Below are 258126 nucleotides of genomic sequence, written 5' to 3' on the forward strand. Positions count from 1 at the left end.
AGCACTGCTGAGGTGCCCATGAACAAGGCACCAAACCCCCTCCACCAGCTCAGGAGCGCTAAGCATGTTGAAAAACAGAGTGTAAAATTGAATTTCACCTTGCTTGGACGGAGTTTACCTTCTTCAAGAGTGAGCTCTACAAAAAATAAAGAGTATAAAAACAGGAGAGAAATTTAAAAGATAAGAGAGCAGGAAAATAAATCAAACAAGCACATAAGAAATATACACTGTGAAATTAAATAAAGATACAAGAAGTAGAAAAACAACAAACTCTATTCATAAAGTCTATGAGTACATCTTAAAGCTGCTGTGATCAATCCGTCCTGCTGCAGACAGTTTGTGCTGCAGGGACACAGCACACCTGTGCACAGAGAACAGAGGTGTTCCAGTCTCTGCTGCCGAATCTGATCCTCGGTTAACTGAGGCGACAGTTGGTGTCTGACGTCTGCAGACCGTTCTGTCAGAGCTGACAGCCCCGCTGCACCCCACTGCTAGCTCTCCACAACTCATAACCTCCAGCTGTCCCTTACTGGACAGGACAGAGTCACACACTAACCATAAGTCATCCCATCAAGATGAAGGATATCAGCAGCTTCTTACACAGTGGAGCTGGAATAAGGTCATGAATCACCTTTTCTGCATGTCTGGAACAAGCAAATATCCACTTATCCACAACAGTACGTACATGTGCCGTGCTGGTGCACATGCTTTGTGGTGTGTTAACTGTTTTATAAAGCCACCTCCAAGATAACACATTTTTTTATGTACCCACTTGTTTTTTATAACACAGATGTTTTGCATATAGTGACCAACTTGGGCGAACAGTTCAAACAATAAATAAATACCAGAAATGGGATACCATAATGCAAAAATAAATATATAACTATATGTACCAGATTTTTTTGCAGGTAGTTAAAGTTTGGATATTTAATTAATTTTGATGTGTAATGATCAATTTTGAATTTGCACTACATCAATTAAAAAAGGTTTTATATATTCAAAACACACTTCAGCATGTTTTTCTAACACTAACATGTGTCTCTAGTCTGTCTACAAACCCCCCAATCATGAGAAAAGTCCATCCTCTCCGTCTTCTGCCTGCTCCACTTTTCAGAAAATGTGTGCTCAAACAGGCTGTTTGGAGATTTTCCCTTCATGACATCACAAAGGGCAGTAGCCCCTTCCCCAGGTGGGTGACACTCCCACAGCTAGGTGTTTGTTCTGCCCTCTGAGTCTGCCTTCTCACCGTAAACAATAGGACATGGAGAGGGAAAGCTCGAGCTATACCCTACAGTATGTCCTTCCAGTTGGGGTGTGGTCAGACACACAGCGCTTACTTATTAAAACAACCAAATGACGTTTTTTACTTTGACCCAAACAAATAACCTGGTGACAAGCTTTTGTCAGTCAGCTCCAAAGCTGATCTGAGCCAGGCTGGGGAGGTGATTGTTAGCCAGGAGGAGGCTAACTCTAACAGCTGATCCCACACACATCTATGGATATTATTAAATAACATCTGTGAAGGGCCCAGTGGTCTCTGTGGACCGGCACACAGTGAACGTTAAGGAACAATAACATCAGGCTTAATGGATGGAAATTAGATAAACACCTCCTTTAATTAGTTTTGAACAGTGTCTTTATACGTTTCCCAGAGTCAGCTTCCTGCTTTTTAAGATTAGAGTGCAGTTCTTCACGCAGACGAAAGATGGCGCTCCAGTGTTGAGCTATAACCCAAACACATGTTAGACCTCAAACAGCTGTTTGTCACTGAAGACACACAACTCAGCAAACGTCAGCAGGACTTTTCCTGCTGGATACACAAATGACATTAAGATGTTTTTATTAGCCTATAAAATTATAATTATATTTCATCAGAAACGTAACTGTAAAAGTATCACAATAAAAGTGAAGCTGGGCAGCTTCTGTAACTCTATTGAGACTCTGTAAAACCTTCTAGACTTCATTAATTCTGTTGAACATCTTTTAAAAATACTTCTGAACTCGTTGCTTTACATTATATCAAAAAATATCCAAAGAAATCAAAACATTTAACACGATAACGCCTGCCCCGCCCATCTCCCTTTCTCTGCTGTGTTCTGATTGGACGATGCCATGTCCGTCAAAGTACAGGGCCCGCTGTGCGCACTTCACGTGATACTAGAAAGCTCTGAAATCCGGATTACCTTACAAAAAGTTAAGAAAGATAAATCTGGTTCGCAAAAGATGATTATATATTGTGTCACAAGATGTTTTTCTTTTCTTTTTTTACCGTACTTAGACTTCGTTATAATCGCAACAGTTTTTGTTTTTTTTAATTAAACAACAAAAAAAGATGTAAAATGATGCTAATTGAAAACACAAATAGGATGAAAAGGCAGGTAATTAGAGGTCTGTAATATTTACTGAAATTAGCCTAAATAAGAACAAAAACAATAATCTTTTCTTCCTTTTTTGCTAAAACATAAGTTTCCCAACTTCAGCCAGATATGTCTACGCATTTTCTTGCTGGCCTTCCTACATTATTATGACGGTTCGTAGAGTTTGAAACACTGATTATGATTTTTCCGACAGTCCTCGAAGGCAGCAGCGGTTTCATTGTGGGCCCTGCAGAGCTGCTAACGCCATCATCATCATCATCACACGCACACACACACAGCGGCCACGACGAGCAGCACGGCTACACCAGGGCACCGCTCCCGTTCCTCCCGTCAGATCATTCACACAGGACGGACATGGATTACAGAGCTGAGGATTATTAGACGCGTTCAAACTGGTAAGAGACGCTGCTTTTTTTAAATTTCTATCCATCCTCCAGCCCGGCTGTGTTTCTGCAGCCGAATGAATCACTTTGATTTCTCTTGGTGTTTTTGTTTTTATCATCATTTTTTTTTTCTTCCTGAACCTAAAGGTGTTTAGGTGGCCTGTTAGCTGACTAGTCCTCCTTTATGTGAAAACGGTTGCTATGGTGAGGCGTCGGCTTCCTTTCTGTCTTTGATAACGGTATCCTGTGTGCATCGGTTCACTTAAATAGCCTGCACACAGCTGCAGCATGCATGTAGCCCAGTTGATGAAGAAACAGCACCTAAAGCTAATTAAACAAGTAGGTTACCCACGCTACGCTGTGTTTATTATCCCACAGGAGGGTTTAGCCCCAAATGCATCTTGACGCATTGGTTTTTTAGACCCTCTGCTCGGTTGTTTACCTCCTCCCTCCCTCCCTCTCTCTCTCTCTCTCTCCCCCATCACCGTCACCATCATCAGCATCACCTATTGATGCTCAGTGGAGTCAGATGAAGGACACCACGTCACATGACTATCAGGGGGCTCTCTCTCTCTCTCTCTCTCTCTCTCTCTCTCTCTCTCTCGGGGTCGTTTTGCATGCATCAGCTGAAGCCAGTGAACTTTAAAGGAGCAGGTTGCATTCCTCCACACGGAGGAAGGGTTGCAGGTGAAGCATGTTGGCGGTCACTTGAATGCAATCTGTCTGCAAGATGTTGGCTGTGATTCCTGTTGAGTTCATCACTTGTTTATCCTCACATTGAAGGAGGGAAAGCCCCCCCCCCCCCCCCATCATTAACTGGAGTGAGATGGGATTCCCTCCATCCTTTTCCTTCAGCCCATTAAAAGTGAAACTGCTCACATTTGTTACACCTATTGTGCATCGGGATAAGGCTCTCTCTCTCTCTCTCTCTCTCTCTCTCTCTCTTTCTCTCTCTTTCACCCCTCTCTGCTTATTACAACATGTGACAGACAGTGAGACGTGCCAACTGTTGTGCTTTTATTTTAGGTTGGCTTTCAAGGGAAGGCTCAAAGTGAAACTTTTACTGTGATGTGTGATTTAACACACTTTCTCGTGCTTCAGAAGTTCTTTAAAAGCTGATCTCTTCGACCTATAATTGTAAGATTTCTGCATCAGAGAGACAAACACTGTTTGTTTTACCACCGTGTGAAGTGTCAGTGTGCTGCATTCAGGAGCACGGTGTGTTGTAACGCTCTGTGGATAGATCCCTGTTACATTGAAGCCTGATGCTAAAATCATCTAAATGAATGTTTTCTCACATCCATCTTTACTCAATAATGAAAAAGCGGAAAACATCATTTTTAGAATCTTTTTTACTAATTTATTCAAAAGGAAAAACTGAAATATGACATCAACATCAGTATTCTGACTTGTTGTTATGACACTGAAAATCTAGCTCAGGTGTCTGTCACTTCTCCTGATTATCTTTGACATGTTCCTCCACCTGTACTGGAGTCCACCTGTGGTCAATTAGATTGTTATGGACATGATTCAGAAAGGCACACAGTTGTCTATGTGAGGTCTCACAGATGACAAAGAATATCAGAGGAAAAAACATACCATGTGGTGGAAGGAAGGTAAAGATTTTAAGTGAAGGAAGTGGTTTGAATACTTCTGAATGACCTGTAGACTCATCAATGTAGAGAAAATAATTGTTATACAGGAAGTAACTGTCTATTTTTATTTGTAGCCAGATGGAAAGTGATACCTATGAAAGAGACGTCTATGTTTGGGTCAGAGCAGGCGAATATGCAGTGAAGTATTTCAGATGTCCTCGTCTGACTCCTGGCTCCTTACAGGGAGAACAACACGTCTCTCGTCAGGATGAGTTATTGGTCAGGAGCTTCTCCTTTTTATTCTCACTGCTAAACACAAAGGAGGAGGCGTGCCCGCTTTCACTGATCAAAGTCCCCTGTGTTCAGGCCGACAGCTTTAAGCAGCTTCTCATTCTGTTAGCGTTCACTGTGGTGCAAAAAGAGTTGCTCATCACAGCAGGAGGACAGGAGGGACCTGATCAGGCTCACAGAGGTGAGGATGGAAGGAAAGCAGCACACAGAGAATGTAATGAGGGAGACAAAGTGGAAGGAAGGTTCCACAGATAGTCCCTTAGGTGGCCTTCACATACAATGTCTGGTGGACTTGATTGAGGTTGCATTTTTCATTTGGTCCCCCCCCCCCCCCCCCCCCTCTGGTCAGTGGCTGCTGCCATCCGGCCTAATGCTGCACTGTGTGTTGTTAGCAATGCTAACGTCAGCCACGTAGCCAGAATACTGATGTTCAACCCACAATGCACTGCTTTTTGGTTCAATTCCCTTGTTTGGTCTGGATCGCGTTCTCACCTACAGCAAACTGAACTCTGAAGCACTTAAACCAGGTGTTTCAATTCTTATTCAACCAGCAAAACAATAATCAATAATATATATAAAATTAAATTACTCCCAAGAAATGTATTTGAACTTTGTCCCTTCACATACAAACAGGAAGCAGCAACAACTGTCAGGGTTTTCAAAATAAATATTTTAAACTGAGAGTAAGAGGAGCTGTTCTGATCTCGTCTGAAAGTCGTCATGGTGACGATTTGTGAGCGCTTCTTACAGTTCAGTCTGTTCGTCTTCAAAGACGAGAACGTTTAAAGTACCCAGCGGTGATGCTATCTGTTAGCTGTGCTTGTTTATATCCTGGTAGTAGAGCAGAGAGAGCTACAACCAGTCTGTGGCTGCAGCCCCGGCTAGTGGCAGGTGGCTGTATTACAGTTTGATCACAGCAGTTCACCGTCAAGTATTCATAAATCAGGATGAAGAATATTTTCTACTGAATAAATAAACACTGTACAGCCGTGCTTAAGGACTTTATTTATGATGAACAACATCTCTGGACACAACCTGCAAAACACCTGCTGCTGGATTTTGCACAGACTCACCTGATGTGAACCTCATTCATCCTTTTTTTATTCATTTGCAGCCTGCTGCTGCTGGACTGTCCTGCACACAGAGCTCCTCTAGAGCAGGTGTGAAGTGTGCTCACAGTGACATCACATCACCCCTCATGGCACTGTGGCTCCTGTCACTGCCTGTTTGTTGTGTGGCACATATTTGGACCCGGTCCTTGAATCAGAGCCAGCGCAGAGGGCTGGCAGAAGTCGAGGTGAAGCTGTAATCTTCGTCCGTTTGCAACTTTATGTAACCTCTAATCTCTGTTACTTCAGAAGTGCTCACTTTCCAAACAGGAAGCTGTCATCTGGGAGCATTTAGAGAGACACAAAGACAAGACAGTCCAACGAGCAAATATTCAGCATAATGACTGAAAATATCAGTGAATTGACATCAAGAGGTCATGTTGAACCTTTGGGGAACGAATGAGGACCATCAGTCCAAAACTCAAATTAATATTAATTGAGCTTGTTTATTTCTTTTCTGACTACTCAAAGCTCACCTACACATTCACACACTGATGGTAGAGACTTTAACTCATCCATTCACAAACATTCATACACTGCTCTGACGAAGCAGCGGGAGCAACTTGGGGTTAAGTGTCTTACCCAAGGACACATCAAACATGTAGCTGCAGGAGCTGGGGATCGATGGTCATGGATGGAGATATCAGGGGAGGGGAGGGGATTTTTTTTTTTACCAGAATCCCACTGTGACATCACAAGGAGAGCAAATTTGAAACGGAGCATTTTGTCTCTGCAGACCACAAACAAACTGGATGGATTTATTTCACATTTTGTGGGTCAGTATACACTCAGGTTACCCAAATATATGTTCAAAAACACTGTGGAAGTGGATTTTTCATAATATGTCCCCTTTAACCTGCAGTGTATTGATTTGGACTGCAGATCATTTCCATGTTAATTGAAAACAGATAGACTCATCACAGAGAGATCATGCAAACTCAACACCGACAGGCCCAGTCCGATGGGGAATTTGAACCAGGAACCAGGTGGATCTCGGTCCAAAAGAAAAAGCGGGCCGAGACCCAGAAGTGGTCTCTGTATGGCTGGTTGGTCCGCACTGGGGTTAGATTGACAGCTTTCACACCAGCACAAACAAACTGATATTAAATCATCACAGTAGAAATGTAGCCCCCCCCACTCCCCCTCCTTCTCTTTAGCTCAAGTTTGAGGAAAAACAAGCATGAGAGTGCAGTCCAGGAGTTGATGTCATCAGATTGAGCTCGCGGTGGGTTAGAGGGCTCCGCCTCCTGTGCTGACGTCCGCAGTCAGCTGCTCGTTTGCGCCGAGCGTCACGCTCAGAAACCTCGGGGGTCAGAACGTCACCACAACACTGTTGTCCTTTGTGTCACGCTGCTGAGTGGAGAGAGGCCTGAAATGTGTGTCTCTCTCTCTCTCCTCTCCCTGCAGTCGTGACATACTTCTCAGGCTCAAATGAACTTATTGTTACAGATGAGTAAATGTTGAAGCATGGGTGAATGCAGCGCCTGGGGGGGGGGGGGGGGGGAGGGGGGGGGGTTGACATGTGAGAGCAGAAACACAGATCATATGATCACCTCTGAACTCCTGCAGACCCTCCAGCCTCTCAACATCACCCGTGCATGTTCTGTTTCCCTCGCTGTTTTTTTAAGCTCACACACGATCGATCAGCGTCGTTTACGTTTGTTTACGAGCCGTGCATGTGCTGCTGCGATATGAAGGGAGGAAATGATGTGTCAAAAGCATAAAAGCTTGTCAAAGCGGGTCAGTGGAGATGTCTGTCTGCGGGGGCGTTTCTTCAAAGGAATTCAATTAAGCCGAGTTGTTTGTTTGCTTCGAGGAGCATCGCAGATACCATCTCACATAATCCCCTATCGGCCCTCCACTTCCACCTGCCGCAGCCCGTCTTTGTGTGTGTGTGTGTGTGTGTGTGTGTGTTTACTCCTAATGTGCAGTCAGTGGACGCTGAGTGTGGCTTCATTTCCCCCCTGAAAAGAAACCTCATTTGCATCTGGAGCACAGGCGAGGCGTGAGCGTGGCGGTCTCTTATATCCTGCTCAACGTTTTCCGTTTTTAATCTGTCTCCTTTTTTTTTTTTTGTTATCCTAATCTCTCCAATTCCGTTGAGCTCTCGAGTCCATTTAGCCTTTATTCAGAGGTTCAATAGTGCACTGGAGCGTCTCTCTCTAGATTTAAAACCTGACTGCTGAATAGAAGTCAAGCAGAGATCTTTGAGTTCTGCCAGCCTCGAACAGGTTTCCTCCATATGTGTGACACCTCGCTCTGGGCTTTCTAAAAGTTAGTCAGAGAACAGTTACTCGTCCAGTTTAGATGATGAAACAGCATCTTTATCCAGCCGTGTTTTACATTTCATTTTCCAAACGATACTGTTGAGTTGTAATTTGAAATGTGTCGATCAGTTTGCCTAAGTTTCTTCCTCTTTCCATTATCCTCTACTTGTTCTGTTGGGGGTCTTGAGGTGGATCCCAGCTGTCACACATCACAGAGCTGACATGTAGAGATAGAGACTCTCACTCTTACGCTGCTTACTCGGATGGTCCCGGTTTCCGAGTTGGGAAGTCGTTGTTCTGACTTCAGTGTGTTCATGTGATTTCAGTTCAGAAAGTTTGAATAATATGTAAAAAGTATTTTAACAATAAAATAAACATATTTTGTCCGCCATGTGATGACGAATATGACATGAGTTGATGTTCTGACCTGAGGGAGGAAGTCGGAGGGAGTTGCAAACTCCACACAGAAAGGGCCAACGAGGGATTTGAATGAGGAACCTTCCTGGTGAGAGGCGACAGCGCTAACCACTGCACCACCGTGCAGCCGTAGTTTATTTCTTCTTTCTTTACAAGCAAACTGTATTCTGATATTTTACTTCAGGGACAATCAAAGTCACAAAGGTGGTTTCTTTTTAACAAACGAGGTTGACTTTCAATATCAGCTAACTGATATAAAGATCTAAATATAGATACATAAATCAATCCTCGAGAATGATATATTGCTGCTTGTTAAAGGACCGGTATGTAACTCTGATACCTAGTGTTTAAAATGGGTACTGCAGTCCATATTCAAACATTGTAGAGAGCTGTCTCCCCCCCTCCTCTCGAAGTCGATGCTCACGCAGGTCACCATGTGGTGGACTCTGTAGCTTCAGTGTTTATCCAGCTCTGCATGGGTCTGTAAACCTTTCTGTGTTCTAACCTCTCTCCATTTTTCAAAATCATCTCCAATATTGATCCTAGTTTGAGCACGTTTCTGCTCGTGGAGCTTATTAGAAACATGCAGAGGCTTTTTAGGTCGGGTACAATCACTTCTATCTGAACCACTTCTCTTGACCGCTTCCATCGCTGCAACACCTGTTGACCTGATAACTGCTCTCATATCTGGTAAACTGAGGGGCGTCCTAAACGGCCGTGTGGGGGTGTCTTAAAAGTGCCTACCTTCTCTGGTCCAAACAAATCCAGAGCATTCAGGAGCAGAATCTAAAGTTAGAAGGAGGACATACTGGCTGCTGCATTGTTGTCAGAGAACTCAACACTTCAACATAGCATGTTTCATTAATGTCTTATCATGTAGTAAGATACCATTATCATTTCAGTCACTAGATATCTTACTGATAGCTCATTTAAACTTCCTCTCCTCCACTCTAGACTACAGGATGTTAAAAAGTTGATCACAGTTTTTTGTTATCTCTGAACATCCTCTTGGTCTCTCTAAATCTGATCAGAGAGTTACGGCTCTGTGTCTGAAATCAGGTCGTGGCCCGGCTCGGTGTGTTTTTATGTGTCGTAGGTTTTCTTTAAACGTGAACACTGGAGCGTCTTCAGGCTCTCCGCATGCCAGACACGACTCACAATCCTGTGGGTGTTCTCCCCCGCTGAATGACGAGCAGCACAGACAAAGCATCTCACCACGCTTTATTATATATTAATGATATGTTTACCATGCGGGCGGGCACGCTCATGACGACTGTTTGTATTCTGAGGTGAACACAAAGTGCTCTCTGTATGTTAATGTCTCATACATGATTTAGCTGCTGTTATTTTTCCAGCTGTGTCTAATGTCATGTGTGGGTAACAAAGGATATCTTCTGTCCCAACAAAGCCCGCCTGTGCAGCATGTGAACGCTGCCGTTAGAAAAATCTGCATTGCAAAGCAGCCATTAAGGTCTCTATGAATTTCAATGCTGTTTCTGATTCTGCCTCATGCAGACACATTTCCACGCAGAGCCCCGTGGTTAGAGTGGCTGTTTCATACCTAGAACTCGTCTCATCTCAGGTGGTTAGTATGTGCCAGACTCCACGCCCAGAGCCTCCATTAGGGCCAATTTCCACTGCAGTACAACGTCTCCTGAACCCTGCTGCCTGTCTGCCCTCCGTGCTCCGCTCCGCTCCGTGCAGCGTCATTCCTCTGCATTGCTGATGCAGGCAGCGAGATGCTGACAGAGGAGATGATTGCTCATCCTGGCAGAGCGGGCGTCACGCTGGCACGCCAGACCTGGGCCTGCACCGTCACACAGCTTTATCCTCAGAGTGATCTGTCACTTATTTAATTTAATAAGCCCCCCCCAGAGCCAGACATTCCTAGAGACATTAAACATTTCTATTATGATAATAGTTTGAGAACTTTTGAATCGTTGCCATGGTTACTGAATCCATTTGCCTTTGTGCACAGGTTGCATTGTTTGATTATCAGGCAGAACTATTCTTCCAAATAGTAGAAGTGCTTTACTTTTTCACTACAGGGTGTTTATCAGCCATATTCCCCTCTCTTCTCTCCTTTCTTACCATTTGTGCTAAGCTAACCTTTCAGCCACCTCCAAACTTACAACAACTTACCGTAAAGTCTGGTGTGTAAGAAGTTTTCAAAGGAACGGCATATTGCCAGTTTACACGACGACGCCCTCAGTTTGCAATCAGGAACCTGTTTTTAAAACTTTTCAGGTGTTTTCAGGCCCACAGAATGCTGTTGTCATGTTAACGAACACCTAAACTCGACAAAAGGTTTCAGTTTTTGGCTGAAATCGTTGTCTTGTAAAATAGTGCTGGGGCGCTGGTGGCACAGTGGTTGGTGCATGCGCCCCATGTATGGAGGCCATGGTTCAGATTCACTGATTTCTGGCTCTATCCACTATCCTATCTCAACATTAAAGGCACAAAAAGCCACCAATTTAGTTTACATAATTCATCCGATTATGATGAACATCATAACATGTTGTATTACACAGCACCTAATCTTACAACAAGCATCACAAATGTACAAGTGGTTTCTGTATCTCAGATGATCCATATGAGTAGTACTCGAAATTTGTCTCGGCCTCGCCCTAATACTCCATGAGCAAACTGGAACAATATGTGGTTTCACACACCTGATGCCATCTTCTGCTGTCAGTCATTCAGGGGTTCACCCACCTGTGTTGTTCAGGAAGTTCATGAGAATATTTCTGAATATTTCAGTTTAACACATTCAGCTTCCCAGTGTTTTCTGAAGTTTTCACTCTGTGTTAAAAAAAACAAACACTTATACTTCCTCTTGCTAATGCTTTAATCACCTGGCAAATCCCTCTCTCATGTGGTGTGGATCCAGAGAGCCGGTGCAGATGCACCCTAATGTGCACAGTGAGGATAATTGTCCATTTTTTAATCCACTCTTCCTCCTCAGCAGTGTGTGTCAGTCAGCCTTCTCAGCGAGGCCGCTCAGCCCCCGCTGGCAGTCCTGACCTGTCAATCACAGCTCATCCGTCAGGACTCATGGGAACGGGGATTGAAAGAGTTTGGATTGAATTAGTGTTGCAGGATGTCACATCTTTACCATGAACTCCATGACAATGTTTGAGGGAAAAGCCCGGGCGGCCGAGTGTATTATCACTACTGAAGTAACCCACAGTCTGCAAGGTTGCTCTAAATCCATGTAAAGGCTGTAGCCTGCAGCTGTAAGCTTTGCAAATGCAGCTATTATTGAAGTGGCAAAGTGCCCTACTTACCCTTCAGAGACTAGCCCTGAAATGAACCACGAGTGGGTGGCTGACGGCGACTTTATGTTAAACTGTGTGAGGCACGTCGTGTATGAGCAGCACGGAGGGAAAGAAAGCAGTCGCCCACCACTAGAGACCTGGGTTCATTTCCCAGCAGGAAAACCTCTAGGCCCCCCCTAATGTTATGACTGGGCTTAATACTTGAGGTTAACACGTGTTTATTCTACCAAGAAGTGACTTAAAGTAACTCGGTGAGTTCTCCTTTGCTTCCTGTTTACGTGTATATGAATTTTAAAGATTTAAACCATGGCAACAAAAAAGTGCTCGTCCTTAACCGTAAGAGACTTGAACAGAACTCCTGTCAATGTTTCATAACCGTTCAAATGGCTCACCAAGCCACAGGTTGTGTTTTTAGGGCACAGAAGAAGATAACATCAAGCTGGCTACACACCAGATGATTTAAGGCCCGATTTGCCCCTCCCCCAACGATCGTGGCCTGTATGCAATTTTTTTTTTCTCCAAAGAATCCTCGAGTATCAAATGTGTTTGATGTGACTCAGCTCATTTGTGTGCATGAAGGTGGAGAAAGACAGTTTTATAAGTACCTGTGTTTAGCAGGAAGTTGTTTTCAGTTTTTTGCGTGTTGAAGGTGGAGTCAGTAGCTTTGTTTTTTTGCAGCTTGTTACCACAACATTCAACCTGCTCCCCTCCTCCTCTACCTGTAAGCTGATGCTGATAGGGTCACATTTCCTGATGTGATTCTTTCATAATAGATGCTTTTAAACTACATGATAAGCGGTATTTTATCGCTTTGCCGCATCACTAATAGACACCTATGTGAGTAAACCTGGTGGTAAATAGGCGTCAATTACATCCAAATAAAAACAGACCCTGATTATCTTCTTGAACTTTGGCTGAACAGCTCAGTGCATGCAGTGCCAGCCTTCCTTCCCACTGACCCCCCCCCCCCCCCCCCCCCGATCAGTACAATGAGAGCTGAGGTCTTCTGCGTGGATCCTGCCGGCCCGTTCAGCAGACCCACTCATCTGTCCCAGCAGTGAGCAGCAGAATGACTGAGCCCGTTGTGCCTGCTCTGGTCATGTGACAGCTTTGTGTGTCTCAATGACTTTCCCCCCGCAGCCTCTGTGCCATTATGTTTTATCGGAGGAGGGCTGCTGATGAAAAGAGAAAGTCAGCTCTGCCTCCGGGGGCCAGGGGGCTCCACAGACTCACTGCAGAGCATGCTGGGAGTCCGTCGCCATGGCTGCATCCGGCGGCGGAGAGGAAGGAGGCCGCAGAGCTGAGGCAGACATGTCGAGCAGCCAAATGGCAATTTTCTGCTGGTGGAGAAGACTTAAATCACATGTTAGAGTCACACACTGAGGTCGGCGCGAGTATTTTGGGAAGCCCTCACAATTCCTCTGCACAGACATCAGAAATAACTGAGCTCCAACCTGTGATTGAAAAAAGCTCTGGAGAGTCTGAACATCTGAATACTGCTGGTTGTTTACTCACTGTAGTAAAAAATGTTTTCAAAGGACAAGAAGAAGGTCAAACCACATCTCTCATCTCATCCTGTTGTCTTCATTACCTGGCCTCTCTCTCTTTGTCTCTCTCTCTCACTTCCTCTCTGTCGCTTCTTCTCTTTCAGTCCGCTGTTATCTGCAGAGAGAATGAAAAATGGCCAAAGTGTTCAATGCATTTGTTTCATTTCTAGCGTCATACAGCCAGCTCACAAGTACCTCCACTTCTCCAACCCCCTACGACCCCCCCCCCCCCCCCCCCCCCCCCCAACGAGAAAGAGCATTGTAGAAAATGGATGGATAAAGAGTTTTTGTGTGTGTGTGTGTGTGTGTGTGTGTGTGTGTGTGTGTGTGTGTGTGTGTGTGTGTGTGTGTGTGTGTGTGTGTGTGTGTGTGTGTGTGTGTGTGTGTGTGTGTGTGTGTGTGTGTGTGTGTGATAATATCTGCTATATGAGCTTTTTTTTTGTCTGCACTGACAATCTGCACGCAAAGTACCACATGTCTTTCAGGCTGTTTCCCATCATGCAGTGCTTCATGTGTATTGATTGTGCTGCTCACTTTTAACACTCAGAACATTAAATCTGTTGAGGTCTAGTTTAACTAACAACAGGAAGTCATCACATAACAGACCCTGCATCAGAAACCCCCTGCAGCAGCAGCCGGAGCAGCAGCAGCAGCAGCTGCAGCAGGTTGCTATGTGTTTGTTGCTGCAAACAGTTTCATCACATTGAAGAAGAAGCCTGCATGCAGCTTCTTCTTCCTCGCTCTGCTCCAGCATCAGGCAAGCCACAGAGACAGATTAGATTAGATTAGCAAGGCTGAGTTTTAGAGTCAAATCAGCAGCTAATAGGTTGTGAACATGTTTGGCAGCAGTGACAGTGTGTCTCTTGTAAATAAAGGGCAGTGAGGAGGCGTGCTGTGCAGTTCACCCCGGCCCTCCTGCACACACACACAATGACTGCACTGTGTACCTCCACTGTCAGTCTCAGAGCTGGCAGAGTAGACACTGTGAAGTTTATCCACTGGGTGTTTGCTGGAGATTTATCTGGATCATATAAAGTGTCACTGTTTCTGCTGCGTGGGGTTCTCTTCACTTTCTCCGTGTCAGAGTCGTGTTGTTGAAGAGCGTGAGCAGCAGCTATAGGAGCTCCAATATGCTGAAGCAGAATGTCTCTTTTTCTTTTTTTTAGGATGACATCTTTCATCAAAGTGAGGCCGTCTGGAGGTTGAAACAGGGACGTGCTGTACTTTAATCTCCTTTCTTCAGGAATATTATAACCTGACATTCAGCACATGTTTCACAGGCTGTCCCTTTATTTTACATTTAACAACTTACCTGTGAAGCTTAAGACATGTTGAAATAATTCTCTGTGTAAATCGACTCTGGTGGTTCTGAAGAAAGTCATGCAATCTTTATTTCTGAATCTATTGGAGCATCCTCTGTTACCGCTTCATCATTTAGACCCCCAATAGAGGGGGGGGGGGGGGGACAGGATGTAAAAAGAATGCTGCAGAAGCTGCAGATGAAGTAACAGAATCCTCTCTACGATGCTATAATAAAGAAGATTTGCCTTTACAATATGAACTGAAGAGTGGAGAAGAACAAACTGGAGAACAGGAAACATAACACAGCAGGTTCATATCGTGCACTGAGATCGTAGCAGTCGTGTGCAGACAGTCTGTGGTCGTGCATGAATCACAGTATATAAACGTCACCTCCCCCTCTTCACTGGCTCCAGGTGAATTCTCCTGATTAAATCCTGCTGCGTTCTCACATCAGCTCACTCAGACTTCATTTGGTATACTCGGGGTCTGGACGTAGAAACTCCTGCATTCACACCATTGACTGTATATAATCAATGAAGTCGAGTGACGTCGCCCATCTGTTCCTGCAGGGGGCTTTGGAGTCCCATCGATGGTGGTCTCCATGCTGGAAATCCTTTCTCAGTCTAACTTTCAGTCAACCTAACAACAGACTGAGAGCTGGAGCTGAGGCGGGTTTTAAACCTCCTGACAAACTCTTACACCTCGCCCACCTGTTAATCATGAACGTGTGTGTACTTGACTTCTGGGGCTTCTGGAGCCTCAAGTGGACACTCGAGGAACTGCAGAATTTTGGCCTTCCTCGTCGTCTTAATTTTTCAACCGGATTGTTAAGAACCTGCAGCTCACTTGAAAACTTAAGGCTTTTTTCAGGAGTTTTGTGTAAAGTATGCTCAGGTCTAATTGTCAAACTTGTGTTGGAGTCTTACACCGAGACATGAGGTTTGTAAGACATGCTCCAGAGGAATTAGAGGAGGGACCAACAGGACTAATCTCAAAGCTCATTTGAAAAACAGACCCAACGACATGTGAAGAAGTTCAAATAAATATTGGTTTTGAATGGGCTGCAATTTTATTCGAAACACCTGTATCAGTATTGACCCTGATTTTTTACACTGTGCTTCTCCTCGTGTGATGGAGTCTTCAAACATTGCTCAGGTGGTGTTTACTCGGAGGAGTAATCTACTTCTTTTACAATGAGCCACACGGGCATGAATACATCCCAGTCTTTTGTTCTTCCTCGTCAAGCAGCAGAAACCCTTTTCAAAACGAGTCACTGTGTGAAAGAAAAGAAAAGTGTTGGCACTGAGAGAAGTCGTTCTTCATGTTGTGATGCCACACACTTAACAGCATGTCATCACTCACACCTGAGAGGTGAATAGATGCTGGCCCTGCTGGACAGGCCCAACAAACTACAGAGCCAATCAAGCAGCTGGCAGCTCCTGTGCTCTTGACACCCCCCTGGTGTTTACTCTCAGAGTTACAGTCACACCTGTCTGCTCCAGGTGAGGAGGTCTTTGTCTTTCTAAGTGGATTTGACCTCTTCCTCCCTCGTTCATGTTTATTAATCACCATGAGAAGAGGTCACAGAAGCTACTGGTGCTAACACAGGCACCACTCTCCCAAAGCATTGTGGGAAAAATGAGCAAGTAGACGCTTGTGAATGACAGCGCCGGCACACGCAGCCGACGTTCATGTTTTAAATGAAATGTCTGGATGAATAATGTAGCGTCTCTTGTGTCCCTGCAGGGCCTCTGTTTTGGCGGCGCACAAAGCAATGTGGAGGAAATAAAACTTGTGACACGCTGAAAACAAGAGGTAAGACTCTCACACCGACGCTCTCACACACTCTCGCTGTCATCTGTAACTACATGAGAAAGTAACACATTACTTCAGGGCTGACTGCAGGTGTTTGGACTTCATCACACGCTCATTCTGGAGTCATTCCAGTGCAGGGTGTAACCCTGCCTCTCGCTCAATGACAGCTGGGATCGACTCCCTGCCTGTCGCTGAACCAGAAAAGCAGGATAGATGATGTACGGATGATGAAAAAAAGTTTCTGATGTTCTTTATAGTTGTTTATGAATGAAATCTTCGATGCCCCTTGGAGAATTTATCCTGCACTGAGAGCATGATAACATGACAGAGACGAGACACATCAACCAGACTGCACTGAACAGAATACCATCAACACAAATCACTCAAATGCATCATTAGAGTCTCACATGATCACCTGTAAGAGGCTTCTAGGAGCAGGTTCAGTAAAGTCCAGAGTGCCAAGTTAATCCTCATCCTGGTCTCTCTGCACCCTGAAGTCAAGAGTTCATACTCAGACCTAAGAGGGGGGGCAGAGGGTCCGCTGTGATCTTGTTCGCTAGGAGCAGTGTGTACTGGTCTGTCGGGTCAGAAATGCAGCACCCAGTTATCTAGTTTTAGTATTTCTGTTGCAGGATTATTTTAAGTGTGTCAAAAGGATAAAAAACAACCACACGCACACATTAACCACGTACAGATACACACACACACACATTAAAGCACGTACAGATACACACACACACACATTAAAGCACGTACAGATACACACACACACACATTAAAGCATGTACAGATACACACACACACACATTAAAGCACGTACAGATACACACACACACACATTAAAGCACGTACAGATACACACACACACACATTAAAGCACGTACAGATACACACACACACACATTAAAGCACGTACAGATACACACACACACACACATTAAAGCACGTACAGATACATACACACACACACATTAAAGCACGTACAGATACACACACACACACATTAAAGCACGTACAGATACACACACACTAAAGCACGCACAGATACACACACACACACACACATTAAAGCACGCACAGATACACACACACACACACACACACACACACACACACACACATTAAAGCACGTACAGATACACACACGCACACACATTAAAGCACGTACAGATACACACACACTAAAGCACGCACAGATACACACACACACACACACACACATTAAAGCACGCACAGATACACACACACACACACACATTAAAGCACGCACAGATACACACACACACACACACACACACACACACACACACACACACATTAAAGCACGCACAGATACACACACAGCTGGCCACCACTTGTTGAGATCCTGTGCCAGAGGCAGGCCTGCTGTCCCACACACACACACACACACACACACACACACACACACACACACACACACACACACACACACCTGTGCACAGTGTGTGTGTGTACCGGTGCACCATGGAGCAGAATGTGGCCTCTTGTTGTTGCAGGTTGACCCACAGGGCTGCAGATTCAACCAGCTAAAAGCTAAAGTGATGTTTTCCTCTCTCTATCCTCACGTAGTGCACGACCCGAGCCAGCTGTCTGCTCCTGCTGCTGCCATCTTTAATCCACAGACACGGCAGCAGTCACACACATCCCTGCAGGGGTTAATGACCGTCATGTATTCCCCCGCCCCCCTCCCCCCCGATCTGTATGAGTGTTTTTATTTTTTCTTATCCCATGTAACATATTGCATGAGATGAGGCTGCAGATGAAAGATGTTTCAGTTGCTTCCTAATCCAAGTGTTAGCATGCTGGGTCCCTGCTAGGTTTGAGTGGAACACGATGGCTCTGATGTCAGATTAACGCTGGCAGCAGCAGCAGCAGCAGCAGCAGCAGCGTGTGCTTTGCCTCTTCACAGAACAGCTCACCCTGTACCTTAGCTCCAGAACAGTTTGTAAAAACTTTGTGATTCTATCAAATGAGCAAATTTTTACATCATAAAGGATAATGCATTTAGACTCAATACATGGACATCTATTATCTCACTTTCAACATCTATAGAGTAAGTTTTCATGATCTGCACCTCCTTAATAATCTGATACTGGCGTCAGTAAAATCCCTCATCTCAAACACTTCATGCAGCATGGTAGGTTGTAAATGTAAACGTGACAAAAGGCATCTGAAAGTTATGTACAGAAGTCTCCAGAGATCAAATCCAGAAGCAGATCCAGTGAATAAACCAGAAAATAACTGTGATGAGTGAGGATCTGCATCGGCTGCAGGTTCGACTGCATTGTCTACAACTCTCTCTCTTTTGATCTGTGCCAACAATAAGGACAAAAAAAGGCCTAAAGGTAGGAAAATGATTGTCTGGCAACGTTTTAACGTTCTGCGTGGTCAGACACAGCTCATTTACATATTTAAAGGTACAGACACAGAAACAGCCTGTTCTGAGCAGGGCTGAAATAGAGAGGTTTATAGACATGATCAAATACAGGATCAGAGTGGATTTAGAACAAGAAACTTCACACATGTTTTGAGGAGCTCTGAGACTTATTTAAACTGGTTGAAGAGGAGGAGGATATGTGACCTTTAAGATTAGAGCAGTGGAGTAGGCGCCTCACATGCAGAGGAAAGTTCTTGATGAAATGATCATCAGTTTGAGTCGGCCTTTCAGTGCATGTCATCCCCGCCCTCTCTCCTCCATGTTTCCTGTCAGCTGTCCCATCAATAAGGGCAAAGGGCAAAAAAGAAAGAAAGCGAGAATTGAAACCCTCATTAAGGCCTTTCTTACAGAATAAGTGAAGCTTTTGTTCTACACCGCAGCATTTTGTCAGCCTCTCTTGTTAGTCGTCCATTAGTGGAGTGGAGATATTTCAGTCTGGAGCTTCCTCCTCTATTTGACAGTGAGTGGGGCTTCTGACATCTTGAACTTAGGTCTTCTCACAAAGGAGACACATTGTTACTGACGCAGCCGAGCGCCCGACAAACAGCTATAAACGGAGAGGATGCTAGGCTACAAATCACGCGTTTGTGGAAATATGCTGAACAAGGGAATCTTCCAGGAAACCAGAGTCAGCTGAGCATCCGACACTCATAGCGATGTGTGTTCATTATGCAGGCTCAGTCATCGCTGAACTAATAGCTCCTTTATTATGTGTGCTCCACTTTCCTATTCGGCAGTGTCTCGCTGCTCGGAGAAGGAGCCAGCAATCAACCCCCGGCTTGATGCGGGGGGGGGGTTAGAGTCACACTTTTTTTTGCTTGTGACTCAGCAGAGATTCTTCTGGGGCGTTGAGGTGGCGGTGACATGGAAGATATGCCCGCCACAGAAGAAGCAGCTCTGCAGAGAGAGAACATCAAGAGGCACCTCACTGTGGGAACATGGAGCAGATGTGTCTGTTAGTGTGTGTGTGTGTGTGTGTATGTTAGTGTGTGTGTGTGTGTGTGTGTGTGTGTGTGTGTGTGTGTGTGTGTGTGTGTGTGTGCTCTCGCTGGGTGGGTGGTATTGTAGGCTGGTGAGAAACAGAAGAATGAGTCACTGATTCCAATCATGTTTTCATGCCTCCACTTCTCTCTGAGAGTCGCTGCTTGGTGCAGAAAGAAGAGCTAAACGGCACAGTGGTGATCATCACCCTCACATCGTCCCAGACACTGCTGTTCTGCAGCCATGGGACTCGAACCCAAACTGGTGTGCCTCGATCTTAACGCTGGATTTGGTAACAATCGATTTGGATAGATTTACACAGCTGAAAGACATGCAACAACAGACATGTTTATTGGAGAGTCCGGGCAGTGTGTAGAGTCAAAAGTCGAAGAGAGAGAGAGTAGGGAATGACATGCGGGAAAGGAGCGTCAGGTGGGATTTGAACCCCGGCCGTACGCCTTGAGGACTACAGCCTCTGTACATGGAGTGTGCAAACTTTCCACTCAGTCATCGATGCCCCAGTTTGTCTTTTCAGTTTCAAATCAGGAATCAAAACATTTACAGACATTTTATTTCTTTTTTCATGTAATTCACCTTCCTCCTTTTTTTAGTGCTGTTATAGTAGCAGTAGTAAAGCTGTCTCTTACAACAAGGAGAAGACAACTTAATACACCGGTGACAGAATCTTAAGTTCTCTGAAACCTGAGCTAAACTATCTTCAGCAGAAGCCGGGAACCTCAACGTAGAGATAAAGTGTGAGTGTGACTGCTTCATTCTGTGTTTTCCTGTTTTAATAACTCGGCCTGTTGGTCTCAGAGAGGACGAGACCTCTGTGGATGACTGAGCTCCTGGTGGAAACCTCATGAACGATAAAGACTGAAAAGATGATAACCTGAAAACTTAGCTTACAGGAGATGCTAATCTTGTGGTAGCTTAGCGAACAGTCTCTCAAATTCTCTGAAATTCAGAAACCTCCTTATTTATCTGGTAGTGGCATCAGTAAAAACCCTCTATTCAACCTCTGCCTGAAACAGTTTGTTTGAGCCTCTGTCTCTTTAAGGCTCCCCATGTGCTCACTTTCTTCTGATTGGTCAGCTCTCTGAATGCCTCTGAACACTGCAGGGCTGCCAGGTGAGGTCTGCTCTCCAGTGCTGGGAGAAGAGTCCCTATGAACGAGGTTTCACCGCCTTACGTAGAGGCTTGAAGTCGTCTGCTTAAAATTCTTGGTTTCATATCTCCGGGAGGAGCTGGAAAACGTTTCTGGGGAGGGGGAAGTATGGGTTGACTTACTTACTGCTCCTGCTGCCAAAGCGACACGACCTCAGATAAGCGGAAGAAAAAAGAAAATGAACGTTTACCTCATGATCTGAAACTTAGGTCAACTTCAAAAAGTAGATTACAGATGAATGTGCGATACAGAATCAAATAGTTTTCTGAGCCCTGCAGCATTATCAACCTATACTGTGTGATAAATACTGATCAATATGGAAACAACATATTGTGATCATATTATTCCCTGAGTCCTGTTTGCTCTGTGGTCCCCCCCCCCTCAGCTTGTTACTTCCTCAGTAATGGCTGCACCAGTGTGGGCTGAGGCTCCACTGTGGATGGTAGAAGAAGCAGTCTGTGGGTAGAAGTGGTGCAGCTAATGAACCTAGTTAAGCTCCACTCCATTATACGGACACATCTGGTGGCTTTTTTTCTGTTGCTGTTCTTGTCCACATGCTCTTCTTCCTCCTCCGGCTAATGAAGAGATGTGCTGAGGATGTGGACCACATACTGACGTCTAACCACCACCAACCAGCTGTCACAGGATGTTCTGTACTGTATGTACTCGACTTCATACAGAGACTTAAAGAAACCTTAGTGTGACATTTGACGATCCTCCTCTGCTCTTGTTAAGTCCTTTTAGTATCAGTAAATCAGATTTTGGAGTATTTTTAATCTTTGCCTAAAAGGTTCAGTAGATTAGTAGGACTTGATAATGATGACAAACATGTGTCATAAATTTTAAAAATACAAACAAATGGGCTTTTTGCCTCCAGTGGGTTTAGCAGGAGAGAGAGAGAGAGATGGGGGATTGCTCGTCCCTTTGGGAGTGACCCATCCGCTTGGCCAGAGGTTTCAACTTTACCAAATAAGAACAGATTTACCTTTTTAGGTACCAACAAAGAAACTTTGAACCCCCCCAGAGGCCACATGTAAAAGTGATTCATTGCTTTCAAAAATCTAAGACAGGACAGTGGATGGAGTTGGAAATAACTTTGAATTGTTTTCATTGATAAAAAAAATCTCTAAATGTGCCTTCACAGCTTCAGAGCAGAAGGAGCCCGCTCTGTTCAATTTGAAAATGATTTTGCAGAAAATGATATCCCCCATCCAGATCTGGGTAAAACACACTGTCGTCCAACTGGTTTCTTGTTCTCTTCTTTGTCAATGTGGCTGTTTGCTTTATAAAGACATGATGTCAACAGGCCTTATCTTCAAAAGGGTCTGTAGGGCTCATTTCTGTAAAGACAACTTGAATAACTTGAAGGGTTCCCACTTGACAACCCCAGTGATGTCCATCAGTATATACGGTTGAACTGTTGGGACCAACAGGGGCCATGTGGTAGGTAGGTAGGTAGTGTTAGTGTAGTCATATCTGGAGCTCACATGAACACAGCGGGGTGTCTGTTGATGGTGGTACTTCACTGACTGATTATCCTTTCATCAGGGCACATGTACTTTGTGTTTATTTCAAAAAGCTTTGAGATACTGAAATACTCTTTTAAAGGAAGATTGTGCAACATTTAACACATAAATATATCAGAAATCAAGTCTATCCTGTGTCCTCATGACTGTCTACAATGAGTGAGAAGCTTGAGTCCCGCTGGCTGTGTTGTTGTCAGAGCTGTGTTTACATGGACGTACGGCCAGCCTTTGTATAAAAGCTGTTTTAGTCGAGGACTTTTGTGCAAAAAAAAAGCATAAACATCCCCTTTATTTACGTTTAAAGATTCATCCATATAAATCAATCATTGTTTGTATAGCGTGTGTAGTGTAATCTGGAGACGCTCTACAAAAGAGCATATTTGATTCCTGGCGTTCCTGCTGTCCACACGTCCTCACTGCAGAGCTGGAGGTCGGAGCAGGCCGTGCATCAATTAAGACGGTGGTGGTTGTGAGGATAACACAGTCTGATGGTAGTGGCTGGTCGTTAGGGACAATGGGTGGTAGTGCCTGATCACCTCGCTGAAGGCTGTGGGAGCTCCGTCTACTTGAGAGCCTGGCTTATAAAGTTCAAGTTTAATCGACTTTTTCCTTCATATCCAAAAAAAGCAGTTGGAAAACGTCCTGAAACCACATGAACCTGCTACATTCAGATGAGTCCTGTGGTTTCTGTATTTTATTCTGGTGTTGATGGTATGTTTGGATCGTGTGTAACAGATCTCTGCCATGTATGATCGGAGAACAATGTGCTTGAAATATCTCCTCATAAAGATAAACACATAAAGTGCAGGAAAAGCCCCAAAATGCAGGTTTGTGTGCCAGTTCCAGCTTTCTTTAGTTTTTTCACTGCAGTCTGCCGTGCACTGAAGGAACCATGTTTTAACTTCATGTTCTCTGCGATGCCCTGCCTTTGCCCTTCTTCTCCTCTAAATCTAGTTTGATGTAGGTGGAGAGCAAGGGATGATTGACCACCTGCTCGGAGTGGTTTTAATCTACACCTCGACTGAAAGTTCTTTTGATGCCCCCCCCCCCCTCTTCTCCGCCCCTCATCCAGCCGCTTTACGTCACATAAAAGAGGGCAGGATGGGCGTATAGGAAACTCGGGGGCTGGAGGGTTTGACCACAGCTTTTTAATGATGGCTCACTTCACCCCCCCGTCTGTCTACCGTTGCCTGTAATAGAGGTTTTTTCTGGGTGGGTGGAGGCCACGTGCAGGGGGGGCTGACGTTTGGCTCAGTAGGTCCTCGGATATTTATGCAGCGTGTTGTCTGTTTGTTCTGATTTCTGTCTTGTTTGTTTGACCGGAGAGTCACATGTCTCAGAGTTTATGAACTGTCTATGTTCTGCACAGACAGCTGGCTGCGCACAGGATGTGTGTGTGTGTGTGTGTGTGTGTGTGTGTGTGTGTGTGTGTGTGTGTGTGTGTGTGTGTGTGTGTGTGTGTGTGTGTGTGTGTGTGTGTGTGTGTGTGTGTGTGTGTGTGTGTGTGTGGGGGGGGGAGTATGAGCTTGGTTGTGTAAGCGAGAGCAAGCCTCCCGTGCAGATGGCAGCACCAGAACCTCTTCCTGTTTTACCGACTCGACACATCTGCTGCGGCTCACTAATAACTGATGTTGAACTAAACAGATTTGAAGTCTTTACAAATATTTCTGCTCCACTTCCTGTTTGTTACATTCTTATTTTTTCTGTAAAGTGGATTTTAAATAGTGAGTTTTGGAGTTTTAAAACCTTTTTATTTTTTATCTTAAGGCCTTAATGATACCTAATATCTACACAAAGTTTTTAGTTTTTACTGTAGATTGGATCAGTCGTCAGGCGTGGGACTGAAAAGGTGGGCACAAAATGTGTCCACTGAACAGGGGTGTGTCCAGAGGCCCACCTTGAAATCTGATTGGCCACCCCAAAAATCCTAATCTATGGTTGGCCATTTGCCCTGTCAGAGGCAGGATTTATGTTAAAGCGCTATAGGCTAATAGTAGTTTTCTTTACAGATCAAGGGAGCATATTTACTTTTATTTGAACTTTAAATTGAAAACAAGTATTTTGCACATCTGTTTTATAAGAGCGGTAGATGTGTAATGGACATTTCTGTAAACAAGAGTATGTTTGAATAAAAGATCTTGAGTCAAGTAGCAGTCCCTGCTGAGTTTAATTCTCTTGCAAAACTAAAGAGTGTAAGGACAGTCTGAAGTTCAAAGAAGACAAAGAGAAAACACATATCAGTATCAGGGTATCAGTAACCCCTGTTGTTGGGCAGATTGAAGAGTTTAATGCTTGACATAGTCAAGCCGCTGAGACAGTGTTTGTATCTTAGTTGGAAGAAGGGCAGAAGGTCATACAGAGGTTTTCTTGTAAAAAAGGAAGTTCATGTAGAGGTAAAGCTCTTCTCCTCTGAAGAACAGAACCTGCGGGGGTGAGGTGTGACTTGAACAGCAGACAAGTTGATTTTTAGAAAATCAGCAATAATGATATTTCCATGACAATTGCACGCTGTATTACCCTTCTTACACTAACCCTTACCCAATTCCCAAGTTATGTATTTGGTGCAATTTTGGGTTGGAACCCGTTTTCAACATGGGGGATAATCACTCAAAATAAACACTTCTCTTTTCTTGTCCTTAGAGGTTTCACTTGCTGTGGTGGACCTCAAGTGCTCTGAAGGGCTAGCCGCCACCAATCCCAACGATTGGGAGGAAAACAGACCTTGTTGGTCCTAATCCACCTGGGAACCAGAGCATGCTGGACAGCGTTATGGCTGCTAGAGGGACAATCTGAACCAGAATTTAGAATCTATTCCAGGAACACACAAAACGAACAGCCAAAACCCAACAAAAGGTTACCAATTCTGACCTAAACTGTTGCCGCTGAAACAGGGCCCTAGTAACGTAACATATCAACACCTCTGTGTAAGCATCAAAATGAGTCGTTTTGACAATGTAGGTGTTGGCTTTGAAGAATATGAGTTACAGGATTAAAAATACTGAAGTTCTCTTTTCGATATTCTTCAACGTAGCAGAAATGCATTAAACACGAGGTGATCCCCACTTGTTTGCATGCGTATTAAGTCCGAGGCCGCCATATGGCCCCGAAAGAAGAGAATGGACACTGCTTTTTATTGGCTGGTTTGATAAAGCCAGAGTTGGGACACTATGAACAACAGCAGCTGTAGCTCCTCATTGACAAGCTTTAGACGTTCTGCTCGGCCCCGCTGAGCACTGTGACAGGTATACTGTCACCGGCGCTGTGAGGAGGATCTGGGTGAACACGGCCTTCTAACGGCCTCACACTCGGACGGGCTTGTTACTGACAAACGGGCTAACAATGGAGTCTTTCACTTGGTCATTGCAATGCTGAAAACATCTTTTCTGTTGGGCCAATTAGACTTATCTTAACCCAACCAGGCAAGATGACCATCGAGCCCACAAAAAGAAAACCTTGGGGCCATAAATCCCCTCAGGTTCGGAGGTCACAACACAGAGCAGCAGTTCACTCTTTGATTCCTCAAAGCCCTCACAGCATCCTGCTCCTGTCATTATTTCTGGTTTACTTTAGTGCTGGCTGCGGTCTGTCGAGTGGCTCGGCGCCGTTAAACGATGCCAACGCACTTCTGATGTTGCGCTGGTTTCCTCTGCTCAGGGCGGTGTTGTGGACGGTCAATAATTGTTCTGCAGTTTCCATCCACGCTCCACATGTTGGAGGTTTAGCTGTGACGTGGTTTTAATTATGAAAGGGGGAGGGGGGCTGCAGCCATATGCCGGCCCCCGGGTCCCCAGGGACTAAGCAAGCAGCTTAATGAGCAGCCTCATGGGAATTAGTGCTACTTTAACCTCCGTGTTTTGACTGCTGGGAGGGAACCTGCTGCCAGCTGATTTACAGCGGCTGATTGGTGGAGGAGGAGGAGCAGCTATAGGAGGCTTGGACATCGTTCTGAATTGCTTGCAGACATGTTGAGAAGTTCTTCACATGTTGTAGGACACAGCTTTAACACAGAGTGACCCAGTTTGTTTCCCCTCAGCCTGAAAGCCATCAGGAAGACATAAAAGTAACATATTCATCATATTCTACCTGTAAGAAGCATGTTGATGTGAGTGACACCTGTCATCTGGAAATTAAAGATCACATTTGATCGTCCTTTTCAACAAGTTTAAATAAGTCTCAGAGCTCCTCAAAACATGTGTGAAGTTTCTTGTTCTGAATCCACTCTGATCCTGTATTTGATCATGTCTATAAACCCCTCTATTTCAGCCCTGCTCAGAACAGGCTGTTTCTGTGTCTGTACCTTTAAATATGTAAATGAGCTGTGTCTGACCACGCCCCCTCTCTGGAAGGGCTTGGGTGTCTCGGTCTTTCTTGCTCCATGTCCTATTGTTTACGGGGAGAAGTCAGCCTCAGAGGGCAGAACAAACACCTAGCTGTGGAAGTGTCACCCACCTGGGGGAGGGGCTACTGCCCTTTGTGATGTCATGAAAGGAAAATCTCCAAACGGTCTGTTTGAGCACACATTTTCTGAAAGGTGGAGCAGGCAGAAGACAGAGAGGATGGACTTTTCACATGATTGGGACACATATTAGTGTTTGAAAAACATGGTGTGGTGTATTTTGCATAATATGTTACCTTTAACACAAATGCAGCGTTTTGCAATTACTTTGAAGGATTTTAGACTACAAATGAGGTAAAGGTAGTCTCAGCTCAGCTTGCAGCCCAAGAGCATGAAAGAAACACAGATTTTATTTGAATGATGTAAAAACTTCTTTATTCAGTGTTTAAACCTGTTCAAAGTGTAGGAGTGTTCTGCAGATAATTTGTCTCGGGGACAAAAGTCACAATAAGAAATTGACAGAGTCTTAAAACATAAAACCAAAAGGGAAAAAAGCGTGGCTTACTTTGTAATAGTCCAGGGAAAACATGTCAATCACATACCCAACATAACAATCTTTCAAAAACAGTGGAAAAGTCCAGAGAAAGACGGTGATGTAACACATAGGACATGAACACTGCATGGTAACATGAACTGACACAGGAGGGAGGGAAGTGCAAACCAAAATCACAAAGAGTGAAACACTTTTTCAAAGCTTGAGACAAATTAACATTTTTGAAAACACATTTACAGGAAGTGACGAGAGCTGAGACAAATTTAGAAGTGGCAGAACTACAGATGATGTTTTGTCTGTTAAAGATGGTAAACAGGATTTTTCTTTTCATCTGGACGGTCTCTGGAATTTTAAAAGGACACAGACTAGATAAGGGGACCGAGGACGCCTTCCAGACCATCCATCTCATCTGTGTCCTCCCAGAGACCGTCCAGACGCGAAGCCAAATCGCATGAACTGTCTCAGGTGGGTTCGACAAAACAATCATTCTGTCACCATAAACATCAGTATAACACATTTCCGCCCAAACAAACTAATTGACCACTCGCTCAATCACTGCCCGCTCACTTCTGGTATTTGGTACTTTCCCTTTACGGTAAGATTCTGTCGTTTGTAAATGTGTTTTGGGACTGGTTAAAGCGTTTTGTGGACTGTAAATTTGCCTCAGCGCTCTTAAAGTGTTTTGCATCATGGTGTTTGGTGAGACTAATGACACAGATGGAGTCCCTCAGGGTAGGGCACACAATGGCTGAATTCAAAAGTACCTTCTATACATGTAGTATGTCCTGACTCTGATAAAACGCTGTATGCATTATACATAAGTACACAACCTTACCCATGCTGCAGCTGTTTGAACACCTGCTTAGAGGTATGTGAGTGTCCTGAAATTATCTGCAGAGAAGAACTGAAAGATGGTGTAGCTGCAGTGAAAGACTTTCTAATCCGCCTTGGATTTAAAAATCTCTTCATTTCAAGACTTTAGTCCCCACAAGCTTGAATCCTGGCTGCAGCTTAGCTCACAAATATTAAGAACATGGATAGAGAATTTAGGGAGAGGGGGGGGGGACGGACGCAGGAAGTGATCCAGACTCTGTTCTTACTGAGTCTCTCAAACTCTCTGACTCTGTTGTCTTTGGTGTGTGTGGCTGATGTTTACAGCGCTCTCACTCTCTCCGGTCACTCTGTTAGTGCTGCAGCAGCATCTTCAAAACATTATCTGTTGATTGAGCTTAATGGAGTGATGGTGAGTCTTATCAGATGATAAGTTTTTGACCTCTGGTGATTCTACAGGTTCACCATTTCTTTGGACCAGCACATTCAACATTGAAGGAGAGTTAGTAAAGTCAAAACGTTTAATTTGGGCAGTCATCATTAGTGACAGCACGCGTTAATCACAAGGCCATCACATTCATTTTGATTTTACTTTGAGGTTCATTTTTATTGTAGAGACAGGTCAGTGGATAAAGAGTTGGATATCAGGGAGAGAGGGGAGAGGACGTGCAGGAAAGGAGCCACATGTCAGATTCCAAGAGGCCCGCCTCTTGGAGGATTACAGCCTCTGTACACGGGGCGCACTAACAAACCAGTCCACCACCGGCCCCCAAGAATCAAATGATTAAGGTGCTAGTTTGTCTGTTTCCACCGCAGTGTCTCCCTGTAGTCACAGTGATTGAAAAGTACGAACCTGCGCTTTAAATGTTTCATTTCACTTGAGAAATATCCAAACAGGAAGTAAATACTCTCAGTTTAAGGCAGTACCAACATTCAAACTAAAACCATAAAAAATCTGGTTTAAATGCAAAACAAAATGCATTACAATTCTGTGATTAATCCCAGCCCCACGTTGAATGCATGTTATTGATGTGTGCATGATTTATGAAGAAACAGACTGATAACTTATCAAAGCATGTCCATTCAAAGAGGTGAAAGAGACAATGCTCGTTCAGAAGCAGATTAAAAAAACTATAATCAGCGTCCCCACGCAGTGATCTGTCTCTCCATCCCGTTGCTAGGTTACCACAATCCTGAGCACCACAGGTCCTCGCTCTGTTGGCAAAAACCAGGCTGGCAAGAGCATGGGGAGTCTCCCCTTTCAGATCCTGTGAAAGACCCTGAGACGACCCGACGCGGTTTGGGAGGCAGATTAGGCGCTGTGATGTCACTCCATCTTTGTAGAAATGTCTCTGGATGGAAAAAAAACTTTGTATCTCTGTTTGTGAGTGTGTGTGTGTGTGGCCTGGCTCGGTAGGTACAGCACGTTCCTGCACACGGAGGAGCAGTGTCTAGACAGCAGCCACGATCAGAGACACCACCCCCCCCCCTTCTCCCCCTCATCCCCCCCAGCATCACCTCCAAAGAGGATTGTGTTCCGGCTGGGGATAATCTTTAAGGCTCATCATTCTTTGTCTTCACGGAGCTTGTATGCATGGATGTACACACACACAACAACACCAACATACACAGAGGATGCAGAGGAAATGGAAATTTCACAATAAAAGAAGGTTTTACATATTTTCAGCGTTAAAAATCTAACTTCATTTCCATGAAACGTAATAATGTTTCACATCCTAAATGTTCTTCACTGTCATCTTTACTCATCACTCCAATAATGATAAAACAAACAGATAAACCTGGACTACCTGTTTATGTAGAACATGCTTTAAACAATCTGAGACCAACAGTCTGTCATATAAAAGCTTCTTCATCATTTCAACAAGAGTATTTTTTTACCCCCCCCCCTTCAGGGATGTCAACTTTACAAATTATAAAACGAATCTCTCTGTGAACAACACGTCTGCTGCGATCTACAGAAACATGTTCTTATCAGCTTTGACAGTGACGAACATGTCACTATACACATGGTTCATTTAGCTGTGTGTGTGTGTGTGTGTGTGTGTGTGTGTGTGTGTGTGTGTGTGTGTGTGTGTGTGTGTGTGTGTGTGTGTGTGTGTGTGTGTGTGTGTGTGTGTGTGTGTGTGTCAGACACGTTCACATACTCATGACATCATGCGCATACACTGTAAATATTAATGTGACGTCAGTCATCTGTGACAGCATGGGGCTTTTTTTGCCTGTTGTGTGTGTCACTTCCTGTGCTTCTGGAGTCAGCCTCAAGTGGACACTTCACAAACTGCAGGATTTTGCGCTTCCGCAAGGTTGCTGCTTGATCCTGCTGTCGTTTGGAGCGTTGGTCGTGCACTTCCTCAGAAGTATCTTCGAGATACAATATAGATATAACCACTAGGGGCAGTGTAGGGTTGTATGCTGAAGAGACCGGTGGAGACACCAGAGTGCGGCTACAACAATGACTCAAAGTTTAGGAGACAAAATGAATGACTAGATGAAGTCCAAGTGATCTGAGGATTTACGTAAAGGATAAACTTCCTCGAGTGTCGCCATGTTTGCTTACATCCCACCATGTAAACACAGAACCTCTACTTCAGTGTTATACAGTACACGGTCTGATTTATGTGGTGCCGCCTCTTGAGCAGTGATACTCAACCCGAGGCTCATTTGGGACTAGTCGTGGCTCATTTAGGTCCTACTTGGAGAAGAAAAATCCAAAGTAATTAATTTCAAAAAGGGAAACATTGTCAACAGAAATGATTCTTTGCAAGTCATGTCACTGTGTTTCCACACACATATTTAAGGAAACAAAGAGGTTTTTTGATTGTGGCTCTTGCAGAAATATTTTTGGTCAATGTGGCTTTTAAGTCTATCAAGGCTGAGTACCACTGCTCCAAAAGGATCCTTCAGTAACACGCGTTGTACATCGGCAAGTATATGAACATTTACACTCACGACGCAGCAGGTAGTCTACACATTTGTGTGTTTAAGTGAGTATATTTGAGCCTGAACACAGAGCTCTGTAAGTGAGTTTGTTTGGCTAAGCTTTCAGCGACAGACTTCAACAGGTTGTTATCTGACTACTGATGACATGTCTGATTGTTGCCCCCGGTAACCACCAGCTGATACCTGCATGATAAACACAGACATGCTGTGGGACATGTCCAAGCTGCGTTTAAAACAAAGTTAACTAGTCAATGAAATATGAAAACTTTATGTTTCTGTGTAAGAGTCCACAAATTAACTCCCATAAATGTATTTTTTTAGAAAACTGAATTTACTTCCTCTATGTACAGCTGATCAATGCGGCCCGAACAGTGGGGAGTGATCTGACCACTACGTTTTAGTACATGTACTTTGATTGGGCACAAAATCTGATGATGCAGACATCATTGGCGGGCTGAGAGTTACCAGATCTTTGGGGGGATGATTCTCACCTTTTGAATCTATTTTGTATTTAACACCTGCTTGTTACAAATATCCCCCAGGCTTAAAGTAACATAAATTCACGTTTACGCTGTATAAGGCAGGACAGACAGAGCGAGGTCTGCTGCAGCGACATCCTTTCATCTGCAAGAGGAAGTTACCTCAACGGCGTGCAGAGTGGCATCCGACTAATTTTTTCCCCCTTGTCTGTTCAGGCCATGGAGGATGCATAGGGCTGCTGCACACACATGTAATAAAACATGCATCAGCTCAGTGAGAGTGAGTGCATAATAGCATGTGGACGTCAATATGCTTCAGAGTAAAGCTCTGTGTGTTCCTGCTGCTGTTGGAGGATGAACAGAAAAGAGTGGAGCAGCCTTGATTGACTCCAGGTCTTCGGGTTCGCTGAAGTGAAACTTTAAAAAATGAAACGCTGTGAGCTGGAGCACGACACGCAGGCCTCCTGGCTCTATTTATAGAATGATTGGTCGACTTGGCCTAAGACACTTCATCAGCGCTGCTGCCTCCCTGCGAATGGAAGGAGTGGGTGTGTTTTTTGTGAGTGTTTTGGGGATGAGCCATCACGTTACAGACACCAAAGAGAATGGAAACTTTACACCCTGCTTAGGTGTCTTTAAGGCTTTAAACCACATCCTGCAGCCAGTCATATAATGATGAGGCTCAGTTGCTGTCTTGAGGCTTTTTGAGTGCTGCACCTCCTTTTTTCATATCTGCACGTTACGTCTGCAAGAAGATGCAGTACCCACAACCTGAGACGCTCACTCGTTACAGCGTCTGTTTAACCGTTCAGCAGATTTTCTTTTTTAAATGTGGGTATTTCCTTTTAGTGTTTTGCACCTCTACTGTTGTAGCTGCAAAGCTGTGGCATAAGTCCCAGTTTAGAAGAAGCACCTCAATCTATTCTGATCCATTACAACATGTGACTGCTCGTCATTCTAGGTTGTTGATGTACACCAAACAGTTCCAGGTCCATGAGGATCCTCTGTCGGCCCTGCCAACTCAGCTAAACCAGAACCTGATTTTAATTTTTTTATTCTACTTGGGAGTTTTTAAAGAGGACATAGTATAGCCCTTCTCCACCTTTTCAAACAGTCCCCTGTGGTCTAAATGAAACATCTGTGCTGTGCTTTGGTAAAAATATAACATGAATCAAGCATGTATAAACCAGCTCTCTCAGAACGCTCCGTTTTGGTGTGTGTGTCTCTTTAAATGTAATGACCCCCCCCCTGAGTTTTCTCTGTAGACATCTCTCCTCTGTAGCGAGAATAAAAATGGCCGACCTGCGCAAACGTTTTGTTCTAGACTGGGGGTGGAGTCCATGGGTGGAGATATCGGGGGAGAGGAGGGGATTTTTTTTACCAGAATCCCACTGTGACATCACAAGGAGAGCTAATTTGAAACAGAGCATTTTTCTCTGTGTTGTAAGACTTATGCAGACCACATACAAAGGACTGGATGGATTTATTTCACATTTTGTTGGTGTTGTTGTTGTGTCAGCAGCGTTTCCTCCTGTGATGTGCCAGGTGACCTCACTGACCCCACAGCATGAAGTGAACCAGGGCTGCCTCCAGAGGGTCTGAGTCTGTACATCAGTCTAGAAGCTTTATTTAATATCCTGAAGGATAGAAATAGAATTTAGTTAGTATGAAGACACTAAGGTTACCCAGATAAATGTTCAAACCCACTGTACAAGTGGATTTTTCATAATATGTCCCCTTTAACTCTTTAAAACGGGTCGAAAAAAAAACTTTGGACAGTGGCTCCAAATAATAAAACAGGCTCTCTTCATTGTTAAATTTCAAATCTGAAGGACATACAAGAAACATCCTGTTCTCTCCCCCTACTGTGACAAGTGGCTGCTGACAACAAATGAGCGCCTGAAAATGTCAAGCCATCCCTCTAAGGGTGCTTCAAAGGAGACTCTGAAGGTGTCTCCTCTATTCTGTGCTCATGTGCTACTTTGTGTCTGAGCCAAAGCCCAGCGGTGCTGAACGCCACACTGATCACCGTCTCACTTCCACACCGCCTCAGCTGGTGCAGAGAAGGACTCGTGCACACAGTAAATTCATAAATACTGTATTTTTAATGACCTTGTATGCTTACACAGACGGGCATGAGTTATCCAGATGTCTGAGCACTGACTGTAACTGCTCTAAAATTGAAACTACAGTTGAAACTAAATATAGAGCGTTGGGTTTCCTGCCTGGTTCTGTTGAAGGGAAGCACTTCAGTGAAATTTAAAGATAATTGATGGTTTCCTGGATGTTTCGATGGGGAGAGCAGAAGCAGCATCATCTTGTATTTGGTGTTGATTCATCACGGAGCTGCAGGGGAAGGAAGGAGTGTGTGGGGGGTGGGGGGCTGTCGGGTCAAGTCCTGGACACAGCTGCATTATTAACAGAAGGTCAGCTGTCAGCACACGTCTGCAGGCCTCACATCAGGCAGCTCACTCAGTTTTGCGCCCCTGGGCTGACAAGTTTCTAACCTTGTAGGCCATTTAATGAAGGTTCACGAGCCCTCTCTTCCAGCTTGACTGTTTTTTTTTTTTCTTCTCTTGTTCCAATAAAAGAGAGCCAGAGCCACGAGGAGAACATAACACACAGAGGCTCTGAAACTACTTTTATGACCATGCCGTAAAAAGATGTATGATGAGATTTATTATGGGAGAGTGGAGTGCCGGCACATGTTGACCACAAGGACTTATATGGCTGCAAAAGAAAAGAGCTAATCTATACATCGATTGGCACATTTCTTAGTACTTAGGTTAATTAGCTTTGGAGAAAGTTTGCTGATATTTTAAAGCAGGAGTTCAATAAATGCATCCCTCCCCTCAGGGCTTCTTCAGGAGCTTTGCTTCCAGAATGAATGGACACACATTGTCAGGAAAGAGCTGGTCTTATGTTTACGTCTCATCAGGACTTCTAGATTTGAACTGGTTTAATGCTACATTAGCTGTCGACTATCTGAACCTAATGTATTATGAAATATGTTACAGCTGTGGCTCAGTGGTAGAGTCAGCCGTCTCTCAACAGAAAGGTCAGGGGTTTGATCCCCAGCTCCTGCAGCCACATGGCGATGTGTCCTTTGGCAAGACTCTAACTGTACCCCCAATGTCCATTTTCCATTTCCCATTCCATGTTATGAATGAAATATATCCTGGTGTGCCTCCAGATTATAACTATTTGTTAGGATCTTGAGGAAGTATGACTACAACAGTTTATCAGATTCTCTACATTCATACAACTTAAAACTTGCATCACAGCAGCAGTAGGACATTATAATCCACTTGTTTCCAACTCTGTGCATGACGTCAGATGAAACTGGCTGCAGTGTGAATAAGATGAACAACCCCATTGAAGGTTCTTTTTCGGCCCACTTGATGTCCTTTGCAGAAACTTGGCTCAAGCTGTCATCAGTTCATTTTTTATTGATTGACGAATCGGTGGTACTTTTCGTCCCATCAGTTATACTCTGGTTGGAGGACGGTCTCATTATTATTATGGGATGATCCAGCAGAGTCGTTGGTCGTCTGGTCTTGGAGGCTTGGTGCAGAGCGATCTCTCTCTCTCCACCTTGGTAGATCATAAGGTGTCACTCTCCCTCATCTTCCACTAGCACTACTGCTGCTGACACTGAGCCGCCCTGACACAATGGTGTCACTGCTTGCCCCACCCAGCTTGAATTTGAGTGACAGGAGCAGGCAGGACAGAGGCTAGGCCTCCGTCTCTGCAGTACTGTATGAAGAACGCTGGGCGAGAGAGAAGAGACGATCATGGTGGGCAGAAATGGTGGTAGCCTGTGTTGTTGTGATCGGAGCTCCGCCTGCAGGAAGAGATGTAGACAAGCATGTGGCCTCTGCGCTTTCCCCCAGCAGAACCACAGACGAGCTGGAGGAAGCCTTGTTCCAGTCTTGACAGCTCGACACAGCATTTTATTTAAAAAAAACTTAAACTTGACCGTCTCCTCTCTTCTTCTTCTGCTTTGGGCAGTTTGGAGGCTGACGTTCTGCACAAAGGCCTCCATCAAGTCTCTGCAGTTGGGAGTGCGACCTGCACAATCCGAGGAGCTCCCACTGAGAGGCATAAAGGCAGGATGGAGTGCATGATTTTTAATGAAGGGGGGGTTGGGGCATCCTCAGGCAGACCCCCGCTGGGACACGTGTTGTAAAAAAAGAGAGCTGTGAAAACAAGATAATCTAGACCAGATCCCCGGCTTTATAGACTCTACTCCACCCTGGCCTCTTTGAAATAAACTGAAACCTTGCAGAGCACGAGCTGGCCTTTGAAATGCAGGAATGCTTACCTAAGGCCAAAACAGAGAGGATATTAACTCTTTAATGTTGACCTTGAGGAAGGCCGGTAGCGACTAAACCAAGTCTGGTGAACACAAGGTAGTGCTGGTGTAAGTCCTTCCTTATTGTCCTCCTTTACTGACACCCAAAGGTCACATGTAACCGAGCGGTATGAAAGTTTTTTACACCATCTAAAAATAGCCAAGTCCAAGTTTTCCTTCGTTTCCATCCCAGCTGGCTGATTCCTAGAAAAGCGTCTCTGGTCAGCTGTGTGTGTTTTCCTTTCACTGGCCACAGACGAGCCTGGCTCACTGGAAGAGGAGAGGCAGGCCTCTCTTTTTGTGTCATCGTAGGGTAGGCAGGTCTGGAGAGGGGAGGGATCACAGCTGCTGCTGCTGCTGCAGCAGTGTTGTTGTTGTGTCGGCAGCGTTTCCTCCTGTGATGTGCCAGGTGACCTCACTGACCCCACAGCATGAAGTCCAGACCCGCTGAACCAGGGCTGCCTCCAGAGGGTCTGAGTCTGTACATCAGTCTAGAAGCTTTATTTAATATCCTGAAGGATAGAAATAGAATTTAGTTAGTATGAAGCATGATGCAAAATGTACATTAATGTGTGTTTAGTAAGATTAGTCTTCTTTATCATACGATAGATCACAGTGTTACAAAGAAAAGCAGGCGGTTTCTATAGACCCGGTTCTTATCACAGACTCTGGAGGACTCACTATACTCATATCGATACTCGGAGAAGAAGTCCAGCATGCATTGCAATCTTTCTTTCAGCATATGATGGAATAAAAGACTCAGCAGTAGTGAGGGAGTGTTCCATGTTTGTGTGGGTACATCCCTCCGCCTGACTGTGTGTTGCGTGTGTGGGGGGTTAACCTTGACTGTCACCAGCCTCCACCCTCAGCGGGACGCCGCATGGCACTGGCAGGACGGCATGCTGGGAGTGCGAAAGACAGGGCCTTCCCCTGGCAGAGGAGGCAGCTCAGCATGTGACACCCGGAGCCCCATCATTAGCCTGCTCACTTTGTCAAGTGTCTGTCCCCTGCCCGTCTTCTTCCATCCTTTTCAGTGCTCTCTCTCTATTCCTCTCTCTCTCTCTCTCTCTCTCTCTCTCTCTCTCTCTCTCTCTCTCTCTCTCTGTCTGTCTCTGTGTGTATATTTTGGTTCTCCTCCTGAAGAAGGTCACAGCCTGAGGACAGTGTGAGTTGAATAATTATTTCATGATGTGTTGTCTGTATTATAGCAGGGTGAGAAGCAGCCGGCGTGGTTGTGTTATCAGCAGCCAAGCTGTTGAATGAGGGTAAAGAGGGCCGCTCAAGAAAGAAGGAGACGTCGTTGTTTTGTGACATTCGGTCTGTGGTCAGTGGCACAGTTATAATTTCTTCCTCCAGTTTTGGATTTCCTGGTTCTGTGTGTTCCTGCAAAGGTCAGCACTTTATGAGAGATCAGCAGGAAATGTTGGACTGGGCTGTTTGGACTGAGCCGTACTTTTACCATCGTAACGGGCTACAGCGACGTTCATGTCATCATGCACTTTGGCACATCTACTTACACGGATGTTTGTGTAACGATGTGAACAGAGGGAGGAAAAATAAATGTTAGGAGTTCATGGAAAACTGTGAAGTTTCTTATATCACAGTCAGACACATAACAATTATAGACAAATCAAGCTAAATACCAGCTGTCAGGTATGAAAAGGTCTGGTCGACAACCCTTGGATGAGTTTTCATCGTAGACCTTAAATATTAATGGATGAAGCCTGAATGAGGTCACCCATCTGTTCCTGCAGGGGGCTTTGGAGTCCCATCCATGGCGGTCTCCATGCTGGAAATCCTTTCTCAGTCTAACTTTCAGCCAATCTAACGACAGACTGAGAGCTGGAGCTGAGGCGGGTTTTGAACCTCATGAAAAACTGTTACATCACGCCCACCTGTCAATCAGGTCAGCTACATGCCTTATTGTGAATAACTCTTATCCTTCATCAAATCAAAACTGATGAGTCATCAAAAAAGTCACCCACCTACAGTGTGTGCCGATCAAACTAATCAGACATAATTTTGTTTTTTCACCAGGCTGTTATTCTCTGCTGTAAAAACAGTTTTTTTGAATGGGTGTGTATGTGACTTCCTGTGCTTCTGCAGTCACCCTCTAGTGGACACTTGAGGAACTGCAGGATATTTGCACTTCTGTATCGGCTTCATTTTTCAACATCGGAGGTTGTCACCTGGTTGAACATCAGTAGCTGAAGGTGTAGATTTTATTAATGTCACTTTTTATAAAGAAAAAAAACCTCAAGTGGTCACTCAAGGAACTGCAGTGTTTTTAGTCTTGCGCATTGGCTTTAATCTTTGATACAATCTCTGTTTTAAGGGTTTGCACCAAATATCACTCAAACGTTTTCATATTTCCATTCATGAATATTTGTCATACCAAATACAACCCCCTTAAACACTTTAAGATTATGGAACATTTTGTGTCTCCCCCTCTGTTCTAATTGTCAGTGGTGACATGATGACATGTGGAATAGTTGAGGGAGGGGGGAATACTCATGTGAGTCTCTCTCCAGCAACACGGCTTTAAAAGGTGAAGAGCTGCATTATATTAAATGTGTCCTTGTGAAGGATATATGTATACATTCTCTCCAATGCATGTTCCAATCTGTGTGAACAAATTAGTAGTCAACCTCCACCCCCCCCCCCCCGTTTTCCACGCTGCTGGAGTCGGAGGTGTATTCATTCAGACAGACATGATCCCACTGGGCTCGACCTCGGCCCCTCAATGACCAAAGAGATGGAAAAAAAACTTCCCTGAGGAGTTTATACATCCTCCACCTCCCTTCACCAAGCACCCACAGACCCCCCACCCCCCCCCACCCCCCGCTTCTAATGAACCCCGCCCCCCTCCACATCAAATATGAATGCAGCATCTCCCTCGATGACTGCCCCCTCCACTGGAATACCATGACATACCTTCAGCTCTGCACATTCATCCCATAAATTATTCACTCCACGTGGCACGTGGACTCGGGGCGTGCCACTGGCAGACCCCCCCCCCCCCCCCCCCCCATCACCATCTTCTAGATCCCTCTTTTCTACCACCATTTTCATCCATTTTCATCCCATTTCCTCCTTTAATGGCTCTTTACATGTCCAGGTTCAGTCTTTGCACTCAATGAATTTGGTCCATTCACTGTTATATGAATAGCCTTTCACTAATTATGGATCGGACTCCACTGCTGGTCATGCCCTGTAATTGGATTTTCCCTGAGGCGTCATTGATTTTAATGTTGAAAGTGGCTGAAATATGTGAGGGGGGGGGGGGGGGGGGGGTCGCTCTGTCTGTTATGAATCAGGAGAGGATCCCAAAAGCAAGCCGACAAAGGCAGAATTATTCATGTTCCCTTCTATTAAAAAGTGTTGCTGCGATGGTTCATTTCCATGAACCACGGCTCGGTTTCTCTATTGCAACGCTTCCTGTAGCCCTGTGGGATGAAGAGAGGGAGACTGGAGGAGTAAACAGCAACACACACACACACACACACACACACACACACACACACACAAAAGGCCCCCACGGCAAGCAGGTGGCGGCTTTTTTTCCGCGAAGGAGGAATAATTAATCTGCAGAGAGAGGCTGCGTGAAAAGGAGGGAAGGAAGGGGGGAAAGAAAAGAGATGAAAGAGGCTTCAGTTCAAAGTGTGCAGTCAGTGATGAGCCTGCTCCTTCACTGGAGGAAGGAGTCAGATCTGTCACTGCTGTCGATGGAACAACATTATTGTTCTTATTGATAAGAAAAACTCTGATTTAAATACAGAATCTGCTTTTTGTTGGATTGTTTGAAGAAAGATTTAAATGGAGATGTCAAACACAAACACGGTTTAAATAAGTGTTAAATGATGATGATGTCCTGAAGGCTCGCTGAAGAGCCGTTCACACCCTGATGGTAGAGGCTGCTGTGTAAAGTGATCATCAGAATTCACTCATCCATTCATTCATATTCACCAAGCAGCGGGAGAGGCGGTCTGGAGACCACTTTATGAAGGTCTGGGTCTCATCTCTGAATTAAAAGCATTTTTACTCGGTCTTGTCTCGGTCTCATTCTGGACGGACTCTGGATTTTAGATCAATACCAATCAAGACCACCACTGATAGGCCACTTTCCACGTCATTATTGTGACAAAAAAGAATGGCCCTTTCTAAAAGCAGAAATAACTTCAATTAATTTATAGTTTCATTTGTATCCCCCGGTTGTGGCCGCAACCTTCCCGGTGTTACGGTCTAAGTGAGACCCCCATGCTACACGCTAACGAGAGTTGATGATTTAACTTATATTTATGTTCTTGGTCTTGGTCTTGGTCTTGGTCTTGGTCTTGGTCTTGGTCGTGACTCTGTCTCAATCCCTAAATGTCTTGGTCTTGGAGTACTCTGGTCTCGGGTACGTCTTGTTCTTGGTCTTGGTTTGTGTGGTTTGACTACATTACTATTATTGATCTTACAGGGCTGATCATTCTTTATTGAATGGGAGGAAACTGCCTTCCAGACATTTGTATCTGAGATGGTGGTGTGTCTAAAAGTCTGATAGCAAAATGTGTTAATTAGTGTTAAGTCTTCTTTTTAGTGTTTTCCTTGTTTTCAGGTCTGAAAACTCGACCGCAGATTTAAATAAAAACAGTCTTTCCTTAAAGCGGACATCAAACTGTGCTACAGAGAGCACTGATGAGAGGTACTGTTTGTGTGTCCATGTTTGTTTTTGTTGCCATCTTCTATGATCTGTTCCTAATCAGAGCCATAAATCCAACATCCAGCGTCATATGATCCGCTGTACTGATAAGTCATATCTCTGCCTGCCGTGGATTAAATCCATATTCAAAGACAGCTTTCCATCCGGCTCAGAAGGATCAATACATTTGTTCAGTCTGTCTGTACCAGTCAGTGCAGAGCGCTGTGTGGTGTCAGTCAGCGCTGCCGTCTGCTGTGAGCACACACCATTAGAGATGCTCTGCAGTCTTGCACTGAGCGTGTAGCATTTGTGCCTCTGTTGCTGCCCGGCCCCCTGCCTGCCTGCCTGCTCAGCGGCCTGTCGCACAGGATTACATCGCCTTGCTGACAGAGTCGTCGTTGGCCGCGTGCTGCTTCAGCGGGGGCTCCATGTGTGAGCCCAACATTTAACTCTGCCCGCTCGGTGTGAAGCCGGGTCGCTGACACGGGTCACACAAAGTTGATAACAGGGAGCACCGAGGTTATTCTGCACTCATCCTTTAACGTATACTTAAAGCAGCTGTCAGCACTGTGTCTTAAGACATACTGCTCCTTTATGATCTGAGTTTTAATGCAGGGTTTAAGTAAATGTCATCCTGCATTTTAAAGTTCATTCAATCCAACACCTTATTTACTTTTCATTAAAGGCAGTGTGCTTGAAGTTTCCCATATCAGGCGATATCTTAAATTAAAAACAGGAATAGTAATAAACAGAGGACTCAGTTTGAAAGAATCATCCTGAACCCGTTCTCCTGTTTGCACACAAATAATACGGTAAGATCACTCGGCTTCCAACACCCCCCCATCTCCTCTGACAACCTCTGATTGTGCTGACGGGCGCTTCGGCCTCTGTCTGCGCCCGCGTGCCCTGTGAGGGATCCGTCTGTAATTATGCTGAAAGAGAGTGGTCACGGTGTGTCAGTCAGTGCCAGGCTGCTCTCTCTTAATTGGTTGGCTCTCTCAGTGGCTGCATCAACAAAGAGCGAAGCCTCGACAGGGGCAGAGCGGTGAAAACGTCCTAAATGCTGTAATCTGTAACACTGAAATCTGCTCTGAATGTTAACAGAGCTTTCAGGTTAACACAGCAGTGTTCACATACTTAACCAATGATGTTTATCTGGTTAGAAAAATGGTCATACGTTTTGCATTTTGTGTTAGGATTTATGACCACTATGATACACAGTCATTATATCTTGTTCAACAAGGTTGAGTGGTTTTATCTCACACAAAGACGTGATATACATCGGTATCTTTTTAAAGCTATCAGAGGAAAATAAACATCATACTTAACAGACTCGTACATCTTCGGGCTGGGCAGAAACGTTCCTCAAAGCAGTTACTGTTCAATGTTCCTCGAGTCAGATCAGAACTGGAAATATCTGCTTTTTTCTAATTCAACACCGGATTCTTAGAATAAGTTACAACATCTGCTTGAGGGAAATTAACTTTTCGGCATTTTAGAAACCTAAATTTGAAACGTCCCAACCTCCGTTTGTTTCACCTGTTCATCTGGACTATGGTCAACTTGGAGTTTGTTTTCATCGGGGGAGGGGAGTAGCAGAGAGAATCAGTCCCATGATTCACCGCCAGCCTCAACTTAATCTTTTGTTATTATTTTCATTGAGAGCCCCCTGGTGGTGGAATTTAAATACTGTGCGTTTATACAAATTATTAATGTTTTGGCCTTCAATGTTGCTCAAATGTTGAGCTCAAACTGCAACACAAGCAGATCGCCACTAACTGCTTTCCCTGCTCTACTACCTGGATGTAAACGAGCACAGTGAATGGATATCATCAATCTAGAAAAATGGAAGATAAAGGTTAAGATCAGGTTAAACTGGCATAGCGACCAGAGCGATGTGTAACCACATTCAGCTCGGGCATGTTAAGCTGCAGGGACGACTGAAGGCTGGCGATGCTAGAGATGCTAATGTTAGCAACACTTAGCAAACCAATTTATTGTTCACCTGCTGACAACTTTGTATAAATTGTGGGCGATTTTGAGTATTTCCTGAGTTTTTTTTCATACCTTTAGATGAAACAGGAATTACATTTCCATTTAGCCAGACTGGGAAAAGAGTCGTCTGGGAACATCTGTAGATCTTTTCAGTTACATTTTTGTCATTTTGGATTCGAGATGAGACCAAACTTAAGGTTCAAGTATTAGGGATCATTTTCCGGGCAACATGAATTTCCACGGCAGAAGATCTCCACATGAGTGTTTGTTTATCAGATGTAAGTCACTTTGTTTCTCTCCATCTCTTCAGCTCTTTCTCTTTCCTCTCATTATAAGGTTGGTGTTGATTATCTCACTTCACAGTGGTTACAGTTACTCAGTGACTCTGTAAATGAGTACAGGCGTGCGGTTTCTTTCTGTGATCCTCTTCATGTTTACCCAAGCCCAAACCCCTCCTTCATTCTTCCTCAGTGTGTCCTCACAGTGTGTCAGCAGTGAATACATTTACTGCCTCCGCTGCAGTCAGATGAGGTGACTCAGCCTGGAGACAAAGAAACGCAGGGGAGAGGGAGACGGGCAGCGGAGAGTGAAATATGTATTCTGACTGAGGACAGACCCCCGAGCTGAAGGCCGGACCAGACACTTTGTCTTCAGAGCAGAGGCTGGATTTATCGCCTGTTGTGTCTGCGCTGAGAAACAGAAAAGAAACTGAGAAACTGCGGAGAGACAAATTAGACGGTGTTTATTCCTCTGGGAGTAAACTAAAGTGTTCCTGGGTAATCTTGTTGTCCCTGCTGTGGTGTGGCTGCTGCCATTTTTCAAATCTTTGCGTTTAATTCTGCAGAGGAGGGGCGATGCTAGCTGTTGAGGATGTACTTGGAGATGTTTTTAGACTTCAGTCTTGAGCTTTGTTTAGGTTTTTCAGGACAAGGCAGGAACGTGCTTACAACATGGCTAAGGGTGGTTTCACATTAGGGACCCGGATCCGAGTACACTTGACCTTAAAGTCCAGTTCATTTGATCATTGTGAACAGAAACCGTCCTCGGGTAATGTGCCCATGTCTGCTTGGGAATGATTCATGTGTACTCGAGTACGCTGCACGCTACATGTGGAAGTAGGAAGAGGGTTGTTGTTTGGCGTCTCAGAAATAACACAAACATCCACAGTTAGCAGGATGGACTCAGCCAGCGAGTGGTTGCCATGGTTGCATTTTTGACAGCCAGCTCTCCTTTGATCACCACGTCACCCATCTCAGAAGAACTGCCTTCTTTCACCTTAAAAACAAAGCCAGTCTGCGTCCATTACTCTCTTTCTATGCTGAGGAAACACTTATCTATGCATTCTCCATAGCCGCCCCCTCCCTCTGGAACTTATTCCCCACACATAGTCAACACTACCTTCAAATCATCCCTCGAGACTCTCCTTTTCAAACAAACAAAGTGTGTGATTGTGCTGTGTGTTCTTTTAATGTGTGTGGTTTGTATGATCCTCTTCTGAGTCCGCGTAGCGCTCCTTTCTACATTTTTTGAAACAACACGTGTTAAAACAGTGACTCCCACTGCAGTAGTAGATTTTGTAATCAGAGGATTATAGGAAATTATTTATCTGTAGCCTGCACAGTAAAAAGAAGCGCTGCTTTGCTAGAGTCCAACATGTGGACGACAGGTGAAGATTTGTCTCCTGGCTGCTTAGACTGACTTTGATTGTTTGGCTCCATGATAAAAAAAAAAAAAAAACCCTTCATCCAGTAGCCAACACTCTGTCCGCCCACTGTTCTCCATTAAGATCAACGGGGTGATGGTGACGGCAGAGCTCCACGTCTCCCCTTCTGTCTGACCGGCCTCGTCGATGTTCCTCCTGAAAGAGACATATTATTTGTGTGAGTCATCCAGAGAGCAAACTGTGTGTCAGCCTTTAAAAGAAACAAATATCCTGCCTCCCAGAGCCGAGTGCGTATCAGTGGAGGGATGTTGTCTGTAGAGAGAGCAGTGTGACGGGGGGAAACCTTGAAGGGACTGATGAATCGTCTTGTTTCTTCTTCCAGACACAACGTTTTATCTTATTAACCAACAGTCAAGCATTTGTTTCAAGTATTAAGACGGCTTTAGTCATAGTTTTAATTTCCCCTCTCAGTATCAGGATGTATTTCATAGTTTTGATGTATTCCACCTCGTATCACATTCAGTTAAAGATGGGGGGGTATGCCAGGGGGCGCCAGATAGCCAGGGGGCGCCAGATAGCCTTTATATCGTGCTCCCCATGTACAGAGGCCATAGTCCTCGTCAGAGAGAGCTGTCCCCCCCCGCCCCCTCCTCTCTAGAGTCGTTGCTCACGCAGGTTGCCATGTGGTGGACACTGCAGCTTCAGTGTTTATCCAGCTCTGCATGGGTCTGTAAACCTTTCTGTGTTCTAACCTCTCTCCATTTTTCTAAATCATCTCCAACATTGATCCTAGTTTGAGCACGTTTCTGCTCGTGGAGCTTATTAGAAACATGCAGAGGCTTTTTAGGTCGGGTACAATCACTTCTATCTGAACCACTTCTCTTGTCCGCTTCCATCACTGCAACACCTGTTGACCTGATAACTGCTCTCATATCTGGTAAACTGAGGGGCGTCCAAAACGGCCGTGTGGGGGTGCCTTAAAAGCGCCTACCTTCTCTGGTCCAAACAAATCCAGAGCATTCAGGAGCAGAATCTAAAGTTAGAAGGAGGACATACTGGCTGCTGCATTGTTGTCAGAGAAGCCAGCACTTCAACATAGCATGTTTCATTAATGTCTGATCATATAGTGAGATACCTTTATCATTTCATTCAATAGATATCAAATTGTTCTTTTGTCAATGTGACCAATCAGTGGCTAAAACAATAACTTTAAAGATATATATACTTATCAACTGGGGACTTATTTCAGCCTGTTATTGTTCTATTTGTCATTTACACCTGAAATATGTCAAACTTGACTTGTAATGACGGTCATTTCATTTCTCACTCATGTGTCATCTTCACCGACCTGATGTCATTTGCTTCCTCGTGTCGTTCCACAGATTATAGATAATGGGCTGTGTGCAATGCAAGGATAAGGAAGCAACCAAACTCACAGACGACAGAGACGCCAGCATCTCCCAGGGAGCCGGGTACCGCTATGGCGCCGACCCCACGCCGCAGCACTACCCCAGCTTCGGGGTCACCGCCATCCCCAACTACAACAACTTCCACGCCCCCGTTGGACAGGGGATGACTGTCTTCGGGGGGGTCAGCACTTCCTCTCACACGGGGACCCTAAGGACTCGCGGTGGGACGGGTAAGGGACAGTTCATGATCTCAGGTTGAGGACTTTTCCTGTCCTGTTTGCATTTGTATCCGTTTGAACATATGGTTGTAAAATGTGGTGGTGCTGAACTGTTCTAGGAGCTAGAACACACAAAGAACACACTTTTCTTTGATCACAGCCTTTTCTCATTAGCTGCACGTTGAAAAGGTCAATGCCAGAAAAATAAGTCAGAGTTTGCACTGACTGAACTTTAAAGGTCACATATGCAAAACACACTTCAGCATGTTTTTCTAACACGAATGTAGTCTGTCTGAGAAAGTTCCATCCTCGTCTTTTACCTGCTCCACTTTTCAGAAAATGTGTGTTCAAACAGGCCGTTTGGAGATTTTCCCCTCATGACATCACAAAGGGCAGTAGCCCCTCCCCCAGGTGGGTGACACTCCCACAGCTAGGTGTTTGAGTCTGCCTTCAAACCGTAAACAATAGGACATGGAGCGATGTTGTCTCTAAATCATGAAATCCCTAGAATATGTAGAAAAAGAACCCAGGTTTTCTTTTTGCGGGGCGCTGGTGGGACAGTGGTTAGTGCGTGCGTCCCATGTGTGGAGGCTATAGTCCTCCAAGCGGGCGGCCCAGGTTCGAATCCCACCTGTGGCTCCTTTCCTGCATGTCAATCCACTCTCTCTCCCTGATTTCAGACTCTATCCACTATCCTATCTCTCTCCTTTAAAGGCACAAAAAGCCCAAAAATAAATCTTAAAAAAAAAGTGAGGTTTGCATTCAAGAGAAATAATCCAATTGTTGCAAAAAAATGTGCAAAAATGGTTTGATGCCAGCCACGTGCTCAATCGCAGCTCACTGGAAGATTACATCTGTGTGAGCAAAGAGAAACAGCTGCACGTCGGCTCAGTCTGCGGCCGCTCTGGCCAGCTTCCAGGTGAAGTGTGTGTGGGACTAAGAGAAGGTTCACTGCAGTGGAAGTCCCCTGATCAAAGTGAAACAAATGACTGCAGGAGTGAAAACACGGATCAGCTCCTCAGTCACACAGAATGACAAGCGAGAGTAAGGGAAGGATGTCTACTGGAGCAGAAGTTGTTGGGTGTTTTGCAGAGAACAAAGAGGCAGGAAATAATTCATTTGAAGGGTTCTTCATGGAGAGAGATGTGTCTTTGTTGTTCGTCAGATGAGGAGGACGAATCTTCAACACATACTGGAGTGTGAAGGTTTTTTTTCTTTTGACTTCATTCCCACACAGATAGAGGCTTCCCAGTACGCACACAGCGTTCACAGCTCACCCACACACACTGTATCCAAACTCTCAGGGATGCTCTGCACAGTTAATGACTTCCTATAGCATCCAAAAATCCTGACAGTCCTGACCCCTCTGAGCCCCCCCGCACCCTGACAGCTCCACGGCTGACCTCGCCCGGCCCCCTGTCAGGAACGTCCGGCTGGCATTAGCACGGGGCTTTGTGCTCGGGGGGCTCTTTGTTTGGGTAGGGAATATTCCCACTCAGGATATCCTTTATGTCTGACTGAGCCGGGGCCGCTCTGCAGAGGAACTCAGCGTTTCCACTCAATTTAGCAGGAGTCCACTCTCCCTCAAAAAAAAAAAAAGTGTGGATTATTTTTTTCTGCGCTGCATAATCGAAATCCACACAGTGGCAGAGGAGCAGAGAGGGGGTTTAGCTTTTTAATTTTCTCCTGGTGGGGAGAAATTTGGACATAAGCCGTCTCTCTCTCAAACCTCGTTATAACACAGCTGCACCCCCCTCACTCTCGCCTGGAGGAACCCAAATTGCAATTGGCAGCAGAAGTTTTATTGATTATCAGTTGATCTTTTCCAGCTTATGTCATTCCCCCACATGGAAATATTCACAGCTTGTCCTCTGACCTTATGCAACTCATCGAGCAGGATCCCACCAGATGAATCCATACTCTGCACCCACCTCTGCTGAGCTAATGGAACATTCAAAACAACCACAGCTGTGATGCATTCAGGGTCCTCGTTATGCAGCGAAGGTTAGGAAACTGCACGTGTTTCTATCAGACGGTCTGCTCTCCTTTTCTCTTCTGTCACATGAAAAGCAGCAGGTTCGTCTCCTATCTGCAGTCCCCATCAACCTCACACAGCCTCTCCATATCAGCGCTGTTTCCCAGAAAGCCTTGGCCTGCTGAGAGAGTCTGAAGTGAAAATGACTTGAATAAATGCGATCAAGAGGGTTTAAGTGGACTTTGAAGAAGTGCCTGTTCAACTTCCATTTGTCAAACACTCCAAAGGCATGAAACAGCCTAACAGCTGCAGTCAGCTCAGACCTGAACAAAACACTCAGAGAGCTGCTTTTTGTCTCTTCTCCAGAACGCAAACCAAACTCATCAAAGACTGTTGTGAAGTGCAGAGATCTGAACCTTTTACTAACACGCTCAAATGAAGCCCGACAAACACGACGATCACACGGGGTGCAACACCAAAGATTAGTCAAACTCACCTGAAAGGACGAAGAACTCTGAAGGATCAAAGATTTTACTAAACGTGTTTCTGTAAACACACTTTTCCCGACTCACTTCCAGCTTTCTCTCCTCGTTACCATCATCTGGATCTACTGCTGTCTGAACGAGACTTGCCTTTTGTTCTTGAAACAGTAGTTTGAATTTTTTTTGTCAAAAGGTCTGATGCTTTTATGAAACCAGAATCAACGGTGACATCTCTCTGAAAAGCAGCCAGCCTTGATTTACGACAACAACAGTTTCAGCGTGCAGAGCATGTGAGGTGGTGTAATACAACGGGCTCCATCTGTTCCCTTTTTTTTTTTTATCGGTTTGTGTTTGAAACAAACAAATTAAAAATAAAGTCATACAAAAAGAAGACAGCAGTGCTCTAGGTGAAAGACCTGAGTGTAAAACCTCTGATTGGGTTCAGTTTAGCTCTCACCAGCTGGTTAAAGAAGCATCTTGATTTGCCTTGCTATCAGCCTTTGGGACTTTCCAAAACAACATCACAGTCGAGGGTAATCAAACATCTACTTAAAACAAAGCCTCTTTTTAGAAGAACCAAGCGCGATGCTGCACCTGCAGCTAAGAACCAATAACAGACAGCATCTCTGGGGCGAGTCGAGCAAAGGACTTAGTGTATGTAGCATCGCTCTCCATCATTTCTCATCATCTGTCCTAATGCACAAATATGAACTTATGAAAAAGAGGTAAATGGACTTGAGCTTGTTTCGCACTTTTCTAGTCTTCTGACTACTCAAAGCGATTTAAAAGGTCTCACCTTCACATTCACACACTGATGGTAGAGGCTGCTCTATAAAGAATCCATCAGTATTAACTCATCCATTCATACACATTCACATGCAGCTGATGAAGCAGCAGGCAAACTTGAGGTTAAGTGTCTTTCCCAAGGAAACATTGTACATGTTGCTGCAGGAGTTGGGGACTGAACCCCTGACCTTCTGCTTGGGAGATGACCGCCTCTACCAACTGAGCCACAGCCGCCCCAGAAAGATGGTTATTATGATTTTTTTCTGATAAGGATTAGCAGGTAGAGGTTGAAGGGATGTTGAATATGGCACCCAAATCAGAACCTGTGCTTAGGTTAGTCACCACCGGGTGGCTGCTTTAACAAACAAGGACACACTTGATCCGTCCAAATTCAGGGGAAGCGTCCTTAGAAGTATGTGTAGGTTGTAGCGAGCGGATTCAAATCCACGGCCGCTGCAAAGAGAACTATAGCCTCTGTGGTCCATGTGTAGCATCTCTGAATGTTTATAAGGCTCCACTTTCAGTTCAGGCTTTTCATAAGCCACAGAGTGTTTCACTTTGAGAGTTAGATCTGACTTTTTTGGTTAAGTTAATTTAAAGCGACCCAGACTTTGACCCCAGGATCCCACAACATTGTTACTAAAGCCCCGTTTCCACCAAGCGGTCTGGTTCAGTTCGGTTCAGTCTGGTACGCATTTATTGGCGTTTCCACCGACAGAAGTTTGGATTGGTACCAAAATAACCAATCTCTTTGTTCTACGTTTGTGCTACACTTCTGTTGGGGTGCCAAGCGTACCGATTGGCCACTGAAGGGTGAAGCTAAACACACTGCAGTCCATTGATTGGTTTAGAGAATTGTCACTTCCTGTGCGACAGTGAACAAACACAAATTACTCTCTTGGATTTTGAGAGTCATTTCAAGTCTGTTTTTGTTTTTTATAACTCAGGTGCAGACCTCTACTGGACGTCCTCCATTTTTGCCATTTGTTGACTGTGTCCAGTTCTTCTTCTTCGTTGAACTTATTGGTTGGCTACACTGTGCTGCTATGATGTCACGCTGTAACCTAACCACGTGGCTTATAAGGATACTGTTGGCTGTGGAAACATAAGCTAGATCAGGGTTTACTGTACCAGATTGTACCATATTGTACTGAACCAAACCAGACGGCTTGGTGGAAACAGGACATAAAAGTCTGTGTTTTCATGTCTCCATATATTCAGTTTATATCATGTCCTACCATCCTCACCTAAAGGCTATTTTAACAGCTTGAGTTTTTCTCTGCATCATAATTCCTTTTGCTTTGTTAACCTCCCGCTGTGATCTGTTAACACATCCTACAATGAGCCTTAATTCCCTTTTCACACTTGCCACAAGCCGCAGCAATAAGCAGAAGTGTCAGGGTGAAAAAAATGTTCCTGTGAGAGACAAAAGTGCTGCCGGGAGCTATTAAAACCAGAGCTGCTGTTCCTTCTTCTCCTGTGACGAGGGTGACTTCATTAGGATTAGAGGAGGGAGAGGGGATAAGACTCAGGGGGGAAAGAAGGTGACTTTAGGTACTTTGTGGGAGGAATTTAGATTCTGCAAAGGTTTTTTCCTGCCGTTATCGAAGCCGATTGTACGGAGGGGAAGGAAGCTGAAGGTAAAAGAATTACAGTGAGCAAAGGTTAACGATGCTGCAAGAGAAGACGCTGCTATGATGGAAACTAAACAGCCCACAAGATGTGATGTCTGACCACATGAAACTATTAACCACTGTTACATCGCCTCGTGGTTTAGAGCCTCACAGGTTCAACATGGAGCTGCACTCCTCTGTATATGAGGAATGGTTGCTGTGATTCTTCTCCTAAACGATAAGAAGGTAGAGGTTAAAGGGATGTCGATAATGGCATCCAAGTAAGACCCTGTGCAAAGTTAGTGGACACTGTGTGGCTGCTTTAACAAAGAAGGACACACTTGATCTGTCAAAATTCAGAAATAGCATCCTTAGAAGGATCCAGCCTTCGTAGGCTACATGGACTGCTCAGGCTGAATTGAAATGAGATGTTCTGGTCTACAGAAGACTTCCTGTTTACACCCTTACCCAGTGGTTACTAAGCATTGCTCCTGTTGCCTAGCAACCTTTACAACTGCATCCTAACTAGCCTTTGTGGTCACAACTATTTTAAGGGTATTTTCAAGTTTCAAGGCCCCTTTTCAAGGCCCCTTTTTCCTCAAGTTGAAACCACTTACTCACTTAACTTTTAAAAAGTCATCGTTGGCCACTTGAAAGTCCGCTACCTCGTTTGACTTTGGGTGAGAGGAATCTCGGTACATGTCGGGCCACCAAGGGTTCATTGGATAGATTCTTCATGGCCCGGGGGAACGTTAGGACGCATTTTAAGGAGCAAACGAATTGGGACCGCCTTAACTCACCACTGTGACGCAATTTATCTTCAAATTCTCCCTCCGAAGGATGCGGTCCTGAAATAAGACACAGCTGACGTCTGCAACTGAGACGTTTGCCTCAGTACACTTAAACCAAATGTGCAAAATGTACGCAGGAAATGACATATGACTGTTGGGTTTCACAAAATGTTTTTGAGTTTCATGAGAGCTTTTTACGTTTGTCTGTCGTTTCTGCATTTCATGAAACGGTGTTGTGTTTCAGGAAATGTTTTTGCATTATGAAATGGTTTCATGTTTCATGAAATGGTTGATTGGAATTACAAACTTATATAACTGCTTTTTTAAAAAAGAAAAAACAAGCAAGCTGCATCTGAAATATGTTCTTGGGAAGCATGATTGGTTAGGATTAGCAGCACCAAAGCTTCATTAACTGGAGGTGGCTTTTGACGCCTTTGCATGAATTTTCTCTTTTTAATATATCCATTAAATCCAACATGTCAGACTCTCATTCAGACCACAGATCGACCTCTCTTCACTCAGCGTGCTGCAGCTGCCAGCACGTCCTCACTCAAACACCATCCTGAGCTTCATTTTCTCTCACTAATCTGCCGAGTGCTGACGCTGTGTTTCCATCCGTCCTGCAGGAGTCACCCTCTTTGTGGCACTTTATGACTACGAGGCGCGGACAGAAGACGACCTCAGCTTCAGGAAAGGAGAAAGGTTCCAGATTATCAACAGCACGTAAGTCTCTCACAGCTGCTTATCTGACCCGCCCACACTCAGGAGGAAAGCTAGTTTCCCATTTTATCAGTGCACTGAAGGGGCTGGAGCTGCTGGGAGAAGAGCAGGCACAGTGTTGTATTTCAGCGGAGGTAAAAGTGGCAGCTCGTATAGGGTAAAGAAGTGTTTTAGTTTCACAATCTGGTGCAAGCTTCAGCTCAGAATAAGTCGGCTTTACTGCAGCTTTGGGAGACTCTGACAATACCTACAAAAAGAAACCTAAATATAGAATCGGCATCTGCTTTTTATGCACGCAGAATTAAAGAGTGCCAAGCATTTCAGTGAGGTGAAAGTGGTGGCTTCAACATGTAATTTGACGATAAGCAGTAAACACAGTTTATTTAGGATTTACAGAGGGTGGAGCCGAGTCTGCAGCACGCAGGGATGAGTGCGACGCTCCTTCAAGACTTCCCTCCGAGCCTGGACAGGAAGTGCCCCGTTACACCCTCAGAGATGTTTGCTAGTCTTTCAGTCTTCTAGTAGAGCAGTGTGTGTGTGTGTGTGTGTGTGTGTGTGTGTGTGTGTGTGTGTGTGTGTGTGTGTGTGTGTGTGTGTGTGTGTGTAGCAGCTCGATCGTGTCTTTAACCATCCTGGCCTCAGCTTGCGGATGGTTTTCATTTTCTCTGCTTCCTCTCTGTTTTGGGTTCCTGCAGTGGTGCAGTGACATTTGAGGAGGCGGGGGGGGGAGCGCTGAGTCTGTGCTCTGACTCTGTTCTGCTTAAGACTTCACTGTAATGAGGCTGCAGAGGTACTGCTCTGCATGCTGTGACCCCATTGTTTCATAATAAAGCTGATTATCTCTATCCTAGCTGTCAGGAAACAATATGTTGTGGACCTGCTCCAACAGGCTGCTCCTTTATATCAAAGCTATGTGTAGTTCAACAGAATGACAACATCAACAAAAGAGTGGAGAACAACTTACTGATGAACTGAAATCATAAAGCAGCTGTTTAATTACATGCACTCTATGCACCTTGCAGCAGTCACAGGATATAAACATCACTCCCCCCTCCTATTGGCTCGAGGTGAATTCTCCTGATAATATCCTGCTGTGTTCTCACATCAGCTCACTCGGACTTGTTGCAGAAAAAATACTAAGGGGTCTGTCAGGAGAACCTCTGGGTGAAGTCAGAGGGAAACATTCAGCTGTTTTGAGTTCACACAGCTCCTCCCTGAAATGTCAGGAGTTTTTCAGGAGATTTCTGCAAGTGTGAAAGCCCTAAAAGTGTGCATGCTCTATGGGCCCAGTAACTTGGAACACACACCGGGGAACACATGGAAGTCAGACTTTTTAGCCTTATGTGCCACTGAGCAGCTTTCATAGGAATGAAATGATCCATTCTGTAATTCTGTAATGCATCCATGGAACAGAGGTTACTGTACAGTCCTCGTCTCAGAAGTGGTGTGTTTGAATCTGACTTCGGACCTTTGCTGCATCATGCCCCCCTGCCATTTCTGTTTTTAAAAAGAGGAATGTTCTAAAACTAAAAGATATATATAACAAAAAGGAATACTCAGTCTATAGGAGAGAAAAAAGAAACAGGAATAAAGAGGAAGAGGAGTAAGCATCGTGGCACTGTCAGACATTATGGTGATGAATGCTGGTTGGAGGGCCCCAAATATATTTTTTGCAGAGGGCCCCAGCAGACTCAAGAATTACCACTGAGGCCGACGGCCCCGGTACCAATCAGACCTGTGGCTCCTTTCCTGCATGTCAGTCCCCACTCTCTCTCTCTCTCTCTCTCTCTCTCTCTCTCTATTCTCCCTGTCTGTATCCACTGTCCCATCTCTAAAAAGAAAAGCCTGAAAAATAAACCTTTAAAAGATATAACAATATGTCTGTCAGTGGAAAAAACAAACAGTTTGTACATGATGTTTTTGACAGATAATTACAGCTTGTTTTGTGGCTGCAGGCTGAAGAATTCTCAAACCTTACTATGTATAAAACAAACAAACAGAGCTCAGGTCTAAAAACATTCATGCAGTTTTAGAACCAGTCAAAATGTTGAAATGAATGCAGTTACTTTATTGATACTTTTCCTTCACACACACATGCAGTCTCTCTGATATGAAATGTTAATGTGCCATATGGGCACTTCTCCTGATGAATTATGTAAACTCTTTACTGTACATGTCCGCCTCATCACCTCGGCCTTTGGCCCAACAAGGTCGTTCTTCCTCCTCACCACACCCAGTTAGCATCCTGTCCCCGCCAGCGTGCTGCACATTCCTCCACACACACACACACACACACACACACACCTCGGTCTCTGCTGGGCCTCAGCCACAGCAGGAAGACCCTGTCATTAGAGCGCAGACTCTTCTCCTCTTCCTCCTCCTTCTCCTCCTCCTCCTCAGCAGGGGCATCTTCCACCCTCTCTGCTCTCCTCCATGCCCCTCTCATACCCTCCCCACCCCTCCTTGTCCTCCCACGCCTCACTGCTTCAAATATGTTCTGAGCTTCTTCCACACTGACCCCTGCTGGACATGAGGAGATAAAAGCCCTAAATCCTCTGCTGCTTTTGCCTGTCAGAGCTGGCAGGAAGTGACTGACAGATGCCAGAGTAGGGGGGGTATGAGCCACCAGAGATCCCAGCACCATCACCCAGTCTGAGCCTTATTTTGTTTGGTGATGGTCTTCCGCTCTCAGAGTTGTTACTGTGAAGCTTCATCAGACATAATCAGGAAGCAGCACCTGTTTTACTCAAAGAGCCTGCGCTGTTAGTAAACTAAAGTGTTCTCTGACTAAGCTGCGTTCATGAATACACACACTGTGGTGGTATGAATGGTATGTACTGTACGACTCTCGTTTACAAAAGAGATGTTCCAAAAGCTGTTTTCTGCATTATACCAATTACAAAGCCTAAGTCAGCAGATGAATGAATGAAACCTTTATTGTAACTCGGGGAATTTGCCTTGCACCAAGAGCAAAGAAAAAGAGAAAAATGACAAACAAGTTGCAACCTCCGGTGTTGAAAAAAGTAGTCAGATGCAGAAGTGCAAATATCCTGCAGTTCCCAGAGTGTCCACTAGAGACAGGCTGCAGATGCACCGGAAGTCACATACACACCCATTCAAAAAAGACAGTTTTTACAGCAGAAATTAACATGTTTACAGCCTGGTTCAAAAAAACAAATAGGTCTGATTAGTTCATATCTGTAGGGGGGTGAATGTTTTGATGACTCATCAGTTTTGATTTGATGAAGGATAAGAGTTATTCACAATAAGGCGTGTAGCTGACTTGATTGACAGGTGGGCACGATGTAACAGTTTGTCAGGAGACTTAAAACCCGCCTCAGCTCCAGCTCTCAGTCTGTTGTTAGGTTGACTGAAAGTTAGGATGAGATAGGATTTCCAGCATGGAGACCGCCATTGATGGGACTCCAGCGCCCCCTGCAGGAACAGCAGTAGCACCACACTGTTGTTGTTTTACGATGTCATTCTTTTAAACACTTTCCGCCCTTAAACAGTCGTTTGCTGTGGTAACCGTATGGGCCGTTTTTCACATTGAAGGTTGGATGTTGGAGCTGGTAACGACATCCCACCCAAGCAAGAAACATTGAAGGACCTTTGTTTTGTTAGCTAATATTTTGCATTAACAACAAACTATGTGACAGCATTTTTTAAATACTATCGGTGTGATTGATTCCAATAAACACTATAATGTACAGCTTATAGCTTATGTACAGCCTCAGCCACAGCAGGAAGACCCTGTCATTAGAGCGCAGACTCTTCTCCTCCTCCTCCTCCTCCTCAGCAGGGGCATCTTCCACCCTCTACCATTTTTTAAATACTATCGGTGTGATTGATTCCAATAAACACTATAATGTACAGCTTAAACTTTACTGTTGATGAATGTAGCAGCCATGTTGGATTTTAACTCGGGTTACTGAAGTTCTGCAGAGTTTTCAAGTCAGATTCCTGACTTTAGGGGGCTTTAGGGGGCGTGGAAACTCAGAATTTCCGACTTCTCAGATCAAAAGGAACGCACCAACAATTCATCCATGGCAGCAGCAAAGATTGGAGGTGTCAGTGTTGGATGAAGAGGTGTTGCCTGTCAGTATCGGCAAGGTTTGAGCAACTGCTAGGGGCCCCCTGGCTAGTAGGGGGACCCTGAGGGCTGACAGATTTTAAACCACAGCAGTGACCCAAAATGTGCAAAGTTTGCAATGACAGTAGGAAACCCCCCTAAGAGGTCCCCATCAGACAGAACAAACTCTTGTTGCACCGCGTGTCTTATTACTGTGAAAAAGTTTGTCAATGAAAGACAGTGATGGAAAATAATTTTTTACAGAGGGTCCCAACAGACTCTAGAATCATCACTGCTCAGGCCTCTGGTTTGAAGTGGAGGAAAAAATAACAGATTTCTGAATGAACAAGTAGATATTTTAGGGCTAATTCATTTCTGGGTCATCTCTTGCTCGGAGTAGGTTTGTTTCCTTCAGTTCAGGCTTTATCCAAAGATCGTCTGTGAGTGGTATCAAAATTTGAACACTGACTCTAATCAGGCAGAGAGGATTTACATTCATATTGTGTCAGGGGGGAGGTTCTTTGTTTACTCTTCTTGTTGTTTTCTGTCTTTTTGCGGCAGTTGATTTAAGGTGGGGGTTGTTGTTGGGGGGGGGGGGGTTCTGGAGACAAAGAAGGGGGACGGTCTGGGACCCACCCCGCTCTGTCTGTTTATGTCTCTGCAGCTCCACATACACACACATCTCACACCACACAAACACATCCTCTCCCTCTCCTGCATACTTTTCTCTCTCAGAAGGCAGATTGTTGAGACCCCCCCCCCCCCCCCCCCCCCCTCCCTCCTGAGGGATCTCCATGTGTCTCTGACATCCCTGCAGGCGATCCCCCCTCATGGCTTTATTCAGCACAAATGAAGGACTAACAACGCCCCTCCTCTCCTCCTCCTTCTTCCTCTCCTCTCACTCTGTCTTTAGCATCCTTCTCACACACACACACACACACACACACACACACACACACACACACACACACACACACACATTCCCTCCCGGTGTATGAAGGATAATGATAGAAACCAGCTCGGGGGGGTACAGCGTGTCAGAGAGACATTGTCAGTGTGATGAGGGACATGTTTGTGTGATTGTGTGTTCATGTGAATGCGTCGGTGATGATGGTAAACCACGACTGCTCGCTGTCCCTTAAGGAAGTCAGATATTGATTTGTGTTAAGAAGACAGTGGAGGAATGAAGCAGAGGAGGAGGGAAGTGGTGTAGACGTGCAGGGTGAAGAGTAAAACATGTCTGCTGGTTAAGAAGAAATAAAAACTACAGCCCTGATCCTGAGACAGTTTCTTCTTCTCCAACGTTACAGAGTTCATGGAAGTGCAGTGAATAATTCATCTATTCACTCTTCTTCTATGGATTTCTGCGCTTTTGTTGTTGAAAAATGGCGAGATTAGTGGCATAAGCGCTTCCTCTGATTCTTTGATGAACATACGTGAACCTGATGTTTACATGTGTACAGATGAATAAAGCCTCATTTCCACCAAGCGGTCCGGTTTGGTTCAGTACGGTTTGGTACGTTAAACCCTGATTGTGCTTCCATTTCCACAGCCAACCGTACCTTAGTGGGGTAGTAAGCCAGGTGGAGATAGCTGTGTAAGCTATGTAATAGTGTGACATCATAGCAGCGCAGCAGAAGAACGGGACGAATTAAACAGAGGGCAACAATGGAGGATGTCCAACAGAGGTCTGCACCTCCGAGGTGGGCCACGGGGTGGAGCTGACTTTAGTCGCAAAAAACAGCCTTGAAATGACTCTCTCAAAATTAGACAAAGTAGTGGGTGTTTGTTCTTTATTGCCGCTGTTGCACAGGAAGTGACAATTCTTTCGACCAATCAACAGACAGCAGTATGTCTGGCTCCGCCCTATAGGGTTGGATCGGTACGCTTGGCACCCCGACAGAAGGGGGGCAAAGAAAGTAGGACGGTACTGATCGGTTATTTTGGTACCATTCCAAAGTTTTGACAGTTAAACACCAATGAATGCGTACCGAACCAAACCAAACCGAATTGAACCAGACCGCTTGGTGGAGGCGAGGCTTAAAAGAAGTACTCATGTTTGGACCAACAGAGACTCTCTAGGTTCCTTTTGCACCTGCTATTGGGGGTTGTTGTACTTCTTGATTGCAGTGTGAGTAGAAAAGGATGGACACCCAGGTTGGACATTTCTCAGTTGAAATAGTTTATTCGGGCCGGCACAAAAAACCTGGCTCTTCTGTCATTGTTTCTGCAAAGTGCAAACAACTTAAGATTGCCTACCACCACCGACTGCACAAGAGTGCACCAGAATCAAACATCTCAGAACCGCCACAGTTTAGTGTCTCATTCTGATGTTTATGGTGCAGAAACCGTCAAAGTACCTGAAATAATTGTGTCCAAACTAAAGTGAGTCCATCTTTTTGAAGTATAAAGATATCAGGAAGGAGGAGGTGAAAATTCATTTCGAAGTGAGAATATGTAGGGTAGACGATGAGTGTCTGAGAGAAGAGAGGTATGAAAGAGCTCGCGGTGCAGCGAGGACGAACAGGCTGAAGAGATCAGGCTGTTAGTGAAGAAGAGATGCACACAGGACAGGAGAGTATTACACTAATGGCTGTGTGGGCGTGCAGGCTGAGAGGACTTTAAGGAGCCTCTCCTCCTCTGACCTCTTTTTTCTTCTCACACATTTATTAGACACAATCTTTGAAAAGCTGCTAAACTTCAGTCACACATCAGCAGTCGAGTGTAGACATAGAAAGCACGGAGAAGAGAAGAAAGGAAAAAGGAGTAACATTTTTATGAAATATTGTTCATGATGTTTAAAACCCGGATGAAACGTGTGCCTCTGTCACTGTCAAATAAAGGCTGATGATGAGAGATAAAGGCAAAGAAACACAAAGTTTTTTATAGATATAAATTCATATTTTGTCACATTTCATGGTTGCGATCGTGTGTTCACCGATCCTCAGTTGATCCTTTATGTTTTCCACATGGACAATACAGTGTTAAGAGATGAAGCCGATGCTGAAGTTTAAAATCCTGCAGTTCCCAGAGTGTCCACTAGAGGCTGGTGGCAGAAGCACAGGAAGTGACATACACACCCTTTCTGAAAAGCCTGTTTTTACAGCAGAAATGAACATGTTTACAGCCTGGTTCTAAAAAGAACAAAAATAGGTCTGATTAATTCATGTCTTGATCGGCACACACTGCACGAGGGGGGGGGGGGTATTTTTTGAAAACTCATCATTTTGATTTTATGAAGGATAAAAGTTATTCACAACAAGGCTCGTAGCTGACCTGGTTGACAGACTGGATAGTCAAGAGGCATAAAACCCGCCTCAGCTCCAACTCCAGCGCCCCCTGCAGGAACAGATGGGTGACGTCACTCAGGCTTCATCCATTCATATTTAGTCTATTTTCAAACTGAAGCTGTTCTTTAAAGTGTTTCAGTGTCACTGAGCAGGTCAGCGCATATGAAATAAAGTGTACTAATGAGTATCTTCTCTCGTCCTTTTGTCTCCATCCTCTCTCTCTCTCTCTCTCTCTCTCTCTCTCTCTCTCTCTCTCTCTCTCTCTCTCTCTCTCTCTCTCTCTTCACAGTGAAGGGGACTGGTGGGACGCTCGCTCGCTCACCTCCGGTGGCAGCGGCTACATTCCCAGTAATTACGTGGCTCCAGTGGATTCCATCCAGGCCGAGGAGTAAGTCCTCGTGTTTCTGTGTGTGTGTGTGTGTGTGTGTGTGTGAGTACGCTGGTTCAGGACTTTGATCCAGAGCTCACTCTGAAGCAGAGAGATTAGAGAACGCCGGGCAGCAAACTGACAGCAGCACATGTGCAAACTTCTAAAGGAAAGAGGAAGAAAAAGTCGCCGTCATCCCTCAGTTTGTACTTTCTCTCCAGTGCAGATGATTTAACAGATAAAACGTTTGTGTGACACTTTAAAGGAATGGATTCAGTATTTAAAATACCATCCAGACGCTGGGTGAGAGGTGGGGTTTAACAGAGAGCACATTCTTTGTTATTGTTTTGATAGAGAGCCCCCTGGTGGTGAAATCTACATACTGTGTGTTTAACTACACTTGATTATAGACAATAACTGTTTGTCTGAACTTGAAACCAATAAGTTCAAACCATACATTTAATGAGGTTTTGAGTCTTGCCCACTTTTCTCTTGAGATTAGCTGTAGAAGAGTTTGCAGAGATGGCTGCTCTCTCATTTTTATGTGACAACTGTTTTGAGTGGGTGGTCCAAAAAGTCTAAAGGTCTACATTAGTCAGAATGAAGTAGGAGTAGGAACATGTAAAATGTACAGTCATGTTTTGTTGCCATTAGAGGAAGACAAGGTAGGTGGGGAACACAAACAAAACAACAGCTTATTAGAAACATGCAGAGGCTTTTTAGGTCGGGTACAATCACTTCTATCTGAACCACTTCTCTTGACCGCTTCCATCACTGCAACACCTGTTGACCTGATAACTGCTCTCATATCTGACAAACTGAGGGACGTCCAAAACGGCCGCCTACCTTCTCTGGTCCAAACAAATAAAGGTCATCCAGGACCAGAATCTAAACGTAGAAGGAGGACATACTGGCTGCTCTAATTCATAACAAATGTTATCTCTAGACTAACAGACTGATCAGTCTAATATTAACATTAACAACTGTAATGGTGATGAAACAGGGAGGACTGAGTCTGTTAATTATAGAGGTTGAAGTTGAGCAACTCTCAGATGCACTTCAACGTTTCTAATAATGATAATAGATGTAAGGCTGAGACTTCTGTAGGGATGGTCTGGAGACATTACGCAGGGCAAGGATGTGCTTTTTTTTTTACCACATTGCTCTTGCTTGCTCCATTCAGTAAAGGAAAAAAAAACCTGAAACGATACCCCTCCCCTCCAAATGCATCATTTTTATGTTGACAAATCTGAGCTCCATCAGCATGAGCACTCATCTCCATGAAGAGTGAAGGTGCAGACCGCTTCTCTCCACATTCAGACCAAAACCCAGAGCAAACTGCATGGAGCAGAACAATTATGGATGTGTTTGTGTATCATGAAGAGTGTCTGCTTTGTAAATTAGACTTTAAGACGGAGCAGAAAGCCGGAGCAAATGATGAGCATCTTAAGGCAGCTATAAGGGTTGTAATTCATCCTTAGTGAATCAGGCCCTCAGTGTAAAGCTGCACTAGCAGTCCCTAGTGGCTGCAATGCTTCTCACATCTGGCATTTTAAAGGATTAAAAACAGTGTCCTGAAATGTTGCTCTTCTCCAAGCCTGCACCATCATGTGGTTAAAAAGATTTTTTTCTCAGCATGTCACTGATAAAAATAACAAACGAATCTGCTCAGTGAAGGTCACAGCAGCCTGTCAAATACATGATATCATCTTTTGTAAGTACATGCATTTCTTGGCCAGTGGACATTTTGACTTTCTTATCACTAATGGAAAAAGATGGGAGGTCAATATGAAGACTGAACATCCAACATCGACATCCAGAGTCTGACTCCTGGCCAGTGTGAGAAAATCAGAAAAACAATCAGAAAAACAATCTGCTAGATTTGTCCCGGATTGAACCAGAGATTCTCAAACTGTTAGTATTTTATGTCAGCCTGGCTGCTGATGTGTTGTGGGAACCTCAGATGCACATCTGGACTCAGCTTTTATTGTGAACACATTTTCTCAGCATCTTCAGGTAATTATTTTTTTTTTAAGGATCAATCAGTAAGATCTGTAGTGAGTGAAATGATAAATTGATCTTACTATAAGGTCAGACATTAAGGAAACATGCTATGTTGAAGTGCTGGCTTCTCTGACAACAATGCAGCAGCCAGTATGTCCTCCTTCTAACTTTAGATTCTGGTCCTGAATGCTCTGGATTTGTTTGGACCAGAGAAGGGAGGCGGTTTTAAGGCACCCCTACACGGCCGTTTTGGACGCCCCTCAGTTTGCCAGATATGAGAGCAGTTATCAGGTCAACAGGTGTTGCAGCGATGGAAGCGGGCAAGAGAAGTGGTTCAGATAGAAGTGATTGTACCCGACCTGAAAAGCCTCTGCATGTTTCTAATAAGCTCCACGAGCAGAAACGTGCTCAAACTAGGATCAATATTGGAGATGCTTTTGAAAAATGGAGAGAGGTTAGAACACAGAAAGGTTTACAGACCCATGCAGAGCTGGATAAACACTGAAGCTACAGTGTCTGCAATATGGCAACCTGTGTGAGTATCGACCCTAAAGAGGAGGGGGCGGGGGGAGACAGCTCTCTGCAATGTTTTGAATTTGGACTGCAGTACTGATTTTAAACACTAGGTGTCAGAGTTACATATTGCTCCTTTAAGTTCTTGCACACCGTCTTCCAGTGACGGGCCCTGTGTCATTGAGCATCAGCAACACTCCTGATCTGCAATGTAAAATAATCTTGTCTTGTGCATGACTAACACACTGGAGTCAAAGGAAGAAAGGCGTTCTAAATGTGTCGTTTCCCCCCTTGTGGTTGCAGCTGGTACTTTGGTAAACTTGGCCGTAAGGATGCTGAGAGGCAGCTGCTGTCCACGGGAAACCCTCGAGGGACCTATCTGATCCGGGAGAGTGAAACCACTAAAGGTAAAACCACACACAGGTTTAGTTAATCCCGGGGAATGTGTCTGACCTCAGATAGTAAGTATATCACCTACAGAGGAATTACTTTAAATACCAACCTTTGAGTTTTCCAGTGTTCAGTACTTGTGAAGGATGATTCATTTGTTTTAAAACATGGAGCCTTTAGAGTCTTTTAGGTGACAATGACGATATTTAGGATGGTTTTGATCTGATTAGATGGACGATAGATGATATATTAACTCCTCTCTAGATCCTGGCTTGTTTTGTACTTACTCTCTGTTGTTCATCACTTTGTAAAAAAGCGTCTAAAAGTGTCTTAAAGCTCAAATGAATTATAGAGCTGTAGAGTTCCTGTTGAGTTGTTTGGTGACTGAAACCCGGGCCTTTCTGTTCTCTTAGGTGCCTTCTCCTTGTCCATACGGGACTGGGACGATGTGAAAGGTGACCACGTCAAGCATTATAAGATCCGCAAGCTGGACAGCGGCGGCTACTACATCACCACCAGGGCTCAGTTTGACACGCTGCAGCAGCTGGTTCAGCACTACTCAGGTACAAACACAGAGCTCATTCATGACCACTTTAGGCTTTTGAATCTGGATATGAATTAAATCATGTGAGTTTGATAAGTTTTGATAATAGAAGTTAATGCAATACCACCATTTCTTTTCCTTCATGGAAGTAGCCTAATGAAAGGATATTTACAAAAGACGTAAAAATTCATATAATGGATTAAAGGATGATTTATTTGGGAGGTAGATTCAGCTTGATTTGAGGATACACGGTGACAGAGACACAGAGGAAGATGGACACAAAGACCAGACTTAAAATTGCCTGTAGAAAGCTTTAAACATGAACAGTCTTTGACAGACTACATTACCCAGAAATGAGTTCTCACCTTGTCTGAGACATGTTTTCTTTATGTTTGATTGACATGAAGTTATTGACCAGTGCAGCTTTAAACACACCACACTGAAAGAATCTGTGTTTGTGTGTTTGCATATGAAGCAATTAGCCTCAGAGCCACCGAGGCTGCAGGATGAAAACATCTGCATTAAAAACAAAGGGATGTTTCCAGCGAGGGATTTGTAATGATGCAGTCGGTCACATTTTGCACGGGCTCAAACAGCAGCGTCAAAAGCCCTCCCTCCTCTCCCCGCCTGGTGTCCGTTTCCTCAGATTGATCCAGAATGCATTAAGCGGACACAGTTACTCTGTAATTGCATCTGATCTGCAGCGCACATTTACACATTAAGGAGGAATCAAAGGTGCCACTTATCATGAGGCACAAGGAGAAGAGAGGTGGAAAGCTCAGTGTATGTCAGCTAATGTCACACATCTGCTGCCTAACATACACTTACAGGTATTTATTTATATACACGTCCATTTTTAGGTCATTGATGGAGAAACATATGTCGTATCTGAAGAGGAAACCGAGTTAGAGCGTCAGATCATCCACATGTCCAGGAGTTTGTTTTCTGTTGTCACACTTATTTAAGAGGCGAGAGGGCGGTTACTGTCCTTAGTTTTACTCATACACTCTGACTTTGTCTCCCTCTTTCTCTTCAGTTTGTCTTCATTGTTTGTTATGTCACAGAGTAACAGTGATATATCCACCACTCTGTGTCCTACTAATCTATAAACGTGTTATTTTTATCACTCCCTCCCTCTGCTGGAGAAAAAGGATATGTCTCCTGTCATGCTCCACTTGTCACATTGACTCATGATTTTTCTGTATGTGTTTGTGTCCTCACGGCACAATAACCGCTCCTCTCCACATTTGATCAGCGCTCCGGATGACGTATGGAGCCAACGACACGTCTTTGTTAACAAACCTTGACTCTTTTCAGGGCTTCTGCTGCTTTCTTTGCTTTCCTCTATTTTTCACGTCTTTGACGAACTCCGGAGCATATATGGCTTCATATAATGTCGCTTTTCTTCACATTAATGTGAAAGGATGAAAGAGGAAGCTCAATACCAACCTCCTTCAAAGTAAAACATGTGACATTTGAGAGAACAAATAACTCGTTCCCTCTGATTCAAAACATTTCAAAGACAGGAAAGCCACCTTGATTTGTTCAAACTTGAATAAAGAAAAGTTTTGCTGTTATAGAAACACTGAGTTAAAGGTCCAATCTGTAAGCTCTGTAGTGACTGAAATGATAAAGTGATCTTACTACATCATCAGACATTAATGAAACATGCTATGTTGAAGTGCTGGCTTCTCTGACAACAATGCAGCAGCCAGTATGTCCTCCTTCTAACTTTAGATTCTGCTCCTGAATGCTCTGGATTTGTTTGGACCAGAGAAGGTAGGCGCTTTTAAGACACCCCCACACAGCCGTTTTGGACGCCCCTCAGTTTTTCATATATGAGAGCAGTTATCAGGTCAACAGGTGTTGCAGTGATGGAAGCGGGCAAGAGAAGTGGTTCAGATAGAAGTGATTGTACCCGACCTGAAAAGCCTCTGCATGTTTCTAATAAGCTCCACGAGCAGAAACGTGCTCAAACTAGGATCAATATTGGAGATGATTTTGAAAAATGGAGAGAGGTTAGAACACAGAAAGGTTTACAGACTGATGCAGAGCTGGATAAACACTGAAGCTACAGTGCCCACCACATGGTGACCTGCTTGCACATCGACCCTAAAGAGGAGGGGGCGGGGGGAGACAGCTTTCTACAATGTTTAGAATTTGGACTGCAGTATGCATTTTAAACATGAGGTGTCAGAGTTACATATTGCTCCTTTAAAGGAATGTCGTAACCTTTCATCAACCAGAACAACGTTATCATACTCTAAATTAAAAGCAGGTTTGTGCCGAAACAGGAAACACAGTCGCCTGAGCTTAAGACAGTACAACCATTCAAAATAAAAGCATATCGAAAAAAAATTTGAAAAGCAAAATATTATTTGAAACGTGCAAAAAAATGTATCTTTCGACAGCCCTGAAAGGAACGCTGAGTAAATGTAAAACAAAATGTATTGAACTCTGATCAAAGCAGAACATTCATCAGTTGAAGCTGCCGTGCCTTTCTAGGAAACTTCCACTGTTTGGATGCATGTTGTGTGGAGACCGTCCACATATCGACAGGTTTTATGACGGCCAGCAGAATGAACACGGAGCTGCATCGATTCATGAGTGCAGCAGCTGAGGCAGCAGGCGGGCGGCACAGATGGGCTTTGATGGTCACAGTGCAGGTAGAACAGTGTCACGGGTCAGACGCAGGCCGTTATCTCATCTTTACTGCCCCGTGCAAACATCCCCAGCCTTATCACTGGCAGCGAGCGAGGAGGGGGGTCACTGTCCTGGGAGTATTAAGGGGGGGAGGGGGCTGTTACTAGACATCAACATAGAAGTACCAACGGAAACTCTGCCCAAATCCACTGCCCGAATCAATGAAGGGCAAACATGAGCGCTTCCTCCAGAGTAAACGCGAGAGATGTTTGATGACACAGATGACAGGAGGTCACCGCTTAAAGAGAAAACAGCCAATGGAGAGGATCGAAGAGGAAGCAGCTGGAGGACCACTCTGCTGCCTAAACAAGGCTGTTAATTCTTCTCATGGTGCAGGAAGTCCCTGAGCTCCATCTTTATGTTTGACCACAACAGTTCATGTACATTACCCTGAGGAGTGACCGCCTGAAAGCTATCACTTGACATAAATTATGAGTTATTATCGTTAAAAGACGAGTTATAGATGCAATTAGTCAAAACGAGCCGTGTTGACCTTAAATGGCAGACGACGAGTTGTTGCTTTTTCTTCGATCTGCACTGCAGATTTTGTAGCAACGTGAGACACTTTACTGTCATTCAGAAAGATGGAGCCACACTTCAAGCATTTCAGGATCAATTTGCAGGGGAGTGTCCAGACTTTTCTGACTCGGGGCGCCCAACTGGGGCCCCTACTTATGAAGGGGTGGCCAGTTAGTTATTTGCACGTAAGACAGTGTTCATACGTTGCTATGCACCTGTGTCATGAAATAGATGTGAAAAGTATTTATTTACTATTTAAAATAGGAACAAAAAAAAGAAGATACTATAAGCAGCCTTTTGCGAAAAAACCCAAATAGTCGTTTTTTTACTCAAGTCCAACCTCTGACGAGACAGTTTAGGATTTTTGCGATAGATTTCATTTAGATATGAATACTTTAATAAATGATATTTTAAATGTTAGTAGTCAAAGTAGAAATTAAAAGTGGATAGAGAACGTATGAATAAATACTTTCAATTTGAGTGGGCAGAGAAACTTTGGCTGTTTTTTGAAACTTCCTACTTTACTAGTTCAGTTTGCAGCATGTGAACAACATCGGCAATATGCCAAAAATACCTGGATGTCATGCTGATTAAGGAAAAATGTACAGTATGCATCAGACCAGTCTTCCCTGCGTACTTTTTCCCACAATGCAGAGCATCAGGTCAGAGCTCAAAATAACGGGACAGTAACGTCCTCTGTAAGTGGAGGCTACACTGTAGCAGCATTTGATGTCAGCTGGGCTGTTGTTAACTTCCTGTAAAATAACCACCAACTGGCAGACATACTGCAAACTACTGTCAAATGCAGTATGCAGTACATATGTCTTACTGCGTTCGATAGTAGTTTGTAGAAGGGGGTTTCAGAAACAGCCTCAGTGTCCCTGCTGCCCACTGCAGCTGGTTGATCAGTACATGTGAATGGAAACACTTTTCATTTAACTGCAGTAAACATTAATGGAAGATGTCAGTCCCACAGTTTCTAACCTTTCACAATAAAACACACAACACCAGGGATTCAAACTAAAACTGTGAATGCTCTAAAACAAAAAAAGGTGGTTCTTCTGCAAAACCAAAGAAGGATTCAAGCATTTTAAAAGGACTTGAAGTCTCCCCTTCAATGGTTCAGACCATGAAAGCTCATCACCCTCAATATCTCCTCTATGAGAACTGCGGGTGGCGTTTTAATTTGTGTTCAGATGTGTCAGAGTTTGCAGCACTCTGGTTGATTTGATGATCAGTGTGAATCATAGAGAGCACATTAGACTGATTGCTGCTGCATCACCTGACCTGTAAAGGATTTTCAGCTTTTATAAGAACTCTTTGTTGTCTTTGTCTCGAGAGTTGTCTTGTTGCTTTGAGTCTTCCACTTGTCTGCAGAGAGCTCCGCTAACTCTTTTCGAATCTCTCCCTTTGCTTTCACCTGTGCATCGCTGTGCCGCGCCCTGTGCAGACCGAGCCGCCGGGCTTTGCTGTCGCTTGGTGGTTCCCTGCCACAAAGGGATGCCCCGCCTCGCCGACCTGTCCGTCAAAACCAAAGACGTGTGGGAGATCCCGCGGGAGTCTCTGCAGCTCATCAAGCGCCTTGGGAACGGGCAGTTTGGGGAGGTCTGGATGGGTACGGATCCAGACACCTGTGGTAGAGGAGGCTACATGGAGGTGACCACGCTGAGCCAGCAGAGACACCAGACTTACAATCACGAGCAATTAATCCGGCCGGGTGGGAGGGGAGGGAGGGGATCAAATGAGAAAATAGGGCAGGAAATTCTGATAATCTCCATGCCAGAGAAATAATTCTGTCTTCTGACCCCTCCCTCCAAAAAACAACATGTGTAAAACATCCAGCGTGTCAGGAGACTCTGCTCTCTCAGTGTCAAGATGGCTGCCTCCATGTGACCTCACTGCATGTTCCTCTCCCCGATAATCAACCCTGTGTGCCTATCCCTCCCCCTCCCCCCTCCTCCTCCTGTAGAGAGTGCGGATGGTTTGTGCTTTAATTTAACGGGCGTGTGTGTGAACTACATCCCCGACACTGTGGGCTTGAGTCATGATGCCTGGGAGATCAGCAGAGACGCACTTGTGATGGAAGTAAAGTTGGGGACGGGATGTTTTGCTGATGTGTTTTACGGTAAGAGAACCCTCCCCAAAAAAAATACATTTTTGATGCTCAACATGGCCTCCCTCGTGTGCTATTCAGAGATCAAACAAATTCAGTTTTATCCTTCAAACATTACCCCAGGATCCATAAAACTAAACTAAAACATAACTGGTAAAAAATAAAAGTGATTGTTTTAACTTAAACGCACTCAATACATAAACCAGAACGAACAATTAGAGCAAACTCATCAAAACCCAAATTTCTGATATTTTTCAACCAATCAGAATAATTTAATGAAAAATTATACAGTTTGGATCTAAGCCAGTTCAAAACATGTGACAGAACAAAGACACGGAACAAAACAAACATGTTAAAACTAAGGCCTGACCGATATGGGAATTCTGGGGCAGATATCGATATTAGGAAGAGAAAAACCTGATACCAATGTATCGGCCAATATCTTTAGATAGATTTAGATATATACGTACTTACTTTATGTTGATCAATCCAATGCAGTTATCAAACTCTTGAGGAAAAGATATTTAGTGAAGACGAGATGGTCACTCGACTGGAAAGTATCTGCGGTGTAAGTGCATCACTGCTAGACACTCTACGAGGGTGATGTTGCTTCTTGTAATCCATATAGCGCCCTCTGCAGGTGAAAGAGAACTGCTAGTGTAACACAAAGAAACTCAAATTAAATTATATTTGACTGGTGAATAAATCTAGTAAAATCGGTGCTGTGATAAAATTAGCCGACACCAGTAGTCACTCGATATCGGCCGATATTATTGGCTGGCCGATTTATCGGTCGGGCTTTAGTTTAAAAAGAAACAAGTCTTTTCCCATGAACACCTACGCGTCACACTGAAAACATCTCCACGACCCACTTTTGGGCCCCCGACCCACCAGTTTAGTACCACTGCTCCAGAAATTTTAAAATCAAAACCTGCCAAAGTTACTCTGAGTTTAGGTTCAATAAAGATCAGCCAACCGTTTTAGTTAATCTACAAGCAAACCCAGACTGTTATCTGGCCTGTCAGTATCTGAAATGTTGTGAATCATTACATCGTGAGACTTTTTACAGGGACGACGTCGTTCAAAGAGTTAGATTGTTTATTCTTCATTAGCATCGACACATGGCTGCAGCTACTCTTCCTGAGGTCTGCAGCATAATCAAACAGAATACAAACAAATATTCAGAACTAAAATAAAATAAAGTGAATCATACATGAAAGTTCATCCTGACCCCAACACACACCCACTCACAACCCAAAGCCACTCCTACAATATGAACCTAAATAATCCTTAGTATGCCTTCAACAAGACAACAATAAACCTAAGCCGAACAAATAAAGCACAGTTAAGTAAGAACAAAGGTAAGTAACACCATAAAGGCTGCCTCGTGCTGCGGGTAGGAGATGCTGGCTTTGGTTGCAGCTTTGACAACACAGTAGCCGGAGTAAGTTTAGCTTGACGTGCTGAGTCTGTTAGCACACGACCTGAAACCTGTTTGGGGTCATTTATTTGTTATTTATTTATTATTTGAAAAGGGACAGTGTACATTAATCAACATTCAGACAGATGTAAATGTACCCGAATTGGCCGAAAGGCAAATTTTCATCTGCAGTCCCTTTGCTAGATGTTCTTTGACATCATAGAATTAAATGTAACCCATTAACATGGTTTCATTAGTCTAGAGACACAACAACAACAACAACAACAACAACAACAACAACAACAAAACAACAACAAATAAATACAAATACATGTCATGTGGTATAAGATCCATTACCTGGAAGACAATAGTTCAGGGGACTAACAGACGTCTCTGATGGAAAGCCAACCCAAGGCTGTGGTTCAGAGTCAGACCTATGAATTAAAGGCCTTCTCAAACCATCATGAGTACCTGGATCATTGTTAACAATGTTTTTTTGGTTTATATTTACAAGTATCCCAGGTTTATTTCCCCCCTAAAATACAGAAATGTATAACAATCCCTGTGTATTTAAAGTCTTAACACCCAGTGTTACAAAATAAATAAGAACAACCTTAAAAACAACCGTCCTCTTCCATCTACCAGAAGTGTGTGTGTGTGTGTGTGTGTGTGTGTGTGTGTGTGTGTGTGTGTGTGTGTGTGTGTGTGTGTGTGTGTGTGTGTGTGTGTGTGTGTGTGTGTGTGTGTGTGTGTGTGTGTGTGTGTGTGTGTGTGTGTGTGTGTGTGTGTGTGTGTGTGTGTGTGGTTCTCACATCCCAGCTGGACACACACTTAGGACAGGGCTTTCCCCCTCCAGATGACACCCATGCTCTGGGATCCTGTTACCTCAGGCCTCAGCGGGTGACCGTCATCTGCTCACTCCCCGACACAGCTGCATCACTAAAGACGCTGAGCGGACTCTGATTTATGAGCTTACCCTTCAACATTAAACCTCCAGACCCAGAAAACATAATGTACACCAAACGTTACCTGACATTAGCTCTGTCTGCCCTTTGGGTCCCCACTAATACTCCTGCATCCAGTCCTGTCACAGAACGAGATGAACGGAGTCCGTCTTTTATCGGTGTGATTACAGCGATCCATATCTTTTCATGCATGCTCTGACGCGGTAGCTGGAGGCGGTTTCACGTCGTCCGTGTGGCAGTTAATGGCATGAATCCAGTGAGGAGCTTACATGCTTGCTTTTTGTTAATCATCCTACAAAGGATTATCTGCTCCTGTGTTGGAGCATTGTGGCTCTCATAGCTCAGCAGGATCCCTCTCCTGGATTTTAAAATCGAGGGTCCACTCTAAATCTCGTACCCATTTAATTATCCTCTGGCATACCTCAGAGCATGAGAATCACGGCCAAGCTTATTCTCATCGTCTCCTGATCTCATTCTGTGCTGCATGTACCCTGGTGTGTTTTTAAAGTCACTGTTTTCTGACTGGGAGCTGCCGATCTTCTCCTCGGGTCAGACAGCAGAGTTTTCATTTGTATATGAACCGATCTTCCTGCCTGTACTGATGTCAGCATGTGTGTGTGTGTGTGTGTCAGGAACGTGGAACGGCACCACTAAGGTGGCGGTGAAGACTCTGAAGCCTGGCACCATGTCCCCCGAGTCCTTCCTGGAGGAGGCTCAGATCATGAAGAAACTCCGCCATGACAAGCTGGTGCAGCTCTACGCCGTGGTGTCTGAGGAGCCCATTTACATCGTCACAGAGTACATGGGCAAAGGTAGATCAACACAAACATCTTCACACACACACACACACACACACATATATATATATATATATATATATATATATATATATATAACCACTAACTGAAGCCAACCTTCACACATTAACTCCTGACACTCCCTACAGACTGAGCTACTGCCATCCCCAGAAGGACTTTAACCTCAATACAACACACAAGTAATACACTTCGCCATGTTTCTCTAACACTAACATGTGTCTCTAGTCTGTCAACAAACCCCCCCAAACGATGAGAAAAGTCCATCCTCTCCGTCTTCTGCCTGCTCCACTTTTCAGAAAATGTGTGCTCAAACAGGCTATTTGGAGATTTTCCCTTCATGACATCACAAAGGGCAGTAACCCCTCCCCCAGGTGGGTGACACTCCCACAGCTAGGTGTTTGTTCTGCCCTCTGAGTCTGACTTCTCACCGTAAACAATATGGCAGAGCCGCCCAAGCCCTTCCAGAGAGGGGGCGTGGTCAGACACAGCTCATTTACATATTTAAAGATACAGACACAGAAACAGCCTGTTCTGAGCAGGGCTGAAATAGAGGGGTTTATAGACATGATCAAATACAGGATCAGAGTGGATTTAGAACAAGAAACTTCACACACATGTTTTGAGGAGCTCTGAGACTTATTTAAACTGGTTGAAGAGGAAAAGAATATGTGATCTTTGTGCTGTTTTCACACATGCACTCTTAATTTCTAGAAAATGATTATATTCAAAAATGAGGAGGAGGGGTCTCAGGAAGCAGGACATGGCATTTATATCCTGTGATATATTTTCAGTAGTGCAGATGTGAAAACAGCTTGTTTGCACAGGTCTATGGACAATATCTAAATCAGCCTGCCTTTGTCTCACCTTGTGTATAGATCAAGTTGTGCTGAGCTTTCTGTAACTATTTAAATGAACCAATAAGATCCATAGCTTTAAGAGCAGAACACAAACTCTGAGTTTCAGTCGAAAACCTTTAATCTGCATTACCCTGCTCATGTGAAACAACAACCACTCTGCTCTCCCTCAGTGTGGCACAGTGCGTGATATGTGCACAGATGGCACAGATAATGCACCATACCTGATATTAACCATGAGCGAATTAAACTGGGACACAGAATAAAACCTGCTGTGAGAGACGCAGAGCAGTGGTCACACACTGGAACAGAAGAGAGGGGGGGAGAAAACAGGTCTCATGAGGGAGAGAAGCCAAAAGAACAATGAGAGAGTGAGTCATGTAACAGCACAGGCAGAAAGTAATGAAACAACAGGAGGAGTTCATAAAGTCTTTAATGATGTCAGTTCACCACTCTCACTGACTGTTTCCCTCACATAAAGTCTCTGCAGCTCCAGCACTTTTAACATTTCAGTCAGCACCACTTACTCCAGAAACGTTTCTTTATTTGTTAATATTTATATTTGGGTCCTGCAGAGAGAGCAGCAAAGAGTAGGCAGGCTAGAGCAGCTGAGTTCGATTAGCCAATAGGATGCTTAAAATCAGCTGGCCAACAGCTGTAATCAAAACACCGGCATGATAGCAGCGTGACTCCGAGGCCTGCCTGAACAAAAGCTGGTCTCAGTTTTTGAGGAGGTGCACAACTATAAAATCAGCGTTGTTGTTGCTTTATTTTTTCTCTGCAGTGAGATCCGTGTTCAGATGTCTGCACACAGGTTTGGGCATAAAATGGGTGGTATAGAGAAGAGTGCTCATAAAGGAGGTTATCATTTTACACATAAATATATCAGAAATCCAGTCTATCCTGTGTAAATGTGTCTCTGAGTCCTGACTGTCTACAATGAGGGAGAAGCTCGAGTCCCGCTGGCTGTGTTGTTGTCATAACTGTGTTTACATGGACGGGACGGTCGGCTCCTCCCCTTGTGTATAAAAGCTGTTTTAGTCAAGAACTAGAGAGAAGAAGAAGAACATACTCACTGATTATTTGGATGTCACATAAGTGTGATCACGCTCATTATGTGTCATTTCATGTGCAACGTGAAGCTACGAGCTAACTAAAGAGCGCTAACATTAGCATGCTAACACAACAATGCAGGAACTGACAATTTCAGTTCAAGCAAAGGACAATTTTGTCTGCGCTTGACTCCTTCGTGCCAATACAAGGGGAGGGGGGTTGGGGGTGTGTCACTGGAGGAGAGCGGAGGCTTCAGTATGACGGAGGTGTGGCCAAACAGCAGTTTGTTGTTTGTTTTTGGTTTCATGCTGCTGGATCAAAAAGTCACACATTTCTTTAATTACCTTATTTTATTTATTTATTTATTGGGAAGAGAGAGAGAGACAGAGTGGGGATTGAAATGCAGGAAAGGAGAAACAGGTCAGATTCAAACCTTGGCCAACTACATCCACATAGCATAAAATGAGGATGAGAGAGGAGGGAAACAAAGAAGGGGAGGGAAGGAGAATACACTTCAATGTTTAATACAATCAGGGCAAAATGAATGTTACAAAAGGATTTCTTTACTGAAACGTTATGGAAAAGATGAAAGAAAGGACTTTGTATTCACTGCACTTCACTCAAACTGTTCGAGGCGTTCCAAAGGCAGCGTGCAGGAATTACATTTCAAATCAGCCCTCTTTCATCAAATGGGATTTTTCCTCTGTTTTAACATTTGCATAGTACCTGTACTCTTCATATGCTGCTGTGTGTTTGAACACTTGGCATGAGCATGCCTGCAGATTTTCTTGATGTTTTTAATCATCGCACAAGAGGGTTTGTTTTATATTCCATTCATTATAAGAGTAACTGTTGTGTTGTGTGGGAAGCCTTCAGTGTTTGAGGCCTTTAACACGATCCATAAAAAGAGTGGAACTCAGAAAGCCACAACAATGAGCAGTGAGTCACCACACAACACGAGAATGGAAACCTTAATGTTCATCGCTGTGTCTGCTACACGTCGGTCAGCCTGTCATATCGGGGGGAGAGGAATGTGTTTTTAAAGAGGCGTTATGATGATTGTATTTAATGTGATCATTATGTCCTCCAGGCCTTTAGTTATCCTCTAACCATCATTGTTAGTGATTATAAAAGTAGAATGGAACATGCACATTACAAACCTCATGTCTCACAAACACTCAGTCACACGTTGTTGTTATTTCTGTGTTCCTGCACGAGGCGGAGAGGAGAGTGCAGCTGTGATTCACTGAGTGTCTGTTTGTGTTCACGGCCTGACGTCATACTGTTTGTGTTTGTGTGTGCTGCAGGAAGCCTGCTGGACTTCTTGAAGGATGGAGAAGGACGAGGGTTGAAGCTGCCGAACCTGGTCGACATGGCTGCACAGGTACACCTTCATCAGAAAGATATGAGCTGTGTGCAGAAGTTCTCTTGACATTTACTTAACTTAAAAAAAAAAAAGCTCCCGTCTACAACAGATGTCATATTTTGCACAAAATCCCTGTTGATGTTTGCGTGTGAGTGTTGCTGCAGCTAAAGCGACCGCTCTGCCCTCCAGGTTGCAGCGGGCATGGCCTACATCGAGAGGATGAACTACATCCACAGAGACCTCCGCTCAGCCAACATCCTGGTGGGAGACAACCTGGTGTGTAAGATCGCTGACTTCGGCCTGGCCAGGCTGATCGAGGACAACGAGTACACAGCTCGGCAAGGTGGGGCACACATGATGTTATACAGTATATATGTTCATACTTAATGCTCCCTCACACACTCTGCATGACTGCATCGTGTCATGGACGGAAACTCTCTCAGAGGGCTGCGAGAATGTGCAACACGCCCACAAGAAAATGAGTTAGCTTTGACCTCCAGATGTTTGCTAAACGTGAGCACAAAGTGAAGCTGCACAGAGGCACAGAGTTCAGGAGGAATGTTGAACGCAAACTTATTTTGAACCCTCCGTGTTTGTTGCCTGCTTATCTGTCGGCATTAGCTGTTTTCCTTTAAAGAGAGGAGGATTTTTTTTTTCACTGATGTGTCCGTCCTTTTATCATCATTCAGTCCACACAGACGCTGTGGGAGCTCGTTCGAAGGAGGGCTAACTGTTTGTCAGTCAGCTTATTGAAGAAATCTGCAGACTTGTGAGGATTTTCTTAAGGAGAGGGATTAGGGCCACATGTGAAACATTTATTTTAAAGTCTAACATTTAAGCCAGAGCTTTTTATTTAGTGTCAGTAGCTAGATTTAAAACTTTAAACTCCACTATATTCTTTAAAGTGGGCCTGAGCCTTCACCTACGGTCTTCATATTGGACAAAGTACTTAACAATTTCTGGATATTGATGAAGTTACTCTGTTGTCGTCAGGCTCCAGAACAAATCCAGCAGGTGGTCTTTGAGTTTTGAGCTGCGTTTTGTGAGGAGACTTCACTCGCTGTGCGCTCCATTAACACTCATGTCACCTCTGCTCTCCTCAAGGTGCAAAGTTCCCCATCAAGTGGACGGCCCCGGAGGCCGCGCTGTACGGGAAGTTCACCATCAAGTCGGACGTGTGGTCGTTTGGCATCCTGCTGACGGAGCTGGTCACCAAGGGTCGGGTGCCTTACCCAGGTGAGGAAACAGAAAGGGTTAAAGTGACAGCTGAGATACCGTTCACCTTGAGCCCGCTCGGGAGAAAGTCGATAAAGTGGCCTGATAAGAAAGAGAAGAAAAAAAACCTCTCCTGCATGTCTCCAAAGCACACACACAGCTCTCTCCATGACAACAGGCGGCCCCTCCCTCCTGCTGTCTGTGGGACTAAAAGGTTCTTAAACGCTTGAGTAACCTTCTCTCCCTGCCAGAATGTGAGATAACCCTTAATTAGCAGCCCTCGCCTCGTGGGACAGCTTGAGTTTCAGACAGAAAGTGGAAGAGAAAGCGTGGCGGGGGCACAGGGTGCACTCAGAGTGTGCAGCTCCACGCGGGGAGGGGGGAACACATGTTTGTCCAGATGGAGCTGGTGGGCTGGCCGGGCTTCAGGGAGAAGGTGAGGGAGGTTAGCACACAGGCAGCTCAGGGAGAAGTGTTATGCTAACAGATGTGTGCTAGCAGCTCTCTGAGGGCAGATCTGTGTCCCCGACATCGGTCAGTAGGAGACGTATTTTTACTTTAAGTTAAATTAGTGTTTCAAATAATGATTTTTAAAACATTTATACAGCAATTCAGTTTGGACTCAGTTTAGATTTTGGGTGTTTAAAGGTCAAAGGTAAATGTCTCTCTGATGTCTCAAAGGCACTCTGAGGAGCTGCACATATGATGTATACTACGTGTCGGCATTAATGGATGTAGAGTTTAAACCACAGAGTCTGACCTCAGACATACACTGACATCACTATTATTAAACTGTTATAAAAGCTGTATGTCTGCATGATTTGATCATTAAGGTTAAGGGCGCACTCACACTCAGCAATCCGCACCGTGTCTAAACACGATTCACCCCTAAGGTCCAGTTTGTTTGGCTAGTGTGAGTGGTCTGATCTGTGCTCAAGCACATTACGGGACAACATTGCCTAGTTTGAATGTGCCCTAAATGACAGAAATCCTCCTCACTTGGTTGTTACACAAGCACCTCACAGCAGGGGGGGCAGGGGGTCTCATGAGGCAAGACGTGACGTAAAAAGAACGATGCAGAAGTGGAGGACGCAGCAACCGAGTCCTCTAGACCAGTGGTTCTCAAACTATGGTAGTGGTACGCGGGCTCCCTGTGGTGGTACACAAAGAAATCTCCACAATATAAAAAAATAACCTGTTCAGCATAAAACGACAATTTTTTTTGTCATACACTTATCTTATCTGTCTTGTGTCTATTGGGTTGTATTTGTATCAAATGTGTTTTCCCCTCTAAATTAATCTAGTTTTTGCAACAAACAACTTTAATCTGCTCAATTCATGTTCACACACAGACATAAACAACAACAGGAGTACGCCTCGCGTTTTAAAAAATGTTCCACTCGATATTCTGTTATATTTCAGTCCTGAAACAACAGCAAGCAGCTGTAGGCCTACATTAACAGATATTCTGTTATTTACTGGAGTTCAGTACACAATCGGCAGCAAGCAGCTTTACATTAACATTTTTAAAACAGAACCAGGAGAAGCTTCAGTTTTGATGCATGTACAGACAGCGGACCATATCGCTCCCCCTCCCTCTCTCTCTCTCTCTCTCTTGCTCTGAAGCTGATGTGATTCTGCTCTCTTTTGATGTCTTAACACTCCGCAGGAGTCGAGAGGATTTTTTTTTAAAAGGCAGTTTTGCTATGTTGAATGCAGAGATTTATAATACAGAGGCTCTGTTTGCACAGAGCCTGCGAAGCGCGCACCTGCACTCTCTCACATGCTCTCTCTCTCTCTACCCCGCTCTCTCTCGCTCTCTCAGGCATGCAGCAATTTTATGAATAAATGAAAAATGTAATGAGAACAGGTCGGAAATATACTTGGGCCCAGGTATCGTCTTTGTGTGGGAAACACTGGAGACTAAATATTTCCAAACAGGTTGTTGGTATAAAGTTGTCATTTTTATTGTTCTGCACTTTTGTGTGTGCAAGTTCTAGAGCTAGCCCTTATTAGGCCTACAGTGTGGCTGCCAGCAGTCAATAATAAATAATATTATTTTTATGAATTATGAATTCCTCTTGCATAAAATGTGTGCAGCAATAAGCCTACAGTGTATTTTAACATCTACCATAATGGTGGTACTTGGAGAGCCAAATATTTTCAGAGGTAGTACGCAGTCTAAAAAGTTTGAGAATCACTGTGCTAGACTATGCTATTAAAATAATATTTGTCTTTATATCAATGTTACATGTAGTTCAACAGAATCACAATATGAACTAAAGAGTGGAGAAGAACATAATGGAGAACAGGAAACATAATGCACCCCCTCCAATTGGCTCACGATTAATTCTCATGGCAGGATAAAGTCAGAGTGAAAGAATGAGTCTGTTTGCATTCACACATGCAGCAAACCTCTAAAACTTCAGGAGTTTTGTGCAAGTGTGAACAAGGCTGTAGGGATCTTTTTTTAAACCTCTGTGTGTGTGTGTGTGTGTGTGTGTGTGTGTGTGTGTGTGTGTGTGTGTGTGTGTGTGTGTGTGTGTGTGTGTGTGTGTGTGTGTGTGTGTGTGTGTGTGTGTTTCATCTTCAGGCATGAACAACCGCGAGGTCCTGGAGCAGGTGGAGCGAGGCTACAGGATGCCGTGTCCACAGGACTGCCCCATCTCTCTGCACGAGCTGATGCTGCAGTGCTGGAAGAAGGACGCAGAGGAGCGGCCCACCTTCGAGTACCTGCAGGCCTTCTTGGAGGACTACTTCACAGCCACCGAGCCTCAGTACCAGCCCGGGGACAACCTCTAAACCCCCCCCCTCCCCCCTCCTCCTCCTCCTCTACCCTCTCTCTCCTCCTGCTCCGTGTAGGCCTGCAGGCTGGGACTGGACTGGCTGAATCAGCGCTGTTACACAAACTCTGGAGCCCTCCCAGCCTGGACTTCTTTTAAGGATCTGTACAGCTTTCTGAGCTCCAACACCAACCCCCCCTACAACACAACCCTCAGTCTACGACACGCCCCCCCCAGTGTCTGAACTCTGCAAATGCAATGATTAGGGAAGAGGCCGGACGGAGGATTAGCGGAGTGAACTGGGGCTGTGATCATGCAATGAAATCCTTGTATTCAGTGTAAATAAGAAAAAAGCTTGTTTTACTTTATTTGTTGCTTCTGTTTCAGATTTTATTTTCTCCTGCACAAAATAATGATAATGATGATGATGATGATGATGATGATGATGATGATGATGAAGAGGGCAAAGGAAGAGAAGCATCAGGCACGGCACAGTGAATCTGTGTGTGTATTATACTGTAGCTCCTGTTTTCCTTCACAAACATTGTTTTGGAAGTTTTTTTCTCAATTTTCATTAATATGTTAAAAAAAAATGTCACCCACATTTTATTGCTTCGTTCTTCTCTAAGTTTGTGGCGCTCTCGAGATTCACTTAGCGACATCTTGACCTCTGACCTGCTGCTCAGGACGAGACGCTGAGACGATGATGTGACGATGTTGTCCTGATGTGTTTCAGGCTGCAGGATGTGTGAAGGTCAATGATTCTGATCAATCGTTTTCATTTCACCGCTTTCTAATTGGTCATCGACTGAAAGACGATGGAAAGTAGAAATCTGGATATTTTTGGTGGCCCAGTGGTTAGTGCATGCGCCCCTTGTACAGAGGCTTAAGTCCTCGAGAGCGGGCAGCCCGGGTTCAATGCTGCCTGTGGCTCCTTTACTGCTTCCCCACTCTCTCTCTCTCTCTCTCTCTCTCTCTCTCTCTCTCTCTTAGTTTCTGACTCTATCCACTCTCCTGTCTCTAAAATAATCTGGATATTTGAATATTTTTTGTGCTACTGTCTGACAGTGGACATGATTAAAGTGTGACATGGTTGTAGCTCTGAACTAAGGCAGAAGCATACGTACGTAGCCTGACCTGCAATAATTTACTACGCGACGAAACAACCCAGACCGCAAGCTCGCTGCTAATTGGTCGACATTTTGTCACAGCGTCCACATGTACAACATCGGGAGTCTGAAAATGACGAGAAGATAAAGAAATGTTCTTTGTACCATGAACCTCTCCTCCGATGTCTCCTCTCCTCTTCTTCTTTGTAATAATCTGCTGCTTGATATTTATCAGCTCCAACTCCAACATCATTAGTTACATTTCAGTCGCCATGGTTTCCTGTACACAAACGAGCAGAAAATGTGTTGCAGGGCTACGCAGACAAACCAACCCACAAGTACGTAGTGCTTACGACTGAACGAAACTACGGAGTAGTTAAGACTCAACGCTGGAAGTATAAAACCGGGCTGAAAGTCTGTAGTTTGGGTCCAATCATGGAAATAGTGGGCCGAGCAAAGCCTGGCCTGACTGACTGTCATCAAACTGAGGACTAGTCGACCTTAGTGTGACATTTAAGTTCACACAGACGTGATCTCTGGAAGAGGTGTGGACATTTAACACTCTGGAGCGTCTTTGGATAAACCCAAGTTGTGTTTGGTTTCCACTGATCTTAAAGCCTGAGTATTCATGGGTGGTGGTTGACCAACAACTAGAAAGACACATGAACAGACATTTACATCACCTTTGGTCTAAACCACGCTATCCCAACCATGTGGTCCAGACCCAAAATGAGGTCATATGGAGTTCAAATGGGGTCCCCTGAAATGTGTAATTATTGGTCAAAGTAAAAATATCGGAGAGCTGATAGCCTAGCTGTTATGACGTGTGACGTACGTGTATAAATTCTATATTCCCCATCACAGCGGCCGTGGGTTCAAGTCCGACCTCTGCCCTTTGCTGCAGGTCTTCCCCCCGCTCTCTCCACTCAACATGTCCTGTCCTTCAGCTGTCCTATCTAATAAAAGTGAAAAATGCAACAAAAACAACTCAAAAAGTATTGGAGCATTCTGCCTTAATTAAGCTACAAGACGTTAGCTCATGCTAAAAACATCTTGCAGTATGTCAGTCTGTCTCTCATCCATGCGTCATGCGTCCAGTGTACGAGCTCACCTGGCTGTTCACACAGAACACAGAGACATCCCGGCCTTTCTGCCCTGGCCACAATAATATACCTGCAGTAAATAAATGTGGTCTAAAATGAATGTTTACTTGGAACACAAGAGAAAAACACTATCAGGATTTAAATTTGAATCGTTTCAGTAAAAAGCTTGATGTGTTTTGGATGCCTGGTTCTTCAGAGTTTTGTGAAGTCAAAGTGGGGTCACAAACTAAAATTGACTGTGAACCAGTGGTCTCAACATTCACAGTGACTAAATATGATCTGATGTCTCCGAGGAGTTTCACTATCGTTGTCTTTTTAGTCGATGATCATGTCAGAAGCATTGGTGAAATAATGATTTGTTGGATTTCCTACTTTTAAAACCATTTGCAGCTCGGGAACCAGGAACAGGCTCGCCTGTTGATAACAATGGCCACCTCTTAATATGGTTGAATGAAGGAGGCTTCCTCAGACATGCATGATGCAGCTGTCGCCCATCACCTTCATTTACTTCTGTTCTTTCCTCCAGAGCTTCCTCAGAGTGTCAGAGCGTGTAAGGATTTTCAACATATCCCTCCTCGCTTGTTTTCAGAAAGTCTGGGTAGAAATGTTTTTCTATTTATACAGCCAGTGTGTATTTTTTTCTGTGAGTTGGACGTAAGAAGGATTGAGAAGAGAATAATTTTTTAGAAGCGAGTATGTTCGTCTTCTTTGAGACGACAGACGGCGTCCTGTACGTCGTCCACTCGAGCCTGCAGAGCGCCGGCGTGCAGCTGCATCTGGACCCCCCCCCCCCCGAGTTCCTGCTTTTTATGTTTCACTGACGAGGTTTATTCTTTCAGTATTTGAGTCTTTGCTTTTGACAGAGTATGTTTTATTTAACCCTTTTAAGTGATCCTTAAGAGTCAGTGTTCAGAGGAGCTTCACGTCGCAGAAACATTTTAATTTTATTCATGAACCCAGCAACGATCAGGTGGTTTCACATCCGATTGGAAACTCCTTATTTTCAGTTGTACAGCTTTACGGTTCCAAGTGTCGCTAACTTTCCTCCTTTGTATCTTTTCATTTCCTTTTTTTTTTAACATAACTTGTTTTGTTATTTCTGTGATTTGGAGTTTCAGAAAAGAACAATAAAAACATTTTACACTCTTTCCAAGACAATCCCTTTTGTGTTAGGGATTCACAGAAGCATCAGGATTACATTTCAATCAGGAGAGACTAAATTAAGAGTGAATGATTATTCATTTAAAGATTGCATATGATCGTCTTTTTTAACCAGTTTAAATAAGTCTCAGAGCTCCCAAAACATGTGTGAAGTTTCTTGTTCTAAATTCACTCTGATCCTGTATTTGATCATGTCTATAAACCTCTCTATTTCAGCCCTGCTCAGAACAGGCTGTTTCTGTGTCTGTACCTTTAAATATGTAAATGAGCTGTGTCTGACCACGCCCCCTCTCTGGAAGGGCTTGGGTGTCTCTGGCTTTCTCGCTTCATGTCCTATTGTTTACGGTGAGAAGGCAGACTCAGAGGGCAGAACAAACACCTAGCTGTGGGAGTGTCACCCACCTGGGGGAGGGGCTACTGCCCTTTGTGATGTCATGAAGGGAAAATCTCCAAACGGCCTGTTTGAGCACACATTTTCTGAAAAGTGGAGCAGGCAAAAGATGGAGAGGATGGACTTTTCTCATCATTGGGGGGTTTGTAGACAGACTGGAGACTCATATTAGTGTTAGAGAAACATGGAGAAGTGTATATTGTGTAATATGTGACCTGTTAACAGTTTAGGAAAAGATAAACATGCAATGTCTTTGGCGTTTAGACTAGATCATAATGATTAGAAGGGTAGTGAGACAGATAGCAGGATAGGATACCCCCCTGATGGATCATCATCGATCGGGACACACTGTACAGAGGGGTGTGTTTTATTTATTATAACTTATTAATTTTGATTTCATGAAAGAGTTATTCAAAATAAGGCGTGAGGCTGACATGATTGACAGGTGGGCATATTGTAGCTGTTTGTCAAGAGGCTTAAAACTTGCCTCAGCTCCAGCTCTCAGCCTGTCGTTGACTGAAAGTTAGGCTGAGACAACGGGTGCATTCGAATTGTCCCTCCTATCTCCTTTCACTATCCACTTTACCTTAACCCCGGAAGCATTTAAGTGGTGGCCATGATAAGAGCCGTTCAAATTCTCTAAAAGTTAAGGAAAGGTGGGTCAATGCTTCCTTTATAACCTCCTTTAGCCTAGGATACACTGGACCATCCTTTACCAAAGGAGATGAGATATGCCGCCCCACAATTCCTTGCGGCCGCAACATTTAAAGCGAGTCGCGCATCTGACCGTTCACGAACATTAACAATGATCGTAAAGTGACACAGATCATGTAAGAGATAAAAAGATAAGAGACATTTTTATCAGATGATGTTTGATTCAACGTATTTCATTCTCTTAAGAATGCTGTGCAGTTGTACATTTGTATGCTTCAAACATTATGTGTAGGTTATATCTTATATTAATGTAACAATTCATTTCATACAATCATATTTATTTTGATGTTGATTTCTGATTGGACAGGAAGCTGATGGTTTCACTTTTGTTACTTGTAGCCTGGTGGTCTATATGTCTTTTATTTCAATCCCAACCTTGTAGTAATTAGATTATTTCACTGGTAAGAAGGCACAGGGGAAAGTTTTTTAGATGCGCTTTTAGTAGTCCATTTTCTGAACATTGTAGTTTCAACACGGCAGACCCACGTCATTAACCTCCGCCGGCCCGTCGCATTTAATGATGTGGCCTAGTGGAAATGTGGTCGGATTGTCAGAGCAACAAGATCGCCTTTCCCGAAGTCCTTTATGTGTTCGCCTAACATCTTTCGTTGACCTCATGACGTTTTCGCGGGGTTAAGGTAAAGTGTCAATATTTACAGTGTCTGATGTTTGTGTGTCGAGCTGGCTGCACACTGAAGATTATTTGTAAAGTAGGAGACCACAGACATAAGCGGCTGTGGCTCAGTGGTAGAGTCGGTTGTCTCTTAACTGGAGGGTCAGGGGTTCAATCCCCAGCTCCTACAGCCACATGTCCGATGTGTCCTTGGACAAGACACTTCACCTCAAGTTGCTCCCGCTGACAAATCAGCGATAAGCGAGTATTATACAATAATAGTGAGTAATGTACTTCTGATGGACTCTTTACTCAGCAGTCTCTACCATCAGTGTGTGAATGTGTAGGTGTGACCTGCGGTGTAAAAGAGCTTTGAGTAGTCAGAAGACTAGAAAATAAATATACAAGCTCAAGTCCATTAACCATGGACTTGGTTAATGGTTATAACACAATAATCCTCTGGATGCACACGAGACGATTTGGCCAGAGCTTGAGACCATACTCCTGCACTTTGTAGAAACCATTTCACAGAGGCTTTTCCAAAAACATGAACTCTCCCAGAAACTTACGAGATCAAACGTGACTTCAGAAAAAAACCAAAAAAAACCTTCTTAAGCGAAAAACAAATAAGTAAGGTGAAAAAGAACTTTGGTGAAATCCTGGCTGAGAAGACGCTTTGTGTTCACCATGTGTGTGAGCTGTAAAAAAAAATCTGTCAGAGCAGCCCAAGCAGAAGAGAGTTTAGGAGAGTTACAAACATTCCCCGCTCTGTCACATGGACTGGTTAACAAAGAGTGACAGCACACACAACACCCCAAACAGTGGATCAGCTAAATGGAATTCAGCCATTATCACTGTCATGGATTACACCTGCATCTCCGGACATTTCACACATTCATCTTTGCCAACAACCCTGCAGTGAAATAAAGACAGAGAGAGAGAGAGGTGTGAAGTGTCTGCTGCAGGTGAGCTGATGCTCCTGCAGAGAGACAGAACAGGTGAGAAACAGACACAGACAAATGGGTGGTCAGAAGACTAAAAAAGTGCTGCAAGCTCATGTCCATTTACAATAAATTACAGATTTACAAAGCCAAATAAGCGAGCGGACCATTTCATTTGGTTTTTTGCTACCTTCTCTTTCCTCTTCAACTTCACAAGAGTTTGGATTCTCTGCCCGAGCATATCTCAGAGCCGCGTTGAGACACTGAAGCTTCAGTGTTTATCCAGCTCTGCATGGGTCTGTAAACCTTTCTGTGTTCTATCCTCTCTCCATTTTTCAAAATCATCTCCAATATTGATCCTAGTTTGAGCACGTTTCTGCTCGTGGAGCTCCTTAGAAACATGCAGAGGCTTTTTAGGTCGGGTTAGGGTTAGGGGTTAGGGGTCCATCTCTGCAACACCTGTTGGTTTGACCTGATAACTGCTCTCATATCAGGCAAACCGAGGGGTGTTCAAAACAGCCATGTGGGGGTGTCTTAAAAGCGCCTACCTTCTCTAATCCAAACAAATCCAGAGCATTCAGGACCAGAATCTAAAGTTAGAAGGAGGACATACTGGCTGCTGCATTGTTGTCAGAGAAGCCAGCACTCTTCACTTGCTGAAAGTTTAATTTACCTGCTTGCGTTTATTTACCATGCTGGATAATTTTAGCATTTAATCTGTGATCACTCTGTGACTACTCAAAGCACTTTTACACCACAGGTCACACCTACTGCTATGGAAAGTGATCATTATTAACTAACCAGATTCATACACAATCATATCATATGAGTAACTTATTTACCAAGTATACATCGGTCATGTGGCTGAAGGAGTTGGGGATCAAACTCGCTCTGATGCATATAGTTTTTCACCCCAGGAGGTCTCCTAAAGACTGAGATGGTCAGTGAATAACCTTCATCTTTACCAGGATCTAGTCTCAACTTCAAGGGGAAATCCTTAGAAAACGTCCTGATTCAAAGGATTTTCTTAGTATGTCGTTTGAATGTCTTTATACTAGAAAGCTTGTCGATATAGAGTCCTGCCATTATAAATGTTAATACAACTGTACCAGTGTTTGAAATGGGAGAAAAGTCTGTCTCAGCTGGTGAAGTAAAGGCTGTAGCTAACTTCCCATGAGGTGAGTTTTCCAAACGGGTATTTTTCCAGTATCAGCCATTGACTCCTGCTTCTGTTTGTTCTCTGCTGTTTGATTTCTGGATCAATACAAGTGGGACGTGTAAAGTGTGAGTGACTCACCGTCTGAACAAGGTTTACGCAGGTCAAAGTTTCCTCTGCACCTCTGTAGCATCAACCACTTCAGTACATCACAGCAGGGTGGCCTCCCCATCCACAGCCAGATCTGTTGAAAAAATAGGATGAAAGGGGAAAGCTTTCTGGGGCTCAGTCACATGGGGAAGGCCCGTGGAGGTTAGTCAAAAAAAAAAACATGATCCATTCTTATGACCAAATTTGCCAGATATGTTGCAATCAGTAGAGCCATGCCACAACCTGCACAGAGTTAGCATGCCAGAAAAGAAAGAAGAAGAAGAAAAGGAGGAAGCTGGCTCTGGCATTTGACCACAAGAAGAACTTCTTAACAAACTTATTTCAGTCGACTCCAAAGGCTGAAGGGAGCCAGGCAGAGGGAGCTAATGTCATTACATTTGGAAAGACACCCACACCAAAACGGAGCGTTCTGAGAGAGGTGGTTTATACAGGGTCACAAACCTCCTCTGGTGCTTGATTCATGTTATATTTTGACCAAAGCACAGCACAGATGTTTCATTTAGACCACAGGGGACTGTTTGAAAAGGGGGATAATATGTCCTCTTTAAATCATATCCTGGGAGGGCCCAAAAATGTTTGACTTAAAAACCACAGCAGTACCTGAAATTGATATTTTAAAGTTCCATCCACTTCAATAAAGAATTAGCTTATCTTATCTTAATTTAGAATCAAATCAAAAGTCTGGGGGGTGAAAAATGTGGAATACACAAAAAATACTTGTAGTAGTAGTAGGTGCCAAGACAGACTCGTGAATGTTAAATAGATACACGGTTTAATCCGTAGATTCAATCCACTACTGGTTGTGATCACCTCATCATTTCTTTTTGAGTTTGTGCACTCTGTCGCTGCACTCCAGTGGAGTGTCTGCGTCTGAGGATGGGACTTCCTCCTTCTTCCTGCAGCTTTATCTGAGCAGCTGCTGCCCCGTCCCTCCTCATTTCATCAACACTCATGTTCTCGTGCAGACATCACTGGCTGGGATGCACCTCCGTGGAAGACGCTTCATCTGTGTGACGCTGCCATAGCTCCATCAAACACAGCAGCAGCAGCAGGTATGTCTTTATGTTTTTATACAATTTCATACTAAGAGCAGATCATTTTCACCAAGGGGAGGATATTTAATTTCTGGATTTACAGTGAACAGGAGGAAAGAGGGAATGTTAATATGTCTGGCCTCCCTTCTTAAGATAAGTAAGTCTTAATTAAACAACTATCAACAACAACTGTTATGATGTAACAATGGACAGACATAAAACAACTTTTCACAGAAGCCTTCAGTGCTCGCTTCATTTCAGTGACTTCCATGTGACACCTGCTCTATATTCACCTTCTGTCTTTGTCACTGTGAGTCACAGAGGAGCTGAATCAAATGATTGTGGCTCAACATGTACGGAGCGTCTAATCTCCGTGTGTGTGCAAGTTCAAACAAAGTTAAACTAAAACAGAAAGAAAAAAATAAACTAAACTGTTTTATGATTTACAATGAAAAAGGGGAAATAGATACATTTTCAAGCCCTTTCAAAATCTTTTTACATTTATTTTAGTATCGGTTTTGAGTGTGCACAGTGGTGCAGTGGTTAGCACTGTTGCCTCACAGTGAGGAGATTCCTGGTTTGATTCCCCATCTGACTGGAGCCTCTCTGTGTTGAGTTTAAATGTTCTCCCTGTGCATGTGTAGGTTCTCTCCAGGTACTCCAACTTCCTCCCACAGTCCAAACACATGCTCGTTAGGTTACCTGGTGACTGTAAATCGCCTGTAGGTGTGAATGTGAGTGTGTCTGGTTGTCTGTCTCTACATGTCAGTCTTGTGATTGACTGGTGAACAGTCCAGGGTCTTGTCCAATGACAGCTGAGATCGGCTCCAGCCCCCCTCGATCCAGAACAGTAAAAAGCGGTATAAATAATGTATAGATGGAAGATTGGTTTAGTATACCGTAAAACATATTTTAATAGCCTAGGCTTTAATTTCCTTCAGTCTATGAAATGACCCTTCCTTTATTGTGGACAGGAGTCAATAAGAGACAGGCTTTTAATTATAAGCTAATAAAACTTGTGCACATCACAGACGATTAAACAATTAAAATATCAATAAACCCATTTTAATAAATCACTAGTTTGATGTGATGCAACGCTGCTTCACGGCCTGCATATGAGCATTATTCTGTCTTTCTTGGACAGATGTCATAGTTCCTCTGTATTTTTCTTGTATATTGTCTTTTTTTGATTCACAATCTATTCCAACACTGAAAGCATCGGGGGGCTCTAATTGAGACCTGAGTGGCTAGTAAAAGAGACGGGGCCTTAAATTGGGATGAGCTTTTATTTTGAGATTTATCGTATTTCTTCTTCACATCTTAGTCATCATCTTTCATCTTTATACTTGTATTCAGAGCACCTTCATGCAGCTGCTTCAGTTTTTCAACATCTTTTATCAGTTTCACCATAACATCTCCGAGTAGTTAAAAAAAAAAGAAAAATCTCTGGTGTGTAAAGTGTCCCCTCACCTGTGTTTGCCCACTGAAGCCTTTCCTCCCTCACCTCTCTAATGGCTTTATTACAGGTATTAGCATGTGAGCTGTTGCCAAGCGGGGAGGGAAAACATGGAGGGAGCCAGCGTCATTGCCTTCGTCACCGTTCAGAAGATCTACTACCCGCTCCTTTGCATCACAGGTATTCCAGGTTGGTATCTCCTCTCCCTGTTTGGCCTGCAGCTGTGCACGCTCGGATTGGTTTTATTAGAACAGTTGGTACCAATTCACCATCAGGTGTATGTTTAACTAACTAATGACTTCATTGTTGCTAATCAATCACTTTTAGTTCTCTATGTTCCAACGTAGTTATCAAGAATAGTATGTCCCCTCCTAATGAAGCACATAAACTAAGAAGAAGCTGTAGATGTTGTGACTTTACTCATCGTTTAGCTGACTGCTTTAAACTTTGGCACTTTAGCAGTCCCTCTCTTTTCAGGCTCAAGGTGACCATATTTCTATCTCTATCCTGGTTGTCAGGTCACCGTCGTACCTTTTCAATCATGGTGGTCATGACATAAGGCACGTCCTGCTTAGTCATCTATTGAGACCCTGTGTCCACCAAGTGTTTTTTCTGGGCACCAGTTTCTTTTTTCAATTGTTTTCAATGAGGAGAGAGTGTAGCAGGCGGTCGTCCCTGATAAAACTTGTAACACCCAGCGTCCTTTTCTCAGAGCCATCCCCCTTTTTGTGCGGCTGCTCAGAGTGCTGGTGGGTGAAAATCTTTCAACTTTGAAGAAGATGGATGTGGACGTCACCGCAATCTTTTTCAAAATTTGAAATATTCCCCATATTTTTGTCTCCTGCAGATCATGCCCTGTGCTCACATCCCCCTCGCTAGCCCTGCTGGTGGAGGGCCCCCAAGAGTGACAACTCTCCTGGTAGCTTTTTAGCTCCAAACAGTGTTCAGGGACTCCATTTTTTCCTTTGAGTTAAAGGGATACTTCACCCGTTCAAACATGAATCAGTATTGACATTGGGTCATATATGTAGTAGAAATGTGAAATACATTTTGAAGTTGGTGCCTTCTTGGCCGAGAAAAGACAGAAAGTGTCTTTTTCGCTGATGTGGATGAAAGACACCAAATCCCAGAATGCACAGCACCGCAGGCCATTCCCACTAAGGTCCTCTATTTACAGACATTTACTACAACACATACGGCCGTTTCCTCAACTGATTCTGAGATTTCTTCCAGAAGGAATTGGCATCTTGGAAACGGACTCTATGTCTGTGTCCATAGGCAAACAGTGAGAGCACCAACACCACCAGGGCGGTTAGAAAACATGAGGAACTAGCGATGTAGTTTCTCCTCCTCTAACCAAAGCAGCCTCCGATGACGCAAAATGACAATTTTTGAGTCATCGGAGGCTCCTTTTCAGACAAGAAATACAGAGCTTTCCCATCTTAGGGGAAAATGAGGGCGGGATGCACGACCATTCAAAAACACTACCAGGTTTATAATGATACAAAACTTAATGCAAATATAAGGATACTGTGAAGTATACCTTTAAGTTAACTGTGTATTCCGTTCAGAAATGTAAGCATAGAATTGTTTCACTTCTCCATCTTTCAAATTTCACTACCAAATCTCCAACCTCTCAGCTCTACTTTTACAGTAGCCCCTGTAGTTGTTTTTGTTTTGGTACTCAGGCCCATATACAGTGCATTCATGAATGCTGTTTCCAGTAGCAACAAAGCAGCCAACCTTTTTTCAGGAGACCAAAAGTACAACAGCAAATGTCAGTTTTCAGCTTCTTGCACTGCTGCCCCAAGTGGCCAAAGTTATCAGTGCATTTAAAAATATGTTGGTTGTTAATTAAACATTTACCAGAGAGACGTCTGCCACTTATTCATCTAAGATTTCTCTGTTTCTGTCTTCCAGCCAACCTTTTCACATTCTACATGATCTGCTTCCGTAAATGTGGGATGTCTGACGCTGCCATCGTTTACCTGAGCTGTCTGGCCATTGTTGACACGTTCTACCTGGTGTGGGTGATCCTTATTGACCTGACCCTCACCTTCTGGCAACTGCAGCCCTTCTGGCATTCCCACCCCATGTGCAACATCCTGAGCTTCCTGCAGTATGGATCGCTCTACAGCTCCTCTTGGATAGTGGTGGTGTTCACCATTGAGCGGTACTTGGTGTTACGCAGCACAGCGGCCAGGCAGCACTTTTCCCAGGTCCGCGTCACTAGACTGACCTGTGTGGCTATTGTCCTGGTGTCACATCTCGTCTCAGTGCCGCTGGGTTGGATCAATGTTGTTTCACCTGTGAACTTGACTGTGAACGGTGAGAACATGACGCTACCCAGGTGTCATTACCGTGATCAGACCTACACAACTATCATTGTGTGGATAACCACCTTCCTCTCAGGGGGAGTACCCATAGCATTGGTCATCGTCTTCAACTACCTCATTGGGTACCATCTGTGCCGTGCAAGCAACCTCTTCACTAAGGAGGAGCGCCGGGTCATGCGTGGGAGGAGCACCAGGGGCATGTTGAGGAGGACCATCCTGCTTCTGGGAACTGTCTCCGTTTCGTTTGTGGTGCTCAGTTTGCCCCGCTTTGTCACATACTGCATCCTGAGGACCGAGTACAACAATGAAAACTTTAACAGAGACAACTACAGAATCCCCATTAATGTGGCTGGAGACTTGGCCAACATGCTGCAGAACCTCAACTCCACCACCAACTTCCTGCTCTACTGCATGGTCAGCCGGCGCTTCAGGCAAGAGATGGTCCAGGTGGTGACTTGTAAGGGGAAGGCCCGTGAGCTGGGCTCTGTCCTCACCCACACCACCATGAAAGTCTTCTCTGTTGTAGATCACAAGGCCATACTGTCCAGCGACAACCGCCCAGTGGTGCTAACCAACCTCAAACACACAGAGTAGAAAGGATCTGAAGGAATGGACAGAAATCAGGCTTTCAAAATAATAACTCTTCAAGCTTAAAAGCATATTTCTCACTTTGCAACTGTGGCTCAGTTGGTAGAGTCGTCACCTTTCAACCAGAAGGTCAAGGGTTCAATCCCCAGCTGAGCAACATGTCCAATGTGTCCTTGGGCAAGACACTTAACCCTGCATTGCTCCAAAAAGTGTCTGCTAAGTGAATTGTAACATTGACTTTGGAATTTGTAGGTTGACATAAAAATCCAAATTAAATTCCAATTATGACTATGCTGGTTTGTACCTCGGTTGATCTGAGACACCCAAATGGATCCCGGTTGCATGGAGTCATTGATGAAAGGCCCTTGATGGGATCCATACAGTGCATACAAAATTTGAATGGATCTTACCCTTAAATTGTAATTAAGCACTGGAAAAGCTAACGACATGAGCCTAGCCGTACTTTGTTTTTTAGTGTTCCGTTAGCAGAATGTTTACATCCGACACACCACTAACGTTATACCTGCTAAACACCAGCGCAGTGCTGCCATCATGAGTGTGACTGATGCTACAATATTTTCTTATTTTTTCTTATTTCCCTGTTTTCTAAAGAGGCTATTTGATATGTGCAGAAGTGACCACGAACCCCTCTGACTTTGTTATGGGATATCAGAACTTTAAGTCAAATTTTCGTTACTTCAGTAAAGTTTTTAGCGGCCAGTGATGGTCATATGCACTCTTGTTTGCAGTGTTGATAAAAAAGCATTTTGGGTTGGGGAACTTTTCACTGTAAAAACACAAGTAGCCACTGAGCAACGTTGTAGGCCCGGTGGCATGACAGGTTTTAATTCAGAGTGTATAATTAAAACACTGTAATTTAGTTTGAAGAACCACTTTTCCCACTTTGCTTTGTTAGCATGGTCATTTACTGGTTTTGTTAACGGAAGAATGTACCACTTTTTGATCCAGTAGATGTCGCCCTTGAGCTCCAGCATGAAACCAAAACAAACTGCTGTTTGGCCACGCCTCCTCCATACTGAAGCCTCCGCTCTCCTCCAGCGACACACCTCCAATCCCTCTCTACTCGAGTTCGCACAAAGGAGTTAAGCACAAGCGGCGGACAAAATTGTCCTTTGCTTGAGCTGCAATTGCTTTTGGCCTGCATTGTTGTGTAAGCATGCTAATGTTAGCGCTCTTTAGTTAGCTAGTAGCTTCACATTGCATGTAAACTGAAACAGAATGAGCTTGATCTAAAAACTGTTACGTGACATCAAAATAAGCAGAGTATGTTCTTCCTCTAGTCCTTGACTTAAATACATTTTATACACAAGGGGAGGAGCCAGTTGTCCCGTCCAAATAAACATGACGTAAACAAGGCCCTGGCAACAGTACAACCAGCAGGACTCGAGCTTCTCCTTCATTATAGACAGTAACACAATTTGGAAATTAGCAATAGCTATATACTCTTTATGCAGTAAATCAGTTTCATGCTTTGTATTGAAACTATGTTAAATTGCATTGTCCCTACTAAATGACTCTTTATTTATGCTTTATTTATTTTAAACATGTCGCACATTCTTCCTTTAACAACACAATATAAATATATGTAATAACTGAATCAACGTGTATGGACCCTTGTAACAAAGATTGTGATCAAATAAAAAAAGTTTAAAAGGCCGTAAAAAGTTATTCTCCAGAGTTTGATTGTAGGTTGATGTTCTTCATTTGTAAGAGGAGACACACTCAGGACCGGCTTTCTAACCTTGTTAACGTTGCTGCTCTTCTAAAACTGATCATGACATTTAATAAGGAAGCAGGAAAGAAAAAGTGAGGCAAAGGTGGAGGATTGAAGTACTAATACTTTTTGAATATAAAAAACATCAGATTGCCCATTAACAAAGAAATTCTACTTCATGTGTCCATCGTACAGACATCCACCAGTCTAAAACAAGGAATGCAGGGATTCCCCTTTATGTCGTTGCTATGGAAACACAGGTCCTCTATTCAAGTGTTCAGATGAAATGCAACTTTTGAACAGTTAACCCTGACTGACTGCACCTGCAGGGCCCACACTGCCAGAGACTTAAGCTGGCCAATAAGCAGTCTCAATGAGATGTTTTATTTGCATAAATGGGTCACGTGACTTCTATTTTGCAAAGTGGGAATACTTCCTGTTTCCCTCAGAACAGGTCTGAGCCGTGGCTGAGGTGGGAAAAAAAGCAGGTCTGAGAAAAAGGAAGGTGTGGGAGTACAGTGAGTACGCTTTTATTCACTTTCATTCAGATGTACAATAGAGAACATGGAGACTTCTGAGTCTGACTTGTTGTTTGGAAAGTAATACCAGGCATACCTGTAGATCAGAGATCTGACCTTTGATCTAGTTCACAGTGTTACAGTGTAAACCAGTTCTAGAGTTACACACCCAGTCAGCGAGGAAGACGTGTGAATACTCCTGAGATCAGCTAATACCTTCCTTTATAAGATGTGTGTATTCATTAAAGGTCATTTTAGCTTTGTTGTGGAAAGTGAATGTAAGGTACAGTGTGTCTCTTTATGTTGTCATGTTCTATTAAATTCCTTCAGCTTTGCTTTCATTTTCACCTCAGCAGAGTCGAGCAGAGACGTATCCTTGGTGACAAGATGGACTCTTTCAAAGGTAGGAAAACAAAAGGGTGTCAGACTCAAAGCAGTTATAAATCAAAGCGTCTCTCATGGTGAAGCTCAAACCTGTCTTCTCCGTCGTCTTTTTTTTAAGGACCGTGTCCTCACATGAGCGTTCCTGTTGAGATGGATGAGAGCATGACATCCTCAGGTCTGGATTTAGCTTTGGCTCCGTCCTGCAAACAGTGCAGTGAGGACGCAGAGACCGCCAGGAGGCCTCAGGAACATGCCTGTGAGGAATATGATGCTGCAGCTCCTGATGCGAGGCAGTGGAGACCACCTGAGAGCCAGTACCAGCCCCCCTTCATTCCGCCTCAACACTCAGGACAGATGAACTCGCCCCGCCTTGCTGAGGTGTGGCCGCGGGGTCTTGGAGAGCGGGCGTCGCTGTATGAACAGGACCTCGTGGTCAACCACAGAAGAAGCTTTGCACAGCCTTCGATCGGGCTTCAGGGCTGCTCTGTGGAGGAGGCAGAAAGCTTGGAGCCCCCCCTCTCGCTCATCTCCGACGCAAACAGCCCCCACTACGTCCCGCCACGGCACCCTGCTGCACGTATGCCCGGTCAGTGTCACACTAATATTTGTTTGGGACCATGAGATGACGGATTCTCTTAATTTCTCTGAAACACACAAGCAGATAACTTAATCTGACCTCATATTCATTGATCTAACAGTGGACGATTACAAGACGATAACATATGTCAGGGGTTTTAAACCGCCCCTGAGACCCAAACTAACTAACTTAGCATCATGACCCAACTATTAACCAAGCAGCAACCTCCGGTCTTGATGAATGAAGTCCAAGCGGAAGGGCAAAATCCTGCAGTTCGTCAAGTGTCCGCATAAACACCACAGCCGAAACATTTGATCTTTACAGCATAAATAAACATGTTTAGAGCCTGGTACAAAAGAACTAAAAAGGTCTGATTAGTTATTGTCAACACACACTGTACAGGGGGGGAATTTTTTGTAACCTATCCGTTTTGATATTAAAAACGATACGTGTTATCCATAGTTTGTTGCGTAGCTGACCTGATTGACTGGTGGGCACGATGAAACCCAGAGACTGTTCATCAGAAATGGAGGTGGCCATTGTGTTGTCAGTTAGCCAGACAGTTTGTGGACCACTCCTCTTCTTATTTCATCGTTCTCCCTGCTGGTGAACAGTTGGGTCACATTGTCTTAATGAGCTGTTCACCCTAAAATAGTTTCATTTGTGCGTGTCTCAATGGAGACTTTTAGTGTCCCAAGACAATTATGTAATAGCTAGTGTCATTAGTAGTGGGCTATAATTAGTAGTTTGGGGATATTAATGACATATTTAACCAATATTCCATTTTCTACATTCACTACAGTTTCCTGCAGCACACTATGAGTCTACTCATATCTGCTTTGGAGTTTAGAAACATAAATACTTTCCAGATGACTACATTTAAAAATGGGACAGACAATGAAATCACGTGCCAGACATGCAACATTTTATTAAGTTCATCACGATTTCTGCAACATCTGTGAAGAATTACGTTATAGAAGTTGCCTCCCCTGCTCTGTTAGGTATCATTTGGCTGCTGCTGCTCGCTGTGTTTCCGTTTGAGTCTGCATGACCTCATTACTGCAGGACTGGAAAACTGAGAATTTATATCTTCCTCCTCCTCCTCATCTCTCTGCAGGCCCGAATCCAATTCAGGGGAGGTGTGCGTGCTGCCCTCCAGCCAATCTGCCCCATCACAATTATAATGATTTCCATTATAAGCAGCAAGGTTACCCAGCGGATGCACACCAGCAGCCTCGACACCACCAACCGCCAGGGTATGATGAAAAACATTTCTGTTACCATGTGATATTTTCAGCGTTTATACACATAAAACTTTATTTCATTCCCCTCCACAGGAATCCCCCTAATAATGTGCAACCATTTAGACATGCTCCAAACTCCCCCCGTGGACCTGTGGCTCAGTGTGCAGCCCCGCCTAGAGACGTGGTGCACGAGGTCAGCGTGGAGCGCTCCTTTCAGCCTGCTCCAGGTCCAGGTCCAGGTCCAGGTCCAGGTCCAGGTCCAGGTCCAGGTCCAGGTCCAGGTCCAGGTCCAGGTCCAGGTCCAGCCACATGGGAGATCAAGATCAGCCTACCTGAGGAGAGCAGTAAGTCCACATAGGGTCACTGCATGAACCTCTCCATGCAGAGTTCATCTCCAAACTTAAAAAGGGAATCTTGGAATCTCTTTTATTAAGTTTGAGGTCTAAGAGAAAAATGTGCAAAGCCGGTTCTTAGTTTATGTCCCCTTTGGACGGGAGCCTCTCTGTGTAGAGTCTGCATGTTCTCCCTGTGTGTGCGTTGGTTCTCTCAGGGTACTCCCACAATCCAAAGACATGCTCGTTAGGTTAACTGGTGACTCTACATTGCGCATAGGTGTGAATGTGAGTGTGGCTGGTTGTCTATCTCTATAAAGCCCTGTTTCCACCAAGCGGTCCAGTTCAGTACGGTACTCATTTATTGGTGTTTCCACCGTTAAAATTTGGTAATGGAACCAAAATAAGGGATCTGTACGTCGTACTCTTTTGGTGCCCTTCTGTTCTTCTGTTGGGGTGCCCTAAAGAGTCCCTCTTCTTTGTTTAACTTCATTAACAGCAGGCTACACTGTGTTGGGCTGCTATGATGTCACACTATTACATATAGCTGACGCAGCTATCTCCATCTGGCTTACACTCCGCTTACCAAATAAGAGTACGCTTGGCTGTGGATAGGAAAGCAAATTCAGGGTTTACCGTACCAAACTGTACCGTACTGTACTGAACCAAACTGGACCGCTTGGTGGAAACAGGGCTTATGTCAGCCCTGTGATTGACTAGCGACCAGTCCAGGGTGTTACCCCACCTCTCGCCTAATGACAGCTGCCGGGATTGGCTCCAGTTCCGCCGACTCCCCCCGTGAACCAAACGGGAAAGGACGCGGTATAGGCTGTAAACTGCCTGTTTTGTAGCTGCACCTATTCATTTTAAAGCTTGCAACATGTGTAATAATTAGTTTCATGTGAAAAAAAAAATACCAGAAGTAATTTTAAAAGAGGTAACAGGTAATGATAATGATCAGGTTCACTGACTTTCCATTGACAGGGAATGTTTTCATCACATATTCTGTGGATGTAGCAGAGGAGATCATTCCCTTCGTTAAATTTCTGGGCGATCAGGGCTTCAGACCCAAAGTAAGTCCTGTCATGTCTCCATCAATCTTCATTCTCCATGACTTCACATAAACACAAACACTCACACGAGGTCTTTCTCGGACTAGATTGACATCTTTGACGATACGATCCAAAGGATGGACATCACCAAATGGATGGACAGATTTCTGAACGACGTGAGTCTGACTTTGAGAGTTTGAGCAGAGAATAAAACATTAGTTTTTTTTTTTAAATGTGTTTTAACCTGATGGAGGGATTCCTCTTTAACAGAAATCTGTGCTCATCATCGTGGTGATCAGCCCCAGGTACAAGGAGGACGTGGAGGGGAACAGGGACGACGAGCACGGCCTGCACACAAAGTACATTCACAATCAGGTTGGCTCTCACACTCTCATGAAGTGCAGAAACTTCTGTGTGAAACATCGCCCTCGTGTGGCGAGAATATAACTCAGATTCCCTCCCAGCTGCCTGCCTTTAGGAACATGAGAACGAGGAGAGATGCCTTCTGGGATTCTAAAATAGAGCATTTCACTCACAGCTCAGCCCACTGCCCCCCCCCCCCCCATTCACAGTCCCACAGTGTCAGTGTGTCACAGCTGTGGGCCTGTGAGGCTGAAACAGAGCAAAGCAGCTGTTTACTTTCATATGATGCATCAACTGGGAAGATGAACACATTGATAGTTATCCTTCAGTTTGACCTGAAACTGTATGTCGTCGACTGAGCCACCATGATGCCACACAATGTTTCTTTGGAACATGAAGTTCACCTTTAGGAGGAGATGGTAGAGGAGTCATGCTGCATTCAAGTGCTCCTCCAGATTCAGAGTTGGGAGGTCATTCTTCCGACTTCAGTGTGTTCATGTGCTTTCAGTTCGGAAAGTCTGAATGTTGTAACAACAACAACAAACAGCGTGGGTGCTATGAAGACGAGGAAATTCTTTGTTATGAGTTATATTTGAGATGAAAGTTGATGTGCAATAACAAAACACATTTTGCCCCCCGTGAGACGACAAATATGTCGGCAATTCAGGTAACTAATTCTTTCCAGAGTTTCCGAGTTGTTGTTTCGACTTGACTTACGAGATTTCACCAAATTAATCACTTTATGAGAAACACTGATTATTGTGTCATAAAGGCAAGTATGATGAGCTCAGACACTTTTTGGATAACATGTAAATAATCTGCACAGTGAGTCATGGTATTTGTTTTATATTTAGATGGGGGGGGGGGGCTCCAAACCCGCTCCCCTCGCATTTGCATGAAGGCAGCAGGAACAAATAAAAAGTCTAAGTTGATTGATTTGCATAAATTGAGGTGATACCATGTAGCGTCCAGCTTTCCCTCAAAGATGTTCACATTCAAAGTTAATGCTTTTGTTTTGGATTTTGGCTGCATGTTACTCACACTTGCAGAGTTTCTGAATTTGCTACACATTTTTCCTAACCTACATCTTTTCAGCCTTTGCCAAACACTTGCACTTTTCAGCCACCATATAGTTTTCGAGGTTTGGTAAACCACACAAATACAAACAACTGAAGAGCTGCAGAGATTGATTAGAATCACTTTGTGTTCTTTCATTGAGTCCAATGAGCTCTGATCTTCCTCTTTTCTTCTTGATCCAACAGATCCAAAATGAGTTCATCCGTCAGGGCTGCCTGAACTTCAGACTGGTCCCCGTGTTGTTTCCAAATGCAACCAAGGTGTGTTCACGAAATTCACAAGTTTAAGGGTTGTTCACCCAAATTATGAAAAGCTGGAAGTTTATTCTAGACCTGTTGACTTAAAGAAACGTAACAATGAATCCACTTAAAAGTGTCCATGCCAGTTTTTGAAGCTTTTCACTTCACTAACAGCCTTAAGTGAGCTCGCTTTTATGAATGGAAACCACCTGAGGTAACATGTTGCTGTTATGAATATGCTTTAAATGAGTAATCAGTGATATATCTAGTGACTGAAATGATAAAGGTATCTTACTATATGATCAGACATTAATGAAACATGCTATGTTGAAGTGCTGGCTTCTCTGACAACAATGCAGCAGCCAGTATGTCCTCCTTCTAACTTTAGATTCTGCTCCTGAATGCTCTGGATTTGTTTGGACCAGAGAAGGTAGGTGCTTTTAAGGCACCCCCACACGGCCGTTTTGGACGCCCCTCAGTTTACCAGATATGAGAGCAGTTATCAGGTCAACAGGTGTTGCAGTGATGGAAGCGGGCAAGAGAAGTGGTTCAGATAGAAGTGATTGTACCCGACCTAAAAAGCCTCTGCATGTTTCTAAGAAGCTCCACGAGCAGAAACGTGCTCAAACTAGGATCAATATTGGAGATGATTTTGAAAAATGGAGAGAGGTTAGAACACAGAAAGGTTTACAGACCCATGCAGAGCTGGATAAACACTGAAGCTTCAGTGTCCACCACATGGCAACCTGAGTGAGCATCGACTCTAGAGAGGAGGGGGCATGGGGGGAGACAGCTCTCTACAATGTTTTGAAAATGGACTGCAGTACCCATTTTAAACACTAGGTGTCAGAGTTACATATTGCTCCTTTAACATGAGCAGCACTGTACAGAGAGAACCAGAGACTATAAATAATTAAATTCTGATTGTATAGAAGTCTTTGAGGAAATGTCTCGACTTCTAAGTTGATCTATCACCTCAGAAAAAGGAAGCAACAATCATGGATTTGAGTCTTCTTACTTTTTAAAACATGGTCCTATTAAGAGTAAAACAGAATAAAGAAGCAGGGCGTGCTTAAGGGGTTTGTCTTTGTCACATCCACTCTGTCATCCAAACACGGTCAGTTCTGTCTCCATTAAAACCAAGAACATCACAATGTGTCTGTGTTTCAGCAACATGTCCCAAACTGGCTGCAGAGCACCCGGATCTACCGCTGGCCCCGGGACACCACTGACCTGCTGCTGCGTCTGCTCAAGGAGGAGCGTTACATCCTCCCGCAGCGTGGGGCCGACCTCACCCTCACCGTGCGTCCCCTCTGAGACAAACACCATGGATTGTTGTTAATATGACTGTTTCATGATAAGCCTATGATGTTATCAATCATTTGGTATCTCACTGAACAGGCTGAAAACCTTAATGACGATTGTTATGATATGTGCACTCATAAAGCTTGGTTGCCATGGATACTTCAAAGGACAAAGACAATCCATTAATGATGTCTTTCTAAATCATATATTTCTCAAGCCAAAGTTTTTTTTTTCTGTGAGTAACATTCACACTCCCAAAGAAGAGAGGTGGAGAGATTGAAATGTTTCAGGATGAGGCCGGGACGATGGTGATGATAAAAAAGCCTCAAATTAACCCAAAACTGAACCTGTTTTTCTATCCAGCACCTGAGGAAGAGCTAGGTCGTGCTTGAAACATTGTGTTTTTTAATGCATACAGCAAATAAATGAGTTTATCTTTGGGAGCCATATGTTGGGAGTCTTTGTGCATCTTAAACTGCGGGTCATAGTCAATGTCAAAACAAGAAACCTGCAAAGTCTCCGTCTAACCCCTAACCCTAACCCTATCCACAATAACCTACATGAAGCAGCCTCATGTTATGATTTGGTTTTGTATTTTGTATATTTTCAGTGTTTCATTCTTTCCTAGTGTTGAATGTTTCCTAGTTTAGTCTTTCCAAAACAGTTTCCTGTTTGATTTTGTTATCCTAGTGTATCTCTCTAGGATTTAGGGTTTTGTGTTTTAGATTGTAGTTCTTGTCTCCAGTGTTTCTTGTATTGTATTCCTGCCTCTGTGTGTTTCCCTCCAGTGTGATTACCCTCATCGTCTTCACCTGTCTCGTTAGTCTCACCTGTGTCTATTTAGTCTCTGTGTTTCTTCCTCTCTGTGTTGGATCATTGTTTATAAGTGTCAGAGTCAGATGTTCCTCGGTCTCCTGTAGTTTCCTTGTAGCTTTTTGACCTTTGTTGGACTGCTTTCGAATAGTACGTTTATGTCTTCCCCTGGATATGAGAGCCTCGACTTCTGTGGAAAACTTTTAAAAAGCAGCTAAAGACCCATCTGTTCAGACTTTGTTTAATCTGTCTGTATTTGATTTTATGTAACTGTCTGTTTGTAATGTCTCTGCTCAATACTTTATATTCTTACATGATTAAAAACACATTATTTAAGTACAAAGCTGTATGTGTTTGGATTCTGGGGTCTCCAGAGTTTTGTGGGTTCAAAGTGGGAACACGAGCTGCTGTAGTGTGAACATCTCCATGTTGTTTGTGAAGTCTGTGATTGACCAACAGGTGGCAGCATACCCCAAATCATAACAACACTCTTTACCCTGTTCTCAAGCACATTCATCACTTTTATTTCACTTAATGTTATTGTGATTTCTTACTTTATAACCAAATCCATTGCTTCAGCAGAGGATATTACAGTGGCACGTTTCACTCGTCTCTAGAAACACCCACTGTGTTCCTAAAAGACGGCCTTTATGAAGGTCATGAGAGTGTGATTGTGATAAGAGGCACAGGAAGCCTTACAACAGGAACATGTCGTCTGTATGTTTCAAACAAACCTTTAGATAAGCCACAGCTTTAAACCCTGAATTTAATCGCTCGTGCCCCGTCAGTGAGCACAGACTGGCTTTATGTAGTCTGCCTGTTTACAAAACCTGACCACAAAATGATTTGCTGACATCAGAGGGGACGTGTGGCACTGCCCAGGCTCTTATCAGCTCCTGCATGACGGAGCTGTGCTCAGCACAGCAGTGCTACCACAACCAATAAATCCTCTGTTTGTTATTGTTCCTGGACGTGCCACTCCACTCAGCCTTATCTGGTGAGTCACAGAAACCAGACACAATATTCCACCCAAAAGGCCCCCACATGTAATCCTGCTGCTAATATGATACACTCCTCACTCCTGCTTTTATACCTTTTGTTTATCTACATTAAACCCATGACAACAAGTGTATTAAGTCCTGCTACAGGAGCCTGTTGGGATCAAAACAACATTGATTCATGATTAACGAGGAGTGCTCTTCTTTAAGTACGTCCTGCTTTTTTAACTGTTCATTTATTATTTTCACATTTTACCTGTAGAGTTAAATGGAGCACACTGACCCGAGCAAGGTTTTTTATCAGGATCTGAGTGCAACGAGGAGCTCTCCTTTTCCCCCAAAACAAATGAACCTTTCCAAATGAGTATTGATATAGATAGACCAACAGTACTAATGGAAGCCTTTGCATTGAGAGTGCATGGGACCTTTTTAAAAATGGTGTTTCAGATTAAAGCTGCATCATGACACACTCTTTAACCTGATGTTCATATCCTTTTGGAAACTGTTGGCATCAGGGATACTGGTTCATGTCCTATCTGTGAAACAGGTCTTCTTCCTTTTTTTGCTCCTCTTTCTTGCAGGGTCCCACAAGGGTCTAATTTAGCTACCCTGTTATTTCAAAGTCCAACAAAAAATGTCACCCCAGGCAACACCCCTGGAAGAATGAGACACAATCTCTCAAGTCTCCCGGAATGGAAACTCAAAGAAACACTTTCAAACTGAATATTAAGTTATGAACTCAAATAAGTAATTGATGTTTGTGGTTCTGTATACGCACATCACGCAGGTGCAGGGCAGTGCAAAAACAGCAGAAGATGAAGAAGAACATAGGCCTGAACACTTGTTCAAATGCCAAACAAAGTTTTTATTCATCACAACTTTTCAGCCCGAGGTCTTCTTCAGGTGATCACATGTTCGTTCTCTGTGTGCTGTTAGTTTTGACTGACACTGGTCAGAGGTGCACACCCTTAAAAACAACCAGATGTAGATGAGCATTCAATGATTCTTTCATCAAAACTATTTGTCCCACTGAGGCTGCCATACAGAAAAAGTATGCATTCAGAGTCAAGCACTTTAGATAAAAGCTTCCTTTAGGAGCTGCACTAAATATGTTGTATATAATATTTCTGGATGAGTTTGAAGTTAAGTGTGTCCCTCATATGCGCTCTCAGACCTCGGGCGTGCTGCTGGCAAACGAAGCAGACGTCTGCTGATTGGTTCATTAAGAAAGCCATGGCTCTCAGTCAAGGTCAGCACACTCTCCACACACACTGAGCGCCCCTCTCTCCATCGAGATGGAAAATGCTAATGACAGATTTTTCATCATCCCGAGAGTCTTTGAGTGCGATGTCCCCAGCATGAACCGGACCGAACCAGCTGTTTGGGAGGGTTAGGGGCCGGGGGGGGCAGAAAGCTGTGAGCTCAGCAAACATCAACCTCGGCTGCCTGTGTGCAGAGGCCATTACAGGAGTCTGAGAGGAATACTGAACAGCCCCAAGATGAGTGGGAGGCAACGAGACATCATGCACACGGGGGGGGGGGGGTTTGCAGGAGGCACAGAGCTGAAAGTGCTTTGGTGGTTTCAGGTTGAAAAGATAGATAAGGGAATAATGAGAGTGTAATAATACTAATTAAAAATTCACACTTTACAGATATGATGAGATGAAAATAAATCTAGGACTCTGCAGACGTGACGACGCAGACGCACTCAGAAATTAACTTTCTTGAACACATAACTCTATATATGCTAATGTGAGACTCCTGGACCGTCTGAACAGCTGTGCTGCTCTGCTACATGTGATGGTAAATGGACTTGATCTTGGATATTACTTTTCTAGTCTTCTGACTACTCAAAGCTCTTTTACTCTGCAGGTCACATCTACACATTCACACACTGATGGTAGAGACTGCTGTTTTCTTTTGTGTATCCAGGGTTTGAATAGACCTATTTGTGTGTGCCTCAACCACATCCAGGGACAGGATGGGTCCCCATTCTCTAGTGCTGTTATTTTTGGAGGTCACAGGCTGAAAAGATTTGAGGACCCCTGTTCTAGGATACACCACGGGAGGGTCTTACATACATTAAAAATGACCTTTAAAGTGCGTTGAAGGCCTTTTGAATATTTGTTTGGTGTTTGAATGTTTCCTTAAATTCTTTTTGTCTTTGATTTTATTGTTGCAAATGGAGCCAGGTGCTCAATCAATCAATCAATCAATCAATCAATCAATCAATCAATCAATCAATCAATCAATCAAGACTTATAGTTCAGTTTTTGTGTTGTGTTCTTTAAAAAGGGCATTTTGATATCTCATTTTAATACTGCCTATCTAATTTTTAAAAATGTATTATTAAAGTGACTGAACTTTTAGTGGGTATCTTTTGTAAATCATGGGGGGGTGGAAGGGGGGGTGTATAAATATTAATCCTAAAATATCTCAGTTTTACAGGTTACAGGTCAGATAAATACAAATTCTTATATTAATGACACTTTTAGATTTGTAATGCTCTGACATTCGTTTCCATTGATGTGATTTAATGTGCACCATAAATATTACCCCTACCCTGGGGGGCTGTAGACGGACCCAGCAGGCGACCCAGGTTCGAATGGTATATGGACTTACTCTTGTATAGTCCTTTTCTAGTCTTCTGACTACTCAAGGCACTTTTACACCACATGTCACACCTACACATTCACACACTGATGATGAAGCAGTGGGAGCAACTTGGGGTTAAGTGTTTTGCCCAAGGACACATCAGACATGTTGCTGCAGGAGCTGGGGATCGAACCCCCGACCAACTCTACCAACTGAGCCACAGAAAACCTATGGAACCCCCCCCCCCCCCCTCTCTGATTTTCTGATTTCTGATCCTCTGCCCAAATCTTCAAAATAAAGGCATTAAAAAGCCCCAAAATAAACATTTGAAAAATGTATATATTACCCCTACCCTTAATAATATTAAAGTAAATGTATATATTTTCATGTTTTCTACAGTGATATTAGATGGACTTACATTCATAGCTTGTTAATAATAATGTGTTCCTTTTATTACATTTCTTATATAGGCTTACAGTGTAGGCTACTTTAAATTAACCCCACTGTCACCAAAGTTAAATCAGCCAATCACAGAGTGTAGTTCACCTGTGGTAGAGTGGTGTTTCCCAGATCTTTGGTCTGTGTCTGGGCTTGTTTTGATGCTGCAGTGGCATCAAATGAGGTAAAATATCGTCAAGCGTTTTCATGAACTCCCACAATACTGTTTCCTGTTGCCCTGACAGCGTGCGTTTAGATACAAAATAAAAGTCCACCAAAGCGAGACTGGAACGCGGGAAGTGCTTGCTGCAGCATTACGTGAGTAAAAAATAAATAAAAATGTTACTATTATTTTATTAAATGACTGCTATCACACTTAAGCAAACAATGGAGTTACACAATCGTATACCTCCCTCCTCATTTTCTATGAAGCTGTTTTTTGCAATATTATGTCCTATTACACAAGCAATTGGTATGAGCCTGTATGCTCACAGTGCAGGTTTTAAACATATGGAATGAAAAAGTAGCTAGTCATTGAAAACTTTGACGACCTTAGACTTGTGGGTTATTATTTTGAAAGTACCAAACAGGTAAATCCTGTGTCTTACAGCTGAATTTATGGTAATTTAATTTTTTCACAATTCATTTGTGTTAATATTATATACCGTATTCTTTGATTTGTGCTGTAATTTGATTTTCCTAAGTCAAATGTGTTTATTGTTCTTCAAGGAACTATGAATGTAGTAAATGTTTGCCTTACAGTTTGTAAATTTGTATAAAATGATAGACTGAAAATATTAATAGACAAGCCTGGGGTCACTCGTCTGTTCCTGCAGGGGGCTTTGGAGCCTTATCGATGGTGGTCTCCATGTTGGAAATCCTGTCTCATCCTAATTTTCAGTCAACCTAACGACAGGCTGAGAGCTGGAGCTGAGGCGGGTTTTAAGCCTCCTGCCAAACCGTTACACTGCGCCCACCTGTCAATCAGGTCATCTTATTGTGAATAACTCTTATCCTTCAACAAATCAAAACGGATGACTTACTAAAACATTCACCCCCCCATACAGTGTGTGCAGATTGAGACATCTTTTGTTGTTTTGTACCAGCTGTAAACATGTTAATCTCTGCTGTAAAAACAGGCTTTTTTTAATAAGTGTATATGTGACTTCCTGTGATTCTACAGCCAGCCTCTAGTGGACACACAACAAACTGCAGGATTTTGCACTCCTGCTTGTGCTTCATTTTTAACATTCGAGGTTGCTGTATGGTTGTAATAGAGCCCAAAAAGTTGTTTTTAAACCCAATGTTGAACTCTCTCACAAGGCTAATAATAACTTTATTTATATAGCACTTTTTAAAAACACATGTTTACAAAGTGCTTTGACAAACAGCAAAAACAAGAGCAAACTAAACCAAACACAGAAGAACATAAACAACAGCAAGAACATAACAAATACAAAATACTAAAAATAATTAAATACAATTCAACAGAAAAGAACCCAAAGTGCACGATACCCAACAGACATATATAACCCGACCATATAGCCAATAATAATATTCATAATAGCAAATCACAGATCCAGATTTTAGGCCACTGGGGTGACCAATCAGATTTCTAGGTTGCCCCTGGTCTGGTTTAATATTAAGAACAAACGTGCTGGATGTCCATTTGTGTATGAAAGCATGTGGTGGTTTGACGGTGCTTTTACTCTGAAATGTAACCGGAAGTGGTTTTGTTATTCAGGCTGGCTTGCATACCACCGTCGGTGTTAGCCATCGAGGGGGCTAGCAGCCTGTTATGGAAGAAGAAGGAGCACAACCGAGGGGCTCCCTGACTCGGACTAGTTCTGGTTCTGAGGCGTGATTTGGATAGATAACGCTACAAAACCGGAAGTCTGGGTAAACGTCTTCCTGGCGGAAAACAAAAACAGCACAGAGGAAAGCAGCCTCGGTTATAAGTACAACATGTATCCAAAGGCTGCGAGGCGTCCGAGAGTTACCCGCCGCCGTCGAGCTTAGCTCCCCGGCTGCAGACCGACAGCGGCGGAGGATCTTTGTTCGAGAAACCCGGGGTTTCCACTCTGCTTTGACCGACGTGACAGCTCTACCCTCGGTTAGTATCGACCACCCACCGAGGGCACACTGTCTTATGGACTCCTTACGGTAGTTTTTTTTTGCTTTTTTTCGGTCCCTTGCTGACGGACGCGGCAGTCAGTCATGTTTTCCGTGCGGATCGTCACCGCAGACTTCTATCTGGCAAGTCCCGTCAAAGACCTGGACGTGTGCTACTCTGAATTCAGGGAGAGCGACGTGAAGAAAGTACCGGTGGTGCGGATATTTGGAGCAACACCCGCAGGTGAGACAACTCTTGTTGTTTGTGTTTTTTTTGTGTTGTTGACGCTTCAATGGTGGCGGGGCTTTTCCTGCAGCGTGTTAACGTGGTGGAGTCTGCAGACACATCCACACTTTGTGTTGTTCAGAGTAAACATAACGGGGTCTGTTCAGCATGCAGAATGACAACAGGAAGATGATTCAGGGTGTTGACACAATGTATCACCGCTGTCGCTTTGCATACAGGCTGCAGTCCCCCTCCTCTCCTTCCTCACACGGCTGTGGGCTTTGTGTTCGCTCCCCCTGCTCCTCCATGGCGCGGTGGACACTTGTGCTTTAGTCTTCCACATGTGGCATTCAGGGACAGCTTGCAAAGATGTTTTTTTATTGTGCTAATTGCAACCTGTGGAGTGTGGACGGACAGGAGTACAACATGCAGTCTCCTCCCCTTTTAGATTTTCTCCCCTTTTTTTGTTCTGTATAATCTAAATTAGAAGACAGTCGCAGAAGACATTGAATGAAGCGTTGTGGTGAAATAACGACTGCGGCAGCTAAAGAAATCAGATGTGAAGAGCAGAGATCGAGACAAAGGGGGGAAAAAAATTGGGATTCCGTCAAAGCACTGTGGTGTCATTCATGTGATCCATAGAAGCAGGAGCCACAAAGACAGTACATTAATATGCAGCATGTAACAATGAGGGAGACCTGATACAGGAAAGTGATCGTGAAAGGAATGTTGGTGTCATTAACCCAGACAAATCCTTTTGTATGCAGGACAGGGCTCGCAGATTCCTGCTGTTAAAAAATCATGCTCATACACTGTGTGCATTGCCATAGGAGGGGCTGACACAGCTTCAACATATAGGTTTGTTTTTTTCTTTGAGGTTTGCCACATGCCCTGCTCTCTCAGAAAACCCATTAGCCCACCACTCTGAGTACCTTTAATCCCATCTCCACAAACAATAGAATCATTTCCTGCACAACAGCTCAGCATTATTACCCCGGCTAAATCCTCTGGTGACTTTTGTTGCCCTCTCTCTCCAGCCTGTCTGACAGGTGAGAGCACCAGTCAAGTACAGTGACTGTGTATTTTTAGCAGGGTGAGTCCCCTGGGGGGGGGGGTGGGGGGGGGAGGGGGGGGGGTTGGGCGGTAAAATGGAAGCTAAGTTTGTCCCTCATGCTGTTGCTTTTAAAGCAACCGGATGTGCAGGAGACGTGGTGGACAGTGGGTCAGGGTGAGGGTGTCAGCTTTAATTAGGTTTCTGACATAAAATACACGTTCACATTCAAGTGTACTGATTTAAAGGAAATACACACACACACACACACACACACACACACACACACACACACACACACACACACACACACACACACACACACACACACTGCAGCAGAGCTCATTGTCACTGAATGTTCCTGTGAGAGGAATTCACTGATTCAAGCCAGACAAACCTAAAACACCTCGGTGCATTGTTCTGTAAACAAATATGAGATTTAACATGATTTGTGCGCTGGGGGGCGCTTGAATTAAGGGGTTTGTGCGCTGAGAAGAAAAGGGCTCCACGTCCATCCTGTCTCTATGACAACAGTCTGTTGATAATGGTTGTTGTATGTCTGTTACTTTTTACTGCATGTTTATATCGTTTATTTCCCGATCAGACACGGAGCAAAAGAGGATTGTGGATACAAGACACGATCCGTAGGCGGCAAAACTACAGGGAATATCCTACAACTTGGAAAAGAGCACCGGTGACATGAAGAGCTCTTGTCTGAAAGATTTTCAACTCGAGCGCTCGGAGCTCATTTGAAACAATTGGAAAAAAAGATGCTGGGTTGTCACAAGGCCTTTAAACTGCAGGAAGGACTGAAGGCTGCTAACACTGCTAACGTTAGCCACATGTGGCAAACCAAATTACCTTGTTGACAATTTTCAATACATTTTGCGTCTCTCTGTTTTGTCCTTTTTATCTTTCTGTCAGATTAGCGGGTTTAATGGAGTTTCTGTTTAACAGACATTGAGACTAGTCGTCTAAGAACATCCTTAATATCAACCAGGCTCTACTTTTCAACTAAAGCATGACAATGATGCAGATTATTTTCTATTCGGAAAGGGATACTGATCAAGGATTTCCACATCATCATCCTCCCCCCTTGAGTTATTCCATGCATGTACAGTATGCATGCAGCACAGGCAGGCCAGCCCCCGGATGTTAACAAACAGAGCAGAGGGAAAAAAAGCAGGAAGTATAGCATCGAATTACACAGGGCTGATTGGGGGGGGGTGTGCACAGCTCAGGTCAGGGTAGGACAGGAAACCCAAGGCCTGGGGTTGAAGGCATGGCCACATGGTGCAGATGCTCTGCTGACCGCTTACACCAGGGTAAACACTCTGATGAGATCAAAATCTGATTCACATTAAAGTGCTCATGAATTCCTCCCTTCAGGCTGAGCAATAGCAACACAATGAAGGCAAACACTCAACTCGTTCTGGGTTTGGTGAAGCCTGTTGCTGAGCTCAGAGAAACAGAGAATAAGAGAGAGAGAAAGAGATTCCTCTCCGCTCCAATGTGTTCCAGATGGTGATGTAATTTTATTTCTGGAAACGCGGAGTTCTGGCTCCGACTCCGGCTCGCCACAAGTGATACATTAACTGAGAGGAGAGTCAAACTGTGGAAATCTGCAGGGCACAAACTACAGACACAGCTCCATCATTATTGCATCTTGAAGCAACACAGAGGTTTCTTTTAAACCACATATATAACGGGGAGACAATGCAGACTGCTGTGTTTGAGTACATACTCGTGTGAGAACTCGATCAGTGCAAAGCTTTAAAGGCTCCAGCACTCACACTGGATTTCCTGGCACCTCCTCTGATGAGGTTTGTACATACACATAAATGCTCTCGGATCAAAATGTAATCTTTCCGTGTATTACTCTGATCCATTTACCTGCGTTGTTCCACCAGCCTTGTCCTGATGTTTTTCAATGATAGCTCAAACATGCACGTTGTCTTGCCCTGCTGATGAAGCTCCCAGACGTTGCCCGCTGTCTTCTCTCTTGTTAATCAAACTTAGTCCACAGGCTGCCTGACTGTTTCAAGGCAGACAGCCTCTGAAACACAGACTGTTAAAGAGGGAAATGTTGAGCTTCTTTTATGCCACATGGAAGACAGAAAATAGGGGTGTGATGTTTGAAGGATGTTTTGGGTGTGCTACTAACCAAAGAAGAAAATAGAGAGACAGCAGTCCCGTCAGAGAGACCAAAAATGTTCAAGAAATTGTGACAAGCGGGGGGAAGCTCAGCCGCCATTTAAAAGTGTCTGTGATCTCCCAACACGTTAGCTTCTGACATGGGACTTCTATTCTTATGTGCTTGTCATTGTTTAGCTCCTTGTATACTGAGTTATCGCAATAGTGCCTTTACAAAGTTCTGCCATCATCACACCTTTTGAATATTTCAAAATTGGTGCCCCAGTGTGCGATTGTGGTTTGAATAAAGAAACAAAATGTATAGTTTTTCTAAGTGTTTGTTCATCACCACCATATCAAAAATATATTATTCAAGGTGTTAACCTCCACACGCTGTGCTAAATGTGGTTACACATTGCTCCGGTCGATATGCCAGTTTAACCCCGATACAGCCTACATATGACTTTAACTCCACTATCAATATAGTGCCAAACCGCGCTGCTCCTACTAGATGCTATCCGTTCATTGTGCTTGTTTACATCCGGGTAGTAGAGCGAGGAGAGCAGGCCCATTAACCTGGATCCACAGCTAGTCTGTGGCTACAGCCCCGGCTAGTGGTTGGCATCGACCGGCATTTTAAAGCCAAAATATGAATAATTTGTTTAACATTGAGCATGGACTTTTGTCGGCTGTGATGTTCTGTCACATGTGCTGCAGACAGTGAAAGTGCTATCAACTATAGCCCTGTTCAGACTGCTGTTTCAAGACGCCATATTTACATCCCTGTGATGTTTCGCCTTCAACTTGCTTGTCATGGAGGCGTGATGGGGGGGACGAAGTGATCCCACCTCTGCACTGCAGCACTCTGTTAGTTAGGGATGCAACAATACAGTCAGCCCACAGTTCAATACGTACCTCGGTTTTTTGGTCACGGTTCGGCCGGGCTGTTAAAATGTTTCCAGTGTTAAGTATTTTAGGCAGATTTTACAGAACATCAAGGGATTTAGAAAGAGAGTTACTTTTTTTCATTTTAAAACGATTTATTTTACTTTGAAGCAAAACAAATTCAGGTGCTCTCCTTTCAGCCTACTGCAAAGTCAGGTTTGATTTGAACATGAGGTAAACTACAATTATCTCAATGAATGTCAACAAAAAAGTGCATTGGTGGCACACTGTTATATTTCTCTTTTAGTTACGATTATTGCTCCTCTCTTATTCTTGTAATGTTCAGTATCGTAAATATTTTGAGTATTAACAGCAGCTCAAACGATTGAAGAACACTTCAAAAGACATCAAACCTCACACTGAAGGTTCAGACGTGTTTTATGAGCAGTTTAGAGTTTTTAATAAGAGCAGTGAGGGTGAAGTGCAGACAGAGGAACACTCAGTTGATGTTGACAGACATCAGTTAGTTAACAGACAGCAGCCTGCCATGTAGTTCACATACTTCACTGGTTAACATGTAGACTGTGGAGCAGATGATCAATTTCACTTTTTGTTTCTTGTCCGTCCACTTATATGCGTAATGGCACGTCCCCTGACTCTCGCTCACCCGTATAGCTCTCTCTCCATCTCACGTTTGCGGACCCACAGTTATCTTTTAATGCATGTTTTCGACATAATGAGGGAGAGAGGCTTTTGTAAAAAGGGTGTTTGTGGTGGTTAATATACCTGGACGAGTGGGAAACACTGCGCAGTACATGTTTTCCAGGCGCGCACACTCGCTCTACACGATCAGAAACTGGTTTATAGTGTAACGCTACTTGAGCAATGACTGCAGCCTGTATGATCTATAGACTGTCACTGTACCGGCCCTGGCGGCCCTTCAGGCAGCCCGGCCCACCGGGAATTGTCCTGGTTCTCCTGATTAGCCACTCTGGGCCTGGCTGCTCCTCATTGCTCGCCATGCTAAAAGTAATGTTGTTGTCAGCGTCACCAAACTTTAGCGCGTGGTGATTGGCTATTAACTCACTTGGCGTGGGGTTTCCTCATCCCTGCGCGCTGACTCACAGGCACACACAGACAGAGCGAATTTAGAGAGAAATACAACGCGCGGAAACTAGTTAAACTCTAAACCGTTAAAACCGCAATTCACGAGTCAGTATTGAACCGTGGATGCCGTACCGAACGGTTCAATATTTTATTGAGAATTGTTGCATGCCTAGTGTTAGTGCATGTCAGACTGTGTGTGTATGTGGAGCTCCTGATGTGCCGTGCATTCTGCAAGGCAGTAACATACTGTGGATTCACCGACTGGTACAGGAATTCTTAAACCATTGCGGAATCAATATGATTGTACAAAGACGTGGTGACGGCTGAGTTTATTTACAGCAATGCAATAGGAAAACGGCTTAGATGATCAAAATCACACCATTGATACAACTACTAGACATCACATCTTTATCACCACATGCATGTTTGTGTTTTTATGTTCCAGTGGTTGTACATTAACATTATTAAAAAGAAGCCATGAGATGAGGAGGGGAGAATAACAAATATGTGTCATGGGCCCAAATCAGCGTGATAACTGGGCTTTAGCTATAATCAGCAAGCTTCTTCTAGAGATGCCGACACACTCTTTACAGACCGGACACCATTGATCTCCACTCTTGATGCCGACAACCATGACCCAGATTCAGTGACAGGACCCCCCCCCCCCCCCCCCCCCCTCCCCCAACAGCAGGAGGCACACTGTTTTGGTTCCTTTGCTCGGACCTGTGCACTCGTGTGTTATTGCGTGTGTGTAAAAAGTTGAGAGAGAGGAACTACAGGGAGGAATAATACCAGAGGGCCTCTTCCTCCTGTCCCCCCCCCCAGGTTTAGCTCTCTCCAAGGGAGCCTTTAATGCCATCTGAAGGAATTCCTCCAGGATCCATTAATAGGATAATAGGCGGTTTGAAAAGGACTCTGTGGCTCATTAGGCAGAAGGTCATTGTCCCTTTTAACTGTTTACTCCCCTCTCTCCCCGTCTGTAACTCCAGTTCAATCATCTTCCTCTAACTGCCGCTTCAGTGGCTTCTAATTATGTTTTAATCAAGAGTGATGCCTGTTTGTTGATGTGGGGATCCAAGAGTTTATATACTGGCTTTTATCCTCGTTAGTTTCACATGGACTGTCTACTTTTCGCTACCTTTTCAGCATTGCAGAAGCACGGCACAGCTGGAGCTCCACACACACACACACACACACACACACACACACACACACACACACACACACCACGCTGTGTTCCCCCGCTGATACCTTCTCACCTCTGCAATACTTCTCTTACTGTCTCCAAAGATGGTACAGAGGGGGGATAACTTCGTCCCCCCATTTTGCCTCTGTGACATATTAAATCTCATATATATCATATTATAGCGCCTTGTGTCAATATGGCTTCTCTTGCTCACACAGGCCTGTGTGTGAACCATGTGTGTAACTGTGTGAGGGGGGGAGGCTTTGTCTTCCTCTGCTTCCATTGATTCCACAGGTGGTCTTTGTACTGGGCTACAGGGAGGCTGAACAGCTTGTGGTTAATGAGCAACGTTTAGAGAAAATGATCTGTTAGTCATTCAAATAGGTGATAAATTACCTGAAACTTTGACATCTCTACTTTTAATCAACAGTGTTGTGGCTGTTTGTCTAAAAAAAAGAAATTAAGGTAAAATTATAAACAAACCACATAAACTCAACAAGCAGCCACTGATGCAACGTTCCAGTGAGTTCTCATGCAGGCATTAAGTTCAATGTCCAGTCGGTAATCTCTTGTTTCTTCATTTATTTTAGATTATGACGTACAAACATTTTCTACTGCATCCCATTCACCTGTCTCATTCACCTGTGTGCCTTCCAGGTGTATCACCCAACAGTGACACACCTGGAACATTCAAAGGGTTCCTAATCAACCCATGTGCTTGGCAAGGTGCCCACTGCCCCCTGGTGTTTACAGACAAAACAATAACAAATAACTAGAAAATGGCTTCTATAAACAGTATAGATCCAATGTTATGTTGGTACAGCAAGGGTGTCGAATGGCCACTTGAAACAGTTGTCATAATGCTTTCAATATATACTGTTGCTGTGTATAAATACACTCACACAACACAGTTGTTGTATTTCCTTTTCTACGCTTAGCTCATAACTACAAAAGACATAATTTTGCGTCTCATCCGCAGGACTCTGGCAGAGTAGAGCGCCTTAAATGAAAACGGTAAATGGACTTGAGCTTGTGTATTTCTTTTCTAGTCTTCTGACTACTCAAAGAGCTTTTTAGACCGCAGGTCACTCCTACACATTCACACACTGATGGTAGAGACTGCTGTGTTAACAGTCCATCTGTTTGAACTAATCCATTCATGCAGATTTACACGGCGTCGACGCAGCAGCAGGAGCAACCCCACTTTGGGGTTAAGTGTTTTGTCCAAGTACACATCAACATGTGGCTGCAGGAGCTGGGGATCAAACCCCCATGAGCTGAAACTTGTGAGACGTACGACTCTACTGCTGAGCCACATCCCCCCCCCTGGAATCTTTTGGAGACTCTGCTGATGCCTGACCCCTTTTGGATGCACCATAATTCACTTGCCAAGTGGGTCCAAGTCCAGGGCTCAGAGAACCAATGCCTGTTTTACCTGGGCCTCTTTGCAATGGCCCATGCACAGGAGTGAACATGTCATAATGTGTTTTCTGTCCTGTCCCTGTGGGCAGAGAGTAGATCTATATGGTGCTAAAACACATGTCTTTGCCTTGGTGACATCAGTCTTACCTGCTTGTGTTAAAGTGACGCAGCAAGCAGGTACATCACTGTCACCGTGTCTAATGCATCCTAAACTTAACAGCTCCATCCTGCAGTTTAAGAAGAGCCACTAGAACTTGAAGTCATTACTGGTCACATGTAAAAGCAGCTTAAATCAGAGAAATCAAACAAACCAGCCTCGGTAACTACCTGGTAGTTGTCTTGAAGAAGCTGTGAGAGCACAGCAGCTGCCTCAATGTCCTTGCTGCTGCTGCTGCGGCCCAGTCAGTCTGATTGATGGCTTTAATAGCTCCCTTCAGCTCCTCAGTGGGTATCCGAAGGCGTCACTGTCGAGGGCACAGGCCTCACACTGCAGCAGTCCTTGTCCCCACAGATTTTTTACATCACCTGGATTCACATCGAGTCAGGTGTGACCAGTAGTGTTACATAAACATCTTTAACACAGCATAATGTTCCTTTAATAAGTTGTAGTCTCTACATAACAGGGTGGGGCGCTGGTAGCCTAGTGGATAGTTCACACATAACGACCATGTGTCGATGTCCCAGGTTAGAATCCGACCTGTAGCTCCTTTCCTGCATGTTATACCCTCCCCCCTCTCTCTCTCTCTGTCTGTCTCTCTCTCTCTCTCCCTCTCTCTCTCTCTTTCTCTGTCTCTCTCTGTCTCTGTCTCTGTCTCTCTCTCTCTCTCTCTCTCTCTCTCTCTCTCTCTCTGTCTCTCTCTGTCTCTGTCTCTCTCTCTCTCTCTCTCTCTCTGTCTCTGTCTCTGTCTCTCTCTCTCTCTCTATCTCTCTTTCTCTGTCTCTCTCTCTCTATCTCTCTTTCTCTGTCTCTCTCTCTGTCTCTCTCTCTCTGTCTCTCTCTCTCTGTCTCTGTCTCTCTCTCTCTCTCTCTCTGTCTCTCTCTCTCTATCTCTCTTTCTCTGTCTCTCTCTCTATCTCTCTTTCTCTGTCTCTCTCTCTGTCTCTCTCTCTGTCTCTCTCTCTCTCTCTCTCTGTCTCTCTCTCTCTCTCTGTCTCTGTCTTTCTCTCTGTCTCTCTCTCTGTCTCTGTCTCTCTGTCTCTCTCTCTCTCTCTCTGTCTCTCTCTCTCTCTGTCTCTCTCTCTGTCTCTGTCTCTCTCTCTCTCTGTCTCTCTCTCTCTCTCTTTCTCTCTCTGTCTTTCTCTGTCTCTCTCTGTCTTTCTCTCTCTCTCTCTCTCTCTCTCTCTCTCTCTCTCTCTCTCTCCCAGATTTCTGATTCTATCTGTCCTGTCTCTAAAATAAAGGCATAAAAAGCTCAAAAATAGACATGGTAGTCTACTGGGCGTGGCTTCTCCTCACATTCATTGTTTTTCTTTTCATACCTGATATACCCGAGCTACAGACAATGCAGTCTGTCGTTTACTGTCCATTTGTAGTAGTAAACGTGTCTTTAGATGTAAATACAGTACCTGCTCCTGCTGAACTGTAAGCCCCTCAGTCATGGCCCTAAAGTAGAATAAGCCTTGGAGTTGTTGTTGTTTGTCTCTGGTAGCTGCGTGCCAGATGGCTTTGTCGATGAGGTAATGTGATTTAGTTCATCTCTGGGGTGAGATGTTTAATGCCCGTTGGTGAGGGAGGGATGGGGGATGACAGGACGTGTTTTGTCTTTTGACAGAGTTGTGTTTGATGTGAAGTGCTCGCTCTGTAGCAGCATCCTACAGAGCGCTGCGTCTGACCACAGGTTTGTAAAGCCGCCCCTCCTGGAAGCCCCTCATCTTTTCTAAAAGCCTGGTCCTGTAACGTCGGTTCTGTGTGGTCTCTGTGAGAGAGAGGCCTGTGTTGGCACGTGTTGTTGGGTCATTTCAGGTCCTCCGCTCAGTGTCGGCCTCTTCCTCTCTCCTCCTGCACCATTGTCCCCTCAGAGAGAAAGAGGAGAGGCGCCCGGCTTTTGTCCACTGACTGAGTGAGAGAGAGAGAGAGAGACTTCCCACTCGGTGTTCCCTCAGGGCTTCTGGCTCCGCTGCTGCAGGAGAACTCTGCGGAGCTTCAAGGCAGATTAAGACCTTGTTTAGAAAGAATGAAAGAATTTGGCAGGCCGAAGGAAAGCTTGAATCGCTGCTGGAGGGGGGAGAACTCTTTGAACCTGCCGTGCTGTGCCATTCAGCGTGGATGTTAATGAGGCCTGGGAGTGTGTGTGTGTGTGTGTGTGTGTGTGTGTGTGTGTGTGAACAGTCATGCACACATATACACACAAAGACAAACAAAGTGATTATGTTTTCATGTGTAGTGTTAGGGGAGAGTTAGCTCTGCCTCTTGTTACTTCAGGAATGCACCAATGCTGCAACAAGTGAGCTTTTCTGATCAACGTGTTCTTATGCAACGTGTAAAGTTTAAGTATTTTACTTTTCAATGAAACTAGACTGCTTTGCTTGATCATATTTAACCCCTGCTTCTGATCTTTCACTTTAAATCAGGATTCCTCACCTGCCTGCGCCATTTTTACCCATGCAGGTACAGACTTAATCTACGCTGATTATGTGCTTCACAAAGGGAGAATGAACCCTTGTCTTCCTGCCAAAGGTGTCAAGTTCGATCTAACCAAGCTCCCACATGTCCTCTTGACACAGACTCTGTATGACATCATCCTTACTGTAACAGCAGTTTAAAACAATAAGCTAGAGGGCGGCATCATAAAATCAGTCGGTCATTTACATGCAATTAGAAAAAGTGGATTTATTGTGTTAGTCCCACTAAAGGTGGACTTTTAAAATGCATATAAACATGTCGATCCAGCTAAAATGGTACTAAATCAAATTTCTGCACCTAGATAATGTGGCTGGAGATCGATTTACTCTTGCATGTATACAACTCAATCTGACCCAAACTGGACTGTGCTCCATAGACTCTGTGCCCGGCTTTGACCCCTAAGTCCATCTGGCAGAAGTCTTGTTGCCGTCTGCACCATAAGCTAGAGGGAAAACGTGCAGTACATTGTCTCACTATACAAATAATAAACAAGAAGTAAAGTGTTTCTCTTCTATGATCTTGATTGGACCGGATCATTTTGTTTTCCTTTTAGCTGCAGATCATGCTAGTTTTGAGTCAGTACATTGATCTCACCGTTAAAGGACGTAGACCAACAGCCAGCAGTGTTTCTGCTGCTGCAGATGCATCCAAAGGGTCTTTTCAACTGATCAATTTTTAATTTCAAAGCAGTCAGTCTGGGAGCAGGCTTATTAAAAAGGGGAGGGGGGGCGAGATATTCTGGAGACCTTGCTCTAAAAATAGCTTGACATATCAGTGCTAGCGTGTGTGTGTGTGTGTGTGTGTGTGTGTGTGTGACACTGATCCTAAATGCAGCCGAGCTTCAGTCTGGGATGTTTTGAGTGTCTCTAGTTTTGGATTTTGGGAAACATTTACCACCTCTGACGTCAGAAGAACTCAAATCTCTTCTACCCCGAGGAGTTGTGTCTAGACCAGCTCTGCTGTTTTCTCATCTCCTCTCTGTTCTGCCAATAATCCACTGCAGTCACATTCATATCTCACCTGTAATTTACTGTGCTTCTCTTTGTGTCATTATGGCTTTCCCGTTGTTAGACTGAGAGTGGAGGGGTGGGAAACGGGAGAAGGAGGAGGAGGAGGAGGAGGAGGGGCAGGGTGCTGAGAAGAAGAAGAAGAAGAAGAAGAGAGAGAGCACCCGTGTGTGAGTGTCGCTCAGCCTGATGCACCAGCCGAGCCGTCGTTCCCGCTTTTTGTGATGTGTGGCAGAGAGAGAGAGACACGCTGTGAATATCAAATTCAGTCTGAGCTGAGGAAAGGAGGGCAGGCAGAGCTTGGAAATCTCTCCTGTCGTCTGGCGAGAGATCGCCGTCTCTGATCAGAGAGCCGGTCCAGAAACACACACACACACACACACACACACACACACACACACACACACAGGCAGCATCCTTCAGCGTCGTAGCAACCACTCAACTAGGACCAGTTTTCCTCATGCTCATTATGAAATCTGTAGCAGCTCTCTTTGCAGTTTGCACTGAAATGTCTCGATTCTTACATGGTGTTCACACATTCTCCCTAATGAGGATCTGTCTTTGTGTCCTTGTAGTTTATTTTATTTTTGTGACGTCACAACCAATGTCTTTGTTTCTCATGTTTAACTCCACTCCCCCCCCCCCCATGATCCATCCCCCTCCTTCCTCCCCGCCTCCTCTCAAGGTGCTCCACATTAAGACCTGCTAATCCCGCTGATGTGAATCTCCAGTAAGCCGAGATCTGCATTCATCGAGGCGGCTTAAAATGGAGACGCACATTATCTCACTAATTTCTTCCATAATGAATGTAGAAGAGTTTTACATAATGCATTACATAACACAGCTCACAGATTCTTCACTTGCTTTGAGGTATCAATAGGGAAACTATAATTACACCCAGGGTTGTTTTTTTTTGTGTGTGTGCATATTTTTGGTTTAATGACTTGCACCACAAGAAATATTAGGAACAGCCCCCATAGTCGATCGCTTCAATTAAGAGCGGGGAAGCAGGCAATGTAGTCGATGATAACAAGGTTTTAGAAAGTGTCCAATTATGTTGTAGTACTCAAAATCGGTCTTGATTGCAAGTCCACTTTTTGAAGGTCTCAGAATCTTAAGCATTTGTACTCTGTCTTGTCTCAGTCTCGGACTTGCAGACTCCGGATTAGAAGGAAAACGTCCACTTAAATTCATATGTAGTTTGACTTTTATCCTCTGGTTAGGGCAGCAACCTTCCCGCTGTTGCATTCTAATTGAGTGACACGATGCTGCACACAAGATGATGATTTTCTGTGATATTTATGGTCTTATTCTTGTCTCGGCGTTGCCCTGCCTTGGTGTTGGTCTGGACTCGGTCTCAATCCCTATTGTCTTGGTCTTTTTCTGGGTCTTGGAGCACTCTGGTCTTGGGTATGTCTTGGTCTCGGTTAGTGTGGTCTTGACTACAACACTAGTGTCCAACAGGGATGGATGTTTTTGTAAAACAATTAGATATATTTCCACCTTTTATTTGAGTAGACGTAGTGCATAGAGTAGAAACAATCAGAGAGAGAGAGAGAGGGAAATGAAACGCGGTAAACGAGCCACAGGTCAGACTCAGACCCCATTACTCGATTTGGGGACTATAGCCTCAGTACATGGGGCGCAACCTTACCGCTAGGCCAACAGACCCCCCTAAGGTATGCTTTCTTGAACCACAATTAGCCTTTACATTGTCACCAGATTCCTGTCATTTTACCCCCCAGAAGAAGACAGGAGGTGCTTGTCTACTACTCATACTATTTTGTCCCTTTAGGCTCACCGTAGATAGTGGTCCTCAGTGTCTCCCTGTAGTCTCAGTGATGTAAAAGAAGAACACTGCTGCATCTTTGAATGTCTCATTTCACTTTAACAAACTCTCAGACAGCTCAGCTGATGAGTCCAAAGTAATATCCACCTCATGACATCACACATTGACCTTATGACATCACACATTGACCTTTGTTACCGTTCCTTTGAGCTGTTTGACCTCAGTTTGGGATCCCTAACCACTTCCTGTTTCTGTGCCAACAGCAACAGTACGGCAGGAGCAGTTCCCGCTTCCTTATGTAGCGCTCTTTGATGTTGCATCCGGTGTTTCCACAGCAACAATAAACATGTCTCTGTCATGGGGACCACCATTTTTTGTCAACAATGCCGCGTTATGATGAGAAAAAAAGGTATCAGTAATGAATGAACAGCCTGCGTTTAGATCCTGATGTGACACAAATGTAGGGTGAGTATTAGAAACACGAGTGTGAGGTCCTCAGCGCCATCTGAGTGGAGTGACATCACATCTCTCTGAAGGAGATTTTATAACTCTCTCAAACATCACAAAACTCTTTAATATGGAAATTGAATAGACTTTCCACTTTTAACTATCAAGAAATGACAGCTAAAGAGATTTAGTAAATGTCATTAAGACAGGAATGAATATGTGTGTGTGATGGCAGCATGCAGACGCTGCAGCCTGCCTGTGTGTGTGATCAGCATCACGACAGAGACACACAGAGAGGCCAGTGTGTGTGTGTGTGTGTGTGTGTGTGTGTGTCTGTGTGTGTGTGTGTGTGTGAGTGTGTGTGTGTGTGAATAAGACTATCCCTGCATGTGTGTGAGTGGCTGCGGGCTCCCTGAGGAGGATTTTCCCTCTGCTGGTCACAGTCTCTGCCTCTCTCTCTGTCTCCCCTCCTGTCCTCCACATTCCTTTGTTTTCTTCGACATGCCGTTCCAGTTTCGAGGGTTTTACCTTTCTCTCCTTCTCTCCCTGAATCACATCAGCGTTTCCTTTCATTTCTTTCCGCCATCCATTCCCCCCCCCCCCCCCCACCCCCCCCACCCCCGTTTTTCTCTTCTGCCCCCAGATTGTCCTGGTCTCTTCTCCACGGGAGAGAGCTGCAGCAGAGCGAGTGTTTACTACTGGAGCTGGTTTGGCCTTTGCCCCCTCACCTTGTTGACGGCCCCTGGCCTTCCCTCCTTCCTTCCACTCGTCCCCACCTCAAAGCTCCACAGCCTTTAAATCCCTCTCTGCCCTGCACACCCACCTCTGCTTCTTATCTGGTAGCCCCACTCACTCGCATGCCTGAACACTAAGATGGTGGCGGTCATTAGTGGGGGCAAACAGAGAGAGTGGAAATGACAGGTCCTTTTGTAGGACGAGGTGGACCGGGGCTTTATTCAGACCAGGCTTTAAGTTTCTTCCCTTCAGCCTGGCTGATGATGAGTGCTAGGATTAGAAATTATGTAGACCACCTATATATTTTCACCTTTATTTCATAGTTTGCAGATGAGATGGAGAACAGAAATGGGGGGAAAGATTAGAGTTATCACTTATAACTCATCTCAGAAGTTATACTTTTATCAAACCTGGAACCCTTCAGCCATCCAGGTGGAAATGTCTCCTTAATCCCAGTGAAGCCAGGAGTTAGCGAAGATCACTTCCAGGCAAGACTTCCTTTTCTGTGCGGCGTTTACGTCATGCATTGCTAACGTCTTCATTCTTTTGGTCTATAACATCCCATTTGAGCTGCCCTGCCAGTTCATCTGTTGTGTCTCAGCCTCAGACTAAATCTGAGTGGAAGAAGCCTGACACACTACGTCCTGCAGTGAATGTGCGCTTCTGATGGAGACGAGTCCAGGAGGAGGGGCCCAAGTTTGAATGTTGTGTTTACAAACTGCAACAAACAATAGTGCTGACTCCACCTTTAACTATTTATTTTCAGGCTTTTTGTCAACCAATCAGGGGGCAGCAGGGGGGAGCATCCTCTGACTTACTCTCAACACATCTGGTGGGAATGTTTTTACTTCTTTTATTAATCTAACATTTTAAGAATTGAAACAGGCTTGTCCACAGAGTCACAGACGACATTGTGTGCAGCTAACCTGCAGTTTAATGTCCTTTTTGTATGTCTAAGTTAAATCTGATTCCCCCCCCCTCCGCATAGGAGGGCGTTTTCTTTCTTTCCTTTGCATGTTGATGCAGCTTAATTGAATTAAGCCTTCTGCTCCGCCTCATGCTCCCAGCCTTTATTTCCCACTGTACCTCACTGCTTCTGCACTGCTCTCCCTCTCCATTAGAGCTGTCTTTCCCTCCCTTCCTCCCTCCCTTCTCCTCCTCCTCGTGCGTCGCTGCAGGGCACAAGGCCTCCATCAGCCTGTGTGCGTCCTCTCCTGGTCCTGCCCTGCTGCTGCCCTCGAGCTGCTCTTGGCCCACATGGCTGCAGAGCTGATGCTCCCAGTATTCATGCACAGTGCCCGGGCCAAACAGACGCAGAGAGGGGAGGGGGGGAAAAACGCAGGATGGAGGAGAAGTTCAGCCGAGGTTATGTGGGAATAAAGTGTCCTAGTTCACAGGGTTCTTCCTGTAAACTCTCTGCTGCTAATTACCCTCTTACAGAACGGACTGCTCCTTTCTGTGCCTCTCTCTCTACTCCCTCTAGCTCTATTTTCTCTCTCCCTCTGCCTTGTTTGTGTCTCCTCACTCTTGCTCTCCCTGGTTCTTCACGTCTCTCTCTCTGTCCACACTGAGGTAAAAGCCATTTTTCTCTCTTTCCCTGCTTCCTCCTCGTCTCTGTGCTCTCCAGCTGTTTCATTTCAAACATTGCTCAAGCGTTAAGTGGATTTCCAAAATTCTGGCATAAGAAGATGCAGGAGGAGACAGGATTACATAACCAGTAACTCTATATCTGGCACATTATCAGACATGCAGTGGCTGTTCATGACTTCTTCACTTTTAATATGATATCTCTCTTTTGTTTTGCACTTGTGAAATCGTGACATTGCATGAATTGCTATGTCAGGCAATAACAGCAAGCACCTTGTGCTACAATATTTGTGGCTAAATGATACAAAACGAGAGCTCAAGGTTCTTATTTTCCCCGACTTATCTCTTCACTGAAGACGGTCAGATGATACAAGTTCTTCTTCTGTAGCAGCAGCTCCAGCTGACTGGTCCAACAATGCAAGTGTTGGCTTTGTGACACGAGAACATTGTTAGATTTGACTGTAAATGTTAGCGATGGGTATGATCACTAGGGCCAGACCGATATGGGATTTTTGGTGCCGATACTGATAGCAATATTTGGGAAGAAAAAAAAACACATCATTTTATTCATCTTTTACTTCATTTTAGTGTATCAATAATGAGTCTAAAATCAACAGCCTGTTGACAATCCAACAGGACTGTTTTATTTTTTAAATATTTTTCACCAGAAACACAAGTCTATCAACTCGATCGAGATAGCGTGCAGCTCTCTTCTTCATCACAATATTACCCTCTGACCAGAACACCAGTTCAGAGCGCACAGAAGTTCCTAGTTCCACACAAATATTTGCGAGCCATCTTGGAGAGTTGTGGGTTCGTAGTGACCCCGTGTCTCTCCTCCAAAGCCGAGTGTGACGAGTGTCCCTCAGAGAAGTTTGCATCTCCTGAGTTGCGCCCCCCGTTGCTCTTGCCACAACATTACGGTCTTCATTTACCGAGGTCAAAGCGGAACACCTGCAAGATTTCAATTGTTTATATACTGTGTGTGTACGAAGAGGAGTCTAGTTTCTCCTTCAGCAGAGGTGAGAGGAGGATGGAAAAAGTAGGTGGAGGAGTGGAGGGATAAATGGCTGAACAGGTGTTAACCTGAGTGCCACCTTGTCTTCACCTTTCTGACACCAGACCAGGTAAACGGTGCTCAGATATGGATATCACAGCCAGGGAGCGGTTGTTTGTTGGGTTTAATACTCGGCCCACAGGAGATCCCTGAGTCACGAGGAAACTGTTTGTATTTGTGTGTGTCTCTCTCTCTCTCTCTCTCTCTCTCTCTCTCTCTCTCTCTCTGTCTCTCTGTCTCTCTCCTCCTCTGTATTGACTGAGTGATTCATATCTCGTCTGCCCTTCCTCTGACTCTACCTCAGGTGCCTGCAGACAAAGAGAGGTGCTTTGATCTGAGACAGGATCAGATTATTTTTTACCAATTTTTTCTTTAATCCCAGGAAAGTTGACTGAGCATGTATACTCTCTCTCTCTCTCTCTCTCTCTCTCTCTCTCAGAGATAACCTGCTTTGCTTGTGTTTCTCTCACTCATTCAAGCCTGCGAGTGTGCAGGCGGCTGCTGACCGGCTCCGCTATAAACGTGACTGAAAATAGTACCTTGCTCGAGGGAGGCAGGTTTTGACGGGTGAAAATCCGCTCCAGGAAGCGGCTGAATATTTAATGAAGTGTGTTGTAACCTGTTTTCAGCTATTTTATTCCCCACTCAAATTTAACTAAAATAAGCTAAAAACATACAACACTGGCCTATTTCAAAGGAAGTCATAACATATCGGGGGTGGCAGTAGATCAGCCCAGTGCGGATGATGTCTGTAGAGGTGCAGATTCACTCCCTGAGCACTGGAGGTGTCCTCAAACAAGGCACTGAACCCCAAACTGGCCAGGCGGGCGCTCTTTCCTGTGCAGCAGCCTCACTCTGACATCTCTCCATCAGTGCATGTCCACAGGATCCTGTTTGCAGTGATGAGTCTAGAGTCTGTTGGGGCCCTTAGCAAAATCACACTGGGGGCCCCTCCAATCAGCATTCATTGACATTATGTTAAAAATAATCTGACACCAATGACAACTTCAAGTGGCCAATTTAAGTTTTCACCGGAATATTGAAACATTTAGTGCAACAACATTACTCTCAGATGGGGCCACCTTAGGGAGGTTTCCTACTGTCATTGCAAAATGTGCTCATTCTGAGCCACTGCTATGGCTTTAAATTTGTCAGCCCTCACAGGGGGCCCCCTGCTGGCAAGAGGGGCTCAAGCAGTTGCGTGCCTGTTTGTGCATGTGTGTGTAGCATCATGTCTCAATAACAGAGTGTCAAAGTAAACTCCCCTCGTGGGATTAATAAAGGATATCTTCTTCTTTCTTCTTCCTTCTATCATAACTGGCAACGACATGTTGACCCCTGTACCAAACCAAGCGAAAACATTGTGAGATAGTGAAGTGTAACCCTTGTTCACAGCCTGGAGAGATTGTATAAAGCTCAGCCTTTTGAATAACTTCTGTAAATGATTAAAGTGAAAATAGGCAAAACATTGAACTTAAAGATGCACTGACTCTGAGACAGTCTCAACATGTTGAAATGAACACCCAAATGTAGAGGAAGAAGCACCGCACAGTTAGGTGGTGTGTTAAAGCCTCACATTTATTAAAGATATCGTTGCAATATGGCAATAACATCTCCACAAAACCCAGAGCTTCATTAATGATGATAGAGGAAACCTGAGCTCAGCCTTAGAGATGGGAGGGTGAGGAGCTCAGGATGCCTCCTGGACTCCTTCGCTGGAGGTTTTCTGGGCACGCCCAACTCGGAGGAGACACCTGGGTAGACCCAGAGCTCACTGGAGGGATTATACTCCCCGGGGAGGAGCTGGAAAACGTTGCTGGGGGGAAGGAAATCTGGGTTGACTTACTGCTTGCTGTCACCATCAAAATGTCTGTGTTCTGTACAAGGGTTGTGTGGTTTGCATGTAAGGGTCTGTGATGACATATTACTGTCTTCCATTATCTATGAAATTGAGCAGATTGAAATCAGTTTAGTTCTATACTAAAAGTCTACTTATGGAGATATGTGAATGTGAAACAGGTTTAATCCTGAGTCTGGGGTCGGCATCCTTCACTCGCCCTACAGCTGCAATCTGCAGTGTGAGCTCGCACTGTGCTCTGATATCAGTCCGCCTCCTTTGTTCGACAGCACTCTGCTATTCATGCAGGTCATGTCTCCCTCTTCAACACACACACATTCGCGCTGCAGTGTGATGAATGTGGCTGGAGCAGTTCGATGCAGTAAGATGGGGTTTTACTCTGTGGGAGTTTGTTGACAGCCTCCCAGATTTCCATTTGTCTGTGGCTTGCGTCCCCGAGCCTCCCTCCAGTGTGTGCAGCTGTGTGTGAGCTGACCTCGCTGAGGTGTAGAACATGTGACTCACACAGGATGAATGGGAACAGTGGATCCGCTGTGGAGAAGGTTGGACTCTCTTCGCTCTCACAGACAGATGAGGGATGAGAGGTTGCACTTTTACATTTTTCAAATGTCACCTCTTTCAGATCCTCAGTCCTTGTCTTGTGGTTCCTCCGGCAGCACAGCACTGAGTCTGTCTGATCAAATAGATGACAGATTGGAATACTTTTCATTTTGAACTGATTTCAAATTTAGAATATGGATTAATTTGCAAGCTCACAACAACCTGTTCAGATGTGAGAATCTCATCCAAGTGTGTGGCTTTTTTTAAGTTCTTATTTTTGTGATTTCTGCAGACAGATAAATAGGTTTGATTTAAGGTTCAGGGCGCTGATGACCCTGTGGTAAGGTCGCGCCCCATGTACGGAGCATAGACTGGACGAAGTCTGAGTGACGTCACCCATCTGTCACTACAGGGGGCGCTAGAGTCCCATCAATGGCGGTCTCCATGCTGGAAATGCTGTCTCACCCTAACTTTCAGTCAACCTAACAACAGGCTGAGAGCTGGAGCTGAGGCGGGTTTTAAGCCTCTTGATAAACTGTTACACTGCGCCCACCTGTCAATCATGTCAGCTAGGCACCTTATTGTGAAGAACTCTTATCCTTCATCAAATGAAAACACAATTACCGTCTTGGACACCATGGATGACGTCCATATTTATTTGAAAAGGGTCTTTATGTACTGTATATTTTAACGTTATAAACCTGCATGACGCAGATGGGTTGAGAGAGAATGGAGAATAGACTAAGCAGCGTTTGAAATATCAACATTTTACAACCCAGTGAAAAAAGACAGAAATGTCTTCCTGTTTGAACATCGGGTGTATGGCGCTGTGTAAAAGCTGCCTTCTTTTCACCGTGACTCTGCACGTGCGGCTGAACCACGGGGCAATGATTTGAACGGGTCACAGATCAAGCCTGATCCGGTTCACCACTTGACATGATACTTTTGAACGCTGTTTCCATGTTTTTTTTTTCTCTATGATTTGAGCTTCATGGGAATGATGGGCAGAGGGAACAGAGAGAGATGACATTTACCAGTTGCCCATGGCCGGCTCTGAACTCAGAACCACACAAGAAATGACGCAGATCCGGATGCCCCATTTACACCCATGTTTGTCCATGTGATGTGTAGAGCCGGTGAGAAGTGGAGTGAACAAAAGTACAGACCGGAGTGTACACGTAAGTGCTTTCACCTTTACAGAGGCTCAGTACTTAACGATAGAGTGTCCACAAACCCCTTCTGTACACTGCGACATGCATTCTCCTGTCTTCTCGATCTGGTTGTCATCCGAGGTCAGGGATCGTTGGTTCTGGATGCTTAAAGGGATACTTCAACATGACTCTGTATTGACATTGGGTCATATATGTAGTAGAATTGTGAAATAAATTTTGAAGTTGGTGCCTTCTTGGCCGAGAAAAGACAGAAAGTGTCTTTTTGGCTCGTGGATGAAAGACACCAAATCCCAGAATGCACAGCACCGCAGGCCAATCCCACTAAGGTCCTCTATTTCAGAATCAGAAATACTTTATTAATCCCAGAGGGAAATTCAATCGTTACAGTTTCTCCAAAATATACAGTATAGCAGTAGAAATCTAAAAACATTTACAGACATATTTACTTCAACACATAAGACCATTTCCTCAACTGATTCAGAGAATTCTTCCAGAACTGATCTTGGAAATTCCTGCCAGAAAACAAACTCTATGTCTGTGTCCATAGGTAAACAGTGAGAGCACCAACACTACCAGTCCGCCCCAGCTCGTCCTCACCGCCGCCGACAGGCATCATGTGTTGGCTGCTGAGGTGGCAGCGGCCGCGATATAGCCACGAGACGTTTACTGCCGCGCGGAGCCCCCATGCTCCCGGCGACTGTGCTTGCGGCTGGGCTCCCGGCGAGCAGTCATCTCGCCGCTATATTCATATTTTTTCGCCATTATCAGCTTTCTCCATAAAGCCTGTTAGCACAGCTTCCAATATGGTGGACGTTAAGTTTCGATTCTTGGAGTTCCCACCCACTGATCTGTGATTGGTCTGTAGCTTCAGTGGTCGAAAATATGAGGAACTAGCGTTGTAGTTTCACCCTGCTAACCGCAACAGCTTCCAGTGACGCAAAAATCATCATTTTGCGTCACTGGAAGCTCCTTTTCAGACTCAGAAATACAAAGATTTCACATCTCAAGGGAAAATGAGGGAGGGATGCACGACCATTCAAAAATATTACCAGGTTTCTAATGATACAAAGCTTAATGCAAATGGGTGAAATATCCCTTTAAGGTTCTGTATTTTAATGATCGACTCTTTGATTAACATCAAGCAGAAAACACCTGTCGTCCTCCTGTTCTCCTGCTTTATGTGATGTTCTTACCACATCCCCTGAGCGTCCATCTTGCTTTAGATTTAGCTTTGTGAATCTGCTCCCTCCGTCTGCGCTCCATTCTCAGCAGCCAGGCAGACTTACAGACATCCTAACGAGAACAAACGTCAGGAAGATCGGCCTGCACAATTACAGCTTCGACCAACCCGCCAACATCGCAACGCAGCCAACCTCGATTTTGCCATTTTGAAGATTGATCTATTCTTGTTTTGTCTGTTAACGGAGGACTGGCATGAAGCCTCTCCTCCGAGTGACCATCTGGTCAGACTGGCTCTGCTGGTGCCGTCTGTCTCCTCAGCCGGGGAGACGTCGGGGGATAGTTGGCATGGAGGTTTATCCGTTGCCTGTCGTCCAACCGGCTCAGCTTGAGCGAAGGGGACGTGCTGGATACAAAGTGGTCATTAAGGGAGAAAGGGGAGCTGACTCTGTTCCTTGTCATGAATCTGGGGCAGGGACACAATGGATTGGTTTCTATTCACCTGCTTGCAGCTGTCACAGGCCCTATCATAAACACAGATTATGTCCACTTTAAAATTACAATAATAATCTGAGAGAAAGCCTTATTACACAGACTCAAATGTTCATGCTTTTTAGCAGTAGAGGAGCTCTCATAGTAAGAAACCTTGGCCCCAAAAAGTATGATAACTCTGAACCTCCTCAGCAAAAACAAGCACTTTCTGTCGGCTTATTTCCCTGATAGATTACATTACAGCCGTTACAGCCTGATCGCTGACTGCTGGCTCAAGCAATCGTGTGGTGGATTGTCCAAAAGTTTTTGTGCCCAGTAGACAGAGAATATCTAAAGTCCACCAGCTTGTTTAGGAATAACCAGGATGGGACGTCATATCTCCAGACTCCAGTCAGGACAGACTGTGGAGCAGAGGGGAGGACCCAGCTACTTGTCCTGCTAACAAAGCCCAGGCACAGAGAAGGAGACTCACACAGTCAGTTTCAGGCGTCGAATCCCTCCTAGCAGAACTCGCTGCCTGATCAGGAATATGGTGAAGAGTTTTAACCATTTGTGTACCATCTGTTTAATGTGAAGAAAGAACGCTTCATTTGTGCTGAGAATGGGATAGTGTTGGCGGTCATCATTGTCTTGAAACTTTAAAAAAGCTCGACTAAGTGTGAAAATGTTAGATGCATGGTAAGTGAGATATTTTTGTCGGCTGCTGTTCCCAAGGTCAAGAATGAACTTGATTTCACATGGAGACTCAGGGACTCACTATAAAAACATGTCAAAATTCAACAAGAACAGGGGAAACTTCAGCTGTGGCTGGACTGCACTCAAGCTCTAAAACATGCCAAGGATACGTGACGGTTGTTTAGAGCAAAAGGCGCAGACTCCAGCTCTGCAGTTCTTGTCGTGTTTGTGCTTTCTGTCCTGTGTAGAGGTGTAGAAGTGAAGGGTTGCAGATGTACAGAAGGCTGGAAAAAAAAAGTTTGTGTGCTGTGGGTGTTCTGGCAGAGAGCTTCTCCTCAGACAGCTTAAAGGAAACAGACATTTTGCATGGAGGCGGCCTTTTGCTTAAAATGCATCCGAAGTCTGGACACAGCTCAGAAATCTGTCAGCAGTAATAAATTAGCTGTTCAGAACGAAACTTTTTATTTGAGCACCACACAGAACTCTTACATCTGCCTACATAAGAGGTTTCCATGAGCACTGGCTGTTTCCCAGACATTAGATCCCTTCAGCTGTGGCTCAGTGGTTGAGTCTGTCGTCTCTTAACTGGAAGGTCGGGCCTTCAATCCCCAGCTCCTGCAGCCACATGTGCGATGTGATCTTGGGCAAGACACTGAACCTTAAGTTGCTCCTGTGTATTAAAGGGTTAGTTACTTCTGATGGTCACGTTTACATATCAGTCTCTACCATCAGTGTGTGAATGTGTAGGTGTGACCTGTGGTGTTAAAGAGCTTCATAGTCAGAAGACTAGAAAAGAACTATACAAGCCCAAGCCCATTTACCATTGATCATTTCCCACTGACCAACAGTCTAGAATGAACGTTAGTCAATTTGAGTTTGTTGCTCAAACTTACCATGCTGTTACTCCTGCATTACTCTGTGTCCAAGCATGCAGATGAAATACTTCATGTTTATGTAGTGCGCTGAAGCAGATCTCTTCCATCCATGCCCGGGCCGAGAAGGTGTACCTTGCGTATAAGCATTCTATCGGAGCACTCACACTAGTCAAAGAACTGGACTTTGGGGGTCAAACGGGCTTGGACACACAGATTGCCTAGTGTGAGTGCGCCCAAAGAAAGTGAACTTTTCTTGACTGATGATTAGAGTGTTTACCTAAAGGTGGCAACCATCATCCCTTATAAAAAATCTGTTTATGAAATGTCACATTAATATTATTCTTTATGTTGACCATATATCAGTTAACAGTGCCCATTCTTCAAAGAGATTTCTTTAATTACCTGCCCATGGTGTTCCAGGTAAACTAAAAGGATCCAGGGAATAATCAGCTCCTCCCTATCATGGTGTCAGACTCGATATCAGTCTGACTCCCACACAGAGACAAGAGCACACAACGCAGGCCTGCATAATTAGTTTATAAAGCAGGGTAGCCTGAAGTCCTTTTTCAGCTCTCATTCACACAGCGGCTCGTTCATGTGCACTCCATCCTCCCTCTCCTCTGCAGCAGTTAATTTAAGGAGCAGATGATGGGAGAGAATCCATTAGAAAGAGTGTGATTTAAAGGGCTGCCCTCCCCCCTCCTCTGTTCACTTCTCATCCTCTTACTACACACACACACACACACACACACACACACACACACACACACACACACACACATTAAACATTTCTAACTGTTCATTCCCTCTCAGCCTAATATAAGAGGCATCCTAACACAGGGGCTGCTGTTCCCAACTTCAATTAATTAAATCCGTTTTACAGACCCGTACATCACGGAGGAACATTCACACCGCCTGACATTAACTCATTAAAACAGACGCAGGCAACATGGAGGCTGGTGCCAGCAGTGACACCCAGGCAGAGGAAGTATTGATTGGTCAGCCTCGTCATGCAGATTAGTTTATTTCTCTGTGTGTCTATATTTGACTATATTTATTTATACATTAGCGTGAGCACATCCAGTTTCTTAGACAGGCTGAAGGATTTTGAGTGGGCGGTGGGTATTTCTGTGTGTCTGTGTAGTTCCTGTGTTTTGTAAACCAATGCCAAAATCTGAGACAGAATTGCTCCTGGAGAAGCTGAGAAGGTTTAGGAGTCTTTAAAAATAAAGCTGAGGTGATTATAATTAAGAAGTTCCTTTAGTGTAATTTCCCTTTGACCACCGAAGTCCGGTTTGTTTTGGCAGGGAACGGTTGTTCATGCACGAGCACAAGCACAGTAACGCTGTGTGGACATGACATATTTATCCCCGTCTTGCACGTTTGAAACATCCAGGTGTGTTAGAGGGCTGCAACGACTCAAAATGACGCCACAAAGTCCGTGAAGTTGTGAAGTCTTGTTAGACAAAATGTACCGTGCTTTATCACTACTGGAAATCTTAAGGCTGAGTGTTTTATTTCATGTAACTCGGTGCATGAGTTGATGTTGTGAATCAATCACGCCACCTTAGACGCCAAAATGACGACTGAGCATTGTGTTTGATTTTAACACAACTCATGCATGACACTGTAGTGATGATCAGATCTTGAAGTGCTTGTCACTTTTTTTTTAGCACTTCAAGATCTGATCACGATCAGCTCTTGAAGTGCTAAAAAAAAAGTGACAATATTCTATTTCCTCTCTTCCTGTGTGTGTTGTTTCGGGCGCTCCAGCAGCTCTACACGCATGGTGATGACGTAGAATAGGTAACCGTGCTCAGGCCTGGTTGGGGCTGGAGCAGTGTGAGCGCAGGCCAGTGGGGGACTAGTGTGAGAGTGCGCCCTTAGATACTGCAGAGTTTTAAGAAAGTAGTTCAGTTAGCTGCAGTCTTATCCTGTAATCCTGTTACACACATCAGTACTCTCTAGGTGTTAGTGAGCATCTCAGGCAAGGGCCAAAATACTAACATAACATTAAGACTGTATGTGACTGACAGGTATCATTAAAACTCTGCATCACTTATCGTTTGTATAAAATACATTAGCATTACGGGACACTTTAGCTAATTAAGCTAAGTACAATCTAACAAACAATCAGATCGTATTTTGCCGACCTGATGTTAGCCAGCTTGCTGTAACTTCGATCCCTAGCTCCTACAGCCTCATGTCGATGTGTCCTCGGGCAAGACGCTTAACCCCAAGTTGCTCCTGTGTAAATGTGTATGAATGGATTTGGACACTTCACACAGCAGCCTCTACCATCAGCGTGTGAATGGGTGAGACATGCGGTAGTCAGAAGACAAGAAAAGCTCCATACAAGCTCAAGCCCCTTTATAGTTTGCTTCTGAATCTGCTGATCTTCTCTTCTCTACACAGCATTTTGCTCCACTATAAGGCCTTCCATTGGGCTGTTACCTAGCATGCCAACATTAGCTAAAAGCCCATGAAATGAATAAACAAATATAAAGACTCTTTGTATACAGTTAAAAAAATGCAACCTCAACATCCACTTGTATCATGAACTGGAGAGATGAGCACATATTTCCTGATGTGTGTCGTTCCCTCTGCGGGCAGTGGGAGCTTTGAGGCCTTCATTTGAAACCCTACTCCCTGGGTGTTATTTTTTAATTAATACCAACGCCTGATTTATTAACTTCTTGTGCTCCTCCCTGTGGCAGCTGTCTGTCTGATTACACATGTGGACTGCCGCCCCCCCCCCCAAACCTCTCAGAGTAATGAACGCTGAGGGAGGAATAAGATGAACTTATTGCTCTGCTCACACGTGTAGAAAAGCACCGGGGTAGATGTAGTTTGCTTTTTAAGTGTACAGTTTAAGAAAGAAGATAATGGCATATCCAAGTGTTTCTTTACGAATAACATCTTGATGATGTGTTTAGGTCTCTGTCACTGGATGGGATAATGCTTACTCATTCAGTCACTTGAGGTCATTTTGATCACACATGTCCCGACATCAGCTGCTAGTGTGAACATGTTTAGTCGATTATACCATGAAATGTCTTCATCCTTTCTAGTCGTTATGGGTGTTGGGGGAGTGTTGCTTCCTAATTTCATCACTGTTTGTCTCAGCTGTCAACATTCTGTATTCCACTGTTGTGTTAAAGAAGTGCTACCCCCCCCACACACACACACACACACACACACACCTCACCTCATGTCAACAGAGTATTTTGAGCTGTGAGGTCATGTAAATGTGTGCGGTTCTGGTGTCAAAGCCGACTTACTGAAAATGCTAGGGCCTGTCAGGGAAAGTCCTCCAATGATCTAGAGAATGTCAGGAACACATTTGTGAGAAGGTCTTCTGTCAGGTAAAGCTCGTCTCTCTCTCTCTGCTTTCGTGTATTTTGGGTTTCGAGAAGTAAACCTTTTATCAGACATGTGGATTTGCTGCTTGAACTAAACAATATAAGCGGCTCTGTATATCCATGTTGCGTCACTATTCCCCCCGCCACATGATGATGACCTTCCTACCAGTGGAGGATTTATGAATGACAGAGGGGGGAGGGGCTGTGAGGGCTTCAGGGGTTTTATCTTTCAGAGGGGGGAGGAGCCCTGGCTGAGGTCCACTCTCGTCATCTCTTTACCCTCCCACCCCTCTGTTTGGTCATGTTAATCTTCAGGGTCGCTCCATGACTCAGCAGCAGGAGTATTAGCAGCTCCACACTCCTACCACTGGGTCAGTGAGGCAGACAGACAACAGCTGAGTCATTGTTATGAAGCCCCACATCTCCTGCTGTCTATGAGGTACACAGATCAGGGTCCTCAGAGATACAACATTTGATTTCTGGACAGATCAGAGACTGCATATCACTGCTCGTCTTTTAAGCAAACACAATCATGAATCATAACTCAGAAACGACTGACGCTGATGATTTGATGCAAACACTGATGTCTCACATCTGTCAATATGTCTGCTTTCCATTGTCCATGGCTCTGTTTTTATGGGTCTCTCCATGCTCACCTGTGAGCTATGTTACATCAACGATCGGCCAATCAGATGAAGCCCCAGCTAGCCGTGGGCATCCTTTTAAATTGATTGTTGTCCGTTTGGCGCTGACTCTGAGGCCTAGTTCACATAAATGTTGCATGTCAAGGACATGGTTTTCATGTTTAAAGGGGGTCAGGTCTTTGTAAACACTGTTAGGAACCAACCACAAATCAACAATCAATGATAGCTCAAACTTTCTGAAAGTACCTTTAATGAATCTGATTTCTCATCCCTCAGATTGACTGCAGGACAATTTACATTCCAAGTAAAGAATCAGATGTTTGTCCTTTTCATCCTCTCCCCTCAGCTCATGCCCCCTCTCCACGTATACTTTCCTCTCTCTCGAGCACGCACACACCGCATTTATATCTCTAAAGCAGCCACACGCAAACACACCTTTTCTCTCATTATCATTATTTTCTTCTCAGTCTGCTCTTCCTCTCTCTCTTTGATTCTCAGTCACACTCTCTCTCTCTCTCTATCTCTCTCTATCTCTCCCCCTCCCTCCCTCCCCCTCATCTCTCTCTCCCTCTCTTCCTCTCTCTCCCTCTCTCCCTCCCTCTCTCTGTCTCTCCATCTACCTCTCTCTCTCCCTCCCTCTCTCTCTCTCCCTCTCTCTCTCTCTCCCTCTCCCTCTCTCTCCCTCTCTCTCTCTCTCTCTCCCTCCCTCTCTCTCCCTCTCTCTCCCTCTCTCTCTCCCTCTCTCTCCCTCTCTCTCTCCCTCCCTCTCTCTGTCTCTCCATCTACCTCTCTCCCTCCCTCTCTCTCTCTCTCTCCCTCCCTCTCTCTCTCTCTCTCTCTCTCTCTCTCTCCCTCCCTCTCTCTCTCTCTCTCTCTCTCTCTCTCTCTCTCTCTCTCTCTCTCGCTCTCCCTCTCTCTTCCTCCCTCTCTCTCTCTCTCTGTGGTCTGACCAGCTGGGTGGAAAGAATCACTTGTTTATCCCTCCTGCTGTCTGTCAGGGGCTTTTTGCTTTGCTGTTGCATAGCAACTGCAGGAGAAGCCGGCATCGGCAGTTTACTGTGTGTGTTGCTGTGAGAGTGTGTGTGTGTGTGTGTGTGTGTGTGTCAGAAAGAGAGAGAGTGCAGGCTGTAGACAGACGCGTGCCGCCCTCACCGCTCCCTCACATCCTGAGTGCCTGCCAGCCTTTGTGTGGCTCACGGTGGAGATCAGACACACACACACACACACACACACACACACACACACACACACCTTAGTATTGTACTGTTCAGAGACTCACACAAGTACACACTCCAGACGAAACAGAGACCTGCTGATCCCACCGTCGCTCTACATCTCATTGACTGCTAAACAATTTTCTCTTCAATGGTTGGTTTTTAACCCTTTCATTCCCAGTCTATTGATTTAAATGACCGGTTTAAAAGGTTGTTTAAGTGAAAGTGTTTTATTTCTACTGTTTTGTTATATATGTATGAATCGTAGAAGTTGACTTAGTGTGGATTCAAAGTCCAATAAAATCATGTCATATCATTCCATTTTTACCACATAAACACAAAGGTTTGTCCTCCATTTCCCAACCTCTTCCATCCAATTTGATTTAGTTTACATTCAAATATTTAATAAAAAGTCTTATCACGCAAACACACATATTTTGCTCAAGTCCATTTGCCATTTATCAAAAGCCACCTTTAACTGATCAGATATGACTGTCGAACAATAATTGTGATTTCTGCACCTACAAAGTGCTAGTCTATCACCTGAGCAGATCAGTTATCATCTTAAAAGGATTAGATAATGACCAACAACCTCCTCATGCTCATCGTTTAGGAACACCAATCTTTATTTGGATATACAGTGTTTCCCCTACCATTATATTGGGGGGGGCGGCCCCCCCTGAAGGTCAAGTTTTTAAAGATTTATTTTTGGGCTTTTTGTGCCTTTATTGTAGGGATAGGATAGTGGATAGAGCTGGAAATCAGGGAAAGAAGTCATTTAAGGATACCTTTCCAATGAAAATGACATCTGTCATTAAAAATAACACATGAACACCAAGATTCCTTCAAGTGTTTGTGTTGCCGTGTTGGCATGTCAGCTTGTCCCCACCCCCCAACGCTGTAAACCTAGGGGAAACACTGATATAACTTGTTTTGTGTGCGCTCTTGTAGGACCATTTGGGACTGCGTAATCATCAACCACTATCAGAGCAGCAAACTCTCACAGATGACGGACTTTAAATCATGAAAGAAGAAACAGTTAATTACATTATTTAAGCAGCTTGAACCAAAGTTGCATCTTTCCTTAAAGGTCTCATATTCTCCTCTTCTTCAACCAGTTTAAATAAGTCTCAGAGCTCCTCAAAACATGTGTGTGAAGTTTCTTGTTCTAAATCCACTCTGATCCTGTATTTGATCATGTCTATAAACCCCTCTATTTCAGCCCTGCTCAGAACAGGCTGTTTCTGTGTCTGTACCTTTAAATATGTAAATGAGCTGTGTCTGACCACGCCCCCTCTCTGGAAGGTGGCTTCGTCTTCTCGCTCCATGTCCTATTGTTTATGGTGAGAAGGCAGACTCAGAGGTCAGAACAAACACCTAGCTGTGGGAGTGTCACCCACCTGGGGGAGGGGCTACTGCCCTTTGTGATGTCATGAAGGGAAAATCTCCAAACGGCCTGTTTGAGCACACATTTTCTGAAAAGTGGAGCAGGCAGAAGACAGAGAGGATGAACTTTTCACATCATTGGGGAAGTTTGTAGACAGACAAGGGACACATATTAGTGCTAGAGAAACATGGTGAAGTGTATTTTGTATAATATGTGACCTTTTAATAAATAACTATACATTATTTGATCGTTTGATGATTGGGTGCTGAATTGTTCATATTTTTGACTCCAACGGACACAAGCTGTGTGTCTTATCTCTCTGCTGATTTAGTCCCGTTCATTTATAAAACAAAGTTTATACAACTAAAAATCTCATCCTGCTTACTTTTATTAGTCAATTCACTTATTCTAAGAATCTATTCTGTTGAAGTGTGGTGGGGTGGGGAAGTGTTTTTGAGGTGTCACCAGGCTAGTGAACGGGACTGGGCCTTAAATTGTGGATGGGCTTTTATTCAAAGTTTTACAGTAAATAGAAATGATCAGACTTTCTGCTGATGACTGTGTTTGCTGCTGTTGCTCACAAAGAGGCATCATTATTCATTTCAGTCTGTTACATAACCAGTTTAGAGCTTCAACAGTCATCATAGGATTAATATTTCACAATGCAACTCTCGTTTAGCAGAGCTTCATCTCCAAGGACGACGAACACACATTAACTGTAGATTCTTTTTTTATCTCACAATGATAGTGTGTCTGTCCCTGTAATGTCTTCCACCGTGAGCTCCAACATATGCTGCGTCTTCAAGTTCAAGAGAAGCTCATTACCTTTCAGCACCACATCTCATCTTGCATCATCACCCCCTTCTCCTCCCCTCTCTCCTCCCCGCACCTCCCTATTTGGAGGCAGTCACATGCATCCATGTGCAGAGAGATGCTGGGAATATTTCTCCCTCTTTTGGAAGCGCCACTTCAGCAATCTCAACGTGTGTGTGTGTGTGTGTCTGTGTGTGTGTGTGTGTGTGTCTGTGTGTGTGTCTGTGTGTGTGTGTGTGTGTGTGTGTGTGTGTGTGTGTGTGTGTGTGTGTGTGTGTGTGTGTGTGTGTGTGTGTGTGTGTGTGTGTGTGTGTGTGTGTGTGTGTGTGTGTGTGTGTGTGTGTGTGTGTGTGTGTGTGTGTGTGTGTGTGTGTGTGTGTGTGTGTGTGTGTGTCTGTGTGTGTGTGTCTGTGTGTGTGTGTGTGTGTGTCTGTCTGAACCTTTCTTCCCCTTCCTCACAGTCGGGAAGGTAGACACGTCTCTGGGCATGTGCAGACACATCCTGGCATGAGTCGAGCTCCTCCTCCACACCGCCTCCTCCTGTTCAACTTCACCTCATTGGTGAAGCTAAGTGGATGTTTTGTGAGCCTCAGTGCCCTCATTCTCAGTTTTTTCTCTCTCCCCCCACTGCTGTTATTATCCCTCATGTAGCTGGATTAATCACAGCGCTGGCTCCTGCAGCAGCGTGCAGATAGAGAGCAGGATGACGGGGGATGAATCGGAGCGTGTTGTCTGCAGCACAGCTCACCTCGGATGACTCTCGACAGCAGCAGCAGGAGCGAGTGTACATGTCTGTCTGCGGGCGATGACGCTTCCCGCCCCCCCCTGTTATAAATACTGTATCTCGCCCTCTCTCGGCACCGGCTGACCTCACTTTACATCAATCAAGACCTCAATCCTCTCCGTTTCCTCCCACAATCCCCGGCGATTGCTCTTCCTCCCTGTGTCTGTTGAGTTATTTAGCTAATGGGTCGCTTTTACACCGTGTGCATGTTAATCATGAACCATGACATCACAAGGCTCCTTTGATTCCTCCATGTTGGAACTCATCTGTCACCTGTGTGACCTCGCAGTGATCGGTCAAAAAGTGAAGTTTACTGGAGCTGCAGCAGACTGAAGGCATCACAGACCCTCCGTGTTAGTAGAAGGAGAAGAAGCCACATCTGCTGCTCAGTCCATGTGTTTCTGAAGGACTTTATCAATGCATGCTGGGAAAATTATTTTGTACCCGGGGCATAATTATTCTAAATTTACAACTGACTTCATTGTTAAGCATATTCTTCTCTTAGTGCATTAAGGTTGTTAAATGCAACATGTTCTTTAAACATCAAACACAATCGTTTGTAGTTTGGCTCTGATGTTACTATAGATGCACTCTGTCAGATTATTGACCATGTTTGAAGGTGAAGAAATTTTATGGGGATGATAAAGACGGGTAATGTTGCTTTAATCTATCGAGTCGTACAAACGGAAGGTGGAAGTGTCCCTCTGAAGCTGGGCTCACACCGTTTGATTTCAGGCCGATTGTAACCCCATTTTTAAGTTACACAACTGATTGTCAAGTCCCACAGAATTGTGTGCATTTTGCCGCGCAATGTACACAAATTCTGATCATGGCCCAGTCAGCTGACCGGACCAGTCGGATGAATACATGGCATTGTTAAAAATTTTGTCGTATGACCTTTTTACACTCGTGCTGTCCTCGAGCAGAGGGGGGTTTGAGGTGTGTCTCTGGAAGAGCTGAGGCTTCAGAATAGCGGAGGTGTGGCCAAACAGCAGTTCCAGTTTTGGTGTCATGATGTTGCTCCAAGGCCACATCTACTGGATCAAAAAGGTTTACATTCTTCCTTTAAAGGGGGTCTGCCTCCAATCAGATTTGTCTATATGAACCTCCTGTTGGCATGTTGAAATGTCCTGAAGCCTGTGAGTGAATTAATGAGAGTGGCCTTGGGTGTGAAGTGTGTGCACTCCATTTTCTAATGTATGTCTTGCCAACTGAGAGATGTTTCAACTTCATTTGATGTACTGTGTGGGTGTCTTTGCAGAGTTTTTCAATTTTCTGCAATTTTTTTTACTATTGGACACCAGTGTGTGAGTTTTTGGGAGAACAGCAGAGGATTTGATCTTTGATCTTATGCAAAAAGGAAACAAAGGTTTATTGGTGGTGTAAAAAAGCTTTAAAATATATTTTGTTGCTCTTTTTGTGCTGCAGGTCAGAAAACATGTCTCCACCTCCACGGCGTCTTCCCTTATATCTACATCCCATACGATGGCTACAGCCAGCAGCCAGAGCGCTACCTGCGGCAGGTGGCCTTCAGCATCGACAGAGCCCTTAATGTTGCCATGGGAAACCCCGCCTCTAATGCCCAGCACGTTTTCAAGGTGGTGCTTGTCTCTGGCATGTAAGTACCTACTTCAGCACAAACAAATGAAATATTGTCCAGGTTAATTTGCACTTTGATAACTGCGTTCATTTTTCTTGTCTTGCAGGCCGTTCTATGGCTACCACGCCAAGGAGAAGCACTTTATGAAGATCTATATGTACAATCCTCAGATGGTCAAAAGGTAAGGTTACTGCAGATCGATTCAGTTAAACGTGAACAGGGCTCGTCCCCCACTGCAGTTGTTTGATGTTACTGAGAGCCAGACTGTGTGCGCATGACTCTGCCAGCCCACTAAACGGAAATCGATGGTGTGTGTGTGTGAGTGTGTGTGTGTATGTGGTTCTCGCTCAGTAGCACACAGGCAGACTGTGAATTATTGGACAGAGCAATCAGTGTTAGCAGTGATGCTGTGAGTAGGGCGCTGCTGCTGAGTACAGCGGAGAGGTCCACAGACAGAGAGAGAGAGAGACGAGATGTAAGGATCTAAATAACTGTACGTTTACCATTTGAGAAAGAAAGAGGAATAAGAGTGAAAGGAGACAGTCTGAGAAAGAGAGCACACAAGGAACCACGGCAAAGACAAGCCCCAAACAGGGATTCAGGGACAACAGACAGTGAATGATAAAAGAAGAAAAAGATGTGAGCGGCACGAGTGTGTCTGCCCCTCCCCTCACCCTTCTCGTCTCTGATCAGTCTGTCAATCAGTCAGCACGCTGCTCTGACCTTTAAAGGGGAAACATGACTCCAGGACGGAGCTCAAGGATTCACAGAGTGAACTGAGACCCATTCATCTACCGTCACCATGCATGCTGTGTCAATGTGAGGCTCCCCTGTGGTGAGGGACGCTTCTGGACGACTGGGTCTTCAGTTAAAACTCTGGATTTAAATTTACAGCTTCCCTGATTTAAAATAATTCAATAAATAACTGAAAAAGTCAGGTTGACCTTTAAAATCAGAGGTTCTGTCTGCTGTGGCTCTGAGGAGGTTTCAAGGAGCACATCAAGAATAAACTGTGCACAACATGCACAAAGAAAAAGTCTGAGGAAGAGACTCTAACAGGACTTTCACACCTGCAGAAAACTCCTGAAAAATATTTGCAGAAGGATCTGTATGTGTGAACGCCAAGAGCCGGGTCTTTCACTCGGACTTCACCCGGAGTTTCTCCTGGCAGACGACTAGTATCCTATTTCTGCACAGGATATTCTCAGGAGAATTCAACTTGAGCCAATGGGAGGTGGGGGGGGACATTTATACATCGTAAATGCATTGCTAGAAAAACAGGCTTGTAAGGGAAGAGCTGTTGGGCCATGTTGCATGCTCCCCGATCTGCTCAGAAGAAAATCAGGACGCTCCCGATTGGACATCAGAAACCCTGTTGTATCAGGAGAACACAGAGGACGGCCGAGCACGCACTCTGAGAATTATCTTGTGGAACGGAACAATAGCCAATCAGGACGCAAGCTGACTGAAGCAGTAAGCACAACTAAGGTAACCATGGCGACGACAGCAATCGTGAAAGAAATGTGGTTAAATGTGTTGACCTGTGAGTGTTTATACGTGTCTGTCAAACAAACAACTGACGAGGAACAGAGCTGGACCGACTCTGTTACCATAACAGATCAACCAGGTAGCTAACAGCTAGCCACAGTTAGCTTGACCATCATGTACGAGGTTTGAGAGTAGAGACTCTGGTTGTTGGTGAATGAATCTGTGTGTGTGTGGTGTGCTGAGCTATAAGAACTGAACTGTTACGTCTGTCATGATTTGTCTTCATGTGTCGGCTCTCTCACATCTTTGAGTGTGTACCAGGCTTTACCGCTGTTAAAGATTATAGTTTGTATTTTTACAATATGAAGCTCAGTGTCTGTCTGTATGAAGCTGACTTCACCTGGAAGAAAACACAAACACAGCGGTTTGCTTTCAAGATGAAAATCATCGTATGAAATCACAGCAGCTCAGTCGATAACATCTGTTTGTTGTTGTTGTTGTTGTTGTTGTTGTTGTTGTTGTTGTTGTTTTCTCCTCTGTCTCATCGGCAGCTTTAGTGTCACAATAACTTGTGTGTGTTGTAGGGTGTGTGAGCTGTTACAAAGTGGAGCAGTGATGAACAAGAGCTACCAGCCCCACGAGGGCCACATCCCTTACCTGCTGCAGCTCTTCATAGACTACAACCTGTACGGCATGAACCTGCTCAACCTGGGCGCCATCAAGTTCCGCAGGAGCCAGAAAAAAGGTAAGAGAGCGAGAGAGAGAGCTTGGCCGTTTAACTTACAGGTATGTAGAGTAGAGAAAGGCTGGCAGTCGTGACTTGGGTTAACCTTTGGTACGTTTCGAGAATCCTCTCTTTGTTTCCATCTTTAAAGTTGACCTCTCTGGGCACCAGTAGCCTGGTGGTTTTGTTATGTGCCCCATGTACAGAGGCTGTAGTCCTCATCGCAGCAGCCATGGTTTCTAATCCGACCTCGGCCCTTTGCTGCATGTCCCATTTTTTCCTGTGTCTCTCTTTCCTGCTGTCCTCTCCAATAAAGGCCCAAAAAATATCTTTAAAAAAAAATCAAGTTGGCCTCTCTTGACTTTGCACGTCTTGTTTTGTGGCCTCTTTCCTCGACTTCTCTTCATTTCCTTCTGTTGTTGTTGTTGTTTGACTTGAACCGTCTCTCCTCTCTCTCTTTTGTTAACCACATCTTTCTGGTCCAGTTTGGCCGCTTGGTTTATTTTCCTTGCTGCATCCTTTGAAGGCAAAAAAATCAAATTTGAGGAAAGCTCAGCATCAGAAAGCTTTCACAGAAAACATACTGAACCAGGAGGTGTGAGGACAGAAGAAGAAGAAGACACAGATATTGAGTGTGGGGAGTGAGATCTTTGCAGTCTTGTGGGTCTTTGTCTTTGAGAGAGAGAGAGAGAGAGAGAGAGAGAGAGAGAGAGAGAGAAGCCACAGGTCGGATACAAATCCACCCCGCCTGCTTGGAGGACTTTAGCCTCCATACATGACGACAGCTCTATGCTCACTCAAATCAATGTTTTCACCCTTGTTTTATTTGGTCGCCCGTTTGCATGCCCTCTCCTCAGGCATTCCCAGCTGTTGTTTTCCCAGATGTGCTCAGGTGGTTTTTGGACTACGACGCGTCTCTGTGTTCGGCCCCTCAGTGTGTGCTTCCTCTTGAATAGTGGGCACTCAGGGTTTGCTCTTCAGCTGTGACCCTTAGCACTCAGTGGGCCTCCCAGTGGGAGTGGCAGACAGAAGGTTGGATCCTCAGATCCTGGGTGAATCTGACCCTCAACAAACTCGACTTCACTTCCTCCTCATGGAGACTTAAACCCTTGATTTCCAGCTCTGTTTGATCCCAGCTTAGTCCTAATCTGAGACCGGTACCCCCGCTCATCATCGCTGATCGGACCCCCCCACACACACACTCCCAGAGAACAGAGGAGAGGCTCCTCCACATGTGAGGACATTAACGATTCAGGACAGGAAATTCCTCATTCCATTTTAATAAAGTTCTTTTTTGTGCAAAATCCTCACGCTTGACTCTCCTCCGACAAAAAGCAGCGCTCCCATGTTTGATCCACCTCTACTCTGATGCAATCAACGGAAAGTTCTCCTGTGTCCCGGACAACAAAGACACTCCAACGCCCCAATAATGGCTACACCTGTTTACATTTCCTCCTCCCCTCCAGCTTCCACTTGAAAGCCAGTTCTTAATCTGGGATCAAGTAGGGGGATGATAAAAGGGGCTGGACTGGTGAAAAGAGGCCTCTTTAAGATCAAAAAGAAACTTTAAAGGGTTTTTAAGTCACCTTCACGTCTCAAATCTCACCTCAAAAAACAACAAGCAGGCTGCCAGGCTGTGTTTTAAAAAGACTGAGAAAGGAAACTGATATCTGCAGCTTCTTATTTTAATTGTGTCTCAAAGTGTCCCTTCAGAGGGAGCTCTATTCAGACTTCTGTTACTACCTCTGAAGACGGTACAGAGAGGGGATCACTTCGTACCCTCATTTATTTGAAGGCTAAACGTCACAGAGGCGTCTGAACAGAGCTGCTCTCTTTCTAAGAAGTTGTTTCATTCATTGACTGCAGGATGTAAAAACACTTCTTTCTAAATGTTTTAAAATCAAGTTTTGATCGTGTCTTTCTTGCTCTTCTGGAGTCTTTAACACCTTCTCTGTGTGTGTTTTCCCAGAAGACGCTGCTGCAGCGAGCCCAGACAAACAGACTCCCAGCATCAGCCCCTGGAAGAGCCCCTGCACCTCCAAACTCAATGACAGCACCCTGGGGGGCACGTTTGTCCGCTGGGAGGAGAACGCCATACCCTGGTAGGTGTCACCCCGCTTGGCCTCGGCTGCACAGTTTCTTACTTTACTACAGCTGTCATGATCGAGCTGCTCTCAGCGTCATCTCTCTTTGTCTTAAATGCATAAAACACTTCCATTTTGAAAACATTTATAAGATACAGCCCTTTGTTTTGTTTTATTGAACTATTTTTAGTTTTCCACACACACAGAATGTGACTTACAAAAAGAAGCTCCTTTCTTTATACATACGACTTCAAACTGAGATGGTTTGACAAAAGTCTTCATGCATCCTAAATCTATCTATTAAGCTGTTTGCACATATTTCTACACTACAAAAGTTACTGTAAACTAAAACCGCTCCATCTTGAAGCATTTTCATGCTTTTGTGTTCTTTGTGTCTGCCTGCAGCTCTCTGGTCCTGGACGAGGTGGAGAAGCAGAGCACGTGTGAGCTGGAGGTCGATGCTGTGGCTGTGGACGTCCTCAACCGGCTGGAAATCGAAAGTAAGCACCCCCCCGAGGATGTCCAGTCCCCCACCCTGTCAGTCACAGTGTTATAGCCCACTCTGAGTGCTGCATGAATGAGACAGAAAAGGTGAAAGGTTTCCTGCTGAATCATCAGCTCGGAAGGTGCTGCAGCACGTTTGGCAGGGATATTTTGATGAAACACAGGTACATCCCCCACAGTCTCTACACATCAAATCCATTAGCAGCCCTGAACGTAAACAGTGCGGCTCTGACCCATCACCTCCTGTCAGAGAGGAGCCGAGAGAGGAAGAGATTAACATGTGAAGATGGAGAATTCACCAGATTGACAAAGAGATCTGAAGCAGACAGTGTTTCCTGATGGAGCCATGCACACCTTGAAGAGGTATCTTATGTGTTTACCCTTCAGCATTTAGTGACAGTGTTTTTGATTTTATGCTTTTTAAGTTTGAGTTGATGTAAAGCCAGGTTTGTTTTATTGTACTGAGGAAACAAGAGCCCATCCTCACACTCACATTTTTCAGACCGAAAGTGTGAAAACACAAAGTCACTGCAAAGACCAGAGACACTAGTTTAGTTTCAAATATAAAATTCATGATGTTTATTAATAACTGCAGACGAAGCACGAAGGCCGTCTTTCAACAAATCTGTCAAACTGAACTCCTGTCCATCTGTACAAACGAGAGGCAGCTGGACTCGTTGGTTTTCAGATCTTTTTCCTCCTTTTTTTCTCCAGTGGGAGCCGACCACAGAGCAGCTGTGCTTCTATATGATGGTGCAGTTTAACGCTGGCAGGGAGGATTTCTTGGTTTAACAGTCAAACATTTGTCCTCCACATGAAGTCTGCTGGTGTAGCTTTAAAAGAATCCTGCACGTGTGGTCAGGATGAGGCCTCAGGTCACTGAGGCGGAGCCCTTCATTCTCAAGCTTTTGTTTGTTTGGTAAACACTGTACAGGACCTTTTGATCTCCATCAAGCTGAATGCAAAGACATGAATTACAGAATAACTAGGAGAGGAACGGAGAGGCGGCTCCAGGGCAGCGCAGCTCGTGTTGTGACTCATACTTTCCCGTCTGCTCTGTACGCTATAATAACGGCACAGCTGGAAATAGAACTACAGCATGTATGGTTAGAGTTTGATTGGTTAGGTCTGGCACTGACTTGTTTGTCTCTGTTATGATCCACATTCATAAAAAAGAAAATCAAAGAAGTCTTTGTTGATCATGAAAAAAGCTGGGTGATAATAAAGCATGAAGGAAGAGTCAGTTGACGCCGTGTGCTGTGACTCTCCTCTGTGTCCAGATCAAATCGGCAGGAACCCCGGCCTGCAGGCCATCTGGGAGGACGAGAAGCAGAGGAGGAGAGAGAAGAACCATGCGTCCCAGATAGAAACCCCAGAGTCACAAGGTGAGAACGTTCACAGTACACACTCTGTTCCCGTCTGAACCCTTCAGAGCAAAGACACTCTTTCTCTTCAGTAGTTAGTTAGCACTGATTTAACTCAAAGGCTGCTGGCAGAAATGTTGTAACGAGATTGTAGATACCAGAAACATACCCGATGTCATAATTAATCTTTTTCTTATTGTCAACAAGATTCCTGCGAAGGTTGGCGTTACTTATGTGTTGTACTGTGTCTTTAAATCTCCTGACTTCCCTGAGCTCCTCAGATCATACTGAGAAAATAAACATTCAGCCACAAATATACAGTGTCCAATTTTAACAAATTACGCTTTTTTTATAACATTTTCGCCATTTATCGGAAAGTAACACTTGTCTAAAAGATTTATAATGAAGGGAAGATGGTCACTTGACTGGAAAGTAACTGCGCGTGAACGTGCATCACCGCTTCACTATCTGGAGAGTGATAATGCTTGTTGTAATCCATATAGCGCCCTCTGCTGGTGAAAGAACTGCTAGTGTAACACAATGATACTCAAATTAAATGCTTTTTGATTGGTGAGTAAATCTAGTAACATCGGCACATATCTGAGATAAAATTAGCCGATAGTTACTGGATATGCTAATATCGGCCGGTATTATCAGCTTGGTGATAAATCGGTCGGGCTCTAGCGTTGGATTAGAAGCATCTCTGCAGACAATGTTGCTTGGCACGGTACAATTCAGCTGAGCCTTGTGTGAGTGCGCCCTTTGAGTTTTGACAGTGTTTGAAGCTCATTTAAATTCTTGTCTGACTTGATGAATTGTTTCCCTCTGTTTTGACGATCGTTAGCTTGTTATAACATCTGTCTTAGTTTAGGTTTTAAGCACTGTTCACGTGGAAGACAGTACTGACGTTTTCCATGACCACACACTCAGAGAATCATCAATTTTACAAAATGTCACTACTGCCATCTCAGGCTGCCTTTTTAAGCCACGATACTTACGGCCCTGTGACATTTCTCCTTCAATGTGAATGTCGTGGAGGCGTAATGGTGGGATGAAGTGATCCCCCCTCTGTGCTGTATTTAGAGGTAGTAACAGAGGGCGTTACAGGGGTGAGACAGGATCAGCAGAGACAGCGGGGGGGAGTGCGTGTGTGTGTGACTGCTGAGATGCTGAACAGAAATGAGAATTCACAGACTGGGACACCAATATATTCACACTGTTGCAGAATCAAAATAAATGTATAAAGATGTGAAGTGGCTGAGTGTCAACGGCAGTCCAAAAAGAGCTAATGATGTGTGACTGGTGACATGACTTAATCTTTTCACCACAAAAAATATACCCTCTGAGATGTCATGGAAACAAAGTGACAGATGATCTGATCTGCTGTGTTGTTCATCACAATGTGTTTGCTTCTGTATGTCAAGACCGACGTACAGATATTCTGAGTTCCCAGCTCTGAGAAGTTTACAGAGAGGAAAAGAAACTGTCCCGGATCTCACAGAGATTTCACTTTGAATCACAGAAACTTTCCAAACAGCTCTGGTGTGTTTAACTTCATCTGTCCAGTTTTAGTGTTGTGATTAAGACTCCACAGAAACAACAAGCGCCCTTAACCCTGATTACTGACCAAAATGTTTTCATTAGAGCCAAGAATGTGACGCCTGGAAACACTCTTTTCATTCAGTCTGACAGTTCCCAGCACTATAAATAAAAAACTGCTTTATTGAAAAAGTCTGTGTGATGTTTTTACAGATCGAGGGAGTGTCACTTCAACCGAGAGCGAGCAAATCTTCATGAGGAGATTCAAGGAGATTCTGAAGGAGAACGAGTTTGACGTGTAAGTCCTTCGTCTTTCCTTTTGATCTATTGTCGGCTTGACAGTTTGGGGCGGGAGTGACGGGACTGGGCAGATGTTTCAGGACGTACTAGATCTGAAAGTCATCAGCGGACAATGAGGAAGGTCTGAGCAGCTGGCAGAGAAACAGTGTTTGAATATGAGCACAAGATGCTGCCAGTCAGTCCTCAGTTCACCCCATGTCTAACAACCTCATGTCAATATTTTTCTTCCTCTTCCTAGTCTTTGTTCTCAGCTTAGTTATGTTATTGTATCACGTCAAATGTTTCACAGCTCGGTCCATCAGTTTGTTCTTCAGACTTGTTAGTTTTCTTTTTTATGCTTTGAGATGAGCACATTATAACTTATGTGTTGTTAAAAGCACCAAATTCTGATAAATGGAGCTACCGTAAAACTTCTATTAGTAGCCCAGGCTTGTGTTTCCTTCAGTCCATGAAATGACACTGCCTTTGTTTGGGACAAACGTCAGAACAAGACAGGCCTTTCATTATATTCAAACAAAACTTGTGCACAGCTTTGATTGGAGAGACTATGAAATGTCTTGAAACAGGGCTTAAGATACTAAAACTGTTTTAAAGAGCAATATGTAACTCTGACACCTAGTGTTTAAAATGGGTATTGCAGTCCAAATTCAAAACATTGGAGAGAGCTCCCCCCCCCCGTTGCCATGTGGTGGACACTGTAGCTTCAGTGTTTATCCAGCTCTGCATGGGTCTGTAAACCTTTCTGTGTTCTAACCTCTCTCCATTTTTCAAAATCATCTCCAACATTGATCCTAGTTTGAGCACGTTTCTGCTCGTGGAGCTTATTAGAAACATGCAGAGGCTTTTTAGGTCGGGTACAATCACTTCTATCTGAACCACTTCTCTTGTCCGCTTCCATCACTGCAACACCTGTTGACCTGATAACTGCTCTCATATCTGGTAAACTGAGGGGTGTCCAAAACGGCCGTGTGGGGGTGCCTTAAAACCACCTACCTTCTCTGGTCCAAACAAATCCAGAGCATTCAGGAGCAGAATCTAAAGTTAGAAGGAGGACATACTGGCTGCTGCATTGTTGTCAGAGAAGCCAGCACTTCAACATAGCATGTTTCATTAATGTCTGATCATATCATTTCATTTCATTCTAACAGATTGGTCCATGAGTCACTTTAAAACTTAAATAAACTAAAGGTTTCTCTGTCCTAACTGAGAAATTCAACCTGTTGAATTGTGAATGATTTCCAGAGCTGATGATCAAACATCTGAAATCAATGGATTATTTTTTATGCCTTTACTCAGTAAGCATCCAGCTGCCTCTCCAGCCTCTGATGTCGGTAAAGATACCTTTATCATTTCATTAACTAAAGCTCTGAGAGGTGGAGGTAGTTAAAGCTGCGGGTTTAAGACATAGGAAGCAAGGATGGAGAAAGTGAAACAAAAACAGATGTAGTGAGGGGGGGGGGGGGGCGGGGGCAGGCCTAGTGAAGAAATAGGGGAAGGAAAGAACCCCCTCCCTTCCACACCCTCCTCCTGCTACTCCCACAATGTACAGGCATTTCCTGTTATAAATAAAAGTACAGTCAGCTCGGCAGCCTTGTATCAGATCCAGATGGCTCCTATTCACGAACCTCTGATGTGAGACAGGAGCAGAGGAGAGGGGAGGAAGTGTGGTGGGTGAGCCTGCCTCCCTGCCTCAGTCCCCCCTCTTTAAATACTCACACAGTCTATCACTGCCTGTGTGGCTGCTTTCTTTTACTCTGATATGCACAACGCTGATTCTCAAGGACTCACTCAGCGCTCAAGGCTTTGTTGGAAATTTCTCATTTTCTCATTAATGTGTTTTACAGTCTTCCTTTTGCTTCACAAAAACATCTTCAGTACTATTTATAAACACACTTATTCTTTTAACCCAGCACGCCATGGCTCATTTGATACTGAACAGTGGGGGAACACACATTAAATGCATTTTGAAGAAGATTTTGTGATTCACAGAATAATTAAGTATGTTTTCACACCATCCTTCAGATTCTGGGTCTTTCCTCACTCTGCAGCTGAAACACAACGCTGGTAGTGGTAGTTAGCACTTCAACATGGCATGTTTCCTTAAAGGTCACATATTATCCTCTTCTTCTGGAAGGACTTGGGTGTCTCGGGCTTTCTCGCTTCATGTCCTATTGTTTACGGTGAGAAGTCAGACTCAGAGGGCAGAACAAACACTTAGCTGTGGGAGTGTCACCCACCTGGGGGAGGGGCTACTGCCCTTTGTGATGTCATGAAGGGAAAATATCCAAATGGCCTGTTTGAGCACATATTTTCTGAAAAGTGGAGCAGGCACTTTTTCTGTCTTTATTTTTAGAATCCTGAAAAACAAAATTATCCAAAACGACTTCTTTAGACCACAAAATGAGTTGTTAAGAAGACAGAGACCACTCAACATTTGGCAGGATCATTTATTTCTCAGGATTTTATCACGTTGGTGTGCTCACTGCATAGTTTTGAATCATCACAAGAAGTGGGAAGGTACATCTATCTATCCATCCCTTAACTGTACCACTCCAAACACAAAAGCTTCTGTTTGACGGACTCTTTCTATTTCACCCTACTCAGACTCCCCTTCAGCGAGGGGGCGTGGCATGGAAGAGAAATGTGTTAATCGCTGCAGTAATCTCCCGACGCCTGCCAGCCTCCCTCCCTCTCTCCCTCGTCGCCTCTAAAGTCGTTAAGATAGCAGACTAATTAAGAGACAGGCAGACAGTGGCACGTGCACGCTGACTCTCCAGAGGCCTTTTCCTCACACGGCTCCACAGAGTAACGTCTCTGAACGACAACCAGGCTGCAGGAAAATTTTGCTCACTGTCAAACCGACATCAGAGGCTGGAGAGGCAGCTGGATGCTTACTGAGTAAAGGCATAAAAAATAACCCATTGATTTCAGATGTTTGATCATCAGCTCTGGAAATCATTCACAATTCAACAGGTTGAATTTCTCAGTTAGGACAGAGAAACCTTTAGTTTATTTAAGTTTTAAAGTGACTCATGGACCAATCTGTTAGAATGAAATGAAATGATATGATCAGACATTAAGGAAACATGCTATGTTGAAGTGCTGGCTTCTCTGACAACAATGCAGCAGCCAGTATGTCCTCCTTCTAACTTTAGATTCTGCTCCTGAATGCTCTGGATTTGTTTGGACCAGAGAAGGTAGGCGCTTTTAAGGCACCCCCACACGGCCGTTTTGGACGCCCCTCAGTTTGTCAGATATGAGACCAGTTATCAGGTCAACAGGTGTTGCAGTGATGGAAGCGGTCAAGAGAAGTGGTTCAGATAGAAGTGATTGTACCCGACCTAAAAAGCCTCTGCATGTTTCTAATAAGCTCCACGAGCAGAAACGTGCTCAAACTAGGATCAATGTTGGAGATGATTTTGAAAAATGGAGAGAGGTTAAAACACAGAAAGGTTTACAGACCCATGCAGAGCTGGATAAACACTGAAGCTACAGTGTCCACCACATGGTGACCTGCGTGAGCATTGACTCTAGAGAGGAGGGGGCGGGGGGAGACAGCTCTCTATAATGTTTAGAATTTGGACTGCTGTACCTGTTTTAAACACTAGGTGCCACAGTTACATATCGCTCCTTTAACACTGTCCAAGTCTTTTTATTGATGGAGCTGACAGAATTAATAATAGTTTATGTTAAAGTGGCGGAGCTTGGCAGCACATCTCTACTTTGTTTGGAGGAAGTGCAGTGTGAGGATTGTGCAGCACCTGTGTGTCTCAGGTGTTGTTTTTTTATTGTCTCTCAACAATAGGACAGACTTTCTTTTGAGCAATGGCTCAGAATCTGTGCAGCTTCACTCATCGATCCACACAGAAGTCCTTGCTTTCATGCAGCCTGTGCTTTTATTGACTCCTTGAATTAACAGGGGAGTGTATTCAAAACCTTTTGAAGGCATTTTTTATATTCGATGGTCTGGCACATTGTGGGAAGTAAACCTAGGGGGAAAAAAAAGGTTTCTGTGAAATCTGTTCCACTCTCGAGTGACGGCCGCCAGCCTGGTCTACATTTCAATATTTCAGAGTCACTAAGTGGTGGGTTGCTAGGCGATGCAGCCGGGCAGCATGGGTGAGGGAGCGTGATAGGCAGCTTGTTGCTCTGAGCGATCTGGAGGGAAACAAAGCCAAAGTTGGCCGCCTGCCCATTTTCCATTCATATTCCCTCTCCGACATTCACACACACACACACACACACACACACACACACACACACACACACACACACACACACACACACACACACACACACACACACACACACACACACACACACACACACACACACACACACACACACTGGCCAGACTAAAGACTCTCTCCACACACGTGAAGCCGACCACACACACAGCACCTTTGTGTACAGACAGAGTGTAAACAGAGCTCTTCCCCTGATTGAGACCCGCAGTAAAGAGACGCTAATGAAACATGACGGCATGAGGGCAGACACCAGAAGGTCCTCTGCTTTCTGATTCAGGTAAATGCCAAGCTCACAGCGCTGGCTGCTCATGCTCATAAAGGGAAAATGACTCCATCAGTTCCCTGCAGATGTAATGCCGTGGATATACAGCTGATGCTTGGGCCTGATCTGTTAGCTCCTGATGCCTCCAAGCAGCTTCAGGTTGCCTGTCCTTCCTCCTGAACGAGGAGGTATTATATTATAATCCAGACGGGATGCTTTCTAGCTGTCAGATGTCTTTTGCTGGGCTCTCATTCCGTGATGCCAATAATTACATTTACAAAGTTTTACTTCGTGGTTAACTTCTTATCCTTCCACCAAGCTAATGCAACAATGTCCATGCGTGCCACAGGTTCCTCCCTCTCTCGAAGATGTCAGCCAGATCTAGGACCGTAGCTCAAAAAGTGCAGTCTCATAGCCAGCTAGCTGACGCGGTGGCTAAAGATAGTGCAGACTCTGACGAGATAAATGTAGCACCGACAAGATAAGAGTTTAAAGTCATGAACAAAGTGACTGTGCTGATTTCAGTTCCCTCTGATCCCTCAGAAATCATATAATTCAAACGCTAACAATGAACAGACAAACAGGAAGTAAAGACGCTTTTATCCCAAAATGTCGGAGATTAATCGGTCTGGCTGTAGTTTTGATGCTGACAGTGATTAGACATCTCAAGTACAGCTGTCGATGTTGTCGATGATGATATATTGGCATTAATTATAAAATAAGTGCTCGGCCTCTGGTTACTTCCTGTCAGTTCCTGTGTGTCCGATCAGACTAAAATATGTTTGTTTGCACTTCCTGACGTTGTCTCCTCCTCTCTAGATCCTCTCTTGTCTTGTACTTCCTCTCTGATGTTTGTTGTTTTTGATAAATGAGTCATAGAAGGATGGGTTGGTGGAGACAGACCGTTTATTCAGAGCTTAAACTGCTGATCACAGGTTACTTAAATGTTGTGGCTTCATTTGTTGTTTGTTTTTCCCAGCATCCTCTAGTGTTATCAAACAATGCCCAGGTATAAAAAGTCTGATTTAAGCTGTCATTATCATGATAAAAAAACAAACGATCTGTGTCTTTACCTGCTCAGGACTCAGAGTTTGTCTGTTGGTGATGGAGATGATCAGGAGGACTTCCCTGGCGATCTTAGTCTTCATTCTGACCTCCTGACCTCTGAGGAACTGCCGTGCACGCTGGCTAATGCTGTGGAGGTGCACAGGGATTGGCAGCCAGGTAAGGAAAATCTACAACTCAAAACATGTGCAGCTTGTGCTGAAGTGTAGTTGAGATTTTTATCTCAAATATAATCACCACGTTGGTGTTTATAGCAGATAAAAAAAATGCTGTGGCTACTATCCATGTTTCCCATTTCTTCCTTTTGTCATAATTTATGAATCAGAAAGCATTTTAAACTGTAAGCTGCATTTGTTTTCCTCCTCTTTAAATGTCCCTGCTCCTGTGACTGTGTGGCCGGCTGGAGAGGTAGCTGTTAAAAGTGACATTTTTCTTGGCTCCAGCTGTGTACAGGGTTTTAAAGTGTGGCACTCGGTGATTAGCATTAGCCTAATCTGCTGGCACTCTGTCTGCCAAGTCCCACACCGGAGCATCGTAGCTGCCAGGGACAGGAGCAACACACACACACACACACACACTGACCTCATGAATCACTGTAGAGTCCCTGTTGTTCTGCCGTGTGTGTGTGTGTTGATGAACCTGTCTTCTCAGATTATCTCCGTAAAGGTCTGTCTGAGGTGTTACATGTGATGCTAACAGCGCGCTTCTCTTCTCGTCCAAGAATCTTCCATCAGGAGCAGTGGAAAGATCCCAGAGGAGGCCGTCGTGGATGAGGAGGCCATCTTGAGTCTCCTGGAGAACAGTCAGACCTTCCTCCCTCTGTCCCAGACATCCAACCACTCCACACTGTTAGGTATGTGAGCTCCCTCGCTCAATAAAAAACCTCCTGGCTGACTCATTTGTTGTCCTTTCGTTCATTTATTTTGATTTTTTTTCTTGACTTATACTGAATGAAAATGACAATGAGGGACCAAGCCAGCATGCTTAAGGAGTAACAGGTGGATTTTATTAGAGTGGGTTTTAGTCCCCCCCCACAAAAAAAACCCACCTGATTTATACAATATATGCTTAAGTTATTTTCTCATATAAGGGCAAAATAGACTTTACCATGATTTTTCAACCAGATGCGTGTCTGGTCTGTCACTGGATCAGAGCTTATTTCACTTCAGTCAATGTGTGAGCAGCTACTGACTCCGCTGCTCTGCGTTTTAGTCAGAGTACAGTGCAGATTGAGCCGGACAGGAAGTCAGACAACCAAACAACATTAAAACATCCGGTTATATTTTCAAAAATGAAACACGGTTGGGAACAATAGCCGTACTCATCTTATTATCTTGTGCTGGTTCTGAAATGACCACGGGAACTTCTTGGTCTCGAGACTCCAGCTGTCTGCAGTGCTGCTTTGGCTGCACTCTGTAAATTCAGCCTGCACAGAGCACTGACCTGACACACAATGCACACATATCTTGTGAAACTTTCTGGGTAAAATGTGTCGCTAGTCTGTTTACCAACCCCCCCCCAAATGTTCTGTTCAAGAAAAGTCACATCCTCTCTGTCTTTTGCCTGCTCCACTTTTCAGAAATAATACGGGCTTTTACAATTAAAAGAAAAAAGAAAGGTCTTGGTAAAAAGGACATATACCTTTTAAAGATTCTTATGGTGGCAAGTAAAAAAGCTATTACTAAATGTTGGCTTCAGAGGAACCCTCCTACCATGAGACTCTTGAGAAACATTGTGAATTCCATCAGCTTTATTTTGTCCTGTGACTTCAAAAGGAGAAGGGAGAAGAATATTGGAGAAAATGGGATTTATACAAAGATAAAGAATCGTAAATATATCTTTTTTCATTAGAATGTACCATCCATTATGTACTGTACCTGTGCCTTTTACATTCTTGTAGTTGATCTTATTTATACTGTCTTGCCCTAGTCCTCACTTGTTCTGTGTTTCTTGTAAAACAAAAGTGAAAAATAAAGTACAAAAAAAAAAAAAAAAGAAAGACGAGGGTTCAAATGTTTTTGAGCGTTAATATATTCAGCTTTTTGATGTAATGTTTTCTGTTTGTTGTTTTTTTTTGGGGGGACTGCAGACAGCAGCCAAGACCACGCCATCATTGACCTGCTGGCTGGCCTGGAGGACGACGGTTTCCGCAGGACCCCCGTCAGGCAGAACTCACAGTCTCAGTCACTTACTGGCGCTCGGAGCTACAACTGCAACAGTGACGAGGAAGAGGCGGAGCCAGAGCTGGAGAGGGAGGAGGCCGAGCTCAGTGTGATGATGTCACAGCGGTGGGACAAAGAGCCTACGGAGAGCTCATCCTCACAGAGGCAAGTTTGTGTCCACTGACCAGAAGTTTAAATCATGACAATGAGAAAATGATCCGTTAGTTTGTATGGAGTGCACATTTTCATGTTTTTTTTCCCCCCCTTCATTGACATTTGATATAATATGAATTAAAAAAAATATCAGAAAAACAACGTCATTAGAAGATCAGACGATTTGATGGTTAATGTGTTTAAAAAAAGATTAATATGAAGGTATACGTCAATCCTCTCTGTATAATGATTTCAGAATCCTTGGGATGGGATCAGATCTGATCTAATATCAGTATCAGGTCCAATATGGTCGTAAATAACAAATCAGTTAACAGCAGTGTTGGGCACGTTACTGAAAAATGATTAGTATATGAGAATAACAATAAGAGTGTACAATGCAGTCTGCAGTCGTGTTCACAGTAGCGTTGTCTGGGCTTAGTTTAATCTGTGCATCCGTCTTTCCTGTGCATGCAGACTCGGTGTGAAGGAGCCAGAGGAAGGCTTCAGTGACGAGCAGCAGGAGTCCTCTGACGAAGACATGGACTGGAGCGGGAATAACTCTCTGTTCGCCAACCTGTCCATCCCGCAGCTTGACGGCGCTGCAGACGAGAGCAGCGGTGAGTCGCCTCACGCTGAGACCTGCTGAGACAGCACTTGAGTGTCAGTCTGCTTTGATGCTTATCTTTCCCTCCCTGCTGGTTCATGTTCCATCAAGGATATCGGACCAGCGATCTGACGGCAGCTGCACAACAACTGTTTGTGTTGAAGCTAGTTTGTTGCCGTTTGATCTAATTCGATTATGAGGGAGCCGTGATTTAATCTGGAGCTAGAAGCTAGGACTCTAATTGATTTCCTGTGGTATTATAAATTAGCTCTGAATACATTTTACCGTGGCTGTGAAGGCAGAGTCTTTTACAAAGAGGAAGTGAAGAACTTCTCTCCTGGTCATCATGTGTGTATTTTGTCTACAGTGGAATTAGCCTCATGTTTTAAAGGTCATATATTATGCTAAAATACACTTCACCATGTTTCTCTAACACTAATATGTGTCCCTAGTCGGTCTAAAACCCACCAACGATGAGAAAAGTCCATCCTCTCCGTCTTTTGCCTGCTCCACTTTTCAGTAAATGTGTGCTCAAACAGGCCGTTTGGAGATCTTCCCTTCATGACATCACAAAGGGCAGTAACCCCTCCCCCAGGTGGGTGACACTCCCACAGCTAGGTGTTTGTTCTGCCCTCTGAGTCTGCCTTCTCACTGTAAACAATAGTATGTGGAGCAAGAAAGACTGAGACACCCAAGCCCTTCCAGAGAGGGGGGCGTGGTCAGACACAGCTCATTTACATATTTAAAGGTACAGACACAGAAACAGCCTGTTCTGAGCAGGGCTGAAATAGAGGGGCTTATAGACATGATCAAATACAGGATCAAAGTGGATTTAGAACAAGAAACTTCACAGACATGTTTTGAGGAGCTCTGAAACTGGTTGAAGAGGAGGAGAATATGTGACCTTTAAAAGAGAAATAGCTTTATCTTGCTGCTTGCAGCTCTCATTAAGATGCTTCTTTTTTCTTTTGTTGTATCTGTAGATTCATCTTTAACAGACAGCGGCTCCAGGTCACAATCATCTCTCGTAGTCACAGAAAAGATGCTCGGGAAGAGAAACCCCTTCCCCGGGGAGACAGTCCACCTGGAGCCACCTTCCTCAGCGAAGATCCTTCTGGAGTGCAAGCACCCTGAACACAGACCTGGTCACGTGCTGGACACGGAGCAACCACTTGACAAGCACTTTCAATCAAAGAGCATCCAGGACAGCAGCAGTGAATGTTCAACAGGGTTTAGGGTCAATAAAGAAATCCCCTACATCCCGCCAGTCAAACACCCCATCCCCTGCAAGATAGCCGGTCATCCTGAAGCGTCTCCCATCTGCGTAGACCAAGAGGACATACGACCCCTGTACACCTTTGACAAGCAAACCTCCATAGCTTTGGAAAAGACAGATCTAGAAAGTTTCACATTTGGTAACGGAAATGTCACCAAAAACAGGAAGAAGTACGGCAGCATGAAGAATGTAGAAAAGAACTGTTTGTCCATCCTGCAAAACCACAGGACGTTCTCCCTCTGTTACTCCGAGCTGAGAAACTGCTCAGCAAAGACCGAGCTGGAACTGAGCCAGAAGGACCGAAAGAGCCCCATCCTGATGAACATCTCCTCCTCCCCGTCGCCCATAGAGGACGAGGATGAGTTCCTCGACCCCCGGGAGGAAGAAATGGACCAGGACAGCGAGGAGGGAGATGTTGGTGAACTCAAAATCAGGTATGAGGACTATCAGGAAAACAAGACGGAGAGGACAATAGGAGCCCAGCAGGAAGCACACTACAAGTTCTTCCCCAGCGTCATCCTCTCGAACTGCCTCACTAGGAAGAAAGCTGGGGGCAAAAAGCTGGCGGAGCCCTGCAGCGAGCTGGAACAGGCTCAACCACGCAGGCAGAGGATGAAATTGAATAAAAAAAGGTTGGGACTGGTAGGGTTGAGGACTAAAGTAAACACAGGTGTTGTAAGCTCTACCTCTGAGAGCCAGGTTAGTACTGGCCTCGCCTCAAAAACATCTGCCTGTCCAGAGACTCCAGACACAGAGATGCCTGATGTGGGGGTTCAGCCAGGAATCGAGGCTGAGCCTATTAAGAATGGGCCAACGATGGAGGTGGAGTTGTTGATTGCAAAGCAGGAGACAGAACAAGAAGAGGGATCTGTAATGGAGCAGACCGACTCCCAGTCAGAACCCCCGGCCACCACTGCTCCCAGTGTTTCTGAGGAACCTAAAGAGGAGACGCTAAGCCCCTTGCAAGATCTGTCTGCCAAAGTCACCTGTACAAAGCCTTCTTCCCTGCCCGGGAGTAAATACACCCTGAGGACCAAACGGAAGATGCTCTTCGACGGTGAGGATGGAGAACACTCAGCTGCCACTCGCTCTAAACACCCGGCCTCCAAAGAACAACTCAAGGACTCCGATGTCTCTGATGTCTCCGGTGGGCAGGAGGTCAAATACCAGAAACGGCGCAAGAAGGAGCCGCCGATCATCATCAAGTATATCATCATCAACAGGTTCAAAGGGCAGAAAAACATGCTGGTGAAGATGTCCAAGTTGAATGTAGAGGAGCAGGTGGTCTTGTTGACGCCAGACAAGCTGGAGCAGTACAGTAAATTTGCCCCTCTGAAGGATTTCTGGCCCAAGGTGCCAGAATCCACGGCTGTGAAGTTTCCCATCGCAGAGCCGAAGGTCAAGAAACACCCCAAAAGAAAGGGAAAGGTTAACTCCACCAATAAGAAAACGGTCGGAAAACCGTACACACCTCAGGTCAGACAGCGAGAACGAGTCAAAAAGATCAGAGGCTGTCAGAGAGGCCCAGTTCTACCCTCTCTACCGCCTCCTCGGCCATGTTACTGTGAGCTAGCAGATGACCATGGCGTTGAGTACACTGATGTCATGGTAGAGTTGGGTTACCTCTCTGATAGATCCCAAAGCCCAATAGATTCAACCCCACCTCGATGTTGGTCCCCAAGCGACCCTCTCATGGAACCCGGCAGTTCAGATCAACTGATCGACCCGCTCAGTGATCCATGTCTCAGTTCTGCTTTTCACACACAAGGCCCGGTGTCTCCGACCAAAGGAGCACGAAGGAGGCATCAAACTGCCAAACCTAAGAAAGTCACAGACACTAAAAGGAAGGTAATCAAGACTGCCCCCAATCCCCCGGGGGAAGAGGAACCCAAAAAGGGAAAGCCGAGGCGAAGTAGAGCTGCTCCCAGGCAGAACAAGAAAACTAAAGATGTAGCCGAAGTTTCTGTCAACCATTGTTCAACCACTACAAGACCAAGAAAGCCTCGCAAAAAGAAATGTGAGGAACCAAAGGGCCATGATTCAAGTAAAGATGGCTCCCAGCTTCTGTTTCCAGGGGACGACGTGCCTCTGTCTGAGAGTTCCTCTCAAGAGCTCCCTCCATTTCAACAGCCGGGGGGCACAGAAAGCAAAAGCAGGGACAGTTCCCAGACGGCTCCTTTATCAGACTCTAACCCTGCAGCCCAGTCTGTAGTACCAAAGGTTGAGGACTGTGAGACCTCCATCATGGAGGTCAACCAGAGCCATTCAGAACCAGCCAAGCTCAAGCAGAAAGGTTGCCAGACCACTGTTGTGAAATCAGAGGCTTCACAGGAGTGCACGGCTCCTCTGTCTCCTCCCGCTGGTCGTTTATTACTGGATGGTAGTAAACTAGCATTAGCATCCCCACACTCAGGTCCTAAGAACGGGGAGATCCCCACCCTCTCTGAGACCCCCTCTGGCTTGGCCGTCCTCAAGCAGCTTCTCCAGAGGAGGCAGCAGGGTCAGGCCCTTCCTCTTCAGGTGGTGGGTACAACCAGCCGCTCCACTGCCCTTGCTCAGGCCACAGCTCTTCTAGATCCAGCAGCTAAAGCGACAAAATCCAGAAGAGCTCCCTCCACCACTCCTCGGAAACCCCGGGCCCCAAAATCCACCACTCCCAAGGATAAAAAGCCAAGAATCCGGAAAGGCAAGGTGAGCAACTCCCAGCCCAATGCGTCGGTGAAGCAGGAAGACAATGTGTCTGATGACTGCCCCGTCTTCCTGTCAGAGCCGGGCATGGACAGCTGCACCTTCATAGAGGACAGCTTGTCCCCAGAGCTCCCCCATAACTACAACTTTGATATCAATGCCATCGATCAGACAGAGTTCTCCGCCCCCTACAGCGGCAGTCAGTTTGTCCTGACTGATAAACATTTACCTGCAAAGTTCTTGAGCGATGTCAGCCAGGATGCCATATCGGCTCAGGCTCTGGGCGTAGAGAAGAAGCTCTTAGGTTCTGAGGAGGAGCTAAGAAGAGACTCGGACTCCACCAAACCTCGGCCCGTCACCCCGGACCTCTTTGACAGACCTGAGAACGGCGAGTCCGTCCCCAATCACCTCACATTCCTCGACTCAGACAAGATAAAAAGTAGAGAGTGGGACTTCTCTTTAGGTAAAGCCCACACACTCAGCCCCTTTCAAGACTTCCACTGTGAGAGAAAAGAGCTGCTCTTTTCCGTCTTCGACCCCGTCCTGCCTTTGCCTTTGAGCTCCGCCTCATTCGTCGACCATGATGGCTCTCCCACAGGGGAGCTTCTGGAGAGCATCGACGGACTGACGTCTACCACGCCCAGTAGCTCTCCACGCTCCATCAGCTCTTTATCCCAGGTGAGAGCCAGTCAGCTGCTGCGGGGGGCAGGAGGCGGAGCCCACATTCTCAAACCCCTCATGTCCCCTCCAAGCCGGGAGGAGATCCTCAGCACCTTACTCGACCTTGAGATGTCAGAGGCCACCTTCCAGGAGCCGTTCTGCAGCGACCCCTCTGATGCACCAGGGAAACCAATGTAAGACTATGAGCCCCATGAGCTGAACTAATAATGACTCAAGTGACATCATGCATGACATAATGCACATAATGAACTGTATATGCAAGTCCCTCTTTACAAGGGCTTTTATTTACATCTAATTTTAGTGAAACTGTCATACTAATAAAGAATAATAGACATAAAGTATATATTGCAAAACTGAAATGTGTCAATATAGTCATATAATCCAGTTTAATACCATTCGATCCATGCAAATAACTGGATTTTGCATATCTGTGCCCCTTTGAAGTCTTGATGAATGGCAGTAATTAAAAATGTAAATAAGTCAGTTAATCACATTCCCCGTTCCTCTCTCCAGGGAGGTTGGCGGCCGCAAGCTCACTGTGAACACCAGGCTGGCTAAGGAGCTGGCAGAGTTCAGTGGAGACCTGTCTCTAGAAGGCCTCCATTTCTGGAAGACGGCCTTCTCAGCCATGACACACCCGGCCGCCGCTATTAACTCATCTTCACAAGCTCGGGGGGCCGAGGCCTCGGAGGCGAGACGAGAGCAGACGGAGCCAAGCTCGTCCTCTGGCGGCGACAAGAAGGTCATCCTCCTGCCCTGCAAAAACCCACCCAGCCGAGAGCGAGTCAACCTGTGGCTGGAAGCGAGGAGGCAGTATGAAAGTTTACGGAAAGGGAGACGAGACGCAGATCTGCAGAAGAAAGGGCTGGATGAGGAGGGACACCAGGAGAGAACGGAGCCCCCCACGGTGAAGCTGGAGCTGTGCGAGAGACTCTCCAGCGTCAGGACCCAAAGGAGGAAGAAGCGTAACCTGTCCTTAATCATATCTCCCCTGAGGAACACAGACTCTCAGTGTACGTCCACAGAGGTGAGTCCGGTTTCTGAAGACGCTGGAGCAGAGATTGAGCAGGAAGTTGGAGAAAAAGATGACGAGGACGATAATAAAGCCACCTCACCAGAGTCCCCCGAGCTGCCTCCCTGGCAGCAGTCCTGTCAGCCCAGCCCCTCAGGACCAGACCAGCCCGGCAACAACAAGCAGAACTCTCCAGAACCACAGTCACCTCAGATTTCTAACTCTGCAGAGAGACAGGGGGAGAATCTCAGTCCCTCACTCATCCATGTCAGTAACAAGGACGAGGGGAGGACCAGTCCCCTCCCTCTTCACAGCACCCCATTTTTAAGAAGAAGGCGGAGAAGCAAGGAAGATCTGGAGCCGGTGTGCAGCACGCCCATATCTGAGGGTAAGAAAACTGCTGATCTGTGTCTTCTATATGCAAACTTTAATATAGACAATTGATGCACAGATTTATAATTTATCACAGCTGAATAATATTTCCATCCTGGGAAATCCTTCTGCATGTGTTTTAACATTCATTGTTTACTAAACTCATCTCTGTTTGTTTTCCCTGCTGCAGAGAATCCCATTTCTCAGAGACTCCAGCAGAGGAGGAGGAGCCAAGCGGACCCACTGAGAAGAGTGTTACTGGACACACAGATGAAGGTCAGACTGCATTCAATGATTTTAAAGCCCTGAATATTTGTCAGAACTCATCCACCTGTATTCACTAACCCGCTCACCTTAACACCTGCTGTCGGCCCCACAGACTCATTAGAAGACATGCAGCAATAGCTAATATGATGATGTTTAGGCCTAGTCCACATGTAGGCATGTATTTTGAAAACGTGTATTTTTTTTGTGTTTTCCTTTTGCACACAAAATGTGTTTTGGACTTGTAACGTCACGCTGGGCGCCCCGTTCTCAGATCTTGTACGACGCTGTCACTTTAGTTTCCATGAGATTAGTGCGATGGCAGACGTAACCAAACTAGTGCTGGTGTTAACATTGCTAACTGGACTTTTTACATGCTCACACATACAAACACAGTTACTCTCCCACTATGCTGATGAGCAGAGACGCCTGAATGGATGTGGTGGGAACACTTTGAAAAATTAAAAGGTCACTGCAGAGGAATGGCGAGAAAACTTCACATTTCGAGGACAGCGTTGAATTTAGTGTGTGTGTGGACGGGATTATTTTTTTTAAAGGGAGGAGGAAAACCTCTGTAAAAAAAAAAAAGACATGCCTACGTTCTGTGATCAGGCAGGTCTGTGCACGAGCCGCCCCTTTGTTCTGTCTTTATTTCTGTATGTGTTGATGTGAAGCCCTTTGGGACCTTTGGCTAAAGTCTTTCTCTTTGCTTTCCTTTGTCATTCACAGAACCAGTTTGCTGCTTTGAACGTGCCAAAGAAAGATACTTCTCAGATCGAAGGACCCAGCATAGCCAACTCTTACGGCTTCAGAGTCAGCATGCAGAACCTGCAGGAGGCCAAAGCTCTGCACGAGGTCAGCCGCATCACACTCACATGCCAGCCTTCCTTCAGAAGTTTGATTGAGCAGATTTCGAATTCTAACTTTTAATAACTCAATAAATGTGCTTCAGCCTTCTTCTTTTGTAAATAATGTCACCTTTACAATGAAATCCAAGCATTTAAGGATCAACATGTGAGATATGTACTGAATGAGATGATGAAGTGAGCTTACTATATGATCAGACAGGAAACATGCTATGTTGAAGTGCTGGCTTCTCTGACAACAATGCAGCAGCCAGTATGTCCTCCTTCTAACTTCAGATTCTGCTCCTGAATGCTCTGGATTTGTTTGGACCAGAGAAGGTAGGCGCTTTTAAGGCACCCCCACACGGCCGTTTTGGACGCCCCTCGGTTTGCAAACCAAACCAACAGGTGTTGCAGTGATGGAAGCGGTCAAGAGAAGTGGTTCAGATACAAGTGATTGTACCCGACCTAAAAAGCCTCTGCATGTTTCTAAGAAGCTCCACGAGCAGAAACGTGCTCAAACTAGGATCAATATTGGAGATGCTTTTGAAAAATGAGGTTAGAACACAGAAAGGTTTACAGACCCATGCAGAGCTGGATAAACACTGAAGCTTCAGTGTCCACCACATGGTGACCTGTGTGAGCAACGACTCTAGAGAGGAGGGGGCGGGTACCCATTTTAAACACTAGGTATCAGTGTTGCATACTACTTTAAAATCTTTGTTGTAGTTTTAATTTCTCTTCTGACACACCTTGTGTTTCAGGTCCAGCACCTAACACTCATGGGCATGGAGCTCCATGCAAGAACCAGACGTGACCTCGAGGCCGACCCTGAGTTTGACCCCATATGTGCCTTATTCTACTGCCTCAGTTCAGATGCTCCGCTGCCCGACGAGGACAGCACCCAGCTGACCGGGGCCATCGTGGTGGAGAAAGACCATCAGAGCCGTAACCAAGGTGACAGCTCAGTTAATCTCAGCATCACTGATGATGAAAAGTGAATAGAGTGTTACATTAGTCATCGTCTTCTCATCAGTGTCTTTGTTTAGACTGGTAGCTGTATTTGATGCATTATATATCATTATGTTTTCATCACTGCTTTTATTCTTTTTTTTCCTGTGTACTCTCTTAAACTCTCTATCTTCAAAAAAAAATATTCCCCATTTGCCCTCATCAGGTCACAGAGGAACAGCGCCCCTGCTGGTCAGGTCAGGTGTCTCAGGGCTGCAGGTGACGTACGCCACAGATGAGAAGGCGCTTTTTCAGGAGCTGATCGCCATCATGAGGAGGTGTGTATGTGTGTGTGTTTCAGTGAGTGAGCTTCTGCTCTTTAAAAAAAAAAAAAAAAAAGTGCTTTTTGTGCTCCAATTAAAAACAAGCCCTTTTACGTCGACCACTACTGACGTGTGTGTGTGTGTGTGTGTGTGTGTGTGTGTGTGTGTGTGTGTGTGTGTGTGTGTGTGTGTGTGTGTGTGTGTGTGTGTGTGTGTGTGTGTGTGTGTGTGTGTGTGTGTGTGTGTGTGTGTGTGTGTGTGTGTGTGTGTGTGTGTGTGTGTGTGTGTGTGTGTGTGTGTGTGTGTGTGTGTGTGTGTGTGTGTGTGTGTGTGTGTGTGTGTGTGTGTGTGTGTGTGGTCAGGTTCGACCCGGACATCTTGGTGGGGTATGAGGTCCAGATGCACTCCTGGTCTTACCTCCTCCAACGGGCCTCGGCGCTCGAAGTGAATCTGTGTCAGCAGCTGTCGCGAGTGCCAGGTACATCTAGTCTATTGTCAGAGTTCATGTGTTTGAGCCTCAAGCTAAAATCTTTTCCTGAACTAACCATTCCATACCATAGACTTTATTGAGCCCTTGGGGAGATTTGTCTTGGAGTCAGAGTGCTGCAAAACATTCTATGTAGCAGCTATGCGTAATGTGAAACGTAGACTAGCTTAAACGTAAATTCTAATTTAACCTTAGATTAAGATGAGGTAGTTCCAATGTACGCAGAAGGTAAAACTTAGATCTTACACCTCACTCCTAGGAGGTAGTAGTAGTCCTCCATAAAATCCGGTTTCCATGGCGCATCGTTTTTAAGAGGTGGGATATCTTGGAGGATGAGGAGGCGTCAGACTGTGTGATGACTTCATACTCCCACTTTCACTTTCCACAAGCGGAGATAGACAGGATCACCGACCTGCTAGCAAAGGACTTGCAGCATGACACCAACAGAAACGGAGCCCCCTCTGTGTTAACTTGTATTTCTCTTTTACCATGTTATGTACGGTAAACATGTTTTGAATGGACCACCACCGGGAGGTGAATACATGATCAACACCAAATTAACATTGTGTTTATCACAGTTCACACTCTGCTTCAGGTGTGTCTGGCTTTAAGATATTTCACTACTGGGTCGTTTGGACTTGGGGAAGCCGATGGAGGATTGACGAGATTACGCTGTCGAGATTACGATTGTCAAATTACGCTGAATGAGACTTCCAGGTTAAATGAAACCCCAGAGATGTTTGTTAACTAAACAAACATCTGATTGTGTAACTAAAATAACTAATTTACCTCGCTTTCTCTTCAAGCTTGTATGTAAAAAAACAAATAAAACACAGTGTGCTTTGTTGAGCTCATTCTACCTGTGATCCATACATTGAACCTCAGCTGCTGGTCAGCTTCCTGTCCCACATCAGGGTCAATCCATACATTGACCCATTCTAATTGTCAAGCTCGTAGTCGCTTATTGCACATGTGCAGGATTTTCTACAGTAATCATTGGCGCGTTATTGAACGTGACAGTTTAAGAGCAGCTGCTGATGTCAGAGAGTCCCACTGACTCTGAGAGGATTTTATTTTGTGTCCCACTTTGTGTCTGTATGAAAGAGAATGTGTTTGGGTCTTTCCCTGTGTGTGTGTGTTTATCAGTTGAATGGAGAGTCTCTGGCTGCTCCCCTCCTCCTCCTCCTCCTCCTCCTCCTACTCCTCCTCGTCTGTAATAGGCTGTCTGTCTGGCTCTGTCCGTGTCCTCAGGTAACTCCAAAGAGAACCGCTTCAGCGCAGACAGGGACGAGTACGGAGCCGACACCATGACTGAGATCAGCATCATTGGGCGCATCACCCTCAACCTGTGGAGGGTGATGAAAACTGAGGCAGGTGTCCTGATGTGACCTCCACCCCTCCTACACACACACACACACACACACACACACACACACACACACACACACACACACACACACACACACACACACACACACACACACACACACACACTGTCACATCTGTCTGAATGTTTCAGTGTTTTACTTCCTCTCTGTTCTTTCGCTCTCCTCTGCTTTCATGCTGCACAGGGAATCTTTCCTCCTAATATTAAGTCAAATATTAAATAAAACCTCTTTATATCTCAAACATGTTACACTGAACTAGTTTGACTTGAGAGTTCTGGTGTTGTTAAACCTCAGCCCGTTTATGAAGTAGTTTAAATGATGAAAAGGTACCTAAACTCTGGGAGCAGATTGCTTAAGTCGGTGGCCAACGGGAAGAAACGTCTGCAGCATTTTACCTGCTGTACTCGATCACATTAGAGTGACAGTACAGACCGAGTTAAGACCAAGACCATCAATATAAATCAAATCCTCATGTCTGCAGCTGACGTGTCACTCACTTAGACCGTAACACGGGGAAGGTTGCGGCCATAACCGGGGGATATAAATAAAATTATTCGTTTCCCTTCTAATCACAGTAATGACTCTCAGCGGTGGTCTCACAGGTCCTGTATTAAAATACGGAGTCCTACCAGTCCTAGACCGAGACAAGATCGAGTAAAAACGCGGTCTCTCACACAGACACGAGTCGTAAAGCGTTGATATTTCATGTTCTCGACAGCGTTTTACAAATTATACATCATGACACTCTAAAATAAATGTCTTTCCTCTAAAACCCAAAAAGAGAGCGTTAAATGTTAAACGTCTGGAGGAAAGGCTCTGAGATATGTGTTTTTTCTTTTTCTCTTTCAGGTGACGTTGAACAACTACAGCTTTGAGAACGTCGCCTTCCACGTGCTCCACCAGCGCTTCCCCATGTACAGCCCTCGCACTCTGTCTGACTGGTTCGACCACAACACCGACCTCTACAGGTTAAAACCAGACACACACTCACACAGACGTGTCAACTGCTTACTTTTTAAATCACACTCCAGCACAGCGTTAAGTTTGTACGACCCCTGACCTTTGGGTTGGTCTGACCTTTGAAGAACTCATTTATTAAAGTCTAACAATAAATGACTGTGTGTGTGTGTGTGTGTGTGTGTGTGTGTGTGTGTGTGTGTGTGTGTGTGTGTGTGTGTGTGTGTGTGTGTGTGTGTGTGTGTGTGTGTGTGTGTGTGTGTGTGTGTGTGTGTGTGTGTGTGTGTGTGTGTGTGTGTGTGTGTGTGTGTGTGTGTGTGTGTGTGTGTGTGTGTGTGTGTGTGTGTGTGTGTGTGTGTGTGTGTGTGTGTGTGTGTTAGGTGGAAGATGGTGGACCACTACGTGAGCCGTGTGCGTGGCACCATGCAGCTCCTTCAGCAGCATGACATCATCGGCAGGACCAGCGAGCTGGCCCGAGTGTTCGGGATTCAGTTCTTCCACGTTCTGACCCGAGGATCACAGGTACCAACACACACACCAGTTTCTGACTCTCTGATTGGTCCATGTGTGTCTGTGCTGTCGTCTTAATGCTGCTAGAGGTCACAGGTGGTTAAAGTCAGCTGATCAAAACGACCCCTCCTTCATGACTTCATCACTACTCTGCTTCATGACTTAATAAAGATTATTTCAGTATCATGCACATAGAAATATAGATATAGATCAGCAGCAGCAATAACCTTCCTGTTATAACTTCCTGTTCCTCCAGTACCGTGTCGAGTCCATGATGCTCCGTGTGGCCAAGCCGCTGAACTACATCCCTGTGACACCCAGCGTCCAGCAGCGAGCTCAGGCACGGGCGCCGCAGTGCATTCCCCTGGTGATGGAGCCCGAGTCTCGCTTCTACAGCAACTCGGTGATCGTGCTGGACTTTCAGTCGCTGTACCCCTCCATCGTCATCGCTTACAACTACTGCTACTCCACCTGCCTGGGCCACGTGGAGAGCCAGGGAACGTAAGGACACGCCCACTTTAGCCTGCCAAGGTCGCATGTCTGCCAGGAGAGTCCGCTTCCCACTTCCTGCGCTGCTTTATTACTAATGGAACAGACACACACACACACACACACACACACACACACACACAGATCTCGGCATGTTGTTCACACACACACACACACACACAGATATCTGCATGTTGTTCACAGCTCAGAGCAGCAGGGCTGAAGTTTGTATTGACGGAGCTGAGGAGTGTTTCTCACTCATTATCACCAGGATGGCTGTAGTTGCATAGCAACAGCAGGGGCCATGAACACGTCTTTTTCCGACACGCATATGTCGACTTTTTCAAGGTTAAAGAATAAAGAGAAAAGTAGCTTCCTGCTCTTCGGTTTCAAATGGGAAGGAAATAAAATTAAATCCAGATCAGCTTCAGGGTGGATGACAGTTCCTCTCCTGGAACCTCTGAACATTTCAAAGAGTTTATAAGAAACCCTCTAACATGAAGCAGGCCGATGAGTGACGCCTTATCAAAGTGTTTGTCTTTTAATTATATAATGTTATTTCTTTTGGGAAATCCAGGTACACTCAAACCTGGGCCATACTTTCACATGACTCAAAATGGCTGAGAGGTAAAACAGGTTTGAGATTTTTCCTCAGCTGGGAGCAGAAAGTCAAAACTAAATCTTTATTGTTAATTTAGCCGTACGTACTGGACATACAGAAAAATAGTTTCTCTCCAAACCAGGGTGCAAACTGCAAAATTATTAAAAAATATATAAAAACAGCAAATAACAATACAAACACTGTCTCGGGGTAGACGTGGATGAAGGCCACAAGCCGAAACATGTCAGTCTAATTTGTTAATAAAGTTGACCTCTTTGACCAAATCAAACTTTGTGCATTAAAAGTGCTCGTTTTATACTCAGGCAGGCTTGTTTTATTTTAAACATCTGACTCTCTTCAGATCCAACATGAACTGATATCTAAAGCCCCATTTTCCACCAAGCGGTCCGGCTCCATTCAGATCAGATCAGAACGCATTTATTGGCGTTTCCACCATCAAAAGTTTGGAATTGTACAGAAATAATCGATCCTTTCCATCCTACTTTGTGCTACCCGTCTGTTGGGGTGCAGAGTTTACCGATCCGAGCCTGAAGGGTGGAGCTAGACACAATGCAGTCTGTTGATTGGTCGAAAGAATCATCACTTCTTGTGTTACAGCAATAACACACCATGTTTAAATATCCTGCTAATATCCAGAGAGTCATTTCAAGAGTCATTTTTGTTTTGTGTGACTAATGTCAGCGTGTAGCTCCGACGACCTCGGGAGGTGCAAACCTCTGCTGGATGTCCTCCATTGTTGCCCTTTTTTTTTTTTTACTCCTGTTCTTTTTCTACTTTAAATGTATTTACGTGATTTTAAAATATCACCTCTAAGTTACTAAGACCCTGAGGTTAGCATAAATATATTTCAGGAGTACGATCAGCACAGAAACTCACACTCCTCCTGTCTCTGTTTCAGGCCTGATGAGTTCCGGTTCGGCTGCACCTCCCTGCGGGTTCCTCCCGAGCTCCTCTACCAACTCCGCAATGACATCACCGTGTCACCCAACGGTGTCGCCTTCGTCAAGGTACGGCGTCTCGCGAGCCCTCCTCTCTGATGAGTTTTCACCTCGCACATGTCGAGCGTGATGTGAGAACACTCGCCCTGAGTGTGAATCCTCTCCCAGAGTCCTTCAGCAGATTTATGAAGAGTCATTAGCTGCTGGGAAGGCAAAGTGTATCAGCAGAACGTTTCCTCTTCATGCTCTGCTGTCTAGAGATCTGAATCAAACTTTAAACTGGTCCAGGATCAGTGTGTGTTGACCTCTCTGTTCTTTGTGTCCAGTCCTCAGTGCGTAAAGGAGTCCTGCCCTGCATGCTGGAGGAGATCCTGAACACGAGGATCATGGTGAAGCAGTCGATGAAAACCTACAAGCAGGACAAAGCCCTGATGAGGCTGCTGGACGCCCGGCAGCTCGGCCTCAAGCTCATCGCCAACGTCACCTTCGGCTACACCGCCGCCAACTACTCTGGACGCATGCCCAGCGTGGAGGTAAGGTCATCAGAGGTCACCATCAGCTGTCTGCGCTGTGAGGAAGAGTAAAGCTAACACAGGGCTCGGCTAAATCCCTCCAAACGTAGTTTAGACAGCGAGGGACCGAGGCAGCAGTGTTGTGTTTGTGATAGAAATGATGAACATATTTGTCTGTGGCTGAGTGTACTCATGACATCACATATTGAAGTTTAGTTGATCTCAACCGTTCCACACCCTGGTTTCCCTTATAATAAAAATGATTTCTTCTAGAAGAGAGGTTATGTTGTTCAAACATGAATAAGGTGTTTAGATCATGAGGAAGGGTCCAGTTTACAGCTGAAAAATTAGCTTTGAAGGCTGCAAAGTTTTTAGTCTTTGCCTTTCACCTAGAAGGTCAGGGGTTTGATCCCCAGCTCCTGAAGCCACATGCCAAATGTGTCCTTGAGCAAGACATTTAACCCCAAGTTTATCCTGCTGCTTCATCAGAAGACTAGAAAAGAACGATACAAGCTCAAGTCCATTTACCATGTGTGTGTGTTTATGTGTTTTAAAGGTTTTTTATAATGGTTTTATGCCACATCCACCGTGTTAACCTTGCGCTGTTGCGAGTGTAATATAGAATTACTGCGGGAATTCCTTTGTTTCTGCACTCAACCTGTCCGGCTGTGTTGCTCCGATGCGTGATATATGTCCCTGGATATCAGTACAGTGATACTGTTATAATCAGTGTATTGTAAGATAATCATACAACGATATATCACGGTATCTGAATAACCTAAGATTACAAAGGCCCGTCTCTGCGATGTCCCAACTATAAAAGTTCAACAGTCACCTTTAGATCTTGTTGTTGTTGTTCATGCTCGTTCTCGTTGATTGTTTCCAGGTCGGAGACAGCATCGTCCACAAAGCCAGAGAGACCCTGGAGAGAGCCATCAAGCTGGTCAACGACACCAAGAAATGGGGAGCGCGTGTTGTTTATGGAGACACAGACAGGTGAGCTGATGTCCTCTCTGCATCCTGTCGTACAGGAAGTTCACGCTTTGCAGAAAACTGCTGAAACACTCCTGATAACTCCAGGAGGAGATGTGTGTGAACGCAAACAGACAGATGTTTCACTCTGACTTCACCTGGAGTTCCTCCTGACAATGTTTTTTCAGCAGCAATTCAGAGTGAGTTGATGAGAGAACACAGCAGGATATAATCAGGAGAATTCACCTCGAGCCAGTGGCAGGGGGGAGTGACATTTATGTCCTATGACCAACCAGTGCACAAACATAGATTGGAAAACCAGCTTATGGTGTCATTGCTGCATCCTCATCAGTCGAACGTGTTCCTAATGAGTGAAACAGACTTTTCTGAGCCTGAAGCTACAAACTGCTCTCTGTTTCTCAGTTTCTGTTGATGAGTCACTACTTTGTTACAGATGTGAGCGCTCCAGTTCCCACCTACACTGTGATCTCGCAGAGCTCCAACATCTTAACATCAAATTAAAAGTTTTATTGTTTTGACTACTCGCTCCGAGGGACTCATTAATTCCTCGGTTAAAAAAAAGACGAAGCTGAGACTGCTGCTTTTCACGTCGTCATTTGGTGTTTGTGTTCCTGTTGTGTTTGGATGATGTGAGTGTGAGCTTCTGTTTGGCTCTTTTTAAATGAAACAAAATGAATCTAAGAAGGAGAAGATCTCTGTTCATTATGAGAGTCAGGAAGAAGTCAGCAAAAAAACTCTCAGCACAAATACGTTTATTTATTAATGACCTCTGAATGAATGAGGGTTGAAGCTCACATGGCGTTTCTATTTTTACAGTTTATTGTTATTATCTGTTATTATCAGGAGATCTGTTATACCAATGTTCACCATTAATGAGGTCACTCTGGGACACCTATTAAGTAGCATTATGAGATGTGTAGCTCAAAAAAACCTCCTTATTTATCTGATACAGGCGTCAGTAAAATCCCTGATTTCAGCTGCTGTCTCTTTAAGGCCCGCCCTCCTCACATGCCCGCTCTCCTCCGATTGGCCAGCTCTGTTTGCAGTCACAGGATATATTTTGAGTGCGCTTCCAGGTGGGCGTGTCCTACAAACTCTTTGCTCTAACCCTCAGTCATCATATATTCTGTGTGCGACGCGGTCATTAACCGGATGCTTTGTGTGTTTCCTCATCTGACTTCCTGTCCAGGTTGTCATATTACAGAAGCACAAAGATTGAGAGTCAGCTCATCTTTCTAACTGAAGATTCAAACTGTGGATTGTAGAGAAAGCGGCCCTTTAGGAGTGAATAGATGGAAACATGCAGCACAAGGTGACTTTGTTTGTTTGTTTGTTTGTTTGTTTGTGTCTCTGCAGCATGTTTGTTTTGCTGAAGGGAGCCACCAAAGAGCAGGCATTCAAGATCGGCAACGAGATCGCAGAGGCGGTGACGGCGACCAACCCCAAACCTGTCAAGCTCAAGTTTGAGAAGGTAGTGCTTACACACACACACACACACACACACACACACACACACACACACACACACACACACACACACACACACACACCTCTCTGATATCTGTTCAACATGACTTGGATTTGTGTCATTCTCTGCCAATTTGATCCTTCAGTTGGATGTGTTAAGACAGAGGTAATCATTTGTGTGTGTGTGTGTGTGTGTGTGTGTGTGTGTGTGTCCAGGTGTACCTGCCCTGCGTGCTGCAGACAAAGAAGCGCTACGTAGGCTACATGTACGAGACTCTTGACCAGAAGGAGCCGGTGTTTGATGCCAAAGGGATCGAGACGGTGCGGCGCGACGGCTGCCCTGCTGTTTCCAAGGTAACAGGCAAACCAACCCTCCCTCCCTCCCGTTTCGCTCCACTCTCCACCAATCACAGCAACGCCAGCTTTTCTTCCCGCTCTCGTTTACTCAGACGGCTTCACACGTGTCACTCAGAGAAGAGGCACACGGCTGCTTCTGTGTCTCCATGCTGATAAAATCTGAGTGTGAATTCTGTGATTTCTCAAGTTCATATCTCATAATCACAAGATTAGAGCAGTCATTACCTCTTCTTTAGTGATACTTCACATGAACCCTGCTGCAGGGCGACATTTCTTCTCTCTGATACACCCTCGTTCACTCTTTCTCTCTCTCTCTCTCTCTCTCTCTCTCCCCCTGACATCTTCAGATCCTGGAGCGCTCCATCAAGCTGCTGTTTGAGACGCGGGACATCAGCCAGGTCAAGCAGTTCGTGCAGCGTCAGTGTGTGAAGGTTCTGGACGGCCGGGCCAGCATGCAGGACCTGACCTTTGCCAAGGAGTACCGGGGCAGCGGCTCGTATCGACCTGGAGCCTGCGTGCCTGCCCTTGAGCTCACCAGGTGTGTGTGTGTGTGTGTGTGTGTGTGTGTGTGTGTGTGTGTGTGTGTGTGTGTGTGTGTGTGTGTGTGTGTGTGTGTGTGTGTGTGTGTGTGTGTGTGTGTGTGTGTGTGTGTGTGTGTGTGTGTGTGTGTGTGTGTGTGTGTGTGTGTGTGTGTGTGTGTGTGTGTGTGTGTGTGTGTGTGTGTGTGTGTGTGTGTGTGTGTGTGTGTGTGTGTGTGTGTGTGTGGTTGAAATGTGGCGATAAATGCAGCTCTCATCTATCATTGTTAGAAGTATGTTTTCTGATACACTGAAGGTTCAATGTTTTGACTTAACTCTCAACACTTCTGCCCTCCTCTTTAAAGGATCTATAGAGATTCATTATTATTCATTCCTGTTGGCAAAACATGAAACCAATCAGATAGTTTTCACACCTGCAGAAAACTCCTGATATTATTATTTTTATTTTATTTTTTATTTTATTTAACCAGGAAAAAGTCTCATTGAGATTAAAAATGTCTTTTACAAGAGCGTCCTGGCCAACACAGGCAGCAGCACAATTTACAGGGTTTCAGACATAAAATACACAAATACAAGAATCACAAAAAGAACCATTCATCAGAATCTGTCATAAGTCATCAGCAACAAAGCGATCAAAAAGGGCAATATGAGTTATCTAAAACATCTACAGTCAGATATTTCTGCCTCCAGATCATTAAGACGACCTTTAAAAACATTCAAGGAAATCAGATCCCAAAGATTTAGAGTATCTTGCAACCGATTCCAAGAAGAGGGAGCAGCATACTTGAACGCCCTTTTTCCTAATTCAGTACGGGCTTTATCTGCAGGAGGAGCTGCACATGTTTCACTCAGTTTTCTCCTGCTACTATTCTTTCTGCAGCGCGTCCGATGTGAGAACGCAGCAGCAGGAGGATATGACAGCTACTTTACTGACTTTGTGACTCATTTTGAGTCAGAAACAGAACACTCATAATGGAGTCTGGGATGGATTACACTTCATGTCCACGTTGTAAACCTGTGCATGAACTGTTCTGTGCCGGAGCTCACCTCTTCCACACTAACCAGGGCTAAGTTAGTATACCGTGCTTGTGCAGGAATCAGAGCGTTCACACTAGTGACACACACTTACCTACTGCCCTTACTTTATGTTGGATGGAAAACACTTCAATCCTGCATCTGTCCACAGTGCGTGCGTGCGTGCGTGCGTGCGTGCGTGCGTGCGTGCGTGCGTGCGTGCGTGCGTGCGTGCGTGCGTGCGTGCGTGCGTGCGTGCGTGCGTGCGTGCGTGCAGCAGAGTGAGACAGAGCTTCCTGTCAGCTACAGTTACAGTAGTCAGTGTGAATCCAATTACTCCTTCCCCACAGTGCTCATTGTCTGGCTGCACTCGCCCGCATATATACTGTACCTGAGTCTGTTGCCAAGCAACCGAGCTCTTAATGGATAAAGAAGAAAAAAAAATCTGATTTCAGAGGGAAATATTCAGCCTCATTCATGAGCAGCATGCAGGTTCATGTGGTGTTTTATCAGGCGGGCTGATTCCTGATGTTTCTCAATTCATCATGATGATGAAAGAGTTTTTGTTTGATGAGAACTCGTTTAAATAAGTTTCATCCGAGCTCCCGTTCTGCTCTGAACCCGTTTTTGTTTTTTTCAGGCGTATGATGGCATACGACCGTCGTCTGGAGCCACGGGTGGGCGAGCGGGTGCCCTACGTGGTGGTGTATGGGCTGCCGGGCGTGCCCCTCATCCAGCTGGTGCGGCGGCCCATGGAGGTGCTCCAGGACCCGGGCCTCCGCCTCAACGCCACATACTACATCACCAAGCAGATCCTGCCGCCGCTGGCCCGCATGTTCCAGCTGATCGGCGTGGACGTGTTCAGCTGGTACCAGGAGCTGCCCAGGGTGAGCCGGAGATGGGTTTGATGCTCATGTCAGGAGAGGAGCAGCAGATAAAGCAAATAACTCAGTTTTTATATCAATCACAGAGTGATTTAAAAATGAGTAAGGTTTGACTCTCAATGAGTTTAGAGGATTCATTTCCTTCCGGCCATGACCGAGCCGCTCGCAGCTGAGTGGAGCAACACGGTGGATTGGTTTGTTGTTTTCCTTCCCGCCAAAATAAAAGTAGACTTTTGTTGAGTGGGGAGAGAACAAAGGATGAGGAGAAAATCTCTCCTGCTTCCTGCTGAGGATGGAGTGAGCCTCATCCAGCTGCAGAGCTGCCTCAGTCTTTGTGTCAACACTGAAGTTTAATTCAAACAGAGCTCCCACGCCCCCTGCTGGTGGAACTGAAAACAGCTAAAGGATAAATGACCATACAGTTTCCTCCAGCTATCAGACATAAACAGGGTCTGTCTTCATGTGTGTTTCCCTCAGGTCCAGAAGGCGTCCTGCTCCTCTGCCGTGGGGGGAGAGGAGGCAGGGAGGAAGGGAACCATCTCGCAGTACTTCACCACGCTTCACTGCCCCGTGTGTGACGAGCTGACCCAGCTGGGCGTGTGCTCGCGGTGCCGTGCTGAGCCTCAGCGAGTCGCTGTCACGCTCTACCAGGACATGAGACAGTGGGAGAGTCAGCAGGAGCAGCTGCTGAAGGTGAGACCAGAAATAAAGATCCAAACCGTTTCTTAATAAAAAGCTCCTTCAACACAGCTCTGTCAGAATCGTTGACTATAAAATATAATTCATTTAAGAACTGAAGTACTGAAGGAAAACATAAAGGAGGGTTTCTTTCTTGTGGAAGATTTAAGACCTCCACATCACTTTCTGTAAGCTTCATAATTATGCTTTAAAGTAGTCGTTTCTCTAAGTATCAGTCTGAGATGTAAGATGAGATCATTCTGTGTCATTATGTCTGATCAGAGCGCTGCTAGCCTTAGTGGTTAGTGTGCTCGCCCCATGTACAGAGACTGTAGTCCTCAAAGCAGACGGCCCAGGGAATCAGACCTGGGGCTTTTCTTGTGCATGTCATCCCCCACTCTTGCTCTCTCTCTCTCTCTCTCTCTTTCCCTCTCTATCTTTCTCGCTCGCTCGCTCTCTCTTTCTCTATCTCTCTCCCTCTCTCTCTTTCTCTCTCTATCTTCTCTGTCTCGCTCTCTGTCTCTCTCTCTATTTCTCTCTTTCTCTCCCTCTCTCCCTCTCTCTTTCTCTCTGTCTGTCTCTCTCTCTCTTCCTCTCTCTCTCCCTCTCTCTGTCTCTATTTCTCTCTCTCCCTCTCTCTGTCTCTATTTCTCTCTCTCTCCCTCTCTCTCTCCCTCTCTATCTTTCTCTCTCGCTCGCTCTCTCTTTCTCTCTCTCTCTTTCGCTCTTTCTCTACTCTCCCTCTCTCTCTCTCTCTTTCTCTCTCTATCTTCTCTGTCTCGCTCTCTGTCTCTCTCTCTCTCTATTTCTCTCTATTTCTCTCCCTCTCTCTCTATTTCTCTCCCTCTCTATCGCTCCCTCTCTCTCTTTCTCTCTCTTTCTCTCTCTCTCTATCTAAAAGCATAAAAAGCTCAAAAATAAAAGCTACCATCTGATCAAAGTATCCGTACAGAAAACAAGAGAAGGAAAGTCAGTGATGCAGCCGGTTCATACTACGATGAAACGTCTCTGAGAGGAGAATTATAATAAATGATACAGAAAGAAAGAAATCAAAGATCTGAAGGATGTACGTTTAGCATCTTGAAAACACGTCTCAGTAGATATAAACATTTCATACCAGAGCTCAGATGTCACTTTGTGTTGTTTTCTCACTTTGGTCAATCAGCATGCTTCACAGTATTTATTAGGACTGCTCCATCGTGGCAAAAATTCTAATCCGCCATTATTTTTCACAGATTTTTGAGATCAGGATGATTAAACTGGATTACTCGTTGATTTGACAAAATCTGCATCACAGGAATTTATCGCACTTATCCTCTCTGAACACTTTGAAAACAAATAAGTGAAAAGAAGGAACTCGGTATGACAGATGGCCTAGCGGGTATGTCACACTCCCCGTGTATGGAGTCCTCTTCACAGCAGCCGTAGGTTAGAATCCAACCTCTGCCCTTTGCTTTGTGTCATCTCCCCCTCTCTCTCCTCCCCACACTTCCTGTCTCTCTTCAGCTGTCCTCTCTAATGAAGGCAAACGGCCCAATAATATAACTTGAAAAAAAGAAAGAAAAGGATTCACTTAGTTAACAAAATATAACATCTAACACTTTAAACATTTACCCACGTCACAAAACCTGTGCCCACAACGACATGCGGCACAGTAATCCTTTAACCTCAATCATCCTGTTTTCATGATCGTGGGAAGAGAAAATCAGAATCATACTTGAAACTCGATTAATTAACCTGCACTATTACACAGAAGAAGAAAAAAACAAAGTGATGAGGAGTAGAGCAGCTGTTTCTCTGTTCTGATTATTTTGTGATGCTGTTAATAATAATAAGAAGGTGTTTACTCCAGGCTAAAATGTTGTTAGAGTAACAATCACATCCTGTCAGTGGCAACAACAACAACAAGCACACTCAGTGACAGACTTTGTTCAAACATGTTTCCCTTGAAACATCATCAGCCTGTAGAAGTCAGCTGGAGTCATTATGAAAGCTCTCTCCAGTGTTTAGAATTTGGCCTGCAGTACCCAGTTTGAAGACTAGGTGTCAGAGTTACATATTTCTTCTTTAACAGACCTTTGAGTCGTTGGGACTCCACAGTGTGTAAAAATACAGCCCATGTTTGAACTGAAACAAAAAGTAAACTCTTGAATCTCAAAGCAGCTCTCTCTACAAGAACACGCTGAGGTAGATCAAATAAAGAACCTTCTGGATTTGAACCCTGTGAGGTTGGAGCTGCTCCTTTCTGTCCCTCAGACGCAGAAGAAGAAAAACAAACAGTTGATTAATCATCAGTTGTGTCCAACAATCATTTGCTCTGTGTTGTCTTTGCTCACACCGAGTCATAAAAATAAAGACACTGTGCTGTCACTCTTCACTGGAGAGTTTTACAGACAGACAGAGAGAGAGGAAGAAGACGAGGAGTGGGAAATCATCTCGTTTCACATTTCAAGAATAAAGCTGGATGTCTAGAATATTTTTCACTTTCATCTCTGATTGTCTCAGGTGAGGTCAGGGCAGGTTCTCTTATTGGATAATGTCCAATGTAACCAATGTCCGATGTGTGTGTGTGTGTGTGTGTGTGTGTGTGTGTGTGTGTGTGTGTGTGTGTGTGTGTGTGTGTGTGTGTGTGTGTGTGTGTGTGTGTGTGTGTGTGTGTGTGTGTGTGTGTGTGTGTGTGTGTGTGTGTGTGTGTGTGTGTGTGTGTGTGTGTGTGTGTGTGTGTGTGTAGATCTGCAGGAACTGCAGCGGCTGTGCAGAGCGTCAGGTTCCCTGCGTGTCTCTCGACTGTCCCGTCCTCTACAAGTTGTCCCGGGTCAACAGACAGCTCTGCAAGGCGCCCTACCTCCGACAGCTGCTGGAGCAGTTCTGATTGGCTCCTGAACTCTGGAGCTCTCCTGATTTGGTGCTAATGTCTGCCCCGACCCCCCCTGACCCCTCTTTACACCCTGTGTTTCATCGTCCACTTGGTTGTAAATGTCTGAAATGGTGCTTTGATTGAACCCTCATTCTGTCTGCTAAATGTTGTTTGTTATTCAGTATTTCTCCTCCTGTGGGGGAGTTGTGCCCCCCGTCCTCCCCCCTCCTCTCCTCCTCCTCACTCCTCCTGGGGCGTGTGTTTGTCCTCATGCTTGTTCGCTGCCATCTCATTGAGCTGTTTTTGGCTGAGTGAAGCTGACGTTTGCAGTGAGGCAGCGACAGACTCGTTGAACAGTTTGAAGTCATCGTCTTTTGAGGAGCTTCTTCAAGACAAACAATCAAAACCACTAATTGACTTTTCACCAGTTTTATATCCACTGCGGTCTCTCTCTCTTTGTAAATAATCTTGTATAGCTCCATCCATCCTCTCACTGTGCATCATCAGTGTTTAAACAAACTAACGCAGTCAGATCTATGTTTCTCCTCCTGCAGATTTGACACAGCGCTCTTATCGAGTGTTCGTACTGGAAACCATTTCAGTTTTTAAAAACATCTGGGACTGTTGCAATACTGTATTTTGATAATTTATATCATGAAGTCTTTTATTTCTTTGTGCTTCTATGGGTTTGTGTTTGTTTCCAATTTTCTGTGCAAACAAAAAAAAAAAAAAAAAGGACGCGTCATCAGAGGCGACCTTCAGTCCCCCCCCCTCACAGCCGCACACAGAGCCGGTGTGTTTGTATAAATGTAAAGATAATAAAGATGAAGGCGGTGCTTTTGGTTTGTTTTTAATGAACATTGCTGTGGGTGGAGGTTTCAGATTGATATAATAAAAAGTCAATGTATTAAAACGTCTTCTGTCCATGATTCATTTTGAAAAACAAGACGAGACGAGCACACATCACAGTACACGACAAACACTCACACTGCCCCGTTGGATTCTGTCAGCTGATGAAGCGCTTTAGAAAGCTGCGTCATCGTTCACACTGAGCAACACAGTCTCAGATATAACCTGAACATTTCTTCACCCAGAGCCTGCACAAGTCTCCTCTCACAAACAGAGCAACACATAATGTAAAGTGTATCACTTCATGTTTTTCTGACTCTAAAATGTGTCTCTAGTCAGTCTACAAACCCCCCAATGATGAGAAAAGTTCATCCTCTCCGTCTTTTGTCTACTCTACCTTTCAGAAAATGTGCTCAAACAGGCCGTTTGGAGATTTTCCAGACAAATGGAGCTGCCAATAACAGATGATATCTGATTAGACTCCTTCATTTGGTTCATTGAGATTCGATGTAGTCAGAATGACAGTTCTTACTCAAATATTAAAATAAAAAGACATGGAAGCAGATTCTATAGGGTGTCAATGTAGCTTGACTGTTTGAACAACGGACTTCCAGATATGACTCATAGATGGGTCTATTAATCCACAATATTGTGTCTTGTAAATTGTACTTTGTAACTTTGTGTTTTTGCTGCTGCCTGCATTTGCCAGGTCTCCTTTCAAAAAGACCAACCTGGTTAAATTAAATAAAAAAACACTTTGAGAAAACTCAGGACGAGCTGCATGTGTGAATGCAAACATCAACATTTTTCCCTCTGACTTCACCTGGAGTTTCTCCTGACAGATTCCATGTACTGCTGATGTGAGAACACAGCAGGATATTATCAGGAGAATTCACCTCGAGCCAGTGGAGTCAGTGCACACCACCGCTACCATCTCAGATGTTCTCATTATAGCGTCGTACAGAGGACTCTTCTTTTTACCTCAGGAGACCCCCACCCCCACCCCCACCCCCACCCCCACCCCCACCCTCTCCTGTCTGAAAGAGATAGTCTCCTGCTGTGAGGTTCATGTGAACAACCAGGTCAGGAATGTCAGAATCAGTCCTCCTGAAATGATCCACAAGTTTTCAGGAGTGCAGATGTGAAAACAGCTCTAGAGAATGGATGAACATCTGGCCAACAGCTGCAGCTTAATGAAGAATCTTTTTTTTTAAGTTGCATCATAAATGAGACTCGTAGGTTAGAAAACGATTCACCTGACAAAACTCAAAGTTGGTTTCAGCCTAAAACAAACAAACAAACAAACAAACAAAAACTGATCTTTACAAAAGTGCAACAAGAAAATAAATTCATTCAGATCTTACATCATGACACACGTCTCCTGTTTATGAAACCACATGTTTAAAACATCTGTTTTTGGCAGCAGGGAGGCGAGATGATGAAGATGATGAAGAGGAGGAGGATGACGGTCCCTGGTTCAATATGTCCTCGAGCAAGGCACTGAATCCTCCCAGCCATGACACCTCACTGACCTCTGACCTCACTGTGAAGGAGAAAAGGGGCCGACACAGACTGAATGAAATAATAATCATTAGAATCAGTCAAACCAGTCCACACACCAGTGGTCAGTGGGCTGCACAGGTGTCGGTCTCAGGTCGGTCGTCGCTGCACGGTAAACCTTCAGGTCTCAGTCTCTCTTCTCTCTGTCCAGAGAGAGCAGCAGTTTGCGTCTGGGCGAGTCTCCCACCAGAGACACCGTGTCAGAGAATCCTCCTACAGGCTCCGTCAGCTGGGAGCTGGAGGAGGCGGAGCTTGTGACGTCAGGGGGCGAGGACGCCTTGCTTGGTGAACTGATGAGACTCGATGCGTCGTCCATCTCGATGACCTCAAAGTCTGCGTCGTTCCACTGATCCGCCTCGTTGTCCTCCTCCTCTTCTTCCTCTTCTTCCTCGTTGGCTCCTGAGTCCAGCAGCGCCTGACGGAACTCGCTGTCGTCCGTGTCCGGCCGGCCTCTGGCGCGGGGTTTCCTACTCTGGCCACTGGGGGCTGAAGCCAGCTTGTACATGACGGGGAACAGGATGGAGGTGAAGGTGGCGGTGACGAGCGACAGGTACATGAGCAGCGGCTGCTCCGGGAACTTCCCCAGCAGGAAACCCACGAGGGCGGGCAGCACCATCTCGCCCAGCGCCGCGCCCACCACAAAGGCCGACGCCGTGTGTCCAGTCACCGTGGTGTACTGCTCCACCCAGGAGATGCCGCTGGGGAAGGTGGTCGCCATGGACGCGCCGTACAGACCGGTGCACAGCCACAGCGCGGCGTGCTCTTTGCTGAAGAGGCAGAGGAGCAGCGAGGACACGGTGGAGCCCACCAGGCTGAGCAGGATCATGGTGGCCGGGTACACGCAGGCCGCGAAGAAGATCGCCAGACCCCGACAGGCCGCAAAGGTCGCCCAGAAGAGCGAGTTGAGCCCGGCCGCCTGCGCCTGAGGCATGCGGGCGTAGTCCTTGGCGAAGGTGAAGATAAAGGAGCCGTAAGCTACCTCGGCGCCCACGTAACCGAAGAAGAAGAAGAAGAGCAGGACGATGAGCGCAGTGTGATGTTTGGCCACCAGGGGCTTTCCCGACTTAGTGCGAGCTTTCTCGTGCGTCCTGCTGCCGCGGGCGAACAGGACGAAGAAGAGGAAGGAGACGAGGAAGACGAAGCAGCCGATCACGATGTAGGCCCACATGGACTTGAGGGTGCTGGTCCTGCTGTGGACGTAGCGGATGAGCGTGTGAGGCTCGGGGGCTTTGGTCGTCCGCTCTGTGGCGACGGGAGGCGTGGAGTTGTCGGACGCCGCTCCGGGCCCGAATACCAGCTTGGCGATGATCGGCGACGCAAAGGCCCCGGCGGCGAAGCTGAAGTGCAGGGCCTGCATGTGAGGGCCGGCCTGCTCGCCCCACGTGTTCAGGATGAGGACGTTACCGCCTGAAGGGAAGGAGGACGCAACCGTCAAGCAAAATATAAAAAACAACAGTTTTCACTCTTTTGATTCATTCAGAGTTTTTTATCTAAATGATGAAGAGGACAAACAGCTTGCTCATTAGTCATGTTGCTCACTCCAGGTTCAAACGTCTGCACTGACTAAACTCTGATCTCATCCAGTGTATTCATGTCATTATAACACTGATTATTCACCTGACATGTCCATCAACATCTTATTTCAAGATGAGACTAAAACAGGCATGACTTACTTATAAGAAGTAAAAATATCTGTCTATGCAGCATGCACATGTTTAAATGGTAAATGGACTTGAACTTGTATCGTTCTTCTCTAGTCTTCTTACTCAGTGTTTTCATACATTCACACCCTGATGGTAGAGGCTGCTATGGTTAGTGGTTAGTGCATGCGTCCCATGTATGGAGGCTATAGTCCTCCAAGTAGGCGGCCCGGGTTCCACTCCGACCTGTGGCTCCTTTCCTGCATGTCATTCCTCACTCTCTCTCTCTCTGATTTCAGACTCTATCCACTGTCCTATCTCTACATTAAAAGGCACAAAAAGCCAAAAAATAAATCTTAAAAAAAATAAATAACTGATCCATTTATTCTCAAACTGTGGTACACGGGATCCTCCTTGTGGTACACTGGGAGTCCATGATTTTTATTTTATTTTTTAAATAAAAGATGTTCAAATCAAACGGTTGACACGCAAAGCTGTGATGGCAAGCAGAGGAAGAAAATATGCCAGTTAAAATATTTTTGCATTTGTGGCTCCAAACAGGAAACATTAGAAAGTAAAGGTGCGGCGACATATGACTCCAGTTTGTGTTCTTTTGGAATGTAACAGAGTACGAGTCAATAATGAATAATATGAATATCAGGATGTATACAGGAAGTGTATAAGCACAGCCCTTCAATGCTACTGTATTTCAGTGTCGGCCATAATGGTCAGCAAATATTTTCTGTGGTGGGATTCATTGTGAAAAGTTTGAGAACCACTGAGCTTACATAAGTGTCTTGAAAAAATATATATTAGACATCTCCTCTTTAAAATGACAAATAATCAAATAATGTTTTCTTCTGGCTTCTTCAGGTGAGTGTGGCGTTGATAAAGGGTAATGAGAATGTAATTTTCTGCAGTGTCCTTGTTTGTGTAAACGCCCCACAAGAAAAACGGCTGACGTGTCAAAACTACGACGGACCTTATCTGACTTATCAGAGCAGGAAACAGAAACAGGAGCGACCAGGTGAAACAAGTGACAACGGGTTTCCCAGTGAACCAGAACTTCAGCAGGAACCTGAAACCAGCTCACCTCAGAGGAATGCAGTGTATGGTAAGTGGTCTGAGTTTGAAATGTACACGAGAGAGATTCCTCTAAAAGGTTTACTGTGATGTCAGAAGATCTTCATTTATAGATCATAAGAAGGATATAAAAATATAATAAGTCAAAGTGAGTCAGCTATCATCTGTAAACAGACTTCTTATTCACATAGAGGGATGTTTCTCTTGTTATATTTTTTCTTAATCATTAGGTCAGAGGTTCTCAAACTTTACCTCGGAGCCCCCGACTTGTATCTGAGCTGACCCCCCCCCCCCAGGATCCACACAGAAGGAAAAAAAAAAGATCCATTGCTTTTAAAAATCAACATTAATGTTAAACATTTTCATTGATAAACTCTAGAGGTGGAACTCGACGATGATAGAAGCAGCATGTCCATGATTAGAGGATTTGATTGGCTACAGGAGATGTCAGACGTCAGAACAGGGGGGAGGGACCTCCTTTCAACTAAGGCTCTCATTGGCTAGTAAAGGCTGTTATGAAGTGTCATCAAAAGGTCAGCGGAGTAGCTGAGTTTTTTCAGTGAACATTTCAGTGGATCGTTCTGGATTTAATCTTTTAATGGATTTCAATGAGACTCAGTTTGGTGGATTATTTTCAAATGGTAAGTTAAATCAGGTTGTTTGTTTGTCGGTGGTCTGACAGATGTGTAGATGTTGGCTGCTGTGATGGTTGAATGTGGACGACGGGACAAATCTGACCAATCAGGCTCGACTATAGAAATCCTTAGTCGGGACAGGCCTAATAAAATCCCAACAGAAAACACATGTTCACACCAAGAGAGCTTTTCTTTCAACGATCCAATCAGTGTTTAATCAGGATTTTAGTTCATAATGTGCAAATCTTATTTTGACAACCTCAGAGCAGTCAAAGCCTGGCGCCCCCCCCCCCCCCCCTCCCCTGAGATCTTTAGCGCTCCCTAGGCTGTCCTGAAAGCGCATTAGGTGATATCTCACCTGTATCCAAAACCCCCATGGACATCCCGATGCTGGACATGAGGCCGGTGAGGATCAGAGCCTGTTTGCAGAACGGGATGGCACACATCCCAAACGCTGTGATGAGCATGGACAAGCCTGAAGGACAAAGAGAAAACCTTATTATGTCTTTAATAATATGTGAAACTGTGATTTAAAACAAGCTAACACACCTAGCAACAGGTGGTTACCATGACTTACAACATCTTTAGTCACAGCAGGTTGAAAATCTGATGACATCTTTGTCATAACAACACAGAGACGGTAAAGTGTGAAGCTGAGACTCGTCTCCAGCAGCACCTTTTTTTTAAAAAAGGGGGTTACCTAGCAGGAGGTGGGGGTTCATGCAGTCGAAGAGAATGCCTCCTAAAAGCGACCCGCCGATGTAACCTGCAGAGCGGCCGACGAAGATGTAGGAAATGTTGCTGATGTTCTTCTTCACGTTCACAGCCAGGTCCTCGAACGTGGGGCCCAGAACCGAGATGCTCATCCCCTGAAACAAAACAAGAGAGAGTGGAGTCACTGCACAGATCTCCCTCCACCCCTCACAGGTATTTATTTATATGTGTTTGGAGCACGAGTTATCATAATGCGGAAATCTGCTCACTTAACTTTACCTCTGCCTTGTCTTACACGGTCTTATCCCTGAATAAACACAGAAGAGCTCTGAAAACCAGGATGTGTGTGTGTGTGTGTGTGTGTGTGTGTGTGTGTGTGTGTGTGTGTGTGTGTGTGTGTGTGTGTGTGTGTGTGTGTGTGTGTGTGTGTGTGTGTGTGTGTGTGTGTGTGTGTGTGTGTGTGTGTTAAGCTTCCTCAAAGCAAATTGAGGAAGAAGCATAACCGCCACAGAAGAAAGCAGGTACACAAGCCACAGGTGTACACTGATGGACTTCATTAATCTGATCTGGTGGGTTGAAGAGCAAGTTTTCCAGCCATGTAAATCCTGTCTGTACAGGATGTTACAACATCACCTTTAATACATTAACAACTCACTGGTTTTAAGTTTTAAAGGCTTGACTGAATACATTTTGCATTTTAGGTCTTTTCTAAACACCTAGTAGGCTTAGACCTTAAACCACACAAACAGCTGAATTAATGCATTCTTTTTTCATGCAATCATCTGACTTCACAAAGATTATAAACTAATTCCTTGAGCATAAACAGGTGTTTGTTTTGCCAGCTGGAGATTTGAATTATTACACAGCTCGTAGTTGTTAAGTGAGGGACATGTCTGCAGCTGTTAGTAAACTCCTCAGTCTCTGTGTTAGATTACCAAGCCCAGGAAAGATGCACAGAGAGCCAGGGTGACCATCCAGCGCCCACACGCTCCTCCTCCTCCTCCTCCTCCTCCTCCTCCTCCTCCTCCTCCTCCGACCACCTCCACCCGGGCGTCGCATCCCGCTTTGCTCGACCTCTTGGCCGCCTTCAGCACACTCCTGAGCCCCCTCCCGGTGTCCTTCCTCTTGTCAAACAGGGTGTCCTCCTCCTCCTCCTCCTGCTCGTCGTTGTCGTCGACGTCGTCTTCGTCCTCCTCCATGCTGGCGAACCGAACGTGTTTCTTTTTCACGGCGGAGGAAGACATACCTGTCACTACCTTTATCACCTGTCTCACTACCTGTCTCACTACCTGTATCACTACCTGTCTCACTACCTGTATCACTACCTGTATCACTACCTGTCTCACTACCTGTATCACTCCTACGTCTGTTGCAGCTGCAGGTTTGGGTGTTGCGCCGTCAGACTGCCTCCAGCCCGACGACAAATGACAACTGTCAGCGCTTTAATTGGCCTCCTGCCGTCCTGTTCACGCTTCCTGTTTGTAGTTTTAGCGGCTGAGGCGTTCAAAGGAAGTCGGTCATCATTAAAGCACCTGGACGGTTCAGGTAGAGAGAGGGTACCAGCCGCTGCAGCCGCGGAGACCCTCCATATGCTAACAGCGACTGTATGACTGCTTGACGTTTGCAAAGATCGTCTATTAACCAGAAAGCTCACTCGGTGTATCAAGGGGAGTCAGTAATAAAGAATCAGGGACTTAGCCTGGGGTGGCTGAATCAGGGCCCCTGACTTCTGCAGGGGAGACAGGAAGTGATAGGAATGGACACAGTCACATGAATGAAAAGTATTTACTCTTTCTATCTCCAAAATAAAGTGACAAAACGTATTAGTTTGCTGGTTTTGTATTGATAGTATTGGTGATGGTACACTGTACATAGTTCTATTATGGTGATGGGAATATGAATTATTGGTGTAATTAATTACATATTTAGATTATTAGATAATGGCATACAAGTAATTATTTTATATTATATTATATTATATCATATTATATAGCCTACTATTGTATAATTAATACCTATTACACTGAGTTAAAAGCGGTAGGATTAGATACATTTTTACTTCTTCCTACTCCTTTCCAGGCATGTAAGAGCAAATAAAGGACGATGAATTTTCTTTCTTATGTTGTGTATTTATTTTATTTGTTTTCTGCATATTTTTTTAATTACAGCATTTTTATTTATTTATTTATTTTATTTACATGTTCAAAATAAAGGAATCAAATCAATTCAATCAATTTAATTCAGCTGGTAAAGCCTCAGCATCCACTCCTTGTAAAAACACTGCGACCCAAATATCGACCCAGTTAATTTTTTTTCAACCATCAGATGAAAAATCGTGCAGCAAACGTGACAGAACAAAGAAACGGAACAAAACCAATAAAAAACTATTTGACACTAGACCATATTTTTCCAGCCACACATTTGTGACCCACCGAAAACTGCTCCCTATGTCCAAATCTACTATTTAAAATACCAATCAAATGAAAAATGTTACACTGAAATGCAAAGGAAGCTAACAGCAGCCTGTTGAACCACATCCACAATAGTTGATTTGAACAAAAGGCCTGCCTCTATTAAGGCATACAGCCAATAATAGTTCAGGATTTTGGGCTGGCCAATTTGATTTCTAGGGTAGCCTCGGTCACCCCCTTTCTCCTCCCCTGTAAAGAATGTCAGGAAGTGTGAGACTGTGCATACTCAGGGTATCAAAAAAGTTACTGGAGAAAATATTGAAAAATTGCAGAAGAGATACCCGCACACCAACTCCACTGGGCTTAAAAGCCCAAAAAAGAAAGTCCACAGGCTGAGATGGATGCAAGATAAAGTGGTAAAAAAATATATATAAAAATAGGAGCTACAGTGCAGAAAGGTGAATAATAACAGCAGCAAAGTTTCAGTCATTGTCTATCAGCAGTGTTGTCAAGGACTGAAACGTTTATTTTTACTTTATTGATACAAATAGCAATACTAGTATTGTTCTAAAACAGAAGATGAACGCATGTTTAAACTATATCTGCTGATATCAGAAAGGTTTAACAGGACTATACCTGCATCACATCCTGAATTTAATACAGCACTCAATTAGAGAGTCAACATGTGATCATTCAGTTAAATATAATGTTCAAAAATGATTTATTATTGAGAACCATAAATGTCAACACTGATGCATGGTCACTTTAACTGTATCATGTCCTATGTTGAATAGGATTTGTTCTCGTTACCCATATTTTATTGTATATATCTGTATTTTTCTATACTATAAAATATCCATAAAATAAATACATAAACCAAATAAAGATAAAGATAAAGATAAACTTTATTGATTCCCTATGGGGGAAATTGTTTTGTCACAACAGCTCAAGAAACAGGAATATAATTATCAAAAATAAAAAGAAGTTAAAAATCTAAGTAAAAACTAAGTAATCAGTTAAATAAAGGGAGAAAAAAATACAGTAATAGAATAATACAAGGTATGTAAGTAAATCAGGGTTTTTATTCATTAGCATCAATTAAAAATGGTGCCATCGCTTTAAATATTATACTAATAATTAGATAGACAAATGTAGAAATCTATCTTCTACGTACTGTTACCCTTTTCCTGTTTTTAACCTAAATACCTGCACGAAGTTATCGTTCTTGGTTTCCCAAATCCAGAGCAGAGTGACACCTCTTCTCTCAATTTGTTGCCTGGTTCGGGGCAAACCGGGCAAACAGGAAGTGATCGCCACTACGTCAGCACAAAGAGGAAACTGCGACCTCTAGTGTTTGGAAGCAGAAAGGTCAGCGTAATAAAAACAACCAATCACGAGAGAGGGGACTGTAAGACTGTAGGCCTACGAAATACTACAACAAATTATAATACGTTTATAACGGTACAAATAATATATCATAACATCATAACAAATATTAAAGGGGATATTATTATTATATTATTATTATAATATTACAATATTTGTTTGTGTGTTTGTTTACTACGTGAATCACATCAGTGCTGATATCCAGATCAACATCTCCACCTCCACTGTGATATTACTTTTATTCAACAAGAGTAAAAATCAACAACAGATTAATGTTTAACTCCACCAACTCAAACTAGACTGTTGCTAAGCAACCTAAACATTTTATTCTACTGTTGGTGTCCATGGTAACCACAGAGCAGCTCCTCTTTAGAATGAACATTGTGTGTTATAAGAAATGAATGTGATGATAAAACCAGTGACATCAGAGTCTGAGGTTTGATTCTGAGGTTTGAGATGATGAATAAAGAAAAACTTTGTCAGCTGTAAATGTTCATTAAAAGTATTTAGAGCTCCTGACTGAGCAGGAGGAGGGATACATGATGTGAAAAGTCCCCACTGATGTTGTTCTACTACTAGTATATATAACTGCAGTTATTTTAGACTTTACATCCTCGTAAATGACCCTTTATTTGTTGATTCAGACTCATCATGCAGGTGTTCATATTTGTGTGTTTCAGGGAGTTTAAAAGCTGTAATAGTTTTGACTCGTGCTCTCACACTTGATTAGCTTCACAATGTACCAACACTCCTGCGAGCATGGATGTAAATAATCCATATAAAAACATCTATGTGTTGTCTTTGTGTCACTTAAGGTTCATTATATGTTTGGGAGGGATAAGCACATTTTATAATGCTGAAAAAACATTTTGTTCACTTGGAGTTTAAATGAATTACAGGATGGCTGTACAGGACCTGGAAGGTCGGGGTTCAATCCCCTGCTCCTGTCTGATGTGTCCTTGGACTGGAGTTCACCCCCCCCCGCCCCCACCAGGCAGCACTTCTTTTCAGTCTGATGACAAACCCCGCCCCTCCTTAAGCGGTAAGAACCACCGTGACGCCTGATATGAACCTGATATATATCATGTGACTGGACACAGAGCAAGGGAAAGATTCCTGAGGCAGCCTGAACTCAGGAAACACAAGTCTTTTAACCTCCCAGATATGAGTGGAGAGAGGTCATGAGCTTGTGAGAGACGGTGAAGCATCACGTTTAGCCCTGAGCTGACCGCCATGTTTACTGTGATAAACTCTACTGTCTGTGTTTGGTTTACAACTCAGGAACATCTCTTAAACCTTTGAACCATCATTGAAGTACAAACACTACCTTTCACCATGGAGCCATAAAAATGATTAGAGCTTGTTCATGAAATATCTTTAAGGTCGTAACTCAGCGACGACACGCTGTGCCAGCCTTCAAAAGTGATTTATGTTTACCTAACTCTACATGACATGTGTAGTTCAGTACTAATGTGACATAATCCATCTGTTCCTGCAGGGGGCGCTGGAGTCTCATCAATGGTGGTCTCCATGCTGGAAATGCTGTCTCAGACTAACTTTCAGTCAACCTAACAACAGACTGAGAGCTGGAGCTGAGGCGGGTTTTGAACCTCTTGACAAACCGTTCACTGCACCCACCTGTCAATCAGGTCAGCTACACGCCTTATTGTGAATAACTCTTATCCTTTATTGAATCCAAACGGATGAGTCATCAAAAAATCCCTCCCTGTACAGTGAGTGTCGATCAAGACATGAGCTAATCACACCTATTTGTTTTTTTGAACCAGACTGGAAACATGTATTTCTACTGTAAAAACAGTTTTTGTGTATGTGACTTCATGTTGCTTCTGCAGCCAGTTCTCTAGTGGACACTCAAGGAACTGCATGATTTTGCACTTCTGCACCTCACTTCATGTTTCAACCCCGGAGGTTGATGCTGGATTATAAATAAAACACCACAAGGCAATAAGTGAACAGAAAGCAGGACACAATTTATGCAACATAAAAGCGGATTTAAAGTCAGTAAGAAAATTGTTTTCTTACAGCAAAGCTTTACAGAAATAAATCTTCATCTGAATTTGCAGCAAACACAAAACAAATGCAAACATTTGAATACATAGATTTTAAAAATGAGGCCAAAGATTAAGAGCAAATTACCAATAAAGCAGATTTGAAATGGAGGCGTCCTGTTCGCTTTAAGACAGAAGTTCAGACTGTGTGCCTTAAAGTCGTCTCAAAACGAAAACAAGTCATGCGATACGTTTGGCTTTTTTTTTCTCTAAATGTCTCTTTGGATGTCCCAGGTCATCGTAAAGAAGTGTTTACACGGCAGTAAGAGAATTACATTAGTTAAAAAAAAAAAAAAAGGAAATGATTAGATATGAAATTTTAATGCTCGTATAGCAAAGAGGTTTACAATCAAAGTTCAGAGGTACAAATTAAGTAATGTCTTTGTCCAGACATTACTCCAGGCTCTCATTGGTGAAAGGAAAAACTAAACAGTCATGCAATTACAAACAAAGAAGGTATGCATAGACAGCGGCTGGGATTTCATCACTAGAATATTCATATTAGGAGAGGAGGAGGATGTAAACGCTGCTGACAATTGTCACAGTTGAATTAAAAAGAAGGCATTTGTGGTGAATTATTGAGGAGCAGAGCTCGATCACTGTGTAAGACTTGTCAGTTTATTTGTGTTTTATTTGACTTCCTCACATGGGGGAACATGGGCACTGTGATGCTCCAGGTGGGGGGGAGAGGGGGGGTTAAGCTCATCTGAGGTAGAGTGTCACACGTCTGCAGAGGAAATGTCGTGGACACTCAATTGTTTCTCTGAGCAAACTCACCTCCAGACATGTTGGGACGACACTTCCTGTGTGGCAGCAGACTAAAAACAGCATCAAGACACTTTCAGCCATTTTTTCATTTCAGTACATTTTGGTTTTTTTGGTCTTAATGAAATCATTCCTTCAATTACAGCACGACACTTAAAACACTACAAAATAAATAAAATATGAAAACATGAACTCAGGGTGCAGAGTTTAATAATCAACCCTGACAGCACTGGACTGATTGTCAATGATTGGTCAAAGTCATGTACTCTGATTACAAGAGAGGATAAGAGACTGTCGCTCAGTGTCTATATAGTCGTATATCGATGAGTACGTATGCACTGGTATTCTGTTATTTTGGTCCTTTTCAAAGGTCATCCAAGCAGCTGCTCTGTGTTTGTAATGTTTGATGACTCTGAGCGAGTCAAGCTTCACGTTCTTTGATAAACAAGGAGGCGTCACAGGTTTCAGTCCAGGTGAGTAAACGCAGGTTTGATGACACTTGCAGAAAATACAGGAGCAGATTCAACGAGCAGAGAGTGACTCCAAACACAACCTCCCACTTCTGCTCTGCTCCTTTTAAAAACACTGCTTCATGTCGACACTGTGGTCAACGAGCAGGCTTCAACACAACGTTTAAATGTGATTAATCAACATCCTGAGCTAGTGTCCAGATTACACTGTAAAAACTTCCTATAATGATAATTAGATATTCTTATGTTTTCTTTTTTTGTATGCTAGGATACTGTTAGCTTTCTCAATGACCTCGGTTATATCGGTCGTCCTTTTAAAACGCCACTGAAGGTTTGACATCGTGAGAGTTTCTTTGATTCTGCGCTGAAAGTTTATTATCTAATAACAGCACACTTCTGTTTAAACCACATTCACCTGACAAGCCAGATAAACTTTTTATTCCAAGATATAAAGAATGAAGCTTGAGGGCACTGGTAGCCTGGTGGTTAGTGTGGTTCCTGTCTCTAAAATAAAGACACACACAAAAAATCAAAGCCTGAATTGTTTGTAATAAGTTTCTAAAAGTGTCTAATGAGATATATTGACTCACTTCTTGAGCCTCAACACGCAAAGTGAGCTCGCCACATTGGCTGATTTTATTTTTCAGTTATGACAATCAGAGCAGGACTTATTTTTGGCTTCTAATATCTTACTATAAGATTTTTCATCTGGACTTGTCAGGTGAGTGTGGCTTATATTAACTCTAATGAGATATTGTTGACTAGAAATTAGATAAGTACACTTGCTTAGATTTGAGTTTAGTGTGTGCTGCCTGATTGTAAAGGTCACATGTTATTTAAAAAACATTTCTCCATATTCCTCTAACACTAATATGTGTCTCTAGTCTCTCTACAAACCCCCCAATGATGTGAAAAGTCCATCCTCTGCCTGCTCCACTTTTCAGAAAATGTGTGCTCAAACAGGCCGTTTGGAGACTTCCCTTCATGACATCACAAAGGGCAGTAACCCCTCCCCCAGGTGGGTGACACTCCCACAGCTAGGAGTTTGTTCTGACCTCTGAGTCTGCCTTCTCACCGTAAACTATAGGGCATTGAGCAAGAAACATGAGACACCCAAGCCCTTCCAGAGAGGGGGTGTGGTCAGACACAGCTCATTTACATATTTAAAGGTACAGACACAGAAACAGCCTGTTCTGAGCAGGGCTGAAATAGAGGGGTTTATAGACATGATCAAATACAGGATCAGAGTGGATTTAGAACAAGAAACTTCACACACATGTTTTGAGGAGCTCTGAGACTTATTTAAACTGGTTGAAGAGGAGGAGAATATGAGACCTTTAAACACTGGACTTTGTCTACACTCAACTGGACGAGTTATGCCGTGAGACCCCAAACAACATTTTCTATATTGGCACAACATATGCACATATGCTTGACTATATCTGTGATAGGCTTATATATCGCCTCTACTTTAGCGATATGAGTGCTACGCTAACTAAGATAATAGCTGTGGTTTTGTTTTTGAACACACAGATTTAAGACCGGGATGTTATTTATCTAAGTTTTGGCACGATGCAAATAAGCTCTCAAAAAGTGGAACTTGTCCTTTAAAGATACAACTAATAAACACTGCTGAGGTTTGACAGGAGCAGGATTTGATGAGTCAGAGCAGCTTTAACCCTGCAGACACACACTCGATTGACTCCCTGTGTAAATAAAGGAATGTGCACAATGCAAGCAAAATATAAACTTAAATCATAAAGACCTTAAATGTGAATGTATATGAGACCCCTTAAAAATGACAGGGGTTCTGTAATAAAGCAGCTGTCTCCTTCAGGTCCCTATCATTCCAGTTTATACTTTGTTTAAGTCTAACAAACGATTCTCAAGTTAACAATCAAACGAGGACCAGAGTGAACCTGGAGCTCGCTGGTATTGGAGCCGCTCAGGTCGAGCTCAGATTGTTCAGATACAGAGCTGCTGGTCTTGAGATGTCAAATGTTTGTGCTAAAAGCTGCTTCCCTTGAGGTGTCCGAGCACGTTCACAGCTCGGACGATTCACAACACTTAAAAGGATCCCTCAGAGCGCCTCTCTGACGTCACACGTACAATACGTCCCTTTGCATTACCCTCGATATTTACAACATTTGGAACAAATCAAGGCCGTGTTAAGAGGAGGGGCCCGTCTGAGGGGACACATCACAGACGGCAGCTTTCAAAAGAAAATCTTCACAATGACAAGAAACGGAGATATTGATTGAACCAGCAGCAGCTCACCTTTGGTGTAATTGGATGTGGTCTTTATATGTCTACATTTAAGCCTTTCAAAACGGATCACAGAGAATGATAGTCTACCTTAAGAGTGCAATCTGAAAGTGTTGCATTAATACGAAGCACAGCACGCCTTCTTTCCCTTGTGTTAAAATGTGCAGATTCCACTCTTTCCATTTTAACTTCAAGTTCGGCTGCTGCACTATCAATTCATTTGGATTAAAACAACTGAATGCATAGTTCTTCTCCATCACATTCATGTTAAAGTTCAACCTACGAATCTGTCTGATATGTTTCATCACTTTGGCATATTCAGGCATGCTTCTACTGAAGGGCCGCCGTTACAATCTTCAAAAAATAACACACAAACTGAACCTCAGTCCTCAGAAGTCTCTGACCTCCCGTGTCTCTCTTTCAGTCTGTTCAGTGGGACACTTAGAGGACGGACTCTCCTGTTTTGCACGGCGCCGCGTCTCCCTGAGCTTTCTCGTTCTCCATCATCTTCTCGGTGACGCCTTGGTCCTTGCTCAGAGCCGCCGCCTCCATCTCCTGCCGTCTGCGCCTGGTCTCCACCCAGGGTATCAGACACAGCACGGCGCCTCCGATGAGCGGGGGGATGCCTGCCAGGTAGAAGGCCACGTCGTAGCTGCCCAGTCTGTCCCTCAGGAAGCCTACAGACAGAGAGAAGGACAAAATTTATCACACACGTTGGACTGGTGGAGATGTGGTCTTGTTATGGGAGGTAGAGCCTTCAGCTATCAGGCCCCTCTCCTTTGTAATCCTCCAGGCTCCGAGAGGCAGACACACTCTGTACCTTTAAGAGTAGATAAGCTCATAGTTAGTACTGGGTCAGGCTTGGACCAGCTCCTAGTAGCTGCTATAGGCCTAAACTGCTATAGGCCTAAGCCTATAGCAGTTTAGGCCTATAGCAGCTTAGGCTACATAAAGCAAGCTAAACCCGGTCGGACTAAAACTAGAACAGGAAGGAGTCAACATCTTCATCAAGTAGTTTCTACAGTTCTACAGTTTCTCCATGACCAGGATGCTGAGCTGTTTGATGACCTGCATCTCTTTGAAATGAAAAGGTCCTCATTGTGTTTCAGACAGAACCCCTCTGCACATGATGCTCACATGATGAGCTGATGCTCCTCAACACAGCTTCACTTACTGTCAGGCTAGTTTCTAAGAGGTCAGGCTTTTCACATCAAATATGACCTTCAGCGTACAGAACGTGGCCCTGATTGTTGAGGAAATTACTAAGACTTGACTCCACACAATAAGATTCAGTTGACTCGGATGGCTTACGTTGATGAAAGTTTATACATAAGAAGAATACTCATGAGGAGACATGATTCAACATCACAATTCTGTTCTCGTGTCTTGCTCAATCACATCTGCAGAACTTTTCGAAAGGCATCGCATATATCCTAAAAGACATTACCATTATCAGGGTCGTGTCACATTGACCCACCTAGACTAAACTGTGACGTCTATAACACTGGAGCAGACAACAAGTCTACCAAACAGCCTTACAGGTATCAGGAAAAACAGTTGACACTCTCTAAGCTGTACTTGGTGTTCTAATAACAACTGAACTCTGTCAGGTCTGACTGACATTAGAGAACAGTGAATAAACCTAGTGACATCTGTACATTATAATCTAAATAAGTACAGTGTAAGGTGTGGAAAAAAACACTAGAGAGAGACTCTTCAGTCGTCTTCAGTCGTCTCTCGGCAGACACTGAGGGCCAGATTTACTAAGCTCCCAATTAAAGAGTTTTAAATTGCGTGTTCACTCCAAAAGTTTGCACGTTTGGTTGGTGGGCGTTTTGCGGGTGATCTACTAAGAAAATTTGTGTGAATGACAACAGGTGTAAACCTTGTGGAGGCGGAACTATTTAAGTTAGGTTTTTGCGTGTTCTACTGGTTTACATCACGGATAGTTTGAACAGAAAGCAGGATGACTGCAAGCGCAAAATAGGTATTAGTGGGAGAGGCAAATAAACGCACAATACTTTTAAGTTATAGGAGATAAATTTGAATATTACAAAGAAAATTTTGGTTATAAGAAAACATCAGCATTAAACAGGGCCTCTCTTTTATTCCCTTAATCTTAAGAATGAAGTGTCATACATTGCGCAGGAGGTGCGCACTGCGTCCTCTGTGGACCGGGCGCTCTACACTCGCTGTTGTTGCGCACCAGACAGCTGGCCAGCGCTGTGTCTGATCGGACATAAATGCCCTGGAAAAAGGTATCGAAGACGGGGGTACAAACAGTGGTGAGGTACCCCAATCCAAGCGTCCTACAGAGTAGCAGCAGCGGGCTTTAGAGGGAGGTGACGAGTGCACTATGGAAAGGAGCGCAAGCTGGGGTAGAGACACACGACCCAAGAAAAAGGAAATCCCCAGTTTAAAATGTAATGTTGGTGAAAAGAGGGAAATAGGAAGAAATAAATGTCAATGTTGAAATTCTATAGAATTCAGAGGCTGTGAATGTTCAGTTTTTTTTTTTATATATGGCAACAATAGCCTGTAGTTTAATCATGGTGTTTCTCTTCCTTAACGATTAGAATATTGAATAAAATTAAAAAATAAATGCATGCCATTTGAAACATGTAAACACGTGGGGAAAAATGCGATCTGTATGCCTTCTTTTGTTGTGCCTATGTCTCCTCCTCACTACAATAACAGCAGTCTGTTGTGCGTAACACTGGTCTCCTGGATTAGCACGTTCTTTTCAAAGGTGTTAAATTCACAATCACCGCAATTTTTGTCAGGTTTGGTAAATCGCAATGTGTGTACTAACTTAACTTGTTTGCATTTTCTCCTCCCAGTATTTTGCGCGTTAGGGCAGAAACGCCCCATATTGTATATTCATTAAGGCAAACGTACTAAATGGACAATGCATGTTGTTTTGCTCATTTGAAAGACGCAATCCTCACTGCACGCTGTTAGTAGATCAGATAGCAAATTTTTTGCTGGTGGTATCAAGTTTGCACACGTTTTAAGACCTTTAGTAAATCAGGCCCTGAGAGCTTTAGGAGGATGCTGCGGGGATGTGTTTCAAGAGGATTTCTTCTTCTGATATCGGAGAACAGCCGGTAAACAGACCACTGAACATGTGACCTGTGCTTCTGATTTATTTATATAGCTATGTGTGTCATTGTATTTAACTAATGTAGACTGTGTTCAGGAATTTGCTTGAAGTTTGTGTCAATAAAAACGATAAAGGACACAGTAAAGGTTGCTGTGGTATCGAAACATGAGATGATTTGATTTTCATTAGTATGGTCAAATGGAAGTTTAAAACTCTTAATCATGACGACCCTGGTAGAGAATGATGTCTCTGTTTCTCCTCCCTAGTTGAAAGTTTAAGGTATTCAGTATGACTTTAAGATGTTTTATATTGACATCAGAGGCACATTCAGAGCGTTCTCAGTATTGAGACACTTCCTGTCTCACCTGCGATGGGAGGCCCAGCAGTCATGGGCACAGACATCAGGCCCAGCAGGAAGCCGATGGCCTGGGACACGTTGTTTGCCCCGACCAGCTCGAAGGCGATGGGGGCCATGATGCAGATGAAGCAGCCGTCGAACAGCCCCATCAGCAAGCACACGGCGATCAGACCACCGAAGATGTTGCACAGAGGGATCATCATGGACATGAGGCCGATGACGAAGAAGGAGGAGACCTGCACAGAGTACTCACGTCAAAACCGGGCTTCAAATGTTTACTTATTAAGTTTCATTTTCCTTCAAGACAAAGGGAAGTGTGAGTTTTAGTATCACAAGATGTACATGCTGTCTCACAGTTTTCAGAGGTCAAATGGTTTCATGAAAGAGGAAAAGCCAGATGAAATCACTCTTAGTCATCACTGAAGTCCAATGTGTTTCAATGCACTTTTTAAGGAGGAAGTACAAAGTCATCAAAATGTTCCTAGTTGTCTAAGAAGATTTAAGCTAGGTGTCAGCTCTAGGTTTGACTGACGGATGTATGTTGTTTAATATGCAGCAGCTAAGAAGCTAATTAGCTTACAGCTGATCTTAGAGGTCACTTATCATGCCTATAAACCCCTCTATTTCAGCCCTGCTCAGAACAGGCTGTTTCTGTGTCTGTACCTTTAAATATGTAAATGAGCTGTGTTTGACCACGCCCCCTCTCTGGAAGGGCTTGGGTGGCTCGGGCTTTCTCGCCCCATGTCCTATTGTTTACGGTGAGAAGGCCTTCTCGTAAACCACAGAGAGGGAAAGTACAGGAAATCGACATAATGATAAAAACTGACTCATAATAACTCAAATGTAGAAACATTGGACATGCATTGCTCAAGACACAAATATGACCCTGAGATTGTTTACATAACAACGAGTTATAACTTTTACTAATATGTAAAACTTTGATCTGAAGTTGGTCTGTTGTTTTTTTTTCATATATATCTAGGGCCGACCGATATGGGAATTTTAGGGCCGATATCGATATTGGGGAGAGCAAACAAAACGGCAACGGATATATCTGCAAATATCTTTCATAGATCTGTGTTCGATCTGTAAAGATAGATACAGATATACATATTTATTGCTTTAATCCCTCATATGCAGTTATAAAACTCTTGTGGATAAGATATATAAAAAAGACGAGATGGTCACCGATATTATCAGCTGGCTCTAATCTATAGTTGTGTTTGTTAAACAAATGTTGAAACCATTAAGAGCATCTTCAGAAGAAAAAGGAGATATAAGAAATCTAATGCATTCATGGGACATATTTTGGTTGGTGATCGACAGAGCAGCTACTCCTGCTGACGTCACTTCACTCAAACAGTACTCACCTGCAGGTAAACTTTGTTGACCCCGTGAACGTAGTCTGCCACAATGCCGAAGATGAGGCGGCCCACACACGACGTGATGCCGATGCACATGAGCAGAACTTCTTTACTGGTGTCTTCCCCGAAACGCTCCTCCACATGTTTCATCTGTGGAGTGATGAAGGAAGCAGATGAACACAGATGAGTCATGGCTCTGATTTGGCTTTTTTTTTATTATTTTCTAAAGATTTATTTTTGGGCTTTTTGTGTCTTTAATAGAGAGATATAACAGTGGATAGCCAGGGAGAGAGAGAGTGGGGAATGACATGCGGGAAAGGAGCCACAGGCTATAACCGAGCCTGGGCCGTCCGCCTTGAGGACTACAGCCTCCATACATGGGGCGTGCGCACTAACCACTGCACCACCAGCGCCCCACTGATTTGGCTTTTACACTCAGGAATACAGAATGTTAGAAATGCAGAGACGGAGACACAGCAGGTAACCAGATTACAGTTCTGAAAATTCATTTAGCAGACGCTTTTATCCAAAGCGACGAACATCAGAGAGTAAGAACAACACAAGCAAGGATCTAGTGAGGAGGAAACAACGTCAGGAAGTTCAACAACAAACGTCTGATCAGACACACAGGTCATCAACAACATCATCAGCTGTTCTTTAGAGATCTGATCAGCATCAAACCATCCTAAATAACGTCATTGTCAACATCAAAACCATCATCATCATTGGTGGACTTGTATATATTTTTTCTAGCCTTCTGACTGCTCAAAGCTCTTTCACACTACAGGTCACACCTACACATTCACACACTGATGGTAGAGGCTGCTGTGTAAAGAGACCATCAGAATGAAATAATCCCACTCACACATTCATGCGCTGCCGACAAAGCAGCTCAAATGGAGTTTGGCAGTAGTCCACCACCGAGGGGCGGCAGAGGATAAGAGTTAGAGACTTAGGGCCTTGTTGAAAAGGATGCACAGTGGAAAGTGAGGAGGAGGTTTACATATATCTTTAAAAACTTCACATGCCTGGGAGTGTATTGTGCTTTTCAAATGTTTGTCAGTGTCGAGGATAGTTTAATGATGAACTCTGTACTGTATCATTTCTCACAGTCTACTCATCATCATCAGCAGTGTTGTGCAGCGTGGTCATATTTCAGCATTCCTCATTTGTCTTTACTTTTTGCTGCCACTAGTTTTCTCCTTCTGACTGTAAGAAAAGTCAGTCCAGATGTGCGTGTTGTAACTCTGTCTCTGCTTTCCCCAAAGCTGCAATCTGTGAGGCCCACAGTTTGAGAGAGAGGGAGAAAAAAAAGAGGGCCTGCTGTCTGTGTGGAGCTCTGCCATCTAGTTCTACCTCCAGGCAGGCTGCAGCGGTCCTTCTCAAAAGTCTGTCTGTCTGCTGCTTCTACCCCCCCTGACCCCACACAAACCATTGTGCAGGTCACACATCCATCTGCAACGACCTCTGGATGATTTATTGTCTCTTCACACAGTGCTCTGTGTGCCCCCCCATAAGGGGAATCCCACATTTACAGTAGGAAGCAGAGGGTAATGACACTAATCAGCAGAGGAACTTTTTCATTCACACATCTGTTGAGGCCGTTTGCATCAGAAAGATGTGTCTGACAGTTCTGTTTGAGATGTTAACATGTTGCTATCACTACTCACTCTGTGTTCATTAAGATAAGAGGCTGTAAGCTGTTTGAGGGAGGACGAGCGTTATGCCACTAATTAAAGGCATCCCAAGCCTCTAGGACGATGCATCTCAGCTTTGAAACAATGCAAGCATGATAACAGGAACACGCTTGTATCGCATCACATGCTCTGCACATGTGAATGTGTGCTCGCGTCCTGCAGAGTCCGAATAGGAAGCAGAGATTTATCTCCAAACCGTTGCACTGCAGATACAGAGGACTACTTCCTCATTGGAGGGGAGAGATGCGTCAGAAAAACACCACTGGCAGCAACTTGACGATGGAGCAGGAAACGTTCAAAGTCCCCTGAGAGTACTGAATGCTTCTTATACATCACACTGATGGGCTTAATTAAATCAACTAATTAGGAACATTAAGATTATAGAAACAGGACCGGCCTCTTCTTCCTGTTTAACTCTGGCTCTGTTTCTCACATTTACCTTTGTTTTCACAGCCCTCCTGTCCACACCATATTCTCCTCCTCTCTCCCTCTCTTTGGGATGTTAATCGTTCATTGAGTCCCGCGACCGACCCTGAGTCTCGAACCCCTGGGTTACTGATGGCTCCAGAAAAATTACGACCCCTTTCGACCCCAGCTCATCCCTCCACAATCGACCCCTTTCATCCCACCCTGCTTTGTTCTTTATCATCCCACGTGCAAGTCATCCTCCTTCACAAACCCTCCTACTGAAATCAACTTTTAGAGCGTACAATGGCGTGATATTGCAAGTAAATGGTAAATGGACTTGAGCTTGTGTAGCGCGTTTCTAGTCTTCTGACTACTCAAAGTGCTTTTACACCACAGGTCACACCTAAACATTCACACACTGATGGTAGAGACTGCTATGTAAAGAGACCATCAGTATTAACTAATCCAGTTATACACATTCATACACCACCAACGAGGCAGTGGGAGTAACTTGGGGTTAAGTGTCTTGTCCGAGGACAAATCGGACATGTAGCTGCAGGAGCTGGGATCTATCCCCCCCAACCTTCCGGTTGAGTTACGACTGACTCTACCAACTGAGCCACAGCCACCTAAAGTGAATTGTCTTTATTGACATCGGTTACAGCAGCAACATCATTTAGAAGCGTTGCAAATAAAAAAAAATGTGAAGAGGTCAAAAAAGCTCGAGCAACACTGGTAGTTTAAAGATCGACTTCATTAGACTGAGGTGTGTCGGCTTGTGGCCTTCATCAGGGTCACTGAATGAAATACATCTGGAAATGCTGTCAAAGTAAAAGTCATCTGATGATTCTTAATTAAGGTCGGATGAGTCAGATAATCAAATCAAGGCTGTTTTTAAATATTAATCACTTTTTACAGACTGCGTGAGCTGAAATGCCCAAAAGCCTTTTTTTCTATTGCTTTCGATCAGGCCCCGTTAGTATTAAACAAATCACCTCCTGATAATCATCAGCGTTCAGACATCTCTTCAGTCATCTGAGATAATAAATGATAACGCTCAGGATGTCAATATTGTTAAAGTAAACTCCAGACGTGTGTGTTTAGTCTCTTTTGATTGGATCTTATTTTATCTAAATCACTTTATTTAGTTTCTAAGTTCATTTTTACCCTTTAACCTGAATCCTCGTACTCAATTCCATTTCCCTGGATTCTTTTTCATGGCTCTGTTATCTCATTTGTCTCTGTTGTATTGTCGTCTTGTCGTGAAATAAAACACGTTGTCATCCTGACTCCTGAGTTTCTTCATTCAGAGTTCATGAAACCCTTTTTTTTTTTTCCTTTCTTTTTTTAAGGATTCGAGACCCCTTTGATTCAGACTTTAGCCTCCTTACATGGGGCGAGCAACATATCGCTAGGCTATGCTAGGCCCCGGATGTCATGAAGCTTTTCCACCTCAGTTTTGTGTGATAGTGGGCTGGGGGCTGCTCATATTGTTTTTTTGTTTTTTTTAAAGATTTATTTTGGGCTTTTTCGTGCCTTTAATTCAGAGAGAGGACAGTGGATAGAGTTGGAAACCAGGGAGAGAGAGCAGGGAATGACATGCGGAAAGGGGCCATGGGTTGAAGTGAACCTGGGCCTACTGCTTGAGATGAGAGTCTCAACACATGGGATGAGCGCCCTGCCACTGCGCCACCAGCCGCGCACCCCTGTTCATATTGTTTTATTGATGTATGCACAGCTCTTTGTGTCACATGTTTTGTATAAAAGGCGTAAAAAAATACAGTCTGACTGGGCGATTTGACTAAAAATGTTATAAAAAAGTTCATATCAGTCAATAATTATCACGATATATTTTACTGCTGTTTACTCCTGAGTGAAAGTTGAAGATTATTCTCTCTGTCAGAACATGATAAACTCTACTTGAACAGAGGAACATTTCACAATCATGAGCACAGAGCATGCTGCTGGAAAACGCTGAGAGAAGTGATACCGCTATTATCATCGTTATCGTTATATCGCCCAGGCCGAGTCTGTGAGTCGATGATTTACAGAGAAGTGAAGGAGCATTTATTGTCAGTTGCTGTTTTGTGTTTATGGTTGAGTTTTTATTTTAGCGCACAGTAATTGATCCATTAGCCACCTGTGTGTGTGTGTGTGTGTGTGTGTGTGTGTGTGTGTGTGTGTGTGTGTGTGTGTGTGTAAAAACAGCTGTACAAATCTAATCTAATGACTCGGTTCTTTAATAATTCAGGCTCCTGATCTCCCTATTAACTGTTTAGTTTGTGGTTTCTTTTATGTGGTCATTTACTATTTAAACTCTTAATAATAATCATAATTACAGTCAGCAGATATTACTAGCTGCTGTTTACACCCCCTCTCTTTAAACTTATTATAATGCATGTTTATCTTTCTGTATCTATCTATCTATCTATCTATCTATCTATCTGTTAATGAGGAGATGGTTGTGTTTTCCACTGCAGGAATCCACTGTGGTGCAACATGTTGGCAGAATCACTGCAGGAGTTGACCACTGTACTCAGGTCAAGTAGATCATGCAGCCAAGACTCAAGATAACATGGCTGACATGTGAGTCCAAGGAAGCAAAGGGCTCACATAGCTACTGCACGTAGATAAGATGTGTCTACTCAGATAGAGAGAGTCCCCCCCCTGCGGCGTGGATGGCTGGACAGAGCCCATGAGGAGGAAATCCATAGAGGCCTGTCCCTCATGTCATCGTGACCAGCTGGGTAAAGACTAGTGTATTATGTGAGCAGACATTCCCTATTGAACTCTCTGACTCATTCACGCGCTGCATCAATCAGTTTGTTATGTATTCGAGGCTTCCTGTGAGGTTGTAGGTCGGTGCTGTGTCACGTGTTTATGCGTTACAAATAAAAAACAGGAAAAACAAAGCGTCCTCCGTGCTGAAGCGGCCTGGGTTACACAGGGGGGGGTCAATGCTTGGAAAGATTACTGCACCCTGTCCAAAACTACTCAGAGAGTTACAGGTGGAAGCTGTGGCTCTCTGTGTTTCTGTGGTCTAACTACAGTCCCTTATAGCTTCACCTAATGGACTGCGCTACAATGCCAACCAGTCTCTGTAACCGAGGGATGTGCACACTTAGTCGACTAAACGGTTAAATGTCATCACCCTCCATATTTGGCTCCAGAGTTATAGTCAGTTAAACGTATTCAGAATATTTTGGCTCTCTCTTTGGACGGTCAGATGTCGTGCTCAAACTGCAGCGCAGCCACCCGCCACTAGCCGGGGTTGTAGCCCCAGACTGGCTGTAGCTGCGGTTAGTGTACCTGCTCTCCTCGCTCTACAACCAGAATGCAAACAAGCTCAGTGCACGGATAGCATCTCGTAGGAGCAGTGCTGCGGTTTGTCAGTATTTTGACCTCTGAAACGGATATTAAGTCGATGTAGCCTGTGTCAGGTTAAAGTGTCATATCGACCGGAGCATGTGGACGTTCACCTGCAGGGACAATTGAAGGCTGGCAGTGCTAGCACTGCTAACATTAGCATACTTAGCAAATCAATTAGTTTACCTGCTGTTCTCAGTTTTCATTATGTTCTGAGGTTTTTTTTTATACTTTAGAACTAGTCAGTAAAACATAATTAAAATGTCTATTTAACTGATTCAGAAATAACCCGGCTAGGAACTGTAACCAGTGTTACAGTAAGTCGCACAATTTCAGGTGTTTTAGGAGTGGCTTTAGCATTTGGATCGCTACACTGTACAGTGGCTGACTGATGCACACTCTACTTATTATTTTGGGGCTTTTTATGCCTTAAGTTGGAGACAGGACTGTGGCCAGAGCCAGAAACTGGGGAGCGAGAGAGTGGGGAACAACATGCAGGAGAGGAGCAACAGGTTGGACGCAAAACCATGCAGCCCGCCTGGAGGAGCCTTAGCGCATGGGACGCTTCAACAGCAACACAATAAAGTGAGCTACAGAGCTTCACAGGTTAAAGCTTCAGGGAGTTGATGGCAACCTTAACAAACAGACATGTCTTAATGCTTTCTGCTAACAGGTTGAACTTTAGTGCATTGTTTCATCACTTTTGCAAATGTCACTCAGATGATTAAATCCAATGTGTCCGCTGAAGTAATAAGTAGACCACTCACATCCAATGAAATGCATGACCACAAATCTTTGAACAGAATTTTTAAAAAGAGGGAGAGATCCTTTATCCATGTTTAATGCAACACGTGCTCTGCTGCTGTGACAAAAATCTGCTCAAATGAACAAGATGTTCTTTACTCATTTAAATACAGACCTAAGAAAAACTTATTTACAGTTCAGAGCATCATTAATACAACCTTTACAACCTGCTTTTTTATAGTGTGTTTGAGTGTTAAGTTTCCCTTTCCGAGCCTCACGCTGCACCACACCACACCACACTCTCTCCGCTCTCCCTGTTATGTGGTCATTAAACATCCAGCACTCCTACAGCCCGCACACCGCAGCCCTGCAGGAGCTCCTCATTAAACACTCTGAAACGAGCTCAGTTTAACACAGAGGTTTCTTCCTCATTTAATGTACCGTTCTGTCTGCTGCTAATGCTCTCTAAGGACAGCAATGTGGTCTTTTTGTAAATAGTAAGCAGAGGGAGTAAATTCATTTTCTTTTACCACTCTGCCCTTGAGAACAGCACACCTTTTATCAAGCTGCTAACAGGGCAAACACAGACATACCAGCGTCTTATCACGTAACAGCAATACCTCCAAGTGTGTGCATGTGTGTGTGAACTTTACTCTTCAGTCTTCTGATACATACCGCTTGATGTGGAAATAGTACAACACACACAGAGCTGTGTCAGTGGGGCTCTTAAAGGGACACATTTCATCCAGACAACAACTCTGAACACATATACACACACACACACACACACACACACACACACACACACACACACACACACACACACACACACACACACACACACACACACACACACACACACACACACACACACACACACACACACACTAATCGACTTTACAGCTGTGTGATGACACTTTACACCTGATGTCGACATATCGACTGAGCAGGACTTTGACAGTCAATAGACCTGAGAGTTTTTTGACTTTTTTCTTCGTACTCACTTATATAAGAGTTGTAGCACGCGTGTTATTGTTGCATACTTGATTGAAACTGTTGCGACCTGCTCTGTCTTTATGCGTTAACTTTCTGCTTTCAGCTGCATCTGGATTAGGTTTTGCAAAACCTAATCCATATGCCTTTCTTTTTGGCTGGCTGCAAAGCATTCCCTTCTCCCGAGGTTTTACTGTATGAAGTATGAAAACTTTTTCAGGGCCTGATAGGACTCCCCTCCTGACAAAATTAACATGCTGTTTGACCCATGTATTTTTTTTTGTCACAGGGTCAGGGCTAAGGAAGTGGGGGGGTTTGGGTGTTTGGGCTTTGTTTCTAGGGAAGGACGGGTGCTGCTGGGGCTATAAGGCCAGTGTTGATGCTGAGGCTGCAGCCGGGCCCCTGTTGTGTCCGAGTCTGAGTAGCAGACACGGGTGTTGGGAAAACACAGGCAGTGATCCCTGGGACAGGCTGATCTCCTTCCAATAACAGATTCATCGTGACCAAATAAACACACACCCTATGAGTCCGTACAGCTCCTCCAAGCTCCACACTGTGTTTCCTCCAAAATCACATTTCCCATCCTGCAGCCGAACTAAAGCGGGACTTAGGGAAAGTGACACCTGTTTACAGAACTGTGCCTTGACTGAAAGGAGAGCTGCAGACAGCGTCTTCCTGGTTTATTAGGTAACATTCATCAGGACCACACAGCTGAAGTTTCTCATGTGGACTCATGTTGCTATGACTCACAGTTTGGGTCATAAAGTCACATCAACACTTTCATCATGCAAACAGTAACACTCAGAATAAGAGTTTCAGCTTTTTCATTCAATGCCTACATGGTGTCACAATAGAATAAACTTTGCCCATCAGGGACTCGTGCCCAGAGCCGAGTCCACTTGACCCCAAAATCCGGTTCTCGGGTACCGTGCCCGAGTCCACTTGATAGGTGGTCTCGGGCACGATGTGTACTCGAGTGGACCGTGGAAGAAAGTGGACTGCTCTATGACAAAATTCTAAACGGCTCATGTTGCCCTCAAAAAGTTGTATCCGTGCAGCATGGGTCCATTTCATCCTCTGAGCTGCGCGGTTGATGAGAAGGTCGTTGTCAGCGTCTCAGAAATCACTCACGGTACGAAATAATCTAGCCCAATGTGAAAACGCCCATATATAGGGGAAAAACTTGCTGAGATGAAATATCTCTTTCCCAAGAACATCCAGGACAAGACAGGCAGCAGTATATCTTGTTGATGGATTTAGATTTTTGGGACATTCAGGCTCTGATTTCAATCTTTTCTTTGTTTGTTTAGCTGTTATCTCACAGCTCAACAGAGGCTGGAGAACCGCCTAATAACAAGCCGTTTTCTTTTTTACTTAGCCCTTCCCAATGGGCAGAGGAAACCTTACAAATATGGTGATTTAACTGAAGTACACGGGAGGACTCATAAACTATTTCATGCTAACACTCCATCCCATCCCTGGATGATTCTGGTTGGGCTTCCTATCATCTTTCACATTTATAAAACTCAAGTTGTAAGGCTGTGGTTTGATATTTGTGTGTTTGAAGCTTCCTAGATAACCTCTTGTCCTTTCCCCTCCCTCACATCCACAACATGGGATTCAAATTCTGGGAAATCACATCATGGAATCTGCCTGTTTGCGTTTACGTGTTGCTATTTGTCATCAGTATATGAATATGTGGTATGAGTGAAGGTCTGTGAAATGAAATTCATACTGAGGGGGCAGAGGAAGGAAGAAATATGAAGGAAAACATGAACTCACCAGATGAACATACGGCACATAGTAGCCATAAAGGGCTGCAGGGATACCGAAGGCCCAGATGCGATATCCCAAAGACTTCCAGATGTTGATGTTGAAGATCTGGCTCATGGGTGGAAACCGGCTGGTGCGGGTTTGGGAGGGTTGAACAGGCAGCAGGGGCTTGTAGGTGAAGCCAGCCAGCAGCAGCACAAACATGAGGATGCAGAGGACACGCATGGTGTTCTGGAGGCCCACCTCCTCCAGCAGGCGTGACAGAATGAAAGGGAGGGTGATGGTGAAGATACTGCTGCCCGCTGTCACGATGCCGTTCACCAGGCCCAGGCGCTTCTTGAAGTAATGGCCCAGGATGACCAGGCTGGGCTGGTAGGCGAAAGAGCAGCCGCAGGCAAACACAAAACCATAGGTGAAATACATGGGGCCCAGGGACCTGTGAGGACAAACAATAACAGGTTACATCACTGCCCAACCTTTTGACCAACAGCGCACATGACTGTGTTTCCAAGCCGCATCCTGAAAAGCAAGTCAACATGGAAGTGTAAAAAAAAATAGATGCAGTTCCTCAAATAGCCACTTGAGGCTGTATCAAGAAGTGAGTCGACCCTAGAAGAGTCCCATGTTAAACGCTCATCTTGAAAAAAACATGTATACAGCCTGAGACTACAACCATATTTCTGGTCTCTGTTGCCCATTTTCCTCTTCATGAAAACTATAAAGGTTGACTCTTGGCTAAAACATTTTCGTCTAAGGCACAGTGTCCACCTGAAGAAAACTGCTGCATGTCCAATCCTGTCTCTAGGACAACAGTCTGTGGACAATGACCACTGTATGACCATCACTGCTCCGTTGCTTATTACTTACTGAAGTCTGAAGAACGGTTTCCCAACTCAGAAACTTGGGCCATCCGAGGAGCACATGAATAAAGCATTAACCTTGGGCACTATATTTTAAGTCATCGATGGGCATGGCTGATGGCTACAAACTCTTGGAGTTGCTTATATTTGATAGCTTCAGGTAAAGCCTGTCAAAATGTCTGTAACAGCTGCACCATTTTCTCAAATCAACAAACTACTAAAATGTTCTGGTTTGAGTGACAATGAGCACAAGTAGCACATTAAGAAATGAAATGATTCATGTGTTGTGGTGAAGATCCGAGTTACTACAGAGTTGTAATTCAAAGTGGCTTCAGAGTCCTGATGTGGTGAAATAAATGTGTCAGCTTCAGAGTATAACTTGCCAACAATAAAATCACATGACTTAGATATTGTGTAGTTTGCACTGTCAGCTGTCGGCCGGCCCACTTTGTGTTTGTGAAGTGCTGATGTCAGTCACTTTACAAGCAGTAATCAAAGAGTTTTTATCATTGTCTCACCTAAAAGTGATGACAGAGAAATGCTTGAGGAGCACAAGCCACTTTCTTTGGATCAGTTATTACAGCTCAAGTGTTTCCTCGCATGTGGACAATGGAGGATTCCAGGAAATGATTAACGATGGGATGTGAAGTACAGGACCTCTTGCCAACCGAGTCCTAATGAAAACTACAAGGAGTGTCGCCTTGTTTCTGAAAATATCTGCTCCCCCTGAAGTGTCCCCGACTATAGAACATACTTAGTAACACTTATTCCTTATGTTTATATGATAAGTTTACAAACATTAAATACATCTCCATGAAGGTATTTTAATATAGATTGAACAAGGAACACACCAGGTTTTTTTACAAAGTCATCTCACCACAAAAGGACCGTTAACAGTTGCTCTGGAGCTTCCCGCTGCATCACATGATCTTCCTCCGATGATGGAGTTTCCCCAGCGTCATGGTCATTTTGTAATAAGTGTCATAGTTGTCAAAGATGGGTAACAATCAGCTAAGGAAGATCATGGGATGCCCCCAAAACAGCTGCAAAGGCGACCTTTTGTTGAAGCTTGAAATGAAATATACTGCTCAGCAAAAGTTAAAGCACCCGTCACACCAATAGACTTAATGGATGAAGCATGAGATACGTCAGCCATCTGTTCCTGCAGGGGGCTCTGGAGGCTCATCAGCAGCAGTCTCCATGCTTGAAATGCTGTCTCACCCTAACTTTCAGTCAACCTAACGACTGAGAGCTGGAGCTGAGGCCTTTTGAGAAACCGTTACATCGCGGCCACCTGTCAATCACGTCGGCTACATGCGTTACTATGGATACTATGGGTATCCTTCATAACATCAAAACAGAGCCGTTTAAAAAAAAAATGCCCCCCCCCCCCCCCATACAGTGTGTGCCAGTGTTGACAATAACTAATCAGACCTATTTGTTCTTTTGAACCAGGCTGTAAACATGTTTATTTATGCTGTAAAAATGGCTTTTTGCCAGTTATGTGTATGTGCCTCAGTTGGACACTTGAGGAACTGCAGGAATTTGCAATTCCCCATTGGCTTGATTTTTCCAGAACACCATAACAGCTGGGTAACTTCTTCTAGTGTAAATAAATAAAGGGGTTCAACTGATGAGCTATGAAACAGAAACTAATGCCGAGGTCAGACTGAACAATAGCAACATGATCATATCATGAGTGTAGAGAGTCACAGTAAATGGCTAACAAGGACTCATCTGGGGAGCCTCACGACCTCCTGACAGAAAGTCTAGCATGTTTGATTTTTTTCTGCCTTCTACAATGTGTTCTGTCACATCAGTGCTGCTGACCAATGAGAGAACAGAGCTCTGCACGGAAATGTTTGTCCAGCCCTGGTAACATCAGTTTCTTTCTGTTTACAGTCTTCTTTCTGTGTGTTGTGTAGCCCCACCCCTCTTACTGTAACTTCCAACGTCATCACGTCGGTCATGATGATTGGTCGGGTACCACTGTGTCATGTCTGTCGGTCACATGACACATGTGACTCTGTGATCGCCCAATCAGACACTGAACATTGAAACACACAAACGACCTTTGAGTATTCTGACCTCGGCAGAAGTTGACATTGTGGTCAAATCTCATTCTCAAGGTCAAACACAACTTCTCTCTACATTAGAGAGTCATAGCAGAGAGAATCACTCCCATGATTCCCCCTTAGTCATCTTTGGTCATCGTTTTGATTGAGAGCCCCCTGGTGGTGGAATTTACATGCTGTGTGTTTAATGTGTAGGAGTTAATAGAAGTGTTGTACAAGCTCCAATTACATTTTATTTTAGGAAGATCCATATTCTTTGTGCAAATCACTTTAAACCTACAGAGAATGAGGATCATCTGAATCTGTAGTTATCATCTGTTGAGTGTTGTAAGAGTAGCTCTCATATTTTCTGTTGTAATGAAGTGACATCATTTTGAAATGTAAAGCTGAGTTCCTTCCTTACGTGACAAAGGAGCTGGCGAGTAGGCCGACCAGACCGACAGCAGCGCCACCCACTGCTGTAACTCTGCAGCCGAGGACGTCTGTGAAGACGCTGACGATGGGGGAGCAGAAGAAGATCATCCCCATGGAGAGGGAGCCCACCCAAGCTGCAGGAGACACAGACACACAAAGATTCAGAAAAAAATGTCACACAACAAACTGTAAGCCAGAGTGATCATAGCTTCATCACCTCCTAGACAAAAAACAAAACAGTCTCCAGGAAGACTCTGTTGTGTGATATTAATACTACAGATGTTGATGTAACAAACACATTGCGCTTGTTTCCATGAACACAGTGGAAATGACAACCTGTAACAGCAGGGAAACAAATCAAGCAGGAAGGAGTGATCAGGAAAACACTTAGCCGTAAAAACACTAAGTGGGGAAAACATTCTGTAACATTTAATTTTACCTTCCTCTGTGTACAATCAGAAATGACTGAGAAACATCCAGACAACAAACACCTCTTATTGTTCATTGTCAAAGGCACACCAAAAAAAAATATTCCCACAACACAGTCGTACAAATCTAGATGAAAAACAACTGAGAGAAAACTAAGACGGCCTCTGTCAAGTATATAATATAGACGTACAATCACTTATGTTCCTCCATACATGTGTGGTGGTGACTGTGTCTGCAGAGACTCTGACCTCTGACTGGATCTTACTGTTCTGGTTTGTTTTGGTTGACCTAACTGTGCAGGGGGAGCTGGTGTGTTTCCCAGAGCCAATGACTGTCCAATAACAATGGATGCAATCAAGCGATTGGACGCGATTCAAGCCAGACGAATATGACGCATGCAGTCAAAGCACAAAGAAGAGAAAAAATATAAATATCATAGAGGGGCAAAACGCAGAGCGGATAAAGCTCGTTCTAAAATGAGGGTAACCCTTGTGATGGACGTGGAGTTGGTCTGCTTTCTGTTGGACAGGCAGAACACAGGCGGTTAGCTTGTGCTAGCGGCATTAGCTTGCAGTTTAGGTACAAGCAGTAAACATAAACACTACGTCCTGCAGTGAGTGTGCGCCTCTGTTGGCTATGAGCCCTGCAGCGAGTGTGAGAGGGGCCCAGTTTGAATGTTGTGTTTACAAACTTCAACGAACATTTCTACTGACTGAATCTGTAAATCCATCAGTGTGGCCCAAAGAATGACAGTGTTACTGCAGCCTGGACAGAGGACAAACTTGTTTATTCAAAAAATATGTGAATCATGTAGAGGGAAGGACGATTATCTGAATCTATTTCAGGATGGGGATGTTATCTCAGACATATAAACCAAAAATGTAATGATCATTACATTTTGCAGACAGCAGAGATATGACATTCATAAGAAAAAAAAAAGTGTGAACAGGTGATAATGATGATGTCATGGTTAGGCTGACCTTCCATCATCCCCTCAGCATTTGATCCTGTTCAACATTTGTGTGAAATCATGTCGTCATCATAACTGAGGATTCAGTCTCGAGTTTAGAAGAGAAGAGGCTTCGGGGGTGTTGAGGGTTTTTGTCTTATGGTTCAGAGGCGCTGGTGGCCCTAGTGGTTAGTTTGTGTACAGATGCTTAAAGGCCTGTGTACCCCATGTCCTCAAAGCCAGGGACCTGGGTTTGAATCCTACCTGCAGCTCTTTTCCCGCATGTCGTTCCCCACCACTAGTTTCTGACTCTATCCATTCTCCTGTCCCTCTGATAAAGGCATAAAAGGCCCTAAATCTTAAAAACTAAAAAATGTTTTTAAAGAACAATCTCTTCTTGATTTTTCAAGACAACAAAGTGATAATTGTTTGATTCTTAGCCTGAGGATGTAGCTTCTAAGAAACGTCAGTGAAGATAAAGCTCTGACCATCACCACAGGAAACATCAGCACTTGTTTGCTGCACGCTCAGCAGTCCTCTGTGAGTCTAAGGTTAAATACCACTGTCACATGCTGCAGTGTACAGACCTCCACTGCAAGTTCAGCTGCACTGGACACATTTACTGCAATTCACACAAGCCATTCAAGGGTTGTTAAAAGAGAATAGAGTTGATATGCCTGCAGGCTGACTCACACATAATCTGAGAAAACTACATGTGGCTCTGAAAAGCCTCATAACCAGGAACAGAAGTGAAAGCTTTTGACATATTGTTTCTTATTTTAAAAGATGTGAAAAACAACAACACTGACTAAACACACAATAGCACAAGGCCTCATGCAGTGCTCTTTGACCCTATACTAGCAGGATGAGTAAGCCTGCGGTGAGTGACATGTTTTGGCAGCAACAAGAACCTGAGGGACTTCGGGTCTCCAAAGAAATCAGATACTAGATAGTGTAGGAGGCAAGCACAGGTAGGACTGAGAATGATTAGACAGCGGAAAGATAAGCCAGTTGTTTTTCCCAGCTCTGAGGGAAGGTGAGAGGAAAACTGTCGAGCTGCTGTTTTTTTTGTCTGTTTTTGACATGATTAATGTAAAACTCTTCTGTGTGAGTTAGTCCCCCCCCCCGATGCTGTCAGAAGACCAACACACAGTCTCCTGTTACGTCATAACAGAGCTGAACTTAAAAAACACCCTGCAACACTTTTATTTATCTTAACTCTGATATAACCAGCTGCCTCGTATCTCATGTCAGACTACAGAGGACACCTGCATTGTAATGATTAACTGATCAGATCAAAACCAAAAAGGGGAATATCATCCTGGCTGAAAACAAGACCCTATTAATGACAGACTGCTTCATAAAAGGTTTGAATTGCTCGGGGTTAAACTTGGGGAAATGGCTGTAACACATATTTTTTTGGTACATCAAGCCACCAGGAAGTGAACCAACAGTTAAAGCCAACTTCACATGGTTGCTGACCCTGGTACTGCAGCGTCCTGTGATGTCATTGGGCCCAAAAATGACTTTTCTCCATAAGCTTACATTGAGAAACAGACGTTTATAAATCAGTGACTCCAAGTTCACATCCTCTATGGGCCCAGTAACCTGGAAGTACATTAACGGCTATCTCGATTAGAGCCCCCTGTGCATTTAGTAATGAAATAGTCTGCAGATCGATAATAAGGGGAAAAAGAAGTGAAGCAGGTATATGCATGGATGGGCCGTCTTACAAAACAAGATCAAAAGAGTGATTTCACATTTTTTAAACAAAACCCCGGTGTGTACACAGTTAAATATTCTTTCTGGTGTAAATATGAAATGTTATAGTCTTTGAGGTGCACAAGTTTAATTTGAATATACAATAATTAAAGGCCCCTCTGGTAGTGATGCCTGTCCCAAATAATTACAGGGTCATGTCATAGACTGACACAAATAAAAGCATGGGCTGTTAATATAAGTTTTACAGTATTCAAAGAAATTTGGGCCTGCTTTATGTTCTGTAATACATGAATGTCTGCATGTCAATGTGGAGATATCACACTGGATAATAGAAAGCTTTGACCTACACACACAAAGTGAGGGAAGTATCAAAGGTATATTCACCACATTTTAAGAAAATCCATACAAAGCTTCTTCTTCTTTTTTTTTTTTTTTTTTACATTTTAACCATAAATGTCGGCCGTCTACGGGGCAACATGCTCCATCCAATATTTAGCAGACGATTCGGGGCTGCTCTCACTATTACCCATGCCGCTGTACTAAAATGTATTACTATGTGTTTACGCTTGTTAGTTATCTTTCTCATTAAAACAATGCCAAACTGTGTCACTCTTGATGTTTGAGTTAAAGCAGAGCTGCCAGGATCAACAGATGTTCAGTGGACACAGAGCCGACATATCCCTCATAGCTGCAGCAGTGTCCATATTCATATTTCCACATGTGAAAAACTTGACGTGGAGCCTATATTTAGGCTGGATGCCTTTCTCTGCTTTCTCTGTGTGAGCTTATAAACTCTCTGGACCTAATCCAGACAATGCAGTCAGAAAAATGTCAAATTCACAGGGGTCCACTGTGCCTGGTCTCATATTTGTGGGGATATCGGCTCACTTTTAAGCTACATAATGCAATAAATGTCAGAAAACGAGAAAAGGATCCCTCAGGGACAACAGGAAATTTGCTATTCTGGTTTCATCTGTCGGGTCTCTCGGTTTAAAAGCATTTACGCTTCATAGAAAGAGGAATTCCAGCTTGAAAAATGTAATATTAGGATCCTCTCTCTGTCCCAGTGACATCCAGCGTTAGCCGCAGGCCCAGCTTGGACACTGACAGATGAGGCAGAGTTGCCTGAAGTCTGTCTGCCTTGTTACAGATTCCTTGTTAAAAAAATCCTCTGCCCTGAACCCAGTCACCCCGATGAGTGAACCTACAGCAGAGAAAACTGCAGAAAAGTCTGCCTCCTGCTCACCAACCAGAACAAAACCAACGCTGATGAGAACTCTTACAACAAGTGACCAGACAGTTTGAACTGTTCCTTACTTTCAGTTAGTTCCACTGTTTATGTAAAAGGTTCAGGTCACTGTTTCCTCTTCTCTTCAACACTTCAAGCCAAATGACTTCACTTGTTACTTTGAGCTAATTATTTCAGCCACTCACTCGCTGCTCTCATCAACTGTTACTTTATAACTCTTTCATCCGTTAATGTTTTGCTCTCCAACTGAGTCGGTCGTCTCTCAACCCGAAGGTCAGGGGTTTGATCCCCAGCTCCTGCAGCAACATGTCCAATGTCTGTCCATAGAAATCCCCCAAATAAACCTCAAAAATAGTTGGCTGGAACACGCTGATCAACGCAGACATAAGTGGACAAGTTGAGTAAAGATAAGATTATGTACTTCGCTTCTGATGTGTACATAAATCAGACGTGTAAATTCTTGACTGTTATTTTTCAAATCATAAGAAATGTTCCTGGTGGCGCCTATAGCCTAGTGGTCAGTGCACAATGACATGCACAGAGGCTGAAGTTCAGGGAAGCAGACAGCCCAGGTTTGAGTCCGACCTGTGGCTCCTTTCCCGCACATCATTCCCCACTCTCTCTCTTTCTCCTCCCGATTTACCTTCCTGTCTCTTAATCAAGGCATAAAAAAAGCCCCTTGAAAAAAGAAAAGAAAGTAATGTTCCTGGGCCAGTGATCCTGAAGCCAGGGGCCAAATGTATCTTTATGTCAACCCTTGTACTTCACCGTTTTGTAATCTTTAAATCAGTTGAGCTTTCCATGTATGGTACCTTTAAGGGTTAAAGTATCTGTTGTTAACACTCACTGGCTGAGAACATCGTTTCAAACCAAGTGCGTAAAGCACACCATGTTCCCGATGGACGTCTGATGACTGCGTTCATTCTGAGAATAAATTTGGAAAGCTTGCATTAAGCAGTGGGTAGAAGAGTTATCTATTAACCAGAGGTAATGGAACAAGCTAATGGACAGGCACACTTGGCTCATATTGCAGCGATGTGACACACCATTTGGCTGGTTAACTCAAATAAACATCTTGTCCCTGTGGTACATTCTCAGAATCGGGAAATGTGACATTTTCTATCAACACTGACACTGAAGACGAGCTTCATTTAACAGCAGAGACCACTGTGCCCTCTGTTAGGGTCTATTACCCTGGAATAAACCCAAACAAAGGGTTAGAAAGGTGTTAATAAATCAACTGCTCTCACTGCCAACAAACCAGAAACAGCACCAGATGTCCCGCTGCAGCACCACATCAACATGCAGCCTTATAGCACGCTTTATCAGGCAGCTGTAGAGGGAGATGCAACGGCTTCTATCTCTACAGCTTCTATGTAAATACTGCTAAGAGATGTCCATGACTACCAATGTTCAGCAAGCAAAGAATTGTGTGTAGCGTGTAACCACAAGCAAATATTAAAGTTGATTTAGCTGATTTAATAGACACAGGTCCTTATCAGAAGCTACCAGCGATAACTGCCCTGAAATAACGAACTGTGTGTCTGATCACACATGGATGGATTTAATGGCAGATCAGTCAGTCATAAGGGTTTAACTGCACAAAATATGACTGACATTGTGTAGAAAAAGTAGTTAGCTTGTGCTAGCATGCGGTAGCTTGCAGAAGTTGCAAGTAGTAAACGGACACACTACGTCCTGCAGTGAGTGTGAGCTTCTGGAGGTCCAGGAAGAGGGGCCTAGTTTGAATGTTGTGTTTACAAGCAGCAAGGAACATTTCTACTGACTAAACCTTTAACTGTTATTTAATCATATGTATATTTCAATAAATCCACTGATGCTACTGCTGAAAATATTTTAAACTATAAAACTCCCTGCATTGGACAGGACAGAGTTCATGAGGAACTTGTAGCTCAACCATAAAATGATCCTAAACAGTATTATATAAAATAATATATCTTATAGAGTATGAGAGTTGACAGGGCTGTGTCAGTGTGTGTCAGCATCTACAGAGCCTCCTGATCCAGTGGTAGTGGTAGATCAACACAGACCTCTGGTTGTCCTTCACCGGGACAGGATTCCCGCTCACTGCTGCAGCAGAACTTTAGACCCTGAGGTCAGGATGTAGAGAGAGAAGAAGGACAAAAAAACAAAGAGATGCAGCACAGCTTACATCCAGAAGGAGCTTTGTTTCCACCAAGATGACTCAGCCTGAGAAAAAAAAGAGAACCTCTTCTCCTTCTACTAACACAAAGCAGAACAAGCAGCCGGGTTAATGGGTTCACAAGCTGTGTCTATGTTAAGCTGGACATGTTTGGTACATAGCTGAGACTCATTACTAACGTTTCTCCAGAGGGGGAGTGCAGCAGCAGAAAAACTGCACGAGCACAGGAACACCTCCACAACTGACTCCTTCTGTCTGCTCGGAAATCTGCGTCTCCTGCCAAGATACATGAAGGATGTGCTCTTCAAAGGTGTAAAGTCTGGACTTAAACGGGACTGAACCTGACTTTGAACTTGCATTGGCTTGTACTGCAAGCCAATGCATGTGTCGACATGGCAACAAATCCCTTACAGTATTACTTATGATCAGAGTATCAGAGAGCAACAGGAGGCAAGATAGGGAAAACATGAGTTTCATTTTTAAGTTTCAAGGATTTCCTCTTTTTTAATAAATGTCTGTGCACCTTGGTGTTACACTGATCCTGTCGAGCCTTATTTTGGAAAGCCCCCGTTATTAGTTCTCTACAAATTTCAACCAATTACTATAAATAATTAATCCCTGACAGGAGGAGGTACACTACAAAAGACTGAACTCAGTTAATCCACCTCCAGTCTTCAAAGCTGATTTTATTGACCATACTTCAAAGTGAGAAAAGCCACCTTCTAATGCAAGTAACTCCTACCAAACCACAGCGGGCTTTTAAGGCTAAAGCCTGTGACATCGTCTCACATCTAAAGACACACACCATAAGATTTCATGGTTTTCTTCAGCCGATATTTACCGGGGATAACCGGGGATAACTTTCCTTCAACAAAAAAATCAACAAAAATAAACTATGGAGCTGAAATAGAGCTGCCGGGCATTTCCTTCTTCCAACTACTTCAGAGTTTTACATATCCACAGCCACCTTTTTATTAACTGCATGCATCTCTACCTACCTGGTGATATTCAGTCCCAGCACAATGTCAGCAGTCCTCAACAGAGGTCTCTTCATGTCCGCTATCTGAGTTAGCTGCTTCTTGTTTGGTGCTGGAGAGAGCACTCGTATTGGATTCACTTCACTAGATTATTATGACAATGTGACAACAGGAATGAGTTTAGACATTCTGACATACATTAAATTCAGGGTTGGTAATTGTCGAAGACCAGCATGATTTTGAAAGAAGCATTACATCAGTGATCCATTTACACCCACCGCCTCCCTCAACAGCCCCGCCCCTCACTGCCATGCTCGAGCGCCGCTGCTCCAAAAGTGGACTTCAGCTCATCTCTTACATTGTGTAGAAACTACGTCGTCTCATGTCTCATTCAGCAGTAAGTAAACTCACAATATAATTTAAACTCTGTATGCACGCAGGGGGTAGAGAGCGAGCAGGGAAACAGGGAGGCGTGTGATTGGTTCATCAGATTGGTCCCTCATGACAGACATTGGTTGAAGTTTTTACAGACTTACAACTGCTACAGATGACAGATTTTCTTTGTTCCTGTTTCAGAGAACATGAATTATTCATATCTGTCAGAACCTAAAGACAACTTCGACCAAAATCTAAAAAAGTGAATCTGGAGGAAATTAGGCGGGCCTCAAGCCTCCTGACTTTTGCATGTCTGCTTTGGCTTCATTTTTCAGCACTGGAGGTTGCCGCTTGGTTTAGTAGCATTATTGTTACTGGCACAAGTCCACAGTTTCTGTCAAGTCGGATAAAGCTAAGGCATCTTTGACTACAATAATATTCCCTGAAGTAAGTAAAGTCCCTCAGGTGAAGCTTGACTTATTCTCAGCTGGAAGCTGTGAGGGAATTCTTGCTAGTACTGTCAGCTCAAACTTCAGGCCTTTCACAAACTGCAGACTTATATGGACTAACTGTAGAACCCCCAATGATGTTTAAGTATTACTTTACAGCTGCTGCTGCTGCTGTTGATTTACAAAGACTCCAGTCATAAACCTCTTCAGGGCCTCAATGTGCAGCAGATACACATCTGGGCCAGAGTGGACCATAAAGAATCCCAACCCCGACTGATTCTCCAGCTCACCGCAGCTGGAAGCCATTTACCCCGGGCTGCTCCACTGCAGGCTTTGGCAGGGAAGAAGCAGTGAGAATCGTCAAATTTTGGACGCCTGCATACAAAGTTCCAACTCCTGTCATTCATGTGTTTTCTGGCCTCACACCACAGGAAGTGAAACCTTATGTCTGATGACTCTGCAAAAAGTCGGGGGGTGGGGGGCAGCCACAAGTGTAATTTATGTCTGTGCATAAAACAGAGAAAACATATGCATGCTTGGAATGACTTCTCCAGAAGAGGTCCAAATGAAAATGTTAAATGGGAGTAGTATTCTGTGCCAGAGGAAGAAGGAAGGGGCGGCAAGTCAACGCTGGTTCCTGATTGGGGGAACTTTTTGTCCACCCCCATTGTAAGTTCACAGTATAGACATGGCTGCAGGCCACACTTTGGATACGCCTCTCTTACAGTCTTTACTCAATGTTTTAAGAATAGGTTGCCTGACTAGTTTCTGCATTCAGTCTGAGAATGGAAAAGTCACAACAAAGCATTTTTATAAGTAGAGATCAGACCACAATAACCTCTAACTTCCTCTGAACGTTGACCATTAGCAACTCTACCACTGAGCCACAACCTTTCCTTGCTAGCTTGCATGAAAAGTCAATCAATCCTGCAATGATAGTTTTTTTTACCCGCTTGAGAGCAGTGCAATAATTGTTCAGGGATCTCACACATCTGCTATTTGTACAGGTGAAAAGGAGTTTGCAAACAATGATCTACAAATCCAGCGAATGTAGGGTGAAATGATCAAACATTGTAAATTGGAGATGTGTTAGTTACCATCTCTATTGTGCTCAAACTACAAGATGCTAACTTTGTTTTTCAACTCTTGGTGCAGTCTGAAACGCTGCAGCAAGGGAAGTTCAAACGTCTGGTGATGATTCATTAAAAAAGAAGAAGAAGAAGAAGAGGAAGACATACTGCTTAATCGAGCATAGACACACATGCAACCCTGAAAGGAGAAAGCTCATGGTATAAAATCCAGATACACAACTACAGGATTTCAATGTTTGTTCTCTGTTGTTGCGGACGTCCAGGCACATAAAAGACCGGACTGATCATGTTTTTCAGAATCTTGTTATCCTGTCAGTGAGCCTTCATAGTTTGCTTTACATTATGAATGGTGGTGAGCTCTGTTCTGGTCTGTAGAGACTCAACACAATAAGGAGCTTTCTGATGAGCAGCGTTCATGGATGCAGAAGAAAGTTAAACACACCGGGGGGCTCTCAATCAAAGCAATGACAAAAGATGACGTCAAGACTCGAGGCTTGCAGGGAAACCTGGAATCAGGTGTTTCCACGGCAACGATAAACTGTCTTTTCTGTCCCGACACATCCCGTTACAACTATAAAATGAAAGATTTCTCTGGCTTTGATAACTTTTGGAAATATTAGAGGTAATTCAAGTACTCAACAAAACATTTAAAACATAGGTTTAGTCTGCTTTTATTCATTTAGATATTTGAGTGTAAAAATTCTGAAACATTTCTACATATTGTACCTTTAACTGCAAACATCGACTAAAAAAATGGTTTTCCAAATCTATTCTGTTGAGCTTTTAGAGGGAAATGCACGTATCAATACTTCCTCATTGAAGGGTTTTAAGTAATCTGAGCTGCTACAGTCCAAAATGTTTAGTCCATATTTGTCACTAAAACTCTAATACATGTTCCAATAACATTTTTAAATGTTTAAATCAAGTGGTTTAAACTCAATACCACGATGTAGAGAATCTACCGTGCTGCTTCTAGAAATAGCTCCATCAAATCTTATTGACTGTTTGATAACTCTGTGCATTAACTCAATGGTTTGGTGTTGAGATGAATACCAAACCAGCATCAGCAGCAGCCGGCCCCTGTAATTCCTCCCTGTCAATCAACCGGGTTGTCATAGTGACCACAAAGTGCCCTGCTCTGCCCTCGCTCATGTGTTCTGCGGCCCCTCCCTCGGGCGACAGCATGTGTGGCCTGATGATGCGTGTCATGTGCAGGAGGCCAAACAATTGGTCCTCGTGCTACCTCTGAAGTGCTGTTCGGCTTCCAACGTGTTTACCTTCTCTTGGATTTATCTCCCAACAACCTTCACCCAGACTCACGCTCACGTTCACACACGCCTGAGATCAAACAGACGGTCAAATATTAACCACTGTACGCTCAAAACTATACAAGGTTTGGTTGGAGGGATTCAAACCATGTTGGGTCTTTTTTTTGTTTTTTTATGGTACAAGACGCCTCAGAAGCAGGCCAGTTGTTAGAGCTCCTAATACTATTATTTTAGAGTCTGTAGGACACACAGAAACAGCCACGTGACATCTTAACCCAATGATCATATACATAATCTAATATGGAGACATACATGAACGTCTCATTTAAACACAGGGATGTTTGTGGTCAAAAAACGGCAGACACAGCGGGCATTCATCTGAAAGATTAAGGAGGACAATTCAAGATTTTCTTCACCTAAAGAATGATTACATCACGACCGACTCTACCATGATGTGCTGATGTAATGCATGCATATGTAAGATCTTGTATGAGAATGTGAACGATATTTGATTGACCAAGTTAGAAAAAGTCACATTTAAATATGTATTAGGTAACCTGCTGTTTTAACCGTCTGTGTGCTCATGACAATATGAATTGTATCAGTCTTTGGTTTGTCTCTGATTGTACTTTTATTTATTTTTATTACGAATGTTATGAATTAATTCATTAATTCATCATGTGTTTGAGTCTTTTTAAATAAAAAAAAATATGTAATTGTAAAGACCAGATGAAAAGGATGCTGGAATAACTATCTCCTGACGCAGGTTTGGTTCTTCTTCTGTCTTTTCTCTGCACTGTTTTTAAATCTTAGGACCTCTGCTTTAACTAAATGTACGGTGGTTCTTTTGTTTGGTTGTACCATTTTAGGACATTAAAGAAAAAAGGAATAGGTTTGATTAAAATGTGAAATTGAAAGTTGCATTGAGCTAAAAAGAATTATGACATGGCAGATCAGTATGTCTATCATAAAGGAGACTGAACATTTAGTCTGAGGTGCACTGGGTCTGAGGGTGGTTTAGGGGGGGTACCAGACCCCAAAGTCTGGTTCATGTGATCAGTGTGAACACAAACGTACTTGGGTACTGTGCCCGAGATTGCTTGAAGAGGTGTTCTCGGGCATGATTCATGTGTAATCGATGGATGGTTCACGGGAGATGTGAACGCAACCGTGCTCAACCGCTATGTGACATAATTCTAAACAGCTGCTGTCGCTTCAAAAACCGCCATATCCGCGCCGCGCGACTGTGTTCATACACAGGTGAACTCCGGTACAGAACAATGTTGTTAATGTAAACGCAGACCAGTGGGAGAGGGGAGGGCAATTGTGCCATCATGCCTAATGTGAACAAGCCCTAATTCTTTAACATTTATGTCCACAACACTTGAGCCTCCAACAGGGTCATAAACAAAGTGGATCTTCACACTACAAGTGTTGCTGCAGACTTTCTGACCTCTTAAAGCCTTTCACTCTCCACGCAGCTTTTTGGTTCAGTGGTGCCAGAAAACCCTACTCTGCTTCTTCAGTCCAACACTTGAGCAATATTTATCTTATGTGGGCAGAGGGAGGTCAACCTCTGACCACCCACCTGCACATCAGCTGTCGAGCTGCAGCAAAGCCTGTTGCTGTGCCTGAAAGTGATCCCAGCCATACCTCACACTCACTCACAGACGGTGATACTGAAACAATATTTTCAACTTTACTGTACAGTCAGTCTCACGTTCAGGTCAAAAACATCGGCTTCATGTGTCATTCCCTCCTCTTCGTTTTGCTTTCCCGCTGACTGAGAGGAAATACTATTCAGCCAAAATACGCTCAGATGACTTCTTCTGATTGACACGAACGGCAGTCAACCATATGAGCTCAGGTTACTTCAGATTGATCAAAAGAGCACAATCAAGGAGTCTAAAGTCTGTGTTTGGTGCAGAGGTCTCTGGCTCCTCTCACTTTATAGGCAGCAGGCAAGTGGCTTTTATGGCACCAGGCCCAGGAATAACCCCATCTGGTATTCCCACAAGGCGGGAACCAGAGCCTGTAACACAGATGTGAAGGCCACTGACCTGACAGTCCAGGCCCCGCCCCAGCAACGCACTCTCTGATTGGTTGATTACCATGTCCAATTTCCCAGTTTTGAGCAGCTTATCTTTGGCACCAGAGACGACAACAGCTGCCATGTGAGAGCTTTGAGCCCGGGTTCCAACTTTTTATAAATGACTTCCATGTTTCATCTTTTAGAGCTGGGCATGTCTTTAATCTGTTTGTGATGACATAACAGAAAAAGAGACACATTTCTTGAAATCAGAAACAGCCATTTTAGACTTCATTCACAGAACTGTGATTTTACTGTCTGTATTTTACTGATGGTTTTCCTGTCTCTGGTCCTTTAAATATTTTGTCTTCATTCTTGCTTAGAGTCTGAGCCCCCCAGCAGATATCCTGCTGACAAAGATGTGCTTTAAAGCTCAGGTCGGCCACTTTCTTTCATGTTTAAATCTCCTCTAGGCTCGACTGTTAGGGAATTAAACAACAGTGAGCTACTGGATATACAAATTGAAACACAAAGACACATAAACTATAAATCTTACCCATGTTTTAAAATCCATGGAGCAGTCTGAAAACGTGTGCCCTGAAGGGATGCACACTACAGTCAGAGCCATGTTGTGCCACAGGTCAACTAAATATTATCAAAGTGCTTGTGCAAACTTTGAAACGTCAGAAAGAGACGCAGAGACTGCCCGTGTCCTCTGATCACACAGCTTCTTCAATGTTTCACACCTCTAGATCTTTGCTTTGATCCGAGCAGGCGAGGTGTGAAAACACTCTCAGAACAACAAAAACAAGCACTTCAGTGGACTACCTTTATTGCCCTTAAAGTTTATGACAGCCTGTTCTGCAGCTGGCACCTGAAGCTGTGAAACTGGACCAATTCTAGAGGTTTTTGTACCGACCCCCAAAATATTTGGTGCCGTTCCGGTTTAGAATACCAGAATTATTCATTCACACAAACATTTGTGAGACCTTGCTAAGGTAAATAGACCTACTCCCCCAACACTTCTTTAATAGTTCAAAGTTATCATTTAAGTATGAGACTCACAGACATTTATTTACAGCCCGGTGCAAAATGCCCGTTTGTAACAGGGGGAAAAGTGTTTTGTTCTTGTTGTTAAAGACGTTTCATATCATATGCAGCTTAAACAGCATGGGGGTTAACATATGAGAAGAAGCAGCATGTTGCAACATGTTCAATGGCATGTGCTCTATTGAGTCTCACAACACAGGCAGTGCAGATTGGTTTTCAGTGTGCCTGAATATCTGTCACACAAAGTAGGAGGAACATCCAGGACTGCTTTTTCTCATAGCTACAGAATCTCCATAAAGAACCAAGGATAGAACTATCTGAGGCCCTGTGTCCACCTAGCATTTTTTCTGAGCGCTAGGAAACTTTTTTCAATAGTTTTCAATGAGTAGAGAGCGTTCGCAGCAGAAAGAGGTCACCTGGAGAAAAAGCTCAGCGTTCAGCGTCTTTTCTTCTGAGCACTCTGCCTTTTTTGTGCGGCTGCTCCGATCTCTCAGGTTGAAAATCTTTCGACTTCTCAGAAAGGCGCTGTTGACGTCACTGGCACTCTTTTCCAAATGTATGATATTCCCTATATTTTTGCCACCTATGAATCTGTCTCAAATATAAAGCAAACAGTAAAAAGTAACAGAGCAGTGTCGGTCATACAGCGACCGTTGTCAACAGACTGTTGTCATGGAGACAGGACGGACGTGCAGCACTTTTTTTCTAAGCACACAAACGCTTCATGCAAACACTTCCGAGCGTACAGCCAGCACTTTCCTGCCAGGAAAAACGCTAAGTGGGCACGGGGCCTAACACTGAACTTTACTGAGCAAATAAAACACAGAGAACTAGTGATTGGGTTCCTCTCTTCATGTCTGTGGTATATTTACTCCACGTCTTCATGATCATAACTTCTAATTATATCCATTCAAACTGCTGCAGCCATGTTGGCTGAATCAAGAAATCAAATCAATGTAGCATTATAAACTTTCACTGAAAGCTTCCTTGACCACAATAACACTGAAACACAACTCTTCTCCACCACTCTACCACTGGTGTGCAGACTCCAGACGTTGTAGATCTTTTTAATAAGTGACTTATTATGACCAAAGTACTGTCATATCTTAAGAGCAGGAGGGCCAGACCCAAACATGTCGGAGATAACATCCCACTTGTGCCAAACATGACCTACAACTCAAATCATGTCAAGGAGACATTTTAAAAATACTGCAGTAGAAATACATTTTAAAAAACACAAACAATCTTCTAGTGCTCAGAAACATTTGTCACCCAGCCAGCAGGCAGTGACTCCCTTTACCCTGAAGAGCCAAATGTGCAGACAACAGATGGATAGGCAAAAGGCTGCCGAGTTAATGTGGACATGGGACAGGAAGCTGATGTCTTAAGATAAACTGAGAGTGCAGATAGGAGAGGTCAAGTCCTAAACCAGGATACAATGTGTAGTTCTTCATCCACAACAGTGTGTGTGTGTACATGTGTGTATGTGATTTATTCCCTGTCTTGACGAAAGCTTAGTGAAATAATGCATGAGTGGATCTAATCGTGATAGTGAGAGCCGACAAGATAAACACAGAGAACAGGTTATTTGTCAAGCTATGTAGCTTTCAGTCACATGACCGGCGCGGTGGCTTGGAGAGTAATAAGAGCTCAGGCAAGGAGCGGCCACAATTGAACACACTGTGGAGCTGTGGCACCGGCTCGTTCATTTTCCATATCTTCAAAAGGACGCATGGTTACAACCTTTGACAACCGCAGAAAAACAGAGATGTTAAGCTACACTGTAAGTTTTGGGCACTTGCGACTTTTATACGACACTATTTCAATCGCTAAGAAGGGCAAAGTCCTCGCCAAAAACCTCCCTTTGTTGATGTTTACTACTCCATGGAGAATCCTTCCCCTAACTTTGCTGAAGGGCCAACAGTGCCAACAGCTTGATGTATTTGGATGTGGCTTTGTAAATACTGCTGCTGTTTGGTGTGAGGAGCAAGAAATTCTTCACCATCCAAGCATCGTTGAGTGCTCATTAGTTAACACTTGCTAGTTAACGTTGTCTAATGATAGCATCAGATAATGCCAGCTGTCACTGTCAGTCAGTGTTCTGAGGCTGTAATGTGAGTGAAAGGCAGGAATATTTTGATCAAGTTAAGCCATTATTTGATGTCAGGATGAAAAGTTTGTTCTTTTGTTCCCTCACACGGACAGCACAGCGTCTAACAGCAGTATTCAACAGTGTCCTCCCCTCTGGGGTTTGTTTCTCAGGTGGGGTTCTGAGTTCATCTCCTTGTCGGTCAGTGCATCACATTGAACAACAAGTGTCTTTCATTTAAAAATCAAGCTGGCAACTGAGACCAATAACTTCACCATCATGTGCAGCGGTGGAAAGCCCTTTATGTCTGTTCCGTAAGTGTGTGATGTCACATGAAAACCATCAAACATCATTATGAGAGCTCACAAGTGAATCACTCAGTTTTTTCAGATTTTCAAAGTTGTGATGACAGCCAATGGACTTCACCAATGTTTTCTCTTGGTCTTAAAATTAACACAGTCTTAAGAAGGGAAGGGGTCCCACAGGTTGACTCGTGTTGTTTTTATTGAGTCTCTTTGGCTTCTCATCCTGCCTGTCAAGGAGAAGGACCCCTCCCATTGCCTCCCACCACCCTTAGCACTTCCTCTTACCCCGGTGTCAAACTTCAAAAACCACTCAACCAGCCCACTACTGCCTGTCCCCCCCTCCTCTTTCTACAGGAAGACTGGCCACAGAGCACAGCCGTCTAGTTTCAAGTGACACTTCAAGTCCTCTGTGGGAACAGGCAAACAGCTTTAAAAAAAAACAAGCTGATGAATGTGTGCTCACGTCAGGAGTTGGAAACAGGGCATAGCAGGAAATGCACTGTTATTGCATTTCTGCATTGCAGAAAAGCAAGAGAGCAAAACTAGGACAAGCCTTTAAATCTTAACTCTTGGTGTTCAGTGTCAGGTCTCCTTATTCCCTGTGCAGACGTGTATTTTAAAACGGAGATGCTGGTATTATCTTCTGTTTTACATTATGGGGTATTGTCACAAGTCCATCAATGGTCTGGACCTATCACATGCAGAAAACTGAGAAAAGCCAAATGTCTAAAAGTTGCAGGGGTTCATACCGAAGTAATGATGTCACACAACAGAAAGGAAAGATTTTTATCTTCTGCTGACAGGTCACACAGAAACAACCTGACAGACATTTGAAAGACGCTATGATGTGTTTGAAACATACAAACTCAATGTCCAAGACACAGCAATCCTCCAGCCCATGGACAACAAATCCTGGGCATTCAACCTGGGTGTCCTTACACTAAATGCTGCAGGGCTGTGGGAGAAACTGAAGCAGGACGACAGCTGGAAATGATGCGGCCTTCACACTGGATTTGAGCACCAGAAAAATCTGTTCCCACACCGTGAGAGGTTAGGGGGGAAGACAACTCAACCATACTAATGAGAAAATAAATTACAAGTAGAGTTTTAAAAGTCAGCACAGGGCTCGAACCGGTAACCAAATCCTTCTGTGTTTGCATGCATGTTTACTAGTTTGCAGTCTTCTTCTCTAACTTTGCAGGAACATAACAGCGCTAGTTGATAGTTTATCACAAATAGAGTGAAGTGTTATGTGGGGGTTGTTTCTGTATTAAATGTTCAATGATGTAATCATGAAACAGACTGTGGATCATCTAAGAATTTATTCAGCCGGGGTCAGACAACAGTTACGAACACACATGGCTGACAAATTGTTGACAAAGTATTCATCTTGTGCTGCATATATTCTGTTAGAAGGTACAGCCTACAAATTCCTTTCCATTCGTTAGTTAGACTTCCAATAGGCTAGAAAAAATGATTAGCTTGACTTGTAAATGTCAGACATATACATTTCAGTCTCAGAGAATCACCTTTCCCTTTCAGCTCACAACATAAACTTGGCTCCAATCCAAATATAACTCTGCTGCTCCAAGACGTCTTTACACATGTAAACAACAGCTTCACAGACCTAGAAGAAGAATCACCCTTAGATGGTTGACAGATTTAAATTATATATCCACAAAATTATCAAGATGAATGAATTCATGAAAATCCTTACCAAGAGGGAAACGCATATCAGGTCACCAACGTGCATGTGCATGTGCATGTGCACGTGGAAAACAGGATCCCTCTCGGACCAGAGCAGCTCTTTGGGGGCAACAAGAGGTCTGAGAGTCAACAGGTTCAGTATAGGGCAGGTATGAGCTGTGTGTATCTAAGACTTTGGTTCAGTCATGATGGTTAGGATTTAATAAACTGAGATTCATTGATCTAATTTTAGGAAAAGTGTAATAGGAGAAAAAAAAAAAAAGATCAATTGTTTGTAATGCTAACAGAAAAGTGAGGTCAAATAATCCAAGGTTATGATTAGAAAACAATGACGATAATACAGAAGTGTATGGAGATTTTCTTACTCCTCACACTTCTTCTCGCCCAGAACTGAACATTAGCTTTCAGTTCATGCCTGCTCCTTGATTTATCTTTACAAAACTCATGCTAGGACCCAGAACATTACCGGCTCCAGCAACTCCAAAGAATGTCACCTTCTCATAAAATGAAGCAACACAAAGCTAAAGTCCTCAGTTCAATATGTGTGTTCTTTGAGAAATTCGATCAGAGGAGAGGAAACAGAGCTGAGAGGCAAAAAGCCAATCTGACACACAGCAAAGTGAGCAGTAAGAGGATCTCAGGACATACTGGTCATCGATGAAAAGTTCTGACCAATTCAGACTTCAGTAAAACCCAAAACAGAGCAGCTGCCAAGACCATCTCTGTTGAGACTGAATGCACGTTCAAAGGTTTGCAGAGACCTAACTCCTTACATAACATGCTGAATCTGAACCGACTCCACAGGCACAGTGTGTTCTGTTGTATGGATACCACTGCTCTGCATGCCTCGTAATGTAAATATTCCTTTTGTTGGAGATTATCGAATGGAAAAAACAATAAATACAACCTTTACTTGTTTGTATTCCCTCATTTAAATACAGGCAATCAAGACTAACGCTGGTCTTCACCATCTGACAGGCTCAGTGTTTTATTCTGAGTACTACAGTCAACACAACAGGAAGGATTTCTGCAGTAATTTACTTTTTATGGTAAGGTAAAGGTAAAGGTCAATTAGAAACCAGAAACAGCCAAAGACAAAATCAGTTGTTGAGCCTTGCAGAAGACAGAAGTGGCTTCTTTACGGATGCCTTTATCGGTTGTCTTTTGAAAACAGAAATAGAAGTTGCACCCTCGTTGAAAGTTGTAAAAAGAAAGCTTTGAATGTCCCTCCCCCACATTTCAGCTGTGTAGTAGTCAGCCTCACTTGGGGGAAGTCAGCACTCATCAAGACAACACTGCAGATGATCTCTGGTCAGTGGGTAAGGGTATTGGGTGGTGGCATTAAGGAAGACAACTAGGACAGTAAAGAAGCTGAAGAAATTGCAGCTGTTAAACTAAACCTTTACCACGTCACACACGGATCCCCTCATTGTTAAAGCAGCTTTTGAGTCCACACACAATGGTAACTGTTTGAATTAAGGGAGTCAAAAAAAAAGGGTTCTACATGCAGCTCAACTCGTACAGACTCATCTGCCAAACAGCATCACAAACAACAGGTGGTTACAATCGCAGCAGAACCACATGGAGACATTATTCATGGGGTTAGATCATCTCTCTGTCTCACTTTCACACACAGGGGGGAAGTTCCCTGACTGTACCTCGCCAATCTGCAATCTACTACAACCTGCTCATGACAAGAAACCGCTTTTTTATGAAAGTGAGAAACAGGAAACAGCTCAACTGAAATCCTCTGGAAATTTGTATATGAAACAAAACGGCTGCACATGCCAACCTAGTTACGTTTGAAAATATCATCAATAGCATCTGGTAAGTATTGGCCTGTCACAAATGTTTGTTTCAGCATGAATCCCATATGAAAACGTCTTATGTAGAACGTCTAATTAAAATGCTTGGGCTGGTTTAAACATTGTCATCATGTAGCTTGTCTTCTCTTCTCTGTCTGCAGCACATATAGCACAGCAGTATGGCTGTTCCCTAGGAATGGTTGACAATTTACAAAAGGATCCATCCATCTCTTGTCTTAGTCTTATCATGGAGACCCTTAGGCCATATGAGCTATATTAACCCTCCAGAAAGCTCTGGGTCTACTCTGGTTCTCCTCAGAGAACATCTCCGGTGGAAGCTGCTGAGGAGAAATGCTAATCAGATGCTTGAACCAACTCAGCTGGTTCCTGTTGGTGTCAATGAGTAGCTCTACCTCGAGCTCCTTACCCTCAAAGGCTCCTTATCTCAAAAGCTGAATTTATCCACCCTGCACCCATGTGGTGTTGTTCTGAGACCCCCACTACTTTCATTAAGACTCATGTGCAACTTTATAAGAAAAGGTCTACGTGAGTGGTTCTCAACTGGTGGGTTGGGACCCAAAAGTTGGTTGTTAAACAATTTTTTAGCTGGCCGCGAGAGTCTGTGCCTGGAAAAAGAATGTGTCAAAAAGTCTATGAAGCGATGTCTAAACTTGTTTGTTTTGTTTAGATACTTTGTTCTGTCAAAGCAGCAACCTCCGATGTTGAACGATTAAGCTGATGCTGAAGTGCAAAATCCTGCAGTTCCTCGAGTGTCCACTTGAGGCTTGCTGAAGAAGCACAGGAAGTCACAAACACACCCATTCAAAAAAGCCAATTTTTTCAAGCAAAAATGTACTTGTTTACAGCCTGGTTAAAAAAAGAAATAGGTCTGGTTAGCTGACCTGATCGACAAGCGGAAGCAATGTAACGGTTTGTAAAAAGAGTTTTTAAAAAAAACCCACCTCAGCTCCAGCTCTCAGTCTGTTGTTAGGTTGACTAAAAGTTAGACTGAGAAAGGATTTCGAGCATGGAGACCACCATGGATGGGACTCTGCAGGAACAGATGGATGATGTCACTCAGACTCTGTCCTTTAATATTTACAGTCTCTGGTTCTGTCACATGTTTTGTACCGTCTAAGATCCAAACTGCACCATTTTTAATGACATTTTGGACGCAATTTCGCATTAAGGAGTTGGTGGTGGGTGGTGAGTCCTGAGGCTAGACCAGTTGAGAGCCATTACTGTACACTCACTCCAACTTGAATTCACTACACTGGCCGCCATATCAGTATCGCTTTAAGCCTTAAATCCAAAATCTGTCTGGTACAACAGAACACATGATCCCTCCAGACCTCCAGAGGTGACAGTCAGTAGAGGAAAATGTGGGGGGGTAAACCCAAAAAAAGGTGGGAGAGTTCATAATGTAGCACAGGTTTTCTCTGACTCCTATTGTTTGCAGACAGCATGCAGGAACTACAAACTGAAAACTTTCACTTTTGTTCCACTCTGTTTATGACAGAAAACACAACCACAGATAAATAAAAACAATGTAAGGCCAAAACAAAATGTTACACCACCCTAGTAGCACCTTGCCCCTACAGAAGCTTACCACATCTTCACAGTTGTGTCAGCATGTAACCACAGCTGCTTGTGTTCAGAGTTGTAGTTCTTTAATGCAGGAAACTACATATTACTCACTATAGGTGATGTAAGCTAAATGAGGCTCCAGTATGAACAGTTACAACATAACGACCCATAATGTTGTTTAAAAGAAGAGAGAAAAAGAGACACGATGAGAGTGAGTGGAGGGGTCGACCGGTGCAGAGGTCAGAGGTCACAAACACCGGTTACCGTTAGCATTGACTCAACGACTTAACGTCTTTTTTGAAAAGTAACCGTTACAGCCGCTCTCACTGAGACATTAATTTACCGTATTTATAAAATATAAAGTAAAACGACCGAGGAAGATATTCAAATTGAACAGATGTATATATTTAACTCTCTCCCCCCCCCCCCCCCCCCGACTCCCCATCCCCCCACTCACCTGTCCTGAAGCGGAGGTCTTGATCTTTCTCGGAGCCAAACTCCCGGAGGAGGGACAAAAAGAGTATACCGAAGGCGTTCTGGATCCCAAACACCGAGCCATTGCACCACATGGCAGCCAGCATCACCACCCACCCCCAGCCGCCTTCAGGGTGCACGAACTCGACCTCCTCCGGTGCAGCGGCAGCAGGAGCCGTGGGTTTCTCCGGGGGACTCACTTTGCTGTCCCCGTTCTCTTTCCTCTCCTCCTCCTCCTCCTCCTCCTCCTCTGGCCGCTTCTCCTCCGCCGGCACTGCATCCTTACCCGCCGTGTCACCGTCCGGCATGTTGTTCATTTCTGTCATTGTGAATGTTAGCTCAGCTTTAAATGAAATAAGACACGGCTTTGCGCAGTATTAAAATCTGAAGGTATGCAGCCTGACAATGACTGGTAGGAAAAAAGATAACAAATAAAACAAAAGACTGCTCGAGACTTGAAGCTGCTTTCATTCAGGTCGAGCTGCAGTTGAAGCGCTGCATCTTTTCCTACAGTAACTGTCAAAAATCTGCGGCCGCAATAATATAAATAGACGGCGCGGAGGGGCGGGGCCAAGGGGAATCCTGCAGCTGATTGGATGCTGTCATTTCCCCATCCCCATGACGACCAAGTAATGAAATGCAGACGGAATATGTTTTTTGTAAATATTTTTTTGTTCGCCCGGAGATAGGGTCAAGGAAGTAAAATCAATAGGCTGTGCAGTTTCATGGTTCATTTGTTAAACGCCTCCGTGCTGCTGTTAGAGGTTTCGCTTCCCCTTTTTTCCCAAGCGGCTAAAAATAAAATTAAAAAAAGTGCCAGGACAGCAGATGGACTCGACATGCAGAGCGTGGTTTGCAGAAATTTGAAGAAAAGGTGGAGGAGAAATGTTAGAGGGGCTGGTTGGAGATCAGGTCATGCAAAATAAAATCATTCAGTCATATAGAGGACAAATACATTATCTAGGTACTGTGAAGATATGGATAAGGGGGCCATGATTCCAGGTAACCTGGATTAGTAATTAATAATTATTACGGTAGTTTGATTATTTAAAAAAAAGACAGGAAAACAAGAAATTTCTTCTGAAGACAGAGCGTTGGTCTTTTCCTGTTTCTTTTCAAGCTTGTCTCGTGCCCTCTATTTGTTTATTTGGTTCATTTTCAGTCACTTAAAGCTGAAGATAAGGCAAAAAACATTAGTAGATTTACAGGAAACATGGAGTGTTGATGTGAATGGCAAATGGACTTGACCTTGGCGAGAGCTTTTCTAGTCGTCTGACGACCTTTACTCCACAGGTCACACCTACACATTCACACACTGATGGTAGAGGCTGCTGTGGAAAGAGTCTATCAGTATTAGCTAATCCATTCATAAATATCCAAACGTCGCTGATGCAGCAGTGGGAGCAACTTGGGGTTAAGTGTCTTGCCCAAAGACACATCGGACATGTGGCTGCAGGAGCTGGGGATCGAACCCTGCCCTGAACGTCTGGTTCCTGCAGAGTTGTTGATGCACTGAAGTTGATTGATTGTTGACTTTGGATAATGAACCATATAGAAGGCTAATGCAGTATTCTTCTATTTACATTTCGTCTCATAATCTGGGCAGCCATCACTGAGTGTCTTGGGGGTATTTGACCCTGAAACTGGTCCGCTTGGATGATTACAGAGCAAAGATCACAGAGAACGTATGTCATCACTCTTCCTGCAGAGTGGATGTATAGTGGGCTTATAAGGAGTAGTGGAGCATTGCCTATTTTTACAGCTCCTGAAATGAAACACAAAGAAACTAAAGGCTTAAATATCTCCAATACTGATACATCTTCTGTTCCAGCAAGTATTCATTTAGACTTTATTTAACCAGTTCTTGTTATGCTTAGAAATCTCTTCTGCAAGAGTGTCCTGGCCATGGGTGTGCCAGTAGCCTAGTGGTTAGTGTGCACGTCCCATGTACAGAGGCTCATCCAAGCGAACGGCCTGGGTTTGATTCCGTCATTCCCCACTCTTTCTCCCTGATTCATCACTCTATTCACCATCCTATCTTTACGATAAAGGCACAAAAAGCCCCAAAATAAATCTTCTTCAGGAGTGTCCTGGCCATGAATGGCAAAGTTTCAAACAAACAACGAGCATCCACACATACATCTACAAAAAAAACAAATAACATTATTAGACAGTAAAAGAAACAAATGATACATTTAAACAGCAAATGTTTGTCGAGATCAGCCACAAACACCTCAGGGAGAACATCTACAGCCAGATGTGTCCACCTCCAAGTCATTTAACATCCTCTTATAAGCGCCCAATCAGAGACGCTCGTTAAGTCTTAAAGATTCGTTCAACGTAGGGAGCAGCAAACTGAAACGCCTTTTTTCCAGTTTAGTTCTGACTTTTGGAACAGACGGTAAAAAAGAGGTCCTGCAGGGTCAAAGATTATAAGTCCCTGAACTCTTCTGACTGATGGAGGTCAGAAGGTAGGAGGAAAGTAGACCTGAGATAGACCTGTAGATTTACACCTGCAGGGTGGCATGGGCCCCCCTTGAAATCTGACTGGTCACCCCAAAGTCCAAATCTATGTTTGGCTATTAGCCTGATCAAAGGCAGGGCTCATCTACTAATCAACTATTCTGTCTATTTTCAACAGTAGTTTTTTCAGTTTTTAATGAATACTTTGCTCTTTCCATAAAATCCCCAAATACAAACGTGTGCACACTGTGGATCTTCTAATGGACTAACTTGCCAATACATTTATCTTTCCAAATAAGTCAGCGTACAAGTTTGCATGCAATTTCCTAAGTACTTAAAATGGTTATTTTTCACATCTTTGTTTTTGAGTCCCAAAAGAATCAAGCTAAGAAGATTTATATGTTGCCAAATTGTATGACTTAAATTTTAGCGGAAATGGTAAAAAATTAAAAATAATAATTTGCGTGCATGTGCCCACAAACATCATATGTCAGTGCCCCAGGTGGGCCACCCCAAATAAAAAATGTCTGGACAACCCAGTCCCATCACCTCACTATGCTAGTAGCCGTAAAGTTCTGTGTTTTTGTGTTTTCTCTCCCTCTCTCTCTCTCTCCTGTGTGCCGTCCAGCTGCTGCTTGTCAGCCTCAGTGCAGCCACACTCACCTATGACAACTTATCAATCAGGAGCTGGAGTATAAAGAGCAGCAGAGAGGAGGCAGCTGGTAGTTGTTTTTTGGACTTCACTTAAAACTAAAACGGCTTCTCTTTTTGTTTTGTGTTGTACATTGTTCTTTAGTTTGTTAATAAATCCTTTAAAATGAGCTTATACTGAGTTCCTCCTTCTTCTCCCTGGGTTTGATTATTACTCCCCTCATTCCCTAAAGTCATCTCAGGAAAGTAATATAATAAACCTTCTTGATTAATGTCACCCTCACCTTTTGTTATGACTGTAATGGATGAAACTCAAAAATTAAAAGCATTAAATTACTCCTGACAGTACTATAGAGGTTACCTTTATGATCCACAGATGAGTTGTGTGTTTGGCTGTCAATCAGCGACCTCTTGTGGCCTTAAAGTGATATGGACAAAGATTTCTGTTTTTTTTTTGTTTTGTTTTTTTGTTTTTTACACTGCCTGATCGCCTCTCCAAAATTAATCCAACAATCTCTTCTTTCATTTTTTATTGAATTTTTTATTAATCCCAGAGGGAAAATTCTGGTTTACACTGTTATTGTTACACTGTTATAGAGAGACATGCTTCTCTCACACATAGACCCCAAACACACACACATGCACAAACAGGACCCGTGCACTAATGGAGAGATGAGTGAAGGGTTACACATGAAAGGGCGACCGAGCTTAAGGGGTTCAGTGCCTTGCTCAAGGGCACCTGGCAGTGACCTGGCACCTCTCCAGCTACCAGACCAACTTCCATACCAGGACATGAACTGAGGATCCTCCCGTTCACTACAGACTAAGTCACTGCCGCTCCAAAATGCAAACAAGTAACCTTTCATAGTCTTTGGTGCCGCCCAAAGTCACAGACATATTGGGAATCCGTCCTGCATGAAACAGTAAATGCTTAGAACTGGACTTAAGCTCGACCCACTCTCACTTCTCTTGGTGTCACTAATGCACACTAACGTTCACCACAGGAAGCTGTTTTGTTCCTTCTCCACTCCCTGTTGTCTCCAGCCCAGGTGAAACTACTAATTGAACAATGAGGCACACCTGGCCTCGATGCTTAAAAGCCTAGTGCTGGTTTCAGGAGAGAGAGCGGTGTTTGGAGTTGGGACTGCTGTACCTCACAGTCAGGGAGTGTGTGTTCTTGTGTTCAGGTACATTAGTTTTGAGTTGATCTTAGAGTAGTGGTACTAAATCCCTTCTTTTTGACTTGGGTAAGGTGTTTTTATTGGGTCAATGTGTGGATTGTTGTAAGCCCCATAGGGCTGCCTTCCACCACTGTTCAGAAACAAAGCTCCTAAGAAATTATTTTTAAAAAGGATTAACTCCACAGAAGTACATGTAGAGATACTCTACAGCCCTGAAGTTACACTGTGCACTTCAGTGGTGAACATAGTAGAACTTCAACAGTTAACTAAAGTTGTGTTAACCTGTACCTTGGGGGTATTCCATCAACACGGCTGAAGAAAGCCAAGCTCAAGTCAGACTGAAACTAACTCCATCTCCTAATTAAGTCTCAAGTTGTTCCATGAAAGCAAATCAGCCTGAATTAAATCAGGACTGACCCAAGCCAGGCTTGCATAGTCTGGCTATTTGAACGCACCCGAGGTTTACAAGAAGCCCAAATGAAAAGACGATCAAATGAGTCACGCAGAGGGGAGAGTTAGAGCGCTGTTCGTTTCAACAGCTGAACCAACGCTGCTGTTTGAGCTGTGCGAAAAATTTACAGATTGTATCACTAAAAAGAAAGAAGGTAAAACTGCAGAAAAGCCAGGAAGATAGCATGGCAGAAAATACAGACAGACTACATGTGTAAGTTATGCATGTTTCAGGCTCATGTGCATTTGACTTTACATTATTCAGCGCACTTTTATCTTTTATTGAAACTTCTTTCTCTTACACAACTTCTGTATGTTTCTCAGGATTAATAAATTGTCTATCTATCTATCTATCTTATTGCACTTTGAATGGCCTCTGTATGAGATGTACTGCACAATTAACCCTGTCCAGTTTATTAATAAATTAACACTTGGAATAATTAAATTGATAAATACCTAGTTTAACTAATTGAATACGTAAATTTTTGCGAGGAAAATCTAAATATATACATTAGCTGCTCTCTCACACTCATGGTTGAACAATCGTTAACTGATTTCACATTCTCTATCACAGTGGAAATGGCATTAAACATGAACAATTACCAATTATAACAACCACAATACTGAAAATTGACTTTAAAGTTATTAACACACTTTTATTAACTGGACACTAACATTCCCATGAGCCTTTGCTCCACAAACTGTCCGATCTCAGAGCGACTCTCCATTTGGGGTCTCTACAGTATAAAATCTTTACACTATTTAAATCACAGATTGAAATGACACCTGTCCAATATAGAGCAGACCTCTGTTACAGCTGCACAACAGCTTTATAAGGCAAGGTGCGTCAGTGGAGGTAAATATATAGAGTCTGTGCATAGCCATAATTTAAGGTAATTGTTGTGATTTATTATTATTAAGGTGTCCAACTGAGGCTGTCTCTTTAAAACATATGTGCAGCTGAAAAAGCTACAAGTCCTTACTTAACGTGCGTTTTTGTGTAAAATAGAAAAAGGTCAATAGCTTCAGTGAAATGTGAATTTTATTGTCACAATATTTCTCAAAATAATAAATAAAAGGAGATGCCATTTATACCAGGAAGAATAGTGGTTATCTTTCTTTCATTCACTCTCTGTTTATTTATTCTCTCGCTATATATATATATTTTTTTTTAACAGTGTAAACAATTAACTTAAGTTTGTAGTTTGTTGTTAAATTCCTGTCAAACTTGGGACAAACGAGAGCATGGTTTCGTTTTAGTTTTATTTTGTAAATCCACAGCGGAAGTTACTTTTGTACTAAACGCGGTGCATTTTGGGTATCGCACAGAACGATCTATTACTGTGGGTAAGTTCCCACTCTGTGCGCTTGGATATTAATTAAGTGTAATAGTAGTCTCATGTTATGTGTTAAACTTATCAGCATTTACTGTTTAGATCCGATAACAAACGAAATGCCCATATATGTGTAGTTTGACCACTTTGTGAGGGCTTGTCAATTTAATTTATGTAAACGACTAGCATTTAGCTAGCTGCTAATGGCCGTTATGAATGAACGTGACCGGAACATTTCCTTATATGGAGTTGTCCTCAGTAGTTTGAGCGGGAACAGTTTCTGAATTAGCTGTATCGTGTTGTCACCACAAGATGGCAGCATAGCCTTGAATTTGATATTGTGTTATACTTAAAGGAGCTTTAGCCTGAATGTTTATTGACTTTATATGTAAAATACCCTTTTTAGTATTGTATTATTCTAATATATTATATTATAATATCACACTGTTATTATAAATATTGTAACTTTGGTGATAGTAATTAATTATTTAAAAGACCTATAGATATTTACTTTTTTTTTTGTTACATTTTCTTTACATTTATAATTTTGTAAACCAATTGTGCCACTATAGAGCGCCATAGGAATGAGTCCTAAAACCCAGAAGTGAGTTAGCATTTTAGCACCATAGGGTCTATCCTCTTAAACTCTTGAATTGTGAATGGGTTTGTGGTTAGACACCTGAAATAAGGTCTGTGGTTAACACAAGCTGAAGAGATGTTGGTGTTTTGTTAGACCACATAAACTACGTTAGGTAATACCCCCACTGCTGAAGTTTTTACATGTCTTTAAAGAGGCGGTTGCTAACAAATGGCTAAATGTGACTACAATGGTTGTCGGGGACATTAAAGGTCCCATATTCAGCTTTTTCTGGTTTTATATGCTCTTTAGTGTGTTTTCCAAGTGTTCTGTGCATGTTTAGGCACATCTATTTGCAAAAATTCAAAGTCCGCGGAAACGTGGCTTCTCCTACTTCCTCCTGTTAGCTGTAGCATTAGCTGCATGTAACGCTCGGTTCTAGCCCCCCTTGATAAAAATTTGTCAGTCCGATGTCATTGTCAGTGTGAGATCACTGATCTAAGCCCATTGGCTCGTTGTGGCAAGCCCTGCAGCTCATGTTGCACGCCCGGTAACTTCTGTAGCACACCCACAATATGCCGTAGCCTGCGGTAGCACAGTAGTGCTAAGGTGCAAAGGTTTATGCTCCCCTCGGACGGAGCCAGTGGCTGCATTCCCAATATGGTAAAAGAGGCGGGACATTTCCGAGAACCATACTGAGCAACTGACCAATTACGACAGAGCCGACAGGCCGACCAATCAGATCAGACTTGGCACACGTGGGGACTCTGAACGTGGGCACTTCAGAGCCTCAGAGAGAGAGTCAGAAGTGAGCCGGTGCATGGAGCGGCAGTTCATGAAAACAGACACTTTTTAAAACTTTAGTTATTGTGAACATACTTTAGTAGGTACATAGATTAAATATACGAACCCCAAAAAGGGCAGAATATGGGCTCTTTCAACGATGTCACAATCATCCGACCGTGGTGTAGTCCACTTTTTATTAATAAAGGAAACTATGAGGAACCACTATGTCAATGAATAAAACAAACAAATTCGCTTTCGGTGCGATTACTCCGACAGGCTGACACAGAAGAAAAACTGTTTGCCTCCATTCAATCACCTGTCCCACCTCACCTGGAGTCCTGCTTTAAACACAGCATCCGCCCAGGCTACACATAGTGCCCAGTAGAGAAAATGCCATGACACAAAACAAACCTATAATTTGGCTCCAACAGACACTTTTAGGTTGAACACTCAACCTGCTGATGATTGTGGCTGTTTTTAGTTGTTATTGAGTTTTAAACATTTGATAGTCTTTGAGCGGGATTGAACACATTTTAAGGGCTACAGTGATACATTTGGTAAATAAATCTAAATGTTTTTCTGTCACAATATTTAAAGTCCTTAATAAGAGACTTTACCAATGTTTGTATTTGAAGATGTTTGTATGAAAACACAAGATGTCTACTATTAAGACCTACTTCTAAGTTGAAATAAGTCAGACTCATTTGTAGAAGAGTCCCTGTGGATTTTAAATAGATGTAAGTGTGAACAATGGTGGCTTAACCGTCTTTCAATATTTGTTACTCAGATTCAAAACCAGGGTCAGACCTGATGTTCCCAATGTTTGTGCTGTAAATTCTGACCAACAACAACAGTTCCCACACTCGTTCAAAGAGTGAAATGGTCTTTGTTTATTATTTAAAATAAATCCTTTTGAGCTTCAGTTGGAGGAATGTGAAGTGACTTTCTTCAATGTTGCACATGTGGAGGGTGGTGATTGTTTCCTGAATGGTCAGAGGTTGGAGTTAGAGGCATGAGCTCGTGGTGGTCAGGTGAAGGTATGCTGCTGCTCTCAGCCACCATCTGCAGGTGGAGGCTGCTGCAGGTTTCTGGCAGAGGTTGGAGTTTGACAAAATTTTTGCAGCTGTCTTTCATATTGTGATGGTGAGGTTGAGGGTTTCTGACAATGCTTGGCTTCAGATGGAGGTGGTGGCTGTTTGGCAGAGATTTGAGTTGGAGGTGTAAGAGGCAGCTGTCTTTTATATTTCACTGGTGGAGTTAGAAGCTGATAGTTTCTGGTTGGTGCTGAAGGTGGAAACAGTGAAGAAGATGGCATGGTGGTCTGAGATAGCCAGGTCAAGGCACTGAAGCAGGGAGGGGGTTGTGCCAATGGAGCAGACCAAGTCCAGTGTGTGACCTTTGGCATGGGTGGGACCTTGAACAAGTTGTGTTATATTAAAGCAGTCCAGTACTGACAAGAAATCGTAGGCAAACGTGCAGCTGGGAGTGTCCATATGAATATTAAAATCTCCAAGGAGGAGCGTAGCAGGAGACGTGGAGCAGATGGAGGTCAGAAGCTCAGAATGCTCTGATAAGAAGGTGGTGGAGGCTTTGGGCGGGCAGTGTAAACAAACTTGCATCGGGCAGCCCTATGCACGTAGCGAGGATTGTGCAGGAGTCCAAAGGATTTAATGGAAGCAAGGTTGTCCGGAGAGAAGTGGCAGACGAGATTCCGGAGTTGCAGAGTGGAGTATGTTTGGAGTACCATGTCCGCAGCAGGGAGAGCAGCGGCTAGCTGCAGGATGAAAGACGCAAGCACCGGGCGCCAGCCGGGGTCAGGGAAAACCACAGGAATGAGAGTCCAAACAGGATCAGGAAAGGACCAATTTTGTGGCAGATGGGGGACCCATCTGGACACTGAGCAGGAGAGCAGCAGCCGGCCGTCGGGTTGTCAGGCAGGCCTCTTCGCCGCCAGCAGCCGAGCCGGAGTGGGGGGAAGCGGCAGCCAGCGGTAGCCAGCAGTAGCCAACAGCTGGCAGGCTGCAGGGCAACGGGTCCAGGCCAGGTAGGGAGCCAACGTGGCCGACGAAGAAGGACGGTCCACCAATAAGGCGAGGGTCCAGTGATCACAGATAGCTGAGGACATCCTGAAAGCTGTGCGAGAAGCTAACAGCTGATCGGCGGAGATAGTCAGTAGCTGTCAGTTTATACAAACTGAAAGCAGCAGCAAAGTCGATCTGTTTTCAGCATTGATTCTGAACTTGCAAGTGGAGGTTGAAGCTGATGTATTCTGGCAGAGGCATTTGAGGTAGCTGTGTTTCATATCCTGCAGGGGGAAGGCTGGGCCTGCAGGTTTTTGGCAGATGCTGACAGGTTTGTGGTAGAGGCTTCATCTGTCCTTTATATTGTTCAGGTGGAGGTTGAGACTGATGGTTATTCTCAGAGGATGCAGTTGGATTTACATCATTTGTAGAGGCTGCATTTTGAGGCAGCTGTCCGGCAAAGAGATCCGACTTGGAGGCATGGCTTCCAGCTTTTGGCTACCTAGTGCAAGTGGAGGTTGCTGTAGATTTCTGGCAGAGGTTTGAGTTGGAGATACAGTAGTGGCACAGAAAACTGCAGTTTGAGGTGGCTACAGTTTGTAGACAGAGGTTTGAGTTGAGGGCAACGAAGGCAGCTGTCTTACATTTTACTAACGTGGAGGTATTCCTGAGCGATTTTAGATTAATTTGAATTTATGGTTTTGGACGATTTAAAAAAATTAAAATGGATTTTCACTTTAACATGGATAATTACGATAAACAACCTCCGCTGCTTCTCTGGTAGGGCTGGGAATCTTTGGGTGTCTCACTATCCGATTTCAATTCTTGGGGACACAATTTGATTCAGAATCGATTTTTGATTCAAAACGATTCTGGATTCATGATTCATGAATCAAAGTCTATTTTTGAATTAGTACATACTTCAGGATCAACTCCAGTCATCTGTGAGACTGGCTGAATTTCTTGTTGCTCTTTTTGGCATTCTACTGAGTTAAAGAGCTAGCATTAGCACTTAGCAGGGAGGGACTGATTACCCCCCCCCCCCCCCCCCCCCCTCAAAAAAATAAAAAATAACAATAACAATAAAAAATCAATTTTTGGAAATTATAAATCGCTTCTAACATAAATTGATTTTTTTATCCATAGTAACACCTCCTCACACGGAAAGTCTCTTAAACTAGTGAGTGAATCCGTCAACATGGCAGCATGCGCTAATAAAATTCAGAAGTTAGTTCCAAAAAAAATCCTCAGTCGTCTGGAAGTAGTTTGGTTTTGCAGCGTCCGACCTCAGGCAAGCCACTGTCCGATGTAAAGTCTGTCGCAACCTAATGCAGCAGCACAAACAGAGACATGCAGCCGAGTGGGAGAAGTGTGTGACCCAGCGAGCACAAGACTGCGACTCCTAAAACACCCGCTTCATTCAGGAGAAATCCTGGAGTTTTATGGCTGTATCTGACTAAAAATACTCAAAATAAGCTGCAAAGTCAGTAGAGTAGCTGTCATGCTGTCTGTGTTGTTCTCCGATGTGCGGATGCAGACCCGAGTCCGCCTGTTTGTAAACAGATAATAATAACATAAAGACATTATTTACAAACACCTAATGTTTGATTATTACATAGCCTATTGAGCATGCCATGCAAATAAAATATTTCATTTTGTTTACAAGAGGCACATTTTATATAAAAAAAAAAGGTTTGGTAAATTATTGTTGAAATTAAAACTAAAATTAAATTTATCTTTCTGTGTTTTGTAGGTTGTTTGAGAAAAAAATCGATTTAAATCGTAAATCGGTGTGGTGTAAAAAAAAAAAAAATCAGGGATTTTTTTTAAGCCATGTCCCCAAGCCCTACGTGGAGGTAGAGACTGAAATTTTAGGAGAGGCTGCAGTTGGAGGCTTGGACTACAGCTGTTAGCCAAAAACTGCAGTTTAGGTGGCTGCAGTTTACTGGCAGAGGCTTGAGTGAAAGGCGTTGATGGCAGCTGCCTTCATATTGTTACTGTTACTGTGGCCTATTGCACCAGCTAAGTGCTAAGCTAAGTGTAAGCTATATCTTAAGTTACATAGTAGCATACGCACCACATCCTTGTAACTTGTTAGGTTCTACCTGAAGTTGTGTCATTGTTTGGTTACATCACAGAGACATAAGGTTCATCTTAACTAGTAGAGCGTTGTATTTCATCTAAGAGTTAAAACCTAAATCTACAGCTAGTGTGAAAAACAACCGACTATTCATGTCATTACAGCCGGCTACTTTTTTCTGTTGTTGATTCTGTTAAAAAAAAGTTTGACTTACAAGTTGCTATGTGCTACCCGCTTTCCCCTTACATTTAAGAAGCACTGTCGTCTGTGTCAACCCTGCCCCTCAGTGAGTGAGTTTGGGAAAGGGGGGTATCACTTTTTGATTGGCAAAATGACTCAGTAGAAGAAGAATGGTCTTTTACTATATTTGGTCTTCATAATTATCATATAACGGACTGTGTTATATAAAAATGGAAACAGTGGTGACAGCAACTTGACGCCCGCACAGTAAGCACAAGAGTTTTCCCTTTTTTTCCATAAGCATCTCTCTCTCTCTCTCTCTCTCTCTCTCTCTCTCTCTCTCTCTCTCTCTCTCTCTCTCTCTCTCTCTCTCTCAATCGACCGACTGGGTAGAAAGTGATACGTCTTAATAGCCTCTCATTAAATCCATATTCGACCCCCTGATGTTTCAGTGAATTTACGTTACAAAACATCAGTGTTTCAGTTCGTGATAGAAAAGCTCTGATGTACTGTAAGACGCGTCACAGGGCACATTATAGACTTAACATATTGATAATTAAAGGGTTAAAACAACTAAACCTGCCACTGAGGCAGGGAGAGAGAGGAAGACTAGTAAGAGTTTGTTTTATACAGTCAGAGTTTACAAGATTATTTAAACTATCTGACAAGTGTATAGAAAAAGCCAAATATTACAGCAGATATCTACTTAAAATACTTCTATATAAACTTTAATCTCCTTATTATTGTAAAATCACATATTTGTTGTGTTTGGCTGTTATGTAAGGTTTGTGACTTACTGTAGGTTTTAAACTCTGACAGTCTTTATTTAATTCAAGTGTTGAAGCAGTAAACTGAATTCTCTCATGAGTTTTGTGTTTAATATGAAAGTATTCATTTTTAAAATAGCTGTGTGTAATGTTACTTATTACATATTTGAATTTCCACCACAAAGTGTTGCACAAATATTCACCGGAAAGTGTTCATTGCTTACAGGAAAACACACTGCTGACTCTAAACAGCTGGTAAACTCTGCTTATTCACCTTAAATATTGATACATCATGACGACAGTATTTTAAGGAGGACTTTGAATCTACTAGGAACTAGCTGTGAGATCAAAATGATCCCTTATGCCTACTTTGGAACTATCTCAGCTGGTGCAACACTTAAAATGTTAGTAGAGCGTAAACTTAACGTCTTAAGTTAGAACTTAAGTTCAAACTAGGCTACGTTTGAACTCACATTTAGCTGGTGCAACCTGGAACTGGTTTCTACTAGTGGCTGCGGTCCATGGCATTGGCTGAAGATTCTTTGCAGAGATGCAAGGTGAAGGCATCAGCACTATGAGAGGCTGCAGGAAGCAGCTTGTTATGTCTGGTAGAGGCTGCAGGTGGAGGAAGCAGCTTGTAATGTCTGGTAGAGGCTGCAGGTGGAGGAAGCAGTTTGTAATGTCTGGTAGAGGCTGCAGGTGGAGGAAGCAGCTTGTTATGTCTGGTAGCGGCTGCAGGTGGAGGAAACAGCTTGTTATGTCTGGTAGAGGCTGCAGGTGGAGAAAGCAGCTTGTCATGTCTGGTAGTGGCTGCAGGTGGAGAAAGCAGCTTGTTATGTCTGGTAGAGGCTGCAGGTGGAGGAAGCAGCTTGTTATGTCTGGTAGAGACTGCAGGTGGAGGAAGCAGCTTGTCATGTCTGGTAGTGGCTGCAGGTGGAGAAAGCAGCTTGTCATGTCTGGTAGCGACTGCAGGTGGAGAAAGCAGCTTGTCATGTCTGGTAGCGGCTGCAGGTGGAGAAAGCAGCTTGTCATGTCTGGTAGCGGCTGCAGGTGGAGAAAGCAGCTTGTCATGTCTGGTAGAGGCTGCAGGTGGAGAAAGCAGCTTGTCATGTCTGGTAGCAGCTACAGGTGGAGAAAGCAGCTTGTTATGTCTGGTAGAGGCTACAGGTGGAGAAAGCAGCTTGTTATGTCTGATAGAGGCTACAGGTGGAGAAAGCAGCTTGTTATGTCTGATAGAGGCTGCAGGTGGAGAAAGCAGCTTGTTATGTCTGGTAGAGGCTACAGGTGGAGAAAGCAGCTTGTTATGTCTGGTAGCGGCTGCAGGTGGAGAAAGCAGCTTGTTATGTCTGATAGAGGCTGCAGGTGGAGAAAGCAGCTTGTTATGTCTGATAGAGGCTGCAGGTGGAGAAAGCAGCTTGTTATGTCTGGTAGCGGCTGCAGGTGGAGAAAGCAGCTTGTTATGTCTGATAGAGGCTGCAGGTGGAGAAAGCAGCTTGTTATGTCTGGTAGCGGCTGCAGGTGGAGAAAGCAGCTTGTTATGTCTGATAGAGGCTGCAGGTGGAGAAAGCAGCTTGTTATGTCTGATAGAGGCTGCAGGTGGAGAAAGCAGCTTGTTATGTCTGGTAGCGGCTGCAGGTGGAGAAAGCAGCTTGTTATGTCTGATAGAGGCTGCAGGTGGAGGAAGCAGCTTGTCATGTCTGGTAGAGGCTGCAGATGGAGGACAGCCTGAAAGCTTGAAGTAGAGGGATGTTCTTTCCATGTGTAGCATCTTGGTGGTAAAAGCTACTGACACATGTTGGAGGTTGAAGATGTTTTTTTAGGATGAAGGTAGGTTGAATGTTTCTGATGGTGGAGGCTTTTGGTTCAGGAAGGTTTTGAGGCTTTGGTGGCCGCTGTAATCCACATATTGCAGGTTGAGGCAGCTGCAGGTAGATGACAGAGGCTCGAGAGCTTGAGGCTCTTGTCTTGAATTTGGAGCAGGTGGAGGCAGAGGCTGATGGTCTGGTTCAGAGGCTTGAGCTGGACGTTAAAAGATATTTTATTTCCTGTGCAGCATATTGATGCTAAAAGCTGCTGGCACATGTTGGAGGTTGCAAATGTTTTTTTAAGGCTGGAGGCAGGTTTGATGTTGAGACGGCTGGTTGAAGCAGGACTTTTAAAGAGGCTGAAGGTGGAGGACGGTTCAGGTACTTGAGGTTGTTTACTTAAAGTTTTTTATCCAGGCACTTGATGTCGTTTGAGTTCTTTCACTAATTGTCCTAACTAACTATTACCTTTTTTTAATCTAAACTTATACTTACTGGTAAATCTAAAATTCTATTCTTAAATCTAAATTATTTACAATATTTACAGATCCTAACTGATCAACTAATGTAAAGACTATCGTATCAGTTCTTTACTCTCTTTCTCTGTGGCGCTCCAGGCTCTGGTTCCCCAGATACGTCCACATCATACAGGGAAGGATAGACTCCAACCCCGTATGAGATGTCCACATGAACGAGTCCTGTCTCGTCTACAGTTTCTGTGAACAACGGGCGATCCAGTCGCTCCCACAGCTTCTGCTTCTTAAGAAGTCCAAGAGTTCTGCTGTAAGGTCGAAGACGGCCATTCCTGTACCGCAGCATGTCGTCTACCACAGAGTGATAGAGCGACTGGTACTGTGGCACTGAAAACTGGTGGATCATCAGTGGGCTGTCATCGAGCAGAGGAGCGATGGAGGGCTGGGGACCGGGGACCACAGAGGAGACCATTGGTAGCTGGTCAGGTGGAATTGTTGCCCGGGGCCTGAGGACCAGAGCAGGAGAGTCAGCATGGAGGGCAGGGTGCTGAGGAGCAGGAGAAGTGGAAGGAGGGGCCATAGAGGTCCGCTTCCTCTTCCTGGACGGTTCAGCAGCAGGAGCTGCGTGGTGGTGGTTTGAGTCCTGAAAGAACACCAACAAAGGAGAAGATGTCAGGCTCCAGAAGCATACTTTAACAATCTCAGGAGGAAATTTAAACAGTATGCAGAAACTATTTGGTTTCAAGGAGATTTAAGTGTTAGGATTCTCTGTCAGACGTTCAGAGAAGAATAGTTTAAATTACTTCATTTCTGCATATTTTGTTAAATATTTATCTTAGGGTTTCAGTTGATCAAATACTAATTCATATTCAGACTAGTCGACTAGATTAAAGACCAGATAACACTCATTGAACTGTCAATGTTGAGCACATTTCAACATAGACAGGGGATCACTGAGCAGTTTTTAATGTTCTTAATGATCTAGTAGTTGACTTTAACACTTGAGACAGTTGGAAATTATTTTCTGAAAATATGAAAATCAAATGTCTTACCAGGTCATTCCTGCAGCACCAACATGGAGTGAAAGCTGGAATCTTTCTCTCTGCCAGGCGTGCTGAGACTCTCACTGTCTTACAGTGGTCATGGTCCTTCAGGTGAACGGGCAGAAGACACTGTAACAACACAGACACAGAACAACACTTCAGAAATACAGTCAATGCAACACTTCATGATGTCACATTAACAACGTCCTGCAAATGTTAATACGAGCCTGTTTGTCCCTTGAACTCATCTAACTCATATTGTTAGAATAAATCATTCAGAATAATAACTCTTTCTATACAAAGCTACTTTCTCAACCCTGTTACAATGTGCTTTACAGAGACAACAAACTGCTGCAGATGTTGCTGATCATTCAGTATTTCTTATGTTTTCTAAATTCTTCTCGCATATGAAGTGTGTTTTAAAGCATCAATTTACAATTTGATTTGATAAAATAATGAAAATGAACAAACTTGATATTCACATTATAAATAGTTTTCTTTTTACAATCTGGTGCTTTTTAAGTCATTCAGATTGAAATAAACAGAAAGGATGAATACAAAGTATGTTTTGATTGTTGAAGATTTAGGAGTGTGAATTGTTTGAACAAAATATTTATACGATGTGTTAGGGCCTGTGTCTTAAAGATAGCATCACTGTAATTTACTTATTTTCTTTAAGAAACAGAACAGAGAAATGATCCAGTAAAGTTTTTACTGTCTGCATCAGAACAGATCAGATCATGAAAACATTTAAATGTCACATTTTTCATGATGAACGTTTGTAAAGTTGCTCTTAAATCTTGAGTCTTTAGCTCTTGTCAGGATGAAAATTACCTCAGTGAATTATTTCATTTATAAATGTTTTTACTGTGAAACTTGTCAAATACTTCTTGTGACTCTTACAGTTTTTTTTTTTTTTAAATGATTTGATATAAATGCACATTGAGGGTAACAATAGTAACCAGGGAGTGTTTTGGCCATTTTGTACATTTTGTACACATTTGTGTTTTTACAATGGACACACATTTTGATCCATGAACATGACAAACAGACAGTCCCATAACTACTAAACCCCTCCAATGTATGAAACACTTCTATTACAGTTTAAAATGAGAAAAAAAACAAACTTTAAAGACGAGTGAGTCTGCAGAGAGTGAGACTGATGAGTCTGAAACATGTCAGTACTGAGCTCCTGTTTTCACCTGATGTTTCTTATCAAGTCATTTTATTTCTGAACAGACAGTAAATCCCCCAGAAGAAACTAATGAAGTGAAATGTCCACTCAATAGTATTTAATATTTTACTGACACATATCTGCTGGCAATTATAAACTGTAACAAAAATCTATATAACACACGTTTTATTCATGGCTACATTTCATTCATGGCTGTGTTTGATGGGATTTTATTTTCTTTAATTAACCATTTATTGAATATGTGAAAAGATTTCAAAAACAAAGATTTATTTAAAATCTATTTCAATCAAAGGATGAAAAGAAATCTAGTGCCATCTAGTTCAGACTGTTTAAACTTTACAGTAAACAGCAGAGAGTCAAAAAGTGAAAATCTTACATTTTCCATGACACAAGTTGGATGTTTGTTTTGTGTCAGTTTCAGAAAATCTTTTGTCCTTAGCGTGGAAAAAATCTGCAGTTTGAGCGTGATTTTCAGAGGAAATGGAGAATTCAACTGTCTGAGATTTAGTTTGAGTTGAAATGATGATCTGATATGAATGATGCACTTTAAGGGGAAACATGGCAACCATAGAATGTTGCACGGCCATTTTGTACACACAAGTTTTTACAGACTCATCTCCAAAGTGTAGTTTCTTTATAAACAATACAGAGAGGATCAAAGTCAACTTTCACACACAAATAGACCGCTCCATGATAAAAAAACGATACATATATTAAAAACATTTTTAACTTTTATTGTTTTATTTGTTTTCAGCAGAAAAAAAGAATAACAAATAGACATTTTTTTGGGCTTACTTCCTCATTTATATTTAACATGATCTTTAAAGTACCAGCACACCCCAAGTTCATGAAATCTAGAACCAGTTTGAAGATCAAATAGTATTTCATGTTTTGATTCCATTAACAGATGCCCCTTTGGGATCTCCTTCATTTCAGTTTCACTTATTTCAACCTTTATTCAAACACTCGGCCCAGACAAAAGACAACGTAATACAATACATTTAAACACGAGAGGTTTTTATTAAGTGATGCTAAACAAAATATCCAGCCGTTAAATCTGTTGTCAGACACTTAAGGGTCAAACTCTGCTTCCAGCTCATGTGCTTGACTGGTTTCAGTTAACAGGAAGAATTTTGCACATTTGGCAGGTAGAATAATACACTGAGACATTATTTCATTTGAACAAAGTGATTTTATCAGCTTGTGTCTGTTTTCTCAACAACTCTTTGTTATGTTGGAGTTTTAGGGTTTGGACCCCAGAATGCAGAACACGGAAACAAAAGTCAGTCTTAAGATGTTTTAATGTAGCTTGTAGTGAAATAAAAGGCTTAAGGCAGTTGGTGGCAATAGAGGACGGGCTGGCGCAGGAGAACACAAAAACAGCAAGGCCAAACAGAAATCCAAAACAAGGCGGTGAGGCTCACCGGCAGGCTGAACACAACAAGAGAAAACAGGTCAGTCCATGACACAAGAACAAAAATCACATTCAAAGTTCTTCTAGGTAAGGCTAGTAGTGTGACACAGTTAAAGACTGTAAAAGGAATAATCTCGCACAGGAGTTGAGTCTCGATCTGTCTTTAAGGCCTGAGTGATGACCTGACAAGATTCAGGTGCTCTTCGTTCCAGCTCAGCCACCCACGCTTTCCACTGCACACACTGCAAGAGAGAAAACAGAAGGAGGGGAAACACACAAAGTGACACCAAATGTATCAAAAGCTAACACCACGACACTCGTACCCCGATTGAATTTGATCGAGGTCGATTCAGTTTGGCTTTATACAGTATTTTAAAACATTTGTATTTTTTGAAGCATAAAGTTTAGACCAATCACCAATCAAAAATGTGTCTTCTATAGCAGTGGTTCGCAAAGTGGGGGTCGGGACCCCCTGGAGGGTCGCGAGACACTGGTAGGGGGGTCGCGAGATTCCTTCCAAAAACGAATACAAACTAGAAATGACTTGAAATTACATATTTTACCCTTTATTGTGAAATGACATACAAAAATGTTGTTCAATTAGTTCAAGGCTGCTGTATTTTTATCGTTCTAATGTCAGTGTTTGGATAGGTCCATTAGTGCGTGCTGCTGTGTGCAGCGTTAAGCTTTAACCACTTCTAGGGACAGAGGGGGTCCCCGGTCTCTCATCGTTATTTTGGGGCTCGCGGGATGAAAAGTTTGGGAACCCCTGTTCTACAGCAATCAGTAAAACATTTATGTCACTGAATGTTCATAAAATACCAACCTAATTAAATCATTTGAGCTTGTACATTTATTTTCTAGTCTTCTTACCAATGTGACGGCCCTGGCCATGGTGTTTTGCCTGGTACTGTTGTTTTGTGTTTCAGGGTTTGGCATCATCTGGTGGCATGCCTGCTGGTTGTTGGGAGACCCGCCCACCTACCTGATGATTGCAGATGGGCTTCACCTGAGTGAAAGGGCATATAAGCCAGGCTGCCACAGCTTTCTGTCTCTTCCTCTGGACAGCATAGACTAATTTCCCTCTGCCCTTGTATTTTTGTGTTGTTTTGAAATAAACTAGACTTTAGAAGCAAGTTGACTGTGTGGACTTCCATTGAATGTTAGGGCCTACACGAGCTGGTCATAACACCAATCAAAGCGCTTTCACACCGCAGGTCACACCTACACATTCACACACTGATGGTAGAGGCTGCTGTTGAAAGAGACCATCAGAAATAACTAAATTCTCACTCCCCCGACGAAGCAACTTTGGGGTGCGTTCAATTTTGTTATTTTTGCTTAGTAAGGTTCCTGACTGAGTGAAATGACCCGGAAGCATTTAAGTGGTGGCCATGATAAGAGCCGTTCAAATTCTCTAAAAGTTAAGGAAAGGTGGGTCAATGCTTCCTTTATAACCTCCTTTAGCCTAGGATACACTGGACCATCCTTTACCAAAGGAGATGAGATATGCCGTCCCACAATTCCTTGCGGCCGCAACATTTAAAGCGAGTCGCGCATCTGACCGTTCACGAACATTAATGATGATCGTAAAGTGACACAGATCATGTAAGAGATAAAAAGATAAGAGACATTTTTATCAGATGATGTTTGATTCAACGTATTTCATTCTCTTCAGAATGCTGTGTAGGGTGCGCTGGGGGCGCAGTGGTAGGGCGCGCGTCCCATGTGTTGAGACTCTCATCTCAAGCGGTTCACTTCCACTCGTGGCCCCTTTCCGCATGTCATTCCCCGCTCTCTCTCCCTGGTTTCTGACTGTCCACTGTCCTCCCTCTGAGTTAAAAGCCCAAAAAAAATCTTTTTTATAAAAAAAAGAATGCTGTGCAGTTGTACATTTGTATGCTTCAAACATTATGTGTAGGTTATATCTTATATTAATGTAACATTTCATTTCATTTAATCATATTTATTTTGATGTTGATTTCTGAGTGGACAGGAAGCTGATGGTTTCACTTTTGTTACTTGTAGCCTGGTGGTCTATATGTCTTTTATTTCAATCCCAACCTTGTAGTAATTAGATTATTTCACTGTTAAGAAGGCACGGGGGAAAGTTTTTTAGATGCGCTTTTAATAGTCCATTTTCTGAACATTGTAGTTTCAACACGGCAGACCCACGTCATTAACCTCCGCCGGCCCGTCGCATTTAATGATGTGGCCTAGTGGAAATGTGGTCGGATTGTCAGAGCAACAAGATCACCTTTCCCGAAGTCCTTTATGTGTTCGCCTAACATCTTTTCTTGGATTTAGTATCTAAGGACACATCGGACAGAAGAGCTGTAGGAGCTGGAGATCGAACCCCTCTCCCTTCTGGTTGAGAGACGACAGCTCTTCCAACCAACAGTGGAGCTGCGAGGTGCAAACACGTCCGTTTGCAGACTTTTCAGCGCCACACTGGAACTACTTCTTGATTGAAGCTGAATGAAAGATGAATATGCTGTGCTTGGTATGGCCCTTATAAAGTAGAAGCAAAAGAATATTAAGATTATAATTCATGTACAACAATTTAGTAACTTACTATAAATAAGCAGTAAAGACGGGAGTGAGGGTAAACTCTAAAGCCTGACTCACACTGCAGGATAATTTGAGCTCCGATTCTTCCTTCCTGACAATCTCAGGGTCGCTCCCGACTCAAGGCTGCCCGGACCCAATTCTCTGTTCGGATTATCTTGTAGTGTGAGCGGTACAAAGATCCAATCTTAACGTCCCTGATCTGCCCGGCGATCGTCGGGGACGCCCCGATTTATTTCAAACATGTTTGATATTTAGAATTTAAAATCTTGACGATTACGACATGAAAGGTTCCGTCAGAAGTCGTGTGACTACAATATAATCACAAGAAACGAGGGAGGACTGTAGTCATGGCGACCAGTGCAGCACTTGTATCCATATATCTACAATTTTATCTACTTTTCTATATCCTACAACAACTTCCACTTCCTTCTGTTACACCAACCGCTGTCCTTTGGAGTTTTCAAACGAAACTTTATTAACAATTGTCAATGCTCCGTCCCGATTTCACTCGTACAGTGTGAGCTCTCCGGCCGTTCCCGAAAATCGAGTTGTACAGTGTGAACAAATAAATCTCAAAGTCTGGTCGGGTGTCGTAAATGATTCAGTCGAACATTGCGAGCAGACACGCCACCCCGACTTTTATACAATCGGGGATAAATCGTACAGTGTGAGCAGGCTTTAGTTAAAGGCCTATTAGCTATAGACTATGGTCATGTAGAATAAGGTACTAAGAAGCACTTCATTATGACTAATTGGCAGCCAGTGTGCTACTAGTTGGTATATAATCTTTTTTTTTTCCCCACCTCTACTGGTCGGACCTCAGGTGGTGGGTCGAGAAAAATGTTCGCATGTCAAGGACAACTTTGTCGGCTTGGCATTCTCAGTGACGGGCCATTTTTTATTTTCATGTGTACAAAGATGTTTTTGAAAACTGAGCGTGTGTTGACAAGATTCTTTTTCTAAACGGAGGAAAACCTCAGATTAAAAAAACATCCTAACATGTGTGCTAGGTTTAAAAAGAGTGAGGATCTCAGGGTGCAGGGTGGACTTGTGGA

General features: G+C 44.0%; 6 protein-coding genes and 1 long non-coding RNA gene across 13 annotated transcripts; 5 read left to right on the forward strand and 2 right to left on the reverse strand.

Annotated features, from left to right (window-relative positions):
- Positions 1 to 2614: 2614 nt before the first annotated feature.
- Positions 2615 to 82714, forward strand: fynb (FYN proto-oncogene, Src family tyrosine kinase b). Of its 3 annotated transcripts, none has more exons than XM_020636670.3 (13): positions 2615 to 2773; positions 16314 to 16382; positions 45754 to 46010; positions 52272 to 52368; positions 60017 to 60115; positions 62915 to 63018; positions 63415 to 63564; positions 68218 to 68382; positions 71898 to 72077; positions 75298 to 75374; positions 75546 to 75699; positions 76461 to 76592; positions 79165 to 82714. In XM_020636670.3, exons 3-13 carry the CDS (start codon positions 45764 to 45766, stop codon positions 79371 to 79373), a joined length of 1614 nt encoding a protein of 537 aa, XP_020492326.1. In that variant the 5' UTR covers positions 2615 to 2773; positions 16314 to 16382; positions 45754 to 45763; the 3' UTR covers positions 79374 to 82714. The 3 variants fall into 3 exon arrangements, with proteins under 3 accessions (XP_020492326.1, XP_020492328.1, XP_029133692.1); XM_020636672.3 differs by lacking the exon at positions 68218 to 68382 and adding an exon at positions 68737 to 68892; XM_029277859.2 differs by lacking the exons at positions 2615 to 2773; positions 16314 to 16382 and adding an exon at positions 44444 to 44588.
- Positions 82715 to 87646: 4932 nt separating this feature from the next.
- LOC109986136 (probable G-protein coupled receptor 139) lies at positions 87647 to 93800 on the forward strand. The gene is made up of 3 exons (XM_020636699.3): positions 87647 to 87765; positions 89274 to 89392; positions 91124 to 93800. Exons 2-3 carry the CDS (start codon positions 89314 to 89316, stop codon positions 92131 to 92133), a joined length of 1089 nt encoding a protein of 362 aa, XP_020492355.1. The 5' UTR covers positions 87647 to 87765; positions 89274 to 89313; the 3' UTR covers positions 92134 to 93800.
- A 479-nt stretch (positions 93801 to 94279) lies between these two features.
- On the forward strand, positions 94280 to 102109 carry traf3ip2a (TRAF3 interacting protein 2a). 3 transcript variants are annotated; one of them, XM_020636664.3, is made up of 10 exons: positions 94280 to 94380; positions 94737 to 94783; positions 94883 to 95350; positions 96459 to 96597; positions 96679 to 96929; positions 97902 to 97990; positions 98077 to 98145; positions 98240 to 98344; positions 99595 to 99669; positions 100819 to 102109. In XM_020636664.3, exons 2-10 carry the CDS (start codon positions 94768 to 94770, stop codon positions 100963 to 100965), a joined length of 1359 nt encoding a protein of 452 aa, XP_020492320.2. In that variant the 5' UTR covers positions 94280 to 94380; positions 94737 to 94767; the 3' UTR covers positions 100966 to 102109. The 3 variants fall into 3 exon arrangements, with proteins under 3 accessions (XP_020492320.2, XP_020492323.2, XP_020492321.2); XM_020636667.3 differs by having other exon boundaries at positions 98240 to 98328; positions 100819 to 100958; XM_020636665.3 differs by having other exon boundaries at positions 94284 to 94380; positions 94734 to 94783.
- Positions 102110 to 107558: 5449 nt separating this feature from the next.
- On the forward strand, positions 107559 to 182272 carry rev3l (REV3 like, DNA directed polymerase zeta catalytic subunit). The gene is made up of 32 exons (XM_020636704.3): positions 107559 to 108153; positions 141588 to 141777; positions 141866 to 141940; positions 143832 to 143992; positions 145941 to 146073; positions 146461 to 146555; positions 147840 to 147944; positions 149676 to 149760; positions 155353 to 155495; positions 156058 to 156189; positions 157426 to 157663; positions 158126 to 158268; positions 159239 to 163073; positions 163414 to 164300; positions 164475 to 164560; positions 165278 to 165403; positions 166158 to 166350; positions 166571 to 166682; positions 167030 to 167145; positions 168406 to 168524; positions 169392 to 169510; positions 169880 to 170021; positions 170266 to 170510; positions 172019 to 172127; positions 172385 to 172591; positions 173457 to 173566; positions 174920 to 175034; positions 175247 to 175384; positions 175735 to 175925; positions 177581 to 177827; positions 178302 to 178517; positions 181234 to 182272. The coding sequence occupies exons 1-32, from the start codon at positions 108015 to 108017 to the stop codon at positions 181372 to 181374; spliced, it is 9093 nt and encodes a 3030-aa protein (XP_020492360.3). The 5' UTR covers positions 107559 to 108014; the 3' UTR covers positions 181375 to 182272.
- On the reverse strand, positions 182194 to 189733 carry mfsd4b (major facilitator superfamily domain containing 4B). Its single transcript, XM_020636706.3, has 4 exons — positions 188776 to 189733; positions 187827 to 187995; positions 187485 to 187601; positions 182194 to 185175 (listed from the first exon to the last, which is right to left on the reverse strand). The coding sequence occupies exons 1-4, from the start codon at positions 189082 to 189084 to the stop codon at positions 183896 to 183898; spliced, it is 1875 nt and encodes a 624-aa protein (XP_020492362.2). The 5' UTR covers positions 189085 to 189733; the 3' UTR covers positions 182194 to 183895.
- LOC109986141 (uncharacterized) lies at positions 186419 to 188881 on the forward strand. Of its 3 annotated transcripts, none has more exons than XR_010668743.1 (4): positions 186419 to 186522; positions 187953 to 188053; positions 188162 to 188409; positions 188771 to 188881. It is a non-coding gene; the product is annotated as an uncharacterized lncRNA (long non-coding RNA). The 3 variants fall into 3 exon arrangements; XR_002278063.3 differs by having other exon boundaries at positions 188311 to 188409; XR_010668742.1 differs by lacking the exon at positions 188162 to 188409 and having other exon boundaries at positions 188771 to 188865.
- Positions 189734 to 193607: 3874 nt separating the features above from the next.
- slc16a10 (solute carrier family 16 member 10) lies at positions 193608 to 236608 on the reverse strand. Its single transcript, XM_020636683.3, has 6 exons — positions 236064 to 236608; positions 214351 to 214495; positions 211022 to 211448; positions 202038 to 202181; positions 200675 to 200903; positions 193608 to 197883 (listed from the first exon to the last, which is right to left on the reverse strand). The coding sequence occupies exons 1-6, from the start codon at positions 236404 to 236406 to the stop codon at positions 197648 to 197650; spliced, it is 1524 nt and encodes a 507-aa protein (XP_020492339.2). The 5' UTR covers positions 236407 to 236608; the 3' UTR covers positions 193608 to 197647.
- Between the last annotated feature and the right edge of the window lie 21518 nt (positions 236609 to 258126).

The sequence above is a fragment of the Labrus bergylta genome, chromosome 15, assembly GCF_963930695.1.
Source record: "Labrus bergylta chromosome 15, fLabBer1.1, whole genome shotgun sequence".
NCBI classification, from domain to species: domain Eukaryota; kingdom Metazoa; phylum Chordata; class Actinopteri; order Labriformes; family Labridae; genus Labrus; species Labrus bergylta.

Coding starts and splice junctions, on each gene's coding strand:
- LOC109986136 (XM_020636699.3), top strand. CDS start 89,314: ATGGAGGGAGCCAGCGTCATTGCCTTCGTCACCGTTCAGAAGATCTAC. Junction 89,393..91,123: donor TTGCATCACAGGTATTCCAG/GTTGGTATCTCC, acceptor TCTGTCTTCCAG/CCAACCTTTTCACATTCTAC.
- mfsd4b (XM_020636706.3), bottom strand. CDS start 189,084: ATGTCTTCCTCCGCCGTGAAAAAGAAACACGTTCGGTTCGCCAGCATG. Junction 187,996..188,775: donor GTGCATCTTTCCTGGGCTTG/GTAATCTAACAC, acceptor GTTTTGTTTCAG/GGGATGAGCATCTCGGTTCT. Junction 185,176..187,484: donor CATGGGGGTTTTGGATACAG/GTGAGATATCAC, acceptor CCTTCCCTTCAG/GCGGTAACGTCCTCATCCTG.
- rev3l (XM_020636704.3), top strand. CDS start 108,015: ATGTTTTCCGTGCGGATCGTCACCGCAGACTTCTATCTGGCAAGTCCC. Junction 146,556..147,839: donor CAACCGGCTGGAAATCGAAA/GTAAGCACCCCC, acceptor CTCTGTGTCCAG/ATCAAATCGGCAGGAACCCC. Junction 165,404..166,157: donor AGGCCAAAGCTCTGCACGAG/GTCAGCCGCATC, acceptor CTTGTGTTTCAG/GTCCAGCACCTAACACTCAT.
- fynb (XM_020636670.3), top strand. CDS start 45,764: ATGGGCTGTGTGCAATGCAAGGATAAGGAAGCAACCAAACTCACAGAC. Junction 63,565..68,217: donor GCTGGTTCAGCACTACTCAG/GTACAAACACAG, acceptor CGCCCTGTGCAG/ACCGAGCCGCCGGGCTTTGC. Junction 72,078..75,297: donor CACAGAGTACATGGGCAAAG/GTAGATCAACAC, acceptor TGTGTGCTGCAG/GAAGCCTGCTGGACTTCTTG.
- slc16a10 (XM_020636683.3), bottom strand. CDS start 236,406: ATGACAGAAATGAACAACATGCCGGACGGTGACACGGCGGGTAAGGAT. Junction 214,496..236,063: donor AGACCTCCGCTTCAGGACAG/GTGAGTGGGGGG, acceptor TGTCTCCTGCAG/CTTGGGTGGGCTCCCTCTCC. Junction 197,884..200,674: donor TGCTGGGCCTCCCATCGCAG/GTGAGACAGGAA, acceptor CTCTGTCTGTAG/GCTTCCTGAGGGACAGACTG.
- traf3ip2a (XM_020636664.3), top strand. Junction 97,991..98,076: donor ATCAGGGCTTCAGACCCAAA/GTAAGTCCTGTC, acceptor TTCTCGGACTAG/ATTGACATCTTTGACGATAC. Junction 98,146..98,239: donor TGGACAGATTTCTGAACGAC/GTGAGTCTGACT, acceptor CCTCTTTAACAG/AAATCTGTGCTCATCATCGT.